The following is a 288,358-nucleotide window of genomic DNA, read 5'->3' as shown; positions in this document are numbered from 1 at the left end:
AACCTGGGTCAGCCATCTCTCAATCTTTCTACTTCTACTCACCTTAGTTTTGGAATGGAAAAATAAAATCGCATGTTCGAATGAGTGGGGGCTCGTCAAAGAGATATCAGGGAGGCCAGCATGGAGGAGGTGACCTTTGAGCTGGACGTTATTAAATGATCTTACATCACTTACTAATTCTTTTGCAAGACGAGAAGGCTGAGGGATATGGCTTTATGTAAAGTAAGGTTCTGTAACTTGAAAATAAGATAGTAATTTTTCACACTTACCCGAGTTGGATATTGAAAGCTCTTTAAATAGCACACTTGCACAAAGGGCACCTCCCAGGAAAGGGGCAGCAGGGTTTTAACAAGGTGGACGAGTGTGTGGGACCCCAAAGGCTCCCAGAGATCACACTGTATGCCCAACATGTCTCATGGGGCACACTGTCCTGCACTTCTCTACTCCAGCGCCGGCTGGCTTTGCCTCAGATTCTCCCTTTCCTTTTCACTCCTGGCTGAAGTTCAGGCTCAAGCATTGGTGTCTGCCACAGCTCTGACCATCAATTAACTAGGGCTTTGATGTATTGTAAAATGGGTGCTGATTCGTTATTAATTAACGACTATGTTTCCTACCAGAGACAGACCCTTCAAAACATAGCCTCTCCAGAGGATGAGCAGCTTAAAAGGCTTGGAGGAACTTGGGAGCCACTGGGGCAGGGACAAGGAAGAAAGACAAGCTGGGCCTGAGGACCTTGATCCCCCAGGCTCTGCCTGAAAGTGGCAAGAGTCAGTCCTGAGTGGCTCGGGGGAGGGTTGCTCAGTTCACATACAATATGACCTGCTGTCTCAGTATTTCAATCCATCATGACCGTGGGCTCCTTGGGGACTGGCTGCTTAGCGAACACATTCAGCCAGTCGATATTTGCTGCACACTTGCTCTGAGCCAGCAGTGATAAGATGTGATAAAATGGATGATCTCGCTGTCTGTCTCCCAAGCTCCCCACCTTCATTCCAGCCCCTCAGCTGCCTTGCCCTCTTTGCTGCTGCCCAGATAAGCAGAGTAAGAAAACCTAGTTTCCACTCACAGCTGCTTCCTTTGGCCTTCCCAAGCCAAAGCAGGTTCCCATTAAATCTCACTAATGGAATAAAAAAAAACTTCCAAGTATTCCCTGGTGGGTGCTCAGTTGGCTAGTCAATGTTTCTCTCTCTCTACAATGAAAAAACAGCTACATGGCCCTCGCCAGTTTGCTCAGTGGATAGAGCATCGGCTTGCAGACCAAAGGGTCCCAGGTTCGATTCCCAATCCAGGGCACGTACCTTGGTTGCAGGCGGCTCCCTGGCCCGGGCCCTAGCGCAGGAGGCAAACAGTTTTCTGCTCTCATCTGAGTGACAAAAACATTTATTGGTGGTTCCTTGAATGCTGGAGGAAAGACTTGTTTCCTGCTGAATACCTTTGTAAAGAAGTTAGCTTAGAACTTTGAAATGATGTTAAGGTTCTTTGTTTCTGGATTAAAAAGGCATCTGGCACATGGACAATTTTTCCTAGTGCCTCAGATATCAGAGCCTGGGACTTTCTTTCTACTGTTTTCTGGCCCCTTTAGAATCAGTTCAGTGTCGAAATCAAAGCCACTTGCTGTCGGCTAACTTGGGTTTCAAGTCAAGGTTAAGACATGGAGAGATTCTAACTTGGGGTCAGAAAGAAACCATCTGATGTTCAGTCTAGGATAAACAGACCCGGCTAATGTTTGGAGAAACATTATTATCACCAATTTGTGTATTCACTGGAGAAATATCACAGAAATTGCCAAAATAAAGGAACATCTTTTAACCACAGGCACAGGCTGTGGAGGCTAAGGTGGTCTTCCTGTTACTGCTTAGACCCAGGCTGTTTCTGTCTACTTTTATTCCTCTCTGAATCTCCATGACCTTATAAGACTGTGTTCTCAGGAAAGGCTGTTTGCCGTGGGTCAGAAACGTTCTGAATTAAAGGGGGTGAGAAATAGCTTAGCAATCATGCTCTTAACCACTTGTCCACAGCCAGGCTGCCTCCACCACTGGCTGCTGTGTGACTGGTTGAGTCAGTTAACCTCTCTGAATCTCCATGTCCTCCTCTGTAAAAAAGGGGGAAATGGGACAGGACAGTAACAATTCATATAGGATCGCCCTGAGTATTCAATGAGGTGATGATTATAAGGTGCTTACACTCAGTTTCAGATATTGTTATCCCAGTAGGCCTTGAGAAATAAAACAGATCCTTCTTTTCAATATAAAAGTTGACTTTGAGTAGCAGGGAGAGAATTTATAATTTTACATTGAGTATTTAGCACCTATAGGAGTGTATGCAGAGAACTCTCTTTAATATATATATATATATATATATATATATATATATATATATATATATTGATTTCAGAGAAGAAGGGAGAGGGAAAGAGAGATAGAAACACCAATGATTAGAGAGAATCATTGATTGGCTGCCTCCTGCACGCCCCCCATGGGACTGAGCCTGCAACTTGAGCCCGAAACCCGGGCATGTGCCCTGACCGGGAATCGAACCATGACCTCCTGGTTCATAGGTCGATATTCAACCACTGAGCCATGCCGGCTGGGCCAGAGAACTCTCTTGAAGCATTCACCTGTCCCAAGCGCTCTGAGCAGCCGACTCTGAGAAACTTCTCTCGATGGGCCATTCAGGCCTGATGTCCACCAGCAAGACTGTCCACCCCTGAGGGTTCCCTCTAGGTGCTGCCTCAGGGGACCTGATGACCACTTCCCTCCAATCTATAATAATAAAAGCATAATATGCTAATTAGACCGGACAGCTGAACGCCCTTCTGGACATCCTTCCAGATGACCTTCCGGACAAAGCCTCAGCTGCGAGGGCTGAGCTCCTTGTACAAATTTCGTGCATCAGTCCTCTAGTGAATAATATTTCTAATTAAATGAAGGCATTTTTTCTGGCAAATTTAGCTGATGCTTCAATTTTTTTTTTTTTTTTTTTTTTTGCTTCAAATTTTTTAAAAAACGAATTTGGCAAATGCTGGTATGGAAACAATCTGAGGAAATCAGTGGTGGACCAACCGCACAGATTTCAGGCCCCATCTATGGAAGAGTGAGTTAGCTTTCTGTGGCTGTTGTCCCAAATGACCAGGTCCCTAGTAGCTTAAAAAAACACAAATTTTCATCTTACAGTTTTGGAAGACAGAAGTTCCACACAGGTCATGCTGGGCTAACGTCCAGGTGTTGGCGGGACTGCCTTCCTTCTGGAGCCTCTGGGGGAGAGTGTTTCTTTGCCTTTTTCAGCTTCCAGGGGCCGCCCATAGTCCTAGCCTCGTGGCCTCTTCCCTCATCGTCATAGCTGGCAGCGTAGCCAGAGAGAGAAAGGGGTCGATGGATGGACAGAAGTCCATGCACCTGGGTGGGTGGGTGGGCTGTGCATGGACGGGCTTCTAGAGCCCGAGAACAAGTGGGCCCTTGGAAGATAGACCTGGAGGAACAGAGGACCAGGCACCAGGCAGGGCCACAGGCAGGAGCTCAAGAGCTGGTGTAAGCTCAAAGCCCTGGCCAGAGCCCGGTCAGTGGGGACAGAAGGAGAAGCCTAGAGGGAAGTCTGCTTAGGTCAGAAAGGATCAGAGGCAGGGATCCGGCCCTGGGGAGAGAACACCCCTTGCTGCTGTCTTCAGGTTGGGCAGCCTCGTGGGGAAGCCCCCAGCTGCCTCCCGGAGGGTGTCCTTGGTGGGGGCAGGCCTCAAACACCTGCCACTGCTGTTTCATACCCATTGAATATGCCCTGCCAACCACCTGGCAAGGTTTGAGTTAATTTATAATTAAAAGCACATGGATTTGTGAACACAAGAAATGAGATGGCAGGCAGCGAGCCGTGGCCTTGACCCTCTTGGGCTGTGGTGAAAGCAAGCATGCACCCTGCACACAATTTCAGAAGATCTTCAGACTCGCCGAGGTCAGTTCCAGAAAGCTGAGTGGAGCAGTGAGTCATCAAAACCCCTGCTGGCCTTGTAACAAGTTGTCACCGCGCCCCCCTCCCCAGGGCACCTGGGTGAGCAGGTCAGGTGTAGGGCCCAAGGGCACCACTGGCACAGAGCGGGAGAAAGCCTTAGTTCAGGAGAGAAGGAGACTCAGTGAGTCTGGCTCCTCCAGGCAATTTCACGGGATTGTTTTTGGACTGTCAATTACTTTCCCCATTTGCCATTTTTAAGGTATGTACGTCCCACCTGTGCTGTCAATACGTCCCACAGATTGGCTTCAAATTAAATTCTCTATTTATTTTCATCCTAAGCATTGACATCTGTGAAGTCACAGGTTCGATGTGCTAATTGGATTTTCTAAAATAAATAATATTAATGTTTTGAATGTTTGATGTGCCTCCTATAATAAACTACCATTCCAGGCTCACATCCCACTCTGGAGGGGAACAGGGGACTCTCTGGGTTCATTGAAACCCTATGGATAGTTTAAGAAATCACAGCCCCTCAACATCTCTGCAAGTATCATATCTCCCTCTTGCATAACTTGTTCACCCAAACCAAATCCAAAATCCCAGCCCCACAACTCCCCAAGACCTCTGTCACCTTCCACCTCTCTACAGAGTCCCATTCTCTCTGGTTGCTCCCACTCCCCTCTCTGCCCACTGTCAAGGCCCAGGCACACTCCATGAGTCTTGACCCCCACAGCCGGTGCCTCTGTATGCCTCACTTTACCGTGTACCTCGGTAAACCCTCCCCAGGGCCAGAGTCACCTCCCTCCCACCTGTAAGGAGAGCACAGGATCATACCAGGAGGGGCACAAAGGCACTTGGAAGGCTTCCAGCACCGCACAGATGACAGAAAGTTCCAGAAGGGAAAGAAAGGCTGGAGGAGGGGTGCTCACATTTAGGATGATGGGGGAACATCACCAAATTCCCTCCCGCCTGCTCTCTGGGGTCTGAGCAAGGGGGCCACCTCTTGTCTCATGACCTGGGGCCTACAGAGGGTGAACACAGCCTGGCTCAGCGTATGAGTGGACAGAACCCACCAAGGACATGACTGACCAGGTCAACCTCATGTCCTAAATCAGAGTGTTGAAAACCTAGATATACCACTAATTGGGAAGTCCAGCTTCAGACCACTGGGAAGTAATGCATAGGAGTCCCTTCAAGCGGTAAGAAAGATTTTTAAGCGATAATATTGGAGAAAACACAGGGAACTAAAGGGCACTATGAACACCCCGGCCTGCTGAGGGCAAAAACCAAGGACAGGAATTGGTAACGCTACACATCTCTCTCTTCCTCTCATTCTTCTGCTCTGTTCTCTCCCCCGCCCCACCCCTCACCCCTCCCTACCTCCCCCCTCCCCGCCATACACAGAGTTGGCCCTACTACAAGTATATCTGGCCCATCCTGGCCATTTCAAAACACCTCCCCGATCCCATGGCCATTCAGCCCAGAGACCCTGCTCACTGGCCTGGTCTCTGTCTCAATCCTCATCTGAGAGAATCTGATTGGCTCAGCCCAGCCTCTGGGTTGACTCCTCCTGGGTCAAAGGTCCACTCTGTTCTGGTCAGTTATGACCAGGAGGCTGGGGGTCGTGGCTCTCAGAGTCCTCCTCTTCCAGGGCTAAGGGTGGAGCAAACCCTCTAGGAAGGTTCTGGAGCAGGAGGGAAGGATGCTGCCTTCCAGGTCAAGTTCTGGCTGCCCAGAGGCATTCTGAGAAATCTGGTTGGGATTCAGAGTTCCCAACCAGAAACCCCAGTACCCCTCCATTCCTTTGCCAATTGTTATGAACTGAATGCACATGTCACACACACACACACACACACACACACACACACACACAAACACACACACCAATTCATATGTTCAAGCCCAAAGCCCCAATGTGATGGCATTTGGAGATGGGCCTTTGGGAGGTAATTCGGGTTAATCAAGGTCATGAGGGGGGGTCCTTATGGTGGGATTAGTGGCCTTATGAGAAGAAGAGCATATCCTCTCTCCCCTCTTTTCCTTCCTCTCCCTCATCCACCCTCTGTCTTACCCTCTCTCCCTCCCCTTGTCTCCCTCCCTCCTTCTCTCCTCACACACACACCCAGGAAAGGCCACATGAGGGCATAACCAGGCAGCCGTCTACAGGGCAGGAAGAGGGCCCTCACCAGAACCTGACCATGCTTCACCCTGACCTCAGACTTCCAGTCTCCAGAACTGTGCGAAAACAAATATCTTGTTCAAGCCACCCTATCTATGGCATTTTGTTAGGGCAGCCTGAGCTGACTAAGACACCAGTATTGGCCCTGTCATTGTAGCAGGCCTTTTTATACCCGCTAGGCTAGGGGTTGAGTGATGAGCTCATAGCAACTCCGACATGCAAACGGTCCCACCACTGGAACCCAACAAAGACTCAGTGTTGGTGTGCAGCTTCCTGCCCATAACGATCCCCGTTTGGCTGTGGAAATGACATTGCCTGCTTTTGTGTAGTGTCTGCTCTGCCCAGTGACTCGGAGCTCAGCAGCCCTGCCCAGCCTTCCTCAGGTTGGGACCTTGGACCACAGGAGGGTGGGAGCTTGCCAAGGGCGGTGCTGGCGGAGGCTCACCCAGAAGGAGTGGTCCTTGTCCCCAGCTCACTCCCTGCTATTGCTCACCGCCTGGACATGATGGCCAGGACATGAAAGAGGCTCAGCTTCCATTAAGTAGGTAAAAGTTCTCTTAATGGGAAGGCGGCACAGCTAGCTCTGGCTTCACTTTGAGAAAGAAGGTTGAGCCTTCTCTTCCCCAACCCAGCTGAGAGTGGCTGCTGTCACTGATATGACCAGAGGGGATGGGACTCTCGGGGGTGCCACCAGCCAGTCCCTGGAGACAAGGCATAGATTCACTCACTGGGACCGAGCCGAGGCTCTGATGGACCCTCAGTTTGTTTTCAAATTTTTATACCTACATCATATGGCACCTTGGTTTCTTTTTACACCAAAAAGGAAAAACAATGTAAATAAGTGGTCACTCATTTAGTTGCAAAGAGTAAAAAGAGCAGCAGTGAGTGTGTCGTTTACGTGTGTTGATGGGATGCCAGGCACATAAGCTCATTTCATCCTTGCTCCATCACTGCACACATGAGAGCCCCTTCCAGAAGGAAAGAGAAGCCATAGGAAGGGCACTCACGTTTGGGATGATGGGGAATATTAGGAAATTCCCTCCTGTCTGCTCTCCAGGACTCTGCACTAGGGACCACGTCTGTCTCACAACCCTGGGCCTAACACAGGGTGGACTCAGCCTTACTCAGCATGTAACTGCAACCCACTGTGGACACAGCGGACCAGTGCAGCTCCATGTGAGCTAAGTGGGCATCACCCTCCAGACAAGTTGTGTCAAGGACTGGGGGAGACCCATCCCCAGAGTCCAGTCAGGACATGCTGAGGTGGACACCATGTCTTCCCCTCTGCGCCAGGTGCCCCACAGTTTCAGCCTGACTTAGAATAAGAGGCAGGGAGCTGGTAAGAGGCCTTACCCCACCACCCCACCCACCCCCCTCACTAAACCTGGCTGTGTCCATCGTTCTCACGTGGGCAACTGTGGGCCACAGCCACTTTGGGGAGGACACTTCTGCACCTGGCTTGAGCCCCTGCCCCCAGACTACCTAGGACTCCCCATAAAGAAGCCTCCACACAGTGTGGAGGGAGGTTCTCTGAACAGTGAGTCCCTGGGGAGCCTGGTGGCTCGGCCCCCAGAGGGAACAGGGCTGGGCTGTCCTGGCTCAGGCTTTGTCCCCCGAGTGCTCGGATCCTCGCTGCTCTTTGATAAGGGCTGCATTGCTTCCTAAGCCATCTCCACCACCACAGGCAGTCTCTCCCCCTCCCTCCGACACTGGCTATTCCTGTCCTCCCAGCGGCAAGGAGGGCTCTGGGACCACAAGACCCAGGTTCGAATTCTGTCTCAGCCACTTCTCAGCTGCATCTTGAGCAAGTGACTAAGTTTCTCTAAAATGTGACTAACAACAGTCCCTTCCTTCCCTCCTCCCCAAGGGCTATATGAGGATCAAATGACTTAAAGGGAACGTGCCTGACACAACCCCCCTGTTGATTCCTCCAGGAGCAAGAACTGTGTCTGCAGCTCAGCGCAGTTCCTCTCTGGGCAGGGTGGCCTCCTTCACTAGCTGTGGCCCAAGGCACTGCTGTTCTCCTCAGCACTTCAAGCTGGCCCGCCCTCGTCCTGTCCTCTTCAGAAACCACTGGGCGGGTGGCTGTGGGTGGCCAGGAGCCTCCGTCTATCCGTTCAGGACACCCTGTCTCGACACAGTGGAGGACTTGTGGCCTGTGGGCAGCTGCCCAGTGGTGTCAGGCGGAGACTGGACCGTCAGCCACAGCTCGGAGGGAGAGCAAGGCCATCTGGAAAAAACAGCCAGTTCAAGCCCTGGCAACAGATGAGACCCAGGCAAAGGGGGTGAAGGGGGAGGACAGAGACTGAGGGAGGAGGGGACGTGATACATTAGCAGGGACGCAGGAGGCAATGGAGAGGCTGGTGGCTCACACGCATCTGAAGCCTGGGAAACAGATATTGGAATGAGGAGGAGCGAGTGAGCCTTCACCAGAGCCCCTCTGAGGGCTGGAGGTGGCCGGGTGTCCAGTGGGTGACAGCATCAGGCGTGGGGGAGGGAAGGAGCTGATTGGTGCTATGTGCATGCAGCAGGACTCTGGGAACTAGTTTATGTTCCGGAAATTTCCACCAGATCCTACCCACTCCTGAAGGAGACAGAAAGCCGGGCTCAGATGTGCCCAGCTCAGAAGCCCCAAGGATTCAAAGTGCAGGAGTCCCTGTCAGGAAGAGGACGGCCCAGGAGCTAAACCCTCCCTCTGACCCGCGCTGACCAACAGAGGCCGGCGTCAGCTTAGGACAGGGTCTGGTCCTCCCCCACCCGGGACATGGCCTCCACACTGCCCATCCCTGCACCAGGCCTGCGGGTCAGTGTTGTCCCTCGGCGGTTCTGGAAGCAACCATGATGACAAGCCTAGATGCCTTTCCCAAAGGAAAGGGAGTTTGCCAGACTACAGAAGCGGTCGTCATGGCGTGGTCCCCAGACCAGCAGTAACAGCAGCAGCTGAGAATCTGTTAGAAATACAAATTGCCGGGTCCAACCCAGGCCTCCTGCATCAGACACTCCGAGGGTGGAGCTCAGCAATCTGTGCTTTAAACTCTGCAGGTGGTTCTGAAACCCACTCCAGGGAGAGGACCATTCTTTTCGATGAATGGGAACAAACTGTACAACAATGTGGAACAGCCTGCAACAGCATGGAATAGCACTGAACAACGTGGAACAGCATGGAGCAATGTGGACTAGCATGGAACAGTGCAGAAGAGCATGGAATAGTATGGAACAGCATGGATGGATCTTACAAGCCTGATGTCTTGGGAAGAAGTCAGACACAAAAGAGAACATTCTAAAAGATTCCATTTACATCAAGTACCAACACAGGCAAAACTAATCTCTGCTGTTGGAAGTCAGAAGCTACCCTTGGGCCAGGGAGGGAAAGGCACACAGAGGCTTTCTGGAGTACTGGAGATGCTCTTTCTGGGGCTGGATGCTGTTACACAGTGTATCAACATTTAGCACTCAAGATATGGACACTTAAGTATTTTATAAACTTAATTAAAAAAATTTTTTTTTACTACATGAAAGGGTAAAATAGAAGTGCCAGCTCCCTCTTCATTGCGTAGCCTAATAAGTGGTTGAAATCATGTGGGAAAGACCTAGGGGTCTGTGCCCCTGCTCCAGAGAGTAAAAAGTTAGGCATTCTTTCATCCTTGGCCAAAAGGGTTTCATGAACTCGACCTAAAAGTGGCCTCAACAGATGGCGGCTAATGAAAGCAAGAAAGAAGAGCTGTTGGTCATCCCATCTAAAATCATGTCGCCATTTTTGGTAAAAGCTGCTGTTCCCACTTCTTCCCTGGTTTGTAGATACAATTACAGAGAACAAGAGGCCTCATTCAGTTGCTTTGGTGGATATTACAGAGAGTTTATCTTGGAGGGGACACCAGGAAATAATATTGCACAAGACAACACTCTGTGGATGTTTTACTCTGCTGGTGGCGGGCGGTGGGGGAGGTGGGGGTTGAGTTGAAAGCCAAAAGAAGAATCTCGCCTCACCTGCCAAGGAATTTTCCAGGGTAGACGGTTCAGGCCCTTGACATCCTAGAACTGAGCTCTGTGGCTCCATCCCCTATCTACAGTCAAAACAATGTTCTTAATGAGATAATCTTGGTCCTCCTGGATTTTTCTTAGGGCTGTTCACCCTCCCCAACCCCCTAGTCCAGTGGTTGGCAAACTCATTAGTCAACAGAGCGGCAAACCGCGGCTCGTGAGCTGCAGTTTGCCGACCACTGCCCTAGTCTACTCCAGGCAGGTGGTTAGCAGGCAACACAGATGAGCCATATCTATATGAGCCATCTAGGAGCTCAATCTCATGATGGTCCTAACCAAACATTTATCAAACCCTCCACCGAGAGGAAGATGCAGAGTCCACGTCCCCTCTGAAATCCCCGCTGTCAGGCAGAAGCCTGCATGGTGTCACCTGTAAAGTGACTTCTGCTGGTTGTATCTTGTGTGAAGCCATCAGTCTACAATGAAGGGCACAGAGGAAGAGTCTTCAGATAACTGTTTGCATGAGCGTGTACGAGCCTTGTGTTCAGGAGAGAGACCACCTAATAGAACGAGTAGACGGGTCTGTGCATCACCTGGGAGGGACACTCTCTAAAATGCATGTTCCTGGGACCCACTTCAGCCTTAGTCCAAATTCTGGGCATGGGGTTCAGGAATCCATATATTTAATAAGCTCTTAAAAGTTTGAAAATCACTGCACTGCACTTCCACAAAACCCCAGAAGAGAAATCCCTTAGCCAACCTTAGCACTAACTACTAGCATATTTTCTCCTGAGCGACTGGTGATTTTTATCCCTGAACACAATAGAATGGGTCACTGACACATTTCCCTTTCCACATTGGCTGCTAGGAAGCTCAGGGGCGATTTGGGCCCATCCATAGCAAGACTTTATAATAGAAATTTTTTTAACTTTATCCCCCATTGAATTTGTTTTTGTTTTACTTTTTAAATGTTTATAATTATTTATTAGAAAAAATACCATCTGAGTGCTTTCTCTAACCCATTGAGTTTTATGGCCCCACCTTTTTATTCTTCTTTCTTTTGTCCTCTTTTTAATTTATGCTGTGTTGAATAAGTGAAATATAAGAATAAACGCATTATATTTATAGATGGAAATGTTATCACTGTGTATTAATTTGCACAATAATGCACAAACAGCTACCATGAATCGAGTACTTAGGTAATGCTTGTGCACCCTACATGACAGTTGAGGAGCATGGGGTCCCAAGAGAAAGCCACATGCCCAGCTCATGTAATCAGTAAGGAGGGTGCAGGGTTGACAGCCCATGCTTGCTTGGCTCTACCCTCCAGTTCTAAACACCTGTACTGCTTCCCCAGGGTCCTCTGGAAAGATTTGGGAACCATTTAATTCCTTCTTAAAATGTCCTATTTTTTTTTATCCCAAGAGAGGTGGAGGGGCTGGTCCCCAGAGTGCCTTGGCCTAGTCTAGACTTCCTGTCTTTTTTTCAGGCTCCTTTCCCTGAATGATTGTCTCTTCTTACAACAGAACCTAACTTACATGCACATTAAAAGAGACAATGGAAACAAATAAGATAAAATAATGGAACTCTAAATGACGTATTATACAGGCAGTCCTTGGGTTACATCAGACTCGATGTACGTTGTTTCATGGTTGCGTCACCATCTCCCATCCTATATAATAAAGAGATAATATGCAAATTGACCCCCACGTGCTTGCGTCACAAGATGGCCGCCCCCACATCGTCACAAGATGACCACCACAAGATGGCCACCCCACGTCGTCACAAGATGGCCGCCCCCACATTGTCATAAGATGGCAGTCAGGGAAGGGCAGTTGGGGACGACCAGGCCTGCAGGGGAGGTCATTTGGGGGCGACCAGGCCTGCAAGGGAGGGCAGTTGGGGGTGATTGGGCTGGCAGGGGAGCAGTTAGGTGTCAATCAGGCTGGCAGGGGAGTGGTTAGGAGGCTATCAGGCTGGCAGGCAGAGTGGTTAGGGACAATCAGGCAGCCAGGCAGGCGAGTGGTTAGGAGCCAGCGGTCCCGGATTGTGAGAGGGATGTCCGATCCCTAAACCGGCAGTCGGACATCCCCCAAGGGGTCCCAGATTGGAGAGGGTGCAGGCTGGGCTGAGGGAAAACCCCTAATGCATGAATTTCATGCACCAGGTCTCTAGTTTATTTATTAAAAAAAAAAGTTCCATCATTTCGAAGTATGTACATATGTGCTTTATGTTTTTTATTATTTATTTACCACAAGTGAAGGTCAGGAATTATTATCTTTCTTTTAAATTTTTTTTACGGTTTCACTTCATTACTGCTGTGTATGTGCTCCACGTGAGTGACGTAGGTGCTTATGAAGGTGGGTTCTGACTTATGGCGAAAATCGCATTACATTGCGCTGTAGGAACAAATCTCTGTAGTAAGCTGAGGACCTACTGTAGAATATTATCCAAATACTAGAGGCCCGATGCACGAAGATTCGTACAAGAATGGGCCTTTCTTCCCCTGGCTGCCGGCACCACCTTTGCTCTGGCCCAGAGCCGCCTTTCTGCCTTCCCACGCTGCCCAGAGGCCCGGAGTGGCTGGGGTGATGTGGAACGCCTGCACTGTCACCATGGCGATGACGCAAGCATCCTGCCCCTGGCCACTCGGCGCCTGTGTATGCAAATTAAGCCGCCATCTTTGTTGGGTTAATTTGCATACTCACTCCTGATTGGCTGGTGGGTGTCACGAAGGTACAGTCAATTTGCATCTTTCTCTTTTATTAGTGTAGATTAAAAGTGAATCTAGTCCTGACCAGTTTGGCTCAGTGGATAGAGGGTCGGCCTATGGACTGAAGGGTCCCAGGTTCGATTCCAGTCAAGGGCATGTACCTTGGTTGCAAGCACATCCCCAGTGTAAAAAATCAAATATATATATAAACAAAAAAAGTGAATCCATACACCCTACCTCATTGAAATAGAACATCCCACAAAACATTGTTTAATGGGAGGAAAAAGTAATAAAACCATAGGAAAAACATTCTTTAGAATGCTCTATAGTCTGAATAAAATATTTAATGCTTTAATTCCTTTGGAGTTTATTTAGGGAATTTACTTTGAGGATCTAAACTGATATTTTTCCCAAACTGCGAACCAATATTCCAAAGTGTTATTGCTACCCCTCCTTTTTCATAATAACAACTTTATGGAGATATAATTCACATTCTAACAATTCACCCTTTTAGAGTATACATCCAATGGTTTTTAATATGTTCACAGAGTAGTGCAACCATCACCACTACCAATTTTAGGACACTGCCAGCATCTCACCAAAAGAAAATCTTGTCCCCATTAGCAGACTCTCACTCCCCATAACCCTTCCAGCCCTAGGCAACCGCTAATCTACTTTCCGCCTCTATGGGTTTGCCTGTTCTGGGCAGTTCGTACAAATGAAATCATACACTATGCGGTCCTTTGGGACTGGCTTTCTTTACTTAGCAAAGTGCTTTCAGGGCTCCCTTATATTGTAGCACATGTCAATGCTTAATTCCTTTTTAGGACTGAGTAATGCTTCATTGCATGGATACACTCCAGTTTACTTACTCATTCATCAGTTATTAGACATTCGGGTTGTTCCACTTTTTGCCTATTATGAATAATGTTACTATGAACATTCATGTGCAACTTTTTGTGTGGACACATATTTTTATTTCTCTTGGGAATATACTTAGGAATGGAACTGCTAAGTCATTCTATGGTTAGCCTTTTGAGGAACCGCCAAACTGTTTTCCAAAGTGCCTGCAAATGAACTTAAAAATCGTTTTATCAAAACATTCCAGTGAGTTTTTTCATTGGAATTTTTAAATTGAAATAGCACTAAAACTATATATTAACTTGGGAAGAATTAATATATATTTAATTTTCGCCATCCAAGAAAAACCCACCCACACCGCTCTAAACATGCAAGTCTCCTTCCCTCTCTCAAGTTTTTCCTTTATTTAAGGTGTTTGTTTATTCACATGGTTACCCCGTGTTTTCTGGGTTTGTTACTACTACTTTCTACTTTCTTGCTATTGTTGACATGTAGTAAGTCTACCTTATTCTGGGCCTGGGCTGAATTCTTTATATTCTGATAGTCTCAATTGGTTCTTTTGGATTTTCTAGGCATTCAAATCCTATCAGCTGCAAATTGTGATTAGTTCATCTTCCTTTCTGATAACACTTGCTTTATGTCTCATTATGTTGGCTAAAGCCCGAGAAACATGTTAATAATAATGAGAGCAGGATCTCGTTCAGAGAGTCCAGCATCCCTGTATTTGTGATGTGCACAGTACTCTTTATCATTATGAGTTTTCTTCCAGTCTCACTTTTAAAGGTCTTTCCTGAAGATTGGTATTTAATTTTGTCGCTAACCCACTGATGTGTTATATTGTATTAAGACTGCCTCATGATTATTAAATTGCCTCTGTTTTATTTAAATCACTCTGAGAACATTTTAATCAGGGAATTAAAACACCTCATTTAACAGCTTATTCTTATTTCTATCTGATTTGGTGCAGGAGGGAATCTTGATTTTTGAAAATATAAACAACATAGCTTTCTTTTTCCAATTCATGGCTCTCGGTTTTCCTGGCTAAACTCACTTCACTGATGCCAGTAGGGCCCTTGGGGCTTCTTGGTCATTTCACATAACTTCTCTCTTTCAGTTTTTAGACGTGATTCATTTCCTTACTGAAGATTCTGTCCTACTCAACTTTTTCAAGAGATTTACCTATTTATTTTTGAATAGCTTAATACATTGCATGACTTTTGAAAAATAAAAAATATATTAAAAAGTATGTTAATTTAAAGTCTCTTTCCCTCCCAATCTTACTCTCCATCTGCTTAGGTTTTACACAATAATTTTAAAAATATATGTGTATATATGTAACTAATTTCTTTTAACTTCTTTCACAATTTTTTAGGCACATCCAAATAAATTTGAATACATTTTCTCCTTGTTTACTGATGGAAACATAATACATACTCTTCTATCCTTGTTTTTCTTTTAATCTTGAGCTATCCTAGAATCCTTCCTTAATCACTATATAGAGCTTCCTTTTTCTTGCTTTTACATCTGCATTTTATTCCATTTGTGGAAACGTTTAGAATGGTCTAATTGGTGTTACCAATTCTGGCAGAGAGGATTACTTGCGTCACCTGCCCACAGACCACTCACTCCCCACGTGTGCAAGCAGATCTGTGGACCAACGTCTTGCCGATGACATTGCTGGGCTAAAGTATAGTTGTTTTCACTATGATAGACGTTGATGGGGGTGGGGGGTGGGCTGCCTGTTGCCCCTCAGCTTCACCAATCACCTTTCAAGCTTCTGTTTTTTGGCCAATGTGTTAAGTGAAAAAGGAACTCAGTGTGTTTTGGATTTTCATTCCTCTTATGAGACATGAGGTTCCTGGGGAAGGTCCTGTTGTTAAAGTCTCTCTGCCCTCCCTATGCCCGCCATCACCTGGAGTGCCTTCAGATGACCTCTCCTTCCTCCATCCCCGGCGACAACATGCCTCCAGCGTGCTCTGCCTTCTGCGATTTATGCTCCGCTCATGGTCCCTCCTCTCCCTGTGCTTGGCACTGACCATTTTGCCAACAGGAATATCTAGTTTGTTCTTTGAGCCTCTGATTTCTTCCTTCCTTGCAGGCTTTCTTCCTGTTGCAAATTATATATAAAAATAGATAAATGTAGTGTATATGCCACCACTCTCTGGCATCGGAATATCTTCCTGAAAAAAAGAAATGTGCTCAGCCCCTCTCTACCACTGTCTAGTTCCCTGGTTTAAAATTAATTTCACCGATTTCTATTGCATCGTCAGGAAAGGGGGCTGTTCACACTTGATCCATCACAGTCTATTTTGTCTTATGGATGAATTTTGTCACTGTGTCCAACCCAGCCTGCCAGGATGTATAACTGCTCGTGGCACCACATGGCGGGGAGAGGGTGGCTCCAGCGTCTGCAGGCCCCGACTCCTCCAGCTGGATCTCAGCAGCCGCCTGGCCCTATCTCACCATGTTAGAGCGCTCTCACCTCTAAAGAGATGTTGTTGGGATTAGAAACTATTATTAAGTCCGTGCTCCTTGAGCTATTACTGTAATTAGTAGTCAGCCTTCCAGGTTGCATTCTGGCTAGTTTGGACCTCGTCACAATGGGCCATTTTCAAGTCCAGCTTCCTGCCAAATGCGGCTCCCCCTCTGATCTCAGGCCCAACTTCTCCCTCAGATCCCACTTCCTTTCTCAGTGTATCAACAGCCTGAAGGAAAACCGTCTGGAGCTCATGTTTACTTTTCTCCCTCTTGAACAGAAGCCAACAGACAAATCAGTTTGGAACTTTGCCTCCTGGGCTGGCTCTCTGGCCGCCTTCAGGCCTCGGCTCAGACTTCCTCTCTCTAGACACCCTGCTGAACCCAGAAGCCCCTCCCCCTTTACTCACTCCACCCCCTGCCCTCCCCACTCAGTTATTTCTGTACAGTCCTCTTTCCTACTCACTGGGAGAGAATCTCCATCCAGCCCTTTAGGCACCAAGCAAGTCACTTTCTGCAATCTGCCACAGTCTGGGTTCAACAAGGACCCCCACCCCTTCCCTCAGCTGGGAACCCCCTCCTCCCCTTTCCTGAAGCCAATGCTGTCCCCACATGGCCATGATGCAGGTGGGGTTTCACCCCAATGTTGAGAGCCAGCGGGGGTCTGGGCCTTGCCCTGAATTCCCCTTCTGCTGCCTTTTTGATACTGTCCCTCTCCACCCTTGCTCCCCAATTTTCGAATTTCCACTTCAAATTCTTTTGGGATTCTCTCCCTTTCTTTGGGTATCCCATTTCTTTCCTCTTTTGTTCGTGCTGAGAACACCAAAATGTCCCCAGGGCATCTCCGGGACAGGGCACCGGCTGTCATCCTTTTGCCCAGTGGTCACATGATTCTCACAACACAGGTCTCCCCACAGCAGAGCACCACCGGGGCAGCTCTCCGAGCTCCATTCCTTGCTGGGGCTTTCCTCCCAAACCAGAAACTTCATCTGTTTTCCCCTCTGCTACCTAAATTTCTCCTCTGCAGCTCCCCCCGCCCTCCCCCACCCCCGCCTTTTTTTTAAAGACTTTGTTGTTTACAGCCCTCATAAACACTGCCTTTTACCCGGGAGGAGTCTAAGGTACCAATGCTAGGAGCAGGAGTGAAAGCTGAAATGATGCAGGTGACTTGGGATCATCCAGGCTTGCCTCCCTCTTAGGGGGCCCATCTTGCCATGGAGACCTGCCTGCAGGTATTCAAGCCCTTCCTGATGTCACATTCACAGCTAAGGTGATTTTCAGGCCACATTTCTGAACCATGCTCCCATCCCCCAGCTGGATGGCTAATATACCCCACAGTCGCATTGCCCTGGGCCTCCTACCTGAAGACACATACCACCTTGTGCCCACATCGCCATTGTCCCCCCACCCCAAGCAGCTGGCTTGGATTGCCAGAGCTGGGTTTGTGGCAGCTTCCCTCTCCTCCCCACCACCTTCTCTCATGTGTCCTGACCTCCCAGACTGCCACTGACTCATGCAGGGAGGTCCCTGGCCCTCAGCCCAGCCCCAGGAGGTTTAATAGTCACTCCTGGCCCCTATGCCCAAAGCCACATAGCTAGGACTGAGAGAGCAGCCTAGAACCCTGCTTCTGCCTGATTCACCCAGGCAGTCTTCAGCCAGTGTTTATAACAGCGTCTTCTGACCACATCCCATGCGTCTCAGTTTCCCCCAACAAACAAGTCAGACCGATGAGGTGTGATTCCAGCTTTACCCTTTGCCAGCTGCGTGATCCTGGGCAAGTTACCAGAGCTCCGGGTCCCGCAGCTCCCTCATCTGTAAGATGGGGGCGATTGACACATCTGCCTCCTGGAGTGAACCCGTTTACAGAGTGCTGTGTGTGCCTGGCACCAGGGACGCAGGGAACAAAACAGACTAAGCCCTGCCCTTTCGGAGTGTCCTAACGAGGGAATGTGGGCAGATGTGGGACACAGACATGGACAATAAGCCAGCCAAGCTTGTTGTGTGAGTAGCGAATGAATGAATGGTATGCCGATGCCACTTTGCCATCGGCCCTCCCCCTTCCAATCACAAGGCTGACTCTATGGACTTCCACCCTGAAGCTCCATGGAACAGAAACACATGGGCTTAAAGCTCCCAAGGAGTTTCAGAAAAATATTAGGAGATTTGGGGTAGGGCTGTCTGGCTTCCAGCAGTTAATGGATATAGAAGAAATGGAGCAATTATAAAAAAAATATTTCAGATTTAGAACACATTTGCCTGAAATAGGCAATAATTGAGGTGGAATTAGAGTTGTTTTTCAGAGAGTTTCACAAATTCTTTGTGTGTCTGTGTGTGTAACGGCCTTTAAAATGGTATGATTTGGAATACATTTTCTCAAGGTTTCAGAGCCCACTCATTTAAAGAAAATGATAGAGAAGGTCTGAGGGCAGTCCCCAGGGCCCTCTCTAGACAGTCCCTCTGTGGGCTCTCTGAGTTGCCTTTGATCACAGAATTTGAGAGACAGCTATGGAGCTCAGAGACATCCCTCCCCCACCCCACCCCCCACCCCCATCCCATGTTTCCTGGGCGGAAAATGAGGCCCTGACTTCAAGTTAAATAAGTGATTACAGGCAGCAGGATATGGGGATTCAAACCCAGTCCCTTCACTCCCAGCCCAGTGCCCTTCACAATACATTGCACAGGCCTCCATGAGTTCATAGTACCGCACGGTCAACACTGGCCATCAGCACGATACACTGGGCTGAATCTGAAAGACATCACGCCAACCCAAGGGATGGGGAAGGGCTGGCTACAGCAGGACACCTGGGAACTTTGGGGAGAAGGAGTGGTGCTGGTTACGTGAACTGTATGTGTTCGTCATATCTCAAAGACCTGGACACCATCAAGGGCAAGTTCTACTGGGTGTAAATTATACCTGAATTTTTTTTTTTAAAGCAGCCTAAAATCAAAATGGCGATGATAATGGTTATGATAACCTTAAATGCCAAAAGGCAGTCATGTTCGTGGCTACTTCAGGGAGGTTTTCTAGATGCTGTGGTCAGAGCAGGAAGTTGCCCTGTTTGTAACAGTCAGTCAGCTTCAGTCTAGGACTTCCCACTGCAGACTCTGCTGGGTGGCTTTCCACCTGCACGTCCCCATGCTCCAATCCCAAGCCAGCTTTGCTCCCACTTCCCTGACTGGCAGTGCGTGGCAGTGGCCTGCCCAGTCACCCTGGCCACCACCCGACATTGGGACAGCCCCTCCTTGCTCCTCCACAAACCACTGTGACTCACTGATCCTGTCATTCCTCTGGCACAAGGTCCCCAGCCCCACCTCCACCCTGGCTTAGGCACTCACCTGCCACACCTGGGTGATACTAGTGTGATACCGGCCCTCTGGCCTCGGCCCCTCAGCCCAGCCTGCCCAGAGTTCCGGGATCCTGCCACCTCCTCATTCATGGTCATCAAAGATGTGTCAGGAACTCCCTGACCTGGTTCAGAGACCTCCACAGACCAGCCACAACCCACAATTAACTCCTACATTGCCCGCCCCCCAACCCCGCCATCACCACAGGACCCCTGCCCACTTGCTGCCCCCAGACCAGCTCTCAGCTGAAAACAGCCTCAGTATCAGAATCAGAGTCAACCCTGATGGGAGGCATAGAGAGCAAGGGAAAGGAGAGAGGAGGAGATGTAGTAACCATTAAATCCTAAATTCCCCATGGCCCTGCCTGGACACCTCCGGTGATGGGAAATTCACTGACCCCCAAAGCAGCCACTGCACCTTTGGACAGCTCTGAATTCCAAGCTGAAGTTCACCCTCTCCTGTCCACAGCCAATCCCCTCCTCAGGCTCCAGAGAGCAGATATGTGATGATTTTGACCTCCTCCCTCCTGGGTGCTCTCTGCCTGTTCGCTCAGCCACTATCTGAACTCGGGGCAAGGGGTCCCCCAGTCATTTGGCCAGAACAGAAACCTCTCACTCTCTCTCATTCTACTGTGTGGCCCAAGAACAATTTTGCTTTTACGGTAACCACATCCTCTTGCCGACTGGGGTGGCAGGACCTGTCCCTCACCGACAGCCCTTTCAGTTCTTCCCAGAACTCTTTCCTTTCGTGTCTGCACAGCTTCCTTTCCCTGGCGTTGGCTTCCTGGAGTTCCCCTCCTTGTTTTTTGCTATTCCTTTTCTCTTGAATTATTCCGAAAATGTTTACTTGAAAATTAGTTTTACAAGCCACTCTAAGCATTTTCCCCCAAAGTGCATCCTATGAATAGAATAAACAAGCCTCAATTATAAAATGATACATGAATGCATCCAAATTGCAGTGGTTTAAACTGTAATTTTCATTGACAAAGATGCAGCCCCCAGGATGTGCAAATTATCCCAAATTTCATCAAATCTGAATAGGAGTGGAAAACATACCCTGAGTGGAATGGTTAACCTGATGATCCTAACTGAAAATAACTGTTCTCTTTCCATTCTAAAGGACTCAAAACTGGTGAAGTTTGGGGAGCTTATTGATCTCCCGTCGTTCTATTGAGAAACAACCAGCTCTATTTCCATGGAGACCAAGGACTTTGACCACTTGGAAAAGCCCCAGAAAAAATCAGCGGATGGTCCATGGGAAATTGCTAATGGACCATCCAAGGGGAGACCTGATTTACTCTCAGAAGAAGAGAAAATGCCCCAAGCCGACCCGATCCAAGACAAAGAACCCAGTTACTACAACCCAATTCAGAGAAACTCCATCTTCAATCGCACCATGAGATGCAGAAGCAAAGGCAAAGCCAGAGACACTCCCGAGCCAAACGCTGGGCACCTGGCAGGTCAGTACGAGGGACAGCTGTCACAGCTGTTCCTTGACATCCAGCTGGAATCACCAGGGCTGAGCAGCCCCAATTAAAGGAAAGGAGCATAAGAGGCAATGAAAATGATCAAGGATAGGTCCAACATTTTGAAGCCATTATCTAAAGAATTCAAATACCCCCAATAGGATGATGTGAATACTTCAGGAGAAAGTGTTGACCCAAATGATACAATAAATTTTTAAAAGGTGTTTGGTTTTAGGACCCAACAAAACACCCCTGGAGGGAGTCTTGGAGCTATCTATGTTTGGAGACATCTGGGAGCATGAGGCTCTGTCCTGTCTTTTCACTGTCACCAGAGTTTCTGCTGTTCTGAAAATACGTGAGATTAATACCTTGAGAAGAGTTTGCAGCAGGAACCCTTAATCTTTTAATCCAGTTTTTGCACAGTTTTATCTGCTCAAAGACTGTTTGTTAAGCAGAATAAAGTTCAGCAACATTTACAAATGGGGGTGTGAGAGCTACGGACTCCCTTCCTTGTGACTGGTTCACATGGCTGAGTGGGCAGCATGCTGGTGTTGTCCCTGGGGGGTGGCAGCTGCCACTAAACGGACAGTATGGCAACCCCTGTGTTAAATCCAGTGGCTTCATTAACTCAATCAATGACTCCTTACTTAAACTCTATCCGGTAGTCTTCTGCTACATGATAAACCACCCTCAAGTCACAGGGACAAAACAATGTTTATTATTTCTCACTAGAGGCCCGTTGCATGATATTCGTGCAAGAATAGGCCTTCCTTCCCCTGGCTTTGCTCCCGGCTGCCCGGGAGCCAGCAGTCTTCACTCCCGGCCAGAGCACGGCTCCTGTAGCTCCCTCCGCTGTCTCCCCTCCCCTCATAGCAGGCGTCCTGCCCCTCCCAGCTGCTCTGTGCCTGCATATGTTAATTTGCATACTCATTCCTGATTGGCTGTGGGCATAGCAGAGGTATGGTCAATTTATATGTTTGTCTATTATTAGGTAAGATGATTTTGGGGGTTGGTAGGGTGGCTCCTCTGTCTGGGCCACTTTGACCTTTGCAGTCAGCTAGTGGCTTATCTGGGTTTGGAAGATTAAGGAAAGCCTTGCTGGCCTCTGGTGGCTAGTGAGCTGGTTGGCCCAAGGGGGAACTCAGCTGGGGACTGCTTGTCTCTGTTCCATATGGTCTCTCATCCTCCAACAGGCTAGCTTGAGCTTGTTCACATAGCAACAGGCTTCCCAGAGAGAAGGAGTAGAAGCTACCAGGCCTTGAGACCTGGCCTGAGGTCCTACACAGTCACTTCTACCACATTCTTTGGGTCCAAGCAGCTCACAGGATCAGCCCAGATAAAAGCAGATGGAGAAACTGACTACACTGCTTAATGGGAGGAATAGCATAGAATTTGTCGTTATTTGCCATCTGCCAAAAACACTAACAAAGTCACATGTCAAGTACCGTGCCAGCAAGAGAAATACAATGATTGAAACACAACAGTCGTGGAGGTTCATTATATTACTCTCCCAACTTTTGTTGGAAATTTTCCATAAATTAAAAACTTACAAAGAAAGTTGGAGTCTCTGCCCAGGAGGAATTCACAAGATTGTAATGATGGCAAGCAATGTGTCAAAATTTACAAGAGAGGTAAAGGCAAAGAATTAGACCCTTCTGGTGGGATTAGGAAAGATGAGTCTTAAAGGATGAGTAAGGACATGGCCAGAGAGACAATGGGAGCCAACCTGGCTAAGCACTTATAGGTACTTATAGGTACAGTTACTATGTCAGGCTGGCATTTCAAGGGTGTCCTTACCATACCCATTTTACAGATTTTTTAAAAAGAGCAACTGAGGCCCAGAAAGATTGAAACACTTACCCCAAAGTACACAGCTAGTGAGCTGCAGCTTGAACTGGAGTTTAGATTCTTCTAGTCCCAAAGCCTGTGCAGATGGAGAAACAGGTAAAGCAGCTCTGTCCAAGAGAAATATAATGCGAGCCACATGTCATTTTAAATTTTCCAGTGACAACATTAATAAAGTAAAAGGAAATGGGTAAAATTCATTTTAATAATGCATTTTACTTAATGTAATAAATCCAAAATATTATTATTTCATCACATAGTCAATAATCAATATAAAAATTAGTAGTGAAGTGTTTTGTAATTTTTTTTGCACTATGTCTTTGAAATCCGTTGAGTAGTTTATACTGACCGCCCCTCTCATTTTCATTGGAAAGGCTTGATGGGGATTTAGATTTCATAAAATGTACAGTTGGAAAAGTGATTTACATACGCAGATTGTTCCAAATATCCTTCAAATTTTTCAAATAACTGACTGGAGTACCAGTTTTTAAATTTAAGTTAATTTAAGTTTTAAAAATGAAGAATCTACTTCCTCAGTCACACTAGCCACATTTCAAGTGTGTAATAGCTAGCGGCTGCCCCATTGGACAGCACGGGTTATAGGATGAAATCAGGGGGAAGAGCTATATAGCTGCCTAGGGTCAGGGGTGGGGGCTTTCTGAGCAGGAGAGAAGGTGGGTATGGGGCTGTGTGTGAGATGAGGCTGGAGAAGGAAATGGAGTCACTGGAGAAAGAGCCTCAAGTTTGTGGCCTCCAAGCCGAGTGGAGAATGCTGGCGCCTGGGTAGACTGCAGCAGCCCCAAAGATGCCATTTACTAGTATGTACAGACCAGAAATTTTCAGCAGACTCACCGTTTTATTTTTAAAGTGATTCCCTCTTTTCACCCTCTCCTCCTGCCCCTTCCCCCGCCCCCTCCGACGCCTACCCTCATCCCAGGAGTTAACTCCCCAAGACAGCCCAGCAATGCCTGACCCAGAGTCCAAGGGAAGAAATGGTGTCCTATACTCCACCCTCAGGGAGCAGACTAACAGCCTCCTGGCATCAGCCTGCTGTGGAAATGCTGTGCTTTGGGAGTAAAACATATGTCTTTGTCTTAAGTAATTTTAGGAATATGAGTTAGCCATGAGACTTACTCATCTTCCTGGGACATATGGATTGGTCTATTTTTCTACAAAACTGGAAAAATGAACCCAGTTCTAAATGAATGCATGACAAAAGAAAACATGTGAAGCAGTTTTGATTTTTATTTACCAAAAAAAAAAAAAAAAAAAAAAGTGAGTCACTTTCTAATTCCCTAACAATAAAAGCAGACACACTTGCACTCTGGATTCACAGTTTGTGATTTGGGTCTAAGAGGTGAGGACATTCCCCGTTTCATCTGCTAAATGGGCACCCTTTGAAATCACACTAGAGCACTGATGAACAACCCCCTATGGGTGATTGGACACTCTGCAGAAAGTAAATTATTTAATACTAGAGGCCCAGTGCATGAAAATTCATGCACTGGAGGGGCAGGGTCCCTCAGCCCAGCCTGCCCCCTCTCACAGTCCGGGAGCCCTCAGGGGCAGGAGGCAACCCGGCGATTATGGGAAGGCAATGCCCCATCACACCTCTGCTGCTGCCACTGCCAGCAGCGCAAGCCTCAGCTGGTCCTGGTTACCTGAGCCTCAGGCAGCCCTGGGCAGCTGGGCAGCCACCATCTGAGGCTTGCCTGCACCTCGGGCCAGCCCTGGGTGGCTGGGCAGCTGCCATCTGAGGCTTGCCTGCGCCTTGGGCTGGCCCTGGGCGGCTGGGGGGCTGAGGGAACTGGGGGACTCAGAGGCAGGCGTGCAGAGGCGGGGCCCAGCCTTGCTGTGCACCTGCCACCCCAGCGGGGCTGAGGGGACTGGGTGTCGCCATCTTGTGGCTGTGGGCACCGCTATCTTTGAGGGCAGGGCAGTCAATTAACATATTCCCTCCTTATTGGCTGTGGGTGCCACTGTATTTGCGATGGTGTGAGGGTCAATTAGCATATTCCTTCTTTATTAGATAGGATTGACTTGGACATTGTAAAGTCCATAAAGATTAAGTGGCAAATGATTTTGTCCTGTAGGAACAATAACACCATAGGTTATGGTTTTATTGCCATCTAAGACACTAATTCTAAGTTTACAATCTCATCTCCAATATTCTTTCTTCCATGTATGTATGTATGCACTTGTATATATCCATGTGTGTGTGTATATGTGCATGATACATGAACTTTCTTGTATCGTCATTCTAATTTTCAGAGAGATGGTCACCAAATACAGCACAAGGTGTGCTGCATCCCCTCTCCCCCCAGGGGTGTGAGAGGAAGGATACCCCTCTTCACTTCCCCTCCCTCCCCTGCTAGGGTGATAGTTGTTACTGACCTAGTCAGAGACTATTGCCTGAAAAGGGGAAATACACATTTTCTAACTTGCCAACATTTCTTAAATGTCACAGATTCACTGGAAAATGGAAAATCTGTAAAAGAGCCCCCGGCCTTGAATTTCTCCCAGAGCAGAACGCCCCTTTGGCCAATAGAAACTCAAACGGACCCAGGAGCCAGGAGAATGAGGTGAGATTCAGGGAGTCATGAGGAGCTGGTTCATGACAAGCTGGAGCAGGGACATTGTGCAAAGTCTTGGTGGGAGACAAGGGTGTCTTGTGTTTTTTAAAAAAAGGGTAATTTTTAGTTGTTCATGTTTTAAAAATCCACAAGTTTCTTTCTAAAAAATAACCCCATTTTTACTCTTCTGTCACAAAACTAGGAAATTATAGATATTACATACATTGAGAAGCAGAAAAAAAAAATCACTATATCACCACCACTGAGTGAGGTTTTAATCTATTGTATTGGCTTCAAGTCTTATTTTCTATATTCCTTACACATATTTTCTCCTCATAAAATAGGATCTTACTATACATCCAGTCTTGCAAATTACTTAATGGTATGTCACAAACACCGCTCCATGTTAATACATATTTTTATGCATAATCATGTAGTGGCTATAAAATAATCTACAGTATGATTGGATTGTGATTTATTAATCATGCTCCTGTTGTTGGACATTTGGGTATTGTATTGGTTAGGAATAAATTTAGCTGCTTGTAACAACAACAACAGACCCAAATAACACAACTGAACAAGACATAGGCCTATTTGGCTCTTGTGAGAAGAAGTCTGGAGGGTTGTGACGCAGCTCTTTCATGTCTTCAGAGGCCAAGGCTCCTTCTAGTTTCTACTCTGAAATCTAACAAGATGATTACCAGATGATTCCAGCCATCACAGCCACAGTTCAGGTAGAAGAGAAAAGGAAAGCCAGGGAAGTGGGGGGAGAAGGAGAGAGAACATTTGCCAGCCTAGTCTGACCTTTTAAGGAGCTTCCCTGAAGCCCACCCACCAATTGGTGCTTATATTTCATTGGCCAAAACTGGGTCACATGGAGGCCATCTACACCTACAAGAGAAGCTAGGAAATGCATGTATTCTTTAAACCAGGTCTGTTTCTGTCCCCCTAATAAATTGGTTCCATAGTAAGAAAGAAAGAAGAAGAATACAGGGGAGGTGGCAGCAATCAGGTGTTACCATGGTAGTGTTTGGGAGGGCTCTCTTTTTGGCTTGCAGATGGCCATCTTCCCACTATGTCTTCACATGGCAGACAGAGAAAGAAAGCTCTCTCTTTTTTTCTTTATGTGGGTCCCACCCTCATGACCTCATCTAAACCTAATTATCAATGCATTGAAGGTTAGGGCTTCAACATATGAATTTGAGAGGGGGGCCAAATTTGTCTCTAGCAATGAATTTTTAAATACATATCCACCCACTGACCATCAACCAGACCAAAACATAGAACATTTCCATTGTGCCCTGAGGCTCCCTAACGCCCTTTTCGAGTCAATATCCTACCCTCTCAGACATAACCATATCCTGACTTTTATCACCATTAAATTAATCTTGCTGGCTCTTGAACTTTATATAAATGGGACCATACAGTACGAACTCTATTGTGTCTGACTTATTTATTCAACACAATATTTTTGAGATTCATTAATGGATGCGTGTTCTGTTTATTGCTGAGAAGTATTATCATAATGTGTTTATCCACCCTTGTGTTGATACATATTTGGGTGGTCTTCAGTTTTTGACTATAATAAATTAAGTTGCCATGAATATACTTAGATGAGTCTTTGTGGATGTATGCACTAATTTCTCTGGGTTTGTACACAGGAGTGGAAGCTCTGGATCTTAGGACAGGTGTATATTTAACTTTACTAGAGACAGGCAAATAATTTCTCAAAATGGTTATACTATTTCACACTCCTACCAGCAAGGTATCAAGGTTCCAGTTGTTGCAGATCCTGACCAGTGCTTGGGATTGTCAGTCTTTGTACCTATATCCATTCTAGGATATTGTGTCTTACTGCAGCTTTAATTTGTGTTTCTTTGATGACTAGTGATTTTGAGTGCCATTTCATATGTTTATTGGCCATTCATCTTCTTTTGTGAAGTTCCCATTTAAGTCTTTTGCCTATTATTTCTTTATTTTAATTTGCAATATTTCTTATATATCTTGAATACAAGTTCTTGGTCAGATATATATACAGCAAATACCTCCTATCAATCTGTAGATTATTTCTTAATTTTTTTGTCTTTTAAAGAGCAGAATTTTTTAAATTTTGTTGAAGACTAATTTATCAATGTTTTTCTTTTATTATTTGTTCTTTTCCAACCTAAGAAATATATGGCCCTAGCTGGTTTGGCTCAGTGTATAGAGTGTCGGCCTGCGGACTGAAGGGTCCCACGGTTCAATTCTGGTCAAGGCCACATGCCCGGATTGCAGGCTCGATCCCCAGTAGGGGGCGTGCAGGAGGCAGCCGATCAATGATTCTCATTGTTGATGTTTCTATCTCTCTTTCCCTTTCCCTTTCTCTCTGAAATCAATAAAAATATATATTTTTAAAATTTTTAAAGAAATACATGATTATTTCAAGGTTATAAAAATATTCTCCTATGCTTTTCTCAGAGAAGTTTTATACTCTATCTTTCCCTTTTAGGTCTGTGGTCCACATGCATAAGATTTGCTCTAATGTCATTTATTAAAAAGAATTTCCATTCCTCCCAATAAATTGCATTGGTGCTGTTTTTCGAAAATCCGCTGATGCAGACATGTGGGTCTTTTCAGATTTTTATTGTTTCATTGATCTAATTGTTTTTACTTATGCCTATTTCACACTGTTTTGAATAATTGTAGCTTTATGCTAACTCTTAAAATCTGCTAGTGAAACCCTCCTACTCCGTTCTTTTTTAAGATTGTCTTGGCTATTTGAAGTCTTTTGCATTTCTATATAAATTTTAGATCAGTTCGTCAATGTCCAAAAAAAAGTCTGTTAGGATTTTGGTTAAGATTACATTGTCACTAGAGATAAATTTGGAGATCAACAACATCTGAATATTGGCACCTTAAATTGTTCAATCTATGAACATATCCTAGCTTTCCATTTAAATTAATCCAGCAATAATTTGTTGTTTTTAGTATAGAGGGTTTACACATATTCTAATTACATTTGTTCATAAGTATCTAATGTTTTTTATCCTATTTTAAAGTCGATGTTTATTCACTTCATTTTCAACTGTTTATAAGTAGGATGTTTAAAAACAATTACTTTTTGCATGGCCACCTAGTATCCTTTGATCTTGATATTCATTTATTAGTTCTAATTGTTTGTTTATTCCTTTGGATTTACTAAGCATACAACCAATCCTGACATCTGTGAATAAAGACAGTTTTAGTCTTTTCTAATCTTCATGCCTTGTATTTTTTTTCTTGTTTTACTGAACTGGCGAGGACTTCTATTACAATGTTGAACAGAAGTGACGAGAGTAGATATCCTTGTCTCAATCACTGGTCAGTTGCTTTTGATAACAGAGATCAGAAAGTTACTCAAATTTGTTCAAGTGAAGGATGCTGAAATCCCACAGAACCCAACTATAAGAGAAGCCCAGCTTTACAGGAACCAGAGCCACTTTCTCCTTTTCTCAGGGTCATGGGGCCCTCTTTATGGATCACTCTGTTCTCCTGCTCTCCCCAGACCAGCATTTCTCTCTGTCTGTGTGCTTGCACATGACCAAGATTGGCAGCTATAACCAGAGTGACCATTCAGCTTGACTCACCACAGCCAATTGGGACTTCTTTCTGTATCTCTTAGAGAAAGAAAAATTCTAAGGGAAAGAATCTGGTTGGCCATCCTTGGGTCAAGTGTTTATCTCTGTTCCAATCAGCTAAAATAAAAGAAGGCAGGATTAATGGGGCCATTCCAACGTCATCAGTGAGAGCTGTGTTTGGAAGAGTCTTTGAGAAGTTTGTGAAGAAGGCACCCAAAACATATCTCATGTAGAGTCTGGGTCTCCCATACAAGAGAATGACAAAGGGGACTTGGTGTGAACATTAAAATGGCGGCAGAGTAGTTGGATGCTGCATGGACATGCTCCCAGGAACAAGCTGGAATTACAACTGAAATACAGAAAAGCTTCCTGAATAATCCACGGAAAACTCACAGGAGAGAACCCTGATATCCAGGGACCAAAGGTGGAGACGCATAGAGACTGGTAGGAGGGGCAGAGGCATGAAAGGGCTGGCTGGGCACCCACAGACAGCAACTGAAGTCCCAGAGAGATATCTCAGATGGGGGGAGAGAGTGCCACTCAGAACTCTGGGATCTAATCCCCAAGCTGGGCTCCCCAGCAGAGAGCACCAAAAATGAGGAGGGTACCCACATAATATCTAGCTGTGAAAAGCAGTGGGGTGCTGTCTGCCAGGGTGTGGCAGCTGAAAGTTCAGGCACCCTCTTGAAGGGCTAATGCACAAAAATTCCCTGTGGAGCCACCCACCTTGTGCTCTGGCAGAGGGAGGGTGAAGTGGACTAGAGCTGTGAGAGCAGAACCCAGGACTGGGGACTCAGAGGGATAAAGCACAGAAGGCAGACACCACAAGTTGCCTGGGCTGAGTCATTCCCTCACACAATGGAGAACATCTTTCCCACATAGACATTTGCCTTGTCTGGGGGGAAGACAGTTGACACACCCTATTGGAAAACACCTTGCCTTGAGGCCACATAAGAGATTAGAAGTAACAATTGGCCTCCAGGCAGAAGCAACCACTCTACCCTGTTGAAAAATCTCTCCTTACACCTGAGGACGATTTTTGCTGGGGGCAATTCAAGTTGGAATCCTATTAGTCTGTAGACAGAGATGGTCTCTGGAGGCTTTGAGTCTTTGCCTGATCCAATTTGTCAGAAACAGTCTTTAACACTATCCTGCAGTAGAGATTGAGAGATGTAGAGGATCTACATAAACATAGTCACAAACCCAAATAGACAACCAAAATGAGGAGACAAAGAAAAAACATGTAAATGAAAGAACTAGAAAATTCTCCAGAAGAAGAGATAAATGAAGCAGAGATAAGAAATTTATCTGAAACAGAGTTCAGAGTAATGATGTTAAAAATGCTCAACAGTATGAAAAAAGATATAGTAACTATGAAAAAAGAACAGTCTGAGATAAAGAATGACATAACACAAATAAAAAACACATTGGAAGGAATACACAGCAGATTAGGGGAAGCTGCGGATTGAATTGGTTGAATTAGAAGGCAAAGTTGAAAATATTACTCAATCAGAGAACCAAAAAGAAAAAACAATAAAAAAAAACAAAACCAAAAACAGGAGGACAGCTTAAGGGAGCTGTGGGACAATGTGAAACATAACAATATTAGAATAGTAGGTGTGCCAGAAGAGGCAAAAAGGGAGAAAGGAATAGAGAAGATGTTTGAAGAAATAATAGCAGAAAACTTCCCTAACCTGGTAAAGGAAAAAGTCACACAAGTTCAGGAGGCACAGAGAACCCCAAACAAGAAGAACCCAAACAGACCCACGCCCAGACACATAATAATTAAAATGCCAAAAATTAAAGACAATCAGAGAATCTTAAAGGCAGCAAGAGAAAAGAAAACTGTTACCTACAAAGAAGTTCCCAAAAGGCTGACACCTGATTTCTCATCAGAAACTATACAGGCCAGAAGGGAATGGCATGAAGTACTCAAGGTAATGGAAAGCAAGGATCTGAGACCAAGATTACTATATCCAACAAGGCTATCATTCAAAATAGATGGTCAAATAAAGAGCTTCCCAGACAAAAACTGGCTAAAGGAGTTCATCACCACTAAGCTAGTATTACACAAAATGCTAAAGGGATTGCTGTAAGGGATTGCTGAGAAGAAGAAACAAAGAGGGAAACCTAGCCATACAGAATTAAAATGGCTATTAAATAAGTACTTCTCAATAATAACCCTAAATGCAAATGGATTAAATACTCCAATCAAAAGGTGTAGGGTAGCTGAATGGATACAAAAACACGACCCAACTATATGCTGTCTACAAGAGACCCACCTCAAAACAAAAGACACACACAGGATGAAAGTGAAGGGATAAAAAAAATTTCCCCTGCAAATGGAAAAGAAAAAAAGCTGGAGTAGCAATACTCATATCTGACAAAATATACTTTAAAATGAAGGCCATCACAAGAGACATAATTACTACATGATACTAAAGGAATTGATCCAACAAGAGGATATAACCCTGGTAAAATATATGCACCCAATATAGGTGCACCTAAATATATATTTAAAAAAAAAAAACACAAAAAAAAACTTCTAGAGGACTTTAACAGAGAGGTTAACAACAATTCAGTCATAGTAGGGGACTTTAACACCCCTCTGACTTCACTGGACAGATCTTCCAGATAACAACTTAACAAGGAAACAGAGACTCTAAAGGACACACTGGATCAGATGAATTTAATAGACATTTATAGAACACTTCACCTCAATGCAGCAGAATATACATTCTTCTCAAGTGCACATGGATCATTCACAAAGATAGATCACATGTTAGGACACAAAACAAGTCTCCACAAGTTCAAGAAGATTGAAATCATATCAAGCATCTTCTTAGAATACAGTGGAATGAAATTAGAAATCAATTACAGTAAAAACAACCAAAAACATTCAAAGACATGGAGGCTAAATAGCACGTTATTAAACAATGAATGGGTTACCAATGAGATCAAGAAAGGAATCAAAAACTCCTGGAAACAAATGAAAATGAAGACACAACAACCCAAAATCTCTGGGACACAGCAAAAGCAGTTCTGAGAGGGAAGTTAATAGCACTACTCAAAAAAACAAGGAAAATCAGCAATAAACTATTTAACCCTACAACTTAAAAGAACTAGGAAGAGAACAACAAGAAAAGCTCAGAGTAAGTAGAAGGAAGGGAATAATAAAGATTAGAGCAGAAATAAATAACATAGAGGAGAAACCAAGATGGTGGCATAAGGTGAACACCTGTACGTGCTGCCTCTCACAACCACACCAAAACTACAACTAAAAAACAAAACGACAATCACCCAGAACCCCGGGAAAGCTGGCTGAGTAGAAGTTCTACAACCAGAAGGAAAGAAAAAAGCTCATTGAGACTGTGTAGGAGGTGCAGAGCCCCAGAAAAGCACTGGTACAGAGGCATGCGAATCAGGCTGGCGACTGGGTGCGCTGTTTTTTCAATCAGGAAGGAGATACAAGCTCCTGACTGCTCTGAACTCCAGTTTCTGGCGAGACTCTGGGGACCCAGACTCCTATGGGGAGAAACTGGACTGTCTGGCATCGGGTTGGAAAGTGAGGGTGGCTTTCTCGCAGAGGTGCACGCAGGAATCATTGTTTACTACGCTGGGGCGTGGGATGCGGGGACACGGGGAAACGTGGAGACACAGAGATGGCTGACTGGCAGACATCGCTGGTTGCCACGCCCTAGTGATTCCCTGAGACCCTACGCTGCCCAATTTACAAACCCACCCGAGCTATGCGCAGCGGCTTTTGCATATGAATGGCCTGCCCTTTCACAGCTTAACCTAACAAATTGTGGCTGGGTCAGACAGCTCCAAAACTTCCAAATCCCAAAAGAAGAGGAGAAATCTGCAGATCTCACTGTAGCTCCTGCTGGGTGGCCTCAGGCAGTAGCTGACTTGAACCTCCTTGAAGATCCAGGAGCCAGTGTACCTAGTAGTCAGTGTGAGAAGAAACCAGATTTCAACTCTTCACATCCATAAGCAACATACTCAAGAGGCAGACTCAGTGAGCACCAAAGCCCCACTGAAGCAAGTCCTGCTCCATAAGGGTGTCTCCAGCACAGCAGTTCTTCCACTATAGACACAGCTGATCCTCACAGCCAATTGGCCTGGAGGTCAATTCCTTCCAGTGTACCAACAGCAATCAAGGCTTAACTACAACAAGACTGTGCACTCAGCCCACAAAGGGGTGTACCAAGAGCGTCCACCTCAGGTGATTGGGGAGGCTGAGCCACTGGGCCCTATAGGTCACCTACCACACAAAGCCACTCCATCAACACAGGGAAGCAGCCAAAATGTGGAGACAAAGAAACATGTCACGATTGAAATAAATGGAGGAAAGCAAACTACTGGATATAGAGTTCAAAACTACAGTTATAAGGTTACTCAAGAATCTTCTAGAAACCACTGAGAAACTTAGTGAGACCTCCAAGGAACTTAGTGAGACCTTCAAGAATCTTAATGAGAATGCCAAAAAAAATGGAAAAGGACCAGTCAGAAATTAAGCATACACTGTCTGAAATAAAGAATAATATAGAGAAATCCAACAGTAGACTAGAGGACCCCAAGAATCAAATCAAAGATTTGAAATATGAGGAAGCGAAAAACACCCAACCAGAAAAGCAAAAAGAAAAATGAATCCAAAAATATGAAGATAGTGTAAGAAGCCTCTGGGACAACTTCAAGCCTACCAACATCAAAATTATGGGGGTGCCAGAAGAAGAGAGAGAGCAAGATATTGAAAACCTATTTGAAGAAATAATGAGAGAAAACTTTCCCTACCTGGTGAAAGAAATAGACTTACAAGTCCAGAAAGCACAGAGAACCCCAAACAAAAGGAATCCAAAGGGGACCACACCAAGACACATCATAATTAAAATACCAAGGGCAAAAGACAAAAAGAGAATCTTGAAAGCAGCAAGAGAAAAACAGTTAGTTACCTACAAGGGAGTATCCATACGACTGTCAGCTGATTTCTCAACAGAAACTATGCAGGCCAGAAGGGAGTGGCAAGAAATATTCAAAGTGATGAATAGCAAGAATCTACAACCAAGATTACTCTACCCAGCAAAGCTATCATTTAGAATTGAAGGTCAGATAAAGAGCTTCACAGACAAGAAAAAGCTAAAGGAGTTCATCACCACCAAACCAGGATTATATGAAATGCTGAAGGGTATTCTTTAAGAAGAGGAAGAAGAAAAAGGTAAAGATAAAAATTATGAACAACAAAGTGACAACAAATACATATCTATCAACAAGTGAATCTAAAAATCAAGTCAATAAAAAATCTGATAAACAGAATAAAGTGGTGAATATAATAGAATCAGGGGCATAGAAAGGGAGTGGACTGACAATTCTCGGGGGGAAGGGGGCATGAGGGGTGCAGGAAGAGATTGGACAAAAATCTTACACCTATGGATGAGGACAGTGGCAGGGGGTAAGGGCATGGGGTGGGGGCAGGAATCAGGTGGAGGGGAGCTATGGGGGGAAAAAAGAGGAACATCTGTAATAATCTGAGCAATAAAAATTTATTTTTTTAAAAAAAAGAAAAAGAAATAAATAACATACAGACTAAAAAGAAAAAAAATTAATGAAACCAAGAGCTGGTTCTTTGAAAGGATAAAAAAAAAATTGATAAACCATTAGCAAGACTCATCAAGAAACAGAGAGAGGACCCAAATAAATAAAATCAGAAACAAAAATGGAGAAGTAACCCTGGATACCACAGAAACACAAAGGATTGTAAGAAAATACTATGAACAACTATATGCCAACAATCTGGACAATGTGGATGAAATAGACAATTCCTAGAAAAATACAATCTCCCAAAACTGAATCAGGAAGAATCAGAAAACCTGAATAGGCCAATAACCACTGATGAAATAGAAGCAGTAATCAAAAAAACTCCCCCCAAACAAAAGCCCAGGTCTGGACGGCTTCACAGGGGAGTTTTTCCAAACATTCAAAGAAGAACTAACACGTATACTCCTCAAACTATTTCAGAAAATCCAAGAGGAAAGAACACTTCCAAACTCTTTTTATGAGGCCAGCATTATTCTAATTCCAAAACCAGATAAAGACACTACAAAGAAAGAGAATTTCAGGCCAATGTTCGGATGAACATAGATGCTAAAATCCTCAACAAAATATTAGCAAATCATATCCAGCAATATATTAAAAAAATCATACACCATGATCATGTGGAATTTATTCCAGGGATGCAAGGCTGGTACAATATTTGCAAATCAATAAATGTGATACATCACATAAACAAATTGAAAGACAAAAATCACATGAACATATCAATAGACACAGAAAAAGCATTCAACAAAATCCTACACCCATTTTTGATAAAAACTCTCAGCAAAGTTGGAATAGAGGGAGCATATCTCAACATGATAAAGGCCATACATCATACTCAATGGGCAAAAACTAAAACCCTTTCCCCAAAGAATAGTAACAAGACAGGGATGCCCACCTTCACCACTCCTGTTCGACATAGTACTGTAAGTGCTAGCCATAGCGATCAGACAAGAAGAAATAAGAGGCATCCAAAATGGAATAGAAGAAGTAAAACTGTCATTATTTGCAGATGACATGATATTGTACATAGAAAAACCCAAAGATTCCATCAAAAAACTACCAGACTTAATAAATGAATTTGGCAATGTAGCAGGATACAAAATTAACGCCCAGAAATCTATGGCTTTTTTATACACCAATAATGAACTCACAGAAAGAAACTAAACAAACAATCCCCTTTACCATTGCAACAAAAAAAGTAAGATACCTAGGAATAAACTTAACGAAGGAGGTAAAAGATCTATACTCAGAAAACTGCAGGACGTTGAAAAAAGAGATAGAGGAAGACATAAACAAATGGAAGCATATACCATGTTTGTGGATTGGTAGAATCAACATCATTAAAATGTCCATACTACCCAAAGCAATCTATAGATTCAATGCAATCCCAATTAAGATACCAACGGCGTATTTCACAGACCTAGAACAAACTCTCCAAAAATTCATCTGGAATAAAAAAAAGACCCCAAATAGCTGCAGCAATTCTGAGAAAGAAGAACAAAGTTGGAGGGATCACAATACCAGCTATATTACAAAGCCACTGTTCTCAAAACTGTCTAGTATTGGCACAAGAACAGACATATAGACCAATGGAACCAAGCAGAGAACCCAGAAATTGACCCAAGCCATTATGCTCAATTAATATTTGGCAAAGGAGGCAAGAGCATACAATGGAGTCAAGACAGTCTCTTCAATAAATGGTGTTGGGAAAATTGGACAGATACATACAAAAAAAATGAAACTAGATCACCAACTTACACCATACACAAAAATAAACTCAAAATGGATAAAGGACTTAAATGTAAGACAGGAAACCATAAAAATCTTAGAAGAATCCAGAGGCAGCAAAATATCAGACATATGCCGTAGCAATATCTTTACTGATACAGCTCCTAGGGCAATGGAAACAAAAGAAAATATAAACAAATGGGACTACATCAAAATAAAAAGCTTCTGCACAGCAAAAGAAACCATCAACAAAACAACAAGAAAGCCCACTGCATGGGAGAACATATTTGCCAATGTTATCTCCGATAAGCATTTAATCTCCAAAATTTACAGGGAACTCATACAACCTAACAAAAAGAAGATAAACAATCCAATAAAATAAAAAAATGGGCAAAGTACCTAAATAGACACTTTTCAAAAGAGGACATACAGAAGGCCAAGAGACATATGAAAACATGCTCAAAGTCACTAATCATCCGAGAGATGCAAATCAAAATGACAATGAGGTACCATCTCACACCTGTCAGAATGGCTATCATCAACAAATCAACAAACGACAAGTGCTGGAGAATGTGGAAAAAAGGGAACTCTCTTGCACTGCTGGTGGGAATGCAGACTGGTGCAACCACTGTGGAAAACAGTATGGAGTTTCCTCAAAAAATTAAAAATGGAACTCCCATTTGACCCAATAATTCTACTTTTAGGAATATATCCAAAGAAATCAGAAACACCAATCAGAAAGGATATATGCACCCCTATGTTCATAGCAGCACAATTTACAATAGCTAAGATTTGGAAACAGCCTTAGTACCCATTAGCAGATGAGTGGATTAAAAACAGTGGTACATCAATACAATGGAATAATACGCTGCTGCAAAAAAATAAAAACTCTTATCATTTGCAACAGCATGGATGGACCTGGAGAGCATCATGCTAAGCAAAATAAGCCAGTCAGAGAAAGATAAATATCACATGATGTCACTCATTTGTGGAATATAATGAACAACATAAACTGATGAACAAAAATAGAGCCCGAGGGAAAAAATAATATTTTAGAAAATAATAGAAGTAATCCTGTTATTTGCAGATTTTTAATATTTCCTACAACTTTTGTGATGTCATACTATGTTAGTACAATTTTGGTAATATTATTATACTTAAAATCCTTTTTTTCTTGAAATATTAATGTTTATTGCATATAATAGTATATGTAAGATAGTTTTTCTTAAATAATTGGTGTTTACTACATGTAACATTATTATATTTAAAATCATTTTTCTTGAGATATTAATGTTTATTGCATGTATTTAAGATAGTTTTTCTTAAAACATTAACATTTATTGCATGTAGCATTATTATATTTAAAATCATTTTTCTTGAAATAAAAAATAAAGTTCCCATTTGAAAAAACAAACAAACAAAGGGGACTTGGTGAAGTGAGAAGCAGCAGAATGGAAGTAAAAGCAGTAGGGATTGGAGGCAGTAGGTTAGAGTGAGGTTTCCCCAGACCTGGAATGGGCCCAGGAACCAGCCCTCCATATGAAACAAGTTTGGGGGGGTGCTGATATGGAGCGTGTGATGTTCTTCTTGGTGGTCAGTGTTTGTCCCCAGAGGTTCTAAAATCATCTATAGCTCACCCAAGGTGTTCTGCAAGTTCTCTTCCTTATGCCAACAGTGGGGTGAGGGGGACACAGTGCTGCTGGGCAGTGGAGCAGAGGGAAGTATAGTTACTTCTGGCTGATGTGCCATAAAGAGGAGTACAGGGAGGGAATTAACGTTTGTCGAGTGCCTTTGTGTGCACTATCTCTTTAAATTCTCTTATCATTATGCCTACTCCACAGATAAGAAAACTAAGACCCAACAAAAGTTAGTAACTAGCCTGAGGTTGTACAACTAGTGAGACAGTAGACCACAAACCCTGAGGCTTCAACTCCCCATCCCATGATCTCCTACACCCCAGGCAGCCCCAGATGGAGATATTACCAGAGTAAACTTGGCTGTGAGAAGGAGATTTTCCTGTTAACCTGTTGACTGGGGGCAAAGCCCAGAGGCACAGGGGGCCCCCACCCCTAGTCCATTGCCACACTGGTCCCTTACAGGTCCTCTCAAGTCAAGGTTTCTAAATTGGGTCTCTACTATAGATGCAATGTCACAAATCAGGGTGCTAGTCCCAGAAATTATTTCATATCACAAAAATACCAAATTGAGCCCAACCAGCATGGCTCAGTGGTTGATCATCAACCTATGAATCAGGAGGTCATGGTTCAATTCCTGGTCAGGGCATATGCTCGGGTTGGGGGCTTGATCCCAGTGTGGGGCATGCAGGAGGCAGCTGATCAATGATTCTCTCATCATTGATGTTTCTGTCTCTCTCCCTCCCTCTCCCTCCTTCTCTGAAATTAATAAAATTATAAAATAAATAAATAAACACACAAAAATACCAAATTGATCATATACATATAATATACATATATATATATATTCTAGAGGCCTGGTGCATGAAATTCGTGAATGGGAGGGGGGTCCCTCAGCCTAGCCTGCACCCTCTCAAAATCCAGGACTGCTGGCTCCTAACCACTTGCCTGCCTGCCTGCCTGTCTGATTGCCCCTAACCACTCGCCTGCCTGATCACCCCTAACTGCTCACCTGCCTGCCTCATTGCCCCTAACCACTCTGCCTGCCTGTCTGATTGCCCCTAACCACTCACCTGCCTGCCTGATCACCCCGAACTGCTCACCTGCCAGCCTGATCACCACTAACTGCTCACCTGCCTGCCTGATCGCCCCTAACCACCTCTGCCTCAGCCCCTGTTGCCACGGCTTAGTCTGGAAGGACGTCCAGAATGATGTCTAGAAGGTCATTTGGCTGTCCAGTCTAATTAGCATGTTATGCTTTTACTAGTATTACTATAGATATACTAGAGGCTCGGTGCATGAAATTTGTGCACAGGGAGATGGGTTGTCCCTCAGCCCAGCCTATACCCTCTCCAATCTGGGACCCCTTGAGGGATGTCCAACCGCTCATTTAGGCCCAATCCCAGTGGGTTGGACATCCCTCTTACAATCCAGGACTGGTGGCTCCAAACCCCTCACCTGCCTCTGCCTGATTGCCCCTAACCACTTCTGCCTGCCAGCCTGATTACCCCCTAACCCAGCCTTGGGCAAACTACGGCCCGTGGGCCGGATCCAGCTGTTCTATCCGGTTCTCTTGCTCTCCCCTCCACTCCTTTACTTTGAATTTATATTAGTTCACACAAACACTCCATCCATGCTTTTGTTCTGGCCCTCCGGTCCAGTTTAAGAACCCATTGTGGCCCTCGAGTCAAAAAGTTTGCCCACCCCTGCCCTAACCACTGCCCTGCCAGCCTGATCAACACCTAACTGCTCCCCGCCTGGCCCAATTGCCCCTAACTGCCCTTCCCTGCAAGCCTGCCCCCCCAAACTGTCCTCCCCTGCAGGCCTGGTCCCCCCCAACTGCCCTCCCCTGAGGGACTGGGTCCCCGCCCCAACTGCCCTCTTCTGCTGGCCCAGTCACCTCTAACTGCCCTCCTTGCTGGCCTGATTGCCCACAACTGCCCTCCCCTGCAGGCCTGGTCCCCCTCAACTGCTGTACCCTGCAGCCTGCCCCCCCCCAACTACCCTCCCCTGCAGGCCTGGGTCCCCCCCAACTGTCCTCCACTGCAGGCCTGGTCTCCCCCCCCCCCCACAACTGTCCTCCACTGCAGGCCTGGTCCCCCCCCAACTGCCCTCCTCTGCTGGCCTGGTCCCCCCAACTGCCCTCCCCTGCTGGCCTGGTCCCCCCCCCCCAACTGCTGTACCCTGCAGGCCTGGTCCACCCCAACTATCCTCCCCTGCAGGCCTGGGTACCCCCCAACTGTCCTCCCCTTCAGGCCTTGTCCCCCCCAACTGCCCTCCCCTGCTGGCCTGGTCTCCCCCAACTGCCCTCCTCTGCTGGCCCGATCACCCCTAACTGCCCTCCCTGCTAGCCTGATTGCCCATAACTGCCCTCCCCTGCAGGCCATCTTGTGGTGGCCATCTTGTATCCACATGGGGGCAGCCATCTTGTGTCTTGGAGTGATGGTCAATTTGCTTATTACTCTTTTATTAGATAGGATATGAATAAAAAATAGAAATTAAACATGTGCTGTTAAAAATTTGCATTTCTATATAAAATTACACTGCATTATAAAATTTCACAAGGGGCAATTTTCTGCATAAAGTAAGCAGGCTGATGCTTTTTAAAATATTCTCCCACGGACCTTCAGACTGAAAATACCTTTGTGTTTTCCTGGTGGTGCCCTGAAGGAGTTGCAGTTCTTTACTGTTCCAGGCATGGTGGGCCTGCTTTTGGCATGAGAGTCACCCAGGGCTCATACTCCATGGGGCAGCCAGGTCACAGCTCTGCTCCAGCTGGTCCAGCCAGACCTTCCTGGTTATTAAATATTGTAACTATTATTCCTGGATCCAGCTCCAAAATGGTTATTGCCACCAAAGACTCATTCATGCGTGCACTGAATCTTTGAATACTGACTCAGGGCAAGAACCAGTTTCTGTATTGGGAACTATATGTTTTCCCATGGAGATATACCAGTTCCATGTACCATAACCTCAGGGGCAGCTTATCAGTTGTTCATATATGCTAGTTTGAATTGTTACTAGGAGAGTCTTAGTCTTTACAATCTGGAAACACAAGATTGGTTGGGGGCTGCCTCTTCTACTTAAGAAAGTTGTTCGGGTCCTGCCATCCACTTAGTCATTTAAGGCAATATGGGCGCTGAAGAAATGCAGTCCGGCTCTAATCAGCCTCTAGATCTACTGATTCACAGGAAACCACAGGCGAGAGAGGAACGGGTAAGCCATGCAGATGCCATCAGCAAAATCCAAACAGGATGAATGACTCAATTTCTCATCAAAGTACAAGGAGAAAGCAAGAAAGGGAGGGGGCAATTCAAAGAGACTAAAGCAATATCAAGTGCTACATGCAGACCTTACTTGAATCCTATTTCAAGTAAGACCTTCAACGTTCCCTCTGGGAGGGAAGATTGAAGAAATAATGGGGGAAATTTGAACACGGATCAGTTAATGATGATGTTACGAAATTATTAATTTTAAGAGTATTAATGGTATTATGGCTATTTTTAAAGTCCACATCTTTTAAAGATACATTCTGAAATATTTTGTATAAAATGGTATGGTGTCTGGGACTTACTTAAAATAATTCTGGCCCAGGAAGGAGTATGTGGGAAAAGAGATGAAAGAAGACAGGCGGGAGTCTTTAATTGTTGAAGTCGGTGAAAAGTATTCGGTGAGTTCATTATACTTTTCTGTCTACTTTAGTGTATGTTTGAAATTTTCCATAATAAAAGTTTAATTTTTATGTTTTCCTGTTGTTTTTTTAAGTAATTCTTTTAAAAATGAAAAGGCAGGCCCTGACTGGTGTGGCTCAGTTGGTTGAGTATTGTCCCATACACCAAAAGGTCACTGGTTTGATTCCCGGACAGGGTGCATGCCCGAGTTTCTCTCTCTTTCTCTCCCTTCCTCTCTCTCTAAAATCCATTAAAAAAAAAACAAAACATTTTTTAAAATGAAAAGGCAGGAGCTGAAGCAAAGAGACCCTCAGCCCCCACCCACACCCCCCTGCTGTGTCTCCTGTTCCAGGAGGTTGGGCAGAATGACCAGTTCCCATCATGGTGGCTCCTCAAAGGCAGGATCATACCAAGTTTTGTTTTCTCTTGAGCACTTAGCACATAGCTGATACACTAGAAGCATTCAATATTTGCAAATGATTGATTGATGAATGGATGGGCAGGTGGGTAGGTGGGTGGGTGGGTGGATGGATGGATGGATGGATGGAATGAATGAATACAAATTCCCTGGGCAGAGGTTGCAACCTGGGAACTTAAAAGCCTCTTGAAGGCACACCTGTGCAGACTGGTCCAATGGTGGCCCAGGACTGTGCAGAACAGGCTCTTGCAAAGCCAGACACAATGTTGCAGGGGTAGGTAAACTCTCTTCAGCCCTGGCAGGAATGCAGTGTCTCTAACTGGGAGGGGTTTACCTAACCAGCTGCCTTTTGGTGATAACTCACTTCCCCACCTCCTCGAGTCAGACAGGAGACCCAGTGCTCTCAGCAATAAAAAAAAACAAATGGAGCATCATAAATCAGTGTCCTCTCTGGCATCCCTCCACCTGGGCTTGGGCAGAGGCTCTGGCAAGGCCTGGCCAGTCTGTGGACCAGGGGTCCTCAAACTACGGCCCGCGGGCCACATGCGGCCCGCAGAGGACATTTATCCAGCCCGCCAGGTGCCGCTGCCTGTCCTGCTTAGCAGCTGACTCGTCCCAAGCCCGCAGTGCGCATAGGGATTTGTTCATAGTTTTTTTTTTTTTTTTTTAACTATAGTCTGGCCCTCCAACAGTCTGAGGGACAGTGAACTGGCCCCCTGTTTAAAAAGTTTGAGGACCCCTGCGTGTGGACCATAAGCAAAGGACACTAGGATGTGGTTCCAGGGCCCAACTCTAGAGGGCACCACTGACATGTCCTCTATGTAAAAGGTGCCCCTGGAGTTGGGCTGGGCACACAGCCTGAGCTGCTGTACACAATCGGCTGTTATTTATACATCGATAGGAAGAATTAATTATTTTTTGTGGTTAGCTGTTCTAAAACAAAAATCACTACTCTTGGCTGGTGCTTCACCCCTGCAAACTGGAGGAATATGTTCATTTTATGTGTTTATTCATTTAACGAATATTAATTGAGCACTTCCACTGTTCTGAGAGCTGATTTCTATCAGAAAACTTCGTATTTGGTCACTCGGAGACATTTAGCAACCATGCCCCCTGGAAGCTTCCCAGAAAGCCACAATGTCCTTTAGCCCGCTGTTGGCCTTAGCTGTGTGGCTCGAATGCACTCCTGCTTGGTCCCCGTCGCCTCAGTCATGCTCCATGGCCTTGACTGCACATGTCCTAGAGTAAACCCAGAACTGCTCCTCTAGGGAAGACTTTGTCTCTGAGCAGATCACCCCTATGCAGGGGACATGGGTACTGAGAATCTTATCCTACTTACTAATTTTTATAAAAGGATATAAGTCAACCATTCTCTGTCCCTATTTATTTCTTATGTAATTTCTTATTCACTCATTCATTCATTCAAGTACATGGGTTGTAGGAGCAGCTGTCTCAGACAACATATCAATGTCAAGAGGTAGATACACTGACCCCTTTTCCAAGGTAGATTGAACAAGGCAATTGGTCATGTTTCTAAAACTTTCCAGCAAAAAGATGGCAAAGCAAGGAAATACAAACACTTAAAATGTTTGGCAATATTAACATAAGAAACATTCAACCCTGTAAAAATTGTTGTGAGTTTATTTGAGCCAAACTGTCAACAATTGCCAGGGAGCTGAATCGCAACGAATTAAGATAATGCTCCAGAGAATGGTGTTTTTTCACATATTTTTATAAATTACCATAAAAAGAGGAGACATAAGTGGGTTCATGAAATCCGTTTGGTTATAGATTGGGGAGGTGGGAGAAAGTAAAGCGAGGAAATCTCTGGGACTAGAAAAAAAGTAAAATGATAAACACATGCTTCCTATACTTAGAATAGTTAACAATAAACACAATAACAATAACAATGAGGGAATTTGTGGTCTTCACCCTGTGCATTGGTTGTGCCCTGAGGGGTCCAGAAAAAGGAAAGTTACAAGTTACCCTGACATTCCAAAGATGTTATCTTAGATGCAAAAAGACAACAGACTGGTTTAGTTAAAGTAAAGATTGACTTTTGTCAGGGAAGAATCTAATCTAGGACCTGACTATCTGCCATAAACTCGTTTTAGTTCAAATGTTTTAATTTCAGGCCATGCTTTGTGGTTACTTTAGGTCTCTGAGTTTGCAAGGCTGCCACACAGCCTTCCCTGAGCTAGTCGGGGTAACATGTGGCCCCTTTTCTTCCACAAGAAATAACACCATTCCCTCATAGCAGGGGTCCTCAAACTTTTTTTTTTTAAATATATTTCTTTATTGATTTCAGAGAGGAAGGGAGAAGGAGAGAGAGATAGAAACATCAATGATGAGAGAGAATCATTGATTAGTTGCCTCCTGCACGCCCCCCTACTGGGGATCGAGCCTGCAACCCAGGCATGTGCCCTTGGCCAGAATCGAACCTGGGACCCTTCAGTCCGTAGGCCGATGCTCTATCCACTGAGCCAAGCCGGCTAGGGTGGTCTTCAAACTTTTTAAAAAGGGGCCAGTTCACTGTCCCTCAGACCGTTGGAGGGCCGGACTATAGTTTAAAAAAAAAACTATGAACAAATTCCTATGCGCACTGCAGGCCCAGGACGAGTCGGCTGCTAAGCAGGACAGGCAGCGGCACCTGGCGGGCCGGATAAATGTCCTCGGCGGGCCGGATAAATGTCCTCAGTGGGCCGCATGTGGCCCGCGGGCTGTAGTTTGAGGACCCCTGCATCATAGTAACTGAACTGTGAAGTTAACTAATCAACCATTAGTAAAGCATGGCAATCTCTGTGTGACTAATCAATAAAAAGGTACCAGCTGCAATTATATGAAGGTGGGAGAAAGCAAAGCAGGGACTGGATTCCGGGACAGTTAACAAGATTATGAGCTCCCTTGAGAGGGCAGTTATTTCAAAGGTGTGTTAACCTCAATGTATGGAAACAATAGACAGGACTTGCTTAGAACAAAAATAAATATTTTACTAAAGAAGTTATACACCTGGCTCATGACTGCCCACCAGGACCTGCCCAGTAAGGAATTTAAGATCCAATCAGCACTGGACTTCTCTCTCTCTCTTTTAAAAACGTATTTTTATTTATTTCACAGAGGAAGAGAGAGAGAGAAAGAGATAGAAACATCAATGATGGGAGAGAATCATTGATCGGCTGCCTCCTGCACTCCCCACAATGGGGATTGAGCCCACAACCCGGGCATGCGATCTTGACTGGAATTGAACCCTTCAGTCCGCAGGCTGACTCTCTATCCACTGAGCCATCCCGGCTAGGGCTGGACTTCTCTCTTTTTTTTTAGAAACCCCTTTTTGGTCCACGTGGAGAAAACATGTTCAAGAAAATAAAGTGAATGCCAAGGACAGAAACGCTCCTAGAATTTATAAGTATTACCCTACTCTGCAGACTTGTGAGAAATCAATGAATTTCTTACAATCCTTTATTAAAAAAATATTTTTATTGATTTTTAGAGAGGAAGGGAAAGAGCGAAACATCTCTTGGATGCCTCCTGCACATCCCCTACCAGGGATTGATCCTGCAACTCAGGCATGTGCCCTGACTGGGAATCAAACCAGCAACCTTTTAGTGAACAGAGCAATGCCCAATCAACTGAGCCACATCAACCAGGGCTTTCTATATTAGCAATTCTTATATTACATGATTCACATATATTGCCCTTGGAGTTTGTGTTCATATTTCAGTTCCATTAGCATTCCTCTGGCCTTCTCTCTCTCTCTCTCTCTCTCTATATATATATATATATATATATATTATTGATTTCAGAGGTGAAGGGAGAGAGAGATAGAAACATCAATGAGGAGAGAGAATCATTGATCAGATGCCTCCTGCATGCCCCACACTGAGGATCGAGCCTGCAACCTGGGCATGTCCCATGACCGGGATGGAACCATGACCTCCTGGTTCATAGGTCGATGTTCTACCACTAAGCTATGGAGCTCTGGCCTTCTTATTAAGGACCTGCCTCAATCACTGTGGGGAGCATGCACCTTCTAGCTCATTGAGGCTGAGCCCTACCTATCTCTCACAGAGCCCGCTGAAGGGCAGCTGAAGGCTTTGAAACCCATTCATCCTTCCATCTTCCCAGTAGTCTGGGTGTTTATCTCTGGACTGCCCCAGGATCCCACAGGGCTCTGCGCTTGGTCTTTATCATGTTGTGCTCTTCGTCCAACTTGCACTCACTGAGCTTCATCTCCATATCCCATCTCTGGCTTACGTTAAGAGCTGCCGTAAAAAACTCCCGCCCAAATTTTCCTGTTACACTGACTATAGTCATGCTCAATACCGTTGAGGATGTCACCCATGGGAGAAATGACTTGTTTCACCCATAAACAATGTAGTTGTTTCACCCATAAACATATAGGAAATGAGGGAGGGGCGACGCAGGCTACAGAGAAGAAAAGGGGGTGATGTGGCCCCATGGCGGCACCCCAAGGCAGCCAAGCACACAGTACCCTGAGAGGGAGTGTCAGACCTCCCCAGTTCCTTCTTTCTCCCTGACGTGGGTAGTCAGTGCTGTCAACCTCGAATCCCAACACTACCAATCATGCATCTATAAAACCTCCAAATTCAGATGGACTCTGCGCTGTAGAATAATAGCATGCTCTATTTTGGTCAAGTTTAATTACTGCGGCAGGCGGCAGGCCCTTGCAGGTTGCCAAGAGAAGGCTGGCATGCCTGGACTGGGGAGACAGAGCCAAGAACCTGTATTTGAGCCAAAGAAATGAGACGGCTGGATTTGGTACAGGACGGAACATCAGATCCCAGGTGCCTTGTTTCACAGAAAGAGTCTGCGGTGTCTGAAGAGGGCGCCCAGAAGTGCCGGGGCGATGAGCCCACTGCAGACAGCTGAAGGGAAGCAGAAGGACCCAGTGAGGGCCCAGTGTCTTTGTCCATGTTGGAGTCTTTGCTTTGGCGGGTGTCAAATTTAACAAATGGGACAGCGGCCCTTATCATCCTCAGCAATTTGCAAGCAAGAAAGCTGAAGGAACGTGTGCTAGTCCGCCTCCCAGGTGGCTCCCAGTGACCCCGCCACCAGAACTCACGCCCTCCCGTGGACTGTGGGCTGTGCTGGTTTTCACGAGCACTTCAGTAGATGTGACGGTGTGTGCACTGGAGGCAAGATCACAAGAGGCAGTGGGCTCCTGTCTCCCATGGATCACTCGCTCTGGGGAAGCCGTCATCCACGTATAAGGACACTTGGTAGGCAGCCCAAGGAAAGGCCCAGGTGGCGAGAAGCCGCGCTTCCTGCTCACAGGCGCATGAGTGAGCTGGGCTGCAGCCTCGTGTGAGACCCTGAGCCGGAGCCACAGGACTCCTGACCCGAGGTCGCCACGTGAGAGGACAAATGCGGCTATAAGCTGTGAAGTCTCAGGGTCACTTGTAGCACAGTAATAGATAACTAAAACACCGGGAACCTTCTATAGACGTATACACATCAGACGCTGGACAAAATGCTTGGCATCAGGTCCCTCTCATCCCCCCTGCCTTTCCCCTGTTCCCATGCCTGCAAGTCTACCTGCCCCCCTCTTACCCCCACACCCCACACACATTCCACACAGCCCTTAGCAGTGACCGACCACTGCCAAAGTATAAAATTCCAGCTTCCTGTCGCAGGGGGTCAATACCAAGAGGTTGTTTCTGCTCCAGAGCCCCCAGCAGGTGCAGCTGAGGCTAGAGCTCAGCCTGACACCAGTCCCTTGTGTTACTCAAATGTTCCCTTAAAGTTATCAGATTCTTAAAGTCTTCCATTCATTACGATAACTTTTAAACCAAAAACATAGGTTTACAACTTTAAATATGTAATTTATCCAGTAATTTTTCAAAAATTATTCACTAGGCCTCTATTAAGGGAAAGAATAAAATAAATCCTTCAGAGACTATAACGGTGAAATAATGTACCCTCAAAGAGCACAGTCCTTTTAGGAACTTCATCAGCATTTCATTGTTGGACATTTTGGGATTCCCACATCACAGTCATTTTAAGTTAGTAGCAGCTGGCCACAAGCCGGAGGCTACGGCAGGCGCTGAGGCCTGATCATCTATGGGGGCTTTGTCGATAGTGGATGCTCAATAGTCACTTGTGGAATAAATTAATTCCTGAACAATTGGCAGTGGCTATAAATTTGTTAGCTGTTCTTCCTTCCACATTTTCCTGCTGCACATGGTGCAGTCATATGTTAGTGAAAAGAGACTAAGCCGGCAGACAGGCAAGTCTGCTTTTGATGGTGACAGTTTCAGGTCAAACTGTCTCTCCAGGGGGAGGCGACCTCCTGAAAGTGCCCTGAGATCACAGGAACTGTCAGGACTGAGGAACCTCCCCTAGCTCCCACCCGCCCACGTGGACCTGGACCAGGTGTGTCCAAGGAGAGAGGCCTGCCCCTTGCTTGTCCTTTCTATAAAATTGCAGTACATCTGTCTTGGAGCTGGGCCAAAGGACCTGTGAGGCTCCTCTCTGACCCCCAGGTCCCTGTCTCTGGTGGATCCAGGGGCCAGTGGCTGCAGAGCCAACCACTGCCCTCACTGAGCACCTGTCAGCCCTCACTGATACTTTGATTCATACACCCTTTAGAAATAAGTTAAAATAACTCATTTTAGGGTTTCTATTTTTGTAGGAAAACCTACAAAGTGAGCCATGTTCTAAAAATATACTCCTACAAACACCATTGCATACTATATTTGCAAATCAGTTAGAAGAACATATACATTCTAAAATTAAAACAAGCAAAAGACGTGAAAAGATTACTCATGAACGAATACAAAACTTTCATAAAATAAACAAAAAAATCAAAGTCACTAGTAAAGAAATGCAAAATAGAGCAAGATTTTCTTTGTGTATCAAATTGGCAAATTGCTTAAAATTCTAATTTGAGTACTGGAAAGAGTGCAGAGAAGAGATACTGGTTTGGTGTAAACCACTATAACCTTTGGTAATTTTTAAATGTATTTTATTGATTTCAGAGAGGAGAGGAGAGGGAGAGAGAGATAGAAACATCAGTGACGAGAGAGAATCATTGATCAGCTGCTTCCTGTACAACCACACTGGGGATCAAGCCTGCAACCCAGGTGTGTGCCCTGACCAGGAATTGAACCGTAACCTCCTGGTTCATAGGTCAATGCTCAACCACTCTGGCTGGGCACCTTGTGTAATTTTGTAAAATATGTGAAAAGCAATAAAAATGCTCTTAATCTCCAACCAAGAGTCCATCCTAAAAGAAATAATTTAAAAATCAGACAAAAATATTTAACACTAAGCTATTTACATGCCACTGCTTTGCTCGGGGCCTGGGGATGCAGCAGCGAACACCGGGGAACACAAGTTTTGCCTCACTAGGCTCACATTCCCGAGGGTGCTGGCACCCCAAGTGCCCAGCTTGGCAAGGATCCCACACTCAATACTCTATACCTTACATCTGACTGCATTTCAATTTGGTAGTTTATACCTTTTTTTTTTTTTTTTTGCCATTGTAAAATATTTTATTAGGATAATTATTTAGATACATAAGTCACTGAGAAAATTCTAAATCATAATGTCCTTTCCCAATTATTTGTTTTTAATTGTTAATTTATCCATTTCTTAAACCAAATGAGGTATTTCTCTAAATATTATTTTTCCTTTCCCCAATTCTTTATTTTAAAAATTTTAAACATACAGAAAAATGGAAAGAATAGTACAATGAACTCCCATGTACCCTGAACCTATTTCAATAAATTATTAAAACACCTTGCAGCTTCAGGTCAAGAGGTCACACAGGTAAATTCAGTACTCGGAACCTCCCACAACCACATCAAAATTACAACTAAACTACAGAACAACCGTCATTCAGAACCGACTGAAATCTGGCTAAACGGAAGTCCTACAACTAATGATTTAAAGAAGAAGCCACTGGCTGTTAGGAGGGGTGGAGACCCAGAACTGGCTGGCCCCGTATCCACGTGTGGCTGATAAAAATCAGGAGGGATACCTCACCTTTGGAAGTCCTAGGTGTTCCAGCCACACCAGGCCCCCCAGCCCAGGGTTCCAGTACCAGAAGAGAAGTTCCCATAACTTCTGGCTGTAAAACCAGCGAGGATTTAGACAGAGGAAGACACAGCTGCTAAGTTTCCCAGGTGTTCCTCTTAAAGGGCACACACACAGACTTACTCGGACTTGGGACCAGGGACATACTGGGAGGAAGTGAATTGTCTGGCTTCAGGGTGAGAGCTGGGGGTGGGGAGCAGCTTTCTCCCATACAGAAGTGCTGGCAGAGACCATGTTTCCTTTTGCTGAGCCCCTCCCGACTCAGAGCTCTTGGCCTCACCGTGGTGATTCCCTGAGGCCCGCCCCACCCAGCTTGCAGGCCCACCCACACCATTGCCAGTGGTTTCTCAATACAAATGACCTCTTTTGGTTCATGCTTTGGACTTACCTAAAATCTTTCAAACACGAAGCATCTGGCCCCTGCTACCCCGTTACTCTCACTAAGTGGCTCCAGGCCGGGCCCTAGCAGCAACCAGCCTCAGTTCACAGCTTAGCCTCTCCTGGGCGTCTCAGATCCCAGCACAAGTAGCAGCCATCTGTAGATAGCTCCATGGGGTCAGCCCCTGCGCAGCAGCTCCTCCTCTGTAGTCATGGCCAGGTCTCACAGCTGATCAGCCTGGGGCCAATCCCTCCAAGTAATGTGCTAACAGCAATCAAGGTTGGCCTACAACAGAACAGTGCAGGTGACTGGGAAAGCTGTGCCACGTGGCCCTACAGGACACCTACTGCCTAAGGCCACTCTACCAAGACTGGGAGACATAGCAGCTCTACCTAATACACAGAAACAAACACAGGGAGGGAGCCAAAAGGAGGAGACAAAGAAAAAGGTCCCAAATGAAAGAACGGGAGAAATCTCCAGTAAAAGAACGAAACAAAATGGAGGCAAGCAAACTACCAGCTACAGAATTCAAAACAATGGTTATAGCATGCTCAAGAAACATAGTAAGAACAGCATAAAAAGGAAACCATTTTTAAAAGCCAGTCATAAATGAAGGATACACCAACTGAAATGAAGAATACATTATGGGGAATCAACAGTAGAGTAGATGAAGTAGAGGATCAAATCAGAGATTTAGAAGATAAGGAAGCAGAAAACTCCTAATCAGAACAGAAAAAAAAAAAAAATCCAAAGAAATGAGGATAGTATAAGGAGACTCTGGAACAACTTCAAGCATACCAACATTTGCATCATGGGGGTGCCAGAAGGAGAAGAGAGAGCAAGAAATTGAAAACCTATTTGAAAAAAATAATGACAGACAACTTCCCTAAGTTGTTGAAGGAAATAGTCATACAAGTCCAGGAAGTGCAGAGAGTACCAGACAAGAAGAACCAAAATAGGCATATACCAAGACACATTATAATTAAAATGCCAAAGATTAAAGACAATGAGAGAATCTTAAAAGCAGCAAGAAAAAAGCAGTTATTTACCTACAAGAGAGCTTCCATAGGTTGTCAGCTGATTTCTCAACAGAAACTTTGCAGCCCTGAATGGATTGGCACAAAATATTGAAAGTGATAAAAAGTAAGGGCCTACAAACAAGATTACCCTACCCAACAAAGCTATCATTTAGAATTGAAGGACTGATAAAGAGCTTCCCAGACAAGAAAAAGCTAAGAGTTTATCACCACCAACCAGTATTACAAGAAATGTAAAAGGATCTTCTTTAAGAAGAAGAAATAAGCCTGGCCAGCATGGCTCAATGGTTGACCATTGACCTATGAACCAGGAAGTCATGGTTCGATTCCCAGTCGAGGCATATGCCCAGATTGTGGGCTTGATCCCCAGTAGGGGGCATGCAGGAGACAGCCAATCAATTATTCTTTCTCACCATTGATGTTTCTATTTCTCTCTCCCTCTCCCTTCCTTTCTTAAATCAATTAAAAAATATATTTTTTAAAAGATTAACATTTAAAAAAAGAAATAAAAAAGGTCAAAAGTATCCTATCTAATAAAAGAGTAATATGCAAATTGACCATCACTCCAACACACAAGATGGCTGCCCCCATGTGGTCAAAGATGGCTGCCCACATGTGGACACAAGATGGCCAGCAGGGGAGGGCAGTTGGGAGGGACCAGGCCTGCAAGGGAGGGCAGTTGGGGGTGACCAGGCCAGCAGAGGAAGGGAGTTGGGGGCCACCAGGCCTGCAGGGAAGGGCAGTTAGGGGTGACCAGGCCTGAAGGGGAGGGCAGTTAGAGGTGACCAGGCCTGCAGGGGAGGACAGTTAGGGGTGACCAGGCCTGCAGGAGAGGGCAGTTAGGGGCAAACAGGCTGGCAGGCAGAAGCGGTTAGGGGCAATCAGGAAGGCAGGCAGGCGAGCAATTGGGAGCCAGCAGTCCTGGATTGTGAGAGGGATGTCAGACTGCCCGTTTAGGCCCGATCCCACCGGGCAGTCAGACATCCCTTGAGGGGTCCCAGATTGGAGAGGGTGCAGGCTGGGCTGAGGGACACACACCCCCATGCATGAATTTCGTGCACCAGGCCTCTAATGAATACTAAATGGTAATAAATGCATTATCTATCAACAATTACTTTGAATGCAAATGGATTCAATATTCCAATCAAAAGACTGAATAGATAAACATTTCTAGCAAGGATTCATCCAGGTGATGTGTACTTCAAACTGCATCCCCATCGGGAGGCATTCATATCAGCCGACCCACTGTTCCTGATACTAAGTTTCAGCATTTGGTTAATTTAGAAACTGCCAGGTTGCTCTGAAGTAAAGGTACAATTTTCCTTTTTAGCAACTAACAAGTGATAGTTTGACATCATATAAACATCCTCTTTCTATTAACCTTTCACATAGGGCTTTTAACATCTATTGATGATCCTTCCTGAAATAACCATTACATTGGGAATTGCAAAATGAGAGAGTTGTATTATCCCTCCTTCTTTTATTCATTGGTTTTCTCCTGTGAAGATGACCCCTCCTTGATTTTTTATTTGTTTCATTGTGAATATCACTATGGATTCATGGTGGTGGCTTGTGGTTGTCTAGTTCAATGTGTTTTAGTTCATTACTGTCATATTCCTTTTGATGCCCAACAAATTGTCACAAATTTGGCCAGTAGGTGTCCCTTTTAAGCTGGTTCCTATGTCCCTTTGATATATCCCTCCTGCCTTTGAGCATTTTTTATTTTATTTTATTTTATTTTATTTTATTTTATTTTATTTTATTTTATTTTATTTTATTTTATTTTGCCTTCTGACATAGCAAAATACCTTTTCTTATACTTTCTATATCCGAGATCTGGAGTCAGCCATTTCTCCCAGGAGCCCTAGTTCCTCTGAGTGCAGAATAGTATTTAGAATCCAAGATCTGGGGGTTATATGTGCTCATTAATACTGGAAGGTCATTGCTTCCAAGACTTTCCAGTAAACAGAGCTAAGAAACATGTGGGTAAGTTCATACAAATACCTTTGATTCCAACCCAGCACACAGCAGTCCTCCTCCCTCTCCTCATTCCATGTTTCCATCTCCGTTTTCTAACATTGAGGACCCTCAACATCAATATACAATATTGTAGTCTATTTATCTATTCTACAAATACACACAGAAGAATTTCACAGTTACTCCACTTGAACCATAACCAACAATGAATCTAGCGTATTCGTTTCCCAGGGCTGCTGTAACAAAGTGCCACAAACTGGACAGCTTAAAAAGAGCAGGAATTTTTTCTCTCACAAACCTGAAGACGAGAAGTCCAAAACCCAGCATTGGCAGGTCCCCTGGAAGGCTGTAGGAGCAGATTTGTCCCACGCCTCTCTCCTAGGTTCTGGTGGTTGCTGGCAACACTTGGCATTCCTTAACTGGTAGATGCATCATTCCAACCTCTGCCAACGTCTTCACATAGCATTTTCCTGTTTGTTAGTTTCTGAGTCTCTAGGTCCTAATTCCCCCTCTTCTTATAAAGACACCAGTTATTGCGTTAGGCCCCACCCCAATTTTTTTCTGTGTGGTTATGTTATCAATTTGATAGTTAGGTTCACTTGTTTCAGGTTTGTTTTTTTTTTAACTCGAGGGTTTGATCCTTTCCCCTCCCCCCAGTCTTTTAGGTTTTTAAAAATCATTTGAATATGTAAAACATCTACATGGTATGCAAGTCAAAACTATATAGAAAGGGCTTACCTTCTACCCCAACTCAGGAAATAATCATCTTTACTAGTTTCTTTTTTTTCCTTCTTCTGTTTCTTGTCAGGAGGGGAAGTGTGTGTGTAACTGTACCTTCACCTCCTTTAGTTCACATACTGCACAGGCTCTTTTGTCCCAACACTGGACCACTCAGTGTCAATTCAGGCATTGCCCTCATCCTCGTCCTCCAGCTGCACAGGACTCCATTATGTGGCTATCCTATAGTCTAGTCAACCAATCTTTGATGGGTATGGAGTTTGCTTCCAATATTTTGCTATCAATGCCCACCGGGGGTGGTCAGTGGTTGAGCGTCAACCTATGAACCAGGAGGTCATGGTTCAACTCTCAGTCAGAGCACATGCCCAGGTTGTGGGCTCGATACCCAATTGGGGGCGTGCAGGAGACAGGCAATCAATGATTCTCATCATTGATGTTTCTATCTCTCTCTTCCTTTCCCTTCCTCTCTCTGAAATCAATAAAAAATAAATTATTTTTTGCCCTAGCTGGTTTGGCTCAGTAGGTAGAGTGTCAGCCCGAGAACTGAACTGAAGGATTTCGGATTCAATTCCGGTCAAGGGCATATACCTGGGTTGTGGGCTCAATTCCCGGCCCTTGGCTGGGCATGTGCAGGAGGCAACCAAAGGATGTGTCTCTCTAACATCAATGTTCCTTTCTCTCTGTCTCTCCTCCTCCCTTCCACTCTCTAAAAACCAATGGAGAAATATCCTCAGGTGAGGATTAACAAAGGTAAATGAAATAAAAATATATTTAAAAAATAATGTCATAATGAAGGTCCTTGCACATATCTTGTTTCATGTTTCAGGATATCTTTGGGGTAAATTCTTAGAAATGGAATTGCTAGGTCAAAGAGTAAATGCACGTTGTCTTAGTCAGATTGGGCTGCTATAACAGTATAGCATAGACTAGGTGGCTTATGAACAACAAATGTATTTCCCACAGTTCTGGAGGCTGTGAAATCCAAGACCAAAGTGAGGGCTTTCTCTGGGGTTTCCTTTATAAGGGCACTAATCCCATTCATGAGGGCTTTGCCTCTTGACCTATTCACCTCCCAAAGGCCCAAAGGCCCAAGGATTTCAGCATAGAATTTGGGGAGACACAAAAATTCAGCCCATTGCATACATGCTGTTCTGTTATAGTCAACCCCCCCCCCTCCTCCACCATCTGAAGCTGGACAACTTTGCTCTCCTATCAGCAATGTATAAGAGCGCCTGTTTCCCAGAAGATTTTCAACTTGGTTAATAACAGTGTATTTCAATGCAGAAATTTCAAAGCACTCCATCCTAAAGACAGGCGCAGAATCGAATGAGATTCACAGCGTGTGAAGTGCTGAAACTGAAAGCCGTGGGTTAAGGAAGGTGTGTTCTAAGGTGCTCTCAACAGGAAGGAAATTTTCCACTCGGTTCTGTCATTTCTCTGACTCATTCTGTCGAGAAGGGTTTCCTCCTCCTGGTAAGAATCCATCACTTAAAGAAAACAGTTGATGACAGGTTAGAGCCTCTTTTCTTTTCTCTTCCTATCTTTCTTTTCTTCTTCTTCTTTTTTTTTTTTTTTTTTTTTTTAGAACAAATGCTATTTTCAAATGGAAGGATGTATTTCTGTTGAGCTTTGGACCCTCCTCTGAGACCCTTATGAAATCCCCTCGTGGTTAAGCAGAAAAGAGAGACCTATTAAGGACCATTGTTTTACCCTGAGCCTGAGAAAAAACAGCCTAGAGATCCCGCTGACAGTGACAAATAAAAGCCACTCCGAAGGCTGAGCAGCGTTTTAGAAATAGCAATCATTTAGCATGCAATCTTCACGGCATGGAAAAAATGAGACATAAGTTTAAAATTAGGGAAAGAAACATCCACTGGTCAGCTCGGGGGAGGGCTGAACAGTCAAGAGGTACAGAAATTACACTTCTTTGCTGGTAGCCTGGCTCTTTTTTCCCCAGCTAATAATGGTACTTCAGCTAAAGGTGCACTCACCTTTCAAAGGAGTAGCAAGGAGAGGAGGTTTGTATTTAGTAGATAAAAGGAAAGGGTTTGTGAGATGTTTCTGGGCTGTAATTTACCCAGAGGCACTGGGTTGATACCAAAGGAATGCCTGTGCTTTCAAGCCTCTTTCAACTCCTCCTCCACGTGGCAAATATGTCCTGAGCCTCGGGGATGTGCAAGCTCTCTGCCCGCACAGGCAGGGGGAGCAACATCAATCAGACTCCTCCTCCTCCTCGAGGAAGTGATCAAGTCTTAAGAGAAGCCCTGGGGAAGGCTATGGAGATCCCAAGAGGGAGCGAATGCAGCCAGTTATGGGTTGGAACAGGGGGTGGGCTTCACAGAGGAGGTGGCATTTGAGCCTGCATAGGTGGGATGTCTTCATGCTATTGGAGGGGGACGGGGTGTGAGAAGGGCTTGTGGTATGAGGGAGACCTGCCTTTGATGGGAGGCAGTGAATTCTGTGATGACTCCTTCAACAGGACCTTGACTTCAATAAAAGAGGAAGAAGCATTCTGGTTAGCAGTTGTACGTGTCGATTTATGGAAGGAAAGGGGGAATTTCTGGAAAAGGACTATTTTTATCACTGGGCAAATTAGAAAACCAGGTAAATGCTTTAATTTTAGAGATGCCAGGAAGTCATCCTAAATAATAATAAGGCTAATATGCAAATTGACCAACCTGTGGAACGACTGGTAGCTATGATGCTCACTGACCACCAGGGGTCAGACGCTTAATGCAGGAGCTGCCCCCTGGTGGTCAGTGCGCTCCCACAGGGGGAAGCCCGATCAGCCAGAAGCCCTGAGCCCGGCTCATGGCTGGCTGGCTGGCTGGCAAGCGCAGCGGCAGTGGTGGGAGCCTCTCCTGCCTCTGCAGCAGCGCTAAGGATGTCTGACTGCTGGATTAGGAGCGGCCCTAAGCAGGCTAAGGAACCCCCTCCAAGTGCACAAATTTTGTGCATCAGGCCTCTAGTCTACTATAAAATATGAATTCGTGATTCTTTAAGGACCATTGAATTGACACTGAAGAGCTTTTGAAAAGATAGATTTATGTAACGAATTGAGATTTTTTTTCCCCAAAGTAAATCTAGAGAAAACAAAACAGCTCAGCCCAATTCGTCAAGTTCCTTAAGGGCTCCCTCCTGTTACGTGAATGCTTTCAACTCAGCTCTGAATTTATGCACATTAAGGGACTGATGTTGTTTTCTGAAGTAACTTCCCCCTTATTACGTAAGTGACACTTTGATTGTAGAAAAAATTTTTAACACAGATGAGTAAAAAGAAGAAAATTCCCTCAGATTCCAACTGATCAACTGCAAGTACAGAGAAATGTTTTTCCTGATCATTCTTCCAGTCTTTTTTCAAATGTGTGTATGCTTAAACTTCCATCTCGGTAAGTCTATTTATAAACAAAATTAGATCATTTATAAATGAAATAAGATCATACTACCATTTAGTTTGGGAATCTGCTTGTCTATTCAATACATTATGGACATCTTTCCAGATTATTAAATATGTTAAAAGTCACTTTAGTGATATTCCATTTTAGGTATTTGTCATAATTTAAATAATCAATCTTCTATTATTGGACATTCAGGTTGCTCCTAATGTGTTACTATTATAAATAACGCTGTAATAAACAATCTTGTAGCTAATTTTTCCCCATGGATTTTATATTCCTAGAAGTAGCATCTCTTCACTAAAGGTATGAACATTTATGATATGGGTGGTCCAGACTACCCTCCAGAAAGGTCCTATCGATTCACACGCGCATCCCGGAGGCCAATGACTGTTTCCAAGCCTTGCTAACTGCCTGTTCATTTTTAAACCTCTTTGATGGCTGTGCACTTGGTATGTTTTTTAAATGATGTGCTTTCTCTTTAGGATAATATTCATTTGTTTGGTGCTAATTTCTCCGCTGCAGTCCCCAGTTTCCTTGTTAGAGTCTGTAAAATAGAAGTATCAATAGTGGTTAAAAGCTTTGAATTCCTGGGAAGACAGGTCTTGTCAACATGATGAGCAGTCAAGGACCCAGAACGGGCCCCTGGTCTGGGGGCACACCTCCCTCATGTCTCAGATGGCCCTCATGAAGCGATCGGTCTCTACCAAAGACATACTGCTCTTTTTACGGGACCCTACATCCTTGAATGCTTCGTTCTAGTGACTCAACAAAGAATATTCTTCCTACTGGATATTAAGGGTGAGGGATTTGTTTCGATAGAGAATGAAAAGTTGTCATATTACTTCTTGTTATGAAAAATACTTCTCTAAAATCCAGATATTTGCAATTTTCAAGGGACAACGTGTGAATAATAGCTAGTTATTAATTTTAACTACATGCTATTTCTTCAAGTCTACTTTGTTTATGAATGGACATCTTTTTCTTTCTCATTTCATACTGTAAGCAGTTTTGCTATATTTGTATGTTTTACTATTGGTTAAGACAAGACATTCTCCATTATAATAGTGTATGTATTTTAGTGCTAAGTGCAGGCTTCCTAAATAATAATTAATAATATCATTTTCTACTTTTGTGCTACATTATAGGACTCACTATACATAGGACTAAATGAGATCTAACTATATAGTTTACAAGGTGATTGAAAATGAATAAGCTAAGTGGAAGGAAGTGGGCTATTGGTTTCTTTACAGTTTGAATTCCCATAGCCACAAGTATCTGAACTCCCATAGCCACAACCTAAAATGTCAAGTATGTGTGCCCAGACAACTCTTTATCTAATTTTCTCCACATTTTATCCTCAATAGTATTTTTCCTTAGGTCCCCTTGTTTCAGAACACCTCTGCTGGTCAAAAGCCATAATGCTTGAACCCTGTGTGTCTCAGACTCCGTGGTTAGGGATATTCCAAAGAAACCCATAGCCCCAGGCGCTTGTCTCATTTCCCACAGTTTCAGATAAACACACCAGCATTGTAGCATCTTATCCATGAGTTATTTGGGGAACTTGTTTTGAGAATACATTTCTATCAAGGCCATACAATTGTCTGCATCTCATAATTGAAGATATGGCTACCCTTTGTCCAGCATGTGCCCCGATGGGGTAACCCAAAACCTAGGTGTGTGCCCTGACAGGGAATCAAACCTGTGACCTTTCAGTGTATGAGACAATCCTCCAATCAACTGAGCCACATCAGCCAAGGCTGAAAGGCTGCAAATTTATATCAGCCAAGGGCAGAGATGCATAGAGGTCTACTCAGAGCTTCTAGTTACCTTGTCCCTGTGGTACTGTGGCCAGTGCTAACATTCTCCTGCAACAATCTGAGACGATATTGCCAACTAGGGAAACTTGCTTGAGCCTTAGTGTCCAGTTTTTATTGGAGCCTGATCAGCTAAAACTGGTTGGCCACCCAGGTTGCTGACCTCAGTCTTCAGCTCCTCTGGAGTTTAAGCTATTGCCATATGGCCCCAAATCCCTACCTTTTCTGGTATGGCCCCAGGATCCCAGGTAAGCAAAGATACTCTTAACAGACATAAAATTCTGACGGCTTAGAGATCACCTTCCAGGAGTCCAGGGCAAAGCCCAGGCCTCTCTTTGGGCACAAATAATGCTTTACTACACAGGGCTAAACTGATTGTGCTTAACTTATTTCCACAGCATGTTACAATCCCACATTTACAAATTATCCTTATGATCAAAACTAAGGAAAGACATCCACCTCCCCCTCTCCAGTAAAATACTTCCAACCATACAACAGGACAAGTCTACTTGGGACCACTCTCCTTATGGAGAAATTTTAGTATCCATCAAATATGGGTTTCCAGGTTTCTTGGCGCTTTGGTGAGAGAGGCTACATCTTGTCCTTTCCCTAACTTTCTCCCTAGATTTTGGGGGTTCATTTATCTCTTCTAGCTTTCCATGGATTTACTGCTGGGGCTGCCTACGTGGTTTAAATTTGTTGATTTTCAAAGCAACTGAAAAAAGTCTTTTGAGAGTGATAAAAATAAACTGTGTTTATGGATGTGAAAGATGCAGTTAATTAAAAGTTATCACGCACCTGTTTCTAGATGTTTCCGATATATATTTGAGGATTATCTCCTCACTACAAAAAATAATTCCATGTCATTTTTCCTACTAGATTGAAGACTACAAATGTATTTTAATATTTGATTGTTGGCAGATCATGTAACCCTAAAAATATTTAGAATAATTAAATAGAAATGTGCAGTTCCTTATCCCACACAACACAGTCTTGACTTAGTAGCATATTCTTCCAAAATCTGCCATTAGCCAGCTGTGTGACCTTGCCATTTTAACCTTCTGGTTCTGTTCCTCTGTTCTGTCAAATAAATGTGTTGGAACAGATCATTTCTAAACTTCCTTCTGCTTCTAGAAATTCTCCCTCAGAATAAGGTACCATTTTATAAATTCAGATTCCTGAAGGCTGAGATGGCTATATAAATAAGAATCTACTTTTTCCCAACATTTCTCTTTGTAATTCAAAGGAAAAAATAAACAATCTTTAGATAAAATATATAAACTAACTAATGTTCTAAAAACGGAGCTCAACTGAGTAAATTTGAAGATCTAATTGGTTTTACTAAGTGATTCATGAGTCAGGCAACATCCCATCCAGCAAGTGGAAGCGTGTTCCGCGGATTCCCTCCAAATGGAAGATTCTTTACAGGCAGGAAGAGGGTGGAACTAAGAAGTTAAAGGAGTTGAATTATTTCAGACAAGGACCCCTTCCCTTAGGGAAGGCGGGGGTCTTACCAAGCAGATGACCCCCACTAGTGAGGACTAGGAAATTCAATACTGATTGGCTTAAAATTCCACGCCTGGCAAAATCTGAGACTGCCTTAGGTTAGTTATTACGTTTTGTTTTGGTGATGTGGCTTAGCGAAAGTGACTCCCTTTTGGCCCATTGATTCTTCTTTCTTTTTTTAAAAAAAAAATCTTTATTGTTGAAAGTATTACATATGCCCCCTTTTCTCTCCCATCCACTGATCCTTTTTTTAACACTATTTTTTTTTAAAACATACCATTACTACCTGGCTGGCATGGTTCAGTGGCTGAGCATCGATCTATGAACCCGGGTTGCTGGCTCAATCTCCAGTAAGGGGCGTGCAGGAGCCAGCCGATCAATGATTCTCTCTCATCATTGGTATTTCTAGCTCTCTCCCTTCCTCTCTGAAACCAATAAAAATATATTTTAAAAAACACACAAAATACCATTACTTCCTTAACAAATACTAGTAATTATAGAGCACCGACCATGTGCTAATCAGGCATATTTGAAAAATTTATCTACATTTTGTGAATAAAGTATATTGGAGTAAAATGTCAGTTAAATGGAGATGTTATAATTTCCTGCCTAATAAGCACTAAAATATGATAGAAAATAGAACATGGGGAATTTAGCTTAAGGTTATATGCCTTCAGAATTCAGTGACTTTCTAAACTGATTTTATAATTAGGAAGATATTTTTAGCTTATTTTTCAGCTGGAAGGTTTTATTATGCTCACCTTCATGCTCACAGCTGGCTAACAGTTGTATGTGAAACACAGTCTACTCTTGTATTATTATTAATTAATTATTGTACAAACAACTATAAACCTACTTTTGCCCACCCCATATGTAATTTCACTTGAATATTTTCTGATTTAAAAAAAAATTTTAATCTTTTTCCCTTGGTGCAGCAAAATGCAAAAGTAACAGCTTCACTGAATGTTGCACCCAGATTGAGAGGTGGTGAAGCCATGCAAAGCAGGAGGTTCTAGGGATCGCCACACATGCTCTTCCTTGGACCCTGATGAAAGATGAGTAGGACATGGTAGTGCCCAGCCTGGAGGAGCCCGTGGCTTCGTGTAAGGATAGCCCTATTCACAGAGAATTACAGTGTCGGCGGCCAATGCTGCTGGTTACACAAAGGAAAGGGCCTAGGGGAGGGGCGCCCCAGTGCGCCTCCACCCACCAGAGTAATTACTTGACCCCAGGAGCAGAGAGCCCAGAGCCTGGAAAAGTGTGTGAAACCAAAGCCTCAGAGGAGTCAGCAAGGACAGTAGCTCTAGGAAGCTGGCAAGGAACTGAAGAGCCCATTTCAATGCCAAGAGGCTGGCCTTCCCTCCCCCCTCCCCCTCCCCCCCCACAGGTGATGGTACTCCAAGGCGGTTGTTAAGCAGGGGAGGGACCAAAGTAGCCCCATATTTTAGAAAGGGGACAAAGAGAGGATGAGCTGGGTGGGGGTAGGTTCAAGGATTGAGGTAGTGCTTTAAAGGACTGGGGACCCAGGGGGCTCAGTGAGGCACTGGCATGTAGGTGACAGGAGGTGCAGGAGAAGTGGAGGCCAGCTCTCACCTCTTCTGCTGGCCTCCTGGTTGCTGGTGGCAGGGGGAGATGTGAGTGTCCTGGTGGAGTGTTTAGGGCACAGCAGAAAGAGATGGCCAGAGAGCAAATAGAAATGTAGAGCTCAACAGGAGGCTGTCTGTCTGGAGACATGTGGAAAGAGTCAGGGAAGAGAGGAGCTTGGCTTGGAAAAAGAGGAGACCAGATGGCTGTCACGAAGATATTCTGAGGCCTGAAGGGCACGAGATGGGAACTGTCCATTCTGACCCCTAGAGGAAACTAACTTTTACACAACTGCTATGTTCTAAGCTAGACGACTGGCTAAGGAACCTAGCAAAGCTAACTGAAACCCTCCCACCAGTATTTGCATCCCCAAACAAGGAATTGGTTCATTTAAACACATTTAGAGCCCCCTGCGTTCTGCACTCCCCACCCCTGTCCGCAGGTACCCTCTCGCACTGGCCCTGGCCCACAGCCTCAGAAAGGACACCGGGCAGTGTGCCCGCTGGAGGAAATCCCTCTAGATTTCCGCGGGCCACGGGATCACTCACACTCCACTGGGCTCCCGTTTTTATTTGCTTTCTGTATCCAGAAGCGGATTCAACTAGTTAACACGAAGGTGCAGATTCCAAGAGTCAACGTGAGGGAGCAGGGACGCCGGAGGTTTGGGGCACTTTGTCTCTCCTCCTCTAGCTCCACCATACCCACCCCGGGCCGGGCCGCGCCGCCAGGGCCTGCGGGTCGCTGGGGGCGGCCAGACGCGCCGGGAAGAAGCCTCTGCGCCAGCCCCCTCTCCGTAGCCAAGGTGCAGGGGCTCCCTAAGACCCCAGTCTCGGCCTCGGACTCCCTCAGACAGAGGCATTTTCGGGCTGAGCCTGGATTCACAGAGGCAGGGTTCCCCGGCCGGTCCCAGCGGGAGACCGCAGAGGATGTGCGGCATCGCCCGGCGGAAGTTCGAGGGCGTGAAGGGCAGAGGGTCACCTCGCCCGGACCTTCCAAGTTCTCCTCCCGAGCCGGTGGGGTCCGGCCAGGCGACGAGGAGGGGGCGGTAGGCGGAGGGCGCAGTTCGCTGACACCCACGCATCCTGCCCTCCTCCACACACCCGAGCCCGGTGCGGTGGCGGCGGGAGAGCGAGGCGCGAACCCCGCGGGAGGTGCGCGTCCGCCGCCAGGGTCGCGCCCAGCCCCGATCTCCGCCCCGCGCCGCCTGGACTCGCCCCCGCCGAGCGCGCCCCTCCCGCCTCCCCCGTTGCCATGGCAACCGCGGGATCCTCCAGGCGCGCGTCCGCCCGCCCGCCCGCCCGCGGGAGCGCTCGGCTGCGGCAGCTGCAGCTCCGACTCGAGCAGTGCGCCGTGCGCCCCGGATCCTGAGTCCACTCGTCGCCCCTGGCCGGGCTGCGGGCCCCAGCGCGCCCCTTGACCCTGCCCCCGCGCCGGCCGGCCGCTGGCCCCATGGAGCTGCTGGCCGCAGCTTTCAGCGCCGCCTGCGCTGTGGACCACGACAGCTCCACCTCGGAGAGCGACGCACGCGACTCGGCGGCGGGACACCTGCCCGGCAGGTGAGGACTAGCCGGCGCCCGGACGCGCGCGTCGCCCCCGCGTTCCTCTGGCCCCAGCTCGCGCCGCCCTACCTCCCGTGGCCTTGGCCCCGTGGGCCCCGTCGTCCCTCACTCCACCCCGGTCCCTGTCGTGCCCGCACCCGACTGGGGTTAGTGATGAGTCCTAGCCCGGCCGCTGACGCCCATGTCCCTGCCCCGGGCCGCCTCCCGCGCCCTCTCAGGAGCACCCTGGTCGCGATCGTCTTGCTAGGCATCCCCTTCTCCACGTCGAAGGACCCTGGGACTGGAGGACCCAAGCCCGAAAGGGACTGGGGACCGGTGACAGCGGGCGGTGCGGGGTGCTCAGTGCGGGCTGGGCTCTTGGCCGCGGGACCCGTTGGGGCGTCCGGGCGGCGCCGCCGTGGAGAGAGCGGGGAGCGCCAAGTTTCCGATGCCTGCCCGCGAGCTCCGAAAACATGAAGGTTTTGGACGGGCTGGTGTGGGAATGAATCACTCGGTCGCGCCCTGGTGCTGTGACAAAAAGGGCCTGTGGGACCCGCCTGGACGGTCCCGGGCGGGTCCAGCTGGCCACGGCCGCGTCTCTCGCCAGCTAGCCAAGGTGTGTCGTTGCTTAAAAATAACTGGTCCGGCCCCTGCTTCTTTCTAGCAGTGAGTCATCCTCCACCCCGGGAAATGGGGCCACGCCCGAGGAGTGCCCAGCTCTGGCCGACAGCCCCACCACACTCACGGAGGCCCTGCAGATGATCCACCCCATTCCCGCCGACTCCTGGAGGAACCTCATCGAACAAATAGGTAGGTACTCGAGCGGTGGCTGCGCTTCTCGGGACAAATGTGGGCTCCTGGTGGACTCTGAGGGACCCCCTGCTACTGAGATACCCCTGCGTTTCTGTGAGGAGGCTAGGGAACGTTTTTGTTGTTGTTTTTAATATATTTTTATTGATTTCAGAAATGAAGGGAGAGAGAGAGAGAGAGAGAGAGAGAGAGAGATCAATGATGAGAGAGGGACCGAGCTCACAACCCAGGCATGTACCCTGACGAGAAATTGAACCATGACCTCCTGGTTCTTGGGTGGATGCTCAACCACTGAGCCATGCCGGCTGGGCCTAGCGAACGCTTTGACATGTTTGATTCTAAATTGTTCTATAGGCAAAACTGCCCCATTTTAATAATGCTGCATAATTGGGCTTTAGCAAATGCATTTCTGTCCTGCTCTCTCTGGAGAGGTCTACCTGCCCAGGCCCTTGTCACTTCTGTGGGAAAGACCAAGAGAGAAGTGCTGCTAGGCCAGGCAGGGAGGACCCCAGGATGGGGTCTGGGGAAGACCTGGAAAGAGAGAGAATCTGCAAAAAAAAGGGGCCTCTGGGGAGAGCTAGGCTCACAGGTGCAATCAAGGAAGAGGAGGCAGTGGCAGACTTTGCACAGGGGACAGGTAAAGTAGAGAGAAAATGGGGACCCCCCCTCCCAGCCCCTGGGTTAAGGAAGCCTAGTTCCACCTGCCTGTCCAGGAGGGTGGCCGAGAGGTGGGGGATGCAGCCGTTTATGTCCAGCTCAGCACAGCTGCAGCTGAAGCCCTGTGAATGCAGAAAGTGGATTGAGGAGTCCCACATACGTGAGCACTTGCATTTCAAAGTCAAAAATTGCTAATAATATCAAACTAGTTCTTCCCATGTGGGTTCCCTTACTCAGAAAATGGTACCGGCTGCTTGGTAAATCTTGTTTTTCAATGTCGTCAGAGCAACAGTCTATTTGTTCAATTGAAATTCTAGGTTTGGAAAATTTGCTCCCTAAATATCATCATTGCCTTTCATCCCAAATGCTCAGACAGACAGGAGGTGTCTCGAGTGGAAGTGGAGCATCCGTGGCCCCAGAGGACGCCGCGTTTGGGAGACTTTGGGGGCGGCACACTCTTCCCTGGCAGGGGTTTTTCCAAACTGAGCCCCAGAGGAGCTGAGCCCTTGCAAAGCTGAGGGGGTGGAGCGCACACAGCACGCTGTGAAGCCGCTGACTCCAGAAATTTTGTTCCCAGCAGGCCCCCTGAGTGTCAGGCCGGGTGGGATGGTGGTGGCGGCGGCTTTTCCCTTTGTTTCTGGGGGAATGGAGAGGGGCTGATCTGAGAACAGACTCCTGAAAACGCCTTTCTCCCACCTCCCTGCCACACTGTCCTTCCTAATGAGGAGGGCCACCTCTGCCTTGGCAAATGCTGGAAGCCTAGGCTTCTACCCTCTTGAAAGGGATCCTCTTTGGCTAAGATCGATGCCATGGCTAGGAAGGAACTCGGCGTGGGGCTGGGAGGCTCCTGTCTGTGCTACGGGCATGTGGAGACTCCTCTCCTGGAGACAGCGGGACCTGCTGAGCCAATGCATAAACCTGAAGCTGGGAGTCAGGGGCCTTGAGCTGTGGTGCCTGCCCATCTTTGCCCCCAGTTTCCTCGTGTGCCAAAGAGCAGAGACTGGCATGGTAACTATCTTTTTCTGGCTCCTGGGCTAGATCCATAGTAGGTGCTCCACAGATGTGCACAGAGCTGTTGCTGCCTTCTTCTCACATTCTCCCTTACAGAGCCTACACCAGCCTACCTGCTGTTAGCTCTGTGAATGAAGTGAATTATTTGCCAGGGATCAGAAAAGGATAACAGATTCCTAAACACACAGTGTAACTGAGAGGGGAGGAAGGTGGAATGACTATGTGGGCACTTTGCAGACCACTGTGTTGGATTTTGCAGTGGCTCCCACAGAGGCCAGAACAGAATTATGACAGGATTATGCATGATATGGTATATAACCATCGTTATAGATGGTGGACCCTGTGACTCTGGGATTGTGTGTGTGTGTGTGTGTGTGTGTGTGTGTGTGTACATGTATGTGCATGCATTACTGTTGTTTATGACACTTAGTAAATGCTTGGCATATAGAAGGTGCTCAGTAAAAAAATAAAAGACTCTCTGTCCCTTCAAAGTTTCCATTTGAAGGATTCAAGGAACAAAGTTATTCTGTTCAGAAAGTTAGATTTTGAATGACTGAAGACTTTGAAGAAGAGCTGGGAACTTGCCCTCATGTGCAGGGCAGCACAGCCAGCCAGGTATAGATCATTTTAATAAGGAGAGATGGGAATGAAGCCTTCTAATTCTGCATGGATATAATATCAGGTGCAGGGTTTTATAGGTAAAATTAATTTCCATGTAAAGTTGTGCTTGCTAAATGTACAAAATATAAAGTAGGAAAACATCATATATTAACAGTACATTGAGCACAGAAATTTAATCAATAACAGTTCCTCAGGTAAAAGTACTCTCTATTGTAATCTGAATTTTAAAGCTAAAAATAAAAAATAAACAGGATATGAAAAATGGGGACACGGTGTGTCAGATAACTCTGTGTAATCACAGTAACTCTAGGAAAATTGATTTTTAAATACATATTTTAAATACTACAAAAAGAAATATGACATTTTAAGAATATTCTAAAAGCATTTGTATTGGAAGTCTTTGGTTGAAAGTAGCAGAATAGCCAGCAAAATAAAATAAAATAAAATAACCTTAAACAATGTAAGTATTCTATCTCAGTTAATGAGTCCAGGGGTAGGATGTTCAGCAGTTGGTTAATTCATGTCACAAGATAGCTGCCACAGCTCCAGACATCACATCCTCAAGCAGCCATGTATAAAAGCAAAATGGGGCAGTTTGTCTTCAAGTGTCTGTTGGGGAGGGACATCTTTTTAAAAAGCTATCTCCCTTACTCTCCTCAACCAGATTGTGTCATTTGCTTATGTCTAAACCCACCACTGGCAAGGGGGTGGGAACTATGACAGAAAGTTTTGATCAGTCAACATTCACTCACTTCCCTGAGCACAGAATGGGTCAGCACTCAAACCCCACCCCTGTCAGCTGGGAAGAAGGGTTGTGAGGGGATAGGGGAGAGGCAGCCAATGGTGTCTGCCACGATGTGATTTCAGAAATATTATTTTCAATCCAACTACTCACCTTGCTAATATTGCTGTCTTCTTCTTTTTTTTTTTTTTTTTTTTTTGCATGTGATAGTGGATATAGTTTTTTAAAAATATTTTTTTATTGATTTCAGAGAGGAAAAGAGATGGAGATAGAAACATCAATGGTGAGAGAGAATCATTGATCTGATGTCTCCTGCACGCCCCCTGACTGGGGGTCGAGCCCGCAACCCAGGCATGTGCCCTGACCAGGAATCAAACTGTGACCTCTTTGTTCATAGGTCGACAATTGGTTTGCCACGCCAGTTGGGCTGGAGATAGTTTTTAACCCATGATTTTTTACCCATTATTTTTTTTACCCGTGACTGTAGCGTACATGAGATGTATTTTTGAACCTTCAAAAAGATGCCAAATTAGGTATTTTGGGAAGCTTGGAAACTGCATTTTTAAAAGGTGTTCAATTCAACAAATAAGTATGTACCTACTATGTGGGGGAGGCACTGTGCTAAGCATTGAAAAGTGACTCCAAGTCAACTGTGGGAACATAGTTTCTTTAAACCTCCATAAACTCAGTATCAGAATCACAGAATAATTGGTTTACTGTTGACAACAATAGAGATCTTGTGCTCATGACTGAACCAGTTTACGTGGTGACATTAAACCTCTGTCTTTATAGATCTTCAGTCCAGATTGCATTTAGTGTAGACTAGGTTTTCTTTTTCATTCCTTTGTCAGATTAACTCTATGCTGTATTCTGCTGGAATGTAACCTTGTACAATCACAGGATCTTAATTTTTTAAACAAGTTCTACACTTTGTGTAAAGTCTTTATCATTTAGTGTCATGCTACATAGGAAGCCAACTAGTTTAATCCAAAGAATGGATTTAGCTCTGCTGGCGTGGCTCAGTGGTTGAATGTTGACCTGTGATCCTGGAGGTCAGGGTTTGATTCCCAGTCAAGGCACATGCCCAGGTTGTGGGCTCGATCCCCAGTGTGGGGCATGCAGGAGGCAGCCAATCAATGATTCTCTCTCATCAATGATGTTTCTATCTGTCCTTTCCTCTCTGAAATCAATAAAAGTATTTTTTTAAGAAAAAGAAGGATAATAGGCAATGTTTGTACTGCATTATAAGAGACAGTGCTATGGAAGTGGTGCATTTATCTGTATCAGAAGTTTCCTGGGAGAATCATCTTTGTTTTGTGAATAGACACATCAAAGGTCTGACCACTCTCCAGACCAGTATGTCCAGCTGCTCACTGGACCTCTCCACCTAGGTGCCCCTCAGCTGCCCACTGGATCCCTCCACCATCCCCTCTCCTGGCCAGACCCTCCTGTGTTCCTCATCTCCTTGAATGGGGCCAACCGACCTTGTTGCCAGTCTGAAAACCTGGACATCATTCATGACCCAGCAGCACCAGGGCATGTCTTCCACTTTATCACTGTGCCCTGACAGGTGGGCTCCATCCCTCCACCCCACAACAGCTCAGGCCTGCCTCCATCATCACTCCTGCAGAACTGTCGCAGCCTCTTCCCATCGGGGCCTCCTAAAACGGACCAGAGCTGCTTGCCCGAGGTCTCTTGGGGCCTCTGTCTTGCCCAGAGGATAGACTGCCACCTCCATGGTATGGCAGGCAGACAAGACCCTTGGAGTCTGATGCCCCTCCTCCCAGCCTCACATTCCCGCTCCCCCTTCCCACCCAGTTTCCCCTCTCCCTAGGCTAGGACCCCCTTACTGCAGAAGCTTCCTGCTGCTCCCTGGTGATGAGACAGCCCAGCCCCTAAGCCAGGATGTCTGAAATGGGTTTTTCCCTATGGAGGAGGTGCTACCTCTGTGCTGATTCATAGGCACCCCCAAATCTCCTTGGAGACTTAGAATACATTTACTTCAAGTACAGTTTGTCAGGGAAGTAAGTCTGAACTGCAAAAGCAAAAAAAAGGAATCTTTCCCTTTTGAATCCTAAGGATGGTGAAATGTTTTTTCCTTCAAAATGAGAACTGACAACTACTCCCAGTTCACAAATGAACATGCTCGAGTTTTAATATGGAAGCCTTTAAGGCCTTGAAAGCATCCTGTGGGGATATTGAAGCGTAATTGGGACATTTCCATCCACTCTGCACACGTTGGTTATTAACACATCAAGTTGTGGATTCTTGTTTGCCAAGCAGGGTTCCCAGCAGGGTTCACGTGTGGGGAAAGCATATATTTGTGTGATTGGATTTTAAACCAGTTCAGGGGTTTCTTTAGCCTTCTTTGGAAAAAACTTACAAGGGCTGATCCTTCCCGGGGAGGGAAGGCCTGGCAGTAGTTGGCTGAGGGTCTGTCTTGGTGTATTCCTGGGGCCCTGGCCCTTAGGAGAAGACAAAGCCTTGCCTTAGTGATTCAGAAAGATCTTCATCTGAAATATTTTTCTGCTCTTCATTCCAATTCTATCGGTTTCAGGGCTCCTATATCAGGAATACCGAGATAAATCAACTCTCCAGGAAATTGAAACCAGGAGGCAACAGGATGCAGAAATACAAGCCAATGACCTCCACTCCCCATCCAGCGAGGAGACGCCTGAGGAGGAGGAAGAGGAGGAGCCAGAGGAACTGGCAAGCCCACCTGAGAGGAGGGCTCTGCCCCAGATCTGCCTGCTCAGCAACCCGCACTCCAGGTTTAACCTCTGGCAGGACCTCCCAGAGATTCAGAGCAGCGGGGTGCTGGACATCCTCCAGCCGGAAGAGATTAAACTGCAGGAGGTGAGGGGGCCTGGGGTGGGGTGGGGGGCCAGGGGGTGTTTTAACCAATGTGCCTTGAGGCTGCCCAGCAGGCTCTCCCTGAGAAGTCCTCGCAGGGTTCATCCGCCCAGAACATGCAGGAAAATTCCCTTATTTCACAGGCAACAAAAAACAGCTCGTTACCTTGTAGGATAGCTCAATCCCAACACTGAGTGTTCTCAGCATAGTGGTTTCATTACATAGCAAGATTGCATTCTTTAAATCCACTGTTATTGTTGGGAATTTCCTGGCACCGGTGACCACTAATGCTCTAGGTGGTGTGGAGCAAACTGTGACTGTGAAATCACTTCCGTTGGTGCTTGGCTTCTCACTCAGTCTTAGCCCACAACTTGATTGTGCTGTCGCTAGAACCTCGGGTGAGGGGAGGCTCTGAAAGAAAGCCCTAGCATGCCCACCCCCTCTTGAACTGGCACTTGCTTCTCTGCCCTCTCATTGGGTGGTCCAGGCAGACTGCCCATCGATGTAGTAGGCTGAGGTATTGATGAGGTGCCTCCTGGTTTGGGGCCACCAGGCAGAAATAATCAATTACAAATGAGCAGTAACAGTAACAGTAGCTAAGAAATTTAAGTGTTCACTTTAGTTGCACAAAGATTGTTTGGTATAAAGGGGAAAAAAAATCCGTGGAATAGGGAGACAAGAGTATGGGGTATGGTCAATAGTAAAGAGAGAGACTGGGTGAGAGAAATGGTGAGTATGCAAGTGTGTGTTCGTTGTGAAATTTAAAAAGTGGGTACAGAGGGGAAAATGAAATGCAGAGATTGGGTTTTTCCACTGGTTCAATCCAGACCCCATCATATCTATTTTCTCGAGTCCCTCTTGGGCCGCCCTGCCCCTCCAACCCCTCCCCTCCCCTACCCCTTGCACTCACCTACTCCTTGAAGCTGCACTTGAACCTGTTTGTGTTTGTTGCTGGTTGCAGTCCTGACACCATATCTCTGCCTTCTCTGACCTGTTACTTACTCTTGCACCAGATTCTGTAGACACGTTTGCTCTTCTCGTTTATTTGAAAGGGGAGCTACAAACTAGGCACACAGTTAGTGACCAGGACTGAGAATCTTCCTGCCCAGGGCTGCCTCACTCAGACCCGGTTGCTCCATGCTCCGCTCCCTGGGAGAGCTTGAGGAAGCTGATTTTTGAAGGGCCGCCTACGGTTCACCTGCACCCTGTACAGCACTATCAGGAAATATTGGTTTAAACTCTGACATCCCTGGGGCCGTGAGCAGTGATTTGGAAATGGCTGCATCGAGAGTTTTATATGCACCTTCTGATGTAAATGATGTCTAGTCATCAGAGGCATTCCGCTGAGGCAGGGGGAGCTGGACAGAGGAGAGCCCACCAAGTTTTGCCCACGGAAGCAACCAGGTGGAAGGTGCTGGGAGACACGGAGGAACCCCCTCCGTGTGGCTGTCCCTCCTCCCCAGGAGACCCAAGGGCTACGTCAGCCACAGGCAGGCCGCTGTCCCTGACTTTCTTGTTGAAGGAATTATACAACACAATTTTGCTTTTGGTTTCTTTCACTCAATATTACCACCCTGGGGCCATTTTCTCCCCTTTTAATCCTCAGAGCAAGGAAAAGAGACCGGTTGTGTGTTGGGGAGGGGAGATGATTCTTTTTCACCTTGATAATTTGAGAAATGAAGGTTTTTAATATTTTGGAAAGCTTAGAGATAAATCCTAGTAGAACTTAAAATAGGATATAAACCTCCCACCACATGAGCAAAGCTAAATGTAGAGAAAGCAGGGCCCTTGCAATAAAGGAAAGCAAACGGGAGAAGCACAAAACCAAGCAGCACACGATAAGGTGGCCGAGTTCATGGCAAAGGGGTGAGGTACAACAATAAATGTGGATTGCTTGACTCCTCCACTGAAGGACAGGGGTTCTCCAATTGGTTGGAAAACTGAACCCTCTGTGTTATCAGACAGCGTAGAATTCAGAGCAAGGAAAGTTACCGCAGGAGACAATGAATCCTTTTGTATTGTCAAACGCATCGCTTCATTTTTTAAATTTAATTTTATTATTATTGTTATTATTTTTGTTAATCCTCACCCAAGGATATTTTTCCATTGGTTTTTAGAGAGATTGGAAGGGAGAGGGAGACAGAGAGAGACCTCTTGGTTGTGCTTAGAATGTGCTCCCTCCTGTATTCTACTCTGGAAAAATGAAGCATCTGAGTCTTCCTTGGAGTCCGAGACCCTGACATGGGTGGGTATAACACACACACAGAGTTTTGAATGCCTGCTCGTATAAGTGGACTTTCCTGTGCATTTGTATCAGGGAGGAGCCAACTCGGGTAATGTCCTGGAACCAGCAAGGCTCTCACTTAAATTTGTGGGTTCAAAGTGGCATTTTGTTGTCGTAGCTCATATCATAGGTCGTTCCAAGGTAGTTTCCAAACCGGGAGGCAAGGGCTCGGGCTGCACGGTATTCCTTAGGTCACATCTTTCCTGGTCCCAGTTGCCCGTTGGGTTCAGTTCAAATAGGCATTCTCATTCGAGGTGCATCTTCACCCACCCTGGACAGCTCGCCACGGTCCCTGGTCCTGGGGAGCTGGGTGTGCAGATTTTGAAAAATGAGCAGGGAATATTTTGAGTGTCTCCAAGGAAACAGGGACACACATACACTCACGCGGTTGTCCTGCCCAGCTGGCACTGTGGCAGCACAGCCCCAACATGCCCAGACTTCCAGCTTCGCCCTGCTGGGAACCAGAAGGGAGGAGACTTGCACCGGGAGCCCCTGGGTCTCCCCAGGGGAGCTAGCCAGTTAGGGTACAACTCACCGTCTGTCCCAGTGGTCTCTCTGACATCAGGGCTGCGTTTCCATTGTTTGTCAACTTATCTTCACAGCGTAGACCTTAAATGTATTTTCTTTTCTTCTTTTTTTTTTTTCCAAAAAAAAAAAGTGCTTTGAGAGGTTAGAAGGCAGTTACTGAGGGTTTTCATCAAAAAATTAAATTGTGATTGTTATTTTATTCAGCAACCCTCATTGGATCATATATTTGTCTCTTTGGGACAATTCAGCAAATTAATCCCACATTGGGAGGGAACAGGGGTGTTTGCACCTTAACTTAAGGTAGACAGTAGCCATCGCCCCAAACCCCAGAGAGCTCCTGTTCTGTTTGACTAGAAAGCAAGCACCTATGACTTTCCAGGCAGAGACAATTTAACAAAGTGACAGTGTTAGCATTTATCGTTTTTAAGGTGAATCCTTTGGGTAAGTAATTTATGCACCTGATATAAGGTTCAAAAAGAGCAAACAGATTTATAGTGAAGGGGAGGGAGTCTTCCCACCCCTACCCTGGTCAGGGCCTGAGCGTGCGCGGTGAAATACTATGTACATTTTTCTAAATCTTTCCATATCAGCCCAAGTAGAGAACCCCACTCTTTTTTCTCTCCTCTCCTCCTCCCCCTCCTCCGTCTTCTCTGTCTCTCTTTTGGTAGCTTTATGAGGCTCCATGGTTTATGATGTTGCTGGACAATTGCAGTTCCTAAGGACCGTTGCAGCATTATTTATAGTAATGAAATGCTGAGATTTATACCATGGGAATTGCTAAGTGGAATTGTTGGTTTAAAGATTACATGTTTTTAAAATTTTGAGAAGATACAGCCAAATTATCTTCACACTTTAGCCGTGTATGAGGGTGCTGGCTCCCTGTACTGTCATCCACGGAGTTTATCGTGACCCATGTGCCAGGTCGTAGATGGTATCTCGTTGTGCTTTTAACTCACACTTTTCCTATTGTGCAAACCTGTGTCTTTAAAACTTAAACTTTTTTACTATGTGCTTTTTTGTAACTTATTAACCAGATCACCTGGAGCAAACATAACAATGGGCCCTCAGTTGTGGGACTTGCTAAGGCTTGGGTTTGGGCTGCTGGTGGTGTGTGGCGTGCACCGGGCACCCCAATGCTTTCATGTGTGGCTTACATTTAACATGTGATCCCTAGTCCCACAGCAGTGCCAGGAGTTAGTTGTCAGCCATGTGACAGCCGGGGCCCCATGGGCTCACTCAGCCTTGCCCTCCTGGCGTTTCCTTTGAGGACTGGAGCTCGCTGCAGCGGGCCGGGGCACAGGCTGGGAGTCATCTCTGCTTGTGGGGTGTGAATGACTGTATTGGCCACAGACGTGAGGAAAGCACCACGTGGGGGTCCCCAGAGAATCCTGAGCTGTGAGAAGGAGGCAGGGAGGTGACTAGCTTTGAGTGTGTGATGCTAGGGGAAGGAGGGGCCGGGCAGTACCAACGGGAACGTTGGAGCAGGTGTGGAGGACCAGTACGGTGAGCTTGCTGGCCCGACATGAGGACCTAGGGTGCACGGAGAAACACAACACAGCTGAACTGTGTCAGCGCACAGGCAGCTCTGGGTCAGCCATCTGCGTTCCTAAGGACCAGTGCTGTGCTTTGGGGCTGGTTGTCGGCCCTCCTGGGCCAGAAGCAGGTTTTTCCTCCAGGCTGTCTCACCACCCCTGCTTCCTCTTTCATCCCCCTTGCTGGTAGGCTGAGAGCTCCTTTGCTTCTTTAAATGCTTTGCTCCAACAGATGGTCCAAGTGGACTAGTTCTTGGCCACTCCAGTCCTGAGGCTGCCTGAGGTCTCTGAACCCCAAGCGGATCCCAGTACAGTGCTACTTTGTGTGTGTGTGGGGGGGGGGGGGAGGGGGGAGGTCCTGGCTCTGCACACCTGTGGGTGTCTCTGGGCAGCTGCTGTGGTGCCAGCCCGGGTCTGCAGTCCCCGAGGAGGGAGACACTCCCTGCCTGAAGCTCACCCTGCAGCTGAGCGCCAGTGATTTCTCTGATGTGCTGTTTCCTTCCTTTGGAGGGAAATCTAAATTTACTGAGAAAAATATGTTCTAATGCCTCCCGAGTGTGGCAGGGGAGGCCTGTGGGGGGATGGGCATGGCTTCAGAGCCCAGGGCAGCAGCCCCCGTGGCCCTGTGGACACAGGCTGTGTCTCTGGCCCACGCCACAGAGGGCACGGGCTCAACATGTTATGCAACATGTTACAGCAGCCTGTTGTTCCCCACTTGACACCTTCCAGTGGCCTGGGGCCAGCCCCACTGCCTCACTCGCCGCCTCCTCCTGGAGTCCTCACGCCTTCCCTGCACGGGCGCCCCTGGAATGGGCCTTCTTGTCAAAGTTTGGGATGTAGCCCCAATGTCACGTCCTGGGCCAGGCCCTCCCTGACTGGAGCACCATCCATGAAGCGTGGTCCTGTGAAGGCAACGCCCAGCGGTTGGACCCATAGTGACCCTACAGGTCTGCAGGTGCTTTGAGATTGGCCTGCTCCAGGCTGAGCACTTCCTGCTAGGAACTGTGGCTTAGCGGGTGTAGTGATTCCCGCTCACAGCAGAGGTCTGGCCAACTCCAAGGCCAAGGCCTTGGACACTCTGCTGCTCTGAGGCCCATGGGGACACCAGGCCCACCACAGCGCTCGCTGACTGCAAATGTCCTGGACTGACCCCTCTGAAGAAATGGCCGAGTTGACCTGTGACCCACTAACACTGAGGACCTACCCTTCTCAGAGACGCCACACGGGAGTGGGCTCTGCAGTCGCAGGGGTGGAACATACCAGGAGTAATGTGATAACTGGCAGACATCCAACGGAATAGTCGGATGCTGAGAGCACCCCTGGGAGACCCAGCTGTGATTCATAAAATTCAGGTCAGCCTAATTGAGTGTTCCCTGGAGACAGCTATCCTGTGTGAGCCCAGCAGAGAGGTGTGAGCCTGATGGTGGGGACAGAGGGCCCTGGGGCTGGGACATAGATGCTGGTTTCATCAAGGAGGGCTTCCCTGTAGCAAGCGACACACATCACACTCACTCACACACACCTCTTCCTTCTGCCCTCCTGTCTGCCCGGCCCCCTCCCCTGGGATGTCAGCTTCAGTGGCTGCAGGGAGTTTGCTGTGTTCACCACTGAATGTCTGCGCCTGCCCCAGCGGTGCTCAGTAAGTGTTTGCGCAACAAATGGATGAATGAGTGAGTGAGTGAATGAATGAGTGAATGAATGAATGAATGAATGAATGAAGAAAGAGCAGGGCCTGGATCCCTGTCAGCTCCATGCTGCCATGGAAAATCTTGAATGACTGAGAATAAAAATAATACGGATAAGGAAAAAACAACTTTATTGATGTGGCAAATAATTTGACATATAAAATGAAGACAAACACCCTGGAAAACAAATTCCAGATGACTAACCGCCTATAAACAGAGAAAGAGGGGGTGAGTGTTGTGGGAAATGGGCTCAACCAATACCAATTAGCAGTGATTCAGGCTCAGCCCCTCTGCGTGTCTGCGGCTGAAAGGCCACTTGCGTCCACCCAGCTGTCCCTGACCCCTTGTCCTCAGGACAAAATGCCCTCGGCCCTCGGGACCTGGGTGAAGTTGAGCCGGGGCCGTGTCTCCATGCCCAGCCCCGCAGGGGTGCCTCTGGGTCCTGGTGATTGTGCTGTTCCTGGTATTGGTAGCACTCATCCAGATCAGTTGTTGGGTTTGTTTGTTTTTAAATTATATTTGCTTAGAACTTCTGAACTGTGCTGCCTTGACATTTTCTTAAGAAACTTAAATGTAGCAGCAGGAAAGTGACTTGATTTCAGCATCAGTGACAGAGAAGCTTCAAGGAACTTCCTGCTGATCTAGTCTCAGTCTTGCCAGGCAGGGCTTGACAGAGTGAGACATGGGGTGGGCGGGGCCCTGGGTGGATGCTGGCAGAGCGAAGGGTGGGTGGGTCCTCGCTCAGTGCTGGGCCTGCAGCTATTTGGTCAGTGCAGCCAGCGTGCTGTGCCCTCCGTGGCCAGGGCCCGCTTCAGCGCCTCTTCTCACTGTCACTGTTTCAGGTCAGCAGCAGATGCCATGGACCTGGGGGGGTGGGGACGGCTCCCACCGCGGCTGGTGGCCCAGGGTCTGTGATGGGTGGCCGCCCCTGGATGATGGCAGAGGCTGACTTTCCCACCTCCCTCCACTTGCCTGGGGCATCAGCACTCATTTTCCCTTTGGAGACCCTTGCCAAGCCCCTTTGGGTCTCTGTCTGAAAACCAGGTGGGCACTCTCCTGAGGGCGAGTCTGCAGTGGTAACCACTGTCTCCTCTTTTTTAAAGGTTGAGTTTATTGGGGTGGCTTTGGTTCACAAAACCATACAGGTTTCAAGTGTACAACTCAGTAAACTCCTCTTTACACTGCATTGTGCACCCATTGCCCAAAGCAGTCTCTTTCCTGCCCCATTTTCCCCTCCTTTGCCCACCTCCACCTACCCCTCACCCCCTCTTCCTCTGGCTGTCTGTGTCGATGTGTTTTATATAGATACTAGAGGCCTGGTGCTCGAATTCTTGCACATTGAAAGGAGATTAATTAGAAGAAATATTTTAATATCGCTATTTGCCCTTTCTCTATAATAGAAGTGTCAACTAAATTCACCAACAACAATGACAAATGGAAACACACACGTGCAATTGGCGCCGGCAAGAGTTTTATAGATAGATAGATAGATAGATAGATAAACTTGCTTAATTAGATCTGCTTTATGATTTAGCTAAACTTTTTCCAGCCCAGTGAAGCACCCAACTTCTCTTTCAGGTAATTGTCAGCAACACAGCAGTAAATATCAACACGAAGCAGATTGTTATTGTAGATCACGCAGGGAGAACAAAGGGTAAAATATTTAACTGCAGCAGTGTTTGACTATATTCTGCACAGTGAGAAAACCTGAAGTCATTTTTAAGGTCCACCATTTCTTACTTCTTTTCAGTGGGGTCAAGTTTCTAAGCTTTCTAAATCTCTGTTTTTCGGGCTAATGAAAAGAAAATAGGATTCCACTGAGTCTCCTATCTACCTACTCCAGGACTTCTGTGAGGATCAAATGAGATGAGGCACAGAAAAACGCTTCACAGACATTTGGTTAAAGTGTAAAATATTTCTACCTGGCTATAAAGCAAGTTGTGTTCCTGGGCTGAAGAAATTCCAAAGAGGCTAGTCGCTGGGGAGAGGAAGCTGGGTGTTACTAGCGACATCATTGCCCAGCGCCCACAGCAACCATTTCCGGGCTGGGCTGGGCTGTGGGCTGCATTTTGCACCATGGGGTCTCAGCAGCGTCAGCTGCGATTTGGTGGGCTGTCGCTCCGGGGTGGTGGCAGGGCCTGTGTCCCACTTGGGGGAAGCCAAGTGTTGCTTTGTCAGCTCCAGGTCCACGGTGCTGTTTCTCTGTAAATGGCCAGTGCGCATCACAGCAACTCCTGCGTTGAGTGTCTGCCCCCTGGTGGTCAGTGCGTGTCATAGCAACTGGTCAGACAGTCGGACACTTATCGTATTAGCCTTTTATATGTACAGGTGTTTGTTGTTTTGTTGACCAGTTGGTTGGTTGGTTGGTGTTTTTTCTTTGCTGAATCCCACCACTGTCTCCTCTTGTCTACTCTTCCCCGTGTCCCTGATGAAGGCCATGTTCGAGCTGGTCACCTCTGAGGCCTCCTACTACAAAAGCCTGAACCTGCTCGTGTCCCACTTCATGGAGAACGAGCGGCTGAAGAAGATCCTGCACCCGTCCGAGGCACACATCCTCTTCTCCAACGTCCTGGATGTCATGGCCGTCAGCCAGCGGTGAGCACCCTGCCCTCTCGCCTGGGGCAGCTGGAGCAAGTGGCCAGTGCTCCTTACGTGGGCTTCTCTACTTCTGTAGGCTTGGAATTTTCTATGAGAAGATAGGAATAAATATGTTAATCCAAAGATCCGCCTCCCTCCTAGCAGGGCAGTCAATCACGTCCCCCTGGACTGTGGCTGTAGGTCCTTCCATGAGCACAAATGTCTGTGCATCCCACAGTCAGGAGGGTGTGCAGTGGTGTCATGGCAGGTCAGGGCGTCCGTGTAAGCTGTTCTTTATTCTGACAGAGTCATAAAGCCCTGGCCTGGTGCCTGTGGTGTTAGACCCTCGGAGCCAGTCTGGAGCGCAGCCCTCGGTTAGTGCCTCCACCTCACCAATGGGAGGGTGTTTGCCCGTGCGGCAGTGTTTCCCAGAACTGTGATTACATCTCAGCCCCTAGGAAGGATGGGATATGCTTAGTGAGGAGGAGCAGGCATCTACCAACTGATTTCTGCAAAAAAGAATGAACTCCGATCCTATTGTTAGGGTAAAAGAGCCACTTACCATTTTCACTGTAGGCCATGGAGTTTTACAGAGAAAAGTGCAGAACTCAGCTTTGGATCATGTGGTCCAACCCGAGTGTCCAGGTGTGAAATCAGGTGTGGCAGAGCTGCTGGCTCTCAGTGGACCCCGAGCAGGTCCCTGCCCAGCACTGATGCCTCGCCTTTCCGTTTGCACTGGGCTTGGGAGGCCGAGAGCCCTAGGCCCGAGCAGCTGTGAGACGCCCTCGGTCTCAGCTGCTTCACCTTCGCTGGAAGGAGAAGGGTCTTTTTATTTATGTATTTACTTATATTTTATTAGGAAAAATTCCAAACATGCGGAATAGAGACACCAGTGTAGCGAGCCCACACTTCAGCATCTAGATTCAGCATGTTCCCACCCCTGCCTGACACCCATGGGATCTGTCTGATACAAATCCTTAAAAAAATTTTTTTAAATTGATTTCAGAGAGGAAGGGAGAGGGAGAGATAGAAACATCAATGATGAGAGAGGATTGTTGAGTGGCTGCCTCCTGCACACCCCACACAACCCGGGCATGTGCCCTGACCAGGAATCGAACTATGACCTCCTGGTTCATAGGTCAATGCACAACCACTGAGTGATGCCAGCTGGGCTGATAGAAATCCTTGTATCATTTCATCTGTAAGTCTATCAGTATACATCTTACAGATAAGGTCCCCCTCCCTCCCTCCCTCCCTCCTTCCCTCCCTCCCTCCCTCCCTCCTTCCCTCCCTCCCTCCCTCCCCCCCCCTCTTTGAATAATACTATAGTCCTAATGCTATTTCCACCTAAAAAACTAGACAGTAATTCCTTGATGTGATCAGCTATGCCACCGGCATTGGGATCTCATCTCAGAGTGTTTGTTGGTTTGTCCAGGCAAGACCCATTGGCGAAGGTGTGTTTTGAGTTTCCACCCAGGCGCCCTTAACCCCAGCCCCTGCCTTCTGCAGGTTCCTCCTGGAGCTGGAGCGCCGGATGGAGGAGAACATTGTCATCTCGGACGTGTGTGACATCGTGTACCATTATGCAGCCAACCACTTCTCAGTCTACATCACCTACGTCAGCAACCAGACCTACCAGGAGAGGACCTACAAGCAGCTGCTGTGAGTGCCCTGGGCTGCAGACCATGCTTCACAGGGACACGGAGCCCTGGCCCTTGGACCTTGGCTTTCCCAGGATAGTATCCATGCCTGGTGTGTTCCACGGGGGTGGGGGGAAGGGGGGAATTCCATGTCATTAGAGAAATAGTGATCCTGAGATGGTCAGCTGTGGTGCCCACTGGACCTCTGTCCAGCTGTGCAGAGCTCAGGTGTAGAAAAGGGAGTTTGAGGCCAAGAGGACAGCTTGAGGCCAGAATGGCAGGAAAGTGAGATGAACTAGAGACAAAAAAAGGATAGGCAGGAGGAAGTCTCTTTGGTGGCTACCCAGCAATGCCCTTGAATTTCTTGCTAATCTACCCATTTAGGAAACTTTATTGGGATTTCAGTTGACAAGATACTTTTTCAGTCAACTTGCCTCTTTTTTTAAAAAAAAAAAAATTTTTTTTATTGATTTCAAAGAGGAAGGGAGAGGGAGAAAGAGATGGGAACATCAATAATGAGAATCATTGATCGGCTGCCTCCTGCACACCCCACACTGGGGATCAAGCCCGAAAGCCGGGCGTGTGCCCTGACCAGGAATTGAACCCAGGACTCTTCAGTGTGCAGGCCGACGCTCTACCCACTGAGCCAAACCAGCTAAGGCTCAACTTGCCTCTTTTAAATCCTTTGCATTTCTATACCGGGCGTCATGGCAGTGTAACCAGGGATGTGTTCTTAGATGGAGCATGCAAGAATTTCCCAAGTAGTGACATGTGATTGCCACACTTACTTCCCTGGGCCTGTCTGTCCAACCCTGTCATCCACTGTGGATGTTTTAAAGCTGGAGTATTCAGGGAGGGGGGTGTTTTATGTTTGGGGGTTGAAATTGGCATTGGAGGGAATCGGAAGCCAGCTTTGAGAACCGAAGTGAGAAGACAGGCATACAGGAGGACAGGAATCCAGGTATCACAGCGCCCATGGGTGCACTGGTGTGGCTGCAAGTGCAGACTGTCTGGGCTGAGCCCCAAGCAGAGGGCCCGTGTCCCTGCTGACGTGAGGGCTTGAGTCTAACTCCAGTGGCAGTTTCCGGGCACCCTTGTCAGCTGCGGGTCAGCTGTGGACCCGGCCCAGGGCAAAGCCCATCTGCAGGTGAGGTGCCTCCGCCTGGCAGGAAGAGCGCAGGTTCCTGGCGGTTGCCTCCAGCTGCTGCCTGTTCCTGTCACTGTGTGGGTTTACCTCGCCACGGGTTCCTGCTGGGTAAACCATCCGGCTGTGCATCTGATTCACAGACTTGCCCTCCCACACGCAGCATATTCGGCCAGGTCTCCTTGGGCCAGGCATGTAAAGCCGCTATTTTACATTAAAATAAATAAATAAATCAAGCAATGGGCGTTGGGTGCCCATGGGCTGTCTGGTACCTATGAGGCTGTGGGTGGGGAGCCAGAGACTCACTCCCATGTCTGTGTCCCCAGCCAGGAGAAGGCGGCCTTTCGGGAGCTGATCGCGCAGCTGGAGCTCGACCCCAAGTGCAGGGGACTGCCTCTCTCCTCCTTCCTCATCCTGCCTTTCCAGCGGATCACACGCCTCAAGCTTTTGGTGCAGGTACCGCCTCTCCCACCCGACAGGCAGGCGGGGCTTGTGTATACTTCTGCTGCACACCTGTTTCCTTCGGGCAGTCAGGTCTCCACTGGCTTTCTAGGGAGTCTGTTCCACAAATCCTAATTAAACTCCTACTGTGTGCCAAGCAGCAGGGGACTCACTTCTTCCAAGGAGCTTGGGTAGGAGAGATCAACACACAACCAGGAAGTGGTTATGGCTGTGAGGACAGTGAAACTGGGTAACATAAGTGGGTGCCTTCCTGGCCACTGCCAATTGGGGGGTCAGGAAAGAGTCTCGGATGAGTGACATTTAAGCTGAGAGATGGCTGACAGGCAGGAGCCATTCAAGTGATAGAACAGCGTATGCAAAGGCCCTGGGGCATCCAGGTACACAGACAGGAAGGCCAGTGAAGAGCTGGGGGAATATGACCGGAGTGAGTGTGGAGATGTAGGCAGAGGCCAACCCACAGGGGCTCTAAGAGGCCAGGTAAAACATTGGGTTCTGTCCTCAGTGTGACAGGGACTCACCTGATCTAGTTGACATTTGGAAGAGCACACAGAGGCCACCATGAAGGAAGTGATGGGCAGGAGGGCAAGAGTGAAGGTGGGAGAAAGAGTTAGGAAGCAATTAAAAAAAGAAGGATGGCATGACTGGCATGGACGGTGGAGAGTGGAAGGATCCTGGAGGGAAGTGAGTGAACTGAGCTTGGGACTTGCTTCTGTTGAGTAGGAAGGAAGAGAAGAATCTTCTAGTTTGAGCACCTTCCGAAGGTGGGGGAGACAGTCTGGGGAGCAGCCAGGTTCAGTGTTGAAATAGCTGAGCTTGAGATGACTTTGAGCAGTTGAATATTCAGGTTTAGAGTCAAAGGGAGAAGTAGGGGCTGGAGTTCTCAGCATGGAGATGGCATTTAATAGTGAGACCATCAAGGAAGGACAGAAAGGGACGCGGAGACCCAGCGCTGGGACACACCATGCCCAAGAAGGAACGGAGAGGAAGCTAGTGTGAAGGTCCTGTGCACCTGGCTGAGAAGCCGCACCACCCTTGGTTTGAGGCCACGCGCAGGGTGGGAGTTTCATTCCAGAGGACAAGGTGGAGCCTGAACCATGCTGATTTGGGCACAGGGGACCATTAATGCCAAGTTTGGTGGCCCCATGTTAGTGAGGGTGCAAGGGAGCATTTGGAATGATTGCAGGCTCTGGCTTGGCTGCAGACAGAGCTGGGCAGGTAACCACACAGAGGAGGCCGTGGCGGTGTGGCTGAGAGACGTCAGAGGCAGCAAGGATCTGGGTCTGGTCTGGTCTCAGAGAGAGGCTGAGCATCGTGGGAAGGGTGAAAAGGCATGCTACCATCCAGGTGTCTATAAGGAACGGAATGGTCAACAGCACTGTACAGACAGCCATTGCACAGGGCAGCTGGCAGAGGACTGTGCTCAGATACACCCAAACCTCCCCAGGGGATCGAGCTGGTCAAAAAGTATAGACACAGGACTGTGAGGCAGCAACCATGCAACGTTTGGAGAGCAAAGCAAAAATTGTAATCTATAGGTAAAGGCAATATGAGCATCATTTTTTGATAATTCAAGAAAATTTAACAATTAGAAAACAGACATTTTGATCAATAGGACCAAAGTTAACAAAGCTTTGGGGTTATTGCGACTTGGCTTCAAATCCCAGAGGAGGGGGAGGGAAGCCCCTGGTGCCTGCCTTGAGCAGGGAGCACCCCTCAGGTCAACATCACCTCCAGTCCCTCCCCGCCAGCACCTACCCTCCCCGCCAGCACCTGGTCACCTCCTTTGCGTTGATGTTTGCTGTGCAGTGAGGTGTCAGGCTCCGGATTGGCCCTCAGGGTTAATCCTCATAGGAGACTGACTCGTGGTTACCAGTTTAGAGCCAGGCAAGGCTTTGAGTCAGGATGCTCGGCCCTCAGCCCAGCTGAGGGTTCTGCCCTCTGTTGTCACCTGGTAGGGTTGTTTGTACGTGGATATCGCAGCAACAAGAGGCTGTTTGGACTGGTGCAGCAATGAGGCCGCCAGTGCAAAGGGAGGGCGGGAGCAGAGAGGGGAGGAATGGCCATCATGAAAATTCATGCCGACTCTCCTGTGCTCAGAACATCCTGAAGAGAGTGGAGGAGAGGTCTGAGCGTGAATGCACTGCCTTGGACGCCCACAAAGAACTGGAACTGGTGAGCATGCGTTCTCTCTGTTTTTCCCAGTAAATTGCTTCCTCATCCACACCTGCCTCCCTGCTCCTGCTCCCTCACATGCCAGCGCGTCTTTGGAAAATGCATATTAATTTTAGTATTTGGTTTTGAAATCCAGAGGAGTCCCTGGATCAGGTGTGCCCTGCGCAGAGAGCACGCGTCTTCCTTCTCCACCCCGACTGTTGATGATGTGCAGGGTGGCCTCAGCAGCAGCCCAGCGCTCTCCCCATGCTGACCTCTGCGCCACCCACAGGCCCGGTGCGCCTCTTCAGCTCCCTCATGCAGGCATCTGGGGCCCTGGAAGGCCCCACAGTTGTTCTTGCCTGTTTCCCGTGTCTTCCCTCCTGTGACTCTCAGAGGCTGGTCTGGCTCTCCCGAGCCTGGTGGAGCTCGGCCCGAGCCCCTGCCTCCACGGCTTCCCCGGTGTCCCTCAAGCTGCGGCTGCCCTAGCTCTATGAGAGGACTCAGGGGCCCTTCCAAGCCCAGGAGCGGAAAAACCATCTCTGCTCCTGACCCTGGAGAGAGCACTTCCTCCTGGCAGCTGCCCGCAGAGCAGAGCTTGTGCGGGAGGAGCCGATGAACGTGCCTGTCTCGCGGGCTGGGCTCACATTGCTCCTTGTCTGAAGGGCTGTCTCTCGAGTGTGTCAGCTAGAGCTGTGGGCCAGTTCTTGGCAGCTGTGTGGGGCCGGGGTGGCCACTCTGTCATACGGTGACCCCGCCGAGGATAAGCATGGGTGTTGGGAAGTTCTTTCCACTTCGTGTACCAGAGACAGCAGCTTCATCAAAGGAGGAGCCTCAGTCAGCGGCTGATGGTGGTTCCAAGCCACCCTGAGCCACCAGGACTTTGGAACTTAATGCAGTGGTTTCTCCCGACTCGCCTCGTGTCCCTTCTCAGACCAATTGGCCCCCCAAAATCCCTCTGGCAATTGCACCCTTTGCATATCAGAAAACAGTACTTCCTCCCAGGCTAGCGGGGGAAGGCGGGAGCCTGGAGCAGACTGGTTGGGGAGGGCAGTGACCTCTGGGTCAGGCAGCATCTTTCAGGCCCTCTGCTCACCTCTGAACGTACATACCTGATCAGACGGGAGTTTATTACAGCCCCCACAGGGCAGCTGGCCACCCTGGGTCACAGAAGATGAGTCCAGTGACCACTGAGGCCTGAGACCCCACGGGGTCTTCCTACGGTCAGAGACCGCCTTCTATTGCTTAAGTTCTTTTCTGCTGTCCTCTCTCCCTTTCTTGTCCTTGTAACGAAAGTTATACTTCTATTTCTCATAAACTACTTTTTTTTTACCAGGGTTTTTGTCTAATGTATAAAAGCAGTTGATGCTCGATACAAAACATTTCAGACAGTGCTCGTAAGCAAGAAGATGGTAAAGACCACACCAGCTATCCCACACCCACTGCTGACACGCTGGTGCCTGCCCTTCCAGACCTCTTTCCAAACAGGCACATGCACACACGACTGTATTCTTTGCAAAAAAGGGATTGTGTCTTACAAGCCAGCATTGCTCTCCATTTTAGCGCATTTGTAAAGTTACTGCAATTTTTTTTAAAATATATTTTATTGATATTTTACAGAGAGGAAGGGAGAGGGATAGAGAGCTAGAAACATCGATGAGAGAGAAACATCGATCAGCTGCCTCCTGCACACCCCCCACTGGGGATGTGCCCGCAACCACAGTACATGCCCTTGACCGGAATCGAACCTGGGACCCTTGAGTCCGCAGGCCGACGCTCTATCCACTGAGCCAAACCGGTTTCGGCAAAGTTACTGCAATTTTTAATGATTTTAGAGAACTTGGTAAATCGGATATATTAGTGCTAATCAATTGCAGTTGGTGGACATTTCGGTCGATGATGGTTTTTCTCATTCACCTGCAGGTCCACACATCTTTGGGCACCGTCCTCATTCACAAATCCTGAGTGGCTGGGCACCGGGCTCTGTTCTTGACACCTGTGACCCAGGGCAGAATATTGTTTCTCCGTAATGAGTCCCCAGAAGTCCTGGGAAATGCAGTTTTTAGACCTCTTGGTATCTAGAATGCCTCCCGGGAAGGAGGGGGGACCCTCACTCCTCCACGGTGTGTGACAGGGCTCGGTCCCCACACCTCGCCGGCCTGGAGCCTTGTCTTTTCCATTCTGACAAATGACGAAGGACATCTTATTGTTTAAATTTGCTTTCTAACAGCCTGACAAGTTTTCCCACTTTGCCTTTGTCCCAGAAGATGCTAGAGAAGGAGGCTCCAGCCTGACTGAGACAGGCCACTCAGTCTCAGCTGTGGCGCACTGTCTGACCACAGCGATGGTTCAGCCCTCTGGGGCCTGAGTGGGCAGCAGCAAGTGACCAGGGACAGTGGGCTGCAGGGGGCCTGATGTGTCCTGCTTTTCATCCCAGGTGGTAAAAGCATGCAACGAGGGCGTCAGGAAAATGAGCCGCACGGAGCAGATGATCAGCATTCAGAAGAAGATGGAGTTTAAGATCAAGGTGAGCCCTCACCCATCTGCGTGTCCCCATCCAGCCCAGTTGGTCTGGAGCCTGGGTTGCCGGCCAGGATCCTCAAATGGCCACCCCCTGGTCTCAGTGCAGTGTCACTTCCCAGAAGCCGTCTTTGAGCCCCTAACTGGAGGGCACCCCTCAGCCCTCTTGTCACCAGGCCATCACATGACTGTCTTCTGAGAGATGGTGGGCAAGGAGCATGCAGCCACCTGCTCTCATATACTGGCTGTGTGTTTACACCAAGTACCTGAAAGGGAGCAGCCCAGGGATTCTTAAAGCTGGAAGATTTGAAATTCCGAGGGAAGTTACCAAACTTCTCCCCAACTTTGCATAAAGATTCAGGCATCAGTGAACCTCGGGGCCTGAATTTTTGGTGCTGTGGACACATGAACATGTAGTGCCCACCAAGGGTCCCTGAGGTCATGCTGGGTTTGGGGGCTGAGCCCCAGTCGAGGATGCAGACGTGGCCTTGCGGACCCCTACATATCTTTACCTGCCAGGCTGAGCCTGGTGCCAGGAGCCTGCCCCTGAGCCACGAAGCGGGACCTCACACAACCCAGCTCTCTCCTCTCCCTCCAAACTTGGCCCCTGCTCTGATTCTGCTTCACACTGGCTGAGGCTGGTGAGGGGATCACACACACACACACATACACACACACAGGTATTCATGTGGGCAACTCTGTGTGTGTGTGAGTGATCCCCTCACCAGCTTCAGCCAGTAGTTACACGTAGATACACTTAGAGCAGCGGTCGGCAAACTCATTCGTCCACAGAGCCAAATATCAACAGGACAACGATTAAAATTGCTTTTGAGAGCCAAATTTTTTAAACTTAAAACTTCTAACGCCACTTCTTCAAAATAGACTCGCCCAGGCCGTGGTATTTTATGGAAGAGCCACACTCAAGGGGCCAAAGAGCCGCATGTGGCTCGCGAGCCGCAGTTTGCCGACCACGGACTTAGACACTAACACATATATACAGAAGCATGCACAGATACGTATGCAACAGATAATTCACAATTGCACACACAGGCACAAACACATACACAGCTGTACATAAGTACACGGACACACACACACCCTGCCCTCCGCGTTTGCCTAGGACTCGCCCCTTCCTCCCACTGGCACTGCATGTGCTCTGGGCCCAGCACAGCCCTTGCACACTGTTCCTCGTGCTCATTGCTCCAGTGAGGGCCCTGGGGGAGCCTCGGGCAGGCGTGGGCACAGCCATCTGACACCCCCACCCCTCGCCCAGTCGGTGCCCATCATCTCCCACTCCCGCTGGCTGCTGAAGCAGGGTGAGCTGCAGCAGATGTCAGGCCCCAAGACCTCCCGAACCCTGCGGACCAAGAAACTCTTCCAGGAAATTTACCTCTTCCTCTTCAACGACCTGCTGGTGATCTGCCGGCAGATCCCTGGGTGAGCACCGGGCACTGCTGGCGCTCGGGGTGGGGAGGGGTGAGCATGCTGTGGGGGGCAGCCCAGGGAGGGCACATGGGGAGACGGTTCCCTGTGGCCCGGGGAGGCCGGCAGGATGTGCATGGAGCTCAGGCTTTCAGTCAGGTTTAAGGTCAGCTCCGTTCTTGTCGAGCCTTGGGCCTTTGGGCAAATTAATTTAAAACTCCCGGCTCAGCTCCCCCTCCTGTTGAATGAGGCTTTTATAGGGATATGAAGAGGCCAGCTCAGCACTGACACCCAGTGAGTGCTCAGCAGAGCAGCTGCTGTGGTGATGTCAGTCCCCCAGCCACACCATGGGAGGGGTGGGGGTGGGGGGCGGACAGGAGTTCAGGCGGGGCCTCCCGGAGGTGGGGGTGAGGAGTGGCGGTGGTGGGGCTGGTCCTCCTGGGGGCCAGGGTGAGGTGTCCTCTGGGACCCCTAGGCTTCCTCGGGATCTACATGCCCACCTGCCACCCTTGGTCCCCAGAGACAAGTACCAGGTGTTTGACTCAGCCCCTCGAGGCCTGCTCCGCGTGGAGGAGCTGGAGGACCAGGGCCAGACGCTGGCCAACGTGTTCATTCTGCGGCTGCTCGAGAACGCGGACGACCGGGAGGCCACCTACATGCTGAAGGCGTCCTCTCAGTGAGTGCCCTGGGCCACCGCCCACTCGTGTCACTATTCCAGGTGGAGCACAGCTCCAGGGCTCAGCACACGGCCCGCCCAGTTCCTGTTCCTCCCACTCCCAGACCTGTGGTGAGCGTTTCTGTCCGGGGTTAGTCAGGTGTAGCACAGCTGCGTGTGTGTGTGTGTGTGTGTGTGTGTGTGTGTATACACACGAGTGTTCCCTCAGGGACTCAGATGGGGGGTGGGCCCTCTTTTCCAATGAGATGTTGTAGAACCCTTGGGCCAGGCTGACCATCGCTGTGTGGCCTGAGGCTCATCTCATCACCTCTCTGAACAGCCAGGCTACCTGCCCTATAGCCCAGGGCTCTGAGAGGCACAGCCAAGATCAATGTGGGGAGACACCCTCTCACCCCCAGAGTCACAGGTGCCACCCCATCCATCTAGGTCCAGTCCCTACCGCATGACATTGGCCTTGCCCAGCTGACACTTTTTATAAAATTTATTGGTTTGCAAAACCATACAGGTCTCAAGTGTACAATTCAACAAAACATCATCTGCACACTGCATCATGCTCCCACCACCCCAAACAGTCTCTTTCCGTCCCCACCCCCCACTTTGCCCACCTCCACCTACCCCACCCCCCTTTTGGAGAATCGCTTCACCTTTTTTGTTCCAGTCCCCCCCAGCTGACACTGCTGATAAGTCATGGCTTCTGGGCAGCTGACCCCTGACGAGCACGCTTTCATGAGTTAACTTTGGGGTTTGCACAGGGCTCACCTTCACCAACTTTGTAAAGTGCACGGGGGAGATTCTGTCAGGCTCCCCAGCCTCTCGCTGATTTCTGGGCACCCGTCCTGCTGGAGCCCTGGGCCAAGCTAAGGACTGAGTAGCGGGCTTGCTGGACACTTGACGCCACACCTCTGTGGGGGCCATTGCTCTGCGGTTGGGGCATTTGTCCTCTTCCCTGTCCCAGGAGTGAGATGAAGCGCTGGATGACCTCTCTGGCCCCCAACCGGAGAACAAAGTTTGTTTCCTTCACGTCCCGGCTGCTGGGTAAGTGGCCCCCTGGGACCAGGACACCTCTGGGCAGGACAGGTGAGGCCTCCGTGGCATCAGCCCCAGATGCTTCCTGAGTCCATCTTCCCAGAGGCCTGCGTGGCCTCCAGGATGCCCACTTTGACCGGCGATGGTCCCAAGTGCCAGCTGCTAGCTTAGCGCCCAGTGGGGGATATCAGTGTGCTGATCCCTGCAAACACTGGGGTGGTTACTGAAGGAGTGTCACTGGGAAACCATGAGGAATCTGGGCCCAGAAGGTGGACGCCAGTGTTCTTTGGGGTTGCCAGTTGTCTGAAAACCATACAAAATATAAAAGGGCACCAGTCCAGCTGCCTGCTAGCAGCTGCCCTGACAATGTCCACTGTGTCCTGAGCATCCCACACTTGCTCCCAGGGCCTCGTCCAGGTTCAAGAAGTCCTTCTGAAGCCTCGAATAGGAGCCCTCACTGCCTCCCTTTATGGGTGTAATGTTTTATCCGAATCCCAGCCTTTTTCCTCTCATTTTCTTTGGAGCCAAGCCCCCTCCCTCAAACGACCTCTCTTCAGTTGCTGCAAGACAGGTAGCACGTCCCTACTAACTGCAGGGCAGTGTCCAGGGTTTGCTGGGTGGGGGGCAGGGCGGTGATGGATGAGGAGGATGTGCCACCTCCCTCCCTCCCTTCAGACTGCCCCCAGGTCCAGTGTGTGCACCCATACGTGGCCCAGCAGCCAGACGAGCTGACACTGGAGCTGGCGGACATCCTTAATATCCTGGACAAGACGGAAGACGGTAAGGCAGGGGCTGGGCGTGTCGCTCACTCATGCACCCAGGACTCTGCACCCACTGGCACCAGCCTGAGGATGAGATGGGGCGGCTCAGCCCCAGGTGGAGAAGCTGGCGGATGGGTAGGCGAGCCCAGGACCTGGCACGTCTCTGCTCCCCTAGACCGCTCTGCCCATCCTGGCTTCCGCAGCTTTTCCTCAGCCCAGAGAAGGTGCTTCTCCCAGGGTCTCTGCTCTCCTCCCCTCAACTCACGAGGTCCGCCTCCCCCTCACACCAGGCCCAGCCTGAGCACCCGTTCTGCGCCTTCCCTCGATGGCCCTGGGCTTGGTCCACCACCCTCACCCCACCTGTGACCCTGACTCTAAACTCCATATTTGCCACAAGCTTCCAGGTGAGCCCTGAGCACCAGGCTCAGAGCCCTGTGTGGGCCAAGAAGCCACCCACCCAGCCCTGTCGACAGCATCAGTACCAAATGAGGTTCACTCCCCTCCCTGAAAAACTGATGCCTATTGCTACATAAGTTGTTCTTCACCAGAATCTCCAAAACGGCACAGGGCATCTCCCCTCCCCCAACTCCTCCCCTTTGAGGTCCTGGCTAGAAGGCCTCGGGCTGGTGACCTCCAGGGGAGGCCGTTTCTGCTGGTCCCAAACTCCAGGGCCTCCCCTGGCATTGAAAGAGCAGTGTTTCCCTCCACTCCTCCCCCAGAATAAAACAGCCCAACATCCTTCCCACATGGCCTGCAGAGTGAGCGCCAGGCCCTCAGAGCCCAGGTCCTTGCCCTGCACTGGGACTTGCCAGGAACCCCATGCTGCAGGTGATTTCTGGGGGAGGGAGAGAGCCAGGGCCCTGTGCTGGGGTTGGCCAGTTCATGACAGCCACCCTCAGCTGACCACCCGACCCTCGGGAGGCTCAGAGAGGGATGCCCAGCAAGAGGGCGATGTGACATTCCAGGCCTGGTAACCACCAATCAGTCATCACCCCCACCAGCCCCTGGGATGCCTCTTGCTTTGGGGAAAACCCTTGGGGACCCCCGGCCTCATGTGGGACAGCTTAGGGTTACTGAGTGCTTGGGAATGGGTTCCAAAGGCAATACGTTTGGGACACACTGTGGCACAGAGCTAGCTGGTTCCGTCACAGTGATGCCCACATACTGTGCTCCCCAGGAGGGTGTCTGGGCAGTGCCGCCCCAGAATATGGGGGACAAACCCAATCTGAGGGTCTCCTGCAGGGGCTCTTGGAGCAGGCTCCTCTGGGAAGGCCCACTGGACTCCTGTGCCAGCAGGAGGGCTCAGCAAGGCCCCTGCAGGAGCTCCTGACCCTCCCCGTCCCCTCCCTGTGCAGGGTGGATCTTTGGTGAGCGTCTGCATGACCAGGAGAGAGGCTGGTTCCCCAGCAACATGACTGAGGAGATCTTGAATCCCAAGATTCGGTCCCAAAACCTCAAGGAATGTTTCCGAGTGCACAAGATGGATGACCCTCAGCGCAGTCAGAATAAGGACCGCAGGAAGCTGGGCAGCCGAAATCGGCAGTGACACCCCTCCCCCAGCCCCCAGTCCAGCAGGGGGATGTGGGTAGGCAGGTGGGAGCTGGGCCTGGCAGGCAAACGCACTGACCGTGGAGGGGCTCTGGGAAGGTGACCTTGTGCAGGAGTCACCCTGACCCCTCATCCCTGCCACGTGGTGAACGTTCACATGTCTTGGCCCCCTGCTTGCAAACTGGAAAAATGGTGCCCACATCTTTCCTCTGATGCATTTGTAAATGAGAAATGTATTTTAAACAGTATTATACCACCGCTCCCTCTTGTCTCTTAGAGGGGGTGGAAGGGGACTGGTATGCTCCAGGGGCCTGCCCCCAGCACTGGAAGAAGCCCCAGACCCCGGGTGCACCCTAGGGCAGGTGCAAAAGTGATGATTGTCACGAACCCCTGCACGTGTCCTTCTCTACCCTGGAAGCCATTAGAATCCACCAGGCATGCAGATGGACTGCCCTTGCCTGATGAGCTTGATGAGTGGCCCTTGGTCTCCAGTTTACAAGACTAAGAGACCAACTGCCTCTGTCTGCCTCTTCCAGCCTCTGGCTGCACGGCCAGACCCTGCCTCGTGGCAGGCCTACCAGAGCTTGGCAGAGGGCCCATGCCCCACTGGCTCCCTGATGGGCTGGATGTAACGTGTCTTCTGGCCCCTTAAGGAGCCCAGGTATTGTAAGGAATGAACTAGTCACTGCATCCTGATCAGTTGTAGTTCTAAGAAAAGCAAATACCATGTTTTGGCTGCATTAAAAGAAGCATCATGTATAAAATAAAGGAGGAGAAGTTCTCTTTATTTCCCTGCTGCACACAGGAATGAGGTGTTCCTTTTTGGGCAGGGAGAGAGGAGCCCCCTTCAAGGTCAGTGGAGGAGGTATATCCTGAAGGAGGGGGTTGAGGAGGCCTCTAGTGGAGAAGGGAGCAGCCAGGGGAAGGGTCTCCACTTGTTCAAGAACTCCAGAAACAGAAAAGGATGTTTGAGGGAGTTGGAGAAGCCCTTCTGCTGCAGTGGAAGTGAGAACATGGGTTTGGAAGACCATAGTGGGACTGAGGTGTCAGTGTGTGGCAGTCCCACAGGGAATCTGACCACCAGGCACAGGGCTGGGGCTACCTGGCCAGCCCGTGGCCTTGGGCACTTCTTCCCACCTGTGGAGGTAGTAGCCAGTTAGCCAGAGGCTGCAGCTCCTCCACCAGCCCAGCTGGCCCTCACAGTCACCCCACCATCACCCCTGGTTCTGTCCTGGAGTGTGGACTGGCCTGAATCTGACTCCACCCAGCCCCTCGCCTAGGACCATGCTCTTTCTGCCAGGACACACTTTCCTCTGCACCAGAACAGGCCCTTGATTAGAAGCCCGAGGTTTTGATCCAATGGGGCTTCTTCCCACAGGCCACAGCATGACTCGGTGTTCTTGAGACCTCAGATCCTTTGAGAACTGCATGAATGCTGAAAGATGCACATGCTTGCAACACACTTGTTCAACTGGGGAGGGACTGATGCTCTGTGCTGTACCCCTGGTCCAGGAGCCACACCTGAGGCCCCAAGACTGAAGGAAGGGTAAAGGGGGTGGTTTCTGAGCCCCATGCTGCTGGGGAGAGGGGAGGGGATAAAGAGTGGCAGAGTCTTCCAGTGGTCCTGGCCCTAGTCCAGCTCTCTTTTTGAAGCTGGGAAACCGCATGCTGACTTGGATCTTCCGCTGTAAGGAGGGCTTTGGCCACTGGAGGTTATGTGATTTAAACAGTTTCATGAAAACTGGTCAGTTTCATAACAGTCCTTATAAGCAGAAACTTGTAACCCATGAAGTGTTTTGGGGAGAGTGTGTGTGGAGACCACGTGTGCTCATCTGGAGTATCCAGGAACAGGTGTGGCCAGGAAATCAGAGAAACCAAAGAGGCCAAATAATAGAAGAGAAAATGGTGGGAAGAGGAGGAGGAACAGCTCCCTGCCACCAGCACCCACGCTAGGGACCGCCCAGGGGCCAGGGTATTTGCAATCTCTCCTCCAGGTCTTCTCCTCACTCCCAAAGGCCCCGGGGGGGCGGGAACAGGGGCAGGTCACAGTTCTGGCTTCCCTGCTGCGCCCAGGGCTGGTCAGGCACTATTTACAATCTCTCTCCAAATTATAAACGCTAGGCTTCCTGCGGAGCGTGGAGACAGAGCATGAGCAAGGTCGGAGAGCCAGGGCCAAGCTGGGGAGGAGGGGGAAGGAGGCGGGATACAGGTGGGGGTGGGGTGGGGGTGGGGGTGGGGGTGGGGGTGGGGCGCCTGGAGGCCCTAGGCTGCCGGGAAGCTCGGCCTGGTGGCCGCCTGGGACTGTGGGTGAGGAACCAGGCCAGGATGACAGCGCCTGGGCTTCGCTTCTCGGCTCTTCCAGCTCCTGGAGCTCCCTGGGGTGGACTAGGAGTCCCCGCGATGGCCACCCCACCCCCGCCCTCTCCCGGCCTGGCCTCCCACTTGGGGCGGACAGGAGGGTGTTCTGCTCCGAGCGCCGGCCACACCCCGCTCCGCACCCCACGCTTGCACGCGCGGCTCCTACGGGCGCCCGGCCACGTGCACACAGGCGCACGTGTCACAAGTGCCGCCCGCCCCCGCCCGCCACACACTCACGCTCGGACACACGGAAGACACGGGCGCGCCCGGCAGGATCGCGGCCCCTTTATTCGCTTCAGGAGGCGGAAAACTTTCTCAGCGCGACGACCACGAGCGCCAGCACCACGCAGGTGGCCAGCAGGGCGGCGATGACGATAGCCGCGATGGCGCCGGGCCCCAGCGAGCCTGCAGGACAGAGGAGGTTCAGCCCGGCCTGGCCGGCCTCTGGCTCCCTGCCTTCCCCTCCTTCCCTCCCTTCCTGTTCCCCCTTCCGCAGCCTGGGGCTGCCTCGTACCGCTGCCGGGGTCCAGACGCTCCCGTGCAGTGCTGTCCTCGGGGCTGGGCGGGGCGGTGGGGGGCGGGGCGCCGGTGGCTGCGGGCTCCAGGGCCGGGCTGGTGCTCTCCACGGGGCCTTCTCCCGAGGGCAGGTCGGCCGGCTCGTTCCACAGGGTGGGCACAGGCTCCTGCGGGCCCTCGGCTGCAAGGCCAAGAACAGGCGCTGGGGCCCAGGCTGCCTCCAGGAATGTCTCCCCACGGGGAGGTGGCACTGTTCTCGGGGTCCTGGGGCTCAGCACTGCTCTAGCCTTCCCATGTCACAGGTGAGGCAACTGAGAGCCCTGCTTCTCCTTGGCCCTCACTTGGGTAAAGCCGTGCAGCCCACAGGACATGGGGTCCAGCACCCACATACGCCCATGTGTGTCTGAGACTCAAAGCCCTAGAGGCCTCTCTACCCCAAGGAACTAAGCCCAGCACATTACTGTCTCCAGACAGAACAGGCGGTGGTCTGTAAGGGAAACCCCAGGAAAGGTGGGTGTCCTCCTGCCCCATTCAAGCTGAGACTCAATAAGCACATCAGAGTCTGGGCAGCCCTTTCTGCAGGAGCCTTTCTTTGCTCACTAGCGGCCCGGTGCATGAAATTTGTACATGGGCCGGGGGTGGGAGGGGGGGTCCCTCAGCCCAGCCTGCACCCTCTCCAATTCGGGACCCCTTGGGGGATGTCCGACTGCCGGTTTAGGCCCCATCCCAGGAATCAGGCCTAAACTGGCAGTCAGATATCCCTCTCACAATCTGGGACTGTTGGCTCCTAACCACTTGCCTGCCTACCAGCCTGATCGCCGTCTAACCGCTCCCCTGCCGGCCTGATGGCCCCCAACTGCCCTCCCCTGCTGGCCTCATGGCCCCCACTGCCCTCCCCTGCCGGCCTCATGGCCCCCCAACTGCCTCTGCCTCGGCCCCCACCACCGTGGCTTTGTCCAGAAGGAAGTAGGACGGTAGGAAGATGTCCAGTCTCCAGGTCTAATTAGCATATTACCCTTTTATTAGTATAGATGGGTGGGGGTTAGCAAGGGTTTCGGGTACCCAGGGGCCCCAAAGAACTGAAGGGACAAGGCTGAGAGGTCTGTGTGATAACCCCAGCCTTATACCCTAGCTCGGCCCCAGGCAGTTCATGCCAATACCCACCCCTCCCCCTCCAAGGATCTTGGCCCCGAGGAGCCCCACAGCACCACCCCATTCCTGGGCCCATCCATCCTTCCTGAACAGGCGGCCCCAGCCACCCAGGAAAGTTCAAGACCAGGTTGGCAGGCAGGCTCCAGGCTCTCGCCATACCTGATCCTGACTGACCCAGGGATGCTCTGGGAAGATGCAAGGATAGTTCCGGGCCTTTCCTGCCAACAGTGCCCACCTGGGGCAAATCGTAAGGACACATCAACCGAGCCCAAATTCAGAGTCAGTTATAACATAACTGGGTTTTCAAAAATGTCAAAGTCATGAAAGGCCAAGGAAGATTGAGGAATTGTTCCAGATTCGAGACCAAGGACAGGTGACAGCTAAATGCAGTGTATGTTCTGGATGGGGCAGAGGGGCTGCTATAAAAGACGGTTCGGGTCCATTGGTGAAATCTGAGTAAGGCTGTGGTTTAGATAACAGTACTGCATCTGTGTTCATTTCCCAATATGGACATGTGAGAGAATCCCCTTGTTCTTGGGCATATTTAGGCGTAAAGGGCCATGTCTGCAACTTAACTCTCAAATGGTTCAGCATCCAGACAGATAGGCAGGTGAGTAGAGACAGGAAGAGCAAATATGGCAAAATGTTGGAAACTGGTGAATCTAAGTGCAGAATATACTGGTCATTGGATTATTCTTGCTACTTTTCTGTAAACTTAAAATCTTTTTCCAATAAAATTGTATAAGGCCCCCAGCCCTGCCCCTGCAGCCTCTCCCAGGCCCGGGCTGGCTCAGTTCAGAGGCTTGGTTTGCAGGCAGGAACCAACTGTCCCACTCCCCAAGGCTTGCCCAAGCTGGTGCCCCTTTTCAGAAAATGCTTCTGGCAGGGAGGCCTCCAGGGACAAAAGGCCCCAGCACCCATTGGTGTGGCGACAAGCGGGGCCCAAGGCTCACCTACAGCACTGGGTCTGCGGCCACCCTGGCCCCACCAACTGTGAAGTTATCCCTGTGAGGGGGACAAAGTGACCCTATCAGGCCTCCTTTGTCACTGTCTGGAAGGTCAGGGGCCTATAGCCTTGAAGCTGCCAGGGAAGGCACCAGGCCCCAGGTGGCTCCAAGCTCCAGGCATGCTGACCCCAGGCTCCTGGGGGCAGGGCAGAGAAAAGGCCTGAGAGTGCCCACTGCTTGGCAGACCCTGAGGTCTAGGGCTTGAAAAATGTCTGTCTCCCCAGATAAATGGAGAAACCACTGGCTCCCACTAGCTCCCCACATATCCAAGACAGGGCGGCAGGCAGGCACCGCCCTGTCCCACCACTGCTGGCCGAAGCTCACCTCTGACTGCTGGGCACCTGGCCAGGGATGCCACCACAGGGCTCCTGGGTACCTGGCCCAGCCAACCTGGGTGGCATCAGGGGAATCAACTCTGAGCTCAGAAGGAGGAGTGACAGACCCTATGGCCCTTAGGAGAGCAGGGGCTTACTCCCTGGAGCTAGCCACCCCTGCCCTTTGCCAGAGCCTAGGAGCCATCTCTGGGGAGAGTGAGCCCCCTGAGCAGGGCGGCTGGGCTGTGCACCCAGAACCTCTCCCTTTCTCTCCCCAGTGACCAGCCTCACTCTGCTGCTCCCCACAGAGGCCTGGCTCCTCCCTGTCGGACACACTGGCTCAGGCTGCCTCGTCCCTGCTAAAGGTACCCTCCTCCAGCCTCTTCTCCAAGACCAACCAGTCCCTGAGGCTCCAGGAGCTAAGCCTATGGGCTTCCAAATCCTGCTCCTTCATGCTCTCACCCAGGAACCGGGCAGACTGACTTCACCATCTGCTTTGCTTTCCCGACCTGAGAATCAGGGCCGGACCATGCCTCTCACAGCCACACAGTTAGTAACTATGCTGTCATCGTCCTCATCGGGATGCCTCCCTCTGGCATGAGCTACACGGCCGGACACAGGCCAGGCCGCTCCGTGTGCTCTGCCTGCTGCAGCGGACTCTCTCAGGAGACCCCCAAAGCTGCTCCAGGGCTCATCTGTGCCAAAGCAGCAGAGCCCCAGGGGCTAGCCAGCTCCCTGCCCACCCAGGCGGATGCCCCAGGGACAGCCTGCACTCAGCCCCCGCCCCCAGCAAAGGAGGCGCAGCTGCCAGGGAAGGGCCAGCTCACTTTCTTATCCTCATCTATATGCCTCTGTATTTTCTGTTTGCTGTCATATTAGGGGAAAATAAGGTTTAAAGGCAATAACCCACACTCCCACCCAGCACCCCCAAGCAGACATCAGGAGTGTGCCAGCAACAGCCCTGTCTGAGCAGGGGTGAAGGAATGCCAGGCAGGGGACCAGCATGGCAAAGGCACAGAGAGGGAACCCGTGGGCCTGTAAGGAGAGCTGTGCGTCAGCCACAGTGATGTGAAGGCCCAAACTGCAAGGAGCAGAGTAAACAAGGTTCTGTGACTTCGTGCTCTGACCAAGGAAACCAGGAGGCGTGGGGCCTCGTGACACAGGCCTGGGCACTGTGGGCTCTCCCCCAGCCCCACCGCCCCAATCGCCCTGCCTTTCGGTAAATAAGTTTGTTTAGTGCTCACTCTGACCACAGGGCCCCGAGGCCAGGCGCCCGTGCTCACAGACGGCCTTTGTACGGCCATGAAGGGCCTTTTCATGCCTGCCCTGGCCTCCCGCCCGCTCAACCTGGCCTGCTCCCCTTGCCCCAGTAGCTGTGGCCACAGGCGACCAGTGGGGAGGGCAGCAGGCCGCTCCTTCCAGGGTCCCCCACCCACCGAGCAGCGGGCAGTGGGCTGCTGGGCCTGGTACACACCTCCCAGAGTGGAAGGAAGGACAGCTAGCCAGAACCCCAAGAGGAGTTGGCCTGTCCCTCTTGGTAGGACATGTGGAAGAAGGTGAGGCCACGTGAGATCCCGGTGACGCTAAACATGAGGCTGTCCCCTCAAGCATTCCTGTGGTGGAGGACGAAGCCCACCCACCCAGGCTGTGGACGCACAGTGTGACCCATGCTTCTGGCCGGCAGCCTGGGCCGGGAGAATTGGCTACATGGAGTGCAGGAAACTGGACAAGAGCGCCCCAGGCGGCCCCAGACCCACCAGTGGGAGAAGCATTTCATTGGGGTGGGGTATAGAGTCTGCAAGAATATCCAGACAATGGAAGATGCCACTTGGCACTTTAGGTCACTTCCCCAATTCCTGGGCACCTCTCCCACCAAAAGGGAATGAGGTGCAAAGGGGTGCTTCTGCCCCGAGACCACCCTGCACCCAGTGGAGGGGCTGGGGACGTCTATATGTGGTCAGTGACAGGAACTAAGCATCCCCTGGTGCCTGGCCCATCCTGAAAGCTGGTGTCTGAATGTGGTAGGCCTGCTATCCCCTGAGGGAGGCAGAGGCACCGTGGCTGTCACCCTGTACAGATAAGGAGGGACCAAGGCTGAGGAAGAGCCAGGAGGGGCTGGAAGCAAAGCCAGGCTGCTAGCTTCTTCCTAGGGCGTCTGAGGCTCCTCACCATCACCCGGGACTCCCCCGTGTGTGCCTGAGAATGGGGCCGTCCCACAGGCGGCTCTCCCCAGGGCCCTGCTCACTCACCTGCTCTCCAGTTGCCTCCCCAACAGACCCATGGACTTTCCCCCAGAGTCCACGCTGCAGGGAGGGTCTCTGGCCCCAGGATCCTCACCCAGGGCTCTGAAACACTGTTCTCTGGCTACGTTGTGGCCAGCAGAGATCACTTTCTTCCAGGAGAAATACCACCCGGAACCCAGGTGTGCCTTTCCTTTCAGGCTTTGAAGCCATCCTGGGCCAGCCCAGCTCGGGGCCCCACAGCCATGCCCAGCTGGGGCTGAGGTCTGAGAGCCTGCTGCCCAAGCCTGTCGTGACTCTCCTTCTCTCTGGACACCAGACACAGATGTTTTGGCCTCCATGCAGAGCCTAAGTCCCACGTCCTCAGGTTTTCTGAGGAGTCTCCGGCCATGCACTCCCCCTGAACTATTTCCTGATACAGGTCTAGCACCTGGGGCTTCGCTCTTGAAAGACGTCTCAGAAAACCAGCAGGGAGAGGCATGCAGGGTTTGAAAAGTAAACGGCAGGGTCCGGGTCTTCTGTCCAGGGGCCCGGGGGGGTCTGGCTTCTCAGCCACTTGCCCTGGGCCTGGTGCACCCTCCTCACTCCTAGACCTGGGAGCCTTCAGATTTTAGGTACAGGAGTAATCCCCTGTCCCCCAAGCAGCTAACGTTCCTGGCCCTGCTTCAGAGCCATCGTCCGTGGCTGCCAGTTCCCAACTGCGGCCATCTGTCTCATAGGAGCCTCCGCTGAATCGCCCCAGAGGCTGCCCCATTTGCTGTGCAGGACATCTGCCCTCTGGGCACTGGGGAACCTGGCCCAAGGTGATTCTTGGCCCTGGAGGCTTCTGGCAGCAGAGCCAGGGAGCACCCTTACCTGTGAGCACCGCAGGGGCTAGGACCCCGAAGAGGAGCAGTAGCGCCATGCGCAGGGTCAGACAGAATGCCATCCTGGGCCGAGTGTGTGTGGCCAGCAAGCGGGATGCACCGAGGACTGAGCTGGTTAACTTCAGGGCAGCGGGAAAGAGGTATCAAAGGGCTGGGAAGGGTTTTCATCAATGCAAACTCTGTCCTCCTGGGACACCGTGCCCGCCCCCCATGCATGCCAATACACACACACACACACACACACACACACACACACACACACACAGCAGAGCTAACAGAACAGACCGCTTTCCTGAATTCTAGAGCAGCCCCACCCTTGGAGGGGAAAGAGGAAATTGCACCCTTTCTCTCTCTCTTTCTATCTCCCTCTCCCCCCTCCCCCCCCCCTTTCTCTCTCTCTCTTTCTCTCTCACCTCCATGTGCAAAGACTTGCCCAGGGAACTGGAAAATGCAGACATCTTGGGCACTCTGTTTCAGTGGGTTGTTTTTGGGCCCAGGAATCAGTGCCCAGGGCTGAGCGAGGAGACTCGCCCTGGGCTGTCAGCACTGAGCAGCAGGCTCTGCTCACTTTCAGGCTCTGGATGCCCGGCTGGGAGCGGGCTTGTTAAGGAAGCACAGCACTTTTAGGCAGTTTCAATCCAAACCCTCTGTCTGCGCTCATATCCTTCCAGAAAAGCCCATGTCATTAAATGTCCTTGTCTTGCTCTCTGCTCTCCCAGGTGCCTGGACTTGAAATGCCACCTAAATGCTCATAATGTGTTGGGGCCAAGTCTGGCCCCATGGCCCACTGCCTTGCTGATAGCATCACGGGTGTCTAATAAGCATCTCTAACTTAACATGTCCGACACACGCCTTCGCTGCCCTGCCTTCCCAGCCCTGCTCACCAGGGAGCAGCCCCCACCTTTCAGATATCCTAGCCACACAATTAAAAGTCACCAAAAGTCATTCTTTTTTATCTTATTACCCTTGCCCCCCTCTAATAGCTCAGAAAATACTGCCATCACCCTCCTACCTCACACCCTTCCTGGTTTCCCACTACTCTTAGAACAAAAAGTCACCCTATGGGCTTGCCTTGGCCCTGCTCCCCTCCCCCACCTGCTCAAGCTTGATCCTGCCTCCCCTCTCCCAGAAAGCAGCCCCTCAGTTGGCTCCCTTCTCATCATTACTCCGGTCTCAGTTCTGATCAGTTAACCTCTGATCCACTCACATTACTTTAATTTATTAAAACTTATATTTACATTAAAATCTCTTGGTTTTTGTTTTATTGTTTTCAGTTTTTGTGAGGACTAACGTACTGTGAAGTATACAAATCTTATGTTTACAACTTGATAAACTTTTATACAGATACTAGAGGCCCGATGCATGAAATTTGTGCAAAGGGCTCAGCCTTCACAGCTGCGGTGGCTTGCCTGGGCCCTTGCAGCCCCGGCTTTGTCTGGAAGGTCATCTGTCTGGAAGGACATCCGGAAGGTCGTTCGGCTGTCCAGTCTAATTAGCATATTATGCTTTTATTATAATAGATACATACACCTATGTAAACATTACCCCTCCCCATCACCAGTCAGTACCCCCAAAGTGCCATTCTATCTTCTATCACCATAGATTCGTCTTGTCTACACTTGAACTTCAAATAAATAGTACCCTTTCTGTGAAATTCATCCACATTGTTGCATGCGGCAATAGCCCATTCATTCTTTATATATATATATATATATATATATATATATATATATATATATATTTGATATTTTACAGAGAGGAAGGGAGAGGGATAGAGAGCTAGAAACATCAATGAGAGAGAAACATTGATCAGCTGCCTCCTGCACACCTCCCACTGGGGATGTGCCCGCAACCAATGTACATGCCCTTGACCAGAATCGAACCCAGGACCCTTCAGTCCGCAGACCGACGCTCTATCCACTGAGCCAAACCGGTTTCGGCAATAGCCCATTCATTTTTGTTGCTGAATATGCCACAACTTATCCATTCCTTTATCCATTTCATCCATTTATCTATGTCCATTTGGGTTATTTCTGGGTGTGAACTTTTATGAATACAGCGCCTATGACTGTTCTTGCACATGTCTTCTGGTGAACATGTGCACTAACTCTAAGGGTCAGAGGGTAGATAGTGTTTAGGTTCTGTAGATGCTGCCCAGCAGTTTTCCAGTGTTTGTTCTCATTTACACTCTCATCAGCAGTTGCCCTACATCCTCACCATATCCTGGTGTTGCCTGTCTTTTCATTACTAGTCGCCTGCTGGGTATGTAGTGGTGTCTCATTGCGGTTGTATTTCCATGACTAATAAAGTTGAGCAGTTTTCCATATTTATTGAGCACAGGACTATCCTCTTTTGTGAAGGGTCTGCTCAATTATTTTTGCCTCCATACTTACGGGGTGGTCTTTTTAGGGTTTTTTGTGTGTGTTCCAGATAAAAAAAACATGTCAGATATATGTAATAGCGTCTCTAGATGAAGTGTTCATAAATTGTCTGTGCCCACCCTGTAAGTCCCAATACAGCAGGGACTGTTGTGTTCACCAGTGCATTTCCCGGACCTAGCCCCGTCCCAGCACCTAGCAGGGACTTAATATTTGAATTTAGTCAGCTGGGATTTGGGGGACAGATTTAACCGTGAGCATCTTCTGTTCACTCATTTGTGCTGCTTGATTGCTGTGTCCCATCTTCATCTTTCTGTACCCTGCAATGTAATGTAGCAACGTAAGTACCGTCAGACCCCCAAATCACACTTCTGAGGCCTTCCTGCCAGCATTTGCCCATGGGCAGCACTGCAGGGAGATAGAGGTGGGAGGGGAGAAGTGGCTTCCTGCTGCTTCAGATTTCTGACAGCATCCCTGGCAGCAGCAGGAGCACTGGCTACAGGAACACTGATGGCTCAGATGGAAGTGGCTGCAAGGAGAGAAGGCTGCAAGTGCAGGCTCCTGGATCCCCAACCTTAGCAGCCTTACTGGACAGTGCTCCAGCCTCTGAGCAATTTTTCTGCGCCTCCAGCCCAGGCTGGTTGTCAACCTCCAAGTCACAGTTACCATTAGATAAGGAACCTTGCCTTCTGTCTCTTGCTCTATTACCCCTTCAGGCATCCTTATAAGAAATCCCCGTGTTAAATCTCTTCTGCTTGAAATACCTGCAGGGGACTGTTTCCTGTGAGAGCTGTAACACATGGCCCACTGTGTGTTAGGACTCGGTTGTTTAGCATGAAGTGCCTATTGAACACAAGGCTTACAGGACCAGGTAGATGCTGCACTTGATAGTTACGGAAGGGATGATGACAGTAAGTAAACTGGCTAATTTTTACTGTGCTGGGTGTTCACAGAAAGGATAATTTCAAGGATTTGAATTCTAAGGTCAGGGCATGATCAGAGAACTAGAGCATTTATGTGTTAGTCTTTTAAAAGAATCTCTCATTTCTTATAGATATGGGCATAAGGTCAGGACCAAAATATGCATGGGTTGCAGAATTATAATAATCTTAAATTGAATTCATAGCCATGCCAATTCTCTTAGCTGACATTCATGGCATTGACTGGGAAGGAGTGAGACCTTGAGGTCTGATTGAGGATCCCTGGGTAGACTCACACAAATCCCCAGGCAGAGGGCTCTTCTCCAGTGTGAAGACAGTGCCTTTTCTTGTCTGAATAATAAATAACCTCACCTGTTAAGTACCCTTTCAAGAGGATGCCTATTCTCAACACCCACCCTGACAACACCCTCATTGTCCCCATACCCATAACTAGAACTACGGAAAACAGGTACAGAGTTTGAGACAGGAGGAAATCAGTACACACTAAAACAATTGCTAATTATTCCAGCAATAAATTAATAACTAAATACTAAATAAGATTTTGCTAATTTATAATAATAAAACCTGGAAAATATGTGTGGAATAAATTCTAAGGTATTGGACTAAATGGATAGGATGTGAGGGATCTTAGATCAGGTCACATGTATTGGTGTGTTTAGCAGAGATTCTGAACTCAATGTTTAGCTCAAACATCTAGAGGTAGCTCTAACATCTTGACTAAAACCAAACTCAATAGTAGCCTGGATTCAATGAGATTGAGAAGTCTGATGTCTGAAGAGGAGGGAAGCCAAAGACTTAGAAGGGATGTTGGAGTGGATTTATGGTGACACACATTCTCCACCCGTGACTCCCTCATTGAGGCGCTGAGAGATGTGCAGGGAAGGCGACTAGCATCTTTAAAAAGTTGTGTGGTGTGTGTTCCCCACAGGCCAAGGCTGACGACGACAGGATGACTGACTTCAATGGAAATCAGATGGATATTAACACTGCAATGAGTGTCACACACAGTGTGTCCACAAGAATGTTTTGACCTCCAGGAATAAAACAGATGGGCGACCTGCTGATGTGTTACTTGCTATTCAAACATGGAGAGGGGAGTGGAAGCCTGCACTTACTGCAGTGAGCAGAGCACCAACCTCTTGCCGAGTTCCCAGACCCAGACAATCTGGACAGAAAGGAAGGCAGCTTCTCAGTAAGACAGGACTCTGCACGGTGGCCACAAGTATAAATAGTCTTCCCCAAAAGTGCTGGCAGCCACAGACCAGGGCCACTGTGCCCCAGAGAAGGGAAATCTTCAAGGATTGCTGGACACGGGCTATGTGGACACTAATCTCTGGGACCCAAATGCCACTGTTCACCAGAGTGACAGTTTATGAGAGTCATGTGGTAGATACGAGTTTTGGCCTGAATCACTATCAGTGGATGAGAAGGGAGGGAGAGGGAGGGTACCCAAGGGCAAGAGTGGGCAGCTGAGACAGCATCCTGGGGAGGTGGAGCATGTGTGAGCCAAGGTGCCAGGCCCAGTGCATGTTTCATCCTTCCATCAGATTTTGTTTATAAAGACAAATTTGAGACAAAATTAAGAATTTTAAGATAGCAAATTGTATTTCAAATAATTAATAAACCACACTAAAGAGCAAATAATAGCAATGTACTCTCAGAATTAGACAAAAAGTCTAAATTAAAGAAATTACTACATGATTAACCTTGTACATACAGGGTGGGCAAAAGTAGGTTTACAGTTGTTCATATGGAAGGTAATACAATAATCACTAAATAATAACACAAGAATAAACTTTCACATACTGACAACTGTAAACCTACTTTTGCCCATCCTGTATTTTTGTAATGTTGGAGGTGAATCTTTAGAGTAAATAAATATTGAATTCTACCTAGAAAGACTTTTTCACAGTAGTATGGGTTAATAATTATGAGACCACATTGGAATATTCTAGAATTGAGCAAATAAGGAAATACACTGAAGATAATAGGAGTCAGTGTCTCATTGTTGGAAGAATTACAAATATGGAAAGGAGGAAGATCAGAATGGATCCTGTATATTGGAATTGAAGATATTAGTAAGAACTCATTGAATGTAAAGTTATGACATGTAGATACACAGGTGTATGCATGTACACACACACACACACACACACACACACACTGCCTATCTGTGGAGACACCCCAGTAGCAATAAGCATGACCAGTGCCCAGATTTTGGTCTGGATACCATTCCCCACAAAAAGGAACCACAGCTCCTCAGAGAAATGGTTTCCAAATCTGGAAAAGTAGATGAGGAACCTAACATATCTCTTGTCAATGTAAGGAAGTGCTCAGAGAATGACAGGGATATAGCAAAAGAACATAGAAGCCAATCGGAAGGGCTCATAAATGGATAGTGTGCATGAAAAAGAGAATCAGACTGTAACCTATACACAGTGTGTTTATGATTGTACATGGGTGTGTATGTATGGGAAGTTCATCGTTACAGAATGCTAATAAATGTGAAGGGAAAGCTTGGCAAACATTAATTGTTCAAGAATCACCAATGGCTGCTAAACCAGTGGGTGAAAGACTGATGAGGATCTTAGTCTGCAGGTATCCCATAAAGAGGAAAATCAGTATAGCACAGAAACCTGGCAGACAGCACCTTAACCAAGGGACTAAAGCAGCCGTGGGCAAACTACGGCCCCACAGGCCGGATCCGGCTATTCTATCCAGTTCTCTTGCTCTCCCCTCCACTCCTTTACTTTGAATTTATATTAGTTCACACAAACACTCCATCCATGCTTTTGTTCCGGCCCTCCGGTCCAGTTTAAGAACCCACTGTGGCTGAAACTGGTTTGGCTCAGTGGATAGAGCGTCGGCCTGCGGACTGAAGGGTCCCGGGTTTGATTCCGGTCAAGGGCATGTACCTTGGTTGCGGGCACATCCCCAGTGGGAGGTGTGCAGGAGGCAGCTGATCGATGTTTCTCTCTCATCGATGTTTCTAGCTCTCTGTCCCTCTCCTTTCCTCTCTGTAAAATATCAATAAAATATATTAAAAAAAAAAAAAAAAAAGAACCCACTGTGGCCCTCGAGTCAAAAAGTTTGCCCACCCTTGGACTAAAATGACCATCGCCAGTAATGGTCCAACTCACCCACACGTGCTCCTGATACACACTGAGGACATCACATCAGTGTTGTAGCATTCCTGCCCAACTACGTAACCTCAATCAGATCATGAGAAAACACCAAACTGCAGGCATTCTACAAAATAATTGTTCTGCACCCTTAAAATATGTCAAGATATGATGCCCTAGCCAGTTTGGCTCAGTGGATAGAGCGTCGGCCTGCAGACTGAAGGGTCCCAGGTTCGATTCCAGTAAAAGGCACATGCCCGGGTTGCAGGCTCAATCCCCAGTGGGGGGCGTGCAGAAGGCAGCCAATCAATGATTCTCTCTCATCATTGATGTTTCTATCTCTGTCTCCCTCTTCCTTCCTCTCTGAAATCAATAAAAATATTAAAAAAAAACACAAAACAAAACATGTCAAGATATGAACGGCAAAGCCAGACAGAGGAACTGTTCCAGATCAGAGGAGACCCAAGAAACATGACAACTAAATGCAGCGAGTGATTGTGGACAGCATTCTGCTCCTGGTGGTTTTCCTTATAAAAGACGTTAGCAGCCGAAACCGGTTTGGCTCAGTGGATAGAGCGTCAGCCTGCAGACTGAGGGTCCCGGGTTCGATTCCGGTCAAGGGCATGTACCTTGGTTGTGGGCACATCTCCAGTGGGAGGTGTGCAGGAGGCAAGCTGATCGATGTTTCTCTCTCATCGATGTTTCTCTCTCATCGATGTTTCTAACTCTCTATCCCTCTCCCTTCCTCTCTGTAAAAAATCAATAAAATATATTTAAAAATAAATAAATAAATAAATAAATAAATAAAAGACATTAGCAGGACAATTGGTGAAATAGAAAAGCCTGAATATTAATAGTATGGATCACTGATTTCCTAATTTTAATCACTGTCCTGTGGTTATGTAAAAATGTCCTTGTTTCAAGGTTCACACTCGGATAAGGGATATAACGTCTGCAGCTATTAAGAGGCATCGATGTTAGCAATTGTAAGATCTGGGAGAACATTATGTGGGAGTTCTTGCTATAGTTCTGGCAATTTTTCTTTTAAAAAAGGCTGAAATTACTCAAAATACGAGTCCCCCCAACCCCCCGAATGAGTCACAACTTTTCAATGACGAAGGAAGTAATAGACCTAAGTGGCAATCATCAATGAATGTTACAAAAAGCTACATGCAAGATCGACAGGACTTTTCTAATGGGGTGAATCAACTAACAGCAACGTAACTGATGATGAATTTAATTTAAGTAAAAATGGGACAACCAGACAGTACTGCCAGCCAGTGACCATTGTGTGCAGCAGGGTGTACACCACACCACCGATTAGTATTCTTGGAGGGGAGGGGAGAACCTGAATTTAGTCAAGCCTTTAGATCTGACCAAGTACAGAAAATGTGGGAAGGTGAACAAAGCAATACCATAAAGATGCTCCCTGCTGAATCCAGAATATGGGATGTTCTGTGGATAAATGATCCTATCAACTTTTTCTCTTTCTAAGGGGGAACTGGTGGTGTCTGTTTCATGATGGACTGGCCTACCTAAAGCTTAATTTCATGCTTCCAGAGAAAGTCAGAAAACCATGTGAGTGTCTCTGTTCCCTACATGAGCTCACCATGCTTACATTTTGACTGGGGTCTGCTTAAGTAGAACTTCAAAGGGTACTTGTCAAGCATCAGCAAGGACCACACTGAAAAACCGAGTGTCAGCAGGATCTCACAAGGGTGGGCAGGTGCCCACATGGAACACACCAACACTCAGGTGGCAGAAGCTAAAGGAAACCTCGGAGGTCAGCTAGGCCGCTGGTTCCCCATTCTGGCTCTCCATTTAGAATTACTTAAGCCACTTAAAAATAATCTCATGCTGGAATTGCCCCAAATTAGACTCTGAAACATGGAGCTCAGGGATTGATTTTTGTTTCAAGTTCCTCAGATGATCTGGGCCAACCCCCTCACCTGACAGGCAAGCAAACTGAGGCCAAGACAGGACAGGAAGGACTGGTTAATATTGAGGTTGGCAGTATTGTCCCATCTCCTGGAACCCTGAGGGATACGTCTTTGCACTAATTTTAAGACATCTAAGAGGAAGAGCATCCCTATTTAATATGCTCTACTGTACCTATACTTGCTCCCACAAGCTCTCTTCTCCCCTGTGAAATAGTCTACAAATGGAATTTATCAAGCTTTTATGTGCTGGACATGGCACGATGCAATTACATTTTAAATTACTGAACAAAACTACCTGGTAGTTCCCATTTCACAGATGGGGAAACAAGTACTTGCCTAAAGTAGGTGGGACCAACATTCAAATCTGACAGCTGGACTCCAGGGCCTCCACTCAAACACCACTCACAGGGTTACTCCACAGGGAACCTTAAAAACACACACCAAAAGCCTAGATTCTGTGTAGAATTGGGAGATGCTAGACACAGCAAGGCTAGGCCCTTGGGAATGGCTCTGGGTTCCTGGCTCTGTGCAAGAATGGAAACCAGAGCCTGTTCTGAGCCCCTCATGGAAAAGCCAGGGGTACTCAGTCCACAGGCCAAATCGGGGTGCCCGCTAAGATTCCTTTCCCATGGTCACTGTGCACAAACTTACCTCTCCCAAACTTCTCCCATCTCAAAACAAGACTAGAATGTGACTGTAGAATCAGGACCACAGTGAAATTTGGGGTAGCAAAGCACTCAAGCAAAACCCCCCCCAGACTTCCAGACTTTCCTACAACTAATTGTAGCTGTATCTCTACACCTGGCTAACAAGCGTTAAGAGTCGGGTAGGGTTCCCAAAAAAAGCTCCTTAAAGGGGGCTGACTGAGCAGAGTTGTGCTCCCTTTGCCTCGTCCCCCTCTTCTCCTGTCTGGAATATGAGCATGATCATTGGTGCTCTAGCAGTCACCTGGGACCATGAGTGACCTTGAGGATGGAAGCCACAAGAGGACAGTGATCAGAAAGAAGCTGGATCCCTAACTGACCTCCGGATTTCACTTGAGAAAGTATTTTGGTTAAGTCATTGCTACTCTGTCTTTTATTATATGCAACCAAACCTACTACTGACCCACAGACCATTTTAAGGACCGTTTCTCATGCTAAAAGAAGTCACAGGAAAAAGCAATGTACTGTTAGGGGAAACTAATCCATCACACCTGCATTTGGGGGGACAAGTAAACAATCTTTAGGACATAATGTCTCTGTGTCGGAAGACTGCCTAGACTGAACTGAGTGTTGAGGTGATCCTGAGTTCCACCCCTAATGTCATCATCTTGCTAGCAATGAAGGGAGGTAATGCCAGCTCTTAGGCCACAGGGCAGCCATCAGGGAACAAGCCCGCTTCTCTCATTCCCCTGCATCAATGTGCCCCTTCTCCCATGCAGTGAACCATGGCTACGGTTGTTTCTTTAGTTGCAACGTTCTCACTAATAATCCCTGGAGGCAAAGTCTCCTCTTGAAGGCTAGGGTTCCCAGTTTGGAAGTGATGCTACCAAAAGCTGCATAGGTTCCTCACACTCAGGGAATCCAGCAACATCAATAAGCTGAACATTACACATCTATCTAGCTGCTTCCAGGTGTCCGGCTTCCCATGTCCCAGCAGCCACAGCAGGACCAAAGCCATCATCCAGAGATGAGCCCCTTCCTTTTTGTTCCAAGAAACTCATCAATGAAGCCAACTTCCATCTGTGCTAGTGGTGGTTGTGCCTTTTTGTTTAGAATGTGTGTGGCTCAGTTGGTTAGAGCAGTGGTCGGCAAACCGCGGCTCGCGAGCCACATGCAGCTTGCAAGCCACGGTTTGCCGCTCTGTTGACTAATGAGTTTGCCGACCACTGGGTTAGAGCATCATCCTGATTCACCAAGGCTGTGGGTTTGGTTCCCAGTCAGGGCATATACAAGAAGCAATCAATGAATGATGCATAAAGAAGTGGAACAAATCAATGTTTCTCTCTCTCAAAAATCAATAAAAATTATAGAATGTGCATGCCTGCTATTCTTTTGGGAAAGTTCTATTTTCCATAGTGGACACACAGGAAAAAGAGGTTCATTTCACAGTAGCACATCTGTGTAATCAGTCATACACAGTCTTCCTAATTTTTATTAATAGTGGAGAAAGGAGCATTTTGTAAAAAATAAATTTTAATTCCTCTACCTGATCAACTTTAATGTATTTAAAATACCCACTATATTATATATTTATAAAATGGTTCCCCTAAGAGAAATTCATGATCTATAATAATAAAAGCATAATATGCTAATTAGACCGGACGTCCTTCTGGATGACCATCCAGATGAAGCTGGGGCTACGAGGGAAGCCCGGGTCCCGGGTGCCTGCCAGTGGCTGGAGGGAAGCCCGGGTCCCAGGTGCCAGAGGGAAGCCAGTGCCAGCAGCTGGGGGGAAGGAAGGCCTGCATTCTTGCACGAGTTTCGTGCATTGGGCCTCTAGTATAAAATAACGCCAGAGATACTAATATCTACCCCATTAAAAAAATAAATAAGCCCTCAACTTAGGGCCAATGGAAAAAGTTCAAGTTCCTTGATGTCTATGCATAAACTCATTTTATACAGTTGTTTCTCCCAAATGGCCACAACAGTCTCTCCATTCCACACGCACATCTATAATATGACCTTAGCACTTCTTCCATTGAGGCAGGTGGGATGTTCCCAGTCCCTGATAACTGAGTGAGCTTGCGTCACAGAAGTGAACTATGTGACTTCTGCCTGGTTCTCTGAGGGAAGTCAACTGCCATAAAGAAGCCTGTCTACCTTGAAGCTGCCGTGCTAGAGAGGACATGGAGTTCCTTCAGCCATAACTCAATCAAGTTCCCACACAACAGCCAGCATCAACTGCCAGTCACACAGTGAGCCATGTTGGCCAGCCAACCTAACCGGGCCTTCCTACGCCTGCAGCCCAGCAGACATCTGAGCATGCCAGAGGAGACGACACAGAACTGCCCAGCTGAGCCTTCCCCAAGTCCCGACTCACAAAACTACCAACAAAACGAAGGGGCTGCTGTAAGCCAGCCTGGGGTGATTTGTTATGCAGCGACAGTAACCAGAGCCCCGACTATCTTGGATAAAGTCTCCATAATTAGAACTATTTTATCTGGGTATGTTTTAAAAATCTCTTAAGTTAAAATAACTAAAAGCAAACAGTGTACAAAACAAATACTTTAACTCTCAGAAAGAGTTCAGAAATTTACAGAAAGATTTCAGAAAATTTGCAAATACGTTTATAGAAAGGATTAGGAATATGGCAGCTGGAAGTGAGAGTGAGCAAATCAGAATGTGAAAGAGAGAGAACTGAAAGAAACTCCTAGGGAAGAACAATTTCTTTCCACCAAGTGGGAAATTCCACAGGTAGGAGCTAGGCAAATGGAATGTTCCATGACTAAAACGACTTTGTCCCTTCTAATCTGCCTCCCCCACCCCTTATTTATTCCCTGAACAAGCATACAGCAGAGTCTGGTTTGGAAGGTGTGGGCAGGGCCGAGGAGCAGACATCCACGGAGCAGCAGAAGGGACATACAGAGGAAGAAAAGCCCTTTGGTCAAACTTACCCATGTTTATCCTGACCCCTACATTTTCAAGTCAAGAACCAGCCAGTGTTTCACAGCCTGGCAGAGAAAGCTCCGGCTGCCTCCACGTCTTCGGTGCTCACGCGAGCACCGAAGTTTTTCCATGGCACCAAGAGAAGGATTTTGTGCAAAGCGCAGCCTCGACAAGGCGAGAGAATACTACCAGCTTTTATTTAAGTTCTTTTTTATTTTCCTCCACACTGGCAAAAGTTCCGAGGGAGCTTAAAGTTTTGTAAACATTTTAACTATTCTTCTTCCCCACCCACACCCCCCACTTTTGAATTTACAAAGCAAAGGAGAGCAGGAGTCTCAATTTTAAATGGTTCCCCATCTCCTCATGCTATTTGATCCAAAAACTATATACAAGTTTATAGCAGTCTCTGTATAGTTATTGTACATGTTTAGGAGGGAGGGAGGCAAGAAGGGATAGGGAGAATGGTGATCCAAAATAATAAAAATAGAAACCAAATATAATCATTCAAAACCAAACTGCTCTCAGAGCAACTCCAGCCTCTTCAGGCAATGACAGGAAGAAAAGGTGCTCTACCAGGAGCCACCCAAACAGCACTTCTTGCACAGGGATGGATGGTCCAATGGCTCCTGACCAAAGTGTGACTGGCAATTCCAGATGGTGTTGTGGGGTGGGGAGTGGGAGGGTAGGGGAGGAGGGGCTGGTGGAGTCAGGAAGAGTATTTGTTTATAAATAGGGCTTGAATACATTTATATCTGAAGGGAAGGGTATGCGGAGACCATGACCAGAAGCCAGCACCAGGCTTCTCTCCCATCCTATCCCGTCCCTCCATCCCACTGCATTCTCTTGTATAGTGGTTTCCATGGATGAAGGTCTTACAGATGGTCAGGTTTTGTATGTGTTTTTTTTTGTTGTTTTTTTTTTGTTTTGTTTTGTTTTTTTGTGTTTTTTTTTTTTTTCAGAAAAGGCAACCGACTTGCCATTCCAGAATCTTTAAACAAAACCTTTTCAGGGCCACAGCAAGACACACACGCAATGCTCTGAGGAACCAGATGAATTTCCGAGCTTTTATCTGATGCAAAAGTTTATCCCTATTCAAAATGAAATTATACAAATTCATACATATGGTAAAGATCCTAGCTGCCTCTTAAACGAGACAAATTTTCAGCAGAAAGGCCCAAAAACAAACTGGTCCTAGTCCTCTGAAGTAAAAATATTTATGGGAAAATCAGTTTTTGTAAGAAAGAAAAATTAAGAATAAGTTCCTCTCCCAGGCCACAGGGTCTCCTTTGTCCAATCAGGTTGGAGTATGCCAGGGGAGAAGTCAGCTTGCGTGGAAGTCACTATCTAATGAAGAAAACATGAATCCTTCCTCCGAAAGGATGCTCAGAAAGAACAGGCGAGGGGTGTGTAACATCAAACTAATCCAATCTAAACTCCACCCGACTCAGGGCCTCTTTGATGCAATCCCAAAGTTAGCAATGCGACCTTCAGACTGCAGAGCGCTGACTGTCTCTGTCGGACACTCAGTCACGGTCCATGGGCGTTTTGTAGCTGGCCAATGTCTGTTACCATTAACTCTCTTCATGATTGCACCAGCTAGACCCCTTGCCCTTATTAGGGGAATAAAATGAAGAAGAAAAACAAAAGGAAAAAAATGACAAGAGAAAGTAAATTGCTATTGGCAGATCCCAACACACTTTCTGGGAGACAGTAGATGAAATCACGGCACAGTAAACACGTGCTGCCCAAAATCAGCCTTGTTGGAGAGTAATCCCAACTGCCACCCCCGAGACACAGGGTCTGGTCCACTTATCTACAGTCTGAGATGCTCACCAACAGAAATGGTTTAAAGGATCTTGGACACAAAAGGCTAGAAGAGAAAGCCTGAGATGATGGATTCTGTGATTTGTTGCAGAGTGATAAGAGTAAATGGTAAGTGTTGTGTCCAAAGGTGAAGAATCCATGGTCAGCAGAGAGGAGAGGGAAGGCCAGTCCACTGGCAGGTGCTCAGTAGTCATCCAAAGTTTCGATTTCACCCATATTGAGTCGCTCCGATGAAGCATTGACTGAAAACCCTGCAGGAAAAAATTGACAATGAGTGACCAACATCCAGACAACTATGTGTCTCAAAGGCAATGGGCTGCAATTCTGGGCAGTAGGCTGGAATATGAGTCTCTTGTTTCTGAGCACACCATAAGGGTGGAATAATCAAGGGAAGGAGAAGAAAGAAGGATAAAGGTCAGAGCAGTGGTTTTGTTTTCTGCCCTTTGAATAAGAGATTCTTTTTGTTTTATTTCTTAGGGTTCTAATATAATTTAATTAGGGAGAAAAAAACAAACACCAGCATTACTGCTTAAACAGAATTACAAACCATTGCCTTAGAGAGTCCTGAAAGGAACCTGGGGTATAAGTGTGTGTTCAAGCCAGGCCAGGCTGGTCCCTGAGGGAGAGGGGAAATTCATTCAGGATAGGTACCTTAAAAGAAATGGGGCCTTAGCTGCATTTGGGGCCCTAGCCTGCTTGGCTCAGTGGACAGAGTGTTGACCTGTAAACTGAAGGGTCCCAGGTTCGATTCTGGTCAAGGGCACATACCTTGATTGCAGGCTCAATCCCTGGCCTGAGTTGGGGAGCATGCAGGAGGCAACAAATCGATGTGTCTCTCTCATATCAATGTTTCTATCTCTCACCCTCCCTTCTACTCTCTCTAAAAATCAATAGAAAAAAATATCCTTGGGTAAGGATTAACAAAAAATAAGAAATGGGGGCAGGAAAGCAGGAGTAACACATTCTGAGTGAGAGTAATACTACTTCAGCCCCACTCACTACTGGGAACACCACCACCCTTAATTCAAAAACTCTATCAAATTCTGGCCAAGAGCTTTTGCTATTCGGAGGTAGGAGGCTTCAGGAAAGATCCCTAGGGCCCTCAGAAATTATTTCTATCACACAGTAGACAGCACAAAACTATTCAAGTATTTTATTCAACTCAATCTATTGTAAGTAGACCTGCAAAGGAAAGAATTTCAGTTAGCAATACTGAGTAAGCAAAATGGAATTTGTTTTAGAATAGCAGAACTGCCCTGGACAGTGTTTCTCAGTGCATCAGCTCACTCATTAAAGGGTCTCAAATTCGATTCCTGATCAAGGGCATATACCTGGTTGCAGGTCACGGGTGTGGGAGGCAACCAATTGATGTGTGTCTCTCACACTGATGTTTTTCTCCCTCCTTCCCTTCCACTCTCTCTAAAAAATGGAAAATATATCCTTGGGAGTGGATTAACAACAACAACAACAAAAATAGAATAACAGTACTAGCACTGAAGGCAGCAAGCAATACTCACAAACACTACTGACATTTGAAAACCTAATGCCACCAGCAAAATGTATGTAATTTTCCCATAAACTCCATAATCAGAGATTGATAAATAGAGTTATTTACAGGTCCTCTTTGGAAGGAGTGACTCCCAAAAAGCTTTCAGTTCATCCACCCTAAACGAAATCCCAAACTGTTTAACTGCTATTTGAGTATCAAAAAGTAAACAAGCCGTGCTCTCCAGTCTAAAAGCAGTTCTGTTAATATTATTTGAGTTTTCTGCCTTCTTTTTATTCCTAATGTTCTAGTTTTCAAACAAATACGTTTTTTAAAGGTACCAATAATAAACCAAAAATGCTCTACATAATAAAAACAGCTTAATTATATCACATTCTTGACTCAAAAATATCATGAATTGAAAACATAAGCCAGGGAAGCCGCTGTACAAGCTGCTTATAGGCCTGAGTCTGGGAGAGTCAAGGACTCTAAACCCCAACCTGAGCTCTACCCATCAACTGTGTTCCCACAGCCCACAAGACTTTCTCTCCCTTAAAAATAATGAAAGGCTTAGTGTTTGTATTTTTAAATAACAGTTTAATTAGGTAAGTATAAACACCTAAACACCAAACAAGTCTATGAAATGAGCTATTAATCTACTCTGAAGCAGGTTTTTCTTTGATGTCACATCTCGAGAACAGATGAATGTGATAAAAACAATAATGAACTACAGGCAATAAAAGTGAAAATGTAATAACACAAACTAAATTATTTTTTAACCATAAAAAGACAGGAAGGAGAAGAAGCCTGGGGCAAAAAAAAAGTTATTTATTTATTGCCATAATATGCTGATTACAACAAGGCTTTTCGCAGACATGGTCTGTGAAAACCAGTAAGGTGGACACTTTCCCCATTTGATAAAAAGGAAAGCTCTGGAACACCAGGACACCCAAGAAAATGCAAACGAGGATTTAAGCCCAGGATGCCTAGCTCTAAAGACACATTCCCTTAGGTTCAGAACAACAGGCTGCCTCTCACACAATTTCTTTAAGGTTTGAAAGCCTGTTTTTATTTTATTTTTAAAACATACTTTTATTGATTCCAGAGAGGAAGGGAAAGGGAGAGAGATAGAAACATCAATGATGAGAGAGAATCACTGACTGGCTGCCTCCTGCACACCCCCACACAGGGGATCGCACTCGCAACCCAGGCATATGCCCTGACCACAAATCGAACCATGACCTCCTGGTTCATAAGTTGAACATTCAACCATTGAGCCACATCGGCTGAGTTGAGAGCCTGTTTTTATAAGGAGAGTGTAACTGTGTGTGTTTGAATTGCACGGGTTCACTTACTTATAGGTTGATTTTTTTTCAATAAGTATGCAGTTGGCCCTTCGTATCCCAGGATTTCCCATCTATGAATTCAGCCAACCTCGAGGGAAAACAGTATTTTTGACTGAAAACTGGGAATCAGTGGATGCAGAGGGCAGACTATATACATTGTTCTACGGCATTTTATATAAGGAACTTGAGAATCCTCAGATTTTGGTATCTGCACCAGTCCTGGAACCAGTCCCCCACAGATGCAAGGGACGAATGAAGTTAAGTTTTGGGGAAGTCAAAAATTGTACTCAGACTTGTGATTGTGCAGGAAGTCTATGACCCTAACCTAACCCATGTTATTCAAGGGTCAACTGTATTTGTCATATCTAAGTACAGGATGCTGGCTCACAATGGCAGCTGGTAGACAATGGAAGATATTAAAATGAAACTGGGCCTCCTTCTGATGGTTTGTTTTAGAAGCATGGCTCTCTTCTGATCGACTTTTTCAATGGATACTTTTGGATCAAATTAAAGCCTGTTTCCTACTCTGTGATGGGAAACTTGTAACTGGCGGATATTTATTAATTTTCTTAATCTGTAAATCAATAAGGCATATATAAATTAAAACAATAATATGTGAAAGTGAGTAGGTAAAGGGCAGAAAATAGTAATTAAAAAAAGAATTCCAGAAGGAGGTTCAGTTGAACAGAAATTTTCATAAAATGGCCTAAGAGACTACCCAAGTGAGTTTCCTTAATACTTAGTTGATTTTTTTTCTTCCTCTTTAAGATATACAGATTCCTTAAACTCTATTTCTAAAATGACCTCTCATTCCCCTAAAGAGAGATTTTAAGTCCCGTTTTTTTCTTCCATCTGTAATAGGAGATGGGGTCAGATCAAACACTTAACGCAATACTTAAGCCTCATTTTCAAAGGAATCTTTTTCCTGACAAGCCTAGCCTTTAAGTGCCACAGCTAAGTAGCATGGGATTCTGGGCTAGAACCACAACCAGACTTTTAGAAACACTTTTAAACTTATATTCATCTATTTCTGTCAAAACTAGATAAAATTTTGGACTATTCTATCCATCCTTAACATAAACTTTCAAGACAGGCAGAAAGAACAGAATTTCACCAGATCTCCATGCTCCCAAAGCCAGCGTTCAGGTATTAGCTCCAAATGGCAATGCTCAAAGTGTAGTTTTCGTTACTAACATTTGCTTTCTTGAGGACAGGAAACCTCTGGAGGAAAGTGGATTCTGTTCAAGGCAGAGTGGGGTTGTAACTTCCCTCTTGCTGTGCTATTCGCTCTCTCATGCGGGTCTCTCCATTGGAGTCTCACAGCCATTTCCCACTCAACTCACCAACACTTAAATGCCCTATCATTTCCCCTAAAGCTCTCTCCACTTCACAGTGCTTGCTTATCATTTTAGCAAAAGCCAAAACTATCCTTCCTGCTACCAAACCTTTCCAGTCTTTTTATCCAGCCTAGATTCCTAGCTCTAAAGCCCACATTCTCTTAGGTTCAGAACAACAGGCTACCTCTCATACAATTTCTTTAAAGTCTCAGATCCTTAAAATTCCTCAAATCCATCTCCCATTCCAAAACCCTACTCACCTGGTCTATATTGCAGCCTCCTAACCAAGCCAACATCCCACACCATTCTATTCCAGACAGCATCCTATCTAATAAAAGAGTAATATGCTAATTAACCATCACTCTGCTACACCCACAAGCCACGCCCATCCTATCTAATAAAAGAGTAATATGCTAATTATCCATCACTCCGCTATACCCACAAGCCATGCCCAACCAGCCAATAAGGAGCCAGTATGTAAATTAACCCAACCAAGATGGCTGCGGCCACAGAGCGAGCAGGAGGCTTGGGTTTCCCTGGCAATGGAGGAAGCCAAGCTTTCCACCTGCCCTTGCTGGCCCAGGCCTCCACTTAAGGCTACAAAGTTTCAATGATAGAAGATAAATAAATCCCAACAAAAATGGCAGCAGCCACAGAGTTGGAGAGAGCAGGAGGCTAGGGTTGCCCCCAGCGATGGAGGAAGCCAAGCTTCTGCAGCCCTGGCCAGCCTAAGCCTCCGCTTAAGGCTACAAAGTTTCAATTGTAGAAGATAAATAAACCCCAGATACCAGGGCCTCCGCTTGGGTCACCGGGGGGCGTGGCCGGCCTGCAAACCACCACAGGTTCCTCTCCCAGGCCACCCCACGCCCCAAGGGAACCCCCACCCTGATCTGGGACACCCTTCAGGGCAAAACAGCTGGCCCAAACCCATGCACCAGGCCTCTATCCTATCTAATAAAAGAGTAATATGCAGATTGACCATCACTCCAACACACAAGATGGCTGCCCCCATGTGGTCAAAGATCCTGCCCCCATGTGGACACAAGATGGCCACCACAAGATGGTCAGCAGGGGAGGGCAGTTGGGAGGGACCAGGCCTACAAGGGAGGGCAGTTGGGGGCAATCAAGCCTGCAGAGGAGGGCAGTTAGGGGTGACCAGGCCGGCAGAGGAGGGAAGTTGGGGGGCAACCGGGCCTGCAGGGAAGGGCAGTTGGAGGGAACCCAGGCTTGCAGGGGAGAGCATTTGGGGGGGACCAGGCCTGCCGGGGAGGGCAGTTAGGGGAAAACAGGGTGGCAGAGGAGCAGTTAGGCATCAATCAGGCTGGCAGGGGAGTGGTCAGGGGGTGATCAGGCTGGCAGGCAGAAGCGGTTAGGGGCAATCAGGAAGGCAGGCAGGTGAGCAGTTGGGAGCCAGCAGTCCTGGATTGTGAGAGGGATGTCCGACTGCCCGTTTAGGCCCGGGATTGGGCCTAAACGGGCAGTCGAACATCCCTCAAGGGGGTCCCAGATTGGAGAGGGTGCAGGCTGGGCTGAAGGACACCCCCCGCCCCTCGTGCATGAATTTCGTGCACCAGGCCTCTAGTGATTTATAATAGCCTATTTTACATTCATAAATGAATAATAATTTTATCGTTGTATGTAGGTTGTTAGGCCAATTTAAGGAACACTAGCAGCCCATCAGGCTGTTTATTACCCCAGAAACACCAGTCCCCATCCTTCCTGCTAGTCTTTCAAAGCCCCAATTCAGGTGTCACCTTTTCCATGAAGCTGCCTCGTGTGAAGACCCTGATCCTCATTACAGGACAAGAACAGCTATTGGTAACACAGAAGAGTGGAAAGAAAACAGGCCTGCTCTGCAATCCCAGGCCATGCTGACAGCTGGGTGACTGGAAAATGTTCTGAATCCTCTAGGCTGGGGTTTTCTCATTGGGAAAATGAACATCACCTCATAAAGCAATCATTCTGAGAATCACATGATACACATGATCAACAAACACTGGCTTTTTTCTCTGAACACCTGATTGAATTTATGGTCAGTTTCCACACACATCAGCATTTAAGTTTGTAAATAACTTTTACTATTCTCCATTATCATTATTTCCAAATAAATGAAAAGGCCTTCTAGGGAAATTAATATTAAATATGAAACAGGCTTTAAAGTATAAAGCACCATACAATCTAGTCCCTATAGCACATGAGGATGGCTCTTGCGTTGAGACACCCAGTAAATACTTACTACTTATTTTGAACTGGTTAAAAGAATTAATTTGGTAGAAGAATTATTTCCCTTCCTGAAAAAAATCCTACCATGGGACTGCTATAGCCTGCTATTCCCCCAATGCCCAGCCGAGACTTAAGACCTGTGCTCACCTAATAAACTGGGATCTGCTCGAACCATCTTCTGTTTTTTCTTCTTCTTGCCACTCTGTACGGCCTCAAAATTGGATTGTTGGTTGTTGCTTTGATTGGTCTGAAATACTGAATGGAGTGCACTGTGGTTCATCCCCCACACGGAGTCCTGTGAAACAAGATGGTACAAGTGAAGTTACACAGTGCACGTAGGCTTGGCCCACCCTCAGAGAATGGTTGATTGCCTCCCTCACCCTATCAACTATGAGTTTCAAACAAAAAGTCTACCACGGATTCTGGTAATTATGAACCCCAGTGTAGTCCACTGAGCCACCCTTCTCCTTCATTTAGATTTGGACATCCCATTTAAGCGCTATGCCTCCACAAAGCCTATCTTGGTAACTCCAGGTGTCGCCCTGCTATGACAGCACAGCGGTCAAAACCTCTCAGGTCTGCATGGAGTCTGTATAATCCACTAGGAAATTCAATATACAGCAAATAAAATCACCAGCAGACCTTTGACTTTGGCAATTGACATGCCTCACATACCCAAAGTGGAAGGTTCCTTTGTTCTCTGGGCCCCTAGACAGAGAGAACAGGCTGCAAACGAATTGGTACCATTATATCAAATAAAGTAAATGCCCTGTACTTTATTCCTATTGACAATCCCAGAAGGGGTCTAGTCTTAAAACATTATCCATACTTCTACCAACTGGTTCAACTATGAAATGATCTACCAGATAATTCACACTTACTTGTTGCACTTACTAGAGCAGTTTATTCAAAACTGGGATCAAGCCCTGGCTGATGTGGCTTAGTGCTTAGCAGGGGTCCTCAAACTTTTTAAACAGGGGGCCAGTTCACTGTCCCTCAGACCGTTGGAGGGCCGGACTATAGTTTAAAAAAAAAAAAACTGAACAAATTCCTATGCGCACTGCGGGCCCAGGACGAGTCGGCTGCTAAGCAGGACAGGCAGCGGCACCCGGCGGGGCGGATAAATGTCCTCACGGGCCGCATGTGGCCCGCGGGCCGTAGTTTGAGGACGCCTGGCTTAGAGCATCGGCCTGCACACCAAAGAGTCTCCCGGTTAAGGGCATACACCTGGGTTGCAGGTTCAGTCCAGGCTCCATGGGGGCGTGTGCAGGAGGCAGCCAATCGATGTGTCTCTCTCACGTCAACCAATCTCTCTTTCTCTCTCCCTAAAATTCAATGGAAAAAATGTCCTCAGGTGATAATTAACAAAACAAACAAACAAACAAGAAACACTGAGATAAAGATTTAGTGAGCTAGCTGAAGGCAGGGTGGGTGGAGAAAGCCCGGTGGAAGGATGAGCCTGGATGCACTTGTCTTGGACCTTTGCCTTCCTACTTCAGCAGAGTCAGCCACTTCACAAATGCAAAGGACCTTCTGCATTGCTACAGAATGTCTTCTCTTGTAATTCCTCAAAATATTTTTCCTAGTGCTGTTCATATTTACATCTTTTCACTTTTCCTTCAGTTGATCCCTGTCAGCCCTCTACTCAAATGGATTTCAAATGCCCTATACTTCACTGTATCTTACATGTTCCCAGAAGTGACCTATAAAAGAAACATTATCTCTAGTAAAAGAATTATGTGATTAAAGAATATGAATATTCTAAAGCCTCTCCCTTAATTATGCCAGTTAGTCTTTCAAAAAACTTATACAACCAATCCTCATTATTCATGGATTCCATATTTATAAATTCACTACAATAGTCCGCCCTTATCCATGGTTTTGTCTTCCTTGGTTTCAGCAATCACAGTCCAAAAATATGAAATGGAAAATTCCAAAAATAAACAATTCATGCATTTTAAATTGTGCACTGTTCTGAGTAGCATGATGAAATTTTGCACCCCCCCACTCAGTGCCGCCCTGGACATGAATCATCCCTTTGTCCAGCATCTCCATGCTGTCTGTGTACTTGCTACCTGCCCATTAGACATTTAGTAGCTACCTTGGTATCGAACCTGTTATCAGAGAGCTAAAGACACCACATTCACCTAACTTCTATTACAGTATATTGTTATAATTGTTTAGTATTGTTGTTAATCATTTTTGTGCCTAATTTATAAATTAAACTTCATCATAAGTATGTATGCACAGGAAAAAACATAGTATATATAGGGTTCAGTACTACCCACAATTTCAGGCATCCACTGAGGGTCTTACATGTCCCCCAAGGATAAAGGGGAGACTACTGTAGTCATCGTAATTTATTTGTAACCCTCAAATCAATACCAGCAGTGCTTTTGTGGTCATTCTGGACATATACATGTTCAGAGCAGTGAAAAGTCTGAGTTGCTCGAGGCACACATTTGCAATTGAGGTAGATCAGAGCAATACTCTGCCTTCTTATCTCAGCTCTCATACTGTAAACAAGCATCTTTTGTAGCCTATTTATTGTCATGTTTTCCACGTTTTTGTCCTTTTTTGTTGGTGATTTCATTGTTTAAAATAGCCCCCAAGTGTTAAGTGCTGTCTAGTGTTCCTAAGCACAAGGAGTCTGTTATGTGCCTTATAGAAAATATATTTTTTAGGTAAGCTTCATTCAGGCTGCTGGCTGTGAGTTCAATATTAAGGAATCAACAATAAAGGGGTAGGCAAAAGTTTTACAAATAATACAATAATTAATAAGAATATAAGGATAACCTATTTCACAATCACAACTGTAAACCTAGTTTTGCCCACCCCTTTATATTAAATAAAGCATCTTGAAACAGAAACTCACATAAAATAAGGTTACATACTAATCAGCTGACAAAAATGTTGTGACCAGAGGTTCGCAAAAAGCTAACCCTTTATTTCCCCTAGGAACAATGATTCAGTATTCACTAATTCAGTCTTGGCAGCAACTTCACAGAACACACTACTATGAATAGCAAGAACTGATTATACCTTTAACATCCCCACCAAAAACATAGGAAATTGTCAGTACTGGGTTAAATGGTTTCTGAGCACTGGAGATTTAACATTTGTAGGTTTTAACTGTTCTAAACCAAATTTATGGGTCTGTGACAAGTTGAAATTTGCAATTTGACTGAGGCACGTATATGAACTAATAATAATGGGGCTGGTAGTGTGCCTAACAGCGAATGAATAGTTATATTTGCTATGTGAGAAATTCATCAAGATCTCTGGATATGTAATTTAAAAATATCACATCTATTACAGCTTTGATCATTTGACATACAAAAATGGTATCCTTGTTTTACTTTTCATCTTTCTGGCTGCTCAGAATTTCAAGGTATGAATAAATGCTCAGGCACAGGGCTGCAATCCCTGCCACCTCCTACCTGCTGCGGCTGCTGCGGCTGCGGCTGTTGCTGTTGTTGCTGCTGCTGCTGCTGCCGCTGGCTGGCTTTCTGTTTGGCACGACGCTCGAGGAACTGCTTGGCAAACTCCTTGGCCTCAGATGTGTCTCCTAAATAGGCCTTAATATAATCATGGACCTCATAAGGAGATTCTACTTCTTTCAGGAAAGAAACAAATGTGGGAACTGCAACATGAAAGGGAAAAAGAGGTAAAGAGTAATAATGAAATATCACATAACAAAAAATCAGCTTCAGTTTTTAATATATTGTCAATTCAACACAGACATTGATGACGGAAACTTAAAAGGTACATAGCTATTGTATTAAATAGTCCTTAATCTACTTTAGAAATTTTAAAAAACCACTATCGTTGCATTATCTCAAATTATCTGAAATGGACTAGAGTCAAATAAAGACATATCACACATGCTTAGGTTTACTAAACATTATGTCAATTGAAACAACTGCCTGCCTAAGACTGAAATCATCTGGGTATTCATTTTTTTAAAAAATCAAATACTACTTGTAAGTGCCATGATGTGTACCAGACACCTTGATAGATACCAAAGATATAGCCATCCCCTCCTTTCACGTCACTGAGATGTCATATGTTTAGAGAGAAATCAAGCAGTGTAGTGTAGGAGAAAAGCACAAGTGTCCGAGTTACACAGACATGGGTTTAAAACTGACTAGGGAACTTGCTGGCTGTGTGACCTTGATGAGTGCCTTAACCATTCTGAGCCTCCATTTCCTAATTTATAAAATGTAGGTAACATCATTTACATTGTAAAGGTAGCTTATAAAATTGCTGCAAAAATTAAATAATTGGGATAACATACATTAACCCTGAGAGAGTGCCTAGCACATTGTAGGTGCTTAATGGATGGTAGCCATTACTATTATTTACTATTGTTTTTTCTGGCTCTTTTATAACATTAGATATTATTACAATGTTGCAAAGACCCATTCAATCCCTTTAATGCTATGTTTTTAAAGATCCTTGGTTTTAGATAAGACACATTAAGAGGCGGACTGGTTCAACATGGTCTATTAGCTATGGGAATTCCCAACACCAAGCTGACCAGTCTCTGTTCTAACATTTGTGGGTGAGGGAATGACTCACTTCTACCTAAGGCAGAAAGTTCTCTTTGTGACAGCTAACAATTAGCAAGTTTTTCTTCAAATTGTCCTGAAACCTTTTCACGTCCACATACTGGTCCTAGTTTTATGCTATACAAAATTAAGTCTACTTACTCTGTCACACAATTCCCATCCCACCCCCAAGGCAGGAAGGGAAGAGCTCATACATCACCTCAACCTCTTCTTACCCAGGTTGACCTTTGTCCCCACCACGGCAGTTACCTTCCTTCATACTTGGCACTGTCCTTCATAAAAGGATCAGTAAGGAACTATGACCACCTCTGTCTTACACATCATAAGACAGCCAGAGATAGCATTTACTTTTTGGCAACCTCTGATAATTTGAGCACAGTATTACAGGGCTTCTGTCACAAGTTATATATGATTAAAGAGCCAAGTTTTTATGGCAGGTGCAGGACTTGACCTCCATCAGATCATTCCAGTTTGCCAACCTCTTTGTGGGTCCTGCTCTGCCATCCCACATGCTAGGTTTCCCTCCCCAATCTTACCATCCAAGTTATTTGCCGTATTAAGGGCATGAAGCATCTGTTCACACCATTGTGTAAATCCATCTTGGGCTTTATTTACTCCCTGAAAGAGCTTCAGCAACTTTTCTTCTTCTTCTACTTTCTTATTCTGCCGGTTAGACACACCTACAGATTTACTAAAGCAAAACAATAGGGCAATATTATATTCCCAGAAACTGTTACTATACGATTATACTACAACACCATAAATAATGTTTTGGCAACACTGGATGGCTATCCAATAATCCAATGCTTGGCTCCAAAAACTCAAATATTTGGATTTGGGGTTTACTCAATAGCCCTTTAAAATCTAGTCTCAGCAAATACATTCTAGTTTGTGAATACAAGGCTTCTTTCCAAAGAAATGATTCAATTCTTCCTATGTGTGCTTTGTTAATTTTTTAAATTTTGCTAAGCCTCAGTTTTCTCATCTGTAAAATGATACTAATATCTCTTTGGTTATCAAAGGGAATAAAGATATTGCACACAAAGGCCTAAATGAACTGGCAGATATTTAGCATCCTGTTCCTAATTTATTAGGCCCTCAATTGAGAAGAAACAATCTGACAACACTACCATTTATTAAGTAGCTGCTATATGCCAGGTACCTTACTAACTACTTCACATGTATTCATTTAATCTTTACAACTATACCCATGAAGTTATTCTTATCTTCATTTTACAGATGAGGGAACTGAGGCTCAAGGTCACACAGCTAATAAGTGATAGTGCTGGGATTTCAGTTCATGTTTCACTTAACACTAAAACCCATGCTCATTCAACAACACTGTATATTGAGGAAAGAAAGATGAAGGTGAAAGGTAACTAACATCATAAAAAATAAACAGGTTTAAGGTCATTACAGAAGTGTTTATTATACTTATTTTAGTATAAGTAACTTAAAAATATATATTTAGAAAAAAATGTTAAGATCTAGAGAATATCTTGGAAAAATGTTCAACAACAATAAAAATATACTATACCTAATATTTATTAAGTGGTTACCATGTGACAGGCAATGGACTAAGTGCCCAGCAGTAGGAGCCCCTAGATCACCAAACTATGACCTCATGTGCTTAGACACAGATGAAAATAAGCAGAAACTAAATAACTACCTTTCTCTGCCCACTCAATATCCCAGTTCCCAAGTGTCCCTTCTCCTAACCCATCAAGGAGCATATGTTTGATCATTTTGAGCCCTACCTGAGACTGGCGTTGTTTTTGTTTTTGTTTGTTGAGTTCCTAGGTCCCACCTCTTTCACTGCATCATCCCAGAATCCCATGTTGGAGTTTTTAGTGTCAGCATTACTCCAGATACTACTAACTAGGTCAGATGCCCACTGGTTGGGGGGACCGGTATTTATAGAGCCCCAAACAGAGTTCCCAATGCTGGTGTGCAGGTTGGAATGCTGTCAAAGAAAAAGAGACAAATGATTACAGTTAACAATATTAAAAAGATAAAAAGGGAGTACAAAAAAGCCAGAAAAAAGAACAACCATCCTCAGAATGATTGCTCAGGAAAATGAACCCACCGTATTATTCCGGGCTCTGTTTGGTTGCTGGTGCTGCTGCTGCTGCTGTTGCTTCTGCATTTGCCTGGCTTCCTCCTGTTGTATCTCTAGGAGCGACTTGGTGGTGCCTGCGGGTTTGCTGACATTCCCCCAGCCTGAGAGTTTCTGCTGCTGCTGCTGCTGCTGCTGTTGCTGTTGCTGCAGAGCCTTCATCAGCTCCCTCTGTTGGCGCCTCTGCTGCTGCATAGAAATGGAAGCCAGCTCAAGATTCCAGTTTCAAAAATAATAGTTACATATGCCCAGTATACTAACTGGAGTGCAAATATATAGTAGCGATACCAAATTAAACACCTGACTGGGTTAACTCCTTTGCTGCAAATAAAGACATAGACTGCTAAAGCTACTAAGAGGAAATAAGATCAAATGCAGAATTACTTCTTAAAAATTAAGTAGGGCTTCTGGTTAAGCACAGAAATGAAATACATGCTTACTTCCTAAGCCCTACCAAAATGACAGAAAAATTTTTTTAAAAAGTACAAACCGTAAGGACAAAGAGAACAGAATCAATTAAAAAGCTGGAAAGCAGATAAACAATGATAGCCAATGTAAAAGACTCAAAAGGTTGAAAATTAAGTAAAGGAAGCTCAGAAATGAGTCAATTCATGATAGCCAATGTAAAAGACCCAAAAAGTTGAAAATTAAGTAAAGGAAGCTCAGAAATGAGGCATGGATATCTCAAACAGAGGAAGACTGGCTGAAGGTCTATAAAAAGCAGTAGTGGGACTCCAGACTGCCTGCCCCACCTGATACAACTGGGCAGCTCTCTCCTTCTCCCTTCCTCTCTAAAATCAATTTAAAAAAGAAAGAAAAGAAAAACAGAATAGCTGCGCATGAAGCCCTGAGCATCCAGATTTGAATAGGTTGGAGGGTCCTGAAATGGCTACCTCCCAGGAAAGAGTACAATAAAATTATCTTAGGCCTCCCTACATGAGAAATATCTATTGAGGAGCATTTCATACCTTTTAGAGTAAACGAAGATTTATGGTTCAAAGAAAATATAAATGAGGCAATGCCTAACTTGTGACAAAAAGATGACCAAGACCTGTGATTCTCTAACTACTATTATTTTTCATTCAGTAGAGACCAAAATTATGGAACAATTTCTAGCCTTGAAAGAAGATGATATACTCTGCTATGTATCTGTTTGTTGATAAGCTTTTTAAATTTTTATTTATTTTTTATTGATTTCAGAGAGGAAGAGATAGATAGAAACATTAATGATGAGGGAGAATCATTGATTGGCTGCCTCCTGCACACCGCACACTGGGGATCGAGCCTGCAACCCAGGCATGTGCCATTGGCTGGAATCAAACCTGGCATCCTTCAATCCGCAGGCCAATGCTCTATCCACTGAGCCAAACCTGCTAAGGCTGTTGATAAGCTTTTTAAAAAAGAAATGATTTCAGGGTAAGTTCAGTCTTTCTCTATTTGAAGAGGGTGGAAAATAAGGTAATTTTAAAGATGAAACATTTTAACCCATTTGATGAGGTCAAGCACACTACATGGTGAATATGTAGAGACAACTCTCACTTTTCTTTGTGCACCCATGACCTTCAGTGAACGACACAACACAGCTCTAAAATGACAGCTTGCATTGTAACAAATTGACTACTATGCCTCCAATCATATCCACATACACACTTTAAGATTCTGTACTTTATGCTACCTTTTCAGAGGCCTCCCCAGATTGCACTAGCTAAAATTAGACAACCAATCACTACCAGTAACAACTTTTACTGTCATCTCCTCTCAATTAGAGGGTAAGCTTTATAAAAGCAGAGAATTTCGGTCCTACCCCGTTTGGCTTAGTGGATAGAGCACTGGCCTGCAGCTTGAAGGGTCCAGGGTTCAATTCTGGTCAAGGGCACATGCTTGGGTTGTGGCTCGATCCCCAGTAGAGGGCATGCAGGAGGCAGCTGATCAATGATTCTCTCTCATCATTGATGTTTTTATCTCTCTCTCTCCCTCTCCCTCCCTCTCTGAAATCAATAAAAATATATTAAAAATAAAATAAAAGCAGAGAATTTAGCCTGTTTTGGATTCAGCTATATTCCCAGACTCTATAACCGAGTAGGTACTAGCAAATATGGGAGGGATGGCTGAATCTATGGCATGCTAAACCAAACCATTTTACTTATTCATTTTCTCTTATATAAAGAACTGTATCCCTCCCCTCCATTTCTTCTTTCATTCTTTTGTATCCTTACTATCCTAAAGATATCAACTTACAACTACTACAGGATACAGACTTACAAGCAGAGACTTAATTTCTCATATTGGCATATTTTATGGTTTTCTAGGAAAGTCAAAAACCCAACACCCTATAGAAGAATGTATTCTGCATTCTAAAATTCAAATTTACAAATGGATATCTGCATAGAACTCACAATTCTGAAACACCATGAGTTATTCTCTCAAGAACTACATTAAAATAATTAAGATAACTGGATATTTATATTATCCAATCTTAGTTATTCTTATTAGATCCTTATTTGCTAGAATGACCAAATTATAAGCTAAGGAGTTTAATAATCAACATGCAATTCAGACACACAGCAATCCTATATAATAAAGAGGTAATATGCAAATTAACCCTCATGCCCTCACAAGATGGCTGCCTACGACTAAGCCAGCAGGGGGGTGAGGGACGATCAAACGACTGAACAAACAGGCTGCGTGGGACAGCCAGGCCGGTGGGGGGGCCGTGAGGGGCAACTAGGCTGGTGGGGGTGGGGGGGCAGTTGGGGGTGACCAGGCCAGCAGGGGAGGCAGTTGTGGGTGACTAGGATGGCAAAGGGGGGCAGTTGGGGTGACCAGGCCAGCAGGGGAGGCATTTGTGGGTGACTAGGATGGCAAAGGGGGGCAGTTGGGGGCGACCAGGCCAGCGGAGGGGGCAGTAAGAGGCAATCAGGCCAGTGGGCGGGGGGGGGGGGGGGGGAGAGGGGGCAGTTAGGGGTGACCAGGTACACGGGGCGGGGTTTGGGGGGGGGGGGGGAGGTGTGTGTGCAGTTGGAGGCAACCAGGCAGGCAGGCAGGCAGGCAGGCGAGCGATTAGGAGCCAGCATTCCAGGATTGTGAGGGGGATGTCCGACTGCCGGTTTAGGCCCAATCCCCGGGATTGGACCTAAACTGGCAGTTGGGACATCCCCTGAGGGGTCCTAGATTGGAGAGGTACAGGGGACCCTCCCCCTCCTCCCCCACCAATGCACGAATTTCGTTCACCGGGCCTCTAGTATGACAATAATAATTATCTTCACTAACCACTAACTCAGAATGCACACTAGCTATTCTGTAACACTGTTGGACTGGACCACATTTACTTTTGAAATTTACCTCTTCCCGAAGTTGCCGTTCTCGTTCCTCTTCCAGTTTTTGGATTTCAGCCAATGACAGCGTTGCCTGGGACTGACATGCTGTTGTATTAGACTGCTGGCCCCACGTTGAAGAAGAGGGAAGCTAACAGAAAAGGAAAGCAGAATAGTGCATGAGGAAATGTGGACAGGAAACAGGCACTAATGTATCATGTATAAGCAGAACATTCAGACTCCCCGTGCAATACTTTTACATACTATTCTCCAAGTTGGTTTCTTTTACTTAAATTTTCTGTCACTACTCCCAACCTAAGGTTATTTCAAAACAACTTAAAATATATGCAATACAGTTTTATTTGCTCTATTTGGGGGTTGCCAATTTGTTATATCTAGCATTGACATATATAGCAATATACAGACATAAAGGGAAACAAATAAACAAAAGTAACACTAAATTTTTAATCCAAGGAGGCAATCAGAGCATGATGTGAGACTTTCCAGTGAAAGGGTTAAGGACAGATTTCTGCAGGGAGAGCTGAAGTGGACAGCTAATGGAAGACACCAGGCATAGTTTTCAGTCTTTTATGAAAGTCACCATTAACCAAACTGTAGCTTCTAGTCCTGAGCACTAAGCAGCTTTTAATCAGTAACTCTATGTTCCTATCCCTTAAAATTATGGACTAAAATAGAGTGTAAATATCTGGGTTCTAAATACCTTAGCGTTCTCAAAAGCCTGATTATTGCCCAGCCAGAGAGGTTCAATTGGTTGAGTGTTGTCCCATGCACTGAAAGGTAGCCAGTTTGATTCCCGTCAGGGCACATACCTGGGTAGCAGGTTTGATCCCCACTCCGGGAGTGTACAGAAGGCAACCAATCAATGTTTCTCTCTCACATCGATGTCTGTCTCTGTCTCCCCCTTCCTCTCTTTAAGCATATCCTCAAGTGAAGATTAAAAAAGAAAAAAAGCCTGATTATTCTATGAGAATCTCTTCGTCTCCTAGGTGATAAAATTATGCATTCAAATTGTGAGACATCTTATGGATCTTAAAAATAAAATACAAATCTAACCAGACTTAAAACATTTAATAAAAATAATACGTGAACATGGATAAAAACGAACAAAATGCCCCAAAGGGCCCCCCCCCCCCCCAAACAATGGCTCCATAGCAGAAATCTCTAAAATCGGAGCTTATAGGATAAGGGTATAAACAGTTACAATTGTCATTGATATTACCAAAGAGCTCTCCAAATGAATAGCCTTAACATTACTGAACACATGAGTTTATTCGTAACAATTTTTGGCCAATGTGATAGGTAGTAGGGGCATTTCTCTAAAAAATGCACCAGTCCTGGGGTGTGGGAGGAGTGCAGAGGGAAACTAAGAGAGAAAGATGGTAGACTAGGTAAGCAAAGTTGAACAAACAAATGCTTTTTCTCCATAGGAAATGACCCACTTGGAAGGTGCTATCAAGATCAAATAAGGCATTAGATCTCAAACCTGGTAGCATCACATGGGAGGCCTGTAAAAATGTAGATGCCCTGGCCCCACACTTGATTAATCAGAAGAGTCAAAGGTCAGGCCAGAGAATTTGCATACTTTTGCATTAGATAATAGCCAGTAACCACTAATGTCTAAAATCCTACCCTGCAATGAAAGATCAGATTAGATACCCGATCAGGGCACATGCCTGGGTTGTGGGTTCAATCCCTGGTTGGAGTGCATATGGGAGGCAACCGATTGAGGTTTCTCTTTCTCTCCCTCCCCCTTCCTCTCTCCCTAAAATCAGTAACAACATATTTTAAAAAATAAAATAAAATCCCAGTGGATGTGTCACCCCATAGTACCCTGGAACCAGCCCCACACCCCCTTCCCCTCCTCTTCCGCAGAACCTAGGCCCACACCAGGAAGAGATGCACAACCTCCTGATATGGCCTATTTTCCTTTCAGGCACTTCTGAGATCCTTCCCATTGCTGTGCCAAAATATACTTCAGTGTACTTTTTGCTCGTGATTCACAGGTCTGCTCTCTGGAGTAAAGCAGAACAAATCTAAATTTTCACATGACAGACAAATGTCTGCAGATAACTATCATTTTCCTTAAATCTTATCTGTACATAGGAAATAATATCCCATCACCCCATCAACATTGCCTCAGGACATTTTCCAGTTCAACCAACATCTGTACAGTCCACTCAGAACTGCATTTTATCAATCATGCTTTTCAGAACAATTCTCTTCCAAATCAGCAGCAAACAGTAAGGAATTGGGCACATTTTGTAACCCCTGAATGCCTACTATCCTTGGTCGATTTGTTTTATCTACTTTTTTCTGCCCTGACATTGCTATCTTATTTTCAACACTATTTTTTATTTTAAAAAAGATTGTGTTCCACATCCAGTATGATAGCACAAAGAGCTCTGTAGATCCAATTCTTCAGCAAAAATGGTGGAAAGTATTTTTTTCAAAATAACTTAAAGATTCTGGGAATGCTCCCATGGGAATACAGCAAATGAAACATTTCAAGAAAAGCTGCTAAAACTTGGTTAAGAACAGAGTCTGTGGTACTTATACCAATATCCATCTCTCCCAACTCTCAGCTCAGTCAGACAGAAACTCCACTTCAAATGAGTGGAGCCAGGGACACAGGCCTCCCTCTCCCCCTCAGCTGTCAGTCTGTTGGCTGGCTTCCCGGAAAGCATATCAGCACTTCTCATCCTAACTCCAGCTACCTGATGCAAAGGCTGTTATAGGCCAATACAGCTTAGAGGTGGGGGTTCCCTCTTCATGCTTATCCCTCCTCGTAAAATGAAAACTACTGAGACTACTAGGGCTCTGATTGCCACTGCCCTCACTGGAAAGGCCACCATGCCACCAGAAAAGGCAAGCTAAAAAGACCTGAGGCTCAAGAGCTCAACTCCTAAAGCAGTGGTGTCACTCAGAGAAAAGCACACCATTGTTCCCAGCCCCAGAGCAGTGACTCAGAGATTTTGCTTAGGAGTGAATGTGGGAGGAACAGACTGGAATATGGAGAGCCCCAGGCCTCTTCCCAAAGGAACTGACTTCATTTGCAACAGCGTGAAGAATGAGGAGTTTGGGCCAGGAAGACTTTCAAAAAAACAGTGAAGGACAAGGAGAAAGGCAACTGGGAGGAAATGGGCAGATTTACTGGAGATATAGGCTGAACTGTCTACCACTACTTGGTCTCAGAGAACCAATGCAAGAGTTGAAGAAGTTATCCTGGGGCCAGAACAAACTTCAAATATTGACCTCAGGAAGTAGCTCTTCAAAGAAGCCAGAATTTGATTGTATCAGTATGGACCAGCAAGAAGCAACTTGTGCCCCAGGGCACTTTTGAGAACAATAGAGCAATCAAGCTGGCAACTAGTGGAGCTGAACAGCTGGATGTAGAAAAAGAAAATGAAAAGAAAGGCCTGTTCAAATCAGTATTATCCCAGAGTGATTGTGTGCACACCCAGGGCTGTGCCCCAGAAGAGCAGCAGCAGAGGCTTCACACAGTTGGGGAGAGTGGGACTTCACTAACTATTCTAGCCAGTCACAAAATAGTAATGCCCAAGGCCACTTGTCTCTCACCATATGTATTCTAATTTCCTTTGTGTATGTCGATCCTATAAGCCTCTTGAAGACAGGGGACATTGAGCCTTATTACTAACTACAGACCCCATGTGAAGTTGTGCAGACCCTGCCACAAATCTGCTTGTCCGCTCCCAATCACTCCAGTTTCATCAACAGTTCCACTGCTTTCCCAGTCACTGAAGCTTACTAACTAGCAGCCACCCCAGCTTTGACCCTCAGATCCAGAGTCACTAAGTCTTGCTGATTGCTATTAATACAAGTCTGTCCTGCTGGTCCTTCCTATTCATTCTCACTACCACCATCATATTCTCTTTACTAGTCTCTCAGTCTTCTCTTTCTACAACTTCAAATAATGCTTTGAATACTCATAAAACAACACTTGGCATACATAACTTCAGTTCAAGTCTGCTGCCTTTCAAGCCCGTATGATGGTTCCTATTTACACATCCAAATGTTTGTATCTCCTGTTCACATAAGGCTGGGAGCTCAGTGAGGGCAGGTACCTTCTCTTATTTACCTTTACCTCAGCAGTGCTTTACTGCTACAGTAGACACTCCAATGAGCTGCATTAAATTTATGAAACACATGCCCTGGCCAGGTGGCTCAGTTGACTGGAGCATCGCCTGGAGCACCAAAAGGTGGCGGGTTCAATTCCCTGTCTGGGTATGTATGGGAGGAAACTGATTGATGTCTCTCTCTCCCCTCTCTAAAATCAATTTTTAAAAATTAAAAAAAATTATGAACCAAAGATTTAACTTCATTTTGCCTGTATCACTGCTAATGTCCTATCCTCTTTTATTTATTCCTCTCTTGTTTAAAAGCCTACACAAAGAACATGCATCATATTATGTTTTATTGATCAAAAAATCATTGCAGTAAATTTAACATTGAAGAAAGCACACTATTTTACTGCCAGCATCTACCTAAGACGTTAGCAAGTAACTCCTCGGGGCCGGTGCCCAGGCTTTACCTTCATCTGTGCCAGCTGCTGCTGTTGTTGCTGCTGCTGCAACCTCCGCAGAGCCTCCTGCTGCTGCTGCCGCTGGCGCATCAACTCCTTGTGCCGCTGGAGCTCCAGCTCTTTCCTCTTCCGCTCTTCCTCCTCCTGCCGCAGTCTGGCTGCCTCCTCTTCCATTCGCAGCCGGTTCTCCTCTAATCGACGCTGGGCTTCTTCTTCTTCCCGGGCCCATTTTGCAGCCTCCTCTTCCTTCCAAGGAAAAATAAAAGAGAATAAAATTTAATTGTGTGGTGTGGTTTTTTAAAATCTGAATCACTTCTGAAGTGACAGAGAAAGGCAGAAACTTTATTTATGATGATATAAGGTAGAGTTAAATACTTATTTTAAAGTTTATTTTATTGGTTTTTTACAGAGAGGAAGGGAGAGAGAGAGAGTTAGAAACATCGATGAGAGAGAAACATTGATCAGCTGCCTCCTGCACACCCCCTACTGGGGATGTGCCCTCAACCTGAGGAATCGAACCTGGGACCCTTCAGTCCACAGTCCGACGCTCTATCCACCGAGCCAAACCAGCTAGGGCTAAATACTCTTTTAAAATATATTTACAGTAGCCACAAAGGCCTGGCATGCTTACAGGATAAATTTTCATTGGCTTGCTAGTTCTACATAAAAGGAATGTCACTGTCAATATTTGTGATAAGTACTGATCTCTAAGAGATCACCGCCAACTGCAGGGAAGTCTCCTGGAAAGTGTTCCAACACTGAGGCGAACTGCTGCCAGGACCTTGCAGGGTTGTTGATGACCAAGAAAGTCTCAGCCAGGGCTGGAAGCAGAGCAACTTCACAAGAGCACTTCATTCAGTCCCTGGCTCTCACCCATTGTGGCCCACAGGCCCACAGGCCCCTTGGACAAACTCTCCTCTACCCACCCTCCACCCCTCTGGCTGCTGGTAATGGCAGAATGACATGGTTGGGCTAGAATTAGTGTTAATTGTTGCAGAATCTTGGGACTATATTAAGAAGCAATGAATTGTATACTTTCAAAGAATGAATTGAGGAACACCCTCGGGCAAAAGCTGTCAACTTGCAGATCTCACTTTTGGTTTTTAAAGAGTATGTCTTTGGATTTCTTCACTGGTAGTCTATTTTTTTGTTTGTTTGTTTTGCTTCTCTGATATGTAGCTCAGCTTTTATAATTACATGTGGGACGGTTATTACGAAAATAGGAAGAGCCAGTTAGGTCTCTTTTGGTAATTTTCAGCAACCTGAAAAAGACAGTCTATCTAAACACTTTCTTCATCACTAATTCCCAGCTTCAAGTAGCAATGAGAAGAGTAAACCATCCGGTCACCTGCTTGCGTAACAATTCTTCCTGCTTCCGCCTTTCTTCCTCTTCTCTTCTCCTCTCCTCCAGTCTCCTAAGAGCTTCTTCCTGCTGCTGCCTTTCTTCCTCTTCTCGCTGTCGCCTTAATGCAATCTCTTGCTCCCTCTGGCGTCGCAGGGCCTCTTCCTATAGTAACAAAAAAGGTGTGTGTGTGTGTGTGTGTGTGTGTGTGTGAGAAAGAGAGAGAGAGAGAGAGAGAGAGAGAGAGAGAGAGAGAGAAACTATGGGTCTCAATTAATATATTACACATCATAATTTGAAAAGGAATAGGCTATATGCTGCAAAGACTCTGTTAATAGCAAACATAAAAAGTATACAGAGTAGTCCAGCCACAGTGTCTCAGTGGTTGAGTGTCGACCTATGGACCAGGAGGTCACGGTTCGATTCCTGTGACATATCTGGGGAAGCAGAGGCAGCTAATCGATAATTCTCTTGTCATCATTGATGTTTCTCTCTCTCCCCCTCTCCCTTCCTCTCTGAAATAAAATATATATATATATTTTTTTTTTAAAGTATGCAGAGTAAACAGTATATATGTAAGTTGAGAAGAAGATACATTAAGAGTTAAAATAATTTGTGCCCTGACCTGGTAGTTCAGTTGATTGGAGCACTGTCCCATGCACCAAAAAAATTGTGGGTTCAATTCCCAGTTAAAGGGACATACCTAAGTTTCAGGTTCAATCCCCATTCGGGGTGTGTATGGGAGGCAACTGAACATTGTTTCTCTCTCTCTCTTCCTCGCTCTCTCTCACTCTCTCTCTCTCTGTCTCTGTCTCTCTATATCTCTCTCAAATCAATAAAAACATCCTTGGAAGAGGATTTAAAAAAAAAAGAGTTAAAATAATTTGTATTTAGAATATAAATAGCATTACACTGTGAAGTCTACCTTGGTTTCCGCAATAGCTATATTTACTTATTACCCCTAGAAAGAAAGGGTCTATTAGGACTTGGCCTTAGTTTTCTCCATTGGGACCATCAGCTCCAACTTTTTAATCAGCTCAGAACCTAAGGTATAGTCAGATCAAATCAACATAGCTACCAAAAATGCTTGATGAGGTAGAATAAGTTCTCCAGTCAGCAGTACTGAGTAAAGTTATGTCTCCCAGAACAAAAGTCCCACAGATATTAAGTATATAGAAAAGGGTCCCATTGTTAAGTAATTTAGGAAATACTGAGCATCACAGAATTAAACAGACTTCCTTACTGCAATATTTCTTAGAGCCCTTAAATGTTAATATAGTGTGGCTCTAAGAAATATTAGTAGTTCTAATCTAATCTCAGCATAGACCCTTTTGTTTTTCACCAAGTACCTCCTTGTGGCCAACAAAAAGTAGAAAATGTGAGGTAAAATCTAGACTTTGGGGCTATTACCAAGAGGATTCCTTCCATTGGAATCTTTAAAAATCTCAGTAAAAAATAGGCCAAGCACATGAAGAGAAAATTCCACAACCCCCCCTCCCAAATACAAATGACCAAAAATTCATGAAAAATACTCAATGACACTGGTTATAAATACTTAGGCAAAGACTTGGTTACTTCTAATATCTAACTGGTTTATAAAACCCCAGGAAATATGCAAAAGAAATAAATTCTAATGTTTTACTTGGACTGAGGACTATCCCTCCAGTGGGTGCTAGTGGACAAGACACTCTTTCTAAAGGGAAGTGAGTCTTCGAAGGTTCCAATCCTGTTGTTGACCTTGGATAAACCATTTCTGTGAACTACAGCCTGTGAAATGATAGGAGCGAGCGAGCTACCCTGAAGGCCCTCCTTCAGCACTAATCCTGTGGTCAGAGTTCTCGGAGATAGGGTTACCTGCTTCCTTCGGGCAAGTTCTTCTTCTTCCCGCCTTTTTCTTTCTTCCTCCTGCTGCCTTCGGAGAATTTCCTCCTGCTGTCTCCGGAGTTCTTCTTGCCTCTTTCGCTCTTCCTCTTCCCGTTTTGCCCTCATTTCTGCCTCTCTTCTCTCCTGCTCTAGCTGTGATTACACAAGAGTACTCTCAGACACTTGACGCATGCACAGGAACACCCCAACATCACTGATCAGTACAATGGGGAGAAGCTGAAATGTGCAGGCACCATCAGTCACTCAGTTACTTCCACTGCAATGGGGTGATGAAAGCAGTTCTATAAGAGCTCTAAGTTCTAATTTGTCTCAGTAATCAGAACAGTTTTATGCTCTTCTAAATTGAGTGCACTCTCGGCCCACTTTTCCCTACCTCCTTGCTTCATACCATCTCTGCACCATACTTTCTGCATGTGGAAGAGAAGTAGCCAAGAGGAGAGGAACACAATTTTCTTGGGGAGTGGCCATTTCTTTGCTCATTCCACAAAAAGATTTTCTGATTGAAGATCTAACAAGGTAGCTCCAAAATTTCAAAAGCAATTTTGTAAAGCTACTGGTGTAAAAAATTATATGATTCTTTAAAATCTGAAGACGAACCATTTGACAAATTCTATCCTTCATAGTTCCTAAATACTAGTCAAATCCAGCACCCAGTTTCCAGTTCCACTGCCACAAGCATAGTTCCAGCTTTCCTTTTCTCACCCACATTCCTAAGAGTCTCCTTATCTGATTTCCCGGAATCCAGTTGTGCCCACATTCCGCAGCTCAATACCTAACCTCCACATACACACACAAAAAAATCACTCCCATTTAAACCAATCGTTTCCAAAATGAGGAACAGGCCCACAGGGGGGCAATTTGATTTTGTCTGGGGGCACTAAGAAATACATACTCAATTCGTCAATGAGTTATTAATAGTGAATTTTTTGTATTTCTTATGGTTCTGGGATCTCACATACAGTATATAAATACATATTGTGACATATTTATGCATTTCAGTTCTCTGTTTTGAAACTTTATTTGCTATTTTTTCATATCACTTCATATTATTTTTTAAACAGTTTCTTAGTGATTTCTTCCTCAGTACTTCAACTGTCCTTTTGTTCTTTTTTCTCTTTGATGGATGTCATGTTCTTTGGAAGCTTGTTTAGACCAAGCTAATGGTCTTTTAGGCTCCCTCCATGTGAATAGGAGTTCACTTTTTGAATAAGAATTATATGTCACGGGGGGGTGGGGTGGAAGCATAAGGATTTTAGAGATGCTTATGTAGGGCATGGCCAAAAAAAGGTTGGGAACAACTGATTTAAACTATCCTTCACCCAAAAAATAAAACCTAACTAACATAGCATGTACAAGGATGCTCACGACTGGACTGCCTCTTCTTTAGTTTCCTCTCTCATCATTCATTCCTCAGACGCATCAAGGATCCAGACCAGACCAAAGTACTTAGCTGTTTCCTTAGCCAGTATGTTTTCCTGCATTTGTGAGCCTTTATAGGGTTGTTTCCTTCAATTGCAATTGAAATGTTTTCTTCTCCTACTCTGTCGACCCAAAACCCTTCAACAGGGCTAAATCCTACCATCCTTCAAGTGAAAATTAACTCAGGTATTACTGTCCATTGGAAATGTTGCCCAATTTCTGATTCCCCACCTCTCCAACAAGGTAGCCGACCCATAATGCTTTCTTGACCTGCTTGTCTGTGTGTCATCACACTCCCCCACTGCCTGCCACACACACACACACACACACACACACACACACACACACACACAGAGGACTGCAAGCTGAAGTATTTCATTACCTCAGGGGATAAGACTGCATTAAGTATAAAATAGGAACAAGTCTCTCAGAGGCATGAGAACCCGGAAATCATGACAGTGATACTAAGTGTTAAAAGACATCTTCTTCTGGCAAGTACTAAAACCAAAATTCAAGATTCCTAGCTCCTCCAGAAAACGTGAATGCATCACAGGATCTAATGTTAATGTGGAGTCTTTCAGCTATGTCTGAGGGCACTAAGATATATAAATAAAAATCACTATAAAAATTCTAGGTGGGAACTCAAGCTACAGGTCAAGGGTCTAATAAGCCATGTAGTGAATATTTTCCTAAGGTCTTAGTATTTATAACAAATGTATCCAACATGAATCATGAAATTAAAATATACAGATGACCATGATCATTAATGTGTCAACCAACCAATAATTTTTAATTGAATTGATTTTCACTTATAATTTTAATTCTGTTCAAGGTCTTTTTGGGTATATATATTCATAGAATATGAATGTGCTTATACCAGCTAAGTACAGTAAACTAGAAGGGAAAAAATATATAGCTAGCTAAAGATACAGACATCAGTAAATTTTTGCCTGTGTCCCATAACTGGAAAGGATGCACAGTTGTGGAAGAATGAGTTCAGACCTTTGCAGCTTTGGCCTTCTCCATCTGCTGAAGCTGATCAAGGGCAGGTCCTGGAGTCGTTGTATCAAGGGGAAGATCCCATACACTACTACCTTCCCAAACTATAAGACAACAAGGAAAAAAAGTGAGGGATGTCAGGGCTTACATGCACAGTCACATATCCAGGAGCATAACAAAAAAAGCTATCCTTTGCCCCTGAATGAGCTCCATCATATACTTTATCTGTTCTGTTTCAAAGTCATCTGAACTGCCAGTGGGCTCTAATTTATATCAATAACCTTCAACACATCTAGAGGGAAAGACAGGTACCAGGCATTCATCCTCAAAAAACCCTGTAAGGCAGTGGTTCTCAACCTTTCTAATGCCGCGACCCTTTAATACAGTTCCTCATGTTGTGGTGACCCCCAACCATAAAATTATTTTCGTTGCTACTTCATAACTGTAATTTTGCTACTGTTAATGAATCGTAATGTAAATATCTGTTTTCCGATGGTCTTAGGCTCTACAGCAGCGGTTCTCAACCTGTGGGTCATGACCCACAGGTTGAGAACCGCTAGCAGGGTCACCTAAGACCATCGGAAAACACAGATATTTACATTCTAAATACAGATATTTACATGATTCATAACAGTAGCATTCTATTTACATTCTAAAACAGATATTTACACGATTCATAATAGTAGCAAAATTAGTTATGAAGTAGCAACGAAAATAATTTTATGGTTGGGGGTCACCACAACATGAGGAACTGTATTAAAGGGTCACAGCATTAGAAAGGTTGAGAACCACTGCTGTAATAAGGTATCTGTTCACTCTCCCATTTTTACTGATGAACAAGCTAAGGGCCAGAGATAGTTCTGTAACATCCCCAAGAATACAGGACAAACATGTGGCCATGCTAGGACTGAAATCCCACTCTGTGAATCAGATCCCAAAGTCCACCATATTTCTAATAACCACACCACCTCTTACTGCATGCACTAAGTGGAGAATGGGGTTAAGAAGTGCATAGCTATGGAACTAGAGAAAACTAAGTGGTTGTACAATATTGTGAATGCATTAATTATTCATTTAAAAACAGTTAATTTATGTTATATGATTTCAGTTCAGTAAGAGAGAGAAAAAAAGAGAAAGGTATAGCTGGAGCTGGGCAGGCCTCTGGAAAGGCTAGGCAAGTCTCACAAACAACACTTGGTCCTACTGACCTGAGAGAGTCAGATGTGGAAGTAAATAAACAGGAGAAGGTTTCTGAGTCTGTTTTCCTATTGTCAGCAACCTTTGCTGACACCACTTTTCAGCATTCTCTATTTCCTATATTCCTATTATAGTCTATATAAAACGGAGTATTTGTAAAGGACCCTGACTGCATCATACTCAAAGAAAGAAGTTGTTTAATAAGGTCCTTACAGTTTCCCCAAAACTGTAGAGTATTTTAACATCCTAACTATAAATGGCTGCCAAAAAAATAAAAATAAAGGTACATATAGCATGGGAAGTTGATGAAGAAGAGGGAGGATAATCAGTCCTTCTGCCATAATCCTCAGGGTCACTGTTAGTGAGAGAACTATGGCCTGAATAGCTCAATTGCTCTAAGGAAAATCCATCAGTGCCCATGTTCCTGAGAATTTTCAACATATACTATAACCTCTTGTAAGGACTACCCACTTTTGCAGAAATCAGATCTTAAGAAACAGAAGTACTCCACCAATGGCAACTTTTAAAAAATCCAAGCCCCAAAAATGTTCTAATTTATGGCAAAGGAAAAAAAAAAGAGAATGAGGTTAAGATGTTCACTTCAAAGCAGGCTTTTCTCTTCTCCAAATTTCTGGGTACCTGTAGGCTGTGAAGCTGTTGGCTGAAGCTCCCAGATTGACCCAGTATCTGGCACTGACACAGATCTAGTCACTGAGGAAATGACACTCTGATCAGATATTCTGCAAAAGGGAAATAAAGAGAACTTGTTCTTGTTATTTTGCCAAAATAAGGAGGAACTTCTATATTATTTGTAGATTTTCCAGGTTATTTGGCCAGAAAACTCCATTGTTTTAACTAAATGGTTACACTACCACAGCATCTGGGAGACAGGGAAGAGTAATCACTCTCTGGACTACTAAGGTCTTAGCAAACACTGATTTCCAAATAATGGATATACCTACTATCTTCAAAATCCACAACATCTCAATAAACAGAGGCATGTTATAATGGAAAAAACACACCGAAAAACCCCACAGACTCTTAAGTTAAAAGGTCTGTATTTTAGTTCTGTCTCTGAAGTTTTCTGTGTATTATGTCAACCAAGACCTCGAGCCTCTCAGAGTCCCAATTCGCCCATCTGTAAAATGGACACTTTATCACTTAACAGGATGGGTTACGGCTCAAAAGAGAAGTGTAAAAGGTTCTAATTAAACTGGACAGTAAGATTTTAAAGAGCAGTGACTGCTCTTTGCAGAAGATAAAATAAATATTACCCTGAATGATAATCAGAAACAGCAGAAATTTAACATAATTTCTAGCATAATTTCCTTTTCTTTTGAATGACCTTAATAGCATTTGGGTTCTGGAAAATGATAACCCTGTGTGACATTGCTAATATCTTGAGATAACTATCAACAGGTAAAAATGAGATTAAGCTTTTAGACTACAACTTTTTTGGTTGCTGGTTCCATAAGACTACATTGTTTCTCAAGTGTTATCCTTTGCAATTTATTCTCTGCATAAAAAGACCAAGTAAATACTTTACCTTCAGCCTAGTTCTTTTTAAAAACTATATTCTATTTTAACACACAACACCACACAGTTTTCTGTGGTGTGTGGGTTTTTGATACCTGAGTTCACACATACCCATATTTCCTTTCTTCTCTTTATCTGACACACACACACACACCCAGGGACATATCATGGAATCACCACCAACCTCATCTTCAGAGCCTGGAACTGTTGGAGAAGAAGTGCCAACTGTTGCTGCTGCTGGGAAGACAGGGCTGCTTTCTGCTGTTGAGCCAAAACCTGTGCATACTGTTGTCTTTAAAAAGTAGAAAAAGTGTAACCTGTCTATCCATATTTAGTTCACTTTACTGAGACAATGAAAGACATGGTTCAATCTACCCCTCCCCCAAAACCATCATCAGAAACAGCTAACAAATATCTATAATAATAAAAGCATAATATGCTAATTAGACCAGATGACCTTCCGGATGAAGCCGGGGCTGTGAAGGAAGCCCGGGTCCCAGGTGCCTGCTGGCGGCCAGAGGGAAGCCTGGGTCTCGGGTGCCAGAGGGAAGCTGGTGCTGGCAGTCGGGGGAAGAAAGGCCTACTCTTGCATAAATTTCGTGCATCGGGCCTCTAGTATTTTATAATTCTTCATGAGAACAATAGTCACACAGAAAATTCTATACTTCATTCTAGAAAGAATTGAACCTATAGATGACATGCTTCTGGAAGGGGGGATAACAAATATAAAAAACTGGCAAATTCCTTCAAAATGATGAAGAAATTTGATAGTTTTTTAATATTTTAATAGTCTTAGATCATAAAACAAGTTAAAAATAAAACAAAATCAATTAGCTATTTCCACATGAAGCACCCTTTGCAAAAATAAAATCACTTGTATAAAAATTCTCAAATTTGTTTCAGCTGGGAAAATTTTAGGTTAAATTATTTTCCACTAGATCAGAGGTAGACAATTTTTTCAGTAAAGCGCCAGACAGTAAATATTTCTGGCTTTGCAGACCATACGCATTACTCAATGCTGCCATCTATGTTCAAAAGCAGCCACAGACAATACACACACAAAATAGTGTGGCCGTGTGTCCATAAACTCTGCTTATAAAACAGGTAGCAAGCTGCCAACCTCTGCACAGATGACAGGCAATCTTAGCTCTTCTACAAAAGGAACATACAAGCTTAAGTGATTCTGCCATAATTCCACACCACTTCTAACAGTATAAACTTTTACTTCTTTTCTGTCCTCTGGTCTATGTTTTTTCTCTGTAGCATTCAAAGTTGAGCTTTTTAGGAGATACATAGCTCTTAAAATGCTTGTTGATTATTGCTTTTGCAGCTAATGAGCTTGCAAAATTACAATACTGTGTCATCTTCTACAAACTTCTGGTATTTAAGAAAACAAAACTTAGTGGTAACATGCCACTGGGTGGGTGACTGAAATATCCTAAAACTTTTAGTTTTCTGCTGTAAAAGGTGAAACTTGTGAGCAGATGATATCAAAGGCCCTTTTGGAGCTACAGTATACCCTCTATAGTACTGTTCTTACTGTATTAAGAACTGCTGGTACTGAAGGTGCTGCATCTGATATAAGGCTGTGAGTTCCTGCTGCCTGGTCAGTCGCTCCTGGTCCAACTCTCCCTGAGAGTGAAGAAATGGGGGAAGAAATACCATTGAATAAATTGTGAAGAACCTAAAAGCCATTTAGCACATATATCTAAAAGCAAAATGAATCCCAGGTCTTCACTTCCCACTCCACCTTTACACCCAAAATGCGTAACTATAAAAACCTCAGGCATTTGTAAAAACTAAACAGTTCCATCTAGTGGAAGAAAGTGGTGTCTGCATTATAAGAGACTAGAAGCCCGGTGCACGAATTCATGCCCATTGAAAGGAAATTAATTAGAGGAGGGCTCCAGGGTGTGTCTGGCCCGTCTTGCCCAGTCCAATCAGCTGCACCCCAACAGGAAGGTAACCTACTGGTGGGAGCGTCTGCCCCTGGTGTCCCAACCTAACGTTCCGATACTTAGCATATTGGGCTTTTATTATATAGGATTCCCTAAGGTGTGGGAAAGGGTTATTTCAGATGTTGTTCGCCCTCCCCTCCTGCCCCTTGAAGCTGAATGTTGTACTGTACTCCAGTTTTTACTATAACTAAAAAATGTATAATTCTCCTAATATTAAAAGTGATTTATAAATTTGTTAGATCATCAGAAATTATAGAAATGGGACAAACAGAAAAGTGAAGTTATCTAAAGGTTAAAGGAAATGGCACATAATACAGGGTGCCAATATGTAAGTAAGTCTTCTTAAGATAATGAGAAAAAAATATTTTACTATTTCTTATTGACTTCAGAGAGGAAGGGAGAGGGAGGGAGAGATAAATAGAAACACCAATGCTAAGAGAGAATCACTGATCGGCTGCCTCCTGCATGACTCCTACTGGGGATCAAGCCAGCAACCCGGGCATGTGCCCTGACTGGGAATTGAACCATGATCCCCTGGTTCATAGGTTGATGCTCAACCATCTGAGCCACACCAGCCAGGAGATAATGAGAAATTTTAAGCTAAACACAGTATAAAAGAGCTCGGAAAAGTAAAATTTCCTACCCCAAAATTAAATTTTTCTACTGCTATTAATACATCGTAAGTTTTACAGAAACAAGCTGTTGTAAAACCCTGGATTTTAGCTTATATTTCAAATAACATGGTCTGAAATTTAAATTTGAAAAGCTTAAAATGAGAAAAATAAGGGAAGTATAAGATAAGAGAAATACAGTAGTCCCCCTTATCCACAGTTTCACTTCCTGCAGTTTCAGTTACCTGCAATCAACCATGGACCAAAAATAGTAAATAAAAAATTCCAGAAATAAATAACTTATAAGTTTTAAACTGTGTGCTACTTAAAGTAGCTACTTAAGTAGTATGATAAAATCTCGAACAATCCCCCTTCATCCCCCCCAGGATATGAATCATCCCTCTGTCCAACGTGCCCACAAGGTAAGTGACTTAGTAGCTGTCCTGCTTACCAGATCGGTTGGGAGGTGGGGGAAGAGGGGTACCACATTCACATCACTTTTATTATAGTATTCCTATATAATAAAAAGCTAATATGCAAATAGACCAAATGGTGGAACAACCAGAACAACCGGTTGCTATGACGTGTGCTGACCACCAGGGGACATGTGCGGAAAATGGTGGGTGTTGGCTGCCGCAGGATGGTGGAGCAGGTGAGCAGGGGCGCCAGACCAAAGTGGGAAGCTGGTTGTCATCAGGGTGAACCTCTGGTGGTTACTGAAAATTCTTTGCTCCCGTGTGCCATGGTCCTGCCCGGTGCTCACACCTGCTGCTGGTGCCAACCCCGCTCGCACCCGCTGCCCGTGCCTGGTGCTGGTCCCGATCACTTGGCGCCATCAGTGGGTGCGAGCGGTAGGTGCTGGGCCCTGATAGCCCTTGAGGGCTTCTCCACCTCCCCCTGCTCCTGAGGGGCGATTGGGGCAGCAGCTGCCGCTCGCACCCACTGACAGCGCCGGCCCCACTTGCACCGCTGCTGGAGCCAGCCCCAATTGCTCTGCGCCATCAGCAGGTGCAAGTGGGGCCAGTGCTGCCATCAGTGCATGGGAGCAGTGGCAGCAGGAGCAGGGCTGCCGGCAGACAGGGGATGGGGGCTGTGGCATGAGGGGCTGGGCAGGGGCGCGGAGGATAAGCCGAGAGCCACCCCTTGCCTACCACAGCCCTGTGGCCCACAATTCCTTTCAAGGTGCACAAATTCATGCACTAGGCCCCTAGTATTATTATAACTGATCTATTTGATTAGTTACTGTTGTTAATCTCTTACTGTGCCCAATTTATAAATTAAGCTTTATCATTGGTATGTATGTATAGGAAAAATAAACATAGCATATACAGGGTTTGGCATTTTCTGTGGTTTCGGGTATCCATTGGGGGTCTTAGAATGTGCCCCCTACAGATAAGGGGGGGAATACTGTAAAAGTATAAGGGTGACATAGACTAAACTTAGGCAAATTATTAGTTAGTAGTTTATATCTTCATAGTTTGCAATAAAACATCTGATAATTTCTTGGGCTAAGGATCATCTAAAATTAAAGCTAGATAAAAACTATATTAAGTTCACCTAAAATTTTTTTATGAAATGTAGGTTTCAAGGTATCCTATCTAATAAAGAAGGAATATGCAAATTGATCATCGCGCCATAACAAGATGGCTGCGCCCACAGCGGAGGCAGGGATTCCATAACACAAGATGGCTGCACCCACAGCCGAGGCCGAGTGCCCGTAAGGAGCCTTAACGAGCTATCAGCAGGGACCTCAGGCCATGCCCCCTGCCCGGCGGAGTTTGACGGGGGACCTCAGGCCGCACTCCCGCCCAGGGCCAGGGGACCTGAGGCCGCGCCCCCTGCCCAGTGGGGCTTGATGGGGGTGAGGCCGGCTGGGTATGGATCTAGCCCAGCCGTGGGCAAACTATGGCCCGCGGGCCGGATCCGGCTGTTCTATCCAGTTCTCTTGCTCTCCCCTCCGCTCCTTTACTTTGAATTTATATTAGTTCACACAAACACTCCATCCATGCTTTTGTTCTGGCCCTCCGGTCCAGTTTAAGAACCCACTGTGGCCCTCGAGTCAAAAAGTTTGCCCACCCCTGAAATAGGGGTGGGGCCGGCCAGGTGTGGGTCTCACGCGATTCTGAGGCGCACATGGGTGGGCGGGGACTTGACTCTGGTTCCCGTGGCACGCCCCAGACTCTGACAAGAGGAAGATTTTCATATACATTTTACTAATTTTCTTTCATCTCTGACACTTCTATTATACAGAAAGGGCAAATAGCAATATTAAAATATTTCCTCTAATTCCCTTTTAATGTGCACGAATTTTGTGCACCGGGTCACTAGTATTTATCATAAAGATGAACTCACTTATCAGTGCAAAGGCAATAGCTGACAGGAAGCAGAGCTTCCCATGGTTTTTCCCCTTAAGTGAATCTGACTGAGGCTCAGCCCTATCACTGTAAGTCAGGAAATGGACTACAGAAAGTTTGCTAAGCTCCAAGTAATGATCTTTCAGCTCTGAAACACACAAGATAAAAACTCATCCCAATTCAGAGAAGGAAAACAAAGCTCAAACTTGGTACATAAATTAAATTTATACACAATAATACACTATAATTTTTCTTTGAATTTATAACAGAAATAATTTCCCTCACCCAGGTATATTTACTGCTCTCCAAACTATAGGTCTCAACCCATCAGTGGATTGTAAAATCAAGGACTGGGTCAAGATCAACATTTGTATAATAAGAAGAAAAGAAATAGAACAGAAGATATGTGCATGACAAAATGTTTTGTGAAATGCACAAAGTAACTTTTTTTTTTTACTACAGGCCATGGTCAAAAATGTTTGACAGCCACTATTCTCACCTATGAAGACCCTTGATAAGAGGTTATATCTTATTCATCCTCATCTCTTCAGAACCTACCACAAGGCCGGCACAGGCCCTCAACCTAGAGTTAATGAAAACGTCAATGGTGTTTTCATTGTAGAAATCCGGTGTTCACAATGAGGTTTCTAACTATGGCTACTTTTGACTCTGGCCAGGAACCAGACACTCCTATACTTGGAGAAGGAAAAGTAAGGCACAGATACAAAGCTCTCCAAGAGGAACTCTTTGGGGAGAGGGTCGGAGCAGCTGAAAAGGAGTATTTTTTCCCATTCAAAGGTACTCCAGGGCCATTATACAAGAGGGCTACATTATGATCCAGTTTTTAGTTACAATACCAGTAGCTAATTTTTTTTTTTTTTTTTAATCCTCACCCAAGGTATTTTTTCCATAGAGAAGCAAGTGCATCTGTATCTAACACGTTCTGGGTGAGCTGTAAGGTACTTACCATATGAGAAGGGGGTGCAGGACCGGAAGAGAAGGGAACCCTTCCCCACATTTTCATGATATCACCAAGAGGTTGGAAGCTTTCATCACATGCTCTCTTCACCAATAAAGACATAGTAAAATAGCCCGCCTGAAACCATTCTGCCATCTCCTGATTATTGAAGGGACCTATAACACCAATTAAAACAGAAAGGCAATAAGAATCCTTTCAGGCTAAAGAGGAAAAAAATATTTTCTGTGTTTGATCCTCATCCAGAGGTAACAACTTGTTTCAGGTGGCACCTGTCAAATAATTTGTAAGGTAAACTTAATTTCTCTCCAAAGGTGGTGGAGAGGCTTTTAATAAAATACAACAAAAAAGATTTCAAAATAAGCCTTATGTCTACACATCCCAAATTCTCAGCAGTACTGAGATTTTAAAGAGCGTAATAGTTCTAAAGAGCATAATAGTCTCCATCTCACTCAATCTCTATAATTCATTTGTCAAAGAAGTATATAAATAAAACTGGAAAGAGTATTTGTTAGACTCTGTGTCACTTTGTAATAGAGAATACAGATATGCAGGACAGAATACATGCTTTTCTAAATTTTCATTTTCTGCCAGAGATCTAGCCATTAGGGAAATGCAAATTAAAAACTATGAGATATCATGACACACTTGTCAGAATGGCTATAATTAAAAATAGCCACATCATGCACTGGCTGGTATGGCCCAGGTGGTTGGGCGTCATACTGTGCACCAAAAAGTTGCTGATTCGCCAAAACCGGTTTGGCTCAGTGGATAGAGCGTCGGCTTGCGGACTGAAAGGTCCCAGGTTCGATTCCAGTCAAGGGCACGTACCTTGGTTGCGGGCACAACCCCAGTAAGGGGTGTGCAGGAGGCAGCTGATCGATGTTTCTCTCTCATCGATGTTTCTAACTCTCTATCCCTTTCCCTTCCTCTCTGTATAAAATCAATAAAATATATTAAAAAAAAAAAAAAAAGTTGCTGATTCGATTCCCAGTCAGGGCACATGCCCAGGTTTCGGGCTCGATCCTCGGTAGGGGACATGCAGGAGGCAACCAATCGATGTTTCGCTCTCACATAGATGTCTCTCTCTTCCTCCCTAGAAATCAATAAAAATATTTTAAAGTAATAAAAATATTTTCTGTAAAGAAAATATGGGTCACTCATAGATTGCTGGTGGGAATATAAAATGGTACAGCCCTTCTGGAAACCAGTTTGGCAATTTCTTTAAAAAAACTAAAAAAACACAAAAACTAAACATGTAATCACCATATAACCCTGCAATTGCACTAGTGAACATATTTTATCTCATAGGACTAAAACTTATGTTCACATAAAAACCTATTCATGAATGTTTTAATACCTGCCTTATAATAGCCAAAATCAGAACAACCCAGATGCCATTCATGTTAAACTATGATACATCGAGGTCATAGAATACTAAATTAAAGGAAACAAACTACTGATACATGCAACAAACTGAATGAACCTCCAGAGAATTATATTGAGTGAGAAATGACAACGCCAAAAGGTTAAATACTGTATGATTCCATTTATATAACATTCTTGAAATGACAAAATATAGAAATGGGGAACTGATCAGTGGTTGCCAGGGGTTAAGAAGGAGGAGAAGGGGTGTGGATGGGAGGGGAATGGGTATGGCTATAAAAGGGCAACAGAAGGGATCCTATTGTTGAGACAGAAACACTAAATCTTGACTATCTGTGTCATTGCCTTGGTTGTGTACTACAGTTTTGCAAGAGGTTACCCCGGGGAAACCGAGTAAAAGGTATGTGGAATCTCCATTTTATTTCTTACAAGTGCATGTGAAACAACAATTATCTCTAAGTAAATTTAATTAAAACACACATCCATATATATTTTAATTAAAACCCTGCTCTTACATACTTTACATTCTATAGATCATGAACAAATATATACATGTAGTGATAGATGATATGAAGAAGAATGAAGCAGGTTAAGGGTACTGGGAGTGGAAAAGGAGTTACTACATTGGAGAGAGGTCACTTGGTTAAACACTATCATGAAAATGACACTAATACAGTCAATAACCAATTTCAAGTTATTAGCAAAGATTTCAAAAGCAGAAATGAAGAATCAACCAATGTCCTTTACAGCATTCTCTCTGCATTCTAATTTTCATTTTTTAAAATATATTTTTATGAATTTCAGAGAGGAAGGGAGAGGGAGAGAGACACAGAAACCTAAAACAGAGGTTCACTGATCGGCTGCTCCTGCATCATCCCTACTGGGGATCCAGCCCACAACCCAGCTTGTGCCCTGACCAGGATTCGAACAGTGATCTCCTGATTCATAGGTCAACACTCAAACATTGAACCACACTGGCCAGGCTCTCCCTATTCTAATTTAACTTATGCATCATACAAATCTTTTAAGGAATTAGTTTATAACATGGTACTACTTCTCAGACATTTTAAGTAGTTTTATCACTTAATATCAACTCCACTTTAGTGAAATATTAAAGCAGTCTTCCAAAATTGTTCCCATTATCTTTTTATGGAAAGAAGACTGGAATATAGAGAAGGTAAGTAACTCACCTGCCTAATCAATCAGGTGGGATGCCAGAAATGAGGGGGATCTTAAGCATTTTGCTTACATCCTTATCAAATTAACATGACATTCTGCCCTGTATTCAAATTATTTTCATTGGATTTCCCTTCCCCTCACTGAAATAGTAAAGTACTATGGGAGGTGCCTTAGTAAAATGCCTTCTATATATATATAGAAAGCCTATAGCATGAAAATTAACATTAATCACCACCATCTTACAAAATCTGGAGGTAATGTCAGACACTTCTATATTGAAGTAGAACAAAACCACCTACCCTGAATTTCTCCCTGAGGATCTTTGTAATACCACTTCTGCATTGCTTCGTGCATTGATGGACCCGAGACACCCTTAGTTCTGTGCTCTTGCAGTTTTGATGCCAGTCTCTCATCATCTAGTGCACTGTCTTGGAGATAAGCCACCATTTTCTCAGCTTGCTAACAGAAAAACAAAAAAAGGAAAGAAAAGATCCTAAATTAATACTTGTACACATAAAAAAATGCCTATCTTTTTTGGACTACTTGATATGTGAAAGACATTATGCAAGGAACACAGAAGGCAATGATTTAATTTTTGCAACAATGCCATGAAAACAGGTACTATCCCCCATTTCACAAAGGGGAAGTCTTATTCAGGGTCTCAAAATTATTAAGCAAGCTGAAGATTAGGAGCAGTTGATCAATGATTCTCTCTCATCCACAAACTGGTATGGATCAAAGCCCAGGCTTCTAATCAACACACTAATAATACTTTTTAAAATTTATAAGCCACTGTTCAATCCTATATTGTATAAACTAAACCTGTAAATATGTGCATGTTAACAAAACAAAAGGCTCCATTAGTACAATTACCAATAAAATCTTTTGCATATTTTACTGAGACACTGCCCCCTTTCTTCCTTTCTTCAACATTGCTTGTCACTAACCACCCCTCTATGAAGGAAAGAGAAGTTCTTCTGCAAAAAGCAAGCTATTATTTACTTTGCATGTAAACAATGGTATATTCAATCTTGGGAAAATCTAGAAAGATGATTAAGCTATTAATATCCTGGGAGTTTTACTATTTTCCCTGTTATACTTTAGGCAACATATACAGAAGACACAGTACCTATCCACAGCTGCTTGTATTCACCATTTTTGGCATTCCATTAATTTCCAAAGAAAAAAGAAAAGCAAACAGCTAAAGGCAACCTCAGAAGAGCAAAAAATAACCTGACATGACTACTACATAGCAGAAACTTATAAGCATGAAATGATTTGAAAGAAATTTTTCATACAAATAAATACTAGAAATACAAACAACTTTTCCAGTACATAAAATCTGGTGCACGAAGTCCCATTTTTGAATATTCATTAATGCTTTCTAATATTTATAGCAGTTGGAGAAAAAAAGAATTACATGATTTTTACCTGCTCCAAATGCTTGAGACCCTCTTCATCATCTGGCTCCGTGGAAACACTGCCCATACCAGGAGCACCTACGACCTGCGTTTCACCTGGCCGAAGGGCAGCACTAGGATTAGGAAGAGGAGGTGGAAGTATGAGGAGAGGAGAGGCTGTGTCTGAAGGAATCTGAGGCAGGGGCTGCTGGACGTCAGGAATCATTTCTAGAGGGAAAAAGATGTAGACAGATGAAAACCCTTTAAAATATAGAGAATCTTATGAAGAATAAGTCTATATCAAGTTGAGCAGCTTGCTAAATGGGCTCAGCTACTTCTGAAGAAGTACAGTATTTCTCCCCAGAAAGACAGAAGTACCTCCCCAGAATAACAAAATATAAGGATTAAAAGGTATCCAGAAGCGCCTTCTACGTGCCTACCTGTGTCACTAGAGCATCTACCGACCCAATGGTTATAAGTTTACCTCTTGAAAGCAAACAGAGTCAGTCTAATCCCTTCTTAATATCATGTCTCAGAATAGTAGAGACAGTTAACAAAACACTGCAAATCTTCTCAAAGATGGCATATCTTATCACTAAAACCTTTATTAAAAATCTCTGCAATTATCTTGAATAAGTTCCTTTTCAAGTCATAATTAATGTAACTCAATACATTACATTTTGTAGGATACTGAAAAACACCTGGAGTCTACTTGTACAATGCAGGAAGTTCTTCTCAGTAAGAATAGCAAAAGAGGTTCTATGTTGGTTCCTGTTTCTAACCTATTAGTATGCAGGCTCTTAAGAAGGAAAAGGGGGATGGAACTAATTAGAAACAATTGCAGTTTCCCCTTTGAAACCTTGTTTGTTCAATTACAGATAGCTTCTCTAAATTCCTGTTCCTCTCACTCTTTCCTTCCTTTGCCAATTTCTTTCCAAAGGACAGTCTATACAAGTTGTGTCCACTTCACCACCACCTACACCTGCTACACTGTGACTTCCACTCCCACCCCTCCAGTCAAGCTTCTCTTCCAAAGATAGGCAGTGACATAAGTCCCCAAATCCAGTATTTTCCTCATCCTCATCACCCAATCTCTTAGCAGTGTCTGACATCATCGACCCTATTCCAAGCTGAAAACATTCTCCTTCCTTCATTTTCCTGCACTCTACACTTGCCTCTAAAGACTTTTCTCTAGCTCCTCTTTATCCTCTAAAAATCGGAATTACAGCTGGGAAAAAAAAGTGAAATTATCCAAAGCTCTGTTCTCTGTCTACTTTTCTTTTCACCCTTAACAAGTATACGTAATGTTTGTATTTTAATTCTCTCTGGCCCTAAACTCTTCCTATCTTTGCAGTCCCTTACTCAACTGCTCTCTGGCCATCTCTACCTTTTTCTCATTAAAACCTCAGAATCAGTATTTAAAATTAATTTATCCTCTCCCCTTCAAATGTGCTCAACTTCTACTCTTTTTCTATTAATAGCAGCATAATCCTCTCAGAAAACTCACTCATCTTTGACTCTTCCCTTTCCCTTGCCCTGCTATACAAGCAATGATTATGTCCTGCCAAATTCTACTTTGAAATCTCATCTGCCACTGCCTCCCTTTACAGGTGCACTGCCTCCATCATAATGACTACTTGGGAGCCCAACAGGTCACACTGAACCCACCTGTCATCAAAACAATCTACCCTACATACATCTGTTAAATCCATGTTCCAACCATGTTTCCCACCATTCTCCTTTCACACCTCATGCTTCATCTAAATAAAAACAGGAGCTGGTTCCTGCCCATGCCTGGACCAGCACTGCTTCCTCGCTTTAGCTTTCACTGATTCTGAGGTGTTAATGGGAAATTAGGACAGCTTTCACTGTACTAGAATGCCCTTTCCTAATTCATCCAGCTATACCTACCTCCAAATTCTACTTATTATTCCAAGACAAACTCAAGACACTTGCTTCCTGAAGCACTGCAGGAGTTTACCAGTCATGAACTCTTAAAATTTCTTTTTACCCTAGACTATTAATAATACACATAGTGCCGAAACCGGTTTGGCTCAGTGGATAGAGCGTCGGCCTGCGGATTGAAGGGTCCCGGGTTCGATTCCGGTCAAGGGCATGTACCTTGGTTGCGGGCACATCCCCAGTGGGAGGTGTGCAGGAGGCAGCTGATTGATGTTTCTCTCTCATCGATGTTTCTAGCTCTCTATCCCTCTCCCTTCCTCTCTGTAAAATATCAATAAAATATATATATATTAAATAATACACATAGTTTATCTCCCCTAAATCCAGAGTTTCAATCTTTAATGCCTATCTATGAAGCTTTCTCAAAATACACATTTTGACCCCATCCTAAAATTTCAAAATGTACAAGTCCCACAGTGCCTGATATATATAGCAGAGATTCAAATACGTGCTGAATTCATTCATTCACATTTGTTCTAGACATAAAACATTATAAGGAAATCCTTGGTTCAAGCCCTCAAAATACTAGTTTATTGAGCAAAAAAAAAAAAAAGACAAAAAGATCTTTATAATACTGTATTGCTATTTTAGAAATGTTGTTTAAGAAGCAAGGCACCTAACCTAGCTTGGGAAAATGAGGTGGGAGAGTGTGTCAAGGTTCAGAGAACAGCATGTGCTAAGGCACAAGGCAAGAGACACGGCACATTTCAGAACCTAACAGGCTGTGAGGCTGGTGAATAGAATACAAAGGAGACATAGACTGGTGCTAAAACTGCATGAAGGGAGGCAGAAGCCCAATCATGCAAGATATCCGAGGCCATATTGAAAGGTGTGAATTTTTCGCCCATTGGTGTTGCCCAGTGGTTAAGTGTTGACCCATGAACCAAGAGTTCTCCAGTTTGATTCCCAGTCAGGGCACATGCCCGGGTTGCAGGCTCAATCCCCAGCAGGGGGCAAGCAATAGACAGCTAATCGATGATGTTTCTCTCATCAATGTTTCTATCTTTCTATCCCTCTCCTTTCTTCTCCCTAAAAATCAATAAAAACGTATTTAAAATAAAAAAAGGTGTGCATCTTTATGGTGAATGAATCAATTAACCCTTCAACACCAGGCCTTACAATGTCATTTTTTAATATGTACAAGAAACATGAAAATATTAATATTGCTTACTAAGGTATAAGAGCAATTTAAAATCAATATAGTAACATTGGAGGAGATATACTTTAAGCTTATTCTACAGCAAAATTTATGAGAATCCCACAGATTCATCCTTGTTCTTTCTGGCCGTTTTTGGAACAAGGGCAATTTGGTATGTCATCTAGAAACACATATAGCCTTTACATAAAAGGAAGGTACCTGTCTGATATCAGAATCAAACTACTGCAAAGGATCACAAACCCAGTTTGCTCAAATGATACCAGGGTGGCTATGTCATAACATCCTAGGAAGTGAGACTCCTGAGTTCCACCTTTGCTTCCTCTAACTCTGTTTTGGTAAATTCTGGGATGGACACATGTGGGAAGCGGAGTTCGACTAGGTCAGTGGTCGGCAAACTGCGGCTCACGAGCCACATGCGGCTCGCAAGCCGCGGTTTGCCACTCTGTTGACTAATGAGTTTGCCGACCACTGGACTAGGTTTACCAGTAAAATAATGTGTTCTAATAATCTACCATTAGAAGCAGTTCTAGGAGGCATAAGCAGAAATGTATCTTACCAGTCAGTGATCGAGTCCCTACTTTAAAACAAAATCCTACTTTAGCTTAATGACTCTCACAAATACATACCATCCCCTCTGCTGGGCATTTTGGTTGGCAGACTATTTTCCGTCCGACTCTCTTCTTCAGTTTTTTCCGTCTGCTCAGTTTTGGGTTCCTCTTTCCTCTCAAACTGCGGTGCTTCCTGAGGCGGATGATCTGAAGGAGTACCTGGTCTAGCAGATGATGTTAAGATTTGAGGTGTTTCCTCACTAGCTTCTGTAACATGAAGTAATCTTAAATTAACAATTTAGGAAACTTCTGGTTTGACAGATAAAAAGTAAAGACAAAACTGCACCTTACCGACTCCTATTCTTTCTGTCTTCTCTCCCTCTTTCTTATTTGTTTTATCAGGTTCTTTGGCTTCTTCATTATGGCTACCCTCAGAGTCAGAGCATTCCTCCCCTTCTTCTACAGGCCGGAAGTCCATCTCCTGCTCTTCTGGAATAGGCTCTTTCTGTACTTTCTGTAGCAAAAAATAAAGCCAAAGGCTAACAACATATTTGGATTTGGTAGAAGGTCAGTGCCTGTTATGACATTTAAATCAACTTCTTACCTTTAGAGAGAGGAATGCTCCAGAGGAGTCAAATGTGCCCATTTCTTCCTCAGCATCCTCTAAGCACCATTCAGGCAAGCTGTCCCTGTCATCGTCAATGCTGCCACTGCCAGTGCGCACCCTTCGGTAAGCCCGTTCTTCATCCCGATCTCGAAAATCAAACTCAAACCTTCGCCGTCGTTCCATGTGTTCCCGCCAGCCTGCAGAACGAGGGCCATCTGGGATCAGGAGGAGGACACAAACCTTAGAAAAGTTTTGTGACAATATTGGAAAAAGAAAGTGATAGGAAATAAAGGAGAAAACTACAACTAAAAGCAAATTCAAATACATCAACCTACTAACAGAAAACTAGGCAAATTACATGAAGTTCAGAGCTCAGCACATGTAGTTAGCTTTATTAAGTACCAAGACACAACAGACTAAAGCTTTTAAAGATACATTTAAAACAAATAACTTTTAAAGGACGCTTTATTCAAAGTATAGACTTTTAATGAGCTTTAGGTATGTGACTTAAATGTTGATTAACCTACTCCGTGGTCAGACTTAGCACTGCATATCTTTCCATACTGAAATCCATGCCTTCCTTCTGGCAAGTCTGTGAAGCATTTTCTTTATTCTCCTGAAAGTATTGTTCTTTCTGAATAAGACCAGCTCCCTATGACAGTTCACATCAAAATCATCATGCCTACCTGCTAATGCCAACATCCCATTTGTAATTCTGATTCCCAACAAAAAGTCATGGAATACAGCACTGTCAGCTTTCAGAGAGATTTTATATAGCCCACTATCATAATTTTATAATTTAAAAAACAAAACTTCTGACAGCAGAAGTAACTTGCAAATGGCAAAGCAGAATTAGAATCCAATTCTGCATCCTCTACTGCTTTTTCCACAATAACATGCTTACTTTCCTTTCCCTTCTCTCATCTCTTCACTCTCCCTAAGGAGTTATTTCCGTATAATATCCCCAGGGACATTCCTAAATCCACCCTAGCATACTGTTTATTACATCCACTGTCCAGCAGAATAAGAATGCCTAAAAATAAAAGATCCTAGTTGAAACATATTTTTCTGAAAAAGAATGGGAAACCTTGGTAAAGTCTGACAAACCTGAATCTAAGAGAGTTAAAGAAAAGAAGTGGGGGGGGGCAGTTTTTAACACATTAGAATTTTCTATCCTTGACGGCTTTCTCTGTGGCAGATACGCAAAAAAATGAGGCCAAAGCAAAATGTTCTTACCATTGAGGCTTAATTTGCTAAACCTAGCAATCTAAAACTCAAACTGAAAACCAAAGGGCAAAATGTTAAAATGCCAAATACGGGTAGCATTCTGTAAGCCACTCACAAAATGGTAAGAAAACATTATTCCACATTCCCCACCCTTTACTTAAAAGGAAACACTATTTACGACCTTCTATGAAAATGAAGAAATTTTATACCCAGATCACTTAAATGTAAACCTATAGTCATTGCTCAGAAGATGTGTTCATGATCAAATGCTGATTTCCAGAGCACTCTGTCTACTGCTGTCATTTCTAAACTGTCTGTAAATATGCACCATGACAGGAATATATGCTTCCAGGTCTCTGGCTCACATTTCCCTCTTACTGTGTTTCCTAAGTTCAGCTCTCAGAGTGAATGCTTAGCTGGCCTAATGCACCATCTCCACACGTATCCAGCTGTGCACCCTACATTAATAAAACTAGATTCCATAATGTTGTTGTCTTATCAATAGTAAAAAAACATTTTATTCATGAAAGTTAATATAGCAGATAAGGTACATCTATAGCTTAAGACTAACCAGTGCTTTAAAGACCTTCCCTTAGAACTAATTTGATAGTATTTTCACAAGATAAAATAAGTCAAAATCATTATATTTAAAATTTTAATCAAATCTTAATGAAAGATTAACTAAAATCCAAGAATTGTTAAGAGTAACTTACAATTGATATAATCAGATTTAATATGTTGGTTTGAAAAAGTGATACTATTCATTTTTTAAAATGCACATTTAGAGTGGTTGTTTTGTTTGTTTTTGTTTTTGACCCAAAATCTTTATATCCCCCAAACTATATTTTAAAAACATATAAATAAAAAATTTTGGAAAACTGTCAAGTTAATTACAAATAAAACTAACGTGAAAGTCAAATATTAGGAGAAAGATTTAGAAAAAGACAATATATATTCAAAATCTAAGTTATTGGTTGAGGAGGTTTGATGGTAGAATATAACACTAAAATTTTACTTTGTTCAACTCCCTTTAATAGAATCAACATCATTCTTTCGAGCTCAGAAACACTGTTCATCTTCCAAAACATTCACCTTGTTTGTTTTTGATCAGCTGGAATTTTTCTTCTCGCTCAGCCCAGATCCTGTTCATTCTCACTGAATGCTTGTTGGGAACATAGTCTACAAACCCTCTGCTAACAGGCAAGCTCAGCACAAAATGCAGTTATGCCCTGAAGAGAACAGTAACATTTGGTTGCCCAGGACACAGACTAATGAGAAGTGCCTAGAAAACTATGATGTAAACAATGCCCACTCATGACAGAAAACGCACCCAAGAGGCAGTCATGAAGAGCTGGGGTATAGCATCCCAACTTTATCCAAAGATTGACTTCGTCAAGTTTCTACCTACCCACACAACTCCATAAAGCACTCTAAATGCCTGTTAGAATATTTACTTAGACCAAGACTAGTGGTTTTGCTACTTGATTTTAAAAAGTAAATGGAAACAATTTACTTTATTATAATGTCCTCTATTACAGGTAAGCTCTCTTGGCATATGGTTGATAAAATATTATGTTATGCACGTGAAATTCAATAAGACATGCACACGGTCTTTGTATGCTTCAGTTCTGCATGACCCCACGATTCAAACTACAGTGGCATCTGATTATCATGAGGTGTGGAATCAGCACTTTGGCAGGGGATGAACTCTGACACAAAGCACCAGTGTCTTCAGTTACCAGCATATCTAATGTCAGGGAAGAACAGTTGGAAGCATTCTTAGGAGTCAAACAGAAGAACTTATAAAACCACTAATCACTACTATTCTCTCTCCTTTTTTAAAAAATTAGAGGGAAAAAAGAATGAACTTTTGATGTTTTGACCTGGGTTTAAAGTTTATTCTTCAAATAAGCATAAACACATTTGCAGGACAAAAAAAAATTCAAAGAATAAATCCTTTCTTGCACAGGGAGAAAAAAAAATTTAGGGGGAGCACATGTCCCTAATTATACATTTATTAAGTTTTAAAGCGTGATGAAAAAGGACTGAGAGATTTAGAGTTAGACAGAACCAAATAAAACCCTCTCTTAGTTGTGCAGTTAAGGGCAAATACTTCCTGTGAAACCACATTATTTGCCTCAGAAAAATAAGAGTGATTTTAATCAAATAAATAGATCTAGAGTATTTTTATGTTAAAATTTTTGTAATACTAAAACTGAGTGTGTTGACATAAATAATGACTCCATTTTTTTAAAAAAAACTCCCTAACAATTTCCACCAAATCCTCAACAGAATTCTTACCAGGACTATGAGGCCGCCACCTCTCTCCATCCCTTCTTGATCCAGCTAATCGCCAACCTCCATCTTCATCTTCTCCGTTTTGTTCTTCTCTAAAAATACGCCAATTGTCACTTTCTGATCGTACAAATTCATGCTTCCTCCCCACTGATGATGGTCCACCTTCCTCAAAGTTTGGTCTCCCTGTAAAGAAAATAAGAAACATGAGCCTCAGCCAGTGAGAATTTTGAAAACAGACTTGACTGCTCAAAAAAAGCTTTTCTGCAAATGTGTCCATTTCAATGTTTAGGCAGTGTAAATAAAATAACTGTGGATATATGCATAGATTATTAGGCACATTTCTTAAAGCTGAATGTTCATAGACTGGGCAAATATTTCTTAAACAAAAATAAATACATGCAATAAAAAGAGGGGCATGCAATGAAAAGTAAATCAACCTTCCCCTACATGAGACCCCTCCCTCAAGTTTCTTATAAAGTGTTCCCCAAACTGTCCACAGCTATACTTTTGCACATATATACAGATCCCTCATTCACACTACATACCAACCCCCTCAGAATGTTATGCATGTTGTCTTATACCCTTGCTGTTTGCACTAAACTGTGTATCTTGTCAATCCTTCCTTAACCAGCACATAGGTGTTCTTTTTAAGTCATATAATATTTTTAATTATATGCTATAACTTAATCAACTTCTACTGGTGATTCTGCCCAAACAAGATAACTGTAAATGTCCAAAACAGATTGTAAACTCAAAAGTAGACTATGAGCTATATATTTCATTTATTCTAGTACCTAGTACATTACAGACATACAATAAATTGCTTTTGAACAGAATTCAAAGCTAAGCTATGTCTAACCTGATGCAATTCAAGAGCTACATTAAGGATAAAAGACAATACTAAGTAAATTAAATTGGTACTTTCAGAAGACACAACAATTCTAAATTGTACAAATTCTTAGCACGATCCCACATGCGCTAACATATATAATTCACAACAGATTACATAAAATCTGAAATTTAGTTGAAAATCCAGAACATAGCCCTAACCGGTTTGGCTCAGTGGATAGAGCGTCGGCCTGCAGACTGAAGGGTCCCAGGTTCGATTCCGGTCAAGGGCATGTACCTTGGTTGCAGGCACAACCCCTGTAGAGGGTGTGCAGGAGGCAGCTCATCGATGTTTCTCTCTCATCGATGTTTCTAACTCTCTATCCCTCTCCCTTTCTCTCTGTAAAAAATCAATAAAATATATTTTAAAAAAAGAAAATCCAGAACATACACAGATGTCCTCAGTTTATAACAATAAGAGTTACATATTCTCTCAGTGACAACCTCAATTCTTTTCATGGAACCATACTAAAAGTGGGGGGAAAAACTGTACAGTGGCCTCTGAAAATGAAGAAATTTCATTTTTGGTCATCCTCTTATAGTGCATTCAGATTAAGATTCAACATCCTATTTGCCCAAATGGTTGTTAGGTTTCTATCAGATATTATTCTTAAAGAATTAAGATTATTTTAAAGGATAAAATAACTTGGAATGGGGATACAATTATTTGCTAGGCAAAATATTACCAACTGAGCCACCCACCCTTGTGTATATATGTGTCCTACTTTTTTTAACTATTCCTTCTCCAAAATAGCTGTAAAATGATATGCTAATGTGGCTCAAATAGGAATTTTTCATATTATTTACTGACTTTCTTTCCTTTTATATGAATTGTTTACTTGCACTTTTTTCTAAACTAACAGCTTCTTTACCTTTGTAACTGTCAAGTCCTACATATACTTTTCATATTAGTATCTAGGCATAAGAAAAATATAAAGACAGAATAGGTAAAAAAAAAAAACAAAAAACATAGGGAAAAGACAGGATGAAAAAAATCTAGCTTTTCTACTTACTATAAACTATCTTGTAATATTCAACCTGTATAGGGAAACCTTTATCACATAAAAGTTTAATGGTTACTTATGCCATTTCTTAGACCAAAATGGATTTGAGGGGGAAATTTTGAAGCATACTACCAAAAAAAAAAAAAAAAAAAAAAGGAGATCTGGGATTCGCTAGACCTGATTTTATTTTATTTTTACTTTTTTTTTAATCAGAGAGGGAGAGAGAAAGATAGAAACATCAATGATGAGAGAATCATTGATCAGCTGTCTCCTGCACACCCACCACTGAGGATTCAAGCCCGCAACCTGGGCATGTGCCCTTGACCAGAATCAAACCCGGGACCTTTCAGTCCACAGGCCGATGCTCTACCCACTGAGCCAAACCAGCTAGGGCTAGACCTGTTTTTATTTTTTATTTTTTAAATATATTTTATTGATTTTTTACAGAGAGGAAGAGAGAGGGATAGAGAGTTAGAAACATCGATGAGAGAGAGACATCGATCAGCTGCCTCCTGCACGCCCCCCACTGGGGATGTGCCCGCAACCCAGGTACATGCCCTTGACCGGAATCGAACCTGGGACCCTTGAGTCCGCAGGCCGACGCTCTATCCACCGAGCCAAATCGGTTTCGGCTAGACCTGTTTTTAAATTCTGACTCTAATTCTGATCTCTACACCTTAGTAAAGAAGACCCAACTCCTAATTTGAAAGGGGGTCTGTATGCACAAGTGTCTATTTTACTAGTACATAAACACTAGCCCAATCTAGTTAGAAAAATTCTATAACAAAGGAATTCAGATTTTGTTACAGAGTGCCTGTTTCCACAAAATAACTCCTAAAAACTGTATTACACTTTTTTGGTATATCAAATATTACATAAGGACTAACAGCAATAGAAAGATCTACGTGACAACTTTTCTGGTAAATAAAAGAAAACCAGAATAATATAATTCTGACATGCCAAACCAACCCCATATGTAAGTGCGAGGTAGTTGGATTTCCACCTTCAGGGATCACTGTCATTTTCAAAAGAGAAGGGTGAAAAAGATTCAAGAACTTTTAAATGGACTCCACTTATCTCCTCCCCCTATCTTTTTTAAAAAACTTATTATTGAAGAATAACCTTCTTATCAAAAAGTACACACATCATAAATGTACAACTGAAAGAGTTTTCATAAAGCAAATATATCCACATAACTGCCACCTAAGATTTTTAAAAAGCAAAAGAATATCTGGAACTCTCAAAAGTCTTCATCTCCTCCCAATCATCCCAGTTAGCTCTTCCCAAATTAAGCACTAGCTTGATTTCTATACCCAAAAATTAATTTTGCCTGTTTTTAAACTTTTTATAAAAATAGAATATTCGTTAATGTCTAGCTTCTTTCATTGCACATTAAGAAAGATTCATTCACATTGCTACAGACAACAGAAGCTTGTTCTTTTGTGCTGCTGTAAAGGATCTCACTGTATAAATAGACCACAATACATTACTCTTCTGTACTGCTGATTTAGGTTGTTTCTATTTTTTTGCTATTATGAATTGTGCTGTTATGAACATTCATGGTTATGAAATTTGATGAGCATATGTTTGCATTCTGTTGGTATTTACCTAGTAGTGTAACTGCCGAGTCATAGGGTATATTCAACTTCAGTAAGTAGTACCAAATATTTTCCCAGAGAAATAGTACTACTTTACCATTTTTTTGTGTGTTTTACTTAAACCTCCATAAACATTAATATGAGTACCTTCTCTGTGGACAAACACAACTGAAGATATAGGACTGAAAATAAAGGAGACTTAGGCATAGCACCTAGCCTCCAGGTCTACAGTCCAAGAACACACAATAAATAAATGACTTGATACATTACAGTTTACAAAATACACTGATGTGTCTTATATGATCCTTATAAGTAAACACAAGAGTTTAAGTCAAACATTCTCATCTCTATTATTCCTATAAGAAAAGGATACCTGTAGGGAGCTTCCCAAAGTCACATAGCTGAGTAGTGACAAATCAGAAATAGAACATAGGTGTCAAACTCCTAATCCAGGGTTTACTCACAAGTTAAACCTATCCGAAGCAGCCAGAAATTCTAGAAAAACTAAAGTAGGAAGAGAAATATCTTGGATCTAAATCTAATAAACTCTAAAAGGGCAATAAACATACCATGCATGGAACAACGTGGGGACAGACATCTCTAAAAGGGGGAAGATGGAACTAAACTTATTAAGTGTTCTAGCAGAAATAATATATACCTCTGAAAAAAATATTAAGAGTAACTTATTCAATGTAAAAACTTCACTCTAGAAATTATTTTGAAAGGAAAAAATAATTTCAAGCACCATCTAATAAAATATACTTTCCAATCCTGCCGGTGTGGCTCAGCAGTTGAGCGTCAACCCAGGAACCAAGAGGACACAGGTTCGATTCCCAGTCAGGACACATGCCCGGGTTTGCGGGCTCGATACCCAGTAGGAGACATGCAAGAGGCAGTTGATCGACGATATTTCTCTCTCATTGGTATTTCTATCTCTCTCTAACTTTTTTCATTGGACATTAAGAGAGATTCCTTCTCCCTTCCTATCTCTTAATCAATAAAAACATATTTTAAGAAATTAAAATATACTTTCCAATTACTGCTAATGCAACTAAAAATTACACTGTATACAAAAATTGATCTAAAACATTAAAATAAATCCTTTATAACCTAAATGATTACAACAGACTTGTATAAATCCGGGTGGAGAGTGGAGGTGTCCAAGAGAACTTCATCTGTATAAATTGAGTTAAAAAAATAAATATATTTGTACAGGGGTGGGCAAAAGTAGGAATGGAAAAAGACATGCAGGTTATGATTATTACAACAGCTTTTTAACTCTGTTTTGTGTACTCACAATGAAAACCTACTTTTGCCCATCCCTGTATATTACTGATATAACTTTAAATTAAGGATAAATATTAAAGTCATTCATGGGCAACTTAGAAGATAATATCTAAAGTTCCTTTCATGTCTAAATTATTCTAGGATTCCATAGTGACCAGGCCTAAAATGAGTGAGGGGCACCAACATGGCCTTTCTTAGCATTTAAAATCAGTCTTCCTCCTTTTATAACATCAGCATTATGACAAAATTGAGTAACCGAATATTTTAGTTGTCTTCTTTTTAAAATCTTAACAGATTAATTTTTAAACAAGGTGATTTTAAAGTAAACGCAATTGAATAATTTGAAAATTAATGCCTGAACCAAGTATTTCTAAGTTAGAGTCAGTAAATGAGCTCGGGGCTATGAATCCTTGAACTGAAAGCACATATGCGCTAGCATGTTTTTTCTTTTTTCAGGAAAAAGGGTCTAAGGTTTTTGTCAGAGTCATAAGGTATCTATGACTTCCAAAAGGTAAACACAAATTTAAAATGTATATTTTCTATTCAACATAACACGACCACTTTTGTGAGCAAACTGTATTGTGTAATACATGTTTGTTCTTACATCACAGTAATTCAAGATGTATAAAAGGTGCTAAAATACAAAGGTACTTCATTTCTAAATAGTTTCCCCAATGGCAATGAATACTTGTTTCTTCTTAAAGTATTCTCAACAGGATTCTTCTAAAAATAAAATTAAATTAAAACACACTATTGGTTTTAGTCTGGTCTAATTGAGTGGACTTCCTAAGGAGAAAGAGCAGTAAAAGGGCACCTGTGTGCATGTTTGACACACAGCCAAACATGGTGTTTATGGAAAACTTCAGATGGAGCAAGGAGGCTCTCAGCCAACAAAATCTACAGCTGTGAGACTTGGAACTTACAAGTGCCCAAACTCCAAAAGCAAAAGTGGAATTATGGGACAGACTTTGAAGCTTGTTTATGTGCAAATTTTTCTAGCGAGTAACTTTGTATTCCTCTATTCAGATATATATTCTCTGATCAACACTAAAAATATTTTCTAATGCTAGAGAAACAGTGAAAGGGAATCCCACCCAGGTGTTAGTATCTACTTTTTTCCCTCACAATTACTTGTAAACAAAACTCATGGTGGCTAGAATGGAGTAGGTTAAATTCTATATCCAGAGATTTGCAACTTTTTTCCCATCCTAACCCCCGAAAGGAAACAATCTGCTTCACTGGTTAGCGTGGGTCCTGGAAACACAGCAGCTCCTGGCTGGAAGGAAGAAACAGGAGGGGCTGCAGCATTATCAGAATCTCTTTGAAAAGGCATCTCATGTGGTTTGAATATGTTCCATATCCCTAAAATCTTCTTGCTTAGTCCCCTGCTGGTGTACACGCAGACACTGCCTGAAATATCTGGGGAAGACAATCAGAAGGTGAGCTCGAATGCAGAACTGGAAAGACAAGAAGCACCTTTTAAAGAAAGCTAAGTGCACTATGTAAGAAAGAACATTGGAGCGAGGGCTAAAGTTTTGAAGTTGGGAGATTATTTGCATATAGGCAGGACACTGCACTCCACTAAAGGTTTTGTTGTTTTCAAGTACAAGGTGGCACAGTTTGGGATTATATACTGAATTACTTCAGCTAAAATGAAAAAAAGAAAAAAATCCAACACCTTCAGGGACAGAGAACTGAATTTAATAAAGAATAACCTACCTGGTCTTGGCACCTTGCTTAATCATTAAAATTTTGAATAAAAAATAAATGAACAGATATCTAGCATTTATGTTCATTCACAGATATTTCAGAGCTATCTCCAATCAAAATCACCAATTCTGTTTAGATGGCAGGGCCCTGTGTATTAGAATGAAACTGGCATATCATCTGTTCCAAAATCAGTTTCATCTCAGCTAATCTGGCAACTCAACCAGAAATGAATTTAACTGCTCGGGCTATTATAATGGGAGTGCTGTGCTCCTGAGTAGAACTCCAAAGCTGATCTACATTATCCATACAGTTAGCAATTAGGAATCACCATGTATAGATCATAGCAAACTTTCAAATTATAAAAGTCCAGAAACTAGTACACTTTTTCACTTGAGACAGTTCTTGATGATCATTTTGCCAAATCATTTTTGCCTCAATACAGGGGTGGGCAAAGTAGGTTTATATTTGTGAGTATACACAAGTTCGTTCTTGTGTTATTAATTGTTGTATCATTCTCCATATAAACAACTGTAAACCTACTTTTGCTCACCCCTTTATTATGGAAAGAGGCTTCTAAGTTTAGTAAAATCCTTAACTATCTTGCTTGCTATAATGTCTATTCAAGACACATGGCAGATACACTCCAATACTTCTGCTTTTTGAAAGGCAATGTTACACTGTATTTACTCTGGCTTACCTTACCCGCCCCCCGCCCTGCCCCCCAAAAAACCCAAAAAACCATTAACTGGCAATTGATATAAAGTAAAATTCCTACCAGCACAGGCAGGAAACCAACATCACATCACAAGTCATTCCTTTATGCTTTTACCTTCTCTAGTTCTGAAGGTCATAGTTTCCAATGCTGTGTCTGAACTTGTATTGAAATGTTTGGCATTAATAAAACAAAGAAGGAATTAATATATTTTTTAGTTGTGAGGAGCAAGGAAGGAATCTACAAAGGCGGATTTCACTTTCTAAGTAGCATTATATTGGTCTACATTATTAATTTTCCCAGCAGGCCTTCCATGATTTTACTTTGAATAATTGCAGCCTTTGTTTCTAAGATCCTCTTACATGTGACATTTGATCAAAGTTTTAAAATCAGCAGCTAATGGAAGTGGAGAAAAGTATTGCTCAGTAAGGTATTATATTATACAAAGCCATCCCACAGCTTATTTTAAGGTTTAAATCTCACAGATGTTTCCAGTTAAACATTATATAGATGTTAAATTAAAATTTCTGAATTCTGAATACTATGATTTACTGCACGTGATCATATTTCTCAGGGAAACATCTCCTAAACATCACTAAAGCATGCCTTAAGACAACTTTTCAGTTTTTTCACACAGATGTGTTTTTTAAAGATAAGTACAATGTACCAAAAAAGTTTATTCTTATTCAAGGTCTCTGTACACAGCCTTAAAAAAAAAAAAAGTCTGCCTCCTTGCCACACCCAAAAAAGATTTCAGGTAACTAAATTACCTATATTACTAGTTCTAGAGTTAGTGTCAGCCATTCTGATGAGATGGTATATGAAAACTGGTAAAAATAAATTCATTAGTTCATACCTCAAAGTCCCTATCCAAGGATATCTTCCCCAAAGAAATGGAGGGAAAAAACGATTAGTAAAGGAAATACCTCACACTTCAACATGCTATATAAGGAAAGAGGTCTGAAAGGAAATCTTGCAGGGAATTTTATCCCTTTGAACTTTTAAATAAATTCTTAAGTAAGATTATGCAAACTTACTAAAAACCGGTCCAGATTAGAGGGAAAAAATGCACCCCTTCTCCAAGTCAGTTCTGGAGGCTTTAACCAGAGTTGTTAAGGTTTGTGTTGAGTAAAGAAAGACCTCCTAATAAACCAGCATTCTTTTCCACATGATCAGAACTAATTGGCCCCCCTGCAGACTAAGTGACCAATCACATCAGCTTCAGCTGAAACCAACCCCCACGACATTATAAACAGAGGAATGTGAACTGTAAACCCAGTCCAAGAAGAGAACCTACAAACTAGACTTGTAAATTACCTCATCAAAAAGGTTGACTTTAAGTTTCCTCAAGACCTACCTGTGCATATAGTCTGACCCAGCAAAAAACTGGTGAGTACATGAAATAATATTCATTCTTATTTCTTTCTTTAAAGGGGAACAGAGAAAGAAAATCTGGCAAATAGGAACAGAGCTAGATATTGCCAATAGAGTTTTAAAACATACATTAAGGTTATTCTTTTTCCTTAAATTTTTGAAATGGAATAATGGATCCTACTGAAAGCATTACTGAAAATTTTCTTAATTGTTTTATTAAATGTGTAATAATTCTCCATTATAATATAGAAACGAGTAGAAGAGGAAAAACCCTAAAAAAATTTTAGCAACTTTTAACAAAAGGTATCTTTTTCGTTTGAAAGGGATTAAAGAACCCCAAATGAGCATATAAAAACAAATGACAAAAAGAAAAACTTTGTTTTTAATTTTTTAATCCATGTTTTAAGCATGGATTACTGGAAGTAGATGTTTCTGCAAATAAGAATTTAAAAGACTCTCAGAGCTTATATAATAGAGTTAGAACTCACACTGTTTGCCCTAATTATGGAGGGACAAGAAAGACAATTTTAAGACTCCCTATAAGGTCTTAAAGTGTTTATACCAGATGTGAACAAATACATAGTAATACTGTAATCATTTAACATTTGTTGTTATAGCCTGCATCTACATTGTTTAATAGGAACTATACTACTATATTACAACATGTTAATAAAAGACAGTTTTTAAAGCTACAATCTAATGAGTAAAATAAATCCATTATTTTGATGACCAATGAAGCAGCCAAACTATCATTTGTATAAAGCACTGTTTTTTCCACCAAAGAGTTTATAAGTGGGCAAAAATTTTATAGCCCACAGAGAGCAATACAAGCAAACCTTCCCAATCTTCAATTCTACTTTCTATTGGGATCAAGAATACAAACCAAGATAAATACAATCAAAACAAACAAATTCATAGATATAGAGAACAAACTGATGGTTACCAGGAGGGAAGCATGTGGAGGAAATGGGCAAAAAAGGTGAAGAGATTAAGAAGTACAAACTGCCAATTACAAAATTAGTCATGGGGATATAATACACAGCATAGGGAATATACTGTAGTCAATAATACTGTAATAACGATGTATGGTGGGTGACAGATGGTTACTAACCTTTTTGGCCCTGGTTAGCCTTCATAAAGAAACACAATGTTTTATTTGACAAATTTTGAGCCACTACAGAATATTTGTTTTTCAGGAATGTTTACTGTCCAAAGGTTTTTCAATGTATGTATAGTTATTTAGTTGCAAGAGAGAAAAAATAAAATTATAAAAGCCTAGAGCAGGGGTAGGAAACTTCTTTTCTGCCAAGGGCCATTTGGATATTTATAACATCATTCGTGGGCCATACAAAATTATCAACTTAAAAATTAGCCTGCTATATTTGGTCAAACATTTAATTAACTCATCCCTAATGCCTTGGCAGAACCAGACCAAATGACTTCGCAGGGCTTAAATGGCCCACAGACTGGGCATTCCCCACCACTGGCCTAGAGCATGAGTGCTATAAGTAACAATCCTGAAAAGGCCCAAATGAGAATAATTGTTAGCTATAGTATGTATAGGAAGGCTATTTCCCAGGTAATGCATTTTAGAACTTAACAAAGCAGGTTGAAAATCAAAAAGAACTGCTTGGTCTGCATGGCTTAGTGGTTGAGCGTCGACCTATGAACTAGGAAGTCACGGTTCGATTCCCAGTCAGGGCACATGCCCATGTTGTGGGCTTGATCCTCAGTGTAGGGTGTGCAGGAGGCAGCTGATCAATGATTCTCTCTCATCATTGATGTTTCTATCCCTCTCTCCCTCTCCCTTCCTCTCTGAATTAAAAAAAAAAGTAAAAAAATTTTTAAGAAAATCAAGAAGAATCATGTAGATTTCTCCCTACCCAGAAATTACTGTGAAACAAAAAGCAATCAGTGGTTCCCAAAAGTGGAATAAGCACTAGTGTAAAGTTCCGTGATGGGCATTTTCACACAGGCAGGAAGTAAGAAACAGTAAAGGACAATGCCATGGACGATACAGAACCATGCAGTGGTTCTGACATTCTTCAAGTGTCAAAATATCTTTCATAAAATTATAATATATTTTTTAAATTATTTTCTCATCTGGCAAAATACAAACTTGGCAATGCCATATAAAAACTCTCCTCTCCATGTTTTGCTTTAATTCTACTAGTCTGCAGAATCCTAGACTGACTATGTAGTAATTCTGATTGTACTCATCTACAAATCTTGCAGTGTGTCTTCCTTAAATTAAAATATATTTTTTGCCTGCAAATCATAGGTCTGAACCTAAGGAAACATTCCTGAAAAACAAATATTCTGTAGTGGCTCAAAATTTGTCAAATAAAACATTGTGTTTCTTTATGAAGGCTAACCAGGGCCAAAGAGGCAATATAGCACTAACTCTGAACTATGGACTTGGTATGGGACTCACCATTACTTACTACCTTGGTGATCTTATGAAACTCACTGTGCCTTAGTTTCATTATCTGTAAAATGAGCATACTAATGGTACTTTTACTGTGAAAGTCAAAAAATTTATTAATTACGGTAAAGCAAATAATACTTATTTGGTCAAACATTTAATTAACTCACCCCTAATGCCTTGGCAGGGCCAGACCAAATGACTTCGCAAAGCTTACATGGCCTACAAACTGGGCGTTCCCCACCCAGAGAAGTTACTCTGGCCAGGCATTGGCTATTGGCTTCATATAAGTTAATACATGTGAAGTATTTGATATGATTCCTGGCACACAACAAACCATATATATTAGCTAATATTATTAATCATTACTGTCATAAGATCATGTAAAAAGTTAACAATGGTTTAAAATAGATACCTGAGACAGTTAAGGGGACAAAAAGAGCATCTACTAAAGATGCTAAAACATCTGCTGTCAGACTTTTTGTGAATGTAATACCAATTAACTTGGGAAAGACTTTTATTTCACCAAACTTTCTAAATAGAGATCTTCTTGTAGTAAAAAAAATAAATAAAAATTAACCAGCTGTGAAATTAGACAGATTTGGTTAATAATTCAAATAATCCAAGGCCCCCATCTGCCTGTGTACATTTCTTTTATCTGCCTGCTCCTTAGTGACTTCATCTGAAAAATGGGATAATAATGTCTATCTTGCTGAGATAACAAAGAATTAGAGATAATGCAATACAAAAGCCTGTAGCAGAGTGCCTATTTATGGTTGTCGTTGTATTATTTCCAAAAAGGCAGAGAGCAGGTCTCCTAAAACACTTAAAGAATCTAGCAAAATGAGACACTAAATAGCTGTCGCAAGGAAAAAATATATACTAAGTAAAATGGTAATAACTTGTTAGGAATAAAAAATTATAAAACATTAATGCCCTAAGTTTTTAAAAAGTTTATAATATGAAACTGAAATGGCTATCTAATCTAAATAAGTTTATCAATCATTTTAGTGTTCCATCAGTAACTAAAATCTGGAAAAAATACAAGAGACTGTCTCTAATATCACCAATAAACGATAAATTAGCCTCAGGACAAAAGAGAAAGTATATACCCAGCTGCGCAATGTTCAATTCCAACAACACAGGATAGGAAGGATCCAGTAAACCTAAGCAATAAGCTAAGTCTAGTAGTATATATGCCTCTAGTCCACTTAAGCAGCACTGTCCTTCAAAAGATAGGAACAACAGTGCCTTGCAATACTTCCAAGGGCATCTACTTCTAAAGGAAAAAGCAAAGAAAGGAGTCAAATATAATACCTACTACTGAACTATAGCAAAGAAGAGAGGAGTATTCAAGGAGCAAAGCAGCATTTCCCATTCAGTTCCTGGTAGCCTCTACACAAGTCTCAAGATGCGAAGATGGTCACATAGAAAACACACAATATATTTCTACTCACGACACAGAGAAAAGAGTAACCACTGATAAATACTGTTTACAGCTAAAAACTAACTATATTGTCTTTTTAAAATTGCCATTTGATGTACTAATGATTACTTTAGTTCATTAAACTTGAAGCTTTATTTTATGGTTTACTTTCAAAATTAATATTATCTAGGAATCTCTACCTAGAATTCTTTGTTTTGCCAAGAAAATAATTCTCTACCCTATGATCTAATCAGCATTTGAGAATATTTTAAGAGGGCATCAATTCATCAGCCAGGAAAGAAGAGTCCATGAAGATGGCCACAAAGTGGCAAAAACAAATAAAACTTTAAGTAACTAACTAAAAAGCATATTAGAACTATGACTTTAAAAGTTAAAAGTTTAGTCTTGTCCTAGCACTAAGTTTGGTGTCAACACATTTATAGACAGTTTAACTTCTAAATGATTTCTATTATTTACACTTCTAAATGAATTCTATTTATTTACACAGAGAAACACATATATTTAACATTTCTTATGAGTTTTCCATAATTATAAATCATTAAATAATTATGTAAAGTTTTTATTTACACATAATGTTTAGTCAAGTTAATAAATACTCAATGTCTGGACTTGTGCAAGAAAGATACAGGGGTGTCAATAAGCCATGAACCATAATCCCAACCTGCAGAAATTTTAAAATATACTTGAAAATGTTAAAACACCAAACAATATTTTTTTACAGTCATTCTAGGAAACAATAAGAGATATCCTAAGGCAAACCATGATTAGCCACTTTATGAAAAGAGACAGTGTCAGATTGGAAAAGCCTTTCCAACAGTCAAGAAAGCATTCCAAAGAAATTACATAGTGAATGAGGTCTCAGAATGTATTAACATTAACTGTAAATCCCTTGATTTCAAAGATTTACAGCCTGAGATGGATGGCAGCAATTGCAAGGTTAATGCTCCTCTCCTAAATCAGAGATACCGAAGGATGGTCACCAAGGATGGCCACAGCACACTTCAAATGGATGGCGCTCAAAGAGGTCTTGTCTATCTTCGAGATGCTTGGGGAATCCTAATGGACATGCGCTGGCGCTGGATGATGTTGGTCTTTTCTGCTTCTTTTGTTGTCCACTGGCTTGTCTTTGCAGTGCTCTGGTATGTGCTAGCTGAGATGAATGGTGATCTGGAACTAGATCATGATGCCCCACCTGAAAACCACACTATCTGTGTCAAGTACATCACCAGTTTCACAGCTGCATTCTCCTTCTCCCTGGAGACGCAACTCACAATTGGTTATGGTACCATGTTTCCCAGTGGTGACTGTCCAAGTGCAATCGCCCTCCTTGCCATACAAATGCTCCTAGGCCTCATGCTAGAGGCTTTTATCACAGGTAATTGTTTTTGTTCTTAAAAAATGGATGGAAGTTCTAGAAAGGTATAGTCAGTAATTAGCAACTGTGCTATAGAATCATTTCTTTGCATTGTTAGCAGGTAATGTCTGAGATTGAAAAGAGAATCTAGGGACAAATGATAGGGGGGACTATAAGAAACATGACTCTATACTTAAATTTTACCTATTGGAACTTCTTAAGAAAAAAGGAACCATTATGACACTAACTTGCAGCAACATCTTATGCAAAAAACAAAACAAAACACAACTCTAAGAAAAACTTTTCAGAGAAGCTAAATATTTCATTAAATAAATGAATAAATATCAGCACATATTTTGACATTTTACCTAATGGAAGAATTCTATATTTTAAACTTGGCTAGAATTTTCTCCTCTAAGTTCACCTTTTCAACATTTATTAAATACTAGTGAGTCCAGAGCACTAAAGTCAGCATTGTATGTATATACATACAAGTATATACATTCTTAGCAAAATGCTCTAGAAATATAGCCACAGAGATTATGAAATTTTTCTTAGAACGCAGCAACAAGTAGGGCTAATGTACTTTTTATAAGTGATATATACAAAAAAAAATTAAAAAAAGAAAGAAACCTTGGTCTTAACACACTACCCAGTAATAATCTGAGAAGGTAAGCAATGGCCGTATGCAAGGTGATGTAGAATGAAGTCCCAGTGTGCCAACAAGTGGCTCCACAAACTGTAACAAATCACTTAACCTTTACAATAAGAGTTCTTACACTGGATTAGTCATTAGATAAAATTTAGAGGATCTATGAATTTAGGTAAGAAAAACTTGCATCTTTTTTCACTAAATCCTAACTGAAATTTGGTATTTCCTTTCATTATAAATGTAGGCAACAAAAAACAACAGCATCAATAACAACTTTGATGCAAACAGAAATCACAGATATTTTCATATTCACACTATAATACTTCAACATTACAGTACTAAATCCACCACTATATTTTGTTATTTAATGTACTAATAAATCACACATAGCACTATAATACATTTTTTAGACTTATTCAACCAGATTTCAATATATTTGGGTTTTTCGGTACATATCTTATTTGTATGAATTTAAAGCATAATTCCATAAACCTCCCTGCCAGGAAGACCTGTGGCACAAAAGCAGTTAAGAAGCTTTAATCTATAGCTCATGGGAACAAGAAGGATGCACCTGAAAGATGCTCTGAAATAACCTTAGAGCCAGAGTCTTCTTAAAAAAATTTAAAAAAAAAAAGTGTGTATGGGGATAAATTTCAAAGTTAAAAAATTCTTTAATTTTTTATGGTCCCTTCCCCACCCCAAATCATTCCACTTTGAATCTAATCTCTGTGTAGGCTTGAAGTAATTTGTTTGCACTTAAACTGAATTTGTCACTTTTTTTTAAAAGGGGAAATAATATAGGAAGTAACTATTCTTTGACTATAAAACATACTAGAGGATAAAGTTTTACATTTCTATGTAAAATGAATTTTGCTTATCCATTTTGTTATCATAATTTAAAAAAAAAGAGTGTATGTACACTTTCAAAATTTCTTCAGGCAAATAAGACTATCCAAATTAATGAGTTCAATTCCTGACTTATTTGAAATGCATGGCACCAAGAAATGTATTACCCATTTGATATACCCTTCTCATGCAGAAAACATATTGGCATGTAAAGTAATTATTCTAAAAAAAAAACTTAATGGTTTCTAATTTAGGTGCCTTTGTGGCGAAGATTGCCCGCCCAAAAAATCGAGCGTTCTCAATTCGCTTCACTGACATGGCAGTAGTGACTCATTTAGATGGCAAACCTAATCTTATTTTCCAAGTGGCCAATACTCGACCTAGCCCTCTAACCAGTGTTCGGGTCTCAGCTATACTCTATCAGGAAAGAGAAAATGGAGAACTCTACCAAACTAGTGTGGACTTCCACCTTGACGGCATCAGTTCTGAGGAATGTCCATTCTTTATCTTCCCACTAACCTACTATCACTCCATTATACCTTCGAGTCCTCTGGCTACTCTGCTCCAGCATGAAAATCCTCCCCACTTTGAATTAGTTGTGTTCCTCTCAGCAATGCAAGAAGGCACTGGAGAAATATGCCAAAGGAGGACATCCTACCTACCCTCTGAGATCATGTTACACCACTGTTTTGCATCTCTGTTGACCCGAGGTTCCAAAGGTGAGTATCAAATCAAGATGGAGAATTTTGACAAGACTGTTCCTGAATTTCCAACTCCTCTGGTCTCTAAGAGCCCAAACAGGACTGACATGGATATCCGTATCAATGGACAAAGCATTGACAATTTTCAGATCTCTGAAACAGGGCTAACAGAATAAGATGTATTCATAGCACCCTATTTTTTAATGTATTAAATATATCCAGCCAGTTATGCAGCTACTTTTCCTTCATCATATCTCATGTTCTTTTTTTTCCAATGCTGATTACAACTCTCTGATTACATCGAGCCTAAGCCCATAAAAAATGGCTGAGCTAACAATACACATTCTGGAAATATAACATTCTACTTTACGAAGTTTGTATCTGTGGTTATCTCCTGAAATCAGTGTTATCTCAACATGACAGATACTTATACAGAAATGGTGAATTTATAAAGATGAGGTATGATACCAATGGTGAAGGTAAAATGGACAGTGAAGTTTAACATAGCTAAACTCTAAGAAAATCAACCATAGATCTCTCATTTTCATCTGCAAGTTGAAGCAACAGTCTAGTTTCAAACCTAGCTTCCTAGGTAGATAGATGATTTCACAGTATTTAGTGAACATCCTTTTAAAACTTATTTTTTCAAGACAACAAAGATCATTCCTTTGGTTCTTTATACTACAAAACTGGGTAAGTAATACCCCCTTAGTTTTTAACAGCTAAGAACAAAACTCCAAAAGAAAAACAGCAAAATATAGATTTATGCATAACTCCATAGACATTTGAGCATGACACCCAATCACATGTTCATACATTTGCGGCAGAATATGATTAGAAAAAAATAAGATAAGCTCCAGCCCAAATGGAACCTGTGGGGGTACTTTTGATAAGGAGAGTCAAAATTATATCTACGTTAAAGCTAACTGCCTAACAATAAAATAGTAATTTAAAAAGTATAATAAACTGCTCATTAAGTGGCTTGCAATCTAAGTAAAAATATTCCCTTCCTACCTATGATCCATTCAATGGTTTATTAAAAAAAAAAAAAAAAAATGACAGCTTTAAGTAACTCATAAATGTACATATATATTTTAAGGTTTTATAAACATAAAGGTTTAGTTAGATGTAATTCAACTAGGAAAAAGTCTCCAATAGATAAAGCAAAAAATAATTAGGCAATGAAGTATTTTTAACCCCAAATTCCTGTTTTCAACTTGAAATAGTTTTTTCTATAAACAAAAAATGAGTGTTTATTCACCAGTAGGAGGTTGGACTAGATAAATCTATTACTTATTTCCAAATCTAATATCCCCTGAAAATTATGCTTTCTCTGCTTTAATTTTTACTTTATATATACTAAGATGAGCCCTTTCCCTTACACATCCAGTTTAAGACTATCCTTTGTATACTTTTCATTTCAATAAAAAATCAAACTGTCCGCAAACAAAACAAGAACCAAGTAAGTCACCCTATCAAATTTCAAATAGATTTGTGGTTGCTCTTCCTTTCTGAAATTTCCCTTATTCAGGTTTATGTGGGAAAAGTGAAAGATTAACCCTCCCTCCTGGTGATGACCCACGCAGGAATAAACTCTTGAAATAAATACTAGCTGAGTAAAAGCAAGCAGTTGTGAAGAGCAGGGCACAGCAGCAAGTCAAATTTTTCTCTTTGACCAAAAGGAAAAGAAGAATTTTGGAGGTCTAAGACTGGTAATAGCAGAAGAATATCAAGGACACAGAAACTTAATTATTGTGAACTTTGGCTCTTTGAAAATCTTAGGCATTCTTAATTTAAGTACTAGCCAGACCAACAGATTTTTTTCGACCCAAAATTATTGTAACAATTAGACAGCAGTAATTCCTATTTCTATAATAAAGTAATAAGATTCACCTAACCTGTGAAAATAAAAGTTATATCAAGATTTACATGGTATGTTTTTTCCTAAGAGCTCTATGTCATTTTCATAGATCACAATTCCAACAGTTAAGTAAAATTTCCCAAAATGACAAAACAAAGGGAATGAGAAAGATCTGGGATATAAGCCTCCCTTATAGATGCAGTAAATTCTCCACTGAAGTACACTATTTACACATTAACTTTGTATCTGAAAACTAGAATGACTTACCCCTGCACCAACACCAACCAAAAAAAACAAACCCTCTAGTTGGTACACTAACGCTAATTTTTAAAATGTTTAAAAAATAGACAACTAAGAAATGCAATCAAAAACTTTTATCTAGGGCAGCGATTTTCAACCTTTTTAAATTTCATGGCATACATAAACTAATTACTAAAATTCTTCGGCACACCAAAAAAAAGTATTATATTTTTTGCCAATCTGACAAAAAACAACAACAACAATGGTGTAGTTTTGATTCATTCACACTGATGGCTATTGTGTTGGCTGTTGTCATTTCTGTGTGTCTTGTTGTGTCTCTTCTTGCTGCTTTTTTTTTTAAAATCTTCACCTAAGGATATGTTTATACTGATTTTTTTTTTTTTTTGAGAGATAGAGAAGGGAGACAAAGAAAGAGAGATAGAGAGAAAGGGAGAGAGAAACATTGATGTGGGAGAGAAATATCAAGCGGTTGCCTCCCATATGAGCCCAAACTAGGGATCAAACCCACAACCTAGGTATGTGCCCTGTTTGGGAATCAAACCCACAACCTTGTGGTATACAGGATAATGATCCAACTAGCCAAGCCACCTGGCCAGGGCAGTTGTCTTTTTTATTTTTGACAATCTAAGTAAGCAAAAAGAGGTCAGTGCCCCTGACTAAGTAGTCAAGTATTGCATGTTTCAAAAATTCTTGCAGCACATCAGTTGAAAATCACTGATCTAGGGGGTTGAAAGCTTCCAAAAGCACTGTTCATAATTCTTTCACTTAAAAAGAATCACAGTTTTTACATTAAGGATTAAGTTTTCTAAGAGCGTCGGCCTGGGGACCAAAGGGTCCTGGGTTCAATTCTGGTCAAGGGCACATACCTCGGGTGCAGGCTTCTCCCTGGCCCAGGCCCTGGTCAGGGCTCATGCAGGAGGCAACCAATCAATGTGTTTCTCTCACATCGATGTTTCTCTCTATCTTTCCCTCTCTCTTCTACTCTCCCTAAAAAAATCAATGAAAAAATATCCTTGGGTGAGGATTAACCAAAAAAAAAGAAGGGGGGGATTAAGTTTTCTGCAAAGATGCCGTTATCATTTCAGGAGAATGGAGTGCAAATAGAAAGAGGGCGGAAATTACTGGGAGATGGAAATAGTAGCTCATACTTCCTGGCTGCACAGCTCACTAACCTGGACTACCTGGGAGCTCAGTGCTGTATCTCGAATACATCAGGAAGACCACGTTAGATCAACTTAAATAGTGCTTCTGGAAACCAATGCAGATACCATGATAGTGCCAACAAATTGAAGACAAGAAGATACTAAAAATCATAAAGCCTAGTTTTATGTATATACAAGTCCATATTACTAACTGCCAGCAGAGACCTAATAACCAAAAACTGCTTTTGGTCTTCTTCAAAGTATTTCACACCAAATGCACTAACTGGTGTCATACTGGGCTATGAACCTATTGGTATCATTTGGACCATTTCATATTTTTTAATCATCCTTTCATTTCATCCTCACAGAATCATACAAGATGATCACTGGAACTGATCTCCCCCTATGGAGCAATCAATTCCCATTGAATAGGAATCCATTATCACAGGACTCTTTCCACATTCTCCCATGGGTGTTCACAAGGGTTATGCCTGATTCTTACCCGGGTATCTCTAATTACACCCATTTTTTTCCACATAAGAAGCAAATACATGCTAAGGACAAACTTCAATTTAAAAAAAATCATTCTGGAATCTTCAGTACTCAAATTATCTTAATTTAATGTCATAGGACACCTCACAATTTATCAATAGCATATCAGTGTCCCAACAAACTAGTTTAGTACTGTGTTCCTGAACAGTATAAAATACAATTATGAGCAAATATTTTCATCTACAATATTTTCAACTAAAGTGGATTACTTACAAAAAGAGCTCAAAATAATTAACAGTTAATAACTTGAAAGTGGGCATCTTATCAAAAAGCCACTATTATATATTTGAATATGTATTTGTAGAAGATGCCCTGATATTTTAGTAGGAAACACTTAATATTCTTTTTTTTTTAATATATTTTATTGATTTTTTTTTACAGAGAGGAAGGGAGAGGAATAGAGAGTTAGAAACATCGATGAGAGAGAAACATCGATCAGCTGCCTCCTGCACACCCCATACTGGGGATGTGCCCGCAACCAAGGTACATGCCCCTGACTGGAATCGAACCTGGGACCCTTGAGTCCGCAGGCCAATGCTCTATCCACTGAGCCAAACCAGTCAGAGCCTTTCTTAATATTCTTAACCACTTCACATCAATTTAGTTTTATGGAACCTGCCTTTTAAAAAATATACCTTTTAAAGAATATACCTTTGCAAGGAAAAGAGGCTATATTCTTAACAGTGGATGACTGGGAAAATTACCCTACTGAATTAAAGAGTTAAAATGTGAGAAAGGCAAATAATGATAAAAGGATCTAAGGATCTATACTCATCTAGTCCAAACCACCAAAGTGTGACTCTCAAGCAGTTAAAATCAAGCTATTCCCATGACAGGGAACTCACTACTAGGCAATCCAAGTCATTTTCAGACAACTCTATTAGATCTTTTTAAGACTGTCAAATATCTGCCTCCTTAAATCTGCCCGTTAGATTCATACAAATCAAGTCAAATTCCTCTCTTACACAAATATTTGCAGGAAGTGATCCTATAAACTCTCCTCTACTCTGTCCTGTCCACAATCTTGCCTCCCATGTAAACAGACGCATTTCCTTCATGCATTCCCCATCACGGGGCTTCAAATGCCCAATCATCCTATTCCAATGTATGGATCCTTTCAAGGTGTGGCTCCACTACTGAATACAATACTTAAGTTCTCCTGCGACAACATAAAATACAGCGGGTCTCTCTATCACCTGATTCATTGAGGACACTTTAGTTCTAGTAAATGCTGTACTTGGACACACTGGCACTACTGATTAACATCAAGCAGTTAGGTAAAAGGGCTGTGCCTTTCCCCAGAAGGCTGCTATTACACAACTATTCCCTATATTAAGTTGTGGAGTTTATACAAAACTGCATTTTCTGTTGTTAAACTTCCATCTGATTAAATCTGGTCTTTTGTTCCACCTTAATTCTGACCCCAAGTCCCAACTACTCCTCTCTATAGCTATCCCTCTAGACATAAATGACTTGAAAATCTGATCACACACCAACATTGTCATCCAGTGAAAAGAAATATTTACCATCTAGCACAAGGACTATATGAGTAGGAACTCAATAATCATTAAATATATAAATTAGTTCACACACTCTTATTTAATCCCAATAATTATGTAAAACATTTCCAGCTCCATTTATTATGATACTACTGATATCTGTGAGCTTAGATTACTCGTGATCTTCTGACTCCAAACCCTGTACGCTTTAAACTGTTCTTCATTACCTCTCTGTATTCACTGGGAAAGGTATTGAATCAAACAAGGATGGGAGCAGAGGTCCTGACAAATCCCCCAAGATAGTACCTATCCAATAGTCTACAACCGAGTGGGGAACCTTTTTTCTGCAAAGGGCCATTTGGATATTTCTAACATCATTCGCGGGCCATACCAAATTATCAACTTAAAAATTAGTCTGCTATATTTGGTCAAACATTTAATTAACTCGCCCCTAATGCCTTGGCAGGGCCTGACCAAATGATTTCGTGGGCACCACACGTTGCCCACCCCTGGTCTACAATATGAGTAAAGCCATTCAGCTACCATTAAGTTATCTACCCAGTCTGTTCCAAACTTCTTCATGCTACACTCTTTTAATGGCTTCTTATTTATATTCCTAATGCCATGATAATAAATGAGAAACTTAAATAACTGATGTTAAAATGAGTTTTGATATGGAAACAGTGATGCAAAAGTGGTACTGTAACTACTTAGTTCTTTAAAAAAAAAAATCTGTAAATCAGTCTGTGAATGATATTTGCATATCTAACATATATTTTTGAGAAATGTTTACCACTATCAGAATCATGCCCTGAAGAACTTGCCTGGTACTTCTAGGAATTTGGAATTTGTATAGTAATTTTTGTAACTGTAATGTTACTATGAATTGGAACTTTTCTCTGATATTAATAATACCTACCGGCAGTTTGTAAGGCATTACCTTTAATCAGTCAGAAAGCCCATCTTAACATTATAGATCTTTAATATAAACTGATTAATTCACCATAAACAATGAAATTCTGTTCTCTTACTATGTTTGTCTTAATTCACTGGGTACCTTAAATATACAATTTATTTTGACTGCTCTCATTTCAAAACAAGAAAAAAATATTATATATCAAAAAGACCAGACAAATGAGTGACTAAAGTAAGAACATTCATAATTTTAGCCTTTGCTCTCTTATACAAAGCCAACATTCTAGCATTTTCTCTCTTTCTTTTCACCTTTGAGATGCTAGAAGTTAATAGACTGATTCCTAACTTGAAATTTCAGTTCACAACATAGCCTTAATAAAAAAAATATATGCCTTGCAGACAACACACAGACCTAAAAAGTAAAATCAAGTAAATCCTAATGATTGTATGCCACAGCGCTGGTTCCATACAATAGAGCTCTTAAGTGACTGTGAAATTCCAATGCAACAATGCTACAACCCCATCTACTGGAGAGGTGCAGGTAACTGAATCAATTTTTAATAATTGTATCCTATGTGGGAGCCATGTTAAAAACCCATATCATGGCCCAGCCAGTGTGGCTCAGTGGTTGAGCGTCAACCTATGAACCAGGAGGTCATAGTTCAATTCCCGGTCAAGGCACATGCCCGGTTGTAGGTTTGATCCCTAGTGGGGGTCATGCAGGAGACAGCCGATAAATGATTCTCTCTTATCATTGATGTTTCTATCTCTCTCTCCCTCTCCCCTCCTATCTGAAATCAATAAATAAAAATAATAATCTATAATAATAAAAGCATAATATGCTAATTAGACCAGACGACCTTCCGGACGAAGCCAGGGTTGCGAGGGAAGCCCAGATCCCAGAGGGAAGCCGGTGCCGGCAGCCAGGAGAAGGAAGCCCTACTCTTGCACGAATTTTGTGCATTGGGCCTCTAGCAGTAAAATAAAATAATAAATAAAAACTAGTATCATGGAAATCCAGATAAAAATACTTCAAAACAGTAAGAAAGCCTTACCTACATCTTTTCGCCCTGGTTTTTCAAAACGTCTGTCACCCCTAGAAAAGATAAGTTTCAAACAAGATTTGAGAGTAATATACAGATTTCCCATCCACAACACACACTTTCCTATGTTTCTTTAGTAGCATTTCTTTCTCTTTCAAATTATAAAACAAATAAATGGTTATTGCCTAACATTTGGAAACTACAGAAAAGCAAGTATGAAAACAAAAATATCCATCATCTCACATACAATAGTTAGCTTCTACTGACACAGAAATGTTATTTTTTAATTAGACATATTTTTAAATTAGATATATGCTTATTTTAAATACATGCTGCACAGTTTTTAGATATGTTTAACAATGTGTTTTCCCACATCATTAAATATTTTCAAAATCAACCTAAGTTTAATGGTTATAAAGAATTGTGTGGATACACCATTATATTAAAAACCAAGCTGGTATTGCTGTTTGACTTGCTTCCAGTTATTTCATATTATAAATATCATCACTGTGGATTTCTATGCACATACATCTTTTTCACAAACAATATAAAGAAGATGCTTTGATTAACTGCAACAAACGAGAAAATATCAATGCATCCCACTGAACGCTCATCAAATAGCAAATCTAATTAACTATTAAATATCTAAGCAGATAAATAACCTATTTACCTAAAATGCTCCTTTTAAATAAAGATTATTTAAAAATTTCTTACATATAGCTTGACATTCAATAATTAACAGCACTTTTAAAAAATGAAAACTTGTGCCCTGGCAGGGTGGCTCAGTTGGAACACTGTCCCATATACTAAAAGGTTTCAGGTTCAATACCCAGTCAGGGCACATACCTAGGTTGTGTTTACGGGAGGCAACAGATCAATGTATCTATCCCCTCCTCTCTCTCTCTCCCTCTCTCTCTCTCTCACACACACACACACATACACACACAAATCAATGGACATATCCTCAAGTGACAATTAAAAAAAGAAGAAGAAAACTTGTAACTATACAAAGTGGCTTCTCCTCTACAAAAAGCAGAATAGAAGTTTTTTGCACCAAGTAACCTTTATACTAAGATGTGGAATATTTAGTTACCTTTCCTCCCAGCTCTGCGACCTATGCATTTCCCTGCTACCTCCTCGACCAAATACACCCTCTACTTCATCAAAGCTTCTTTGGTAAAAACCACATTCACCTCTGCCTCTGCCTGAAAATAGAAAAAATGATAATCAAATGTCAACATTTGGCACATGTTTAACACCAAAGGTTAATCTTTGAAGTTCTGTCTCTATACAAAGCAGAATGTATACATTTAAATATTTAGCGAGGCCCAATGGATCTTTACCTGTGAGACCAACGATGGCACTGAAGTAGCTAGACCACAGGAGGTTGAAAGAAACAAGTTAGTAAACTGGTGTAAGAGTCCCAGTCCCAGTCCTGAACAAGAAACAGTGTCAATATTAAGCTCTTTAATAAAAAGTCCAATAGTGAAATTCTAAGGTGATTACTAAACAATTACTACAAGTTAAAACTTTTATTATTTTCAACAAAAATGGAAGATTTGGAGTTTACAAAGAGAGCAGATAAAGTATAAAAGCCAAGTACAAATATAAAAATAATTTAACTCCAGAGAAAGAATAATTTAGTAAGATCAACTTTAAACCATACATTTTATAAACTAATTCCTTAAAGGATATTCCACAGAAACCAAAGGCACTTTCCTTTTTGCTCAAACCTTAAAGAAAAATATCACAAAGAAATTCAAACCACAGAGCTAATAAGAATGTGTGGATGTAGGAATTTAGGAGCTCTAGTGGTTTAAGTGTAAACTGGCCTTTACTAAAGGCAATTGGTTAGATCTATAAAAATTTGACTCAACAATTCTAACTTAGAATTTATCCTAATAGAAATAATCTCATAAATATGCAAATGCATACATATAAAAAATGTTCACTGTAATTAAAAAACACAATATATAATCAGTAAGGACTGGCTAAATAAATTCTGACAAAATTCAGAAGAACACTATGAAGCCACAAAAGATAAAGTACTGCCATTTAAAAAAAAAAATCTACATTATTGCCCTAGCTGGTTTGGCTCAGTGGATAGAGCACTGGCCTGTGGACTGAAGAGTCCCAGGTTCGATTCCAGTCAAGGGCACATGCTTGGGTTGCAGGCTCAATCCCCAGAAGGGGTGTGCAGGAAGCAGCCAATCAATGATTCATCGTTGATGTTTCTATCTCTCTCTCTCTCTTCCTTTCTCTCTAAAATCAATAAAAATATATATATTTTTAAAAACTACATTATTCTGTTTAAAGACAAAAGCATGCCGAAGAACAATGCACATAAAAGTGATTCCACTTACATAAATGACATAGCTGCATAGTTTGGGTCAGGAAGGTTATATACACAATTGCTGGGTTTAGAGGCAAAAAGACAGTATGAATTGTGAGCTTTATACTTTCTATATAGTGTGAGGATTCCCTAACTAATGTGCACGGTATGTTTCCAACACACAGGCTTGAAAATTGAAGGAGGGTGGGGGGTCTAGGGATGTATTTATAGCTAGACGAAATCTAAGCCATCATCCCTAGCTCAACTTCTCCAACAGGGTAAAACCACCCAAAGAAAAGTGATGTTGAATCTTGAATAAAAGCATGGATGCATTCCAGAGCTAAATACAATTGAGTTAAATAATTATTTCAAATATCCAGGCAGTATTTCTACATTTTGGTGATAATTTCTCAAGAATTGACTCAGAATACAGTTGTACTTTAACATCTTACTAGGAAATACAAAAATAACGGACAGGATTGTATGTGGGTAATCTTAGGAACAATGTGTACCTTCTTAATAGTCCAAGTATCCATGTCTTCATTTGTAAAACATAGGTGAGGACTAGGGCTGAACTGTAATTATCTTAAACTTACCTTCTAGTTGTGTCAACCTTAAGTCAACTAAAAGTCAACTCCCAATTTCAGTAACTCTCTCCTTAGGAAATGCATACATTTTATTTAAGGTCGTCCTAAAACAGTGTAATATAAACTGTTATACAATACTGGGATGATCCCTACAATAATGTTGAGGGTGAAAGGAAAACAGTATTGTGTCCTTTTAGAGAACAATTTTCTCTGGAAAGCCATTAAGTATGTGTCACCTTGAAAAAAGTGTTTTATTCTAAAAAACATACCAGTACGAATATGAAAAATAGCCTCCAGGTTGCCCAAAAAACAAGCAAAACACAGATAAAAGATTTTCTGCCAGTTATGACTAGGGTGAGCACTGGAACTCCTTAGGAGACTAAAGCTTTATAAGTGGGCACATAAAAACAATTGGTTCTAGAGCTCCCCAGCTTGTAGAAAGTAGAAATAACACAAGGTCCATAATCATTTATAAGTGTACTTCCCAGATAAGAAGGATCAAGTAAATATAACATGAATCTTTCATAAAGCTCAATTTGAAGGACTGACCTATTACCTGAGATTTCACACTATTCTTTTGAGAAATTAAAATATTATTTCCTTTTAATGAAGACAGTGGCTGACAACTGTGTGAATCTGCTTTATTATTAAACATCTTAACCAGATAAAATAGAAAGATGAGCCCTGACTGGTTTGGCTCAGTGGATAGAGCGTCAGCCTGCGGACTGAAAGGTCCCAGGTTCGATTCCAGTCAAGGGCATGTACCTTGGTTGCGGGCACATCCCAGGGGGAGGTGTGCAGGAGGCAGCTGATCGATGTTTCTCTCTCATCGATGTTTCTAACTCTCTATCCCTTTCCCTTCCTCTCTGTAAAAAATCAGTAAAATATATTTAAAAAAAAAAAAAGGAAGATGACAACTATATTGTTCCCCCCCGACCTTGTTTGTTTAAATTTTACTAGTTTGTAATCTTTAGAAGTTGGGAAATCAGTCAATTTTCAAGTCAAAGTTCCCTCAAGTTGGAAAGAGGCAGGATTATCATCTAATATTAGCTCTGCCCATGCAAAAAAAAAAAAAAAAAGGGAAGAAAGAAAGCCACAATAATCATTATTTAACCAACAAGTTAAAATTAAGTAATGAGTGATGATAAAACCATATCCATTAAAAAGAATCACAATTGGGACAGTGGTGTTAGAAGTATTTTTCAGTCAGTTCATTCATTTCACTAAGTTTCAAACCATTCTTTCACACTAATATTAACTTTCATCACGGTATCTATCTTTTGTGCATGCCCTGTTTAAATTGTGAATGTAAGACTTCTATCCTGTGTGATAACCCTATACTTCAAAGAAACCAGAAAGCAGGGAGAAATGAGAAATTTATCAATCCCTCATTTGTTCCTCAATATGGAATTTTGTTTAAGCCTATTTAGAGAGACTGGCTGGTATTTGCAGCACACACAGTTGATAGTCACTTGAGTGAGACACATAAAACAGCTGGCTTGTGGGCCACACTTTTTGATTAAGATCTCTCTATGTCTCGCCTGAAAAGCACTGGAGACAAAGCTGAGAATATGCAACCTCTCCTTGCTGCCAGCCCATTGCAGAGAAATACAGGAAACACCCAATAGCAGATTGGAGCCATCTCCAAAACACTATCACACCACCAAGATAGATGCACACATCTCAAGTCGAATTCTAGATCAATGGAACCTAAATGCACTTGGAAATATACATGGTGTGTGGAGCTTTTGAAGCACACACATACCTTAATTTCATCATCCAAGTAGTCTCTCACAGAAGTGTTTCTTTCAGTTTTACAGATGATTCTAACAACTCCCCAGGTTAAAAACCACCGTTCTAGAGACTGACAAATAATTCAGAAGAAAAAAACCATGTACAACAAATATAACTCAGTAATAGTAACAAGCCTACAAGTTGAGTTTTCATTAACCTTTACATTATTTATAACACCCGCATTCCACATTCTGAATGGACTACTAAAAGAAACCTCTTCACAGGAATGCACAATTAAATACGGTCTCTATAAAAACTGAGTATAAATTACTCTATTCATAAGACACAACTTTAAGAAAAAAGAATTTAGCCCTAGCTGGTTTGGCTCAGTGGATCGAGCATCAGCCTTTGGGCTGAAGGGTTCCAGCCTCAATTCCAGTCAAGGGCATATACCTGGGTTGCGGGCTCGATCCCCATTAGGGGGCCTACAGGAGGCAGCCTACCAATGATTCTCTCTCATGATTGATGTTTCTATCTCTCTCTCCCTCTCCCATCCTCTCTGAAATCAATAAAAAAATATTAAAAAGAATTTAGATGCTCCACGCACATAATCATGCCAATCTGGGTGGTGCGATATGCAGACACAATGTCCTCTGCCACTGCAGATACCCAATTCTTGCATTTCTAAAGCACCTCTTAAATAAAATGACAAGGGACGTTTAGACTACTACTATGATTTAGCCAACTTAGAGGTAAGTGCTCAAGTAAATATTTATATTATAAACATCAAGAATGCCCTTAAGTAGCAGAAAATCAACAAACCCAAAATAGAGAACAGATATCAAAAAAACAAGTAATATTGAAACAGGAATTGTTCTTCTAAGACAAGACACAAATCTGTAAAATGTAGGTTAAATGACTGCTACATAACTATTTTTTATTCTACACCCTAAAACAGCCCTAGTTTTGATGAGACAACTTTTGCTAAAGTCTCTCTGGGGCTGGGACACCCTTGACACGTGGCCTTATATAGAAACCCTGCATCACAGAGGCCTGCAAGGGACTTTGGTGCTGCTCCAGCAGCCAAGGCACTTCATGAAACTCTGACTCTCCAAGTGCAAAACTCCCTGGGGACAAAGATTTGCAAAAGTTAACTAGGACCATCTAGAATGCTTCACACTCAAATCTCTAAGCTAGAATTACCCCCTCTGTTCCACATCAGGGGTTGTGAAGCAGATACATCAAGAAATAACTCAGGCCCGGCTGGTATGGCTCAGTGGTTGAGTGTCAACCTTTGAACCAGGAGGTTACGGTTCGATTCCCAGTCAGGGCACGTGCATGGGTTGCAGATTCAATCCCCAGTAGGGGGTGTACAGGAGGCAGCCAATCAATGATTCTCTCTCATCATTGATGCTTCTATCTCTCTCACACTCTCCCTTCCTCTCTGAAATCAATAAAAATACATTTTAAAAAATGGTTCAGAAAGCAATTGTTCAGGACATTTAGTATATGCAGTTAATGTCAAAGAGCAGTTTTTTTTAAAAATCAAGTATTAAAATATTTTTAAAGTGATTTCCTATCCTCCGTCTCCTCTTCCATTATTACTTTTTCAGATAAAAGCTCACCTCGCCCTCTTGAAGAACTTCGACCTCTAGGAGCCCCCACCACTGTTCCTCCTCCTCGTCCTGTCAATCGCAGGACAGCGGCACTATTTACAGACATGGAAAAGTTTCTCTGCCAAAAAAAAAAATTAAAAAGAAAGGAAAAAATGGATAAAACAGATAAAACTACATGGTGCTTCTCCCCGTCTCCCGTTGCATCTATAAAATGCATATAATTACTAATAACAATGGGAAACCCTAACTACACAACATACTAAGATGATCCAAATCCTGATTTTAGCTAAAAATTTCAAATAAACATTTCAGATCAACAAACATTGGCAACCAAAGCCTTACACTATGCTAGATTCTGTGAAGAAATATTAAACTCTAAATCTGTATATATCCAAAGCAGACATGGTAAATATGCATCCTAATAGAGAAAACTTGGTAAGAGATCTGATTTGAAAGGTTCCCTCAATTAGTGAAAGGTAGAAATGAGAGGGAGTCACAAAAAGGTCTGAATCAAGAGTAGCATGATAAAGAGCAAAATGAATGATCATTTTTGCCTCATTCTGCTCTCCAAAGTGAATCAGCAACTCCAAGTAGTAGTTAATAGAATGACATGAATCGGAAGTAGATGGGGAAGGGCCAAAAAAGAATCTACTTAAGACCAACTACCTTAATGGAGAGAGGGAAGAAATGCTTGAAAAAAATAAAACCCCAATCAGTCTTCATCTACACTTGAACCCCACAGCCAATCTGGAATAGGGTCCAGTACAGTAAGACAGTAATGGGTGGGCATCCTTCACAAACAAGAGGAAGACAGGAGGCCTGGGAATCAAAAATATGTTTATAGGACTTAGGGAAAAGTGAAGCAACAGTATAATAACCTTGAAAAATGGTCTATAAAATACAGCAGTTATAAGCAGATTTTCAAGTGCATGGGTAGTCGACACCCCTAACACCTACATCGTTCAAGGATCAATTTTAATTTAATTTGAAGGAGATTTCACAACAGTTTTAAGCACAGAAAATGTTGGAATATATCCCTACATAAATACTTCCTATAGCCTTAGAACCTAACAGACATTTGTGCACAAGTTCAGACGTGTGGTGCACTGAGGAAAATGCAACTTGGGCATGGCTATTGCCAAGGACACTCCTAGAGAAGGGCAAGAAGTGAGACTTAAGAAAAAGGTTGAAATGTTTTTTCCCAACTAATATTTTTCACCCCAATTGTTTTCCATTGTGAAGTCCTAATTTGCTGTTTTGATTCAAATTCAATTGTGTGATAGCTATACCTGTTAAAGAAATTGACATGTAGTTGGTGGAAAACTTCTACTTTCATTATTGAATTTCTTATTTTAATATATGGGTCACTTTCTCACTACCTGTCTCATTACTTGTCTCTTTCAGGTAAATTTTATAAACTTATTAATGTAATTACGTTTTTTTTTCTTTGCATTTGAGAGATATACAATCTATAACCATGTAATTTCAAAACTGAAAATTTAAGATGTAACCAATAACTAAAAATTACAGTAAATCACCCAACTTGAAAACACTTATTTCTAACTGTATTTTTAAAAAGCTGGTTGAAACAATGCATTAACTTATCTTTCATCACCGAGTAACCCATTAAATTGTTGAATAATGCCTCTGAGATCACAATTAAGCTATATTATGAAGTCTCAAAATCTAAATTAATATATTCTAATACTGGAAAAACAGAAATCAGGGCTAACTGCATTATGTATGCCAGGATTCCATGCAGCTGAACACCTTACTACCAAACTATCACATGTATAAAACTCAAATGCACCCATCCATAGGGTGCGGAGGAAATTCTCATATGTTTACATACATCCTCACACATTGCCCCTGAAAGTGCAAAATGGTATAATCTCTGCAAGGCAATTTCTCAAAGTATATTTAAATGTCCATAACCTTTGACACAACAATAGCTCTTTTTACATTTGTGAAAAATTATATAAGCAGAAAGATCTTTAACTGCAGCACTGTATTTTTATAAAAGCAAAATATAGAAACCAGCTTAGTATCAACCAATAAAACTAATTGAAAAATCATGGTCATCTATACATGGAATTCTATGCAGTTGTTTTAAAGAATGAGGCAACTCTATTTATTAGGTTGGATCATATGAAATTGCTAAAATTCAGCCATTTCTGATCCACAAAACTGCAATTTCATATGGTCAACCTAGTTTATGAAGATATAAAGCACAGTTGTACTTGGGAGCATGGAGAGGCCAGATTGCCTGAAACTGAATTTTGATCCCTTTACTCAGCTTCTCTGTACCTCACTTTCCTCATCTATATGATGTGAATAAGAATGATATTTCTATCTACTTCCTGGGTTGTTGCTAACAACGCATTAAACTGCAAGTGCTAATAAACAAACAAACAAACAAACAAACAAACTGCAAGTGCTTAGAACAGTGTCTGACACTTATCAAATGCTAAATAAATATTTGCCATTATCTCCTAAACAGATGCTTAGGTGAAATAGGTCAAGTGCAGAACACACTACCATTTATGTATATGTGTGTTTAAAGGAAGTAATATACAGTTGATCCTTGAACACATGGTGTGAATTACAGAAGTTTGTTTATAGGTGGATTATTTCCAATAAATGTAATAAATGTATTGCTCACTTTATTGTATGATACAGTATATAATACATACATATACAAAATATGTGTTGATCAACTACTTATCAATAAGGATTCTATTCATAGTTAAGTTTTGGGAGAGTCAAAAGTTATATGTGGATTTTCGACTTGCAGAGGAGGTAAGTACTCTTAACTCCCACATTGTTCACGGGTCAACTGTATGAACAGTTAGTTGAAGATGTAACTGTTGTTCCCAGAAGGGGACAAGAAAATAGAAACAGTGGTTACGCTTGAGGAAAAATAATTGGCAGAGTTTGGGTGAATCACAGAAAAATAATTGGCAGAGTTTGGGTGACTCTTGCTTTTCACTACACATGCTTTTAAAAAAAATTTTATGTATGTATTATCTATTCAAAAACACATACATGAAATAATTAACTATTCAAAAACATACATAAGGCCCTGGCCTGGTAGCTCAGTTGGTTAGAGCATCATCCCAATACACCAAGGTTGAGGGTTCAATCCCAAGTCAGGGCACATACAAGAATCAACCAACAAATGCATAAATAAGTGGAACAACAAATCAACCTCTCTCTCTCTCCCCCCCGCCCCCCCGCTTCCTCCCTCTCTCTAAAATCACTAAATAAAAATTTAAAACACATACACACACACACTCACACAAACGGCCCTAGCAGGTTTGGCTCAGTGGATAGAGTGTTAGCCTGCAGACTGAAAGGTCCCGGGTTCGATGCTGGTCAAGGGCACATGCCTGGGTTTCGGGCTCAATTCCCAATAGGGAGCGTGCAGGAGGCAGCTGATCAATGATTCTCTCTCATCACTGATGTTTCTCTCTCTCTCTCCCTCTCCCTTCCTCTCTGAAATCAATAAAAACATATATGTATTTAAACACACACACACACACACACACACACACACACACACACACACACACACGAAGTAATTTTCTTTGCTGGCAAATAAATAAAATACACCAATCTGGTAACAGGTACCTAAATTTTAGGTATAAAGTGCAGAGTCATGCTTCTCAAAATGAAATATATATTTAAGGGAAATGCCAAAAAAACAACTAGAAGATCTTCTATGAACATCAATTTTGTTTTAAAAACAAGTTTTTCCCTAGTTATATATTATAGGTACATGCATGCACACACACAGGGGGAGAGAGAGGGAGAGAAGGAAGGAGAGAGGGAAGGAAGCAGGGAGGGAAGGATCAAAATTCACTTTCATTTTAAAGATAAAAATCTATTGCAGATAACTTCAGGAAACTTAAAGAGAGGCACCATAGGGATAATGAGTAAAAAAGCAAGCAAAACTCTAGTCTGCAAAGATCTAAATAATTCCTGATCTGAAATCAATAAAAAAAATAAAATAAAAATGAAGGCTTGCTCCTTTAGTCATTCTGGAACTAGTTTTGATGTGTAAGCGTACTACATACCTAACTTTGTTTTTCAAATTGTTAACCGTTCCTAATAGCATCTGTTGAATAATCTTTAATTTTCCAAATGATTTGTGTAGCTACTTACTAAATACTATTTTCTTACAAATGTTAGGGATGTTTCTAAATGATTCAATTACTAATTCTGTTAAGTCTATCATGTTTTGGTTACTAATAGCAAGTGCTCCTCCCTTGGGAGGTGTCAATTTTAAATAGTTTTATTTAAGACCTCATTTTTCAGTTTACAATACAGTACTTATAAAGTGCAGTTATTTCCTTTCCCTGTGCACATATTCCATGTTCAAGTATCAAGAACGCCCAGTTATTTACTCTACAGCAGCTCAACTTTCAGAACTCCCATAGAATTTGCTACAAATTTGGGTCCTTCAATATTTTGTGTGGAATAATGTTAAATCTATGCTCAAGGTTGGCTTAATCAACCTCTTCCATGGTGGGCCCAGGAGGCACCACCACAGGGATGCCACCAGGCATTCCTCCTGCACGATGGTACAGCTTGCTCATGATGGGGTTGCAATTGTTCGTTTTCCAGCTCTTTCTGCTGATTTTCACATTCTTCCTTCTGTGCAGTCTGGTTACAGAGCCAGTCAATTTCCTTATTCTTGTGAAGAATCTTCTGTTTGTCCTCATCATTGATCTTGCCTTGAAGTTTTTCATCTTCAACGGTTGAACCAGGTTGAATGCATAAGATTCAAGTGAATTCTTGGAAGACACCTAGTCCCGCTGCTTCTAATCTTCAGCTTTATCCTTCTCAGCTTCCTGGACCTGCACTCAATGTCTTCCTTGTTCAAATGACCCTTGTTGTTAGTGAAGGTAATCTTATTCTCTTTTCCTGTATCCTAAGCCACATCAGAGACATTGTGCATGCCACTGGCATCAATATCAAAAGTAACCTCAATCTAAGAAACACCACGAGGTGCAGGGGGTATTCCTGTGAGTTCAAACTTGCCAAGCACATTGTTATCCTTGGTCATGGCACACCCACTTTCATAAACCTGAATGAGCACACCAGGCTGGTTGTCAAGAGTTGATCATGAAGGTCTGTGTCTATTTGGGAGAAATGGTAGTATTGTACTTGATGAGGACAGCTGTGACTCCATCAGCCGTTTTAATGCAAAGGGAAAGAGAAATGACATCAACAGCAAATATTGAATGTTTTCGAATTTGTCTACAGATAGGACAGCTGCTGGACAGCTGCACCATAAGCAACAGCCTCATCAGGAATCAACTCTTATTCAATTATTTTCCATTGAAGAAATCCAGTAGGAGTTTGAATCTTAGAGATGTGGGTAGAACCACCCATCAGGACACTACCATGGATCTGGGACTTGTCAAGCTTGGCATCCCAAAGGGCTTTCTCTACAGGGCCCAGGGTACCACGAAAAAGGTCAGTATTCAATTCTTCAAATGGGGCACCGATGACACAGGTATATAAGTCGATTCCTTCATTGAGCAAATCAATCAATCTCAATACTGGCCTGGGTGCTGGAAGAGAGAGTACACTAAGCACGTTTACAAGCAGTACGAAAGCAACAAGATAGCCCTCTTCTTACTGATGTCCTTCTTATGCTTGCTTGAATTCTGTAATAAAATGGTTGACCATCAGGTTGTCTTCTCCACCTCAGTAGGTGTCCCCAACTGCTGACTTGACCTTAAAAATTCCATCATGAATTGTAAGAAGTGACACATCAAAAGTGCCACCTTCCCTGGCTAGTTTGGCTCAGTGGATAGAGCGTCAGCCTGCGGACTGAAGGGTCCTGGGTTCGATTCCAGCCAAGGGCACATGCCCGGGTTGCAGGCTCGATCCCCAGTAGGGGGCGTGCAGGAGGCAACCGATCAATGACTATCTCCTATCATTGATGTTTCTATCTCTCTCCCTCTCCTTTCCTCTCTGAAATCAATAAAAATATATATTTTTTAAAAGTGCCACCTAGCCCTAACCGGTTTGGCTCAGTGGATAGAGCGTTGGCCTGGGGACTGAAGGGTCCCGGGTTCGATTCCGGTCAAGGGCATGTACCTTGGTTGCGGGCACATCCCCAGTGGGGGGCGTGCAGGAGACAGCTGATGGATGCTTCATTCTCATCAATGTTTCTCTCTCTATCCCTCTCCCTTCCTCTCTGTAAAAAACCAATAAAATATATTAAAAAAAAAAAAGTGCCACCTCCCAAGTCAAATATTAGCCCATTTCTTTCAGCTCTAGCCTTTTTGTTTAAGACGTAAGCAATAGCAGCAGCAGTTGGCTCATTGATAACTCAAAAATACACTGAGACCAGCAACAGTTCCAGCATCCTTGGTAGCCTAACACTGGATCACTGAAGCAAGCAGGTACCGTAACAATAACATTTTAGTAGCAGGCTTCCCAAGGTAGGCAGGCTTCTGCCATTTCCTTCATTTTTGTCAAAACCATAGATGATGCCTCTTCTGAATAGGATAGAAACTTTTCATCTCTCCGTTGTATTCTACTCGGACGTTGGGCATTCACCACCATGAAGGGCCAATGCTTCATATCAGATTAGATAATAGCATCATCAAAACTATGTCCAATCAAGTGTTTGGCATCAAATCATGTTGGTAGAGTCACTGCAATTTGATTCTGCAGCATCACCAATAAATCATTCAGTATCAATAAAGGCGACATAACTTGGTGTGGTTCAGTTTCCCTGATCACTGCCAATTATTTCCACTTTTTCACGCTTGAGACACCCACACAAGAGTCGGGGGTACCAAGATCAATGCCAACTGCAGGTGCCTTAGACAATGTTGCTTGAGTGTATGTGTGGCTTGGGAAGACCGGGATCCAGAAAGCTGCCCACTTTCAATAAGCCTCCCTATTTACTAAAAGTTTTTCTGACCCATTTAGTCTCCAAGAAATCTAGGAAATCATTCAAGGAAAAATACAAAGAAAGATTAAAACTGGGCTGCACTATGTTAAAGTTAGCTTCTGTATTTAAAAAAGAATCATAAATGAAATTTAAAAATTTAGAAAACAGGTTAGGATTAGCTCATACAAATAACTAGAGGCCCAGTGCACAAAATTCGTGCACGGGGGGGGGGGGGGTGTCCCTCAGCCCAGCCTGCACCCTCTCCAATCTGGGACCCCTCGAGGGATGTTCAACTGCCCGTTTAGGCCCGATCCTACTGGACTGCTGGCTCCCAACTGCTCGCCTGCCTGCCTTCCTGATTGCCCCTAACCGCTTCTGCCTGCCAGCCTGATCACCCCCTAACCACTCCCTGCCAGCCTGAATGATGCCTAACTGCTCCCTTTCCAGCCTGATTGCCCCTAACTGCCCTCCCCTGCAGGCCTGGTCACCCCTAACTGCCCTTCCCTGCAGGCCTGGTCCCCCCTAACTGCCCTCCCCTGCAGGCCTGATCGCCCACAACTGCCCTCCCCTGCTGGCCATCTTGTGGCGGCCATCTTGTGTCCACATGGGAGCAGCCATCTTTGACCACATGGGGGCAGCCATCTTGTGTGTTGGAGTGATGGTCAATTTGCATATTACTCTTTTATTAGATAGTACATAAATCAACAAGAAAAAGACTAATATACAAAAGAAAAATTGGCAAAGAACAAAAAACTAAAGAAATATAAACATTTGAATAATTCTGCACTGTAATGGGGGGAAAATATAAACTAAAGTAATTGAAGAACAAAGTTGGTAGTACAAAAGAATGTTTCGTGTACACCATCACTTGTACAAAAGGGGGAAGGTATGTAATATTTACTTGGAAAAATACACAAGAAACTGCTAACACTGGCTGCCTTTGGGAAAGGGAAACTGGTGACTGAGGAACAAAATGGGAGAGATTTTCTTTTATTTACTATACTTTAAATTTTTATTTTTAAACTATGTGATTTATTACTTATTTAAAAAAATAATTAAAAAACAAAAACAAACTGAACATGGGGCCTGGCCACGAGGCTCAGTTAGTTGGAACATCGTCCTGTGCACTGAAAGGTTTCAGGTTAGATTCCAGGTCAGTATACATACCTAGGTTTTGAGTTCCATCCCTGGTCAGAGTGCGTACATGAGGCAACCGATCTCTCTCCGATTCCACCATTTATCTCTCTCTAAGAATCAATAAAAACATATCCTTGGGTAAGGATTAAAAAAAAAATACTCATCATGGCAAAAAAGTAATGATAAAATGTTACAGTTTTGGCAGCAGTAAAACAAAAACACTACTATCGTTATACAAAGCTTCTTAAAAGCAATTTAGCCGTATCGAGCAATTGGGTTTTCTTTCTGGACTTTCAATTCTATTCCACTGACCTGTATGTCTATCCTTATGTTACAGTTTGTATTACTGTGGCTTTATAGGAAGTTCTGAAATCGGGAAGTATGGAGTCCTCCCACTATGTCCTTTTTCAAAACTATTTTTTACTATTTCAGGTCCCTTGCAATCCCATATGAAGTTTACAATCAGCTTTTCAATTCCTACCCAAAAAGCCAATGGGATTTTGATGGGGATTACAATAGATAGGTTAACCATTAAATCTTCCAAGTTTTAATGAATACTGGTGCCTTCCCATTTACTTAGGTCTTCTTTAATTTCTTTCAAATGTTTTATAGTTTTTAGTATAAAAGTCTTACACTTCCTTAGTTAAATCTATTCCTAAGTATTTTATTGGTTTTGATGCTATTATAACTGGAATTGTTTTCTTAATTGCCTTTGCAAATTGTCCATTGCTTGTGTATAAGAATACAACTGATTCTTGTATGTTGATTCTGTACTCTACAACTGTACTGAATTCATTTATTAGTGCTAATAGTTTGCTTGTGGTTTCTTTAGAATTTCCTGTATCTAGGATCATGTCATCTATAAATATAATTTTACTTCTTAGCTTCCAATTTGAATGTCTTTTATTTCTTTTTCCCACCTAACTGCTCTGTCTAGAACTTCCAAGATAATGTTGGATAGTAGTGAAAGTGGGCATCCATGTCTTGTTCCCAATCTTTCGGTCTTTCACTGAATAAGTGCAGTCATATACCACATAACGACATTTCAGTCAAAAACAGAACGCACATATGGTGGTCCCATAAGATGATAGTAAAGCTGAAAAATCCCTATCACCTAGGTCAGTGGTCGGCCGCGGTTTGCCCCTCTGTTGACTAATGAGTTTGCCGACCACTGGGATAGGGGCTTAATCACAAGGAACAACAACAGCCTGTAATTATTGGAATCAAGAGTCAAGGTCAGTGGTCGGCAAACTCATTAGTCAACAGAGCGGCAAACTGTGGCTCCCGAGCCGCATGTGGCTCGCGAGCTGCAGTTTGCCGACCACTGGCCTAGGTGATGCCCTAGTTTGTTGTAATGCTGTAGTGTAAAGCATTACTCATGTGTTTATGATGATGCTGGGGTCAACAAACCTACTGTGCTGCCAGTCATATAGAAGTATACCACATACAGCCCTAACCAGTTTGGCTCAGTGGATAGAGCGTCGGCCTACGGACTCAAGGGTCCCAGGTTCGATTCTGGTCAAGGGCATGTACCTTGGTTGTGGGCACATACCCAATAGAGAGTGTGCAGGAAGAAGCTGATCGATGTTTCTCTCTCACTGATGTTTCTAACTCTATCCCTCTCCCTTCCTCTCTATAAAAAAATGAATAAAATATATTTTAAAAAAATAAATAAAAGTATACCACATACAATTATGTACAGTACAGAATACTTAATAATAAATAACTATGGTACTGGTTTATGTATTTCTACTGTAACATTTCTGTTTAGATATAAAAACACCATTGTGTTACAATTGCCTGCAGTATTTAGTACAGTAAAATGCTGTACAGGTTTGTGTAACCTCTGAGCAATAGGCTAGACCATACAGCCTACGTATGCAGTAGGCTTCACCACCTAGGTTATGTAAGTGCACTCTATGATGTTCCCATAATGACAAAATCATCTAACAATGCATTTCTCAGAACATGTTCCCACCATTAAGTGATATATGACTGCATAATATCAGCCATGGGTTTTCATAAAAGACCTTAATCATATTGATGGAAGTTCTCTTCGATTCCTAGATCACTGAGTGTTTTATCATGAAAGGTTGTTGAATTTTGTCACGTTTTTCTGCATCAATTACGATGATCAAATGGATATTTCTCCTTCATTCTATTAATGTGATGCTTTATGTTGATATTCTTATGTTGTACCACCCTTGCACTCAGGGGATAAATCCTACTTGGTCATAGTGTATAACCCTTCAAATATGTTGTTGGATCCTATTAGTATATTTTGACAACTAAAGATATACAAAGAACACAGACAGCAATAAAACAAATTAAATGTTAACAAATATCTCTATATTGCAAGTTTATAGATGAGATTTTCTTCTTTATACCTTTCTGCATTTTCTGCAATGAATTTGAGTACCTTTTATAATAAAAATAAGTATTTTATTGGTTTTAATGAATATATAAAGAAATCATAAAATCAATAAGAAAAATAATCTAATGTTCTTTGGGCAAAGGACACAGACAAATAAAAAATTATAATGGCCCATAAGCATATGAAAAGATGCTCAACCTCACTAGTAATCAGTGAAATACAAATTAAAGACAACTATCACAGCCATCATTTAGTCCAAATTTAAAAACCAACAACTGAGGGGTTGCATAAAAATGACCTCTTGCCTTGCCTGGTGTTTCTAAATAGTTAGAGCATTGGCCTGAGCACCAAAGAATCTCAGGTTCGATTCCCAGTCAAGGGCATGTACCTGGATTATAGGTTCAATCCCCAGCCCCAGTCAGAGCGTGTGCAGGAGGCAATCAACAGATATGTCTCTCTCACATAGATCTCTCTCTCTCTTTCTCTTTCTCCATCTCTCCTCCCTACCTCCTCCCTCCTACTCTCTCTTAAAAAAAAAAAAAAAATCACTGGAAAAAATATCCTCAGATGAGGATTAACAAAAAAATAAAATACAATAAATAAGACCTCACCTTCACTGCTGGTGAGAGTGCAAATTGACCTAAATCCCTATAGAAAGTAATGTAATAATATCCAGTTAACATTTTTTAAAAATGTAAAGAACCAAAGCCCAAAGATTTCACTTTTATAACACATTATAAAAATGTTTACAGCAACATAATTTATAATAGCAAATACTCAAAACAACCTAAATATTCAACCAGAGATTTTAAAAACTGGATTTTCTTGCTGACAGAATACTATACAGCAGAGATGAATGAACTAAAGCTATGTGTATTAACATAAATCTAAAAATCATTACTGAATGAAAATCAAGTTGAAGACCCTGGCTGGTTTGCTCAGTGGTTACAGCATCAGCCTGATGACCAAAAGGTCCAGGATTTGCGTCCTGGTCAAGGGCATATACCAGCCGTGGGCAAACTACGGCCCGCGGGCCGGATCTGGCTGTTCTATCCGGTTCTCTTGCTCTCCCCTCCGCTCCTTTACTTTGAATTTATATTAGTTCACACAAACACTCCATCCATGCTTTTGTTCCGGCCCTCCAGTCCAGTTTAAGAACCCATTGTGGCCCTCGAGTCAAAAAGTTTGCCCACCCCTGGCATATACCTTGGTTACAAGTTCCCCAGCCCCAGTAAGAGGCAAATACGGGACACAACTAATCGATATGTGTCTCTCATGTCACTGTTTCTCTGTCTCTCTCTCTCTCTGCCCCCCTCTTCCCTCTCTTCCACTCTATCTAGAAATCAACAGAAAAAAATACCCTTCGGTGAGGATTTAAAAAAAAAAAAGCTGAAAAATAAAAACTACAGTATACTATCTTCAAAATAAAATTTATAACCCTATAAAATAAAACGTTTAAAGACTATGGACACACAAATATGTAGTGAGAAGATTAAAACATCAATGAGAAAAGTAACTCAATTCATAGTAATCTCTGTGAAGGAAGAAAGGGGTATACCCCAGGCATCTCAACTACATGAGAAATCTTATTTCTTAAAACAAAGACACAAATATGTCATAATTTTAAGATTTGATATATCTGAATTATAATACACTGGGGTTTGTAATATTATGCTCTATACTTACCTATTTGAAATACTTCATAAAAAATATTTTTAAGAAAAATAAAAACCAAAATACAGGATAGGGCAAAGTATGTTTACAGTTGTTCTTATGGAAAATAATATAATAATTAATAAATAATACAAGAATAAACTCTGTGTGTTATGTACTCACAAGTGTAAACCTACTTTTGCACCACCCTGTAGAGCCAAATGTCAATTTTCTTTTTTTTTTTTTTTTTTTAACAAGGAACTTTTCAGCAATCGCTCAAGACAGGACCCTTTCTTTCCTGTGTAATTTTTACAGTAATAAATACCATTTGGTCAATGAAAATATCTGCCAATGACGCTAGATGATAAATACTGGGTTTCAAAAATAAACACAAAACTAGCCTGATTTAGAAGAAACCATGAACAAAACAAAAACTGCTTATGAATCCTAGACAGTTTGGTTCAATGGACAGAGCATCAGAACAAGAACTGAAGGGCTTGGGTTCGATTCCTGTCAGGGGCATGTGCCTAGGTTGCAGGCTCGATCCCCAGCCCCAGTTGGAGCACCTGCGGCAGGCAACAGATGTATCTCTCTCACATCAATGTTTCTCTCTCTCTTGTCCCTCCCCCTCCCTTCCACTCTCTCTAAAAGAAAAAAAAAATCAATGGAAAAAATATCCTTGGATGAGAATTAACACACACATACACAACACACACACACACACACACACACACACACAAATTTTTAATTGCTTATGAAGTATGGTGCTGAAAATAACTAAAGATCAACATCACACCTTTCTTAGAATTTAACACAATTGGAATAGAGTTCTTTTAATAAGCTTTTCTTTCTTAAAAGAGTGACTTCCTCATATACAAAATGGCAAGCGTGTAGGAGGCAAGCATGTCAAATTCGTGGCCGGCGGTCTCCATGCCACAAAGGGGCCCGCCGGCCGTGATTTTGACATGCTTGGTGTAGAGGAAACAATCAGGGTTGTCACAAAATTATAAAAATGTTCTGGAATTAGAGAGTAGTGATGGTTACACAACTCTGTGAAAATGCCAAAACCGCTGAATTGTATACTTTAAAGGGTAAATTTTATGACATGTGAATTATGCCTCAATAAAGTAATGATACTTCATTAAAGTGGCATTGCAATATTCCAACAAAACCCTTATTTCTCCGTTTTACTACAATCACCATAGTCCTTGAAATAAGAAACTCTTTTATTTACCTTTGGACTATATCTTTGGACTATAATAGGGCAACACAAAATCTGTTACTCTACAACCTGAAAATCAAATTTTCTCACAGTATCATTTAAAATGCTGCTGCAAGGCCTGTGTGGCTCAGTAGTTGAGCATCGACCTATGAACCAGGAGGTCAGGTTTGAATTCCCAGTCAGGGCACATGCCCAGGTTGCAGGCTCAATCCCTGGTGGGGGGCATGCAGGAGGCACCCAACCCATGTTTCTCTCTAATCGATGTTTCTATCGCTCTCTCCCTCTCCCTTCATCTCTCTCTAAAATGAACAAAGACTTTTTTTTTTTTTTAATGATGGTGACAGCAGAGTATTTTTAAGCACATTTTAAGCTAAAGATCTACATTTTCCTGTAATGGTAGAATGTACTTGTGAAAATTCAGGTTGCCAATTACTTCTGAAAACCTGTCCCCCAAAAAATAACTTTTTCTCTACTCGAATAAATTCTAAAGGATGGTTCCCAAGGTCCTTAAGGATCTAGAAACATTTCCTTATCTCTACATAATACTCACCAGCTTCAGATCTAAGCAGAATCTAGTCAGGTAAGACAAGCATCCACATGCCAAGAAAACAGTAAGAAGGAAGCAGGCCTGTGGGGACGAAGTATACTCCACAGAGTCTAAGTAGTAACCACCTATGTTCATGCCTCACTGGAAGAAAACAAGGGTTTGACTTGAGGCTCAAAGCTAGGCACAAACCTGTTCTTCTTCTGTAAAGGGCACAAGAGCCAACGGTGGCAGGGGCTCCTCCTGTAGGATAGGCAGAAATTCTTTATCCAGAAGGTCTGAAGGTATCTGTTTGACCAAACACACGACCATGAGATTAACGCTACCCCTCCAAGTCAAGAAAATAAAACAAGAAAGGACTCTACTGTTTTTATCTGTTGGTAATTATTATAAACTAGAGGCCTGGTGCATGAATTCGTGCACCAGTGGGGTCCCTCGGCCTGGCCTGCGGGATTGGGCCAAAAACAGCTCTCTGACATCCCCCAAGGGGTCCTGGATTGCGAGAGGGCGCAGGCCGGGCCAAGGGACCCTACCAGTGCACGATTGGGGCTGGGGAGAGACACAGGAGGTTGGCCAGCTGGGGAGGGACTGTGGGAGGGCTCCAGGGCATGTCCAGCCAGTCTTGCTCAGTCCTGATCAGCTGGAACCCAGCAGCAAGCTAACCTACCAGTCGGAGCATCTGCCCCATTGTGGTCAGTGCACATCATAGCGAGCTGTTGAGTGGCCTTAGCATATCATTAGCATATTACGCTTAAATTGGTTGAACAGCTGACCGGTCGACTGGACACTTAGCATATTAGGCTTTTATTATATAGGATATGAATAAAAAGCTTACTCAGCCACAATTAACTTTAGTGGTACTTACACATTCTCAGGGATCAAATATAAAAACCCCAGTTACCCTCCCAACCCTCCCATAGAGCCACCACTTTCAGATTTGATACAGCAATAACTCTGTTAACCCAGAGTACACAGTGGGAGAGTAAAAATCCCTACATTGAATTCAAGGCACAAGGTGGTAAGAAGAGTTTTACAAGCAACTGTGTCTGTCCGTAGCAACCATTATTAACATCTGAGATTTAATCCATTAATAAATTAAAAACAAAGTATGCTTTGAAATAGAAAATATGATTTCTCACTAGTCAAATAATAAAAGTATAGTTAATACTGTTTGAGTTTTGATCATTTGTGACACAAATGTGGCATTACATTTTAAGATTTTCTCTCCATTGAAAATTTTACATTTAGCTCAAAAGGGAAAAAAAAAGAGAAAAAAATGCTCTTCTCTCTAGTAGGAAAGAAGAGTAAGAGGTGCAATAAAAAGAAGGGAGAAAGTCTTCCTTTCTCGGCCATCAAACTGGAGTAGAAATAGACATGAAAGAAAGGTTAAAAGGAAACTAGTTACACAAAACATTAAGTGTTAACTGTTCTTCCTGTTTATATGAAGCTATCAATCATATACTGAAATGTTAAGCCTTCTCTTTAAAAAAAAATAAAGTACATTACACTTAGAAGAGCTTCTGTTGCCCTGGCCAGCGTTGCTCAATGGTCAGAGGGTCAGCTTGCGCACCGAAGGGTCGTGGGTTTGATTCTGATCAAGGGCATGTACCTGGGTTACAGGTTCAATCCCAGGCCCCAGTCGGGGGGCATATGCAGGAGGCAACCAATTGATATCTATCTATCTATCTCCCTCTCTCTCCCTCCCTCCCTCTCTCTCTCTCTCTCTCTCTCTCTCTCTCTCTATCTCTATCTCTCCACCCTACCCCAACCCTCCTTTTTCGACTCTCTCTGAAAATCAATGGAAAAAACATCCTCAGGTGAGGATTAAAAAACAACAACCTGTTAACTACTGTAGTTTCAAAAGCAGAAAAAAAGAGGTTAGAGGAAAACCATGGGTCTTTCATATTTCAATACATCACTGTACATACCCCCAACAACTCATTCAGAATAATTCTTAATTCTTTCCTTTCTTACCTTGTTGTCTTTAAGGAAAAGTGCTAACATTTCTTCTCTGCCATAACGATAGTCTGCTAATTTATACTTTGGCAAAGCTGGAGAAAGAGGAGGGGATGTAATACTCCCACCACTGGACAGAGCTCGGAGCCTAGAAAAGGAAACACACAGAACACAATAATGAAGTGTCAAACATTCTGCCAATATAAACTTTTTACTTTTATATACTACTAGAAGCCCGGTGCACAGATTCATGCACTGGTGGGGTCCCTTAGCCTGGCCTGGGCCCTCTCGCAATCCGGGACCCCTTGGGGGACGTCTGACTGCCGGTTTCAGCCCCATCCCCGGCAGTCCGACATTACCCAAGGGATGTAGTAGTGCACAAAGCGGCAGGGGGCCGGGGATGAGCCCAAGCCCAGGCCAGGCTAGGCTAGGCACCGCGCAGCTCCTGCTCATCCGGGCCATGCTGCGCCTGCCGCTGCCGCACTTGGTAGCGCTGCCGCAGAGGCAGGAGAAGCTCGCACCACTACAGCTGCACTAGCCAGCCGTGAGCCCGGTGTCTGGCTAAGTGGAGCTCCCTCTGTGGGAGCGCACCGACCACCAGGGGGCAGCTCCTGCATTGAGCATCTGACCCCTGGTGGTCAGTGCGCATCATAGCGACCAGTTGACGGGTCTTAACGGTTGCTTAGGCTTTTATATATAGAGAGAGAGATCTATATACATAAAGCCCCAATATGCAAATAGACTGAACGGCGGAACAACCGAATAACCATTCACTATGACGTGCACTGACCACCAGGGGGCGCGTGGGGAACATGGCGGGCGTTGGTCGGAACATGGCGGGCGTTGGTCGCTGCGGGATGGTGGAGCAGGCAAGTGGGGGGGGGCGCCAGACCAAGGCAGGGCACCAGTTGCTGTCATCAAGGCAAACCTCTGATGGTTACTGAAAATTCTTTGCTCCTGCACGCTGCAGTCCCACCTGGTGCTCGCACCTGCTGCTGGTGCTGGCCCCACTTGCACCGCTGCCGGTGCCGGAGCCGCTGCTTGCACCCACTAACAGTGCCCGGCGCCAGCCCTGATCACTCAGTGCTATCAGTGGATGCAAGCGGCGGCTGCTGGCCCCGATCGCCCCTCAGGGCTTCTCCACCTCCCCCTGTTCCTGAGAGGTGATCGGGGCCAGCAGCCGCTGCCACTCACACCCACTGCCGGTGCCAGCCCCAATAGCTCCGCTCCATCAGCGAGTGCGAGCGGGGCCCGGCACCATCAGCACATGGGAGCGGAGGTGGGAGTGGGGCTGCCAGCAGACAGGGAACCAGGGCTGTGGCAGGAGGGGCCGGGCGTGGACGCGGAGGATGGGCCAAGACCCACCCCTATGCCCACCGCAGCCTCGCGGCCCACAGTTCCTTTCAAGGTACATGAATTTGTGCACTGGACCCCTAGTAGATACTATAAAAATTTTCATTTTAATGTTCTTTAAAAGAACAGAAAGAAATCCCATTATCTCAAGGTATCCAAGATTTTAGCTTCAATAAAACCTGCTGTCATAGCACACTAAGAGAGTAGTTCATTGAGAAATAATTAAGACAACCACGTGGGCAATTACTTAATCTAAAAGGTATCATGGCATGTCCTTGAGAAGCTTTTCTCCAAATTATAAAAGAAACATATGATTAAAACAAAAGTGGTAGCTCATTAGATTGCACCCATCAGATTAATAAAAATGAATAAATCTGATAATACCAGTTGTTGGTAAGAATGTAAAACAAGCCCTGACCGGTTTGGCTCAGTGGATAGAGCGTCGGCCTGCGGACTGAAGGGTCCCGGGTTCGATTCCAGTTAAGGGCATGTACCTGGGTTGCAGGCACATCCCCAGTGGGAGGTGTGCAGGAGGCAGCTGATCGATGTTTCTCTCTCATCGATGTTTCTAACTATCCTCTCCCTTTCCTCTCTCTAAGAAATCAATAAAATATTTTAAAAAAAAAAGAATGTAAAACAATTCTCATGCAGTATTTATGGAATTATAAATTAGAACAACCATTTCAAAGAATGATGTGCTAATATTTAATAAAATATGTAATAAAGTATACTACACAAAAGAAAAAAATACGAAGCTTATAAAGATAGTTATATAATTCATATAAACTTGCTGTTTAAGAACACATACAAAACATAGCAAAAGCATAGACACAAAATGAGTTGACCAATACAAAATTCGGGATAAGGTTCTACCTGCAAAAGAATGTAGGGTATAAAGGGTGCCTTAGCCCTGACCGGATGGGTCAGTTGGTTGGAGCATCATCCCATACACCAAAAGGTCGAGGGTTTGAGTCCCAGTCAGGGCACATACCCAGGCTGCGGGTTTGATACCCACTCAGGGCATGTACTGGAGGCAATCAATGTTTCTCTCTCTCTTCTCTCTTCCTTCCCTCTTTCTAAAAGCAACAAACATATCCTGAGGTGAGGAAAATAAATAAATAAATAAATAAATAAATAATAGTGCTTTCATTATACCTGCAATGTTTTATTTTTTCAACTTGGCGCTGAGTACGTGGGGATTTGTTACAATTTACACTTGCATATGCCTGCAATATTTCATAATTCATTTTATTTATTTTTCTTCCATTTTTAATTTTAAAATATATTTTTATTGATTTCAGAGAGGAAGGGGGAGAGAGATAGAAACATCAATGATGAGAGAGAATCATTGATCGGTTACCTCCTGCACGCCCCCTACTGGGGATCAAGCCCACATCACGTGCATGTGCCCTTGACCAGAATCAAACCCAGGACCCTTCAATCCGCAGGCTGAGCCAAACCAGCTAGGGCTATTTTCCATCCAATTTTAGAGAGTGGAAGAGAGTGGGGGGATAGAGGGAGGGAGGGTGGGAAGGAGGAAAAGAGGATAAAGAAACATCAATGTGAGAGAGACATCTACTGGTTGCCTCCCTCTAGCACCTGATGGTGGCCAGGTACACATGCCCTTGACCAGGCCAATGCTCTAACCATTGAGCAAAATCGGCCAGGGCTCATGTCATTTTTAATAAAAGCAATTAATGTAGAGAATTTGAAAATGCAGTGACTAGTACAAGGAGAAAAATATAAAAGCCATATTCACCACTAAGAAGAAAAAAAAATTGTACTCTGTAACCAACGGATGCAAAACATTGGGGGATGAGGGCATGTATGGGAGTGGGGGGGAGGGGCAATGGTAAGATATGTACACATATAATACCTTAATTTAAAAAAAATGTTTAAAAAAATTGTACTCTGAGGTGATAATATCTGTTGCCTCTGAGAAATGGAACTGGGAAATAAGAATATTTTGTTTTAATTTTGAGATGTTTTTATTTAAAAAAATAAAAAGGGAGGGAACCTTAGCAAAGAATGACAGCACTGTGTCAAACAGCAAGTAGGAAAACAACTATCAGGAGTAGCTGATGATCAGGGGGCTGCCCAAAGTTCTACAAAGTAATAGATACCTAGGGTAAACGGGCCCTTAATTCAACAATTTAATTCAATAACTTAGCCTAAAGAAAAATTCAACAGAAGCATTAAAAAAATCTCCCAAATGCTAAGCTTTATTCACAAAAGTAAAAAAGAGGGGAATAACCTACCAGTTACACATTAAAAATATGAAGACCAAGCATAGTAAAATATTTGCATATTTTTCAAAAATGGCAGGGGGAAAAAAACAATATATGCATAGTAAAATTGTGTTTACATGTAGAAAATATCCCAAAAAAAGGAATATGCATGCATTAGTAAAGTTAAACTTTTTTCCCCCAATGTTTCTAACTCTTTACTTTTTGTTTTAAACATTTGATTATGGACAATTTTGAACATAATATAAAAGTAGCATGAACATAAGGAAATCCCATGTAGCAACCACCCAAAGTTGCAATTACTTTAAAATAGGTATAAACAAAGTGCTTTGGAAGAAAACAGAAGTGCCTCACTCTTTTTGCAAGACCTGGGATAACTTTCTTTTTGCCATTGACAGGAGACATTGACCCCAAATACGTCAATGGCTCCTTCCCCATAAAGCCAAGGAACTATCAGTAATTATTTCCTCTATAATAAATTTCTTTATTAGGTAAACTTATCTGAGTAGATTTTTGATCCTCAAAAGAAAAATTATTCCCAAATAAAACAAGTATAATGAATTTGTTGGGGTTTTATTGTTTTTGTTTTTTAAATGTCTTAAAGTACACATACAAATATTTGCAAGAAAAAAATAGAAGGAAACAAATCAAAATGTTAGCAATGGTTCTTTGGGTAGTAGGAATAAGGTAACTTAGATTTTTTTTTTCCCCTTTTGTACTATTGTTTCCTCCAATGTTTTCTGGAATGAGCATATATTATTTTGTTACTAGGACTAAAACAAAAAAAATTCTGTAAAACCTGTACCTACCAGATTTAGAACTAAAAAAAGTTTTCTTAAAATAGTACTGAGCGTTTTGGCAAGGATGAAGTAAACAGGCAAGGGATGAGAATTAAATTCAGTCCTAGCTAGTTTGGCTCAATGAATAGAGAGCCAAATGGACTGAAGGGTTCCGGATTCGAACCCAGTTAAGGGCCCGTACCAGTTGCAGCTTGATCCCTGCCACTGGTCAGGGCGCATGCGGCAGGCAACCAATAGATGTGTCTCTTTCTGTCTCTCCCCCTCCTTTTCACTCTCTCTAAAAATCAATGGAAAAATATCCTCCGGTAAGGATTAAAAAAAAAAAAAAAGAATTAAATTCATACAATCCTACTGATGGTCAATCTGTTCAGATATCATCCAAAGCTTTAAAAATGAAAACTTTTGATTTAATAATTTTATTTTCAAGAAATTAATCCAAAGTAAACAACAATACAAATAGAACTGTTCAAGGATGTATATACATATTTACAATAGCAAAACTTAAAAACGACCTTACTTTCTAACAATTCACTCATTTAACAGATATTTATTGAGTACCAACTATTTGCTAGGTACTGGAGATACAGCACGGGAAAAATTATACAATAATCAAGACCAAAGTACCTGCCAATGGAGCACATAGTCTAGTGCAGTGGTCGGCAAACTGCGGCTCTGTTGACTAATGAGTTTGCCGACCACTGGTGTAGTGGAGGCTGAAGAATGGTATATAAATAATAAAGAAAATAAGTGATCTCAATATTTGGTACGTTGTATTTGATATAGACCATTCAAAAAAAATTAAGCAGGGAAGGGTTATAGAGAGTAAGGGGGAGGTGTTATAAAGATGGTCAGGAAATATCAAAGGTAGTAACTAACATTTGTGTAAAGACTTATAGTGACTATTGTTTTAAACCTAAAAATTATTTACTTCTCCATTAAATCTACCACACCCTTCAATTTGCTTTGAAAATTATGTAATACATTTCTTTATTCTAAATAAAAAGATAAGCTAAAACCTAATGATTCCACAGATCTACCTTAAAAGATAATCAACTCCAAGCTTATGGTCATTCACAATCTAAACCTACCACAATTTTCAATATTCTCCCATCTTCACTTCTGTCCCGGGTACAAATAAATTTCTTCATTTTATCCACCTCTTATTGAACACTGTTTTACATCATTATAAAAATTATGATCTTAGTAAAGAGAATATAGTATCACTAAATATTTCTGTATGATCCAGAGTTATACACTGATTGAGTATGAAAACTTTGATTCTCAAGTATTCTGGACACAGCTTCTTACCTCAAGCTTCACAATGAATGTAATGTAACATGCAGAAAAACACAGCAACTTTCTAGCGCGGGGTCATTTGAGTTACTTAAGGGTCTTATATATTCTTATATATTCCCTTTGCCAGAAGAAATTTTTTTTAAATATGTTTTTAATGATTGCAGAGAGGAAGGAAGAGGGAGAGATAGAAACATCAATGATGAGAGAGTCATTGATTAGCTGCCTCCTGCACGACCCCACTGGGGATCGAGCCCACAACCCGGGCACGTGCCCTTGACCGGAATCGAACCTGGGACCTTTCAGTCTGCAGGCCGATGCTCTATCCACTGAGCCAAACAGGGTAGGGCACCAGAAGAAATTTTGATAGATGGTACAAAGAAGGCAGCTGCCTATTTAAACCTCCACTCCTCAGTTTATCAGCATTACAGATGACTAAGGGAAGGCTCCTAAACTCTAAGGCCTGTAGAATAACAGAAGTAGCAATTAGGTAAAGCTACTGCTTAAGCATGGGACTATTACCTGTCCTCTGCTAAAGTTACCTCAATTCAAATTTTATATAAAAACATTGGGCTCATCAAACAAAACTTGAGTGTACCAATGACAAGGATGTGAAAGACTATCCATAGACTGGATCAATGACACACTGAAATGCCTTTAGGAATCCCTCCATGATTTATGCCAAGAGCCAGCAAACATTTTTCTGTAAAGAGCCAGAGAGTAAATATTTAAGCTTTCTGAACCAGATGATCTCTGTTTTAACTATCCAAGCCTGACACTGCAGTGTGAAAACAGGCAGGCAACATAGACACAAATAGGTGTGTGGCTGTGTTCCAATAAAACTTCACTTACAAAAACTTTATTTACAGTCTCACAGGCCAACCTGTGGTGTAGGGCATCAAACTAAATGTGTAATGACTCCAGAATATCACTAGGAGTTTCTTGCATTTTAGCTAAATTCCCAGTGTTCTCTCTCTTTGTTATCCCTTAATAGAGGGACCCAGGGGGAAAAAAATAAATTTACTGATGATTTTAATCATGTTTTTACAGAGATATGAGAATGTAAATACAAAAGAGCATTTACGAAGAGATTAAAAATGGCGGCAGAGTAGGAGTATGCTGCACGAGCATGATCCCAGGAACAAGCTGGAATTACAACTGAAATACGGAAAAGCTTCCTGAATAATCACAGGAAAACTCACAGGAAAGAACCCTGATACCCAAGGACCAAAGGTGGAGACTGCACAGAAACTGATAGAAGGGGCAGAGGCGCGAAAGGGCTGGCTGGGCACCCACAGATGACAACTGAAATCCCGGAGAGATATCTCAGCTGTAGGGGGGTGCCACTGAAAACTCTGGGATCTAGTCCCCAAGCTGGGCTCCCCAACAGAGAGCACCAAACCTGAGGAGGGTACCCACATAACATCTAGCTGTGAAAAGCAGTGGGGTGCTATCTGCCAAGGAGTGGCAGCTGAAAGTTCAAGCACCCTCTTAAAGGGCCAACACACAAAAATTCCCTGTGGAGCCACCCACCTTGTACTCTGGCAGAGGGAGGGTGAAGTGGACTGGAACTGTGACAGCAGAACCCAGGACTGGGGACTTGAAGGATAAAGCTCAGAAGGCAGACACCCCAGGTTTCCTGGACTGGGTTATTCCCTCACACAGCAGAGGACATCTTTCCCACATAGATATCTACCTTGCCTGGGGAGAAGACAGTCCACACACCCTATTGGAAAACACCTTGCCCTGAGGCCACTTAAGAGATTAAAGTAACAATTAGCCTCCAGGCAGAAGCAACTGCCCCACCTTGTTGAAAAAAACTCTTGCTAGCCGGTTTGGCTCAGTGGATAGAGCGTCGGCCTGCAGACTGAAAGGTCCCAGGTTCGATTCCGGTCAAGGGCACGTACCTTGGTTGCGGGCACATCCCCAGTAGGAGGTGTGCAGGAGGCAGCTGATCGATGTTTCTCTCTCATCGATGTTTCTAACTCTCTGTCCCTCTCCCTTCCTCGCTGTAAAATATCAATAAAATATATTTAAAAAAAAAAAAAAAAACTCTTGCTACACCTGATGATTGCTTGGGGGCAATTCAAGTTGGGATCCAATTAGTCTGTAGACAGAGGAGGTCTCTGGAGGCTTTGAGTCTTAGCCTGATCCAATTAGTCAGAAACAGCCTTTAACACTGTCTTGCACTAGAGATTGAGAGGAATAGAATAGTAGTCACCAACCTTTCGGACCTCACAGACCACTGGTATAGAGGACCTACCTAAAACATAGTCAGAAACCCAGACAGACAACCAAAATGCGGAAACAAAGAAACAACCCCCAAATTAAAAAATTAGCGAATTCTCCTGAAGAAGAGATAAATGAAGCAGAGGTAAGAAATTTATCTGAAACAGAATTCAGAGCAATGATGTTAAAAATGCTCAACAGTATGAAAAAAGATATAGTAACTATGGGGAAAAAAAAAGTTTGAGATAAAGAATGACATAACACAAATAAAAAACACACTGGAAGAAATACACAGCAGATTATGGGAAGCGGAGGATCGAATCAGTGAATTAGAAGACAGAGTTGAAAATATCACTCAATTACAGAACCAAAAAGAAAAAACAATTAAAAAACAGAACAGCTTAAGGGAGCTGTGGGGCAATGTGAAACGTGACACTATTAGAATAGTAGATATGCCAGAAGAGGCAGAAAAGGAGAAAAGAATAGAGAAGGTGTTTGAAGAAATAATGGTAGAAAACTTCCCTAACCTGGTAAAGGAAAAAGTCACACACGTTCAGGAGGCACAGAGAACCCCAAAAAGAAGAACCCAAAAAGACCCATGCCAAGACACATCATAATTAAAATGCTAAAAATTAAAGACAATCAGAGAATCTTAAAGGCAGCAAGAGAAAAGGAAACTGTTACCTACAAAGGAGTTCCCATAAGGCTGACACCTGATTTCTCATCAGAAACTATACAGGCCAAAAGGGATGGCATGAAGTACTTAAGGTAATGGAAAGCAAGGATCTGAGACCAAGATTACTATATCCAGCAAGGCTATCATTCAAAATAGATGGTCAAATAAAGAGCTTCCCAGACAAAAAAAGGCTAAAGGAGTTCATCACCACCAAGCCAGCATTACAACAAAAGCTAAAGGGATTGCTGTAAGGGATTGCTGAGAAGAAGAAACAGAGAGAAACCTAGCCATACAGAATTTAAACGGCTATAAATAAGTACCTCTTAATAATAACCCTAAATGTAAACAGATTAAATGCTCCAATCAAAAGGTGTAGGGTAGCTGAATGGATACAAAAACATGACCCAACTATATGCTGTCTGCAAGAGATCCACCTCAAAACAAAAGACACACACAGGATGAAAGTGAAGGGATGGAAAAAAATTTTTCCACGCAAATGGAAAAGAAAAAAAAAGCTGGAGTAGCAATACTCACATCTGACAAAACAGATTTTAAAAGCATTGTGCTAAGTGAAATAACACAGTCAGAGAAAGATAAATATCATATGATCTCACTCATTTGTGGAATATAATGAACAACATAAACTGATGAACAAAAATAGAGCCAGAGGGAAAAAAATATATACTAGAATAGAAGTAATCATGTTATTTGCAAATTTTTAATATTTCCTACAACTTTAGTGATATCATATTATGTTAGTACAGTTTTGGTATTATTATACTTAAAATCCTTTTAATCCTAAAATATTCATGTTTATTGCATGTAATATTATTATATATAAGATCATTTTTCTTGAATAATTGGTGTTTATTAAATGTAAGATCATATTTAAAATCATTTTTCTTGAGATATTAATGTTTATTGCATATAACCTTTAAAAATATATATATCTTTAAAAAGTAATAAAAAAAAGAGCATTTATAAACTCTAGATAAAAGCAGAAGAGGGCACAAAGAGTGAAACAATAAAAATTAAATTTTTTAAAACATAAGAGGGCACACAAAATACCTTACAAAGTAAGCTATATAAATTAATATCCACCTGGTAAAGAAAGTTCCTAAAATGTGAATAAAGAGTTAACTATTAAGTATGTTTGTCAACAGAGAAACCAAGATGGCGGCATAGGTAAACACCTAAACTGCTGCCTCGCACAACAATATCAAAACTACAACTAAAAGACAAAACGGACACCATCCAGAACCACAGGAAAGCTGGCTGAGTGGAAATTCTACAACTAGAAGGAAAGAGGAAAGGACATTGAAACTCAGAAGAGCTGCAAAAGGCTGAGGTACGGAGACGCGCGCACGGAGAGGACGAGCGGCTGAGTGCACGGGCGGCTGAGTGCGCAGCTGGCTTTCTAAAGCGGGAGGGAGATGGAAGATCCTGACTGCGCTGAACTCCAGTCCTGGGCGAGACGCTGGGAAACCAGACTCATTCGGGGGGAATCTGGACTGTCAGAAAAAGAGAAAGCACACTGAGACTCAGGGGAGCTGCAGAAGGCAGAAGTCAGGAGGCGCGCACACGCGCAGAGAGGAATGACTGCTGAGTGCATGGGCGGCTGAGTGTGCGGCTGACTTTCTAAAGCGGGAGGGAAACAGAAGCTCCCAACTACACTGAACTCCAGTTCCAGGCGAGTTTCTGGGAACCCAGACTCATTCGGGGAGAAACTGAACTGTCTGGCAGTGGGCGAAACTTGAGGGCGGCTTTCTCTCAGATGTGCTTGCAGTGATTACCGAGGGACACTGAGACCCCGGGGCCTCATAAGGCAGGGATGACAGGAAGCCAAGACTGCCTGCTCCGTCCTGAGACTCCGCCCCATCCAAGCTGAGCACAGAGGCTTTGCAATTTTGCAAGTCTTATCTCATAAGGGTGTCTCCAGCACAGAAGTTCTCCCAGCGCAGACACAGCTGATCCTCATAGCCAATTGGCCTGGAGGTCAATTCCTTCCACTGATACCAACAACAATCAAGACTTAACTACAACAAGGCTGAGCACACAGTCCACAAAAGGGTGCACCAAGAGTATCCACCTCAGGTAACAGGGGAGGCTGAGCCACTGGGCCCTATAGGACACCTAGCACACAAAGCTACTCTACCAACTCAGCGAAAATGCGGAGACAAAGAAACAGATCACAAATGAAAGAAATGAAGGAAAACAAACGGCTGGATATAGAGTTCAAAACCACGGTTATAAGGTTTTTCAAGAATTTCCTAGAAAAGGCCGATAAATTTAGCGAGACCCTAGAGGATATGGAAAAGGACCAACTAGAAATTAAACATACACTGACTGAAATAAAAAATATACAGATACCTAACAGCAGACTAGAGGACCGCAAGAATCAAGTCAAAGATTTGAAATACAAAGAAGCAAAAAACACTCAACAGGAAAAGCAAAAAGAAAAAAGGATCCAAAAATTTGAAGATACTGTAAGGAGCCTCTGGGACAACTTCAAGCGTACCAACCTCAGAATTATGGGGGTGCCAGAAGAAGAGAGAGAGCAAGATATTGAAAACCTATTTGAAGAAATAATGACCAAAAACTTCCCCCACCTGGTGAAAGAAATAGACTTACTTACAAGTCCAGGAAGCACACAGAACCCCAAACAAAAGGAATCCAAAGAGGACCACACCAAGACACATCATAATTAAAATGGCAAGAGCAAAAGACAAAGAGAGAATCTTGAAAGCAGCAAGAGAAAAACAGTTAATTATCTACAATGGAGCACCCATATGATTGTCAGCTGATTTCTCAACAGAAACTATGCAGGCCAGACGGGAGTGGCAAGCAATATTCAAAGTGATGAATAGCAAGAACCTACAACCAAAATTACCCTACCCAGCAAAGCTATCATTCAGAATGGAAGGTCAGATAAAGAGCTTCACAGATAAGAAAAAGCTAAAGGAGTTCATTACCACCAAACCAGTATTATATGAAATGCTGAAAGGTATTCTTTAAGAAGAGGAAGAAGAAAAAGGTAAAGATAAAAATTATGAACAACAAATACATGTCTATCAACAAGTGAATCTAAAAATCAAGTGAATAAAAAATCTGATAAACAGAATAAACTGGTGAATATAATAGAATCAGGGGCATAGAAAGGGAATGGACTGACAATTCTCTGGGGGGTGTGGGAAGAGACTGAACAAAAATCATACACCTATGGATGAGGACAGTGGGGGGGGAGGTAAGGGCACAGGGTGGGATGGGAACTGGGTGGAGAGGAGCAATGGGGGGGAAAAAAGAGGAACAATTGTAATAATCTGAACAATAAAGACTTATCAAATTAAAAAATAAAAAAGAATGTTCGTCAACAATATTTTTGTAATAATGAAAAACTGAGAACAGCCCATATATGCTACATCTAAAAGATTAAATAAATGATACATCCATACAATGCAACCATTTAAGGTAACAGAAAATATTTATTGATAAAAAGGTATTTTTGGCATAGTTATTTTTTTAAAGCAGGTTACAAAATTGAATGTACAGTATGATCCCACCTTTTGTGAAAATAAACATATATATACACAAATAAGCATACATAAAACCAGCTGGAAAGATATACCAACCTATTAACAGTGGTTTATCATGGCTGGTGAAATTATGGTGATTATATCTTCTTCTGACTTACTAGTAATTTCTCATTTTTCTAAGAACATACAGATATCCCCCACTTTTCAAAGTTCACTTTACACCACTTCGCTTTTGCAAAAGACCTATATCAGGACCTATTTTCGCTAACCAAAAGAAATCCAAAGAGGATTTTCACTTTTACGAAAAAAGGCAAAAAGTGAAATAGCATTCAGCATGTGTCTTGCAAATAAACAATTATTATTAAGCAGTTAATATTGAGCAGCGAGAGTGGTCCCAAGCTCCCTCCCTAGGAACTGTACTCAGCATCTCAGCATTAGCCACCATTGCTTTGAATTGTGTCTATGAACATCTGTGCTTTATCTCCATTTATTTTGTGCATCTGCTAGCAAGATGTGTCCCTAAAGTAACTGCTTCTTCACTTTATACCATTTCAACTTATGAAAGGTTTCACAGGAACACTCCAATTTCAGATAGTCAGGGAAACTCATATTAATTTAATAAGAAAATTATTTTTTTAATATAAACAAGAACTAAAACAGGTGCAGCACAACATTTCCAAAATAAATTCTCAAAGTACAGAAGATGCATCAGTTCTTAAAACTTCAAATTTGGAGACTTTCTCCTTAGCCTCCAAATGCTAAGCTAGAAGAGCCAAGAAAATTCAGAAATTATATATATAAAGAAATGCGTATACAAAGGGAAGTTAATAAGAATCCTCAGACAGGGAGTTACTACAAGAAGTCTGCATCATTTATCAAACCACCACCACCCGAACAACCAACAATGTTTAAGACACTATTCCAATGTATTCCAAATGCCTCTGGTTCAAGGTTTGAAAAGCAACTACATTATTCACGCACTGAGGAGAAGATCTTCAATCACCAACTTTGGGGAGAAAGGAAGAAAGGGGTAAAAGTCACACTACAATGTGATGGATCTCAAAATTCCATGAGAATTCCATATTCGGGGTCCAAACACATCTGTAAGAGACTCAAAGGTCAGTTATAATTACGGCAAATGCTAATCCAATCCTAGATGGGCTTCTGTTAACAACTGATATAATTCTAGACCACCTGCCTAGCCCATCAATAATATAAAATTCAAATAATAATTCAACAAAAACTACTTTTAAATGAGTCTATGAACAGCACTCACAAACAACAGTATAGCAAAAAAACATACACATATAAATGTTTCAACTATATAAAATTGTACGTACACCTAGACAAGGGCTGAAACAGAAAATAAATAATTTGATAGGATCTTGGGACTGTGAGATGTTTTAATTCCACTATTGTTAACATAACCAGACCAAGAAATGTTTTAAAATAAAGTATATAATATAGTCATTGACCAAATATAATTTATTTCTAGACTAAATACATTGTTTTCAACTAGACACATAAAGCAGTCTCAAAAACATACACATTTATAAACCATCTAACACCTGTAAAAATACCTTACTACTGTACTAGTCATCCAATATCAAAAAGATGAGATTTTGACAACTCACCATTCAGGCCCAAAGTTCAGTGTCTGTGTTTCCGCTGCCATTCTTTTCAGTATGTTTACAAGACTTTTATATGTGGAGAAACCTGTTAAAGAGAAAAATATCTCCATACAGTGAGTCAAGATTAAATGCAGAATTCCAGCCCAAAAAGTATAGCTAGGGAGTGTGTTTTGCTTATGCTCCTCTCAACCATAGTCACCAGAATAAGATTTTTAAATCCCTGTTTATAACAATATAGCAGGTAAAGTGAAATTAATATAATCACCCTTACATTCCAATTCACCATCTTTTTATGTTTATCTAAAGAAAAGAGGCATGGGATAAGATGATAGATGGGAACAGACCATGCAGAGCACTGGAAACCAAATCAAGTATTTTCTACTTTCACCTTAGAGCAATGCGGAGTGAATGAAGGATAACAGATTTCCATTTTAATTTATATTACTCCCTTGTTAAGGGCTCTCCCATCACCATGAGATATATCAAAGATTCTTAAAATAAGGACCGCCCCCCTTACCTATCTCACAGCTTCCGCCACAACTCTCCCCAATTTCTGCTTAGCACTTTACACTCTAGTGATTCTTTAAAAAATTATCTTGGACCATAAGTTAAAACAATAAGCTAATGAATTTCATAAGCAGTCTTTCAAAAGCAATTTTAAGATATCAGAGCTTAAAATGAAATAAGTCAGATAGGAGAGACAAATATTGTATGATATTACTTATATGTGGAATCTAAAAAGCCAAACTCAGTGAGGAGAGTAGTGATTACTAGTGGCTGGAGGAGTGAGGGAAATGGGGAGATATTGGTCAAAGGATATAAACTTTCAGTTATAAGATTAACAAACTCTGGGGATCTAATGTACAGCATGGTGACTATAGCTAATAATACTGTAAATTGCTGAGAGAGTAGATCTTAAAGGTTCTCACCACAAAAGATAAAAAAAGGAAATCCTGTTTCAGTCCTCTTTATCATTCTACCTAAAAACCTTTAGGTAATGCCAAACTACTATGCTGTACCAATATTAAAAGCTCAGAAGTTTTTTTAATACCTTGATCTGGGACCCTAACTACCATTTACAACATGGTTTTCATAAGAAGATGTAAAGATTTCCCTAGAACTCTTAAGAACCTAAGAATAATAATCCAAACAATTTAATTATCAACTAAAGAGACCAACATTACTCAGAATGGAGTTCTGCTCATTCTCCTTTCTGAACTAAAGCAAAAATATGAGTTATGACTCCTGAAGAAATCTCATTTAAATTCTTGAAGTACTGTAATCACTAATTCCAAATTCTACGCCTCAGATTGCTCCTTCTAAATCAATTTAAATGAGCCCAGTTGTAATGTATTTATATGTACTGAAGGGATTGTCTTACATGATGCCTCTGAATTATAAATTAGTCAGAATGGAAACTGGGCTTTTTTCCTCAACTGTCCTTTCTAAAGATGCAGTGAGGTATTAAAATCAGTATAGGCTTCACCACCATTTAAACCCCACCATACTAAATGTTAACTCAAACCCCTAGGAGACTTGTGACCATTAGAAAACAGCTCTGAATTTTGACAGTATTTGAACCAGACGCTGTGTTCCGATCATGCCCTTCTGCCTCTTTAGACTGCCTTTTCTTGAAACCATTTCATCCTTTATCCACCAAGATCAGAACAATATTGTTACTTTTTCCTATCTTCGTTTCCTTCCTATTTAGTTAGCATTCCCCAAAAGTTTCCCTTCTTTTCTAACTTCCATCAGTGTACCCATGTTTTACTTAACTATAAATTCTGTTGAGATATTGTCTTGAACCTTTTGTTATTTCTCCACTAACACTTTGGGTAGAACTCTGCCTACTAAATCACAGGGAATACCATGCAGGGAGTGGGGGTATCGTTACAACAGCAGCAATGAAAAATTCTCCCACAAATTTCTAAATTGCCCAGCTTCCTGGGGAGATGCCTCGCCCCTATTGTAAATTACAGATTTCTTTTATACCATGATCTGTGTGGCATTTCCAGATGCTTGTTCCTCCTGGATACCTAGCTCAACAACTGATCAAGGTACCACTGCTTTTACAATTCACCAGTAAGCCAGGCTTCAAAAGCCCAGAGTTATCTGAAACTCCTTTTGCTTCTCTCATATCCAATAATTTTGTCTCAAATTTGGTCAATTTCTCCTTCAAAATTCCTCTTGCATTTTTTTCATTATAATGAAACCTTTAACTCATGTCTAGATTATTAGAATAAAACTCCTAATTGGCTTTCTTGACCCAGCCTGTAACTATACACATCCAAAAAGATCAACCTTCCTAAAGCACTGCTCTGGTATGCCTACCCCTCTTTAAAACAATTAAACCTATTGTGCATCATCAAAACTCCTAGTAAAGACATCTAAAAGACCATAATATAGACCTTGAACTTCAGTATAGAGTAGGGATGGGGAGATATAGATTTTGAAGTAAATCTACAGTACAACCAAAAATTTAAAGAAGAGAAAAAGCATATAGCTAGATATCTCTGGCCCTAACCTTTCTCCTGAACTCAAATTCACTGATTCTGGTTTTTTCTACATTCACTGTATCAAAAAAAAAAAACAGAAAGCGGGAAGAGCTAGATTCTTTTGGGAGATTTCCATTTCATCAATAAGACTAAAAACTAACTACTAGGTGTACCAGTTAATAATGCGGATTTTTTTCAATAGATGGAGTTACACATATGTTGATATATATGCGATTTGATATGCATGCTATTTTGTTGTATTGACAGCAAGCTTCAAAACTTCATATGTCAAATTTGCTGAAGGTGTTAACAGCATAGATATTTTTACACTTAAAAATGTCTAATTTCATGCCAAAAAAAAAGCATTTGTGGGAAGTTTTAATTCATTACTTTATTTTGAAGAAAAAGTTATCCTATACTTCGGGAAGCTTATGGTGAACATGCTCTATCTCAAGATACTTGTGAACGCTGGTTTAAATGCTTTAAAAGTGATGATTTCTAAGTGAAAGACAAAGAATGTCCAGATCAACCGAAAAAGTTTGAAGACCAACAATTACAAGCATTATTGGATGAAGATGCGTGTCAAACTCAAAAACAACTTGCAGAAAGATTAAACTTTGCTCAGTAAACAATTTCCGATTGTTTACAACAAGCAATGGGAAAGATTTTAAAGGAAGGAAAATGGGTGCCACATCAACTGAACAAAAGACAAATGGAAAAATGAAAAGTCATCAGTAAACTGTTGCTTCAACAGCACGAAAGTAAGTCTTTTTTTGCATCGAATTGTGACTGGCGAAGAAAAGTGGATTTATTTCAAGAATCCCAAATGCACAAAATCATGGGTTGATCCAGGTCAACCATCAACATCAACTGCAAGGCCAAATTGCTTCGGAAAGAAGACAATGCTCTGCGTTTGGTGGGATCAGGAAGGTGTGGTGTATTATGAACTTCTAAAACCAGGTGAAACCAATAATATTGATCGCTACCGACAACAAATAATCAATTTGAACCACACATTGATCGTAAAACGACCAGAATGGGCCAGAAGACACAGCAAAGTAATTTTGCTTCAAGATAACGCGCCATCACACACTTCAAAACCAGTTAAAGACACATTAAAAGATCTTGCCTGGGAAGTATTAACCACCCGCTGTATTCACCAGACCTTGCTCCTTCAGATTACCACTTGTTCCGATCAATGGCACACGCACTTTCTGAGCAGCACTTCAAAACGTACAAAGTGGAAAATTGGATCTCTGAATGGTTTGCCTCAAGACAAGCAAGTTCTATTGGGACGGTATCCACAAATTACCTGAAAGATGGGGGAAATGTGTAGCTAGCAATGAACATTACTTTGAATAAAGCACTTTCGATGTTTCTCTTGAAATTATCGTGTGTTTTTATTACAAAATCCATCATTATTAACCGGTACACCTAGTAAAGTGAAGCTTGATATAGCAGTGACCATATCATAGAAGTCTTTGTATTTTATACCTCAAGGGCAATGAAAAACTACTACTATATAAAAAGATTCAGGCAAGGAAGTGTACAGGATGAAATGTGCCATTCAGAAAGATCATTCAGGATGCCAGAAGGAGAATGAATTAACAAGAGCTAAAGGGAAAAGAGGGTATTAGAAATCCAGCAGATACTGTAGAAGCCAGATCTCCAGAGCACTAGGACAGAGAGATGATGATAACTGTATTCACTGACATAAAAAGATGTCAACAATATATTGTGTCCAAGGCAGATTATGGAATACAGAGAATATAATCATGTTCAACACATTTTAAAATACATACAGGTTGGGGCAAAAGTAGGTTTATAGTTGTTCATATGGAAAATAATAAAATAATAAATACTAATAATATAAGAATAAATTGTGTTTCACATACAACTGTAAACCTACTTTTGTTCCACCCTGTATATATACTGAAACTTATATAATTTTATTAATCAACTATTGGCCCAGTGCACAGATTCGTGTACACTGAAAGGAAATTAATTACAAGAAATATTTTAATATCACTATTCACCCTTTCTCTATAACAGAAGTGTCAGAGGTGAAAGAAAATTAGTAAAATGTATATGAAAATAATATATGAATTGATTAATAAACAATAACATGATATAACAGCAAAGATATAAAAATAAAAACATGATATAAAAGCAGCAAAAACATGATATAAAACAACAAAAATATAATATAAAAACAACACTGATAAAAACAATGACTGGGTAGAAGTATAGTAACCTACACAGAGAATCCAAGATGGTGGCGTAGGTAAACACCTAAACAGCTGCCTCGCACAACAATTTCAAAACTACAACTAAAAGACAAAACGTCTATCACCCAGAACCACGGGAAAGCTGGCTGAGTGGAAGTTCTACAACTAGAAGGAAAGAGCAAACAGCATTGAGAGGTGCACAAGCGCTGAAAAGCTGAGGTACGGAGGCACAAGAATCGGGCTGGCGACGGGCGACTGGGAGCACTGCTTTTTCAGCCCGAAGGGAGACAAGCTCCCGATTACTCCGAACTCCAGTTTCTGGGGAGACGCAGGGGACCCAAACTCCTACGGGGAGAAGCTGGACTGTCTGTCGTGGGGTCGGAAAGTGAGGGAGGCTTGCTTGCAGGGCTGCGCTCAGGAATAATTAATTTACTGCACTGGGGCCCGGGACACTGGGACGCCTTCAGAGATGCAGAGCCGGCTTACTGGCAGTCATCACTGTTTGCCACGCCCTAGCCTAGTCACGCCCTGAGACCCCGCCCTGCACAACCTACAAACCCACCCAAGCTCCAAGCAGCGGCTTTAGCATATGAATGACCTGCCCTATCGCAGCTTAACCTAGCAAACTTGCAGCCCTGGTCAGACAGCTCCAAAACCTCCAAATCCCAAGCAAAGAGGAGAAAACTGTAGTTCTCGCTGTAGTGCCTTGCTGGGTGGCCTCTGACAGTAGCTGACCTGCACCCCATTAGAGATCCAGAAGCCAGTGTACCTAGTGGTCAGTGTGAGGCACCAGATTTCAACTCCTCACATCCATAAGTGACACATTCAAGAGGCAGACTCAGTGAGCACCAAAGCCCCACTGAAACAAGTCCTGCACCATAAGCGTGTCTCCAGCGCAGCAGTTCTTCCATTATAGACACAGTGGGTCCTCACAGCCAATTGGCCTAGAGGTCAATTCCTCCCAGTGTACCAACAGCAATCAAGGCTTAACTACACCAAGACTTTGCACTCAGCCCACAAAGGGGTGCACCAAGAGCGTCCACCTCAGGTGATTGGGGAGGCTGAGCTACTGGCCCCTATAGGTCACCTACCACACAAAGCCACTCTATCAACACAGGGAAGCAGCAAAATGCAGAGACAAAGAAACATGTCACGACTGAAAGAAATGGAGGAAAGCAAACTACTGGATAACATAGAGTTCAGAACCACATTTATAAGGTTACTCAAGAATCTTCTAAAAACCGCTGAGGAACTTAGTGAGACCTTTAAGGATCGTAATGAGAATGCCAAAAAAAATGGAAAAGGACCAGTCAGAAATTAAGCATACACTGTCTGAAATAAAGAATATACAGAAACTCAACTGTAGATCAATGTACCCCAAGAATCAAACCAAAGATCTGAAACATGAGGAAACAAAAAACACCCAACCAGAAAAACAAAAAGAAAAAAGAATCCAAAAATATGAAGATAGTGTAAAGAGCCTCTGTGACAACTTTAAGCATACCAACATCCGAATTTTTGGGGTGCCAGAAGAAGAGAGCGAGCAAAGTATTGAAAACCTATTAGAAGAAATAATGACAGAAAACTTTCCCTACCTGGTGAAAGAAATAGACTTACAAGTTCAGGAAGCACACAGAACCCCATACAAGAGGAATCCAAAGAGGACCACACCAAGACACATCATAATTAAAATGCCAAGGGCAAAAGACAAAGAGAGAATCTTGAAAGCAGCAAGAGAAAAACGGTTCGTTACCTACAAGGGAGCACCCATACGACTGTCAGCTGACTGTCAGCTGATTTCTCAGCAGAAACTATGCAGGCCAGAAGGGAGTGGCAAGAAATATTCAAAGTGATGAACAGCAAGAACCTACAATCAAGATTACTCTACCCAGCAAAGCTATCATTCAGAGTTGAAGGTCAGATAAAGAGCTTCACAGACAAGAAAAAGCTAAAGGAGTTCATCACCACCAAACCAGGATTACATGAAATGCTGAAGGGTATTCTTTAGGAAAAGGAAGAAGAAGAAAAAGGTAAAGATAAAAATTATGAACAACAAAATGACATCAAATACATACCTACCAACAAGTGAATCTAAAAATCAAGTGAATAAAAAATCTGAAGAACAGAATGGACTGGTGAATATAATAGAATCAGGGACATAGAAAGGGAGTGGACTGACAATTCTCAGGGGGAAGGGGGTGTGAGGGGTGCGGGAAGAGATTGGACAAAAACCATACACCTATGGGTGAGGACAGTGGCGGGGGGTAAGGGCATGGGGTAGGGTGGGGTTGGGAATCAGGTGAGGGGAGCTATGGGGGAAATAAAAGAGGAACACCTGTAATAATCTGAACAATTAAAGATTTATTTTAAAAAAAAAAAAAAACAATGACTGATAAATTGATTAAACTTATTCTAATATCTCCCTGTATACCACATTAAGAGCAAAAACACTTTCAGAGTGCTTGACTAATTTCCCTTGTAGTGAAGTATTTACAATTTTAACCTCACATGCTCTTCAAACTCGAGAGAAAGCAACATATAACTGACATGTCCGAAAACAGACTCAGGTAGGAATATTCCTACTTGGTCTAGAGTTCGTCCTTGTGATTTATTAATAGTCTTGCAAATGCTGGCATCACGGGAAACAGTCTTCGAATTAATTTAAATGGGAGGCCAGTGTCAGATGGGGACAAATCAATTCTTGGAATCAGAACAACCTCTCCTTCCGCAGATCCTGTTAATACTTCAGTTCTGATTATGTTAGGTTGGAATCTTTTATCGAAACACACGCGTGCCCTGGTGCCAGCGAGAGCATTATATGTATCGCACATGCGCGAGTCAACACTTTTTTTTAAATTGCCAGTGTGGGTCATATGTCCTGGCCGGTCAGTCGGTCGGATGGACATATGGTTGGTCACTTACCTTTTATATATTTATATATATACATATACATATACATATACATATATACACACACACACACACACACACACACACACACACACATATATATAATGTCACCCCAATAAATTCAATAAAAAAAATTTTAAATAAAATGCATATATATATATATATACACACACACACACACACACACACACACACGCGCGCGCACACACACACACACACACACATATGTATATATATACACTGGAGGCCAGGCCCAGTACACTTGGTGGGGGGATTGCGGGGGGGGGGGGGGGGGGTTCCCTCAGCCCGCATGGAGCGGGCCTAAGCCGGCAGTCAGACATCCTTAGCACTGCTCCATTCCCCAGAGCAACAATCCTCAAAGTAAAGTCTTCCAATAGAACTCCTTTAAGGTATCCATGATGCCAAAACAATTTTTATAATAATATTAAGGTATTATTTGCATTTTTTCAGTGTTAGCACTGCACTGATCATGCAAAGCAGTGATGAGGGAAGCTGCTGGCTCCTTAGCATCATTCAAATTAATGGCACCAAAATGTACTTGTAATCATTGTATCCTTGGCTATCACTGTTATATACTCACAGGAGAGAAAAATGCCCGTTTTACTTGAGAATGCCCTAGTGGCCAGCAAACTGCGGCTTGCGAGCCACATGCGGCTCACGAGCCGCGGTTTGCCACTCTGTTGACTAATGAGTTTGCCGACCACTGACCTAGACTCTCGATTCCAATAATTACAGGCTGTTGTTGTTCCTTGTGATTAAGCCCCTATCCCAGTGGTCGGCAAACTCAGTCAACAGAGCGGCAAACCACGGCTCACGAGCCGCATGTGGCTCGCGAGCCACAGTTTGCCGACCACTGCCCTGGACAAAGCAGTAAAAATTATTGATTTTATTCATCTTGACCCCTTTGTATACATCTTTTTAATGTTCTATGTAATGAAATGGGAAATATAAAGCACTTCTGCTGCACACCATGGTCTCAAAGACACTTAGATTGTTTTGAGTTGTGAACTCATTTTTTTCATGGAACATTATTTTAACTTGAAAGAAGAGCTGACACACAAACATGATTATCCAGACCTACATATTTAGCAAACATTTTTTTCAAAAATGAATGAAATGATGCCCAGACAGTATGGCACAGTGGTTGAGCATCAATCCATGAACAAGGAGGTCACGCACAGTTTAATTCTCCATCAGGGCAAATGCCAGGGTTTAGGGCTTGATCGTCAGAAGGGGGCGTGCAGAAGGCAGCTGATCAATGATTCTCTCATCGTTGTTGTTTCTATCCCTCTCTCCCTTCCTCTAGCTGAAATCAATGAAAAAAAATTTTTAAACTAACAAAGTGAAACTGTCACTTCACAGGAAACAATTGACAGTACAGTTGTTACCAATTATAAAATTCGAGCTTTCAAGCAAAAATTAAAATTTTGGGAAACTCCTATTCATCACCATGAGCTTGACAGGTTTTCCAGTACTTAGACTTTCTCAATACTTGAAGGTTTTTTTTTTTGATGGGTGTTCACATTAATTAATGTGATTTTTTTATATAATGTGTAATATAATATATCCATTAAATGTGCGAGACCAATGAATTTTAATGTAACAGTACATTGCGAGACCAATGAATTTTAATGTAACAGTACATTGCTGATATTTGGTAGGGTGCCTGCATTGACATAATTCAGATTTCACATTGCAACTAATCTTTAAAAATGAATACTTGCTGAATTTTACTGTATCAAAAAATATCTGCAATTATCTGAAGAAGTTCTTAAAATACTCCTCCCTTTTCTAACTACATACATATCCTTCATATACTTCAACCAAAGTAATAAACAACAAACTGAATGCAGAAGCAGATAAGAGAATCCAGCTGCCTTCTATAAAGCAAGGCAAAAGTAATTTGCAAAAAGGTAAAACAATGCCACTCTTCTCACCAAACTTCTTATGTTTTAGAAAATAGGTATTTTTCTCAAAAATATATTTATATCAACATGTAATGAGATTATTTTAAAATAAATTAATGAACTATTTCAAATTTCTCAATATGGTAAGTATATATAGATGTAACTAAAAAGCCAAAAGCTCTTTGGGGTTCTCTAACTTTTAAGAGGGTAAAGGAATCCTAAGATCAAAAAGGTGAGAATGTGTATCTCAGAGAAAGAAGAAAAATGACAAAAGAAATACACCTATTAACTCAGAACAAACGAACATACTCTAGAAAGTATATCAAGGAGCATAAAATACCAATGACAGGAACACCATGATCCAAAATGTGACACTTATTTAAAAAGTATCTAGGGTTTTAAAAATATATCTTTTCCAAGGACAGAGAGACTTTTCACATTTTGAAATTTAATTCTATGATTTTTTAACTCCTCAGCCACAAGACAGACCCTTTCATGTTTTAGTTCACCATTATGGCTAGCCCAGCACCTGGCTGGCACAAAGAAGGTATTCATGTATTTGTTAAATTGAAAACAAAACAAAGACAAAAGACTTACAAACAGAACCCACTGATGTCTCTATTCAAATTATAAATATGAAATTTTATAATCAAAATTACCAACTTACATAGTAGCAACAATCAGACAAGCTACCACTCACTGAGAGCCTATTTACTATGTGTCAGGCATTGTACTGGGCATTTTAGATTTTTAATTCCCACAACCACCGTGGGATATACTTTATACAGGTAAGGAAAATACAACTGCAAGTGGTTACCTTATTTACCTAAAGTGGCAGGTAATAAGTGACAGAAGCCCAATTGGTGTGGCTCAGTGGCTGAGCACCCACCAGGAGGTCACTGTTCAATTCCCGGTCGGGGCACATGCCTGGGTTGCGGGTTGGGTCCCAGTATGGGGTGTGCAGGAGGCAGCCTATCAATAATTCTCATCATTGTTTCTATCTCTTCCTCTCTCCTTTCCTCTCTGAAATCAATAAAAAAATATGTATATTTTTAAAGTGACAGAAAATTAAGCCCACATTTCTCTACTTAAAAGGCCACAGGCGCCCTAGCCAATTTGGCTCAGTGGATAGAGCCGAGGTCAGCAAACTGCGGCTCACGAGCCATATGCGGCTCTTTGGCCCCTTGAGTGTGGCTCTTCCACAAAATACCATGGCCTGGGCGAATCTATTTTGAAGAAGTGGCGTTAGAAGAAGTTTAAGTTAAAAAAATTTGGCTCTCAAAAGAAATTTCAATCGTTGTACTGTTGATATTTGGCTCTGTTGACTAGTAAGTTTGCCGACCACTGGGATAGAGCATCAGCCCACGGACTGAAGGGTCCTGAGTTCGATTCCTTTTAAAGGCACATACCTCGGTTACAGGTACACAATCCCAGGGGCATGTGGGAGGCAACCAATCGATGTGTCACTCTCACATCGATGTTTCTCTCTGTCTCTCCCATTCCCTTCCACTCTCTATAAAAATCAATGGAAAAACATTTTTGGGTAAAGATTAACAAAAAAATTTGTAAAAGGCCACAAGCTTTTCACTACATACTGATATACTGCTCAGTTTTGTTTTCTCCCCCATTTCCTTGTAATTTTCAGAGGAATTCATTTTGTGGAATGAATTTTCGCCTTTCCCAATCTACCACTCTATTCCACTCTCCTCCAACTTCTACCCTGCCTTTGCATCACTTGATTAAGCAAGCAATACAGGGAATGTATGTATTCTCATAACACACTATTACAAAGGTCATTAACTATGGTGGTGTAGTATAAAAGATTAAAGGAGAGGATCAGATTCCAGAACATGAATTAAGGCTCTGTCCCACTGATCTTTCAGGATGGCTTTACTCAACTGGCCATGGTTTGGGCAGCACCACTTCAACTCCCAAGGGGCTAATCATGAGAGCCCCTGGATATGGCCATGTCTTCAAGGTCTCAGCCATGATTTATCATTTAGAAAGTACCAAGACAGTACCTCTGCCAATTCCTTGCCAGTCTCTATACCCATGGGACCAATACTGAAGAGACCAGAGCTCTTGAAACTTCCTCCAGACCCAGGACAACTTGAATAAAAGGAGCTTTGTTCCTAAAGAACATACTGACCACAATATCACTATAAGAAGAAAAGCTATTACTATCATTCTCCCCACTGTTTCTGAACAATATGTTTCTCTTTTCTCTCCCCCTTTTGATGAAAGAACAAAATTAGCAACTGTGAACTATTCTAGAGAAAATTACAATGTCATAAATATTACCATGTCATTTGATAATCTCACTAAAAGCCAATGTCCAGAGACGGTTCCCCAAACCCTTGACACCTTTACAGAGGTTATATAGAAACCTTTTTAAACTTCACAAAATCTTGAATAACCCTTACCTCAACATCCAGATTAAAGAAAACGTACAATATGAGAATGGACTCTTCCACCTTAAAAATGAATTCAGCTGCAACCAATTTACTAAAGAAACCTTGGCTGAAGAAGTATCACAGGAAGTCATATCTGTGACCTGTCATTCGATACATCACTCTATAATAGATCACTTTTATAAATAATGCCTAGGCTTTGCATCAAAAATCTCGATATACTGCCCTGGCCGGTGTGGCTCAGTTGATTGGAGTGTCATCCTGTACACCAAAAGGTGGTGGGTTTGATTCCCAGTCAAAATACATACCCAGGTTTTGGGGTCTATCCTGGTTGGGGTGCTTTCAGGAGGCAACCAATTGATGTCTCTCTTTCTCTCCCTCCCTCTCTCTAAAAATCAATTTTTAAAAATCTCGATACACTAATATACTAACATAAGATTTAAGTAATAAAAAATTATTTAAGCAATTTTGCTTCTGAATTAACTATTAAAGACTACAAAAACATGTTAATACAAAAGTTTATACTGTCTCACTGATCCTTTACCAACAGTAACAAGTCCCTTCTGCCACCCAGATAATGTGACTATAGATGCACTATAGAAGTCCCACCCTTCAAATTCTCTATTGCTTCCTAATACTTAAGTGCTGCTCAATAATGTAAAAGGTACCCAGAGATTAAAATTTATAAAAGCAATCAATGAAAAATAAATAAGTAACCACTGAATTTCCACTAAGCCTCTCATTTGCTTATGTCCTTTTATTAAACCTTTATCCCACTCTGGCCAATGTGGCTCAGCTGGTTGGGTGCCATCTGTGCACAGAAAGGTTTCCGGTTCAATTCTAGGTCAGGGCACATGCCTGGAATTGCGGGCTCTATCCCCGACAGGGTGTGCAGGTGGCAGCTGATCAATGTTTTACTCTCACATTAATGCTTCTCTCTCTCTCCCTTCCTCTCTCTCTCCCTCCCTCTCCCTCCCTCTCTCTAAAAATAAAAAAAAAAAAACCTTTATCCCATGTGTTCATTTGAACCCTACCTGCATTCCTTCCCCACTCCAATCAAACACTTTAGTTAAGCCCTAGCCAGTTTGGCTCAGTGGATAGAGCATCGTCTTAAGGATGCTGGGTTTGATTCCCACCAAGGGCACATGCCCGGGCTCTGCTCGATCCCAGTGGGGTGTGTGCGGAAGGCAGCCAATCAATGATTCTCTCTCATCATTGATATTTCTATCTCTCTCTCCCTCCCCTTTCCTCTCTGAAATCAATAAGAAAAAAAATTTTTTTTAAAAAAGACTTTAGTTAAAACTCTGCACTAGGGTCCTGGCCAGTGTGGCTCAGTTGGTTGGGCATCATCCAATGCACCAAAAGGTTGCCATTTTGATTCCTGGTTCGATTCCGGGTCAGGAAACATGCCCAGTCTTGTGGGTTCGATCTCCAGTAGGGGACATGCAGGAAGCAGCTGATCACTTACATAGATGCTTCTCTTTCTAAAAACCAATTTTAAAAATTTTTTTTAAAAACTCTGCACTAGGAAGTTCCAACAAAGATGCTTGGTGAGACCTACTGGCCCTCATTCACCAAAAGCTATGCATATATAGGGGGTCCCCAAAAAAATGTATATACACTTTAACAGCTGATAGCTCAATTGGTGTTTCTTTTCAGATTTAACCCATGGGAATTAATAATGGTATTTAAAGAGTGTATGCCCTATATTTTAACTCCTCAGGGCACATAAACTGAAACTGCTGAGCTATAGATAAAGAAAATTTTTCTAGGAAAGGAAGTAAGTTTAGAAACTTCTGTGGGTCTCTGATTACAATAGCCAACACACCACCTTCTCCAAGGCCTGCCCCCACTCTTAGGAATCTTTCAGCTAACTAGGTTGCACTACGGATCCCAAACCTATGGCTATACTAAATGAATCAATGATGGAGAACTGGACCAAGCTAAACTAATCAAATTTTCCTTCGAAGGAATCTGAAATGTGGACACAATTTTAACCAGTGACACAAGAGCCTGAGTTCATTTGTGGCTCTAGAAAATAAGTGACAATTTTCTTTCATGTGTTTGTAAAGCATAAAAGACCAGACTGTGGAAAGACAAATGAAACAGGATAACAAGAAACAAGAGAGGACATTGACTAGCTAAAGGGGAGAAAAGTGCCAACTGGACAACCTTGTTCCTGAATGCTTCCCAGTTTCTAAATTGTGTCCTTCATGAAGCCAACTGTTCTTGGGTTCTTTAAGATACCTCACCCCTGCCCCCAAAGCATTCCTCTTCCTGTTTCATGCCATCAAAAAAATCATTATGACAGTTTAAGACTTAAATTTATACAGGATCAATGTAGAAAGGGTATTATTATTCTTATGGTTCATGGATCTGAGCAGCACTTATTATTACTCTTATGGTTCATAAAGGATCTGAGCAGTACTAGAGAAGTTTACTCATTGTCTATAACCTCGGGAGAAATAAAAGGACAAAAATAACCAAAACCTTTAAAAGCAAAAACCATCTGTTTGCATAAACCCACCTCAGCTTTGTATCCCCTTCAACACTCACCTGTTCAAAAGTTCTGCTGGTTCACAGCAGGTGGTTTGAGCAGACTTTGTTCAGGCTCTTTTAACACTGTAAATAATGAAATTATTAAAGAAAATCACCTAGCAATCTCTTAAGAAACTTCAAAAACATAATTTATTATGAATATGTTTTATAGGAAATGAATTCCAAACCTGGTTAAAATATTAAAATCATATGGTGTGCTCATAAACGAGATTCACTTTCCTGACAGCTAGAGAGTCTCTCTCACTACTTCTGGAGTGGGACTGAAAAATACATTTTTTTTAGTCCTCTCCTAAGGATATGCCTTTTTCATTGATTCTAGAGAGGAAGGGATAGGGGAAGAGATGTGAAAGAGAAACATCAATTGGTTGCCCACCCCCAGGTATCCAGACCAGGAATCCAACCCGCAACCTGGGTATGTGCCCTGACCAGGAATCGAACCCAAGACCCTTCAGGGCACTGGTCGACACTCTAACCGCTAAGCTATGCTGGCTAAGGAGAAAAATACATATAGATCTGATTCTGATGAAGATAACAAATGAGCACTACTATAAGGTTTCAGGAGAGTGATTATTTGGAATTTTCATTCAAAACCACATTGTGCCCTGGCTAGGTGGCTCAGTTGGTCAGAGCGACATCCTGTACACCAAAAGTTTATGGGTTTGATTGCAGGTCAGGGCACATACCTACGTTTTGGGTTCAATCCCCAATCTGGGAGTGTACAGGAAGCAATGATGCTTTGCTCTCTCTTTCTCTAGCTCTCTCCCTTCCTCTCTCTCTCTAAAATCAATAAACATATCCTTGAATGAGGATTAAAAACAAAAAAACAAATAATACTGCTGATATTTGGTATTAACTTTTCAAACATATCTGATAGAAAAACGACAGCCAGCAACAAAGCAATGTAATGCAAATAATCCGTGAGTCCCAAGAAGTATAACCACTGCCAAAATGTCCAAGGAGCAAAGCTCCAGATATGCTTTCAGTTATAAAATCACAATGCTCTATTGAGACAGTATCTTAAAAATCCACCAGATGGTGATATTTCAAGTGACAAGCAGTGGACTGAACCACAATAGTTTCTCAGCTAACATCAAATGATGTTTTGAATGCTGCTCCTAAAGAGTCAAAAAAAAATAATTAAAGTTGACAATTTTACTAACAAAAAGAAAGCAATTTGAGAAAGCCACTTCCGCCTTTAATTTTGCAAAAAAAAAATAGCTGTGTTATAATGTCCAAAAGGTCATCCAACTTTGCCCAATGCACTCTACTTTTTATAAAAGCAGACAGAAGAAAAAGAGGGCAGAACTAGATAATAAAACAAACTTTCCTCTGGGCTCAAGAGAACAAGCTCTAGAATATCTTCTTTTATAAATTAAGTTCAAGTTCAGTGAAACTCTATAATTAACATAAAATTGTGGTCTTTACTTAATTTCTTCAAGCAGGAAAGCATGTAATACTTTTGAAAATATTTTTATAAAATTAATTTTGGCCATTTAAGTGAATTTCCTTTTGTTTTTCAAACCTCTCCCCTCTTCTCCAACCTCCCAGAAAATTATGGGCAATTCAGCAAAGGTATCATTTTGTATTCCTTCATAATTAATCTAGTATATTTTTCAATCATCTAAAGAGCATAAAAAATAAAAAACAAATGCTAATCTGGACAAGAAATATTAGCATTCTAAATATAAGTAAACTTGCCTATGGATTAAAAAATCTACTGATATTTTTGAAGCTATGTATTTCTTGCCCTGGCTGGGTGGTTCAGATAGTTGGAGCAACATCCCATACATGAAAAGGTTTTGGGTTCAATTCCCAGTTAGAACACATATCTAGGTTTCGAGTTTGATCCCTGGTGGGGTGCCTGCAGAAACAACCAATCAATGTTTCTTTCTAACATCTACATTTCTCTCTCTCTCCCTCTCCCTTCCTCTCTGGCTAAAAAAAAAAAAATCAATAAAAACATATCTTTTGGTGAGGATTAAAAAAACAACAACTTTAAAGATATGTACTTCTTCAGGGCATTAAACATGAATGTAAATCCTAGGATTTTATCATCATAAAATCCAAGTGGAAGTCAAGTGGGAGAACAAAAGCTTGGATTCAAAGTTTTACAACAATGACCAAATAATGTTAGGCAATTTAAATTGCTGAAGAAAAATGGACACTTAACCTGCTTCTAAAATACCTGGATTAACACCAACATAGGCTGTAGTAGATTCAACCTCATGAGACTGGTCCCACTCTAATCTGTAAGAAACAGAACAAAACAAAAAGTACTGAAAACTTACTCAGCTGGGGCTAATGGAAAACTGCAAATGAAATCAGTCTTTGGAAAATGGCACAAATCAAAGATCCTTTAGGAGGGAAGGGACAGTAATAATCTTTTCACCCAAAAAGGTTCTCCTATCAGGTGTCCTCAAGCTTTTTAAACAGGGGGCCAGTTCAATGTCCCTCAGATCGTTGGAGGGCCAGACTATAGTTTTAAAAAAAAAAAACTATGAACAAATTCCTATGCACACTGCAGGCCCAGGACGAGTCGGCTGCTAAGCAGGACAGGCAGTGGCACCCGGCGGGCCGCATGTGGCCCGCGAGCCGTAGTTTGAGGATGCCTGTCCTAGATAGTAATCACAATCAATATTGTCATCTTCCAGTGTGAAGGTCAACAAAAAAAGAACAGACATATGGAGTATTAAAATGCAGAGTCATGAGGACAATTAACTGGTATGACATCCAAGACATTATAATTTGGAAATGTCACTTCAAAATTCAATGAAGAAAAAGGAGAAAGATGGTTCACTTAAAACACTACCCTAACAAAAAAAAGAAGAAAACACGACCATTGTCACTATCATCACTATGTCTCCTTTTGAGCCAAGGAACTGCACTCACATCCTGAAGTTGTAATTCTTATCTTCTCATGATTTTCGGGCAAGCCTATGACAAATTATTTTTCATATATGCAACTCACAAGCAAAAGTATTTCAAAACCAAAATATTAAATTCCTAAGGTGAATTAAAATAAAAGAGGATAGCCTGGCTGGTGTGGCTCAGGGTTGAGCGTCAACTTATGAACCAGTCAGGGCACATGCCCAGGTTGGGTTGCATTTCGGGCTTGATCCCCAATGGAGGGCATGAAGGAGGCAGCCAATCAATGATGTTTCTATCTCTCTCTCCCTCTCCCTTCTCTCTGAAATCAATAAAAATACTTTTTTTAAACAAAAGAGGACATTTATGAAAGCTCAGTAATAAGAATATGGAGATAAGCTGGAAGGAAATCAGAAAAATTTTCCAATGAAAAAGTCTACTGATTATCTAATTAATTGAAGATCTATTCTAAAAGGTAAAAGTGGAAGAATAAAAAACTCAGCACATAAAGTTCTGCACATGTAAAATGCTATAAAATATATACAAACAAATTAGTGGAAGAGTCCCTGAGTAATTTAAAACTAGGCTGGACAACACAGAAATAATTAAGAATTCTTTGCTAACCACATTAAAGACAACATGAGTTAATACATTGATTTCACCTTTCTTTTAGGTCATATCCCTTATTGATCTATCTGTATCTAAACTTAAAGGACATTATTTCCCTACATTTTCAAATATTCTGAATTATCACAAAGATCCCCTTCTTAAAAAGCAATTCCTTTCGAAAAATCACTTTAGGTAGTCTATCATCAACCTTCTTTAAAAACTTTTTGAGAAAGATATTTCATGACAACTTCCTGAAATATGTTCTATGAGCATCCTGAATTTTTCTAAATGGGGTAGGGTAAGGAGGGAGGGGGTCATGTGGAGAGAGGGGTTTGAACACAGGGGCCCAAATTTCCAGAATCTGATTTCCCTTTCCAAGAGTCAGAGATGTGAAAAGAGTCCAGGACACTGAATAACTCCTCTCATCTCAGGACCAATGACCTGTGTACACACTTCCTACTAGCCCATCTCTCACCTGCACCTCTCTGGCTAAACTACCCTCCACTTTCCCCAGCCACCAGGATCTATCTGCTCCCTTCAGTTTCTGCCTCGGGGTATTTGGCTTGGCTTCCCTAGCCTGGAGCATTCCTCCTCCACATAGCTACTGGAGTAGCTCCTTTCCCTGTGTCAGGTCTTTCCTCAAATATTAGCTTTTCCATGAAGCCTTCCCAGGGCACTCAAAATTAATCCCTCCCCCAATTCTTTATTATCCTATTTCACTGTCTCATTTTTTTCCACATCATTTACCACTGCACAATATATTTTACCTAAACATTTATTTATCTGTCTAGAAATGGGCTCCTAGGAGACAGGAATTTTTGGTCTGTTTTGCTCCCAGCGCCCAACAGTGTAAAAAGGTCTCAATATTTGTCAAATAAATGAATGCATGAATGAATGAATAAATAAATAAATGAATAAAGACACATGGTCCTCACTCCCTCCTCATTCTCAAAATTGTAAAATGCTCTGTCAAGTATAGAAAAACTGTGAAGCCCTCGCTTTGCTAGTGAATCACTACCAACATCAGTGTATTGCTCGGTGTTAAATGTCAAAGGAAGAAGGGTAGTGTGACATTTTCCCAGATACATGCCACTTGAAAATTTTTTTCTAGTGTCCTCTACTGATGACACATCTGATGTAACAGAAAAGCACACATTCCAGTTTGAGTACTCTAAAAGGTGCTACTCTAACTAGTAAAATACACAAAAACATCAATGAATGACAAAACACATTTATATTCTAACCAAAGTGGACACTCTGTAAGGCCAGAGCTGCAAATATCAGAAGAATGAGTTAATGTACAGAAACAATGACAAGAAAATTCTTTTTCAATCTGAAAGTCTAAAAAGGAAATACTACATATGAATATATTCCCTGCACGCAACACTGGCAACCAAAACTGCCTATAACCCAAGGTATGTAATACCGGATAAGAAACTGTTTACAGGTTCTGGCCCCTTCCTCAATTTCTTGCAGATTACATTGGGATACTTACCTTTCTAACAGAGAGACTAGGTGTGCTTAAGTGCTTTGACTTTCAGAGATGGAAGAATGTAAAAACAAACAAACAAACAAAAAAAACAGTAGTAGGTAAATGCAAAGCAACGTTATTGCTTCCCAAACACCAGTCATACAACCTGCTTCTTTCATACTCACCTCTCCCCACCCCCCACCCCCCGCCCCCGTTCCCTGGTCGCTTGACTTATGTTTCAGCCACAAAACTGAAGTATTCAAATGCTTGGTGGGAAATTGCTGACACTTAAAGGCTAATGCCCATTTTAACCTGAAGTGAACGTTCGGGTCCCAAAGCTACCAAGGGCTCTACTTTCCCAACCTCTGTCCCAGGTTCCGACCATGGCTCCACTTCGCCTCAGGCCTGGTCAAGACCCAGTCCTCTCTCCACGGAATGAGTCTCCCAATGCAGATACTCAGTAAGCAAGACAAGGGCGCACCTCCCAGAGGCCAGGTGTGGGGAGGGGGGTCGGCAGGAGCAGCTGTCTCGCTGCAGCAGCTGTTACCCTGGGCATCCCGAGGCTGGGCGGGGGGCTGGCCCCGAGGAGCAGGTAGCGGACGGCGAGCCCTCAGGCCCTGAGCGAGCCTACCTGACACTGCCCATCCCATCACCCTTCCTTGGCTCCCACCGCGATGCCAACGGGCCCCGGAGGAGGAGGCTCCCCGGCTCCGAGGACAAGACGCGCCCGGGCCCGGCGTGCCCCCCGCCGGGGAGGAAGCTCCCTCCGGCCCCGCACCTGACCTGTCCCCTAGCCTGACGCCCGAGCCGGCCGCGGCCGCTGCCAGGGCGGCCTATGGGTATCCATGCGGCTGGACCAAGGGTGCCGGAGCGGCGGGGACGCGAGCGCGGGCGGAAGGCCCGGACCACCCAGAGGATCAGCGGAGACGGGGCGCGGAGCGGTGCCGGGCAGGGGAGCGAGACGGAGTCGCTGGTTACCTGCGGTCCGGGACAGGAGAGTCTCTCAGAACCCAAGTCAGTCCTCAGCCTCAACAACACAAGATGGCCGACACGTCGCCACGCACGTCACGTGACAGCGCGCTCTCCGCCCCGCCCCCTACTCCGCCCCGCCCCGCCTCACCGCCCTCCGGGCTCCTCCAGCCTCCCACGACATCTTCCTTTCCGCTGCCTCCCGCCCCTCTTCCCGGACACGCTGCCGCCCGAGTCCCGGATGTCGGGCCGGAGAGGGCGGCGCGGAGCGGCGGCAGGGCGCAGGCGCCGGCGGTCCCGGCGAGGCTTCCGCCTGCCCTTGAGTTGAGTAGAGTTGGTGTCCAGAGGTGGACCCGGGCCAGGTGCCCTGTGACTCACCGTCCTGTGCGCCCAATCCTGAGCCCCTTCACAGTTCAAAAAGCTCTGCATCATTTACGAGCTGATGTTCCAACTAGAACTTTTCCACAGATTTTCATCCAGCCTTTTTCTGACCGCTTACCATCCCAGAGAAAAAGGGGAAGCGGCAAAAGCTGAAATTCAAAGCAGTTTCTCCACTTATTAACGGTTCTGGTAGAACTGGGAATTCATTCTAGAGTCTTGGAGTGTGACAGCTGGGAAGGACTTAAGAGCCCCCACCCCTCCTACTGTATCGGGGCTAAAACCCTTTTGCCCAAAAATCTTCCGTTTGGGGTTTGTTAGGTAAAATACAGGATGCCCAGCAATATGGGGGACATGCACTAAAAAGGTATTTGTTGTTTTCTGAAATTCAAATTTTTGTTTGCTAAGTCTGACTACCCTTCTCAGGTCATCCCATTCTTTCCTTATGGCTCCAACCTCTCCCTCTTATACAGGATTCTTCCCATCAGCGATTTTTTTTTTAATCCTCACCCGAGGATATGTTTATTGATTTATTTTTTTTTTTTTTTTTTTTTTAAGAAAGAGGAAAGGAGAGAGAGAAACATCGGTTGGTTGCACCTTCTTAAGCTCCCCAACCGGGACTGAACCCACAACCCAGGTATGTGCCAGGAACCCATGACTTTTCGCTGTATGGAACAACCCTTCAACCAACTGAGCCACACCAGCCCGGGCTGTCAACTTTTAAAAATACTCAAATGTTCTTCCATCTTAAAATGTAATATTCTCAGTCCAATTCCTCTTCCAACCACCTCCTACCTCTGTGTTCCCTTTCAAAGCCAACTACACACAAAAAAGTTATAAGCACTTTCTCAATTCCCATACCTGGTAAGCAATCATGAACAACTTCAACGTGGCCTCTATCCTGATCCATCCACCTACTGCTTCTGAGGACTTCCTAGCTCAGGCTGATTGCTTGCAGAGCCCATGTTTCTAACTTGTGCCTGTAATTATATTGCATACAGTAAAATTTAACGTTTGTATGTGTAGTTCTGAAACTTTTGACTAATGTATACAGGTGTGTGTAACTACCACTAAAATCAAGGTATAGAATAGTCCTGTCACCCACCAAAGTTCCCCCCAATGATCTTTTGTAGGTAGCCCTAAACCCCCCTCCCAAAATCCCAGCCCCTGAAGCCACTGTTCTGTTTCCATCTTTATAGTTTTGCCTTACTAGTATGTCATATAAATAAATTCATAGACTATATGGCCTTTTGAGACTGGCTTCTTTTACTCAGCTAATGCATCTGAGAGTCAGCCATACTGTTTCATGTTTCAGTACTACTTCAGTTCTTCCTTCCTTCCTTTCTTCCTTCCTTCCTTCCTTCCTTCCTTCCTTCCTTCCTTCCTTCCCTTCTCCTCCTCTTTCTCCTCCTCCTCCTCCTCCTCCTCCTCTTCCTCCTCCTCCCCTTCCTCCTCCTCCCTCTTCTTCTTCTTCTTTCACCCAATGATATGTTTCCATTGATTTTAGAGAGGCAGAGGAAGGGAGAGGAGGGAGAGAGAGAGAAACATCCATCAATTTGTTGTCCTCCATATACACCCTGACCAGGGATCGGACCCACAAGCTGGGTATGTGCTGTGACTGGGAATTGAACCCAAGGCCCTTCAGTACATGGGACAATGCTCCAACCAACTGAGCCTACCAGCCAGGGCACTTTATTCTTTTTTATTGCTGAGTAGTATTTCACTGGATACATGCACTACATTTGCTTATCCATGCCCAGTTGAGGGACATTTGGGCTGTTTATAGTTTGGGGGATTATTAATAAAAATTGCTATACATATCCATATACAGGTATTTGTATGAGCGTAAGTTTTTTTGTTGTTTTTTTAAAATATATTTTTATTAATTTCAGAGAGGAAGGGAGAGGGAGAAAGAGATAGAAACATTAATGATGAGAGAGAATCATTGATAGCCAATCTACTGGGGACTGAGCCTGCAACCTGGACATGTGCCCTTGACCAGAATCAAACCTGGGACCCTTCAGTCTGCAGGCTGATGCTCTGTCCACTGAGCCAAACCAGCCAGGGCTGGACATAGGTTTTTATTTCACTTGGGTAAATGCCTAGAAACAGGATTGGTGGTTATGTGATGTTTGCTTAACTTTATCAGAAACTGCCAAGTTGTTTTTCAGAGTACCTTAGCCATATTTTTAGCCCCAAACTATAAACCAGAGAGCAGGAACTGAATCTAAGAGATGATGATGATCTGGTGGTGGTGGTGGTGCTGAAAGCTAACAACATCCCTTGCTTTTAACCATTATACATACTGCATTCTTTGACTTTGTTTCCTCAGCAGCTGGCATTATCCCAGCACACAGTAGACACTCAATAAATACCTATAGAATCAATAATTTTTTTATTATACTCCTCAGGAAGGGTGCTTTTCTCTTCTCATTTAATTTGCTGTCTCTCCAATGTTTTGTTAAATAGTGGTTTTTAAAGTTAACCGCAGATGATGCCTGCCCTAGTCAGAGATAATAACAGTTTCAGATTTGTTGTATCAGTGATAGAAACAGAAATTGAGACTAGCAGATCATTAAGAGGAGAGGGGAGTAAGGAGTTTAGTCCGAAACAAGTTTAATTTGTAACAAACACAGGTTGATCAACTGTGGCAGATTGTGTTTTTCATTTTTTAATATATTTTTATTGATTTTAGAGAGGAAGGGAGAGGGGAGAGAGAGATAGAAACATCAATGATGAAAGAGAATCATTGATCGGCTGCCTCCTGCACGACCCCTACTGGGGATCGAGCTGGCAACCCCAGGCATGCGCCCTTGACCTGAATCGAACCTGGGACCCTTCAGTCCACAGGCTGACGCTCTATCCACTGAGCCAAACCAGCTAGGGCAGATTGTATTTTTCTAAAGATGGAAGCAACAATATCTTCCATGCCTTGTACTCCTCTAAAACCTTGTAATTACCCTTTCTAGACGTAGAGTATAATTCCCCTTCCCTTGGGCCCTTGTAACCTATAGAATGTGCTAGAAGAAAAACAAGATGACTTCCAATGCTAGATCATAAAGAGGGTAGAGCTTCTACCTTGTTTGCTCAGTCTATTTTATTTTTTTGTTAATCCTCACCTGAGGATATTTTTTCCATTGATTTTTTTTTAAGACAGAGTAGAAGGGAAGGAGAGGGATGGAGGGAGGGAAACAGGAAGGGAGGGAGGCAGGGAGGGAGGAGAGAGAGAAACAGGGATGGGAGACAGACATATCAATTGGTTGCCTCCCGCACACATCCCAACTGGAGCTGAGGATCAAACCTGCAACCCAGGTACATGCTCAAGACATCATGAAGCAAGGACAAACATCCTCATTGTGCCGTGTCTGAATTCCTGATTCACCAAATCTATGAGCATAATGAAATGGTTGCTTTAAGCCACTACATTTTGGGGTAATTTGTTAAACAGCAATTTGAACATCCTCTTTATGGATTGGATCGCATCCCTCCAAAAGACATGTTGGCATCCTAACCTCAGAATGTACTTCAGAATGTCATGTTATTTGGAGATAGGGTCTTTAAGAGGTAATTGAGCTAAAATGAGGCCATTCAAGTGGGCTGTAATTCAGTGACTAGAGTCCTTATGAAAAAGGGAAATATAGCCCTCGTGGGTATGACTTAGTTGGTTGGAGCATCATTCCGTGCACCGAAAAGTCGAGGGTTTGATTCCTGATCAGGGCACATATGGGAGGCAACTGATGGATGTTTCTCTCTCGCTCTCTCTCCCCCTTCCTCCCTCTCTAAGAAAAAAAATCAATAAAAATCTAAAAAGGGAAATTTGGACACAGACACGCATGATCATAAAGAGGGAGAACTCCATGTGAAGAGGAAGGTAGAATCAGGAGGTGTTAGAAACAGTTTGCAGCTTATAAGAATTATTCTAAGTTGTAGGGTGGACAATCAGGGCAACATGAGGGCAGGGCAACCACTGTAGCGACCCAGGAAAGAACCAATGAAGGCCATGGCCATGGAGATGGAGGATGGGAACTGTAGATGACAGGCATGAAAGGAACATCTGCAGGACTTCATGACCAAGATGGGGCCAAGAAGTCCTGTCTCTGGTCTTTGTTACTAGTACATGGCCCAATATTGGTCCTTTTTTGTCTTAAATCCTCCTGTGTTACATTTTCTGTTATTGCAATCAAGAGTTTTTAACTCTCACATGGGTTAGTTATAAGAGAAACAAATGAATGTTTGAAAGTAATTACAATGTTGCCTCCATTCCTGCCTTCTCCTTTTTTTTTTTTTTTTAATTGTTAGACTTTATTTTTTTACAGCAGTTTTAGGTTTACAGAAAAACTTAGCAGGAAGTACCCAATTCCCATAAACCTCTCTTCCTTCTCCCCCTCCAGTTTTCCACATTATTTTTTTAAAGTTATATATATATATATGTGTGTGTGTGTGTGTGTGTGTGTATTTGATTTTGATTTTTTTTTTTTACAGAGAGGAAGGGAGAGGGAGAGTTAGAAACATCCATGAGAGAGAAACATCAATCAGTTGCCTCCTGCACACCCGCTACTGGGGCTGTGCCCGCAACCAAGGTACATGCCCTTGACCGGAATCAAACCTGGGACCCTTGAGTCCACAGGCCGACACTCTATCCACTGAGCCAAACCGGTTAGGGCCAGTTTTCCATATTATTAACGTCTTGCATTAGTGTTGTACACTTGTTACAGTTGATGTGCCCATATTTGATGCATTATTATTAACTAAAGTCCATAGTTTACATAAGGATTCACTCTTGTTGTTGTACATTCTATGGGTTTTGACGGCTGTACAATGAATGTATCTGCTATTACAGTATCATACATAGTTTGACTACCTAAAAATCCTCTGTGTGCCACGTATTCACCCTGCCCCTCACCCTGCAACCCCTGATCTTTTTACTGTCTCCATAGCTTTGCCTTTTCCAGAATGTCATACAGTTGGAATCACGTAGATGCAACCTTTCCGGGTTGGCTTCTTTCAGTTAGCAATATGCATTTAAGTTTTCTTCATATCTTTCTGTGGCTTGATAGCTCTTTTTCTTATTAAACATTTCCTTTCATCACTGAATTAGTATTCCATTGTGATGACACTGTTATCCATTCACCGACTGAAGAATATCTCGGTTGCTTTCAACTTTTGGCAATTATGGATAAAGCTTCTTATAAACATTTTTGTGCAGGTTTTTGTGTGGACAAAGGTTCTTGGCTCATTTGGATACATACCAATAAGCATATCATACAATTAGTCTCTTCACTCCTTTTCATGTTCACCGCAACCCAGGCAGGAGGTTGGAGGGTAACTCGACCTAGAAAAATGCCTGAGGATTGTATAGGTCTTGGGCATGTGCAGAAACAGAAATGATTCTCACTGGGGGGCTAAGGGTATCCTCTCAGGACAGAAGTCCTTACCAGGTCCCCAAAATACCCTGGCATTATACCTGGGAAGGTGAGCTCTCATCAGAGTCTCAAGAGTCTAGAAAGCAAGAGAGAGATTAAGCTACAGGTTTTACCTGCAGCTGAAAAAATCCTCAGTGATGGGATGGGAAAGAGCAGCCAACAGACAACCTCAGTGCTCAGATTCCCTGGAGTGAAGACTAACCCTCTAACCACTTCTAACTGGATTTCAGAGAATCGGTGACCAACAGAAGCCTGGGCTGGATGTGGCCCCTACAGAAAACACTTCCTCTCTCCCCCAACTCAAAGAAGTCTAGAAGCACAATGATGTGATGGCAAAGTCTAATTGCACAGTTTATTTAAAAAGAAACAGCTGTAAGGTAGAAATGCAGATGTTTTCTTTATTGTAAAGACAGCAGTTACAAAAGGGAATAAATATGACATTAGGAATTATTTTTTAAAAGTACAACAAACCCCTGGCATTTGTACACAATTCCAAGAACTCTCAAGAAATAAAAATGTGTGCGGGAGGTTTAGAACAGCTTCACCACCTTGGAGCAGATGTTGGAAACTTTCTACATGATGAAGGTGGACATGACCTTTGGGATTTTAAAAGACTCTAGATTTGTCACTTGTGAATGTCAGGGGTCTACTGTAATATAATTTGCATAGAGTCAGAGTTAGCAGGAATTCTTCTACTCAATAGTACTTCTAATTATTCCTTTACTATTGTAAGTATGTAGTACAGTATTTAAGGGTAGGAAAAAAGGCTGAAATGGGGAGACATGAATGAAGGTGGGTCTGGGGGAAATGCTAGGGGACAGGAGAAAAGTGATGGGAAGGAACAGAACTTATCTTTTCACTATTTTGTGTCATCTTGGCAGCATGCCGCTCCCCCTGTTGGAGAGGGGACAGACAATGGTCCAGCTTAACCTGCCTCAAACTTCACCACCATCAAAAGACGAGGATGCAAAGGCAACTGGCAGGCTCAGGCTAAGAATGAGAACAGGGTAGCTGATGGGAAACAAAGTGGGGGAGGGCAGGGCAGAGAATTACCCAAGAAAATGGGCAACATTAACATCACAGCCCCCAAGGATCCTCTCCTCTGAGGACCACCAAGGGAAGAAGTGTCTGCACAATTTGTTTCCACTCTTTGATGTGGAAGAGTAAAAGGAACAAGGAAAAGCCACAGGTGGCCAAACAGAGGCACGTTCTGGCTACAGAAAAGGGCAGAGCAACGTGGGAGGAAAAGAAAAGCAAGGAACAGCTGGTCTCTCTCACCTGGGGGTGAGAGTGGTCCCTGCTGCCTGAGGCGAAGGAGTTTGCTTGACTGGGTGTGGAGGCTGGTTGGGGCGAGGGATCAGTTGGGGGCGAGGATGCCTGGCCAGCTCTCCCAGGGGCATCTGTGAGGCACAGCTGTAGATAGAGGTCAGAGTCACCCGACTATGTGCTAAAAGTGGCCTTGAGCTCCCGGAAGGCTGCCTGGCGGATCCTCCTCTTCTCCTCCTCCCGCCTCCGCTCATCTTGCTCAGCTTTCAGCTCAGCTTCAAACTTACTGGCAGAGGCCAAGGCTTGGACCTGCAGAGAAACAGCAGAAATAGACCAACAGAGTGAGAGAGGAGAAGAGGAACTAGGAGATGGAGCACCCACCGAACAGAACTCTGTTGTCTAGAGCCACGTGACATGAGACTCCTTCCCTGTGGTCTTCCTAGGTTTCCTGATAGTAGCGAGGACAGTCACTCTGCTGTTGTGGATGGGTCTTCCCATTTCTCTTCTTTTTCAGGATACTGTTTAATGTCCCACCTATTACCCACTTCTACTTCTTCTTTATTAAATATATTTTTATTGATTTCAGAGAGCAAGGGAGAGGAAGAGATAGAAACATCAACGATGACAGAGAATCATTGATCAGTTGCCTCCTGCTGCCCCACACTGGCGATTGAGCCCACAACCCACGCACGTGCCCTAACCAGGAATTGGACCGTGACCTCCTGGTTCATAGGTCTACGCTCAACCACTGAGCAATAACAGCTGGGCTGCTTCCCACTTTTTATTTCACAACAACAAAATAACTTCCCTGCTGGGATTTGGATTGGGACTGTATCACTCTCCTGTGGCAAAGGGATTTCTTTACAATATAGGTTCCCCCTGAAAGCCTCTGTTTTTATTCAGTATGGTTTTTTATGTTACCCACTAAAATTTTTTGTTTTCTCTAAATAAATCATTCTAAACTTATTTCCATATATTACATGTTTTTTTGTTTGTTTGTATTTGTGAATGGGATTCAGTGCCATTTTTAAAAAAATCAAATTTATCTCCAATGATACAATATCAAGTAAACTCATCTTAAAATCTTCTATTCTAGAACTGATTTTTTTCTCTGTGTGTGTCTCATCAATTAAGTAAACTTTGCAAACACAGTGGGCATGTACATTATTTAATAAAGATGGCGAACTTGCTCTCCAAATCAACCATTCCCATTTATACCCCACCATCAGAGAACACAGGTTCTCACTTCACCCACAGCCTTGCCATGGCTTATAATTAACCTTCTCCCTACTTGCCAATCTGATAGGCAAACTGGCACCTTTTATTTCCTCTTTGGTGAAGTACCCATTTGTATCCTTTGCTCATTTTTCTATTCAGCTTTTTTTTCCCATAATGTAGGTATTAATTCCTTATTAATATTTTTTCAGTTACTTTCTCCAAGTTCTTTGTCTTTTTTTAAAATATGTTTTTATTGATTTTAGAGAGGGATAGAGAGAGAGAAACATCAATGAGAGAGGACCATCGATTGGCTGCCTCCTGCATATACCCCACCAGGGATCAAGCCTGCAACCTGGGCATGTGCCCCGACCAGCAATCGAACTGGTAACCTCTCTTGGTTCATGAATTGATGCTCAAATCACTGAGCAACTTTGGCCGGGCTTATTTGTCTTCTAACTTCAAGGTAGCTTAAGCCATAGAAATATTCTTAATTTTTGATGCAATCAATGCTTTCCAGCCATTTCCTTTCTGACTTTGGAATTTTATGTCATGTTTAAGAAGTTTCTAAACCCACTTTCCTATATTTCCTTCCAATACTTCTATGGTTTTATCTTCACATTCAGCTTTTTGTTGTTGTTGTTGTTAATCTTCACACAGGATTTTTTTTTCATTGATCTTTAGAGAGAGTGGAAGGGAGGGAGGGAGGGAGGGAGGAAGAGAGAGACAAATCGGTTAGTTGCCTCCCATAGGCACTCCAGTCGGGGCTGGGGAGCAAGCCTGCAACTGAGGTATGTGCCCTGGACCAGAACCGAATACAGGACCCATCAGTCCACGGGCTGATGCTCCAACCTCTGAGCCAAACCAGGTAGCGAAAAAATGATCTTTTTCATATACGAAATTCCCACATGAAGGAGATCTGTTTTTATTATTGTCTATCCTGTTCTACTAACTGTTTTGTTTATTCCTGTACCCATACTACATTATTTAATATTACCATTTTATTGAGTGTTTTTATACTTATAAAAAAAAGTAAATATTCTTTTATCACGTTGAAGAATATTGTTTTATTGCTGGGCTGGTGTGGCTCAGTGCTTGAGCATTAACCTGTGAACCAGGAGTTCATGATTCAATTCCCAGTCAGGGCACATGCCCGGGTTGCTGGCTCAATCCCCAGTGTGGGGCCTGCAGTAGGCAGCTGATCAATGTTTCTCTCTCATAATTGATGTTTCTATCCCTCTCTCCCTCTCCCTTCCTCTGAAACCTATAAAATATTTTTAAAAAGAAGATGGTTTTATTTCAAAATGTGTTATTATGAATGTTAAACTTCACCAATGTCTCTGAGATGTCTAACTGACCACATTTTTCTAATTTGATCTACCTATGATATCAATATTTTAAACATTATCCCAGTCCTTTTTATTATTATTATTAATCCTCACCCAAGGCTATTTTTCCATTGATTTTTAGAGAGGGGAGGGAGGTAAAGAAGGGGGGGGGGGAGAGAGAGAGAGAGAGAGAGAGAGAGAGAGAGAGAGAGAGAGAGAGAGAGAGAGATGTGAGAGAGACAAATTGACTGGTTGCCTCCCAACATGCCCTAACTGGGGACAGGGAGTGAACCTGCGACGTAGGTACATGCCCTTGACAGGGAATCAAACCCACAACCCTTTGGCACATGGGCCAACACTCCACCACTGAGCCACACTGGCCAGGTCCCTTTCTAATTTTCATTCTGTTACCTCCTTTGGAGCCCAATGAAGATTCTCACAACTCAGTAAAAAGTTATTATATCCTTTTTCTGAATTCTGTCTACACTTCACAGGGTTCTGTTTCTGGAGACAGATACCTCTGAAAATATTACTTGGAAGTGTTATGTTTTTGTTCTTTGTGAATCAGAAGCCTTATGCAAATGTGTGGGTGTAACAGGGACTAGGAAATTATATTTTCCAAATTTCCCAGATATTTCTTAGGACATGAACAGAAACTATTTGCAACCAACATTGTGCCCTTCAAATGAAAGGGCATGCCTTCCTTTTGCGTTAAGTCACCTTAGATTTAACTCTAAAACCCAGCTTATAACTTTTCCTCCCTAAATTATTCCCTTGGCCGGGGGGATGTACTGCTTTGATGGGGAAAAATATATATATATCACCGACAAGCCTTGTAGTATTTTACATCCCACCTCCAATCAAGTGGTTGTAAATCCTGAGTGTCCCCCGTTGTCACTGCCTTCATTGCACCTACGATTCTCCAGAATCTATGGAAGCTTCCCAAGTCCAGCCTCGCCCCAGGCAAGCCGATCCCCATAGTGCCCACCACTGATCTTGCCAGGCTCCTGCTCAATCTCCTCTGAGGACCCCCCGCACACACCCACCACACACACACCCAAGTGTACAGCTGTGCTTTACAAGCCTGGCTCTGCCCTGAACCACCTGCAGAACTCATTCAAGTCCATGTTTCCTGGGCCCCACCCTGGAGAACCAGGCAGATCTGGGTGGGACTGGGAAGCTGGCCTGCAGCTGGTTCTGGTGCTCAGGAGGCTGAGGAAGGCCTGACCTCTAGGGGAGCCCAGACTCTCTGTCTAAGTGTGTCCAGTGTGGACAAGGGCCAGCCTCCAGACACTCCTCACCCTCCATGCCTTGGAGCCTTTGCTCCTGCCATTCCCACGGCAGCAACGCTTTCCCTTCCTTGATTACAAGGTGAGTCTCCATTCATCTTTGAATATGTGTCACAACCTCAGCTCCTTTACGGCCCTCTCCTAAATTCAAGAGGTGATTCCCTGCATTTGTCACTCAAGCAAATGTTTATTGAGGGCCATTATATGCCCAGCACTGTAATTACAAAGATAATATACCTACCCTGCCTTTGAGTCTGGGTGGGGAGGCAGAAGCATACACATAACACATTCAAAAATTTTTATTTTATTGTTATTCTTTTCATCTTTTCTCCTGTTTATAAAAATAATGTACCCATAATTATAAAACATTACAAAAATATTTTAAAAGTCCCTCAGACACAAGTATTACTAATGCTTTGGTATGTAATTATCCAGGGTGTATTTAATATTTACAAAATGGGGTTTCAAACAAACTGTTTTGCTTAATTCATTTTCGGCATCTGTCCTTACATACCCGTGGCTGTAGGGTGTGCAAATGTGTGGGTGTAATTCCCCAATAATGGAAGTTTCAGTCATTTCATTTCTAATTTTTCTCTATTACTAACAGTGCTATAGAAACAAAAACCCTGTCTGTATTTATATTTATATACAGACAAGGTTGGACACACAATGCTGGTGTTGAAGGTGCATTTACATGAGTGTCTCTGAGGCCAAACTCCTATAGGCAGAATTCTAGAGGTGAAGGATGATATCAAAAGTTAACAGCTTGCCTCAATCCACTCTCAAAAAGTTGGGTCGATTTATGTACTTGTCCAAAGTGTCCAAAATAAATTATATCTTGAACAAATAAATTATGATAGTACTTCCACTCATAACACAGGCACGCAGAAGAGGACAGACTTTCTCAACTGGGATAGTCGGGGAAAACAGCCAAGAGGATGCAACTCTTTAACATGGGTGTTAAAGAATGAGTAGAGTTTTCTGGGAAGAGGCATTTGGATGGGGCCTTCCAGGCAGAGGACACAGCAGTAGTGAGGCCCAGTCGTGAAAAGCATGGCAGCATTTGAAACATGCATGGGGTGGACGAGGCTAGCGAGGGGACCAGATCTAGGTTATAAAAGGTCTGAATGCCCAGATAAGACGTTCCCAGAGACTTCATACAGACTTGGACAAAAGCACTTGGCACACTGCGCTGCAGCCGTGGAGTGAAAAGAGCATCCTGCTAAGGTGGGTCTCAGTCCTTGGCCCCAGCCCAAGGCATCACGAGAGATCTGCACACGTTGACTCAGTCAATGAATGGGGAGGACCCATCCCACCAGAATTATTCCTTGCCTCCTCTCTATCCAGGCTGAGTTTGCTTTCCTCACTAGACGGAGTGTGTGTCCTGGGAAGGGCAAAAGTGTTGTCTACTACACCCTTGTATCTCCTGAGCTGAATGTGGGGCCAGGCATTGCCAGGGGGACTGGGTTGAATCAATGCTAAGTCATGAAGGAAGAACCAAACCACTTTCAGGGTTGGACACACAACGCTGGTGTTGAAGGCACAGGAGTGGTCGGCCTGCCCTTGGCTATCAGATGACGGCAGTAGAAATTCAGGCACCGAGTCGGCCATGATTCAGTTTACATGTTGGCACAAAAATGATGGACTGTTTCTCCAAGCAGCATCACAGAGAAGTGAGAAGATAATCGAGGTTAGGGGCCGGAGCAGGCTGAAATGTGTTGCCAAGGTCAATTTGTCTCTGGGCAGACTAGTAAAATAAGCCAAAACCACACAAGAGGCAGACTCCTGCCTGGGGTGGTGGAGAGTCCCAACAGCTCATATCACATATGGAATATTCACAGTGAGCCAGGTACTTGCTTAATACTTTATGTATATGTGAACTCTTGTAATCCTCACAGTAATCCCATTATCCCCCCATTGCACAGATAAGGAAACTGAGACACAGACAGGTAACAGAAGGAGGCAGAATCTGAAACCAGACAGCCTTCCCAACTGCACTCCACTGCTGTGGTAGACAGGGGACTGGAGGGCTCTCCTGATCTCTCTTTCTGCAGGTGTGCTCTGCAGAGGTGAAAATGACAGCGCCCAGCAAGAGGTGAGCTCTCCATAAATGTTCAATGGCTGGATGAACATGTGAATGAATGGAAGCACCCAGAGGAGATTCAAGACCGCGCACTGCAGATTCCTTCCCCACTCCCAGACATTGTCAATGGAGCAAATTTGGGGCAAGTCACCAAGGCTCCCTCCTCTGGCCCCATTATTCACTTGTTTACACACAAGTGTGTAAGATGCAAATACAGAGGTAGCTGTCCAAGTAACCCAATCTGAAACCAGAGTCTGATGCATGTGCCATTCAGTTGTTTTCCTGTTTTGTTTTTAATTTGTAGATTGCATGCAGACACATTCATTCTCCTGCAATCACACACGATCTATTTAAGCTTGTCCTGAGGGAGTTGAGAGAGTCACTAACTGGCATCTCCTGTTGGGCAGGGTAGAGGGAGGGGGCGATTGTCCTGCACAGGAAGAAGCCACCTACCTTGGCTTCAAAGAAGTTCTTGGCACCTTTGACGCCCTCCAGGGCAACATCGATCTCAGACAGCTTTGCCAGGGCCATCAGCCCACTTTCCTCCTGCAGCTCCCCTGCGGCGGCCTTGTGGAAGATGAGCAAGAACTGTGGGGAAAGGTCAACATCGCTGAGAGACTGACAGCCATCCCCTTCAGCCCCACTAGATTGCTTACCTTTCTTAGTATTTTCTAAGAAATCCTTACAGCTATGTTTCAAATGCTTTAGCTCTGTCTCTCCACTTTTGTTCATGGTCATTTTTGACTTTCAAAAAATTTACATAAAATCTATCAAACTTTTTCTTTTTTCTCACCAGTGTTATGCTTAGAAAAACCTTCCTCGCCACCAAGGTTATAGACACAATCACCCATGTTTTTGTCTACTGCTTTTATGGCTCCCTTTTTTTTAACATGTAAATATTTAATCTCTGAAATTTATTCTGATCTATCATGCAACGTTGATCATTAACCTTATTTTCCTTCAAATGGTTAGTTAGTAATCCCCACATCATTTATTGAATAATCCATCTTCTTCTTCCAGATTCAAAATGTGACCTGAATGAGTTAATCTTTAAAGCCAGCCTGTGCCAAGGCCTCCGTAGAATGCATTTAAAAATAAATAAATAGGCTAAGCTGAAAAGGTTGGTCCCCCAGCTTTCCGTCTTTCTCCCCCAAGTCAATTTTATGGCTTTTAACTTCTCTTCTTTAAAGAATTTTTCTGAATTTATTTGTCAATAACTGCTACCCTACTTCTACCATTTATTTTTCCATTTGGAAAGAATATTAGTTATGCATTCCACATCAAAGAGGCTTCTCCAGGTTTTCATGTGCTACCTAAAATATAGGGAAATTTCAGGTTCTTTTTCATGACCTTCTTCTCTAGAGAATGGCTTCTCAAGAGAAAAGGACATTACCTAAAGTATAGTGAGAGGTAAAACATCTATAACAGGCTCTCCAAATCCCACCTGGAGTGTCTTTTACTGCCAAGACTCTTAATTCCTAGAGGGAAGTGTCTTTCATTAAGTCAAAGTTTCAACCTCCTCACCCTGGCCAGTGTGGCTCAGTTGGTTGAGCATCCCCTCACACAGGGATGGGTCACAGGTTTGATTCCCAGTCAGGGCACATTGACCCCCCAGTAGGGGGTGTCAGGAAGCAGCTAATCAACCTCAATGTTGCTGTTGTTTTTTTCTCTCTCCCTCTCTATCTAAAATCAATAAAAACATATTAAAAAGAAAAAGTTTTAACCTCTCCCACCACCACCCCAAAAATGTTGCTAATTAAGCTTTCTTTGTAATTCTTTCTTTGGGGGTCTTGACTCCACTATGGGCATTGCTGAATGCAAAGCTATGGATGAAGCAAGATGCTCAGGGATGAAGCAAGATGTGCAGGGACACGCAGCTTTGCAGAGGCCACTGGTTGTCTCAGTAGCAACACGATGTTCGTCCACCCGCAACTTCAAACTCTCTCACTAGAGGCCGGCAAAGGCTCAGTTTGCTGCAGACTATCAGAGCCCAAACACTGGCTCCAGAGGCTTGGAAAATATTAAGTATACTTATATGAAAGCTATATATGATATCAGCTTTATCACTGAGTACAAAGACACTTCGGTGTTTCATTTTATATGTCTGAGAGTCAAGTTCAGGTACTATAAAAGAAATGTATTTAACTATTTTTTAAAATTAATACATACATATCGGCTACAAAACGAAAAAGAAAACAAGCCTGTTGAAGGTGAGGTCCGCAAGAGCAGAAGAGAGGGCAAGGGGGATGTGGGGACGGTTGTGGTTGGGCTCTCACTGAAGAGACTGAAGCAGCAAAGACTTCAATGCTGCGAATGTGAGCCACTCCAGGAGAGAAGGAGGGAAGTATGTGTCCCTTGTCCCTCGGTACCCTGCCTGTCCTTAAAGCATTTAGTTACAGGAGCCCCTCCCCCACCACACACACAAAAGCAGGTAGCTTCTCCATACCCGCCATTCCCTTGGGCCCAGGGAGGCAATCCAGGAAAGACAGCGCCTAGCAACAACCCAGGGGACCCTGGGGAGGCCTCTCATACCCGAAGTGGAGATGACAATGTTCCTCTGTGTTTACAGAATAGCTTAAAGTATTCCTCGTGGGTCTTTCCCAGAGCAGATCCCAGCCTGGCCTCGTATGCTCACTCTGCCAGCTCAGCAGATGACCAAGAGGAGCCCTGTCGTTACTTAGGGGCCCCCATCCCAGCCAGTTAAAGAAAATAAAAAGTCCAGCTCAACCTGAAAATGTGCAGCCTTGTCAGACATTCTCATTTAATTTTATTACAATCACCAACCCCTGAATGATCATTTCTCTAACTGCCCAGCCTTGTTTGTCTTCCTATTTATAGTCCACAAAGACTGGTATGTTGTGGAGAATTGGAAAATGTCCTAGCTATGAGCAAAGAGCGGGGGAGGGAAGGAGAAACAGAAAACAAAGAAACAGAGAACTTTCAAAGCTAAAAGCAATTTCAGATACGAGCTATAAAATGCTTCTGATAAGTTTAGGAAATTTTAAATGTCATGGCTCTAGTTTGAGATGTGAACACGTCTCCATATTAGTTCGTTAGAGCTCATAGTTTGCAAGTAACAGAAACAAACTTGGCTTAATCTAAAAGGGGGTAGTCATTATATAAAAACTCAAGGGTAGCCCTGGCCAGGTGGCTCAGTTGATTGGAGCATCGTCCCACTCACTAAAAGGTTGAGGCTCAATCCCCCATGAGGGCACATACCTTGGTTGCAGGTTTGATCCCCAGTTGGGGCTCCTACAGGAGGCAACTGGTCGACGTTTCTCTCGCATATCAATGTTCCTCTCTCTCTCTTTCTCTCCCTTCCTTCCTCTCTCTCTAACATCAATAAAAATATATCCTCAGGTGAGGATGGAGATAGAACTGCTAACTTTGGTCCATCCTTATGCTTCTTCTGTGTGTCTGAACACACACACAAACCACAAATGCAAATAATATTTTACAGACAGTTTAGTAATCTGCTTTTGTCCTTACCTTTTTTTTAATTGGTTTGTTTGTTAATCCTCACCTGTGGATATTTTCAGTGGAAGGGAGGAGGAGAGACAGAGAGAGAGAAACATCGATGTCCCATTGATTGGTCAGGCCCGGGTGGGGATCAAGCCTATACGTAGGTATGTGCCCTTGATCAGAATCAAACCGGGACCCTTCAGTCTGCATGCCAATGCTTTATCCACTGAGCCACACCGGGTAGAGCTTGTTCCTACTTTTTACATTGTCAACAATTGTTCTCTGGTCATGAAACACTGTGTTGCATCATCATTTTTAATGGTTCCATGTATGTCATTTTCTAAAATGCCCTTAATGTACATGCATTATTTTCATAACTGGAAATGAAAAGGTTTAAGAGGAAGACCAATTTCCTTGTACGTTTGGGAAAAGCAGCAAAATAATACTTAACAGAGACCTACCTTTTATATCAAAGAGCTTTATTTGGGTGTGACTTGCTTGTGAGAGTTAAAGAAAGGTAAGCACCTACTAAGAGCCAGGTTTTGAGAAAGGAACAGAAGACGTGAGCAATTTTGTTTCCTGGCAACCCCTGTTCCATGTGATGATGGTAAGTCTGTTGATCATGGTGCCCTGTAGCAACTGACCTGGCCTTAGCCAATAACAGTCCCCTGAATGCAATGATTAGTCCAGGACGTGGGCGTGCATTCCTAGTAGGGCCAATCGGAGGCCTTCCTCTAGGACTGAGACAAAGAAGTGCTCTATTCACTGGCGTTGCTAAACTGGGACATTGCACCTTGGAGCTGCTGTCAGCCATCTTGCAGGTGCTGGGACAATGCCTATGTGGAAGTAGAAGATGAGGTGGACACAGAAAGCACATTCAAGATGTCAAGATATGTCAAGAGAATGACCCTGGATTACTTGTGCCTAATGCATTTCTACTTCTTCATCTCCCAGGTATGTGAACCAATAGTGATTTGATTTTTCTCATTTACATTAGTTGGCATTCTCTTTCTGTCACTTACAACTAAGAGTTCTGATACAGGCAAAGGAAGAGAACTTGGTTCTCCCTATAGTCCTGAAGAAAAGCTATTAACACTCCCATATTAAAACAGAAAAACTGAGGCACAGAAGGAAAATAACGTGCTGAAGTTCTGCAGCTTGTGTGAGACTGAGGTCTGACAGCAAACCTCCCTCCATAAGCACAGTGTGGTAACAGTAAGCAAGCCTATACCTCTGGAGGTATAATTGCTAGAGGTGGGACCACATGGGGCTCTGAACTGACAAAGGAGTAAATGCGAAGGTCACTGAGCCCTTTAGGCAGGTTGAAAACCCACCATGGAACCCTTGAAGATGTCCAATTCTCTACTGTCTGCCATCTGTGTGAAATGGCCAAACCAGCATCTCCAGCAGCTAACCAAGCATCCTGGATTCCAGGAGGAGCAAATTTGGGGGGCCCTTTGGTAAAACTCAGGGCAGGGATTGTGTTAGCTCAGTTGGTGACTTGCACAGACCTCTCAACACCCTCTCAATTTCTGTTCCCCAGAGGTCACAACTTTGCCACAGAAGCTCTTTCCCCAGTTTTGCCTCCAAAGCTTCACCAAGCAAAAGCTTTTACCTTCTACACCCCAGGGGCACCGGGGTAGGAAAGAGTTAGTGCCCAGTACAACACATGCATGATATAAATGAACCAAATGGCAGGTGAGGGAGAGGAGGGACAGGTGGGAAGGCGACCATGGCGAGTGACACTTGTGACATACAGGCTGCAGCTCAGGTCCAGCCATAAGCTGGGGCCTGATTTCAGGCAAATGCTGACCTTTTCGGCGCTCTAGCTCCCAGCTCTGCAATGAAGGCTGGACTGGATTATCCTAGTTGCGGGGGCTATGCCCAACACATGTTTTCCATGATCTTCCATCTCCATCCACATCAACCAGTTCAGGAAAGGAAGCGATGGAAGAATCTGGAGTTGATTTGTGGGCAGTGAGAGGCAAGGTCAGTTTCATCACAGCTGGGCAGGGACTCGTGGATGCCAGTCAGCTGCAAAGACCCCAGGAAGAGCCTCCAAGGCCCTATCTAGCCTGGACAGAAGACCAGTACTCCGTCAAAGTCACCATTGGAAAGCAGGATGCTGGCACTCCACTGTTTCTGGAATATTAGTAACCAAGGGTAAACATCAGGAAGGACAATCTTCTCTATTCCCGGCCCCTGAGGGATCAGCTGAGACACGCCTGAGAATAGACTTCAGCAGCTGGGCTAAAGCCCTGAGCCTTCAGCCCGGATGTTGTCCCCAGGTTATTCTAATTCCTCTGACACATCTAGAGGCCTTTCAATAAAACTCAAACATATAAAGTGTACCCAGTGGTCAGAGTGAGACCATCCAGATTACAACTCTTCACATCCATAAGAGACACACTCAGGGGGCAGACTCAGTAAGCACCAAAGCTCCACTGAAGCAAGTCCTGCCCCATAAGGGTGTCTCCAGCACAGAAGTTCTCCCACTGTAGACACAACTAGTCCTCACAGCCAACTGTCCTGGAGGTCAATTCCTCCCAGTGATACCAACAGCAATCAAGGCTTAACTACAACAAGACTGTGCACACAGCCCACAAAGGGGTGCACCAAGAATGTCCACCTCAGGTAATTAGGAGGCTGAGCCACTGGGCCCTATAGAACACTTAGCACACAAAACCACTCTATCAACACAGAGAAACAACCAAAATGCAGAGACAAAGAAACAGGTCGCAAATGAAAGAAATGGAGGAAAGCAAACTATTGAATATAGAGTTCAAAACCACAGTTATAAGGTTACTCAAGAATCTTCTAGAAACTTCCAAGAAATTTAGTGAGACCCTCAAGGATTTGAAAAAGGACCAATTAGAAATTAAGCATACACTGACTGAAATAAAGAATATACAGAGATCCAACAGCAGACTAGAGGATCCCAAGAATCAAGTCAAAGATTTGAAATATGAAGAAGCAAAAAACACCCAACCAGAAAAGCAAAAAGAAAAGAGAATCCAAAAATATGAAGATAGTGTAAGGAGCCTCTGGGACAACTTCAAGCATACCAACATCCGAATTATGGGGGTGCCAGAAGAAGAGAGAGAGCAAGATATTGAAAACCTATTTGAAGAAATAATGACAGAAAACTTCCCCTACCTGGTGAAAGAAATAGACTTACTTATAAGTCCAGGAAGCGCAGAGAACCCCAAACAAAAGGAATCCAAAGAGGACCACACCAAGACACATCATAATTAAAATGGCAAGAGCAAAAGACAAAGAGAGAATATTAAAAGCAGCAAGAGAAAAACAGTTAGTTACCTACAAGGGAGCACCCATACGATTATCAGCTGATTTCTCAACAGAAACTATGCAGGCCAGACGGGAGTGGCAAGAAATATTCAAAGTGATGAATAGTAACAACCTACAACCAAGATTACTCTACCCAGCAAAGCTTATCATTTAGAATTGAAGGTCAGATAAAGAGCTTCACAGATAAGAAAAAGCTGAAGGAGTTCATCACCACCAAACCAGTATTATATGAAATGCTGAAGGGTATTCTTTAAGAAGAGGAGAAGAAAAAGGTAAAGATAAAAATTATGAAAAACAAAGTGACAACAAATACATATCAACAAGTGAATCTAAAAATCAAGTAAATAAAAAAATCTGATGAACAGAATAAACTGGTGAATATAATAGAATTAGGGGCATAGGAAGGGAGTGGACTGACAATTCTCGGGGGGAAGGGGGTGTAGGGAGGTGCGGGAAGAGACTGGACAAAAATCATACACCTATGGATGAGGACAGTGGGGGGGTGGTAAGGGCAGGGGGTGAGGTGGGAACCGGGTGGAGGGGAGCTATGTGGGAAAAAAGAGGAACAACTGTAATAATCTGAACAATAAAGATTTATTAAAAATAAAAATAAAATAAAATAAAAAAATGAATGCCTCAGTCCCTAAGGGGCCTCTGGCTGTTACACTATAACTTTCTTCACCTTAATTCTGAATTTACTGTGTACTTGTTTAAGATAATACTCTAAACTTACAATAAAAAAAAAAAAAACTCAAACATATAAGACATGTAATTCCCTTTCTTCTGGGGTTGCATCCTTACCCTGGGAGAAACCCAATGGCCTTGAGCCTCCTCCCCACCCTCCAAACAGAAAAGGCCATATTACCCACAGGGGATCAGCCTGTGAATCTGTGTGCACTTTCTTAGGAATATATCTGCAAAATTTTGCCTGCAATTTCAGGGTACAAAGGCCAAAAGGACTATTCCTTTTAGAGAGAGAGCAGAAGGGAGAACAAGAAAGAGAGAGAGAAAGTGAGAGATTGATTTGTTGTTCCACTTATTTATGCATTCATTGGTTGCTTCTTATATGTGCCCTGACTGGGGATAGAACCCACAATCTTAGGGATGTGTTCTATCCAACTGAGCTACCTGGACAGAGCAGCCTTTTTTTTTTTTTTTTTTTACTATTTTTAAATGCTTACTATAAAAATGAAAAGTTTTAATATATAAAAAAGAATAAACTTATATAACCACCAAAACTTTGCATCCAGAAATATCTACTATGAATATTTTGGTAAATATACTTCCAGATTTCTCAATACTTATACCATTTTACCCAAATGAGGTTAACACACCCACACTGACTTTCTCTCTCTTTTTTTTTTTTTTTCCCCAATTGATTTTAAAGTGAGGAAGGGAGAGAGAGCGGGGGGGGGGGGGGGGAGAGAGAGAGAGAGAGAGAGAGAGCATTGATGTGAGAGAGAAACGTGGATAGGCTGCCTCCCACATATGCCCCGATAGGGGATCAAACCCGCAAACTCGGTATGTGCCCTGATGGGGAATTGAACCTGCCACCTTTTAAAATATATATATATATATTTTATTGATTTCAGAGGAAAAGAGAGGGAGAGCAAGATAGAAACATCAATGCTGAGAGAGAATCATTGACTGACTGACTCCTGCACACCCCCTACTGGGGATTGAGCCCACAACCTGAACATGTGCCTTGACTCTGAATCAAACTGCAACCTCCTGGTTCATAGGTTGATGCTCAACTGAGCCACACTGGCTGGGCCAAACCCACCACCTTTTGGTGTACAGGACAATGTTCCACACAACTGAGCTACCTGGACAGGGCCACACTGACTTTCGGTGTCCTTACTGAGCATTTTCCCATGGCAGAACCGAGGTTCACTAGTGCCTTAAATTGTTTTTACAAGCAGAACTGTAGATTAAATATCTAAACACTGCTCTGGAGAGGCCCAAGCCCTTTGTACTCCAGGAGACTGTACATTTGAGGGTGCCCTCAGGGACACTCCCCCTCCAGGGGCTCAGGATTGCAGGACACAGGTACCTCACGGAAGCTGAGCTTGCCGTCAAAGTCCTCGTCCACCTCCTTGATCATGCTTTTCAGGCCCAGGTGGGTCTGGGGGGCCCCCAGTTTCTCCATCATCAGCTTCAGCTCCATCAGGTCGATGAAGCCGTCCCGTCCAGCATCATACCTGCAGAGTCAAAGGAAGTACACTGATGAGGCATGGCACAGCCAGAACGAAAGAACACTTGTTACTCTCCCAAACGTGTGAATCTTTGGCCTCACTTATTGAAAAGCGACTCAAATACCTCCTGTTTTGCGGCACCTGGACCACCGCATCAGAAGGGACCACCTTCCTCAAAACACCTTTGGGTACTGTATGCTATGATTCACAGTGGATCTTGTACTACATGTTTGTTTTAATGATTTATCTCCATAAGTGGGCCATAGTTTCTTGACGATGAAAATATTCCTGTTTACCTTTATTCCCCCCATTTCTGTCAATAAACATCAACTGAATCTCCTGATACTGGACAACAGACGAGCTGCAGGAATGCGCCCCATGCACCCACTATATTCACACAAAGCAACCAGAGATTCCAATAGCCTCCCCTCGGGTTTCTCTACCCCCATTTGCACCAACCCCTCCGCTCATCCTTCTGTCTCCTACTCATGCTTCCTGCCCTTGCACGAGGCTGTGAATCAGGCTTGGCCACTGCACTCTGGCTTTATGCTTTGCCCTCTAGCTCACTCATCTAGTCTCCAGTTCTGAATGGTCACTTTTGTGTGAGTAACAGCTGAGAGGGGTCCCAGCTCTGCCCTCTTGTTTGAGTTTTAACCACAGAGCCAGCATTTCTGCTGGTTGTCCCTTGAGCCCCCCATCCCTCTCCCTGGAAACAAACCTAGCCACCCCACTTGGAGATCCAGCCCTGCCCTCTATTGCAGAATGCCTAGGTCAGCCCAGTAGGGCCTTTTTTAGCCTTCTGTCCTCTGCTTTCTCCTGACCACTCCACCTGCCTTCTCTACACACTTGGACTATTACAGCATTTTCTCACAGACTCCCTGGCCTCCTTCCTTCAAGTCCATCTTATTTTCTGCTGCCCAGAGCTCTCTCTTTGCTCTCTTGCTTTAAAAAACATATCCATGCATAATCGCCAAAAGGCGGAAACAACCCACATATCCATTGACACATGAGTGGATAAATAAAATGTGGTATATCCATACAATGGGATATGGCATATTTATACAGTAGAATATTATTTGCAATAAAAAGAATGAAATTCTGATACATGCTGCGACACGAATGAACCTTGACAACATTATGCTAGGGTTGAAATAAGCCAGATACAAAAGACAAATACTGCACAATTACATTTATATGAGGTATCTAGAATTCATAGAGATAGAAAGTAGAACAGTGGTTAGCAGGGAGTGGGGGAATGAGGAGTTACTGTTTAATGGGCTAGAGCCACTATTTTCAACCAGTGTGCAGTGGTACAGTGGTGTGTCATAAGAATTTTTAAAACATGCAATACCTGATATATCATCAGGGGCACTGACCCCTTTTCCCTTAAATTGTCAAAGAAAAAAAATGACAACAACCAACACAACAATAACTGTCTGGTGTAAATGACAGTTATACCTTTTTTTTTTTTTCTGTCAGATTGGCCAAAAAAATATTTGTTGGTGTGCCACAGAATTTTAGTAATGAGTTTATGTGTGTCATGAGATGTAAAGGGTTGAAAATCTCTGGGCTAGAGCTTCAGTTTGGGATGTGAAAAAGTTTCTGGAAACAGATGGTGGTGATGGTTACATGAGAATGTGAATGTACACTTAATGGTTAAGATGGTAAAATTTATGTGTATTTTAGCACTTTAAAAAATTAAACAAGCCGAAACCGGTTTGGCTCAGTGGATAGAGCGTCAGCCTCCAGACTGAAAGGTCCCAGGTTCGATTCCGGTCAAAGGCACATACCTTGGTTGTGGGCACATCCCCAGTAGGGGGTGTGCAGGAGGCAGCTGATTGATGTTTCTCTCTCATCGATGTTTCTAACTCTCTATCTCTCTCCCTTCCTCTCTGTAAAAAGTCAATAAAATAAAAAAAATTAAACAAATAAAAGAATCTGGTTTCTTCACTATCTATCTCGCCCTTCCCCCAACCTAACAACAAAAATCCACCATTGTTGGGAACCACACCACCACCCACCAGGAATTACAGCCTGTAGGCAACCAGAAATCCATCTTTGTAGGCTGGAGGTATTCTGAGGCCCACGGGGTCGGGCTGGACATGAGGCCTGTACTCCTCAACATGTTCTGTTCCAGCCACAATGGCTGACTCATGCCAATCCTCCCACCCGGAACACACCACCCACCCACTCCTGACTCTCTACGGTGGCCTTTTTATACCCCAGAGCTCTGGGAGCTGCCCCCTTCTCTCCTCTGATCTCCAACAGCACCCATTGTCTGTCCCCCTCTGGAACTCGCTGACGTGACCTCCTTCTGCTTGGCATCTTCCAACTCAAGCAGCTCTGTGCTCTCACTAAGCGCTGCCTCCTTGTCTGGAAGAATCACAGTACAAGTGCTACTGGGTTCAGGCAAGACCCCTAGATCTGCTGGTGACTCCAAGGACATGTAAGGACAAAACAGGTGTTCCAGGTCTGGAATGAGCAAGGTTCTTCTGGGTTTCCAGGAAGGGGGCAGCATATATGAATCACAGATGGACCAGTCCAGGATCCAGTATTGCCAAAGGATGGTTTGTGAGCCCTTTAAAAAGGAAGTAATGATTGCCATCAGTTCAATAAATATAATTCAGGGGTGGGCCTTATTTACCCAGTTTTAACTTCTTTTTAAATAACGGCTTTATTGAGATATAATATACACTGAGTGGCCAGATTATTATGATCTCTGAACACATAATAATCTGGCCACTCAGTGTGTGTGTGTGTGTGTGTGTGTGTGTGTGTGTGTGTGTGTGTGTATGGCTAATATGCTAAGTGTCCGTCTGGGTAATGATATCACGTAGCAACGCCTGGCTTCCTCTCCCTAGCGACTAGCCTCCTTGGAGTTTCTTCAGCCCAGGAACAAGACTTGCTTTATAGCCAGGTGGAAACATTTTACACTGTAACCAAGTGTCTGTGTAGCGTTTTCCTGTGCCTCATCTCATTTGGTCCTCACAGAAGTCCTGGAGTAGGTAGATAGGAGACTCGGTGGGAATCCTATTTTCTTTTCATTAGCCAGAAAATGGAGATTTAGAAAGCTTAGAGCCTAACCGGTTTGGCTCAGTGGATAGAGCGTCAGCCTGCGGACTGAAGGGTCCCAGGTTCGATTCTGGTCAAGGGCATGTACCTTGGTTGCAGCACATCCCCAGTAGGGGATGTGCAGGAGGCAGCTGATCGATGTTTCTTCTGTCTCATCAATGTTTCTAACTCTCTATCCCTCTCCCTTCCTCTCTGTAAAAAAATCAATAAAATATCTTTTTTTAAAAAAAGAAAGCTTAGAAACTTGACTCGACTGAAAAGAAGTAAGAAATGGTGGGTCCTGAAAATGACTTCAGGTTTTCTCACTTTGCAGAATATAGTTAAACACTGCTGCAGTTAAATATTTTACCCTTTGTTTTCCCTGTGTGATCTACAATAATAATCTGTTTCATGTTGATATTTACTGCTGTGTTGCTGACAATTACCTGGAAGAGAAGTTGGGGTGCTTCGCTGGGTTGGAAAAAGTTTAGCTAAATCAGAAAGCAGGTCTAATTAAGCAAGTTTATTCTATATCTATAAAAGGCTAAGTTGACTCGCGCATGCATTATACATATAAAGCTCTTGCTGGCTCTAATCACACGCGTGTTTCCATCTGTCCTTGTCGACCATGAATTTGCTTGACACTTCTATTATAGAGAAAGGGAGAATAGTGATATTAAAATATTTCTTCTAATTAATTTCCTTTCAATGTGCACAAATCTGTGCACCGGGCCACTAGTGTGTGTGTGTGTGTGTGTGTGTGTGTGTGTGTGTGTGTGTATATATATATATATATATATATATATATATATATATATATATATTAGAGGCCCGGTGCATGAATTAGTGCATGGGTGGGGTCCAGCCAGCCTGGCCAGGGGGAGGGGACATGGGCGGTTGGCCAGCCTGCCTGCTGGTCGAACTCCTGGTCGAGGGGACAATTTGCATATTAGCCTTTTATTATATAGGATATACACTGAGTGGCCAGATTATTATGCGTTCAGAGATCATAATAATCTGGCCACTCAGTGTATATCATAAAATTCATTTTTAAAATTTGAATTCACAAGATTGTGCAGCCACCATCACTATTTAATTCCAGAACATTTTCATCACCCCCAAAATAAATCTGTATGGTTATTCCCATTTCCCTCTCCCCACACCACCCCCTAGCAACTACTAGTTTGTTTTCTGTCTTTATGTATTTGCCTATCTAGACAGTTCAGATAAATGGAATCATACCATATGTGACCTTTTGTATCTGGTTTCTTTCATTTAGCATAATGTTTTCAAGGTTCATCCATGATATGACATATGTTAATCAGTACTTTATTCCTTTTTATTCATTGCTAAATAATGTCCTATTTTATAAATATACCATACTTTATTTATCCATTCATCAGTTGATAAACATTTGAGTTGTTTCCACTTTTGGTTGTTATGAACAATGCTGCTATCACACTCACGTACAAGTTTTTGTATAGACATACGTTTTCATTTCCCTTAGGTATATATCCAAGAGTGGAATTGCTGAGTCACATGTTCATTTGCTTTTGAAACAAGATTGTCAAGCTAGTCCCACAGAAAACAATGGCTAACCCGTTATCTCTGCCAGGGTGAGCAGGGCCCCTCTGATAGGCTGCTGGGGGAAAGATAAACAGGTCATAGATGCCTGTACAATTAGGTGGGTTTGCTATTGGTTGTAGAGCAACCTAGAAAGGGTGCCAACTACCAAATTTGTTGGTGACACAAAGTTGGGGCAGAAGCGAGGCCCAAAAGATCTCAGCAAGCTGGTGATGTCCAGGGATAAAACAGAGCAAGGAAGAGCACACATTACCTAGCAATTCCACTTCTGGAATTGAAATTTTGAAATGATATCATGTAGCAACGCCTGGCTTCCTCTTGTATAGGCATCTATGACCTGTTTATTTCAATTTTCTGGAATTGAAAATTGAAATTTTCAGTCCCAACAGTACTGAAAGCAGGGACTCGGCCCAGCCGGCATGGCTCAGTGGTTGAGCATCGACCTATGAACCAGGAGGTCACAGTTCGATTTCCGGTCAGGGCACATCCCCGGGTTGCAGGTTCAATTCCCAGTGTAGAGCATGCAGGAGGCAGCTGATCAATGATTCTCTCTCATCGTTGATTTTTCTCTCTCTTTCTCCCTCTCCCTTCCTCTCTGAAATTAATAAAAATATATTTTAAAAGAAAGAAAGAAAGCAGGGACTCAAACATGTTCATAGCAGCATTATTCACAATACTCAAAGGTGAAAACAATTCAAATGCCCATCGATGGATGACTAAATAAACAAAATGTGGTGTGTACTTACAGTGGAATATTAGTCAGTTTTAAAAAGGAAAGAGCCCGGCCGGTGTGGCTCAGTTGGTTGAGCGTCAACCCATGAACCAGGAGGTCATTGGTTCCATTCCTGGTCAGAGCACATGCCTGGGTTGCGGGCTCAATCCTCAGTAGGGGGCATGCAGGAAGCAGTCAATTGATGTATCTCTCTCATTGATGTTTCTTTCTTTCTATCCCTTTCCTTTCCTCTCTAAAAATCAATAAAAACATATTTTTAAAAAAGAAAAAGGAAATTCTGGCACATGCTACAACATGGACAAATACTGTATGAATCCACTTACATGAGGTACCTAGAATAGTCAGACTCACAGAAAGTAGAATGGTGGTGGGAATGAAATGGGGTGCTCTTATTTCATTGTTTTTGTTAACAGAGTTTCAGTTTTACAAGATGAAAAGAATTGTGGAGATGGATGGTGGTGATGGTTGTACAACAATGTGAATACACATAATGCCACTGAAACTGTGCACTTAATAATAGGTAAAATAGTAAAATTTATACCTTATCACAATTTTTTTTAAAGGCAAGATTGCAAAACTAATTCCTCCACACCCACTTCTCAAGTGCAGGTCTTGGAGGAAAGGGCTCAGTGGCATGTGTGATGACATTTGATTTGCCAGATGCCAGTGAGTTTTGGGGTTGCCCAAAACCCATGGGTAAAATCATGATGGCAAGAAGGAAAAGTTCCCAATCCTGGGAAAAGGGGGCCGCAGTACTCCCCAGCCCACAATCGTCTGCTCCACTCCAGGCTGATCCCAACATCGGGGGCCATGGGCCTGGTCAGTGGGGAGCACCCAGGACGGGGGATGGTGTTTAAGACCCCACCAGGATTAGAGGGGAAGGAACCTGGAGCATTTGGCGCCGAGAAGCAGAGAGCTGTCCTCAGATTGTGCATTTACTTCCCAGGAACCTTTGGATGGCGAGGACTGGGCTCTGTGCGTGGCCAGGACAGAAGCGGCCCTAGCCAACACAAGGAAGAGCTCTCTGGCAAAAACAGGTGACTAGGAGGAGACCTGAGAAAGGAGAGCTCTTACAAACAGGCCACCGGGACAGTCTCCGTTACAGGGAGTCCTAGTCAAGGTAAACAGGATTCTTTAGTGTGGAACTTTCCAGAGCCTTCCATACAGTCATGTGTCTGAGATTTAGCAGAGGAAAACAGCACACAGACTCGTCCGACCACAGGTCTCTGCACCTGGGAAATTTCCACCGAAAGAGGCACAACTGACAACCTGGGGTACCAAAGAGTTAACTTTGGGAAACACTTCCTTGGGCAATTCCAGAAGGGCGACCAGTTAAACAACCAGGACAGCTGCTTGCATGCTGAGATTTTGAATGAAATGGCCTCCACCCACTGCTCAGCTGCACAGTGTGCATTCCACCCAAGTTTGCGGAGGAAACTAAAGCCATGAAGGGGAGAGGGGTGGATTCAAGATGGGAACCATTGGGGGCTGATGCCGAGAGGGTTAGGGTCTGAACACTAAGGAAGGAAAAGAGAAGGCAGGAAAGGAGCAGCCCCAAAACTTAGGTGAAAAGACTGAGGAGGGCCCAGGAAGAAGAGGTAAACAGGGGCGAGGATGGAGATAAGAAAAGATCAGGGAACAAAGTGGGAATTTGTCCTCTGGGTGGGGGAGGGCACCAGGAGGACCAGGGTTTCCCTGCTCCCCTAACCTGGAGCGACATGGCCCTGCCACCCTGCCCCCCCCACCCCCAGCAAGGAGGGGCTGTGGATAGCAGGCCATGCATGGGGAGGGGCTTGGAGACTTTCTTCTTGTTTTTTTTCCATCTGGATTCTGATTGAGAGGAGTGCAGAAGGTTTAGAAAACCTTTATTTTAGGCCCTGAAGCTTCAAACATTCTCCAAGCCTAAGAAAAAGGACAACTATGTCAGAAAGGGACTCAACACAGCCTGGAAACAGGTTAAGGAATTCCACTTTCTGTAACTGGGCTGGAAAGTTTGGTTTGACCACTTTTTCCTGCCTGGAAGCAGAGCCCACCACCCAGGGGGCAGATCCAAGACAGAAGAAAGAGCCGAAGCTGCAGCCGCAGCCCCGCTGGTGTCCTGCCGTGAGCCACCAGCTTGGCACAGGAATAGACAGTGTGTAGACAAAGAGGGGACATCTCCAAGGCCAAGAAAGGCAGGGAAGGAAGGGGTCATGAGCCAGCCACCGCCTTCACTCCCAGGGATGCAGTAAAGGCTGCTTTCGTTGTTCCTGCTGGAAGCACCGGCCCAGTGCCATCTCTGTAAGTCCTGGCAGGACTATAAAGGGGTCCCAGGAGTGGCATCTTCACCCTTCCCCGTGGAGCTGGGATTGATCATTCAGGCCATCTAGGAGGGTTTGTCCACAGTCCCTTCCTTCAGGCCTGTATTTGCAAGAGAGGCAAAAAAACTTCCCAAGTCCCCTGTCATTTTACTGTTTTATCTGCTCCTCTCCAAGCATCTAAGACTATATATGTGTGCAGCACACACAATGGGATTCAAAGTGCCTAATAACTGAAACCGGTCTGCTTTGCAGTTCACGACGCATTGTCTCATATTCTAATCCTTTTCATCTTTACCCATCCTATGAAGAATTAATAATAGCCACCTGTTTCTTGTTTTATTGAAAGCTTACTAAGTGCCAGGCACTGTGCTAAATCACCTCGTTGAATTCAACAGTTCTGTAAAGTGGTGATGAGTCACCCACTTGATGGATGGTGACAGCTGAGGTAGGCAGCAAAGCCAAGTCCTGTGTGGATCACAATGAACCTGGGACTTCCAAACAGGAGCTTGGCTTTACATGGGCGTGGGGAACGCAAAAATGATCATTAACTGAGTTATACTATGTGCCCCTCAACTTGAAGGCGGGCCAAGGGGCACCGTGCCTACTCAATGTCCCAATGAACAGACCACTTCTGCAACTGTGAGATTTACACCTCTTAGAATTTATATGTGAAGCCTTTGGCAGAAGTGACAGGAACCACGTTGCTGAGTCCTGACTGTGGGTGGATTCTGATTTTGGTCTTAAAGCATGATGCTTTGGACTGCCCAAATATGCAAAGTCATTCATTTTTGGCCAAGAGAATACTGATGTTGCCATCTTACAAACATTTGGAGAAAGTCTCACCAGCCAAGCCCTTCAAATAAATTTAAACTGATTTAAACCCCCAACACATCCTCTGAGGGATGTAGTACTGTTTGGCTGATGAAGAAACCAGGCCCATCAAGGTCAACTAGCCCAAGGTCACTAGGGCCTAGTGAGGTTAACAAGGAGGATATCCAACCTGATGCCCAAGCCTGCAGCCCAGCCCTGGGGCTGGGAGGCATGGCCACCAGAGGTAGGTTCTGGGGAAGGAAGATTTGATATCAGGCCAGTCCTTACACAATGCCAAGGTTGCCCCTCCAAGGACAGTTCGCAGAGACAGGTTAGCCAAAGCTAAAGTAGAGAGGAACTTCTGGGGAAGTCAGGTGTTAAAAAGATAAGGGCCTTTCTGAAGGTTGCAAGATTCTCTACGTTATTACCACATCCCATGGTGGGTGTGGCTGCAGGTGCTGGAGGTGCAGACCCTGAGCGGAGGTACCCCGGCTGGCCCAGAGGGCACAACAACCTTCTTTAATGTGCTCAGAGGCCCTCTTCTCAGGCAACTGCAGTGTGGAAGCCCCTTTAGACAAGGCCGCTGAAAATCGCTCATCTTCCATCAAACTTTGGGGCCTGTGGGAAAGGTGAATGAAGTTGGATATGTCCTCCTTATTCTAGAAAACTCTTTTGCTGCCTGCCCCATGAAAATGCTATCACGTTCCTTGCAATTTGGAATCCAGCCCTGAGAAAAGGAAACAGCACCTAGAACAGCCTGCCCAAGTCGGTTCCACCCTCACTGCCCAGTTGGCAGGGCCACCCATCAGGCATCGCCCCTGAAGACAGATGTCACTTCCCAGCACTGGGATGTGGGACCAGGTCACAGGGGAACCTGGAAGGGGAAGGCCAGGAGAGGGAGGGAGACCACGGCCCAGTGAGACCCCGCAGGCAGGGTCCCAGCCCTAAGCCTCGCTGGGGCTTTCTCTCGCTCCACAAGCCTGGCCTAAACCTGCATTCACACCCCCACCATTTCAAACCATCAAAATATTTTCTTTTCCTCCCCATGGTTTACATCTTTCAAATGCTTGCAGGCTTATTAGAATTCCCTTAAGCCCTTGGCTCCTCACTACTAACATCTTAGCTCCTTTTTTCTATAATTTAAATTTTAACAGCGTTTTCTTATTAAAGACAACCCAGGATATTAAAGAAAAACCACATGAAATCCCAAAAACCTAGCACCCTTTTGTGTTTCCTGGAGCTTCCCTCTAGCCCGTGGTCGGCAAACTGCGGCTCGCGAGCCACATGCAGCTCTTTGGCCCCTTGAGTGTGGCTCTTCCACAAAATACCATGGCCTAGGTGAGTCTATTTTGAAAAAGTGGCGTTAGAAGAAGTTTAAGTTTAAAAAATTTGGCTCTCAAAAGAAATTTCAATCGTCGTACTGTTGATATTTGGCTCTGTTGACTAATGAGTTTGCCGACCACTGCTCTAGCCCTCCTCGGGATTGGTGACCTTTTCCCATGTTTTTGCTTTAAAATGTCTTCAGTCCTGCCCTGGCCAGTGTGGCTCAGTTGGCTGGGCGTGGGCCTGTGCACCAACAGATTGACAGTGGACTCCCAGTCAGGGCACTTGCCAGGTGGCAGGTTCAGTCGGGTAGGGGGCCTGCAGAAGGCAGTGGATGGATGATTCTCTCTCATCACTGATGTTTCTCTCTCTCTCTCCCTCTCCTTTCCTCTCTCTGAAATCAATTTAAAAACACACATAAAAATAAATATTTTTTAAAATCTTTAAAATGTCCTCAGTCCCTGTCATCTGTATACTCTCCAGGTTTTGTTAGGGAGAGACTCTGGTCCGAGCAGCACTGGGGATGGCCCTGCTGACACAGGTCGGGTTCAAGCCCAGCCCTGCCACTCACTTGGGAGAGGCCTGGGCTGGGGGCCCTCTGTAGACTGAGTGTGAGAGCCATCTCTGCCGTGCAGGGTGGGAGAGGGGCCAAATGGAGATAAGACGCCTGCACTGGCCCCTGCACCTGGGAAGCAGCCAGCGCGAGGGAGCTATTTCTAAAAGCAGTGCCTGTCTGCAGCCAAGAAGGGGAAGCTGACAGCTTCCAGGGCTTCTGCTCTGCATTGCTGCCCACACCCAATCAGGCCTCAGACAGGTTCCACCATCTTAGCGTTCTGCAGGGAACCCAAATCCACAGCCTGCGGTGGCTCCCTGCGCTGACTCTCCACCAGCCCTTACGGAGGGACCCCGCCTAGCCATCCTATGTCAGAGGATTAGGTCTGCTCCCAAGGGCCCACTCTTTACTGAGTGGGGTAGGTGAGCAAGGCCAGGCTAAGATCTCTGAACACACAGCTGTGTGTGCCTATGACCTAGAAAAGCCTCCAGCCTGGCCAGAGGGGCCAGTGATGCCTAGTCCTCACCCCACCAAAGGCCCGCTAGCAAGAGGGCGACGGCCAGTTTCTAATGTGGGCCCAGAGCTGGCAGCTCCTTTTTACAGGAATCACTGAGCTCCCACTGTGCGGAGCCCCTGGGTTTTCTTGGTTTTCAACACACAAATAATCTTGCCTTAATGGAAGAAAGAAGCCGCCAGCTTTTGTCTGTCTAAGGCTCAGCCATCAGAAACTCCCCAGGGACCCCTCAGAAGGGGGCTCTCAGGGGGGTGGCAGTGCCCCAGAAAATGCCTTAGTGTTTGGGGGATCATGCCTCAGATCTCACCAGGACATCAGAACACCCCCACTTTTCTTTCAAAAGGCCTTGTATGGAAATCGTGTATTTCAAACAGGCAGGGGCTGGCTACTCAAAGTGTGGTCCCGGGACCAGGTCACCCAGGATTGTTAGAGACGCAATATCAGGCCCCGCCCCAGACCTGCTGGATCAGAACATACGTTTTTATGACTCCTGCTGGTGCCCAGGCTCTTTCAAGTAGGAGAAAGGCACTGTGCCAGATTATCCCCAAGGTGAGTGGCCTTTTCTGGAGCCCCCCCACCTTCTCACTGTGCAGATCCCTATCTGGGCCTATCCACATGAGCCTCAGGACTCCCCAAGGTCACAGGACTGTCCCTCCTCCTCCAGACTCCCCCGGTTGCCCATTCTCTTAGTCTCTGGTTTCCTAGTCTTTGTGTGGGTCCCCCTCCACCTCCCAGCTGTCAAGTCATCTGCTGCTCCTTCCTTCCTTCCTTCTTTCCTTCCTGTTTGCTGCAGGGAAACCAGATCTCCACGTGTGTTACCACTGCTTGCAAAGTAAGAGTAAGCAGGCTCTGAGCAAGGGCCCGGGGGACTTGCAGGAGTTAAGTACGAAAGCTTGAGCCCTAAGTCTTTGATTTCCAATCAGGCTGCTCCCAGCCAGCTTTGTCGAATGAGCTTTGTCAAGTTCTATTCACCCTCTCACTCACCACCAGGCTCCTAGCTACCTGGGGCCACTCCCGAGCAGGAGGAAAGCACAAAGACCAGTCCCAGCGGGAAGCAGAGGGACAAAGAGACAGTTGAGCTGTGATAAGGCCGGAACTTGGGCAGAGCTGGAGTGGAAGGAGGTGCTGGGACAGAGGAGCAAATGTGCTGAGAGGGAGCCACCATCACCAGTCTAGTCCAGAGGTGCCAGGATGTCCCAGAAGGGGGCACAGGGCCCACTCTCACAAAGCATCCTGGGAGAGTTGTGTCTGCCAAAGGGCACCAGGGGGCAACCCTCAAAGAATTTGAGGCAGAGACGTAACATCAGATAGCTTTTTCAGAAAGACCTCTCAGCTCTGTGAGCAGAATGGATTTTCTGAGGGGTGGGAGATGAGCAGACTAAGGAAGGGGGCCCAGTTGGTGAATGCCACGTAGTCCTAGCCATGGAGGGATGCAGGGGGGGGGGGGGGGGCAATGGTGAGGTGGGAGCGGTACCGGGTACAGGTGAACACCAGCTTCACCTGTTCTGTGCACAGCCAGTGCTCATTCTGGCCAATTCCTTCATTTCTGGCACAAGACCAACCTCTTGGCAGGCTGCAGGAGACCAGTGGAGGCTGGGTCTTGTCCCCACCGTCAGCCACAGCACCCTGTAGTTCCACACATCATACTGAAAGCTCATAAAGAAAAGTGGGGGCAGCCCTGGCCAGATAGCTTAGTTTATTAGAACATTGTCCCGATACGCAAGGTTGTGGGTTCGATCCCTGGTCAGGGCACATACAAGAATCAACCAATGAATGCATAAATAAGTAGAAAACAAATCTCTCTCTCTCTCTCTCTCTCTCTCTCTCTCTCTCTCTCTCTCCCTTCCTCTAAAATCAATAGAAAATTTTTTAAACAGTGGGGGCAGAGCTGAGCTCCCCCACTACAGAACACCAACTGTGTGCTCAGCACCTCACAAGATAGCAGAGGGGAGGCAGAGCCAGGCGGCTGCTACTCAGGCTTCAGTGCAATCAGGGAAATCTACTTAGTCCTAAATGCATGCCGGGGAATGGCCCTACTGGGGACTGCCACATGGATTCAGGAAGATAGATGGCAAGGGGTGATGGCACAGGACAGCAGCTCACTGCACCAAGCCGCCCAGGCCCCAGCTTCATGCTCTTAAATTGGATGCCATAACGCAATAGTGGGAAGACCTCAATACAAACCCTCCTGCTGATGCCAGCAACCCAGAGTGGAAACAAAGCCAACCAGTCCCCATGGGCATCCCCAAAGGAACATGCCAGAGACAATGCCATAACAGGTCAGTGGTGCAGTATTTCAGCCACACTAAAGGCACAAATGGCCGAGACCGGTTTGGCTCAGTGGATAGAGCGTCGGCCTGCGGACTGAAGGGTCCCGGGTTCGATTCCGGTCAAGGGCATGTACCTTGGTTGCAGGCACATCCCCAGTGGGGGGTGTGCAGGAGGCAGCTGATCGATGTTTCTCTCTCATCGATGTTTCTAGCTCTCTATCCCTCTCCCTTCCTCTCTGTAAAATATCAATAAAATATATTTAAAAAAAAATAAAAATAAAGGCACAAATGCCCTCTGACCACAAACGAACGGTGGGGTGCAGAAGGAAGAGCCCCGGAAAGCTTCTGCCCCAGAAAGCTTCTGACTCAGCAACATAAGTGTAACAGTAACAATTCCTCATACTGGAGCCTGGATGGGCTCCTCCTGAGCGAGGAAGGTGGAAGACAGCAGTGGCTGGGAGTGTGCTCCTGGGGTCAGACTCCCCTGGCTCAAACCCCTGGTGACCTCATGTACTGTGTGTCCCTGGGCAAGTTACTCGAACTCTCTGGGCTTCCAATTCCTCTTTTGTCTAGTTGTTGCCAAAATGAAAGGAAGGCAGATAAACTCTCAGCTTATCAATGAGGGCTCCCTTTCCTAGTTTTGGTTGCTATTATCTCTTTGAGGGTTGCATCCTGGGGCCTCCCCTTAGTCCTTTGGAAATTGGGGCACTCTTGCTGGGTTTGGGCAAATATGGGCTGGAGACTGTTTGGGGACAGGGGAATGGGGTGAGTGGGTCTGGGAATCTTGAATTCCAGGCAATCCATCCTGAAAGGAGGTGAGACGAAAGGACCGAATTTGTGAGGACACAACAGTCGGGTCCCAAGGGAAGCCTCTCTGGACAAAGACTGATTGGGGGGAGGGGCGGGTAAAAGACTCTTCTGATCAGGGATGTCGAGACGGGTGATGGTGGGTTCTTTGCTGTGAATGTGCAGTAAGGGGGTGCCTCCCCTTAGCTCCCAACTGTCCCCGTAAAAGTCCTGAGGGGCCAGACAACCAGAGAGAGGAGCCCCTGGAAACCCAGCTCTGGGAATTCCCAGGAGCCCTGTGAGTCTCGGGGGACAGGTGCCCCCAAACAACTGCGGGTTTTCATACACAGACTTGGTCAGGCCTGGGGCAGCCCCTGCAGTGCGCTGCCCCTCTTGACCCCCAAGACCAGGAGGATTCCGGGAGGAAAATGGCCAGGGGGAGGCACAGGTCTTGGGGGAGGCTGGGGCCGCAGGCCCAGCTAAAGTGGGCAGTGGAGGATGAGGCTATCGCTCCAAACCGGAAGAGCACCTGGCTGCCGCCCTCAGAGTCTGGCTCTCCACCCACTGCTTCCCTGATGGCCTGTCCTTCTCCTGTGTCCCTGCTCTGGGCTGGCACCACCTTAAATCCATTGGCCTTGCCGGGCCGGAGGGACCTGCAGCTCCCTTAGTGGAAAGAACATGGGGCTGGAACTGGAGTGACCTAATTAAGGCTGTGACCGCACACCAAGTAGTCACGCGATCTTGGGGACAACCTGAGAAGGTGGTCACTTACCTTTTTCCACATCTCACTTACAGGTGTGTGCCTGTGTGGCATGTGGTCCGTGTCACAGCTAGAAGGAACTGTACCACCCCATTGAGAGCTCCCATTCCTCTGACAGCCCTGTGAGCTGCCCAGCTCCCCTGGGGCACTAATTAGGGCCTCACTGCAGCTCCAGAGGAAGACCCTCTGCTGGGATCAAGGCACCCCTGCCCTCCTATGGCCCTGGGGTGACCGGGGGCCTGGAGGAAGAAGTTAGCCACACAACCACAAAGACCCATCCCTGCCTTCCCAGGGCAAACCCTATGGAGGGGGAGGGGAACCTCACAAAATCAACAATAACGGACAGTTCTATAATAATAACTAAGTGCAACCAATTAGACAACGCGGGGTGTGGGAGAGAGGCTGTGGGGGGCCATCAGGCCAGCAAGAGGAGTGCCAGGCTGGGGGAACCGGCACGAGAGAAATGCAATAGCCAGCTGGGCCTGGCCTTGAGGTCCTCATGAGGAGTCTGGACTTTGTTCCATGGGCTGTAGGGAGCTACCAAATGTTGTATGTTGTCCCCAAAGGTTCTGAAAAAGAAAACAAGGTACTGTAATGAGATCTGGGCTCTGGCAAGAGGATGGATGGGAGGAGGACAGTTTAGGAGGAAGCTGCCCAGGCCTAGGGCAGGTGGTCCAGTGAGACCTGGAGGTCAGGAAGCCTGCAGAGGCTGTGGCACACGTGGCCCCACCTGGCTGTGGAGAGGGGGTTGCCAAGGACAGCTGAGATTTGGAGCCTAAGAAGCTGGGGGTGGAATGATATTGACGAGAGAAGCTCATTGGCACAGGGGACAAGCGCGCAGGCTGCCTGGGTTCCAATCACACCACTTCCACCATGTGTGACATTGGGCAAGTTACTTAGCTTCTCTGTGTCTCAGTTTCCTCGTCTGTAAGTGGGGGGTGATAATAGTACCCACCTCAGTGATTCTGATGTGTAAATGCTAGAAACAGTGCCTGCACACAGTAGGTACTCTGTAAGCAATGGTTGTAAGGTGGTGTTGGGGGAGCCCAGTGCTCAGTAAAGTTGGCCTTTGTAGGAAGGGCAGGGTGGGGTGGGGCAAGCATGAGGCATTTAGGGAGGGGCAGAGACCCTGTCACTGGGGCCAAGCTCGGCAGAGTGGGCAGGATCAGGGACAGCACCTCTCCAAGGCCAGGACAAAGCTCACCAGGTCCCTTGGGCACAGAGCTAGGGTGGTCAGCAGCCAGATCTTCTTGTTGGAGAGGTAAAGGCTGGGGACCACTGTCCCAGGCACAATGGGTGTTCAATGAGTAGTGCTGGGTGGGGCTGCGGGTCCACAGAGCTGTCTAACCCCAGCGCTGGGGCCAGCTGCAGCCCTCAGGTCTCCTGCCATTCCCACCAGGATGGGGTGGAGGAGCCAGCCCTGGGCATATGGCAATATGTAAGCCCCAAAGTATTCCTCCTATTTCCCACAAACCAGGTCCACGCTGGAGAAGGGCTAAAGGCCTGTCGGCCACCCAGGGGCAGCCTTGCATGGTGAGAGACCATGCAGCTACACCACCCACCAGAGGTGGGGTCATCCCTTCGGAATCAGACCCCAGCGAGGCTGGAAGGAATCCACTGCTCTGTCCTGTCCCTACTTCCCCAAGGCTCCCGCTGGCCTCGAACCAGGAACTGGCCAAGGAGACTGCTGCTGGCACTGGCAACCCAGTCCTTACCTCCAAAAGCAAAGAATGTACCTTCATTCAGCCAACACGGGGGGTGCTGGGGCTGAGATGAAAAGAAGATAAAACCAGGCCCAGACACCCCACACCCTTCCACCCACGCCTTGTACAAAGGCCTCCATGCCGAGAAAGGGGCCCTAGCAACAGAACCCCAGGCAGCACTGAAAGGAATGAGGGCCCTCAATGCACTCGACTCCCAGCCAAAGATGGTGGCTGGCTCCGCGCACTCACCAACTCTCCCTCTGCAGCCCCTTCCAAAAGGAGGAACTCAGAGACTGGTGATGATGGAGTGTAGAGGAGGTTTGGGGAGAGAGGAGGGAGAAGCGGGGGAGGCATCAGCAAAGAGTTTTCAAAGACAAAGCAGGTGAGGAGTGTACCCGATCAATTTGCCCCAGGAAGCCAGTTGGCCCTCCAGACGCAGAGGCGGGGTGGCGGCTCCAGCAACGCCAGGCTCTCTGTAAGGTAAAAAAACTACTTCGGGCAAAAGCCGTTTTGCTGAGAGTTGGCCTAGGCCCTAGGGCAGTGGTCGGCAAACTCATTAGTCAATAGAGCCGCAGTTTGCCGACCACTGGCCTAGGGAATGTTGACACAGACACACATCCTCTACCCCTAAACACACACACACAGCACTCCCAGCTGCCAGGGATCCACAACCACAGGCAGAGAGAGACCATAGGGGTCTCCACTAAAACAGCAGAAGTGAGTGTCCCAGAGAAATGACCTCTGCACTCAGGCATTCAGGAGCCCCTGGGAATGGGCTGCTTGCTACCTCGTCTCTGGAATCCAAGCCTGTGACTAAGCCCCTCTCATGTACACAAAATCACAGAGGGACAGAAGAGAGCCACAGCACACTGCTCAGGAAAAGACCCAAAGGACACAGGGGGCCCCCTCCCTCCTCAATGACAGAACTCCCATTGTGGCCGGGGACCGGCCCCGCAGGGAAGGGAGCCCTATTGTGGTCTGATCATGGTCATCACCTTCCTCTGGGTAGTCACTGGGCTGGGTGGGTCCATGACCCAGTGCTGGCCATGGGATGCCGGAGGCTGGCATAGGGGAAGACGTGGGAAAGATTTCCTCATTGTTTAGAACAGTGGTCGGCAAACTCATTAGTCAACAGAGCAGCAAACCGCGGCTCACGAGCCGCAGTTTGCCGACCACTGGTTTAGAAGAACCCCAGGTCTTTCCTGCCTTGATGTGACTTGGAGAGCCTTGTCATCTTGCTATCAGCACACAGATAAAGCCAACAGAGAGAGTGGTAGACGGCAGAGAAGGACCAGACCCGGCAGCCAGCAGGCCCAAGGGCCTCCTTGTTCTCTGGATCCCTGCCATGCGAGCTGATGCATTTCTTTACTGATCAGTGAGTTCAGGGCAGGGTTTTCTGCCACTTTAGCCAAAGGCCTCCCACCTAACACACGACAGGACGGCATAGCCCGTCTCAGCATTCCTGTTTAGGAACAGACATCTAACCTGTTGGCTGTGATCCCTCGGGAACAGAACAGCATGAGGCTTCCGTTCTTGAAGTCATACATAAATATCTCTACTATTTTACAAGAAAATTTAAACAGGAAACATACTTTTATAATGGAAAAAAATGTGTTTTCTTTAAGCTGTGAGATTCTAATCTCCTCTTTCTCTTCCAACCAATGGGTCTCAACTATGTCTGGGGAAATGGGTCATAAACCCCTTGGAGGATCTGAAGACTTGAGGGGAGGGGAACCTCTGCTCTAACCAAGAGGCTCAAGGAGGCAGACACCCAAGGCCAAGGTTTCTGTGCCACCAAGTTTTCCTTTCCGTCTGGAGTTTTTAAGCCCCTCCAGAGCTTGACCGTAGCCTGGCTCAAACACATCTTGGACCACCTCTCAGGGGAAGCAACACCAAGGCAACCCTTCTGAGGGTGCAGAACATCACACTGGGGATCCCAGCTTCTGCCTCTTTTCCGCCTCTGGAACTGAGGTCAGCCCCAGTGAGGGAAACCCCAGGCCAATGACCAGAGTGAGGAAGGAGGAGTGAGACCACCACGGAACCATGTGGCCCACCTTCTGCCCTCTGAGGTCACACAGGTCCCCCCAACGCTTCAAGCTCTCAGCCCCCATCATCTCGCTCCAGAAGCCTCCGTCTGAATTCCTTCCCAATACTGGCTGGCTGCTCTTCTCTGACTGTATCCAGAAATACCAGGACCTCCTGCCATGAGGGCAGCAGAATGCAACATCCTCACAGGGTCTGCTAGGCTACCTGGGTTGTCTTGTATACGAGCGGTGGGTGGCTTTTCTAGGACTTCCTTCCATCCCTGTCAAGCAGCATTCTGTTAAATCTGAGTCACTGTTAAGTTTGTTGAGCCCTGGCTGGTGTGGCTCAGTTGGTTGGGCATCATCCTGTCCTACTGGGCACCGAAGGTTGCTGGTTAGATTCCGGGTCAGGCTCTAGCCACTCAGATGTCCCTGCACGTAGGCCCCCCAAGGAGCATCTAGGATTTAGGACCAGGGGTGCCCTTGATCATTAACACCCAAGGGAAACAGAAGCAGGAGGCTACAGAGGCTTTTCCCAGGAGAACCGCAAAATGCAATGGAGGCCAAGCACTGTGAGTGCGTGAGAGGGTATGTGAGAGAGAGCATGGATGTCCCATGCATATAGGCTTGTGTCCGTGTGCAAGGGTACCCGAGATGCACATTCATGAAACAACAAGCTAAAAGCAAACATTCACAAAACCTGAGGGTGTGCTGGGCTCCTGACCTCAGCACGTCTTCCCAGCCTGGCAGTCCCCAGCTCCCGAGACCCACTGGCTCAGCCATGCTGCAAAACCAAGAATGATGTAGCCCAGTGTAAACCAGACACCCCCAAACTCAATGGAGAAGGTATTTCTACTTCCTAGTTAGACTGAGGTGGGGGGAACCACAAGGCTGAGAGTATAAATTAAGTTTGAGTCCCCTGGACAGTACAACCTTGAATCAGGCACTTGTTAACTAATTATTTTTTTAAACATAATGTAAGTCTTTAATAACTCACTCAATTGCAAAGTCTCATAAAATGAGATGGCTCTGTAATAAGGAGGGTAGAGGGCGCTTCTGAGAGAGGAGGGAGAAAACCCCAGCAAAGAAAGAACTACCAGGCGCTGTGCACCGCAGGAGCTCCTACATCATGCTCATCACGCATGCTGGCAAATAAAAACAAGCAGTGCTCACTGGGCGAAGGAGCAGTTCCAAGTCACACTGTCTTTCTGCCAGAGACCAAGTCCCCGAAACAGAAGCCAGCCTGGGTTCTGGCTGAACACCCCCCAGGAATTCAAACAAGCCTGGGTTCCCTCACCCCACCCTCATCCAGAACAGTCCAACGTGCAAATCCAGTGCAGGTGAGACCATTTCAAATCCAAGGGCATCCCTGTGACCGCAGCTACAGGAAGGTCAGAAGTTCTCCTTCCCTAAGGGGGGAAAGCACTCAACTTCCATTTACTTGCATCTCCTTTCCAATCTTTAAAGTCAATTCACTCAAAAGATGAGTTTAGGTGAAGCATCTCACCTCTACCCCCCAGTACAAACCTCCTTAAGAAGGGTCCTTTCACCTCTTTGGCAAAATCCCTCCAGTCCCACACCCCTTTCTCCCAGTCTCAGAGACGGAGGAGAAAAGGAAACTAGGGGGGTAGGGGGAAGACAAGGAATGAAGAGTTCCAAGACAACCTCTTCTTTTCGGGGTTCAATGGTGACCCGGGAACTGGGTGTTGGCAGGGTGTCCATGACATCATCATTTCGGATTCTTAATAAAAAGACAACTTTCCCATACCAAATGCTCCTCTTCCCACCCTCTCTTTGGGGAATTGAAACACAAGCTTTTAAAATGCTGCAAACACATCACAGCTGCATTTTCAGATGTTGCATTTGGGTCCTGCCCTTAAGTGGCTGCCCTCGTTACCTCCCCCTTTGAAAGAGGCCCCTGGCTAAGGTCCAGGGTAATTGAAATTTCCTGTCTAACCTTGACCACTCCGCCAGCTCCTATTACAGTCCTGGACACACACTGTAGAGTCAGTTTCTTCTGGGCCTTCTCACTCTTCGTTTAAAATCAGGCCACTATTCTGTAGGCTCAGGCTATCTAGTAACACACTTGGAAATGGAGAGGGAACTTTCTCTGGCCCGGCCAATGACGCCTCTGGCTTCCCACACTCATTAGAAAATTCTCTTTATTCTACAACTCACCATTGAGGAGCCAGGATACAAAGACAAATGACCCCATGCCAAGAACCCAACATGCTCACAGGCCGTGAAGGAAGGATCCAGTTGTTTGGTGTGTGTGTGTGTGTGTGTGTGTGTGCGTTAGTCTTGAAAAATGTAAGAAATCCCCAGGCAAAATACTTTTAAATACAAGAAATCACCTTTAAAAGTTCAAAGCATGTTTTGCAGTATCTACATGAATCTCTCTAGCCCCGAACGAAAGAATGAGCATACTCTGTACTGGTCAAGTCAGGTTCTGAGAAAACTCCAAAGTGACATCGGAATCTGGATCTAGAAACTCTGATTAAAAGTAAAATTCCTACTGAAAGTAATTGCGCACCTGGCACCACTGGGGGGTTTCCATTGGTTTGGCTTTGTTCTTATAGTTAGATGGCAACTCCGTTTGGATTAGGATTGGGCTATGGGAAGACTGATCCTCTTCTGTTGGGGGTGGAATCATGCTGGCTTTGGTTAGGTCTCTGACCTTCCTAACTCCCTCAGATAACCTGAAGTGGTTAGGAGTCTGACATTCCTAAATCTGAGGGCATCCTTGAACGGACTTTTCCCATACCTCCCAGAAGGTGGGGAGGAGACACTCATGGTGCCACACAGTCTAGGTATCTCTGCTCACTCACAATAATGGGTTGAATAGGGCCCCCCCAAAATTCATGGTCATCCAGAACCTCAGAATGTGACTTTATTTGGAAATAGAGTTTGCAGATGTAATAAATTAAGAGGAAATCACACTGGATTAGGGTGGGCCATAAATCCAATGACTAGTGTCCTTATAAGAAGGCCACGTGAAGACACATACAGGGAGAGCACCATGTGACTATCAAGGCAGAGCAACCAGCACCCACTGCATTTGGGAATTTGTTGCCTGCTTGGGCTGGTGTAGTCAATGCCCTTTCATAAGATGAGGGGTGTGTCTATCAACTAGAGTCTCTGCCATGTTCTAGGCACCGAGGGTGGATGAACACTTAAGTGACAAAATCTCCCAGCCAGAGGAGCCCCTGACCTTGGTGAGGTAGGGAGAGCAAAGTTTCAGCTGCTCCCAGATGTGGGAAACTGGGAGAAGCACCTGCAGGGTGCTCATCAGCTCAGGTGGAAGATGCTTAAGTTTGTGGAAGCTCAGGGGTTGGGCCAAGGAATCCTTGTTTTTGTAGTGTCTGGGTAGCCTGAAGGTGGGGCAGGGGAGCGAGGGTCTGGGCATGGACAAAAGAGGGGTAGTTAGCTTAAGAAAAAGAGAAACTAAGCACTGTCAGCATCATCTGAGCACCTGGATCCAGCCATCCCTGACCCCACTGCCTTGTTACTATGGGGACTCCCTCTGCTACTCGTAGGCAGCCAACTAACAAACTTATCCTCTCGAAGACTTTTCTGCAGGAAAAAAAAATTATAGTAATAAAAATAAATAAATGAAACCCAAATCACTGCAAAGCAACTTGAAGAAGGTCCCCAAGATGCCCTCCCTGAATCCAACTGGACTGGGGGAACTACTGGTCTTCCCATGAAAGGCATAATCCCAAACAAACCAAAGGGACTCTGACAAACCACTCACTGATTGTTCTTCCACCTCTGCCCCAGTTGCAGGCATTTCTTTTGCCCCAACTCAGCTTTCCTTAATTGCTCCATCAGGTGTCAACACTAGAGAACAGTGCCTGGAAGCCAGGGATTCGGAAATTGGGATGTCAGGCAAGCAGAGAAGGCTCGGTGGCCTCCGGGTGCCTGCCTCTGCTGACCTCCCCACGGGGGCTGGCGCTGGACTACAGCCCAGCCTCAGGCTCGAGCCACACAGCGCTGGCCACACAGAGCCCTTAAATAGAACCTCCACGGGGAGGACAAACATTCCAAGAGCTTTAAAAACGCCCCAAGCATGACCTGGCCGGAGGCCTCCGCTCCCCCAGACATTTTTCTGGTCCTGGCCCTATTCTGGAAATAATATTAATAGCTCGGTTAGGAGCTTACGGTGTGCAAACAAATTTATGGCCTTGAAGGGCAGGAACGATTACTGCTCCCATTCTTCAGATGAGAACATTGAGGCCCCAGGAGCTCCCAAGCTACAAGTCCGTCTAGCGGGGGCTCTCTGCTCGGCCTTCCCCGCCGGGTGAGGCTTACACCGCAGGACAAGAATGAGCCCCCACGGGACGGCTGCCAGCTGCCGCGTCGGTTCCGACAGGCGCCTACAGACAAAGCGACGCCCCCAGGAGGCTCCCGGGATCCGCTCGCTCCAGGAACGCCCTGATCTTTTGCGAAGGGTTTAACCAACTCCCAGTTCTCGGCCTCTATTGGTACATCAGACCCCGTGCGGCAGCCTAGGATAACTTTCCTCTTTTATTTTAAAAGATAAAGGACAACAGGGCTAATTTCTCCCTTGGGAGATAAAAGCTGGCAGGTGAGGTGCGGCGCGTCTCCGTTTCCTAGAAGTTGTGCTTGGGTGCAAATCGCAGAACAAGGCTGCGGAGGGGGCGGGACCCGCGGTAGCCGCCCGGGGCCCCAGGACCCGGGAGTTGGGCTCCGCTGCCCCCGGGGGGGCGGACTTCTGGGCTGGGTCTGCGGTCCTGCTTTCCGTGCCCACAGCCCGGTCGGGTTTCCCACCGCGCCGGCATAGACTCGGGAAGCGCAGGATCCGGGGCGTTGAGTAAGATGCGAAGGGCACCCCAGGGATTCCTGCACTATCCCACCCTCCCCAATCAGAGCGGAGCCTGGGACTCCCGGCCCGAAAGACCGACCCACAGCCACCTCTCTTCTCTCCCTCCCAGGTGCCCAGGCACAGGGCCCTCTGGGGCGCACGGCGCAGGGAAGCTCTCACTGTTTGAACTTGCTCTCCAGGTCCTTGATGAGGCGGCGGCTGAACTCCGGGAACTCGGTGTAGGGGTTGAAGACCTTGCAGCGGCGGGGCCGCGCCGCGCCCTCGTTGATGTTCAGCCGTCGGCTCAGCTGCGCGCTCAGCTCGGCGTCGGCGCTGGCAGCGGGCGTCCCGGCGGGCGGCTCGGGCTCCGGCAACGGGGCTGCGGCGGCGAGGGATGCGGGCTCCGGGCAGCCCTCCCGAGCTTCCCCCCGCTGCAGTCTGCGCTGCAGCTTGCGCGCCAACTCCTCGCTGGACATAGCGGCGTATCCGGGACGCGGGGACTCGGGACCGGCACGGGGACTGGGCAGGCGTCGCGCTTCTCACAGGCTCGCGGCTCGGCAACACTCTGCAAGGCGGCGGGGACCGGCGGTTGGGTGGAACTGCTGGCGAGGGACGGGGAGGGCAGGGCGGAGCCGAGGCTTTAAGGAGGCGCCAGGGCTTGGGAACCGCCCGCCTCGCCGGAGGCCGCAGGTGTCTGCGCGACCCGGGACCTCGGCCCGCTCCCGGCTCCCTGAGGCTTTGGACCTCTGACCAACTCTGACCTTGCTGCCCACGCCCGCACCGGGGGAGCCCGGGGACCCTGAGGTCCGAGGAGGAACGGCAACGGGAAAGTTTCACGACCGTTCGGGCGGTTCTTTTCTCTTCCCCCAGAAGTGCCCCAACTGGAGGCGCTCGCGGCCCAGGACAGGCTGGGGGTCAGGGGAGCCAAGCGCCCCCGGGTATCACCCACATGCCCCCCACGACTCAGAGTGACACCCATCGGTTCTGAGGTTTGAGGGTGGGAGGTGCCCGCAGGGAGCGCGGGGCGGAGGAGCTGCTTTTCAAACACGCATTGAAAAGAAATGTTTGCAAAACATAACTAAACATACTGAAAACAAATAAACAAGCAGAAAAGAGAACAAGTAGCAAGAGGAAACTCGTGGCTGCCCTGGAGGTAAGAGACCAGCGCAGCTCCAGGGGCTCCGGCTTTTTCTGTGATACGCTCAGAAGGAAAAGAAAGACACTTGAAAATAAATAATTCCGCATTTTTAACAAGAGGGCAAAACAAGTACAGTCATCATTCTCCCCAAGGAAGGCTGATGCGGGTGGCGGTTACATCAGCCAAGCCTTGAGAAATGTCTTGTAAACACAGATCTGCCCCAGCCCAGTCCGACTCTGATCTGACCGCCCCTGGGGCTGCTCAAGCAGGAGTGTCTGCGACCCAACCGGCTGGGGGCGCCAGAGACCCCGGGTGGGCCTTTGGCATGACTTTGTAGGGCACGCAGAGGTCCTGCAGGGATTGTGGGCCTCTGTAAGGTTCTAATGAGGAGGGAGAGGAAGGGTATTTTTTAAAGGTATTAGGGAAAATATTACGTTTGAACTAAAGGTATCAAACAAAATGTTTTAACATCCCTACTTAACAATTTGATTTGATGGGTTAAATGGCCAGGAAAAGCCTCATCGGAGAGGTGTCATTAAAATAA

The 288,358-nt window shown here is 43.9% G+C and overlaps 5 protein-coding genes and 1 pseudogene across 18 annotated transcripts in view; 2 read left to right on the top strand and 4 right to left on the bottom strand.

Moving 5' to 3' along the window:
• Nucleotides 1-93,499, top strand: part of NGEF (neuronal guanine nucleotide exchange factor) — a 95,810-nt gene extending 2,311 nt beyond the window's left edge. Inside the window, exons 2-15 of one of the 3 annotated variants that reach the window (XM_080669898.1) lie at nt 20,613-20,952; nt 25,271-25,385; nt 64,718-64,860; nt 70,449-70,747; nt 79,208-79,368; nt 80,860-81,012; nt 82,461-82,590; nt 84,694-84,768; nt 87,185-87,274; nt 88,541-88,704; nt 89,210-89,365; nt 90,321-90,400; nt 91,067-91,171; nt 92,508-93,499. In XM_080669898.1, the coding sequence (XP_080526024.1) occupies nt 20,688-20,952; nt 25,271-25,385; nt 64,718-64,860; nt 70,449-70,747; nt 79,208-79,368; nt 80,860-81,012; nt 82,461-82,590; nt 84,694-84,768; nt 87,185-87,274; nt 88,541-88,704; nt 89,210-89,365; nt 90,321-90,400; nt 91,067-91,171; nt 92,508-92,698 (2,127 nt within the window). In that variant the 5' untranslated portion in view covers nt 20,613-20,687 and the 3' untranslated portion in view covers nt 92,699-93,499. Of the gene's footprint in view, nt 1-20,612; nt 20,953-25,270; nt 25,386-63,460; nt 64,069-64,714; nt 64,861-70,448; nt 70,748-79,207; nt 79,369-80,859; nt 81,013-82,460; nt 82,591-84,693; nt 84,769-87,184; nt 87,275-88,540; nt 88,705-89,209; nt 89,366-90,320; nt 90,401-91,066; nt 91,172-92,507 lie in introns of those variants that run through there. The other 2 variants (XM_080669899.1, XM_080669900.1) reach the window with 2 other exon arrangements.
• A 1,854-nt stretch (nt 93,500-95,353) lies between these two features.
• Nucleotides 95,354-101,683, bottom strand: SNORC (secondary ossification center associated regulator of chondrocyte maturation; the record flags this gene model as incomplete). The annotated part of the gene is made up of 4 exons (XM_080669344.1): nt 101,567-101,683; nt 101,143-101,272; nt 95,573-95,755; nt 95,354-95,463 (listed from the first exon to the last, which is right to left on the bottom strand). Exons 1-4 carry the CDS (start codon nt 101,609-101,611, stop codon nt 95,354-95,356), a joined length of 468 nt encoding a protein of 155 aa, XP_080525470.1. The 5' UTR covers nt 101,612-101,683.
• Nucleotides 101,684-114,167: 12,484 nt separating this feature from the next.
• Nucleotides 114,168-241,597, bottom strand: GIGYF2 (GRB10 interacting GYF protein 2). Of its 11 annotated transcripts, XM_080670588.1 has the most exons (31): nt 241,502-241,590; nt 240,548-240,586; nt 237,749-237,825; nt 235,576-235,641; nt 221,051-221,132; nt 207,305-207,434; nt 205,523-205,618; nt 191,494-191,602; nt 186,309-186,420; nt 185,228-185,268; nt 161,948-162,127; nt 158,417-158,634; nt 158,164-158,326; nt 157,891-158,079; nt 154,175-154,371; nt 153,043-153,202; nt 150,170-150,336; nt 145,820-145,911; nt 144,464-144,571; nt 143,383-143,483; nt 141,550-141,650; nt 139,099-139,260; nt 137,251-137,409; nt 135,912-136,148; nt 131,370-131,492; nt 127,998-128,216; nt 127,669-127,874; nt 126,448-126,602; nt 124,781-124,983; nt 121,488-121,635; nt 114,168-115,199 (listed from the first exon to the last, which is right to left on the bottom strand). In XM_080670588.1, the coding sequence occupies exons 5-31, from the start codon at nt 221,089-221,091 to the stop codon at nt 115,132-115,134; spliced, it is 3,885 nt and encodes a 1,294-aa protein (XP_080526714.1). In that variant the 5' UTR covers nt 221,092-221,132; nt 235,576-235,641; nt 237,749-237,825; nt 240,548-240,586; nt 241,502-241,590; the 3' UTR covers nt 114,168-115,131. The 11 variants fall into 11 exon arrangements, with proteins under 11 accessions (XP_080526714.1, XP_080526709.1, XP_080526715.1 ...); XM_080670583.1 differs by lacking the exon at nt 240,548-240,586 and having other exon boundaries at nt 237,764-237,825; nt 241,502-241,597; XM_080670589.1 differs by lacking the exon at nt 240,548-240,586 and having other exon boundaries at nt 127,998-128,213; nt 237,764-237,825; nt 241,502-241,597.
• Nucleotides 170,421-178,979, top strand: KCNJ13 (potassium inwardly rectifying channel subfamily J member 13). The gene is made up of 3 exons (XM_080670598.1): nt 170,421-170,532; nt 175,291-175,764; nt 177,496-178,979. The coding sequence occupies exons 2-3, from the start codon at nt 175,305-175,307 to the stop codon at nt 178,116-178,118; spliced, it is 1,083 nt and encodes a 360-aa protein (XP_080526724.1). The 5' UTR covers nt 170,421-170,532; nt 175,291-175,304; the 3' UTR covers nt 178,119-178,979.
• Nucleotides 195,993-201,773, bottom strand: LOC308249515 (heat shock cognate 71 kDa protein-like; annotated as a pseudogene). Its single transcript has 3 exons — nt 201,766-201,773; nt 197,740-198,358; nt 195,993-197,279 (listed from the first exon to the last, which is right to left on the bottom strand). The product of its transcript is annotated as a heat shock cognate 71 kDa protein-like (transcript).
• A 6,023-nt stretch (nt 241,598-247,620) lies between the features above and the next one.
• Nucleotides 247,621-287,290, bottom strand: EFHD1 (EF-hand domain family member D1). Its single transcript, XM_080667726.1, has 4 exons — nt 286,857-287,290; nt 263,299-263,446; nt 254,928-255,062; nt 247,621-248,868 (listed from the first exon to the last, which is right to left on the bottom strand). The coding sequence occupies exons 1-4, from the start codon at nt 287,150-287,152 to the stop codon at nt 248,734-248,736; spliced, it is 714 nt and encodes a 237-aa protein (XP_080523852.1). The 5' UTR covers nt 287,153-287,290; the 3' UTR covers nt 247,621-248,733.
• Between the last annotated feature and the right edge of the window lie 1,068 nt (nt 287,291-288,358).

Source organism: Plecotus auritus (genome assembly GCF_963455305.1).
Source record: "Plecotus auritus genome assembly, chromosome: 5".
Classification (NCBI taxonomy): Eukaryota; Metazoa; Chordata; class Mammalia; order Chiroptera; family Vespertilionidae; genus Plecotus; species Plecotus auritus.
Note: the sequence above shows the minus strand (reverse complement) of the source record. Positions and strands in the feature narration are given on the sequence as shown.

Coding starts and splice junctions, on each gene's coding strand:
- KCNJ13 (XM_080670598.1), top strand. CDS start 175,305: ATGGATGGCAGCAATTGCAAGGTTAATGCTCCTCTCCTAAATCAGAGA. Junction 175,765..177,495: donor GCTAGAGGCTTTTATCACAG/GTAATTGTTTTT, acceptor TTTCTAATTTAG/GTGCCTTTGTGGCGAAGATT.
- GIGYF2 (XM_080670583.1), bottom strand. CDS start 221,091: ATGGCAGCGGAAACACAGACACTGAACTTTGGGCCTGAATG. Junction 205,619..207,304: donor TTTTCCTTAAAGACAACAAG/GTAAGAAAGGAA, acceptor TTGGTCAAACAG/ATACCTTCAGACCTTCTGGA. Junction 136,149..137,250: donor AAGAATTGTTACGCAAGCAG/GTGACCGGATGG, acceptor TTTCCTTGGAAG/GAAGAGGAGGCTGCAAAATG.
- EFHD1 (XM_080667726.1), bottom strand. CDS start 287,152: ATGTCCAGCGAGGAGTTGGCGCGCAAGCTGCAGCGCAGACTGCAGCGG. Junction 263,447..286,856: donor CTGGAGAGCAAGTTCAAACA/GTGAGAGCTTCC, acceptor TTGACTCTGCAG/GTATGATGCTGGACGGGACG. Junction 248,869..254,927: donor AGAACTTCTTTGAAGCCAAG/GTAGGTGGCTTC, acceptor GTTTCTCTGCAG/GTCCAAGCCTTGGCCTCTGC.